This window comes from Ambystoma mexicanum, chromosome 1q (genome assembly GCF_040938575.1).
Source record: "Ambystoma mexicanum isolate Mex_15411 chromosome 1q, UKY_AmexF1_1, whole genome shotgun sequence".
In the NCBI taxonomy this organism is placed as follows: Eukaryota; Metazoa; Chordata; class Amphibia; order Caudata; family Ambystomatidae; genus Ambystoma; species Ambystoma mexicanum.
This window is the reverse complement of record NC_090922.1, coordinates 1,202,562,902-1,202,851,259: the sequence shown is the minus strand read 5'-3', so window position 1 is coordinate 1,202,851,259 and position 288,358 is coordinate 1,202,562,902. Positions and strand designations below refer to the sequence as shown.

General features: G+C 47.8%; 1 protein-coding gene across 1 annotated transcript; it reads left to right on the top strand.

The window, feature by feature from the left end:
* The first annotated feature begins 101,711 nt into the window (after positions 1-101,711).
* On the top strand, positions 101,712-179,796 carry GADD45A (growth arrest and DNA damage inducible alpha). The gene is made up of 4 exons (XM_069641938.1): positions 101,712-101,928; positions 103,780-103,881; positions 133,324-133,537; positions 179,092-179,796. Exons 1-4 carry the CDS (start codon positions 101,879-101,881, stop codon positions 179,203-179,205), a joined length of 480 nt encoding a protein of 159 aa, XP_069498039.1. The 5' UTR covers positions 101,712-101,878; the 3' UTR covers positions 179,206-179,796.
* The last annotated feature ends 108,562 nt before the right edge of the window (positions 179,797-288,358 follow it).

Genomic DNA, 288,358 nt, shown 5'->3' with positions numbered 1-288,358 from the left:
TAACACAGCATTATATAGTGCTACAGAATGATCCAACTATGAGTCGACCAGGGTAAATTCGACGTCTGACAGAATTGGCATATATGGAAGGTATTATCAATTCTAATGAATTGACGTTCCTCAATTCAGGTGCATAATGCACTACTGAATCCACTGGGTAGGCTGAATGTTTCAGCATGTGGGTCGATATTTGAGCCAGTGACCAAGTTTGTAGACTCCTTTATCAAACCCTTGTCCACTCAAGGTCGATCGTATGTTCAGGATTCACGTGACATTATCAATCTTGTATAAGATCTCATTTTTGACAGCAGACTTTAATGGTTTGTGACACTGGATATTGTGTCGTTGTACAAAAATATTCCTCAAGAAGAGGCTTTGAAGGTTGTCAATTTACCTTTAAATACACGTCCTATCCCTCAGAGGATTCCAACATCTTTTCTTGTCCAGTTGTCTGCTCTGACACTGAAAGAAAACAACTTCTTATTTAAAGGACAATTTTTCAAGCAAATCAAAGGTACCTCTATGGGGATGCTTTCGCCCCTAGTTTAGCCAGTTTTTTCTTCGATGACTTTGAGAATACATTTATTTGGGCAGATACAAATTTATTTTTAACCAAATATAGTTGTTTTTCAGAGATACATAGACAATATCCTCATTGTGTGGAAGGGTGATTTAGTCTCTCTCAAGGCATTTTTGACCTGGATTAACACCTTAAAAGTGAGCATTTGAAATTCACGGAGACTTACAACCAAAAATAAATATCGTTCTTAGACCTACTACTGAGAGCCAAAGAAGGACATATTGATGTTACATTATTTAGAAAATCCACATATCGGAATAATATTTTGCATGGCACTAGTCAGCATCATATGAGTCTATGCAAAAATATCCCCATTAATCAGTTTTTGAGGGCTCGACGCAATTGTACCTCTCTTAATGAATTTTATAAACAGGCATCCATTATGACTGAGAGACTGTCTAAAAGGGGTTACTCTAAAATACTCCTTAAACGTTCAATGAAAAGGGCTCGATTTACGATCGTGAGCATCTATTGGTCCATACACCTAGACTGGAGGTAGATAGTATGGTATATGTCACTACATTTTGCCCATTGAGCAACAAAATCCAACAGTTAATGAGGACAAATTGGCATATTCTACAAAGTATTGAGTCAGATTTGGCAAGACCTATATTTGCCTTCAAGAGAGGGAGCAATTTCCGCCAATCCCTGGTGAATGTGTTATGTAAAGACAACAGCATGCATGTCAATATGTAAAAATACTTGGGGCTACCACCATTGTTATGTCATCACCCGTGTGGGAGTTGTACGGTTTGCAACCTTAGCGAAAATATGGTTGAATTTGTACATAATTAATAAACCTGGAAATTGAGTAAACATACCAATTGTAAAACGTGTAATGTTATTTACATTACTACATGTCCTTGCTCAAAACATTATGTAGGTAAGACCCAAAGACCAGTACACCCAAATTACAGAACATTGGTCACAGATACATACAGGGAACAGTGCGGCCCCATTAGTTCATCACTTTATAGAGGCTGGCCACAGTGAAAACGACTTTAAGTTGTTTGTTAATGTTAAAGGTATTTATACCATGCACCGTCACCACTGGAAATGGTCCCCAGGTGCTCTGCGCTATCTGAAAGGGGAGGGGGACTGGTAGGGTGTAGTGGGAAGAGGATAGTGAGAGTAGTGATGCTCTTTTGGCTGCTTTGGTTCGGTTTGCACTGTTCGCCGAGCGTAAGTGCTTTTTCTGGCTGGTGCAAATTCCCATGTGCTGTTGTGCTGGGTTATGCGTTGTTCGCCTGTTGTTGCAATGTGGTGAAGTATGTGTGAGTTTCATTGTGTGGAGTGTATGCGGACAGTTGAGGTTTTAGAGTTTTTGCTTATCAGGCATTTCTTACCGTTTTCTTTGCATTTCTGCGCTCAGCATGTATGGTTATCCTGTATGTCTGGCATTTGTAAATTGTTCATCTAGTTAGCAGGCATGTTGCAGAGTGCCAGTTTCCTTTGTATTATTCTATTGGGATGTGTGCATGGCTGGTGCTGATGAGTTCCCTCGTTCAGGATAGCAAGATTTAACTTGGGTTATTCTGGTCTTTTCCTGCCCATCCAGTGGGGTATCTTTACTTATCTAAGTTCCTCTGTGAGATAGCCGCATTGAGGACAAGGGTTGACAGGGCGCCCTCCCCCGAACCTCCAATTAGGGAGGATTAAGTGGATGCTATGGGTTCCTTTGTATTACTCAAGTGAAATGTGTGTATGGCTAGTGCACCCGTGTTCCCGTTCAGGTTTTGTATGGTTTAGGTCAGAGGATTTTGGTCCTTCCCTGTCCATCAGAGTGGGGGTTCTTACCTATCTGGGTTTCCTCTAAGTGTTAGCGGTATGTGGACATGGGTTGAAAGGGTGTCCTCCTCGCGTCCTCTGGATCGGGAGGATTAAGTGAAGTGGTGGGTTCCTCATTGGGAGTCTAGTTTCTCAATGTGTTTGTGGTTCCTAGTCGTTTCCTTCTGGTTCTGGAGCAAATATCCATGTTTTGAGTAATTTCCGGAATTCCAGATGATCCCTTGTGTTGGGTATGTTTTTTGGTAGGTTATTCCAGGTTATTGCTGCCTGGTGAGAGAAAGATGATCCTCTGAATGTTCTTTTGTTGTATGGTTTTGGTTCCAGTTGAATGTTGTTGCTTGGTCTGAGTGGTCTTGTCGGGCGGGCGATGGTTATTTTCTTATTTAGGAACTCTGCTCCTTGGTTGTGGATTGCTCTGTGCATTATGCACAATATTTTGAACTTTATTCCCTGTTTTATTGGTAGCCAATGTAGCATTTTCAGCGCTGGGGTAATGTGTTCTCTTCGTGGTGGTTTGAGCAGAAGTCTCGCCATGCATTTTGGATGCGCTGAAGTTTCGTAAGTAACCGCTCTGGCATTCCGAGGTATAGGCTGTTAGCATAGTCTACTCTGGACATGATGAGAGCGATGATGGAGATTATTTTATGGGTGAAAGAAAGGAAAGGTAGGATCCTTTTTACTGCATCTAGGAGAAAGAAGCATTTCTCTAGCATTTAGATGTGGCTCCAGTGTTAGTTTATTGTCCATCAGGACTCCCAGGTTCTTCACTATCGTTGATGGAGACAGTGCTGTTCCTAGCTCCGTCAGCCATGGGATGTAGTGGTTGATTTCTCCGCTTGTGGATATGATCATTATTTCTGCTTTTCCCGGGTTGAGTTTGAGACTGTTGGAGTTCATACAGCTATAAAGGTATTGTAGACAGCTTTCCAGCATTGTGCTTCCTTCCTGGGTATCTTGTATCTTGTAGAACATCTGAGTGTTGTCAGCGTAGTTGTAGCATGTGAGGCCATGTATTTTAATGAGGCTGATTAGTGGAGTCAGGTATACGTTGAAGACCAATGGGGATAGGTGGATTTCCTTGGAGTGGATTTGAAAGGTTTGATCCATATGGTTTCTGTTCTGTTTGTTAGGAAAGATGTATTCCATAGTAAGGCTTGGTTGATGATTCCAATTTCTTCCAATCACCCAATGAGTATGTTGTGGTGGATTGTGTTGAATGCTGCAGAGAGATCCAGAGGTATTAGTGCTGTGTTTTGTCTGAGTCTGCGTTAGCTTTTAGGTCGTCCCAGATTGAGAGCCGTGATGTTTGCGTTCCTCTCATCGGTCTGAAGCCTACTTGTGCCTACTTGTGCCTGTTCCAGCAGTAGATGTTCTTCTAAGAATCATGTGTTATTCTATAGACGTATGTTTCGAGTAATTTTGCAGGGTATGGGATGTTGTAAATGGGTCTGTTGTTTGAGAGGCCCTCCACATTGCTTGTTGTGTCCTTGAGGAGTGGCTTGAGGTATGTCGATTTGAATAGTTGATGTACTTTCACTGCTGAGAGCGATTGATTGAAGAGGTTTCTGTAGTATTCCATAGGTGTTCCTTGTGAGAGGATTTATTTCTGTATGTCTGGGGGGGCAGGAATCCATGGGGATCCTGCTTTGTTGCTATTGCTTACTAGCTTGACGAATGTCTCTGCTGAAATTTCGGGGAAACTTTCTTGCGATCCTCGCTTGGCTGGATAGGTTGCGTGTTATGGTTGCTTGGTCTACTTAGTATGATCTTTTTGATAGTGCTGATTATGTTTTTGAAATAGTTTGCGAAGGTCGTTGAGTGGTTTTAGTGAGGGTATTGGTGTGTTGCTGCAGCCCGAGAGGGTTTCTCATTTTGTGTATGATTTTAAACAGTTCTTTTTGAGTGTTGGTGGCTTTGGTAATTGTGTTGTCATAGTATTTCTTTTTGGCCTTTTGGATTTCCTTTTTGTTTGAGCGGATTTGTCATTGGAACTGTAGTTTCTTCACCTGGTAATTCCTAATCCTCCATTCTATTTAAAGGTTCCTGTTTTTTCTTTTCATGCCTGAGTATCGAGCTAAACCATTTTGCTGTCACTCTTTTGGGCAGTGGGATGAATGGTTTTTCCATGGAGATTTTGTCTATTGTTCTGGTGATCCATTTGCAAAGTAGTTCTGCTTTAATGTCAAGGTCAGCTTCCTCCATTGTTGTTGCTGGTGGTTTGTTCTACTAAGTTGCTGTTTTTGATTGTCCTCCAGTTTATTTTCATGATTTTCATGATTGTTGGCAGGTTGTTGAGATAGCTAGCTTGATTACGAAGGGGATGATGAGGTGGTCGCTCCAGATGATCTGTATTGGTGGCGCAGCGGTGCTGAGGTCTTTTGTTGGCGCAGATCACGTCTAGTGTATGTCCCGCCTCGTGAGTTGCTCCTTTGACTAGTTGATGTAGATTCATTGTCTTCAGTTGTTTGGCTAGTGATATTTGTGTGCTACCGGTTTCTTCATCAAACCTGATGTTGACGTCTGCAAGGATTATCAGGTGCTCCTTTTCGATGGCTAGGTTGGTGATGGCTTCATTGAAGGCATGCATGAAGGTTGCATCGTATGTCGGTGGTCTGTATACCAGAATTAATTTGTCATTTGTTTTTGGGTTTGTAGATAGGGGAAGGATTAGGGATTCACAGTTTTTGATGCTTAGTGGTTCTTCCCTTTTAATTTCCATGTATTGCTTGTATGCTATTGCTAGTTTCCATCCTCTTTTGTTTTTCCTGTTTGCTTGTGAGCACTTGAAATCATCAGGGAGACATTTATGGAGTGTCATTTTGTAGTTGTCGTCTAGCCATGTTTCGGTTATGAATAAGATGTTGATACCTCCGTCACACAGGAGGTCTTAAATCTCTGTGCCATGTTTGGACATTGATCTAACGTTGATTAGGTTACAGTGGATCTTTTTGAGGTGGTTAGGTTTTTTTTATCCTTGTTTTGTCTTGTGGTTGTTCGGTTGGACTGCTTCTGTGTTGTCGCATATTGGTAGGTGATCCGTGGTGTCTGCTTCATTGTTGAGGCACTCTATTAATGGTTGGGTTAATGAGTTTCTCTACTTCATCATCTTCTATGTTTTGATGTGGTTGCTGGTAGTGCCCATGAGTTCTTGTGATATATGGGGTGAGGGTGTTGGTTTTGTACCTTTCTCTTTCGGGGTCCCTTCTTTTTTTTGCGGGGTTACAGTAGGATCTCAGTGTGTTTGGAGATGTCAGTGGCGTTGAAGTGTTGAGGTGCTGTGGTAGTTGTCATGTACGGTGTGACATACAGAATTTTTTCTTTTCTTTTCTCACATCGTTTGTTCTGCTAGTTGTGGTGTGTGGGTGCGTTCTGTGTTTCTGATTATTTCTATTAGAGGAGGGTGAGGGTGTTCATCCATTCTGTTAGTTCCTTATTCCGATTCTCTTTGGTGGCGTCCTGCTCTGTGTCGTGGCATTTGTGGTCCTTGGTAGTTTGATGGTTTGGGTATTGAGGTTATCAGGAGTTAGGCCGCTTGTGGGTTCTTGTGTGGTTTGGGTAATGTCCAGTCTTACCCACGTGTGCTTTGATAGCTGGCTGTCATCTATGGGTGTCTGTCAGATTAGTGAGGATTGCATAGGATCTGCCTTACCGTAAACTGTTATGCTGGAAATTCGTACCCAAATGAGTCTCTCTGCACAGGATAGTCTGTATATCCCACTGGACAAAACACATCCCCCTTTCTTTTGCACATACAAATACCCCTCTCCAGCAGGCAGGACAAAAAAGCCTCTCCATGAGAAAACAAATAAAACTATCCGCAATAACTAAAAGTCGTCCTTTGCTCACTAGGACACTAGCAAACTCTAGCAATGTAACGGTCCAAAGCATTGTACATGTCTTATGCTTTGCACACATGGTGCCTATTCTGACAGCTGAAAGTAGCACCATACCAAGTGTGCGTTGCATGCTCTGAAGGAATGCACATTTGAATTTCCATTACAGACATCTTTGATAAATTGGTGGCCATTGTTATGTTCTCAAAATCAATTTTATTTTAATGCAAAGCGGCCAACATCCTATATTCAGGGCACCCACATATTTCAACAAACAGCTACATCCTTCAGCCCCACCCACACCTGTGACAATGCCACCCCCACCTCCCGTGCTAGCGCAGAGTTGGGGACTTGGGAGTGAGTTCCCCAGTTTTGTCTATTTCCAGCTACGGATGTTAATCATCTCTCGGCCAAGAAGATACTGGGCCTCATTACACGGTAGGCGGTAAGGGATTATCGGCACCGGTAAGAGCACCGGTGCCGGTAATCTCTTACCACCCTACTACAAGGTCCCTTAGCGGGTCCCTTCCCTAACGTCAGGTTTTACCAGGCGTTAAGGAAGGGACCAGTTGAGGGACTTCAGAGCTAATAACGGGCCAGCTAATAGCGGGCCTGTTATTAGCTCCATTCCCATTGAGCCCTATGGGGGCTCAAATGGGAATGGGGAATGGTTCCCGGAATGGGGACTTACCGGGTCCTCCAAGGTCGGAATGACCCGGTAAGTCCCTATTCCGGGAACACGGACCCGGAATGCGGTAAGGGGGTAGCCATGGCGCTAATAGCGCCATGGCTACCGCCTACCGTGTAATGAGGCCCACTGTCTTAAGCGCCGACCTTCGCCACTTGTATCGGCCACACAGCATTCTCCCTTGTTCCCTTACCTGCCTACATTTGTAAAGCAGAAACCCAGGGAATGATGTCACCAACACCCCGCACCCTTTCTGGCAAAAAGACAAAAAGACGTATATCATGTTGAAATGAGCCTTCAACACATTTTCGGTCGGGCCTGGAAGCAAGAGTTCTTCTGCTAACACAATAGAAAAAGATAAAATGGGCCAGTGACTTGCAGAACTCCATGAGATGGCATGTTCAAGTAAGGACTGCCACTGTCAGGAAAATGACTGCATGGAATAGACAGTGGGACAATGGAGCCGGCACACACACCGCAGGCAGCAGTGTCAACACCGTGCTTCCCAGAAACATCACACCCAAATGTGTGTACGCATGCAGTGTCCCTGAGCAAGCTCAGGATAGAAACATCTTGCCTGCAGATGGCAGAAATCCCGGAGGCTCCACTCTCTTCCCCGGAGACCCGGAGAAGAGCGTAAAAACCCTGAGTCTCTGGGATAAACCCGGAGACTAGGCAGGTATGCTTGTGCCACACATTGCAAAGACGAGACCATGAATTGATAAAGTGGAAAAGGTGACTAGTAATGGGTGAGGGGGATCGCTTGCAGATGTGTTGGTGAGTCATGAAGCCTTTTGGATCTACAATTTGCGGACGAATTTGGTTGGTCTTAACGAGTGGAACAGTATTTTAAGACACTGATAGGACCCGAGGAACTAGGTATACTACACTGTGTCAGAATTGCTATGGAATGAAAGAGTTAATACTGTTAGAAGGCCCTATTAGGGGTCTCTTTGGAATGTGTGAGAAACCTAAAAGGGTATTCTCCCATGTAGACCCCAGGAATCCTCTATTCAGGTGGCCGGGGCAGAGCCGTCGCTTTCGAATCCCAACCTTGGGGGTGGACGAGCGAGGGAGGATCACATGGGCAGGGGAGTCCGGAGTTGCACTCAGGAGAGTACTCTAGGTGAGACGCTGAATCCCAGAAGCCTTTAGGGGTCATGCTGTTCCCAATGTCCCAAACCCAAGAGAGGGACAAAAATGTCATTCCAGAACCCTGGAAAAGGAGAAAGTAAAATAAGACAATGACATGACCTCAATCCCAACACTTCTTTGTCTTCCCCTAGTTCTGATAATGGAAAGTGTTATACAGACCAGTGGTCTCATGTCCGGGTGTTTAAAATAGGGAGCAATCTGACACCAAGAAAATCACTTTTGGGATACAAAACCAGGACCAGGGGATTTCCCTCTCCCCATTGCCAACCGCCTTGTAAGAATATAACCTGTAAATATCATCAGGTTATATATCAGTAAATATATATATATATATATATACATATATATATATATATATATATATCAGTAAATATCAGTAGAGGACTACTACTACCAACTAACAGTGAATTGTCCCATTAATAGAGTCAGGCTGAGTCAGGCACTTTACACTAATCATTCACACCTGACTGCACTTAGAACTATAAAAGATGGGAGAGCAGCAGTTGAGAGAGCAGAAGGGAGGCTGTGTGGCTGAGTCCAGCAGCGGATCCCTTCTCAGTCGCAGATCAATTCCAGCCAAGAATTTTGAGCGAGCTGGAGATGCTGGTTGGAAAGTGGAAGCTCCAGCACAGGATGCCTAGAAGGACCGGAGGAGAGCGAGACGCCAAGATGCTGACACAGTGTGGCTGGAGGGTTGAACCGTGTCTCTATGGAGCCAGAGTAAAGCGAGCTTCTCATTGTTGGCCGTGTCTAGGCCAGTGCGTGTTCCTCTGGGACGTTTGCCGGTCCCAGAGGCGACTGAGAGGCAGGTGGTGAGACCCTGACCTCAGCCCACAGATCCCGAGGAGCTGCCCGCCAGGGTCACGCTACCTGGGTGAGTTAGAGAGAGAAACCCAGTGGCATGCATGTGGCTGAAGCGAGGCAGAGATCTGAAAGTAAAAAGTGAGCAAAAATGACATTCAGTATAACTCTGTAAGCAGAAGAAATGGTGAAAAGCAACTGAGGTTAATTTCGAAGTTGAAAGGCAAAGGAAGAAAGGCATTTGGGGATTTGTAGTGAATTGAACTGTGAAATCTCATTGTCAAAAGAAGAATGGCATTTTGGGATTCGTAGTGAAAAAACCTAACATATGCAAAACTAAGGAGATTGGGATTATCAAAGATCAATTCACTACAAATCACCGAATTTAGACGAGTCAATAACTGGTTTTCTACTCAGGAGACAATCCAACTAAAAGTTGCCTCATTGGCCTACAAATGGCTTAACAATGCCGCACCACGTTACCTCTCTGCGAGATTCACGAGAATGAAACCTACAAGACTCACCAGATCCACTAACTCCAACAACATATCTATATCTAGAGTTAAATTGACCAGAGTCGGTGGCTGCAGTTTTCAGGTGAAAGCAGCTCAACTCTGGAACTCCCTACCATCCACCCTGAAGACTGATCAATTCTACCTCACTTTCCGACATAACCTCATAATGTGGATCAAAAACGCAGACAAACAATAGATCACCCACTGCCTGGACCTACTTAATCCCTAGTAGTTTCTGATTAGGAATGTAAATACGTGCATCCTCTTTCGCCTGTTGTATATTTTTGTATATTTCTGTTGTATATTTTTGTATATTGCTTGTTTCTCTATTTGCCATGTGCTTTTGTAACTAAGCTTTAAGTTGTCTTATAAAATGCGCCCGGTTACCCCTGGGTCTGGTGCGCAATATAAGTAATAAAAACAAACAAACAAACAAACAAACAAACAAACAAAAACAAACAAAAGACTGAAAGTCAAGTATATAGCAAGAAGGGAAGTTTTATGAACCAGAACGTGTGCAGGAAAGGAATATATGAAAGTGGTGCATGAAGCACTTGAAGATAAAAAGTACAAAGGAAAGCAAGAGAAAGAAATAAAGAGAGGGGCAAAGGATCAGAGGGGTCACGCTTAGGAAAAGCAAAGAGCCTGGCGTTTTTGAAAGCCTCTGTTTCTATCGCATGTGAGGATTGTATGTAAGAAAACTGTATATAAGGAAAAGGCACATCCTGACCAGCTGAACTTGTGTTTGGAACTAGAGGGGCCTACGCTTGGGAAGGGCACCCTGAGAAACCTAAAAGGAACTGTGATATATTTTGTTTTGTGTTGAAAGCTGGGAGAGGCCTGAGCTTGGGGAAGGGAACCCCGAGAGGCCTACCTAAGAAATCAAAGTGCATCCTGATAAAACTGAATTTGTGTTGGAAAGCTAGAAGGGGCCTGAGCTTGGGGAAGGGAGAGAGGCACAGTAAAGTGGATGCTATGAGTGTGCACAATGGAAAAGTAAGAAGTGAAAGAGGCACAAGGTGTAGAGAATAAGGAGAGGGGATAGAAGTCAGAGTGGTCACACCTGGGAGGAGCAAAGAACCCGGCGTTCTCGAAAGTCTCTGACAGTACACCCATTAAAGACATTTCCTGACAAAGTAAAATATGTTTTGAAATACCTGAGAGGCTTGAGACTTGGGGAAGGGTACCCCGAGAAGTCTACCAAAGAGGAACTTTGGGCAGAACCAATTGAGAGCACAAAACATGGGGAAGGGAACCATGAGTGATAAAGAGAACTGTGGTAAATTGCTTTATGTTACATTTGAAGAATTGAAGCTTGGGGGGGACCCCCCCAAACCAGTGAGACTGAGATACTGCTTAGAGGACCCTGTGGCGAAGGTCCTACAAGCACCCCTGTTATCTGAACTCCTTTTGGGAGCCTGAAATCATGCTACGCCGGAAGGCCACCGAAAACCAACCCTTGTTTTCCTATTTTTAGTCGAACCACACCTTTTTGGATTTTGACCAAAGACAGACACCCTTACACATGTTCGCATGGATAATGCGGACATAGTCTCAGGAGGATAGCTCAGGGACAACACGCTTGCCTTGGAAGCAGGACTACGCTGAGCAACACAGGTTCTATCCCCAGGTCCGCGCTTAGAAACCTCTGGGTATTAAGTGCATTAAAAAGAAAGGTTTTGAAATCTTACCTTCTGAGACTGTGTCTCTCTTGTCACCATGCCTGTCTCACAAAGGGTACATTAATCCCTATGAGAAATGCATTTGGGGAATATGACATAGTATGCCTGTGGAATCAACAAAATAGATTGCGAGTGGATTGCATGCAGGTCTATTAAGCTCTGTGCTTTTTGTTCAGGTAAACTTCATTTGTCTTTCTTAGGCTGCTTTGCTTCTATACATCTTTAATTTGGTTATGGACTACTGTGTTCCCCTTGAAGTGGCAGTGGTGAAGTCGCAGGTGTAAAACATTTTGGAGATTTCATGGTAATAGTTATATAATATATTAGCTCCTTGGTTTGGATAATGCGGACATACATTCATTGTATTTTGCTTTACTTTGAGCTTACGGTTGAATGTATTATAAATCACTATTTACCAACGAGAACCCAGTGCCATAGAGTCTGTTGGGAAGGCCTCTCTCAACATTTCCACCAGCAGTACAGTCCGTAGTGATTGAATGAGGGTAGTCCATTTTCTATTGTGGATTCCGCTTTGTAAGCTCAGCAGCTATAAACGCATCAGTAAAGTGAGTTGTGCACTGGAACTGTAGAATAGCTTATGCGACTCAGTGTGATTTTTGCTGCAAAATGTACTTTGGGTAAGTACGCTAGGTATCTAAATGTAGCAGAAGTTACGGGGCCATGTTATTTCATAAGTTGGCACATTACCTTTTAACTTTGTGTGGTAGTGCTGCCAGGCTTACCTGTATGCATTTATTTTCTATTTTTCCAGTTGGTAACAAATGGAAGGGGCTATATATTTGAGTGCATGTGAGTAACGTTGTGCTTTTTTACAATGTATTAGACTGGAGTCTATTTGTGATTCAGAACTTTTATATAGTTTTTACATAAGTTGGTTTATGTATGGATGGTTCTCTGCTGTGTTTGGGGTAACTTCATATAAGATTGGTTTATTTCATCTCCGTAGGTTACTCCTGCTGTTTTTAAGGTTGTTTCTAATGCTGTATATGCTTAATTCTCCAACTTTTAGACAAGGAAGCAAGGTCCGAGTGGATTTACTTGTGTATACAGGTAGCCATTGAGTGGCAGGGACTGGTGACGGTTCACATGATTTAGTGATTAAGTGTGACTTTAAGAAATGATTACTATAGCTTGTGCTGGTGGCAGCTGCACATACTAGGGGCTGCACAGTCTAGTGACTGGTTCACTTTGGTGTGGTGATGGTCACTAGCCTTGTAGAGGAGGTCCCAAGCACGATTCGCACTCCTACCGCCCATTTTGAAGTAACAGGAACATTCACGCCGAAATATGTGACGTATGATGAACAAATAAACCAGCAGAGAGCCGCAGTGGGGCTCTGTCCAGTACCTATCAGACTGACAGCACCTATTGAAGTACTAACACCTAAGAAAACCTGGACAGTGAGGTACCCATTGAGAAAGCCATATTGACAAATGAGACAGAATGACAATTGTAAAAATCCAATACCTGAAGAAACCAAGAAGATACTAAAAGAAGACAAATGATGACGTCATAAGAACCTGTACTGACTCACATATAGAAGAGATGACGACCTGTGAATGATGAAAAGAGACGAAACACCATGGATAAGGGACATCCTGAGTTTAAGGTGAAACAATTGATGTCAAATGTAAGAAACTTATGCCATGAGCATGATGAAGATATTCAGCCAGTTTACACATGTACATATGCAAGGAACCGCAAGAAGCTAAGAAAATCGTGAGGCCTGCTAAGCTTAGTAGTAAGATAGATTGCGGCAAACGCCACTTATACACATATCTACCTCAAAAGGAGCACTTTATATAAGTATACTTCCACTATGCACAAGAGCAGAACCGACCAAATGTTACTTAAGGTCTCAAAAGGAGAGCTTTGCAGCAAACAAATCGAGAATTAAAGACAGAGAGAAACTCAGACGAAGGCAAGTCATGCCAAGAAGTCAAGGTCGTACCAGCTGAAATAGCCCAACTGTGGATACAGTTAATGAAGAGAAGAACAGAGTATCCTATTCTGAAAGGTCAAGATAAGCCACAGAAGGCAGATGGCTGACAAAATTAAATCAAATACACGAATTACATGGAGAATAAGACGATTTCACAGTGTCGGAATCACGTGACCGAGCAAGCAGAAGGGATAAAACTTTCACACCTACGCATGGATTTGTGCCATGCCCAGACGCCTTAACTTTTCCAGACCAAGAAGCAGTCTCGAGGCCAAAATACAAAGAAATAATTGAAACATAACCACTGAAGAGATGATTGGTTGTTGCAATAATTGGAAGGTGGCTGGGGGAGCAGATGAATTCCCTGCACCTGGCCGGCTATTCTGCATGCTGCTACGGTAGTGGAAAAGTATGAATGGGGTTGTTGCCAACCCAATCATAGTGGACCAATTAATCTAGGGTTCTATAGTTAGTAGAACCAATGAGATGCCATACTTTTAGTGACGTCTACAGTAGCCATTTTGAAGGAAGGGCTTAGATGCCCCACCTGACACTGTTTATCCAATCCCCTCACTTCGTTACCATATACAGATATAGCACCTATATTAAAGTTACCTTCCTAGAAATAGAATTGCATGCAACTTTTTAAGCGTTACACGTCAGCAATGACAAGTTTTTAGTATAAATGATGTGTTTCTTATGAAATTAATTGGAGTTGAAGTGAGAAGGAAGATCGAGCGATTGCTAATATCCATTAACTCCCCGTTTTTTTAACTTGTCATCAAACGGACTCCCTTTGTCAAACCATTGCGTTGTCATTATTGATTTGATGCGAGAGTACTAATCTGCATCCCCATCCATCTCACGGGTGCTGCTGCCTCATCTTAAAGTGCTATTGGGTAATCCCCAGCTCTATGGGCCGGTTGGGGTCCTAGTACACACTTGGTAGCAGAGATAGGATGGTTTATCGACTATCGATTAGATAAAACACCCCTTGACCGTCAACATAAAGTAACTCTAGGTCCTCATATCATGAGTCCTTTGCCATCTGGCTAAGTAGACCGAGAGGCTCCCCGTAGATAGTGGCTAAACTAAAGTGTAAAACCTGCAGGTTGGGGTCTGAAGGAACCTATGTTTTCTCCCACGAACCCCTTCCCACTTCTACGAGCAGCTGACTGGAGCGAAAAACAGGAGAGGCGGTAATGTAGGCGGTGAGCTCGAGTATCCAGAGAGGAAAAAAAATGCGAACGGTGAGTGAAAAAGACTGAATATTTTGGCAAACAGTTGCATGCCTCAGAACAAGTAAGGGAGGGTAACGGAGGGAGGTGGGACAAAAATAACATTAGTGTAAGGCTAGAATGTGTATATATAGGGAAAGAAATATTGACTCAAGGGTGACCGAGCAATATATAAAGGAGAATACCCGAGCATAGAAGAGGATACCAGGAGTATACCTGAGCAGAGAGAGGATACACCCAAATACCTACGCTTTAATATAGTGTTTAGAAGAAGCCTGCATTCAAAATCCTGAAAAGATAGGGCACAGTAGAAAACCAGAATCGATGAAAGAGGCAATCTGAAAGGGATGGGCTTAAATTCCATGTTGGGATAATATTAGGGGCATGAGATCTGTGTAGCTGGCCGGAGTCTGTTGTAACGCTTACCTCAGAAACTCTGCGGGAGCACTTCTCTGGAATTCTGTTTGGGCGCTATTCTCAGGGTGCGTAGTTAATCTATGCAGTGTGGTGATCTACAAACAAGAACATTCAATAATCCTTAGTCTACTAGTCTAATGCACCCGTTCAGGAATTATCTCTCATACCCATCGGGAGGCGTTACCTGTAGTTTGTTTTTGGGGAGCTCTCCATCCTTCTTCTGCGCAGGGGTGCTAGTTCTGAAGAAGGGAAAATGAAATGCGATTTTCTGAGGGAAGGAAGGATGGCGGGAGTGCGTGACTAGTAAATAATGGGGATGCTAGGAATTGAAAAGGAATTGGATACTATTGATAAGCTGTTCCTCTATATTGACGTGAATGAACACCTAGTCACATCTAATCCAACTATGATAAGCAACTCAATCTGCGTGTGAACAATTGGACAGAAAAAAGGTTAACTGCAGAGATAAGTAATATTTCTTAGTCACATTTAACGTGTGGTGTATGCTAGCTTGTGAAGAAGACCTTCCACAACCAACGACATGGCTCTAGTAATTTAGCTGACTGGAAGCAACTGTAACTTTTCCCCAGAATTGACAACTAATAACCTTGTCACCAAATCGTAGCCCTATCTAGCATGTGTGGAAGGGCGGACTGACAGGAGAACAGCTTATTACTGTAGTTACAAAACATGAAAACTCCGCTGACTGAAAAGGCATGCTAAAAACAAGGGCGCAACAACATAACAGCCAATACTTGCGGTAACTGTCGCTTGACGAAAACAACACAGCTTCGAACTGCTGAAGGAGATTTGCGAATGTTCCGCTGACAGGAATGAGCGCGGTAATTGTATGAGGTAACTGTGAAGGCAACTTACTAGAATGTAGCCTAAAATCTAACGTCAGGGAAATACTGTGGAAGTGACAGAAAATGTGCTCTAACTACAGAGGGAAAACTATGGAACTATGACAGGAGATGATATGAATGGGCTGAGGTAAACTGTGACGAGAACGGAGCCGCAGTAAGCGTACACTGCGAAGCAGACGACGCGAAGCGCGGAGAAGGTGAGAGAAGGGACTTATATATGCAGTGAGTGTGAAGCACTAGACCGTGACGGTTACTTTCCATAGAACCCCTTAAGCCGCCATCTTAGGTGATGAGGAAGTGTCTTTCCCCCATAGCCCAAACATGGTTCTTTCCGTGTTACGGACCAAGCATGATAAGCCATGGTCCACGAATTCTTAGAGGCTAATCTAGGGGCATGACCCAAGCTCATGACAGTATTCCCCCCCAAAACCCCTCCTAAATCGGCATTCCCCTTGGTGGGCTTGCACGGGTTATTTCTATGAAAGGCTCTCAACAATCTAGGCGCATGTATATTCTCTTGAGGTTCCCATGTTCTATCCTGAGGACCATACCCCTTCCAGTCCACCAAATAGAACAACTTCTTGCGCACCACCTTGGAATCCAGAATAGCCTTGACTTCATACTCTGGCTGATCAGTCTCAACTTCCACTGGGGGTGGAACTTCAGGAATTCTGGTATTCGGGCTGACTGGCTTCAACAGGGAAACATGAAACACTGGATGGATTTTCAAATTTTTTGGAAGAGTCAACTTCAAGGCCACAGGATTAATCACTTTTTCGATTGGAAATGGTCCCAGAAATCTTGGAAGGAATTTTCGTGACCCCTTCAATGTTAAGTTTTTGGTAGACAGCCACACTAAATCTCCAACCTTGTAATCGGGAGGGTTTTTTCTTTTGAGATCAGCAAATTTCTTCTGGGCCTCTTTGGCAGCTAACAAATGCTCCCGTGCCTCGACCAATGCGGTGGCAATTTTTTCATGCAGGGTTTTTACAGCTGGCATTTCTAAGGATTCAGGAGGATCATAGGCAGATGTCCGAGGGTGCCGGCCATATAAGGTAAAAAATGGACTTAAACCTGTAGAGGCGTGCACAGAGTTGTTGTAAGCGTATTCAGCTACCCACAAGATATTATACCAGGTGTCTTCAGACTGATGCAACATACATCGGAGGTATTGTTCCAAGGTTTGATTAGTTCTCTCGGTTTGACTGTCCGTTTGGGGATGATGACTGGTGGACAAGCGAATCTCCACCTTGGCCAGTTCGCAGCATTTTTTCCAGAATTTAGAAACAAACTGGCTTCCTCGATCAGACACTATTATTGATGGAAAACCATGGAGTTTTACTACATTCTCCAAGAAGGTTTTAGCCAGAGCCGATGCTGTAGGTAACCCTTTCAAGGCTACAAAATGCGCCATTTTTGAAAAAAGGTCTACCACCACTAAAATGGTATCAAATCCCTCGCACATGGGTAGATCTGTGATAAAGTCCATAGAGAGAGTATGCCAGGGAGCAGGTGGCATACTCAGCGGTTGAAGAAGACCAGCAGGTTTACTCTTTTGATTCTTGTTTTGAGCACAATTTCCGCAAGTGTTCAAGAATTGAACTACATCTTTTCGCCATGTGGGCCACCAATAAGATCTTTTCACTTTCTCCAGGGTTTTGGCAATTCCAGGATGACCTTCCAGCAAGGCTCCATGATAGTTGGAAATTACTTGAACTTGCAGCCTGTGCGTGGGCAAATACAGGCGATTCCGATAGAATGGCAAACCATCCAGAACACTAAAATGTTCACCCTTTGCCTCCCATTTCTGCAGTTCGTCAGTGTTCATGCTGATTTTGATTTCCTCTCTCAGTTTCTCCCAAGACGAATCTGTAGTACCCACAACTCCAAGCACCTTTTCCCCAAGAATAATTTCCACAGGAGTGGGAGGCACATAAGCTTCTTCACCTTTTCCAATACGAGATAGGGCATCCGCCTTTCCATTTCGTACCCCTGGCCTAAATGTGATGACGAAGTCGTATTCGGCAAAGAAGAGGGCCCAACGTAGTTGACGGGAGGATTGTGCCTTAGCCGAACGGAGGTACTGCAGGTTGCGGTGGTCCGTAAAAATGGTAACGGTGTGTCTTGCCCCAAGGAGGTGATGTCTCCATTCCTTAAGGGCACACTTGATGGCCAACAATTCCTTATCCGTAATTGTATAGTTGAGCTCTGTAGAGGAGAATTTTTTAGACCAAAAGGCCACAGGATGCAATTCGTGGGAGTCCGGATTTCGCTGTGATAACACTGCTCCCATGGCCACATTTGAAGCGTCTGTTTCCACCACAAACGGAAGGTCCGGCCGTGGATGCTGGAGGACAGGGGCTGCGGTAAATCTTTCTTTTAATTTTTTAAAAGCCTCATCTGCCTCTGTAGTCCAATTAAATTTTGTGTTCTTCTTGAGTAAAGATGTGATGGGATGAACCAATTGTGAGAAATCGGACACAAACCGTCGATAAAAATTTGCAAACCCTAGAAAACTTTGAATTCCCTTAACTGACGTGGGTGCAGGCCAGGTGAGAATTGCATCAACCTTTCGGTTGTCCATCTTGACTCCTAGCGCCGACAATATGAACCCCAAGAACTCAACTTCTGGAACATGGAAGTGACATTTTTCCAGTTTAACATATAGAGAGTTTTCCTTGAGTCGTTGGAGAACAGCAGTCACATGCTTGACATGTTCAAGAGGTTCATCAGAAAAAATTAGAATGTCGTCCACATAAACCACCACAAATATATCCAACATATCTCTGAAAATGTCATTCATAAAGGATTGAAAAGCTGCTGGAGCGTTGCACAGCCCAAAAGGCATCACCATGTATTCAAAAAGCCCGTATCTGGTTCGAAATGCAGTTTTCCACTCATCTCCTTCCTTTATGCGAATTAGATGATATCCCCCTCGGAGGTCTAGCTTAGTGAAGATCTGCGCCTGTTTTACTTGGTCCAACAATGTAGAAATGAGTGGAAGAGGGTAGCGATTCTTTACAGTGATTTGATTTAGAGCTCGGTAGTCTATACACGTTCTCAATTCTCCTTCTTTTTTGGGGACAAAAAATAGGGGCGATGCTGCCGGAGACTTAGATGGTCTGATAAATCCATTAGCCAGATATTGATCCAAATAGGTTTTTAAATGGACATTTTCCTTTTCTGTCAAAGCATAAATTCGACTGCACGGAAGCTGAGATCCTGGAATTAAATCAATTTGACAGTCGTAAGGTCTGTGAGGGGGCAATACTTCGGCTTGTTTTTCTTCTTGGAATACATCTTGAAATTTCCGGTATTCATGGGGCAAGGAGCCTATAAGACCTAAGGTAACTTATGTGGATCCCTCCTGTGGCATCATCTTCACTGAACCTTCCATGGAATGGCAAGAGTTTTGGCAGTCAAGAGCAAAGGTCAAGGTTCGTGTTCGCCAATTGATCAATGGGTTATGCTTTTCTAACCACGGCATTCCCAAGATAATTTGGAACTGGGGAGCTCGAATCAGGTCAAAAGAGATCCTCTCTCTGTGTTCCTCCTGGCAGAGCATAAATAGATTGTTAATGCATTGTGTAACCGGCCCTGACACTAAGGGAGTGCCGTCGACCCCGGATACATTTTCTGCCTTTAACTTATCCGTTAAGGGAAATCCCAATTTGCTAGCCAGGTGAAGATCCATATAATTGCCCACAGCTCCACAGTCAATATATGCAGTCAACTCATGTCTGATTGTGGGAAACTAAGGACTGAATAGGATGATTGGAAACACAAAGTGGGAGGTCATTGCAACCTTATTCACGCTCGACAAGCTGACCTCTAAACTTGCCGGGCACTGGAGTTTTCCGAATTCTGGTCCTTCTGATCTTCCCCCACCCCTCCCAAAGGTTTTCGTGCCGGTTTTACTGGGCAGTCCTTTAAAAAGTGACCCGCCTTACCACAATATAGACATAGCTTCTGTTGACGTCTTCTCTCTCTCTCCGTCTGGGAAATTGGGCCTCGAATTCCCCCCAACTGCATGGGTTCGGAGTGAGTTTCTGGGCCAGATCTTGCAATTGATTCTCTATGGCGAACCACATACGCTCGACTGTCTAGGCGAGCGCGATCAGTTCTACGATCTTGTAGCCTGTGGTCTAACTGAATAGTCAGATCAATGAAGTCATTGACATCCTCCGGAGGGTTCACCACTTGTGCCAAAATGTCCTTTAATTCACTGCGCAGACCTCGATAAAATAAAGTCGTTCTTTTTTCCGTAGGCCAATTGGTTTCTGCCACTAACCTATTAAATGTGGCCACATAGGCCAGCAATTCTTGATTGCCTTGCTTCAATGACAACAACTCACCATCCAATGCATGCCCTTGAGTGTGTCGAGCAAAAAGTCTTTCCAATTCTTTCTGAAAATCCTGGAAGTTTTGCAACACCGGATCATCCCTATTCACCAGGGGTATAGACCAGTCGGCCGCATAGCCGCCCAAATAAGATAAAACGAAGGCCACCTTTGATTGGTCTGTGGGGAACACAGCCGGTCTGCACAAAAAATGTAGTCTGCATTGATTTAAGAACACAGCAAATTTCTTTGGATCTCCGGTGAAGCGCTCAGGAGGAGCTAACGGAACATTTCCAGGAATGACCACTTGGACTGGAGCCTGGGGCACCGTAGATGCAGAAGCCTGGGAATTATTTAATGGTAGCGGTACCTGACCTGCTTGAGTCTGTAATAGCTGACGAGCCAATTCTTCTGTTCGATCCTTATTCACCACCAGCTCTCTTCTCAGGGCATTGGTTTCTGACCGAGCTGCGTGGACTTCAGCTCGTAATTCCCCCAGAAGTTGAGTTAACTGATCCATTTCTGTATTTTCCATGAATGCTCAGGCAGAGTATAATTTCAGCACGGCTTCGCGTTCTGTAACGCTTACCTCAGAAACTCTGCGGGAGCACTTCTCTGGAATTCTGTTTGGGCGCTATTCTCAGGGTGCGTAGTTAATCTATGCAGTCTGGTGATCTACAAACAAGAACATTCAATAATCCTTAGTCTACTAGTCTAATGCACCCGTTCAGGAATTATCTCTCATACCCATCGGGAGGCGTTACCTGTAGTTTGTTTTTGGGGAGCTCTCTATCCTGCTTCTGCGCAGGGGCGCTAGTTCTGAAGAAGGGAAAATGAAATGCGATTTTCTGAGGAAAGGAAGGATGGCGGGAGTGCGTGACTAGTAAATAATGGGGATGCTAGGAATTGAAAAGGAATTGGATACTATTGATAAGCTGTTCCTCTATATTGACGTGAATGAACACCTAGTCACATCTAATCCAACTATGAGAAGCAACTCAATCTGCGTGTGAACAATTGGACAGAAAAAAGGTTAACTGCAGAGATAAGTAATATTTCTTAGTCACATTTAACGTGTGGTGTATGCTAGCTTGTGAAGAAGATCTTCCACAACCAACGACATGGCTCTAGTAATTTAGCTGACTGGAAGCAACTGTAACTTTTCCCCAGAATTGACAACTAATAACCTTGTCACCAAATCGTAGCCCTATCTAGCATGTGTGGAAGGGCGGACTGACAGGAGAACAGCTTATTACTGTAGTTACAAAACATGAAAACTCCGCTGACTGAAAAGGCATGCTAAAAACAAGGGCGCAACAACATAACAGCCAATACTTGCGGTAACTGTCGCTTGACGAAAACAACACAGCTTCGAACTGCTGAAGGAGATTTGCGAATGTTCCGCTGACAGGAATGAGCGCGGTAATTGTATGAGGTAACTGTGAAGGCAACTTACTAGAATGTAGCCTAAAATCTAACGTCAGGGAAATACTGTGGAAGTGACAGAAAATGTGCTCTAACTACAGAGGGAAAACTATGGAACTATGACAGGAGATGATATGAATGGGCTGAGGTAAACTGTGACGAGAACGGAGCCGCGGTAAGCGTACACTGCGAAGCAGACGACGCGAAGCGCGGAGCAGGTGAGAGAAGGGACTTATATATGCAGTGAGTGTGAAGCACTAGACCGTGACGGTTACTTTCCATAGAACCCCTTAAGCCGCCATCTTAGGTGATGAGGAAGTGTCTTTCCCCCATAGCCCAAACATGGTTCTTTCCGTGTTACGGACCAAGCATGATAAGCCATGGTCCACGAATTCTTAGAGGCTAATCTAGGGGCATGACCCAAGCTCATGACATCTGTCTAGTATATTACGTCTCTCGTATGTTTTTTTTCTTTCCTCTGACGTCATAAAGTAAGAAATTCTTAGGGGGGAAAACATCATGAAAATTAGGCGATTGTATAGCTAGGATGTTGTATGACATGAATTGATGGTTGTTAAAAGAAGTTTTTATGAAAAAATGGGACTGGAGCTTGCGACGATTGGTACTCGCTGATATTGTTGATGTTTAAGAAACATAAAACATAAAGTGTTGTATGAGGAGAAGATAAATAAAGTTAAGCATGGAAGACATTGCACTGTTAGTACATTTGTGCAAACAGTTGCCAAAACATGCACTTAAGCTGAAAAAGTACAGTGCAGAATGGGTTAAAGGAACCGCCCAAAAATGTTTATGCCATTGCCCCGGGGCGGATCACTATCTAAACGGTCCTGCAACACATGACGACATATTTGCACGCCACATATACTGGCAAAAAGTTAGACAAACGCCTAGCTAGTTTAGAACTTTGGAAGATGTACCAAGAGGATAAGGAGGAGGAGCCGCCGGTGGATTGGATACCTAACAGGCACAGAGGGGGGGTAAAATGCCTTCTACGCCACCCGCCCTGTCTGAAACAAAAATGGAAGCCAGTAAAGATGAAGGATTATACCCATTGAGGGAACTTAAAGCAACCACGGGATATAGCAAACTGGCATACGAGTCACCTATGCAAAATAGTGATGAAAACCCAGAAGAAGAAAGAGAATGAGATATACCTCCAATGTCCCGAGGGAAAGGAGAGATGCCAGAAAGAAAGAGGAGACCAGGCACAAGTAAGTACATCTCTAGACACTAATAGAGAGGGCAAAAGATGGAAGGGAAATTTGGTTAGAACTGATGAGATAGCATCCACACAAAACAAATGGATGGGAGGTCAGATTCTATTGAAACTCGATGGTAAAGGCATTGAGGACGTGAGACCTCAATGCCTTTGATGATTCAAAGTGAAAAGAGAAGGTAAAGGAAAAAGGAGTGAGAGACGAAAGAATCAGGAAACAAGATAGACGGAGACGAGAACAGGTGTATCACAAAGAGCAAGAAAGGATTTATATCACAAAGAGCAAGAAAGCATTTATTGGGCGTAAATCTTGAATTAGTCTCCAAGACCCTCCCTTAGATTTTTTGATAGGGTAAACCGCGGTGTTGCATGACGACTCTGATGTCACTTTGAACAGATTAGCTTGCTGCTTGGTATAAAGCACAAGTTCTCGTCAGCGTATCATCCGCAAGGTAATGAAATATGTGAGAAGCTCAATGGCTTGCTAAAGGAAAGGATAGCTAAATTGAAGCTTTCTCTAAAGAAGGGATGGCTACACTGCCTTCCACTGGCACTGCATGCACTCAGAAACCAGCCTGGTTCTGACCATCATCTTACGCCGCACGAAATAGCAACAGGCAGAAGAATGCGCATGCCACTGACACCCCGAGATAGAGCTAGATGTGATGCTCAGCCAACAGGAGAAGTTTTAGGTTCTGAAATGCAAAATTACTTGAATTGCAGAACATCTTGTCTTATTGTAATTTCAGGACAGCTGCAGCGACGACAAAAAGGGTGCAGGGCACCACAGAAGGAGATACTACAACAGACCCGATTTAAAGTGTACGTCTACCACCAATTTTCCCTGGGGACATGGTCCTGGTGAGAACCCACACGAGAAAAAAGTGGGACGAGCCAAGGTTCAATGGTCCATTCAAAGTGGAAGACGGCACTCCCTCTGCAGTCAAACTACAAGGAAGAAGAGCTTGGCTATTCCTGGGTGATATCAAGCCATACAACAGAGAAGGCCCCCTGCCCGCACTCTAACAAGAGACACTACAGACAATGGGGAAGAACCACAGCACATGCAGACGAGATCCATGACGAGGAAGAAGGACGCATGACCAGCAAAGCAAAGACCAAGAACTTTTGTGTAAGTTGTGAATTAAAATGTGGACATTTCCTCTGAGCAAAAAAGGGGAAAGGGATATAAAACACAGACACTCTGTGCATCGTAGTTGCAGGGTGAAGATGAAAAATTGCACATATAAGCCACAACATATTCTATTGAATTTGAACTTTTGGACTGAGGCATTCTGAAGCCTTGATAAGAAAAGGATATGCCAAATTTTGATCGAGGACACACAAACTGGAACAAAATACAGTATCCAGACTCATTCCAGACAAGAGCATTATTTGGACTCACTTATGGTGTCCCACAGCAGCGACATCATTAAAGACATTCTAATTTACTTTGAACTAGTATTGAGATTGTATCGTGGTTAGTGGGAAGGCTCACTAACATCACTGAATTTCTTCAAGACCCTGAAAACGAAAAGACAATAATGAGGCTGCTCATTGTAATTGCTGAGCAGTTCCTCCTGCTTCTGGAATATGGGGAGGACAAGACAAATGTCCCAAGCAGAAGAAGCAGCGAATAGGCTTGTCAGCGTGCTATTCTTTCGCTTAATTGAAGAATGTCCAGCTCTTGTTGGGAGACACACTGACGTCTTGACATTTCTTCGAGAACCAGCAAACACAGAATGTTTGAGTATAATCCTGAATGGAATTATAATCCAGGTTGCTCTTCACGCTCATCGAGATCACAGAAGCTGCTCACAGTAAGTACCAAGCAGTTTCAGAATTCAGCAAGGACTAGACAAATGTCCCTGTCACCAGAAGATAGCACATTGGCAAGTAATGTCTTCTTTCGCATAATTGAGCACTTTCCAGAACATGTGGGGAGGCCTGCCAGTGTTGACGTTGTCACTTTCATCAGAGACCCAGCAAACTCTACACAGATGGGCATGCTCGTGCATGGTATTGTGATGCAAGTTGAACTTTTTAATCATCATCAGAATTTCCGGAGAAGACTGTAATGTTTCCGCCGAGGGACAGATCGAGAAAGTGTTGACAAAGAATACACTTTTACTGACAGAGAAGCAACTTGTCTTCTGGAGTGAAACAGATAAGGGACATTGATTGGGAGCTTGTTTATTTTGAACACACACACTAAAGAGACTTGCTGAACTTATTACCTTATTTTGACATTCTCGTGGACAGACAAACAGAACTGTTTCCAGAAACAAGAGACAATCTAGTCGTCAGGCAAAGAAGGACAATCTTTCCAGTACCTGCAACCTACGAGCAGAAACAGCAGAATCCAGAGATAATATTGCCTGGATTGTATTAAACTGTTCGTTTTTTCCTTAAATGATAGAGATGGGAAACCTAAACAGTAACGTCATCCCTCAAGAGGAGAGGCGCTCATACTGTCCCAGAACTAAATGCCGTCGATTGACCTACAGAGGTATAATGTACCAATGCATTGTATTCATTATTGTTTTACTGTCAGTGACGAATCGAACTGCATTTTTTTTGGTGCACAAAGTGTTCTGATTCCAGTGCACCCACCCAATGATATACGCATGACACCCACAAAGGCAGCCAGATCTTTTATAGTCATTCCAGTCCCTAGACAGTCTGACAAAGGAGTGAGTGAACTTGAAATGGATGTGATTGGCAATGATACACGCACCCATTTGGTAACAAGCAAATTGAAAGGCCGGATACAGGGTTGGCAGAGCAAGCATGAGAAAAGGTTAATGAAAAATACGTACGCACAAACGATGAGTGCACATACACCATCTAGTGTCAATAACTGCAGAACCATTAGGCCAAAGAAGGGGGGAAAATTGGACTGCCTACTATGAGAAGTTATACTACAAGTGAAGTGAAAAGACAAATGGAGAAAGCTGAACTTTTAAAGAGACAAAAGGAGTTGGAGAATAAACCAACAGAGACAGCATTGATAAGCACACCTGATCCAATGAAAGGGACAAGTACAAGTTCTACAATACAGCCATATACTGGACCAATGGCAGAGTGGATATGGACCTTTATAACCAAAAGAAAAAAGATGCAAGAGGACAAGGAAAGGATTGCTAGACTTTCGCTTACTCAAATGGTACAGATGAAGAGGCCTTCACCATGGATTGAGATACCTGAGAATCCTCCAGTGAGAAGAACCTATGCGGATGCTATTAAGGATGTGATGATATCGAACTATATGAAAACCTTGGGGATAAAGAGAAGCATACAAGAAGATGACAACAAACTAAATGACTACCTGGACAGCACAGCACACTTGGGAAATAACATATGGTACCAACACATGAAAGAAGTTGGACGACGAAATTCGGAGGGGGAATGCTTTGTTTGTGCACTGCTACCTTACAGCATGGGGAAGTCAAAGATCTTCGTAGCTGTGAAAATAGATGTCCAGACAGCGCACTGTCTAACACACGTAGCAATGTGCATAACCAGAGGCCAGTTCATGGGAAGTGATGCTTCACTCAAATGGGCAACTGAAGCAATGGATCCAGACGATTATGTCCAGGACATAAAGAGAAGAAACAATGGTAAAACAAAAAACATATTATGATCAGATACGAGAAGTCTGGAGTTAAAGGAGCGGAGATCAGAAGCGAGGCAAATCAAAAACTGAACGTTCAAGGAAAAACTCCAGAAGAAGCTTGAAAGTGGAAGAACAGAGGTCAAATGCAAATTTGGGGAGCAGTGCTTTCACCAGACGGATGGGAAAAAGGAGTAGTGATCTGCAGAGCATGGATGGTCTTCGGTCACTACAAGCCCACCATCAACATAGTGCGAAATTGATGCAAGCCATTATGGCCAAAATGTGCTAAAATGTTGACTGGGTCGAAGACAGCGGTCCTCCGCTGTCTTCAGAATGTCAGAAATTCACTTCTGGTAAAAGAAGATCCCTCGAGATACAACGGGGGACAAACAATGGCACACATGTGACAATACAATTGTCAAATATCAATCACCAACTTTTTTCACAAGTGCTTTGTCCCAATGGAGACCCAATAAACTCACAACAGTAGCACGTTAATGCAGTGTCCCTTTTACCTACAGTATGGGCACCTGAATTTGACTGAAAAAACTTGATCAGTCTACATACTCAGCTCTCAACTAATCCTAAGGTTAGTGTCCTTGAGCTTTGTAACTGATCAGTTTACTACTGAAATTAAATGTGATAACCTTATTGAACATCCTAGTAACCATTACTAAATAGAACCTTTTGTTTACTTCCAGAAACAAGTATAAAATCCTGATATCTTAACCTGAAGAAGGGCACACAAGGCGCAAAACGCGTAGCTAAAGGATAGGCAATGGGCCTCATTACGACCCTGGCGCTAAGGGGTTAACGGCGCCGTAAAAGGCTGCGGCGCCGTTAACCCCTTAGCGCCTAATTACGAGGTCCCTTTGCGGCTCCCGACCTTAGCGGCTGGGGACCAGCGGTTAAAGTAGGGACCCGCAAAGGGACCTTGAAGGTAATTACGGTACCACAATTTGCAGTACCGTAATTACCGCCTTCCCCATTCCCATTGAGCCCTATGGGGCAAAAATGGGAATGGGGAAGGGCCAATGGTGCATGGGGAATTACCGCCCCGCCAACCTTGGAATGGGGTGGTAATTCCCCATTGCACCATGGCGAACTCGTTACAATACCGGCAGCTAACATGGTGCTAATAGCGCCATTGGTTACCGCCGGTGTTGTAATGAGGGCCAATGTGTTGCTGAGTAAATTACAGCACTACCTAAGCATCAACAATCTACTCCTATCAAGATGTCCGGATAGACCACACATACACATTTTTTGAAATGTGGCACATGAAAATTTAAATGTTGATTGGATTGTTTTGATATTATGTATATCCTGTGGAATTTTGTATCAATTGAATGTTATGAGTTAAGCAAATCATGCATGAATATTTTACTCTAATGACTTCAAACACACTTAATGTAGAAATGTACATAAAAATATTATTTTGTTGTGAAAAACCATACTGTTGTTTTCACTAGTAATTGATATTTGACAATTGTACTGTCACAAGTGTGCCCTTGTTTGTCCCCCATTGTATCTTGAGGGATCGTCTTTTCCTTACTAATTTTGGGTCTGGTAGCACAGACCCAGCAAGGAGCACCTAAAAGTGGTTGAAATTATTTATTGAATTACGCTCAATTGTAGACATTTTAAGGGAATTGAGTGCACCTCTACAACCTGACCCCTCCAAAAATGCACTGCTGGCCATACTTTGAAAATGGTGAGAGGAGCAATACCCCGCCGTACTGGGCCATTTCAGCATTTGCATAACGACTATGTGGGTATGTTCCAAATCTGTAATGGCTACAATCATACATGATAGTAGTCAAATACCCTCGAACAGGAGGTATTTCCAAGGTGGGGAGTGTGCGAAGGGCTACATTCTGACAACGGATCACACTTTGTAAATTAAGTGTTTGAGCACATCACTATCCTCTTGGGGATAAAGAACACATTCTCATTGGCCTATTATCCACCAGCAAACCGCATTTATGAGTGCCTAAAATGCCTCTTAAAAGACGAAATTGGCCAACTAAAGGGCATATACAAAATATTGACTGTTAGATCGAGGATGGCAAGAGACTAGTCAATAAATATTTTCACCAAAAAATATATTTATTCCAAGTTCTAACAATCATTTAGTGGTACTAGACCAACATAGGTTTACAGCAATCATGCATCAGTCACATAATAGATTAAAACTCCATTCAATTCCCTCCATTGTGCACAGGCACTCAATCATTCATACACTATTCCTATTTCGCCACATTAGCAATTGGTTTCATAATATATATATAACCATATGACAAATTATTTGCAGCATATTTTTACACCCCTTTCTTTTACAGATGTGTCTATCTGTTTAACAACAGATGATACTCGTCGACACGCGTTTCAGTTGGTTTCTCTGGGCTTTAATGTATAGGCCTCTATTCTCCAACCTTCTTCAGGATGGAAGTTGAGCACAAATTATACCTCGCTTTGTGGTACATGGAATGGGAGACATTATCTCCAACTTGTATTTTGGAGGTAGTCCAAAACTGTGGGCCAAATACTAAATACTCAGGCTATTTGATTACTTCTAGGCCGAGCTGCTATGCAGAGTGCTGGCAGTCTGTGCCACTTTACATTCTTAATGGAAGTGCTGTGGTTGTAGTGCTTGTAAGGGCCACGGCAAAATCACCAGGGCAAACCTCTGGCCGGAAAAGCAATCGTATTGATACAAGTCGCCCAGTGTGTGAATGAATGCAGAGTGGTGAGATGCGAACTGGATCACGTATGTGAGAAAGTTGCCACTACCTCGTGTGCTGATCGCTTTTCTGGCCACAGTTACATAACGTTTGAAATGTTCGGGAGGGATGGCATTTGCAGGCGTAAGGTTTGGTACGGCTAAAATAGAACACAATACAGTTACATCACATTTGCCATTATTGAGAGAGCTCACAATCAAAAGAGTAGAGACCAGCCAAGGAAGCACCAGGGATGGGCTAGGTACACATTGTGCAGAATTTTGAATCGGCCAGGCAGTTTCAACGAAACCAGTGCTCAAACTGTTAGTGCATGAGGCAGGATGGGCTGGGCTGGATGCAAATGCAGAGCTGTAAGCCTTGACAAGTGATTTAGCCGGAGGGCTGGCATTTACACAGTCCATGGCGGTATATGAGGCAGCAGGGTGGGGAGTACGTACAATGTCTGCAGTATTGCTTTTCGAAATAGAAGTGTTTGTCAGGCTAGCCATCGAAGAGTCAGTGTCAAAGGCGTTCTAGGCAGCGCTGAGCGCAGGTGGAGGCGAAGGTACATTCTGGAGTATTTAATTGTGCCCAGATACGAGGCGGGTCTCTATAGATGAAGCGATATTCAGTAGAGCTCCTTGAGATGCGAGGTAAGGAGGATCCAGCATAATTGAAGGCACTGTGGGTGCAGCACTGCCATTAGGCATCGAGTGCAATCAGCAATGTCTGCATGTGTGACAGACTTGGGGCAACAATGACTGCCAGGTGCACTCTCAGGTGGTGATTCCTGATGTTAAGAGCACACAGGCGAGTGGGCCACTGTGTTGCATGTGTGTGGAGCCTCAGATAGCTATTGCGGATGACACAGGGTGGGGGGATGCAGGTGGGCCATGCAGTATGCTCGGTAGAGGCCACATCAGTACAGTCTGCAAGGTTTGAGGGGACCAAAGAGTGGCCATTTAGGGCTCAGGGACCTCAGTGGCACCATAGATGCTTTTACATGGCACGGGCACTGAGGTGTCAGGCTCGGCTGAGCATGGAAGGTCGTAGGTGTGGGTCTGTGTTTCAGAAAGGGCTCTGGTTGTCGTACCAGACATGATTTCATATGATATGATATGATATGATATGGCATTTATAATGCGCCTATACAGAAGTGTTTCAAGGCGTGACGCGGCAAGGGAGGGGGAAACAGCGGGAAGACAGAGACAGCGATCTTACTAGGCCAGGTGAACAAGAGATTGCGCAAGTGCAGGGGAGGAGGAAGAGGGAAAGTGCGGGGGAAAGGGGAAGGGGCAGAGCAGTGCATAGGATATATATGTGCGGCATACCTGTAGGGGGAGAGGCCAGCATTTGGAGAGGCGGCAGCAAGCGACATCGGGGCATATTGATAGCGAGCCAGCAGCATTAGGATTCCACGAGGATTACCAGCAGTGCAGGTTTAAGAAAATGGGTAGCGGGCAGGGTGGGAATGGTGGATGCACAGGTGAGCCTGGTGATCTATACTGACGAGCGTGGTTCGATAATGCCATGTGCATAGAGAAGCCGGGGGTCAGCGACAATGGGTTTACCTACTAGATGTCACAAAGCCCCTGCAGCGGACTTGGACCCAGGTGTGGTGGGGTCAGGAGACACGCCAACGCTGCATCGCCGGCTGAGACCGGCAGAGACAGGATCTACAGATTGCCTTGTCTATGTGTCTTGCCGGAGTGCCAGCTGTGCCCCCCAGCTGGAGGAGACAGGCACCATTGAACAGGCAATCACAAGTGTGTGAATACAAGAAGCACTGGAAGGAGAGTATAGCAGGCAATCACGAGTGTGTGAATACAGAAAGTCCTGGCAGGAGAGTATACTAGGCAACCATAGCTGTGTATAATAAAGAGGGCCTAAGAAGAAACATCAGGACTGAGAAAAGAACTGTGTTGGTTAAAAAGGAGGACTGTGTTGATTGAAACAAGGAAAACCTGAGAGGAAACATCAGGACTAGAAAAGGCTTTATCTGAACTGAGATGAGAGAAGCAAAACTCTGGCCGAAAAGCACAGCAGACGTTCAGAAAAGAGACATAATTGCAAAGTCAGATAAATTTGCATTTCAATATTGTTGTGGGCCAAGAAAGGCTCAAGGAACTGTTGTATGTGAAACTTCAGAGAACAAAGAGCAATCCAGAGGAAGGGAACCAATCTCAGGAGCAAGGACCTAAATCTTTGAACCTCCCAAGGTTACAGACATTTCCCGTTTCACCTTACAACAGAAGCCTTCAATATATGCCCGATGCAACAACAAAAGAAATATTAACTTAGCATGTGTGATCGAGAGCCACTGCCCCGCTGCCATATTGCACATGCTCAATGCGACGTGATGGGGGTGTGGCCAAGAAGAAGGAAATAAACACAGCCTGGATGAACACTTTCTTGAATTTCGATCACGCGTACAGGCTGTGTTGTTGCTTCCTGCTTTGAAGACCTCTGATCTACTACGACTTCTACCCGGTAAGTGACTCCACCTGCGCTTCTTGGCTCACTGCCCAGACCAACGGTGGAGGGGGTACTCAGAAGCAAGCGGGTCAGACCTTTCCAGGTCCCTCTGCTCCCCTCTCCCGTGTCCCCACAGAGGCCGCATGGGGAGAGGACGTGAGCAGAGGCCAGATCGCTGCAATGTTGGTAGCGCTGCGCGCCTCTCCCTCTGCGCCCACACCTTGGGGCCCATGGGGGAGAGGAGGAGCGAGGATCGAATCATGCATTGCCGTTGTTGTATGATATCTGGCTCAAGCAATCTGCCTTGGTGGAGCCGGCTATCATACAACACCAGTCCTCTTGCATTGGCTGCCCCCTGCCTCTTCGCCCATCTTCCCTGCCCCCGACAGATCCACCTTGAAGGCCCTGGGCAGCAAAGTTGTTCCCCCTTACCCCCAAACAACTACTGGTTCAACGGAATATGTTTCCAGCATCTAGGATTGCTAAGTAACAAAAGTATTCATCCGTGTGGGCTGCACAGATATTTTGACATATGAGAATACTCAACAATCCGTGTGCTAAAAAAATTACGAACATTCATGTACTATGCAAGCATACCTGTTTACTAGTTACGATGCCAATCAGATTTCATTTGATGGTTAGCAAATGCCAGGGAAAGAAACTGGCGTACCAGTGGTCTCAGGGATCGTTTACGTAAAGGAAAACATCTGAAATCTGTTTTTTTTTAACTAGGTTGTTTGTATTCTTTTTTCTTTATGGTTTTTTCTTTATGGGAAAATAAAGACCTGAAAGGAAGACAATCCATTTTGCAGGAAATCTGGAGAAAATAGGTTTGATGTTCTCCTAGGTGAGGAGACAGGCCATGAAACAGTATTGCAAATGCTGGCTGTTCTGGAATCCAGAAAGAAGAAGCGAGAAACTGAAAGAGTAAACAAAAAGCAGACGACATTGCAGATGATAAACTGCTGTTTGTCAAAGAGCTGGTTGTAGTGACAGCAAATTCCCATGTTTGACCTAGCGGTAAGGACATTATATGCATTTACATTATACATATGCTGTTTAATGCGTCTGTGGCTGGTCTTGGCTCTTGCTCATCTAATCTTCATTTTGAAATCTCAGGTAGACCCATCTGTCCTTGATTAACTTTTAATTTTCATTGCAGCAGCATCACTCCAAGCATCAGTGTATCAACCTAACCACCTGTGTCCCAGCAAGAAAGATCCAGTGAAGCACATGACCCAGTCACGCAGGTAAGGATTTATTTTCCCTGGTGTGCAGTTATAATGTCGACTGCAAAAAGTCGAAAACAAAAATGTCGAAAAAAAAAGAAATTCGAAAAAAAATAAAATGTGTTTTTTTTATTTGTATGTTTTTTGGGGTTTAGCTATAAAAAATAAACGGTCGATTTTTTTGTTTTCGACATTTTCACTATAAACCATTTTCCCTATGTACCAATTGTTGAGTAGAAGTGCTGAAGGTTTATATCAGCAATGTGCATCCAGGTATGGTTTTCGCCGCCATTCTGTGACCTAGCCCGGGACCACACTTCAAAAAGAAATTCAAGCTAGGACTTCACTATCTGTACAGGGATTCCTCTGTGACATGTATGAATGTGGTGTTTTTGTGTTTTATCCAACCAGTATTTCTGACCCATTTTTGCATTGGGAGTTTTTTCCCCCCAAGCTTTTCACATGGTTCCTTTTGAATCTTTGATTGTTGTGTTTGCCATTTTAAATCTTTTGGAGGCATTATCAATTTTTAAAAACTTGAAATGGTTTTTTAAAACTAACGTGACATACACGCAAGTGGGGGTTTTCAATGTTTTCACAGATTCAGGCTCCTTTTTTACTTTAATCGTTTTCTAGTGCCCAAAGATGGTAGGAATTCCAAACGGAAAAGCAGAAGGAGAGGTGGAAACAGACAAATGAAATGCAAAAACACAGAAATATGATGACTCTTATTTGGAATTTGGGTTCACATGGATCGCAGTTGCTGGAGAAGTTAGTCAGCAGTGTGTGATTTGTGGCGCTACATTAGCAAATGACAGCCTGAAGCCATCAAAATGAAGGCAGCATTTGGAAACAATACATGCCGATTTAGCAAAAAAAGACCAGGGATTTCTTTGTAAGGCCCAAGGCATAAAAGGGCAAAAAGTCACTGTTAGAAATGTGGCCTCAAAACCCGTAAATGCTTTGAAAGCTTCTTACCACATTGCATACTATCTGGGTAAAAACAAAAAGCCTTTGACACATGCTGAGAAAGTGATTATTCCAACAATTCTGGCTGTCAACTGGGTAATGCTTGGTGACGGTGCAGCAGAGAAATGCAAAACTATCCCTATGTCAGACACCACAATTTGGCGCTGCATTGCTGACCTGTCCTCTCATATCAGTACAGAATTGATATTCTGTTTGAAACAGTCAGTTTGCCCAACAGTTGAATGCGGTCACTGACATTTTAAAAGAAGCTCATTTGATTGCTTTTGTGAGGTATTGCCATGGAAAAGGAATTTGGAGGATTTCTTATTTTGTAAACCAATTCAGGGCAGAGCAACTGCATCTGAACTCTTTGAAATTGTTAACTTCCTGCGTTTCCACTGCCTAAAGTGGGATACCTGTGTTGGTATTTGCACGGATGGTGCTCCTTCAATGTGCACTGCTGGTGCTGGGTTAAAAGCAAATGTGTTGGCAGTAGCTCCACATATTGTGTGAACACACTGCATGATACACCGCTAAGCTTTGGCTGTGCGCAATATGGGACGTGAACTTACAGAGCTGCTGATTTCTGTTGTAAAGATTGTACATTTTATTAAGATGCAACCCACAAGAGCCCGTCTGTTTGCCACATTATGTGTAGAAATGGGAGCTGAACATGATGATTTGTTGTTTCACACAGAGATCAGGTGGCTATTCAGGGGGAAGGTTTTAAATCGCATGTATGAACTGAGGAACGAAGTAAGACACATTCTCCTGGGTTTAGACCACACAAAAGCAGAGCCTATGTGTGATTCACACTGGCTTGTACCATTAGCTTACCTTGGTTCCATCTTTGGAAAGCTACATTTCTAAACATCACCCTGCAAGGCACAGAAACCACATCATTTGCTATGACTGCAAAAATATCAGAATTCAAGAAGAGGCTTGAGCTTTGGAGGAGGAGGGTTGATGTCAACATTACTGATGCGTTTCCATTATTATCAGATGCTATTGAGGAAACAAAGTATGATCATTCATGTGTTGCTGAACTAATAGGAAACCATTTAAATGCTCTCAGAACCAGTGTCGAAAAAGTACTTTCCAGAGTACAATTGTAAACCTCAATGACTGGTTGGTTAAGACTCTCCTAGCAGACGTAGGGGCCCATCTCCCAATACACCTCCACTGGGAACTAATGGAGCTTAAAAGTGACTGCATACTGGAAAGCCAATTCAGGAAATTGCCTTTGGGTGGATTTTGTCAAAATGTGTCTGCAGAGTTTCCAACTTATCAAATTTTGCAGTCAATGTCATGTTGGATTATCAGCACTTGTCGCCCTAAAGACTAACAGGGTAATTCATAGAATTTCGCAGAAAAGTGTCGCAAGCGGCTGGCGCAGAGTGTCCGCGTGCGATTGACTGCGCCAGGCACGTGCGCTAAAACCGATTTCCGCGCACAGCGTATTCATGGATTTCAGGCTCCCAAACCAGCCGTGGTGCAGAGTATCGCAGCGACCCTGCAGCAGCGCCAGTAACGCCCCCAAGAACGCCCTCGCGCAAGGAAAAGCCATCAAAATCGCTAAATCATCGCAAAGGGCAGCGCTAACCCTGGACCAGTCCACAGGGCTGCCAAACAAGGAACGCAAAGCGGGTAACGTGCATATCAGGGGTACGCGTGAAGTTTTACACGCGATTAGCCAGGGCACGTGTATCACAGGGGTACGCATGAATTATCACACGCGATTTGGCTGGGTACGTATATTACAGGGGTGCGCGGGAATTATCACACGCGATTTGGCTGGGTACGTGTATTCCAGGGGTGCGTGGGAATTATCACACGCGATTTGGCTGGGTACGTGTATTCCAGGGGTGCGCGGGAATTATCACACGCGATTTGGCTGGGTAGGTGTATTACAAGGGTACACGGGAAGTTCTACACGCGATTCGGCTGGGTACGTGTATTACAGGGGTGCGCGGGAATTCTCACATGCGATTTGGCCAGGTACGTGTATTACAGGGGTGCGTGGGAATTATCACACGCGATTTGGCTTGGTACGTGTATTACAGGGGTGCGTGGGAAGTTGTACACGCGATTGGCCAGGGTACGTGTATTACAGGGGTATGTGGGAATTATCACACGCGATTTGGCTGGGTACGTGTATTACAGGGGTACACGGGAAGTTCTACACGCGATTCGGCTGGGTACGTGTATTACAGGGGTGCGCGGGAATTCTCACATGCGATTTGGCCAGGTACGTGTATTACAGGGGTGCGTGGGAATTATCACACGCGATTTGGCTTGGTACGTGTATTACAGGGGTGCGTGGGAAGTTCTACACGCGATTGGCCAGGGTACGTGTATTACAGGGGTATGTGGGAATGATCACACGCGATTTGGCTGGGTACGTGTATTACAGGGGTACACGGGAAGTTCTACACGCGATTCGGCTGGGTACGTGTATTACAGGGGTGCGCGGGAATTCTCACATGCGATTTGGCCAGGTACGTGTATTACAGGGGTGTGCGGGAATTATCACACGCAATTAGGCTGGGTGGGTCCTCACAGGTGTTCCCTGTACACCCTCCACAGCCCCTGCAGGCAGCCCACAAAACAGGGGACTACCCTGCACACCTGCTCATGTCCCCCTGCACCCCCACCCCCCAGCAGTGCAGGGGCAGCCTCCACCAGGCCCCCACTCATGTCAACCACCACCCCCACCCCCCAGCCACCAGGGACACCCTCCACCAGGCCCCCACTCATGTCTCCCACCACCCCCACCCCCCAGCAGTGCAGGGGCAGCCTCCACCAGGCCCCCACTCATGTCACCCACCACCCCCACCCCCCAGCCACCAGGGTCACCCTCCACCAGGCCCCCACTCATGTCACCCACCACCCCCACCCCCCAGCCACCAGGGTCAACCTCCACCAGGCCCCCACTCATGTCTCCCACCACCCCCACCCCCCAGCAGTGCAGGGGCAGCCTCCACCAGGCCCCCACTCATGTCCCCTATCACCCCCACCCCCCCGCCACCAGGGGCACCCTCCACCAGGCCCCCACTCATGTCTCCCACCACCCCCACCCCCCAGCCACCAGGGTCACCCTCCACCAGGCCCCCACACATGTCTCCCACCACCCCCACCCCCCAGCAGTGCAGGGGCAGCCTCCACCAGGCCCCCACTCAAGTCACCCACCACCCCCACCCCCCAGCCACCAGGGTCACCCTCCACCAGGCCCCCACTCATGTCTCCCACCACCCCCACCCCCCAGCAGTGCAGGGGCAGCCTCCACCAGGCCCCCACTCATGTCCCCTATCACCCCCACCCCCCCGCCACCAGGGGCACCCTCCACCAGGCCCCCACTCATGTCTCCCACCACCCCCACCCCCCAGCAGTGCAGGGGCAGCCTCCACCAGGCCCCCACTCATGTCACCCACCACCCCCACCCCCCAGCCACCAGGGTCACCCTCCACCAGGCCCCCACTCATGTCACCCACCACCCCCACCCCCCAGCCACCAGGGTCACCCTCCACCAGGCCCCCACTCATGTCCCCTATCACCCCCACCCCCCCGCCACCAGGGGCACCCTCCACCAGGCCCCCACTCATGTCTCCCACCACCCCCACCCCCCAGCAGTGCAGGGTCACCCTCCACCAGGCCCCCACTCATGTCACCCACCACCCCCACCCCCCAGCAGTGCAGGGGCAGCCTCCACCAGGCCCCCACTCATGTCACCCACCACCCCCACCCCCCAGCCACCAGGGACACCCTCCACCAGGCCCCCACTCATGTCTCCCACCACCCCCACCCCCCAGCAGTGCAGGGGCAGCCTCCACCAGGCCCCCACTCATGTCACCCACCACCCCCACCCCCCAGCCACCAGGGTCACCCTCCACCAGGCCCCCACTCATGTCACCCACCACCCCCACCCCCCAGCAGTGCAGGGTCACCCTCCACCAGGCCCCCACTCATGTCCCCCTGCACCCCCACCCCCCAGCAGTGCAGGGGCAGCCTCCACCAGGCCCCCACTCATGTCACCCACCACCCCCACCCCCCAGCCACCAGGGACACCCTCCACCAGGCCCCCACTCATGTCACCCACCACCCCCACCCCCCAGCAGTGCAGGGGCAGCCTCCACCAGGCCCCCACTCATGTCAACCACCACCCCCACCCCCCAGCCACCAGGGTCACCCTCCACCAGGCCCCCACTCATGTCTCCCACCACCCCCACCCCCCAGCCACCAGGGTCACCCTCCACCAGGCCCCCACTCATGTCACCCACCACCCCCACCCCCCAGCCACCAGGGTCACCCTCCACCAGGCCCCCACTCATGTCTCCCACCACCCCCACCCCCCAGCAGTGCAGGGGCAGCCTCCACCAGGCCCCCACTCATGTCACCCACCACCCCCACCCCCCAGCCACCAGGGTCACCCTCCACCAGGCCCCCACTCATGTCACCCACCACCCCCACCCCCCAGGGTCACCCTCCACCAGGCCCCCACTCATGTCTCCCACCACCCCCACCCCCCAGCAGTGCAGGGGCAGCCTCCACCAGGCCCCCACTCATGTCACCCACCACCCCCACCCCCCAGCCACCAGGGTCACCCTCCACCAGGCCCCCACTCATGTCACCCACCACCCCACCCCCCAGCCACCAGGGTCACCCTCCACCAGGCCCCCACTCATGTCTCCCACCACCCCCACCCCCCAGCCACCAGGGTCACCCTCCACCAGGCCCCCACTCATGTCTCCCACCACCCCCACCCCCCAGGCAGTGCAGGGGCAGCCTCCACCAGGCCCCCACTCATGTCCCCTATCACCCCCACCCCCCGCCACCAGGGGCACCCTCCACCAGGCCCCCACTCATGTCTCCCACCACCCCCACCCCCCAGCCACCAGGGTCACCCTCCACCAGGCCCCCACTCATGTCACCCACCACCCCCACCCCCCAGCCACCAGGGTCACCCTCCACCAGGCCCCCACTCATGTCTCCCACCACCCCCACCCCCCAGCAGTGCAGGGGCAGCCTCCACCAGGCCCCCACTCATGTCCCCTATCACCCCCACCCCCCCGCCACCAGGGGCACCCTCCACCAGGCCCCCACTCATGTCTCCCACCACCCCCACCCCCCAGCAGTGCAGGGGCAGCCTCCACCAGGCCCCCACTCATGTCCCCTATCACCCCCACCCCCCCGCCACCAGGGTCACCCTCCACCAGGCCCCCACTCATGTCTCCCACCACCCCCACCCCCCAGCAGTGCAGGGGCAGCCTCCACCAGGCCCCCACTCATGTCACCCACCACCCCCACCCCCCAGCCACCAGGGTCACCCTCCACCAGGCCCCCACTCATGTCACCCACCACCCCCACCCCCCAGGGTCACCCTCCACCAGGCCCCCACTCATGTCTCCCACCACCCCCACCCCCCAGCAGTGCAGGGGCAGCCTCCACCAGGCCCCCACTCATGTCACCCACCACCCCCACCCCCCAGCCACCAGGGTCACCCTCCACCAGGCCCCCACTCATGTCACCCACCACCCCCACCCCCCAGCCACCAGGGTCACCCTCCACCAGGCCCCCACTCATGTCTCTCACCACCCCCACCCCCCAGCAGTGCAGGGGCAGCCTCCACCAGGCCCCCACTCATGTCCCCTATCACCCCCAACCCCCCGCCACCAGGGGCACCCTCCACCAGGCCCCCACTCATGTCTCCCACCACCCCCACCCCCCAGCCACCAGGGTCACCCTCCACCAGGCCCCCACTCATGTCACCCACCACCCCCACCCCCCAGCCACCAGGGTCACCCTCCACCAGGCCCCCACTCATGTCTCCCACCACCCCCACCCCCAGCAGTGCAGGGGCAGCCTCCACCAGGCCCCCACTCATGTCACCCACCACCCCCACCCCCCAGCCACCAGGGTCACCCTCCACCAGGCCCCCACTCATGTCTCCCACCACCCCCACCCCCCAGCAGTGCAGGGGCAGCCTCCACCAGGCCCCCACTCATGTCACCCACCCCCCAGCCACCAGGGTCACCCTCAACCAGGCCCCCACTCATGTCCCCCACCACCCCCACCCCCCAGCCACCAGGGTCACCCTCCACCAGGCCCCCACTCATGTCTCCCACCACCCCCACCCCCCAGCCACCAGGGTCACCCTCCACCAGGCCCCCACTCATGTCTCCCACCACCCCCACCCCCCAGCAGTGCAGGGGCAGCCTCCACCAGGCCCCCACTCATGTCACCCACCACCCCCACCCCCCAGCCACCAGGGTCACCCTCCACCAGGCCCCCACTCATGTCACCCACCACCCCCACCCCCAGCCACCAGGGTCACCCTCCACCAGGCCCCCACTCATGTCTCCCACCACCCCCACCCCCCTGCCACCATGTGCAGCCCCCACCAGGTCCTCACAATGTGCGTAATGGTCAGCCTCCACAGCCAAAAAGCCCTACCAAGTAACCCATTCACCCACATGGAAATGGAAATCACATGTTACACCCCCAATGTTCATGAAGCAAATGAACCCATGTCCGTCACACACATATTTTCCAATTGAATGGGAAAACACACAACATGACATGCATGAAACCAATGAGATGAAACCACACAGTGAACAATGTAAAAAAAAATGTATTAGAAAAAAATACGAATGCTAAAGAAAGAAAACTAACTACAATGTAAATGTGAAAAAAGAAGCTGCATGTCCGCATAAAAACACAAAACTAGAAAATCTAATCCAAAAATTTTTGTCCAAAGTGAAATGTCAAAACTCTCCGTGCAACAAAGAACTATGTACAAAAATAACAAGGGTCCATCATCACAACAGAACTAAGGAAACCTCCTAAAAAACCTACCTAAATATCAACTATATACAAAAAGTGGAGCAGTGTCCGTCGACTCCAAATCATAAGAAAAAACAAAGGAAACCTAAAACTAAAGAACTATATACAAAGGCGGCGGGCAAGTCCAGCGGCTCACTCTGTGGTGTTCCGGGCCAGGGCATCATCGAACTCCTGTTCGATGTCCCGGAGGCGGTCCAGTTCCATGGCCCCGAGGGTCCGCAGGGACGACGCCGTGTCCTCCTCCAACCCCCTGCGGATTGCCTCGAGGCACTCGGCCCGCCTCAGAGCCCTCCGCATGGAGTTCTCCGCCCTGACCATTGTGAGCCGCGCCTCTTCCGCCCGCCGCCGCTCCGCACCTATGGCGTGGCCCAACCGCTGCCACACGGAAGACACTCTCTGTCCTGGGTCCTCCTGCCCTCCGGCCGATGCCTGCCCCTCCGATGTCGAAGGCCCCGAGCCTTCATGGCTCCCACCATCTTGCTGCTGCTGCTGCTCTGCCTCTGCCCGTGCACTGCCTCCTGCTGCCTGCACATCCTCCGCCGGCTGGGGTGCACCTGTTGATGTGGCCACCCCTGCTGGACGTCCGACTCTCGACTGTGGCAGGGATGCCTCCTCCACCAGCCTGGCCGCACTGTCAGAGGCAGCTCCACAGGGCACCCAGGTGACTGATGGGTGGGAAGATGGCACAGAGGACGACTGGCGCGTAGGGGGTCCAGTTGAGGAGGGGGTCGGAACAAGCCCCATCAGACGGAGGAATCCGGTCTGGGTGACCTGTCCCAGCAGGCTGACGTGGTCAACGAGCCATTCGAGATGACGTGCAGTCTCTCCATGAAAAGACTGCAGGTCACCTCGCATGGCCCGTTGACGCACGGAGTGAATTGGCACGTGAAAATCCTGCACGTCAGCGTGAAAACCGAGGAAAGGCCCTTAGCGCGTAAGCGCGTCAGCACGCATACGCGATTCCATTGGACCAAAGGCCCTCAGCGCGTAAGCGCGTCTGTGACGTGACCCGCGCGGGTGTTTCCCACACAGCACGTGATGACAGAGCACACGTGGAAAGACTGCACGTCAGAGTCTCATCGCGTGTAATTGGACAAAAGTGCGTGTACACGCGATTGGCCTATGTACGTGTATATGAGGTGTGCGCGGACACTTACATACGCAAGTACGTCAGCGCACCTGTATCCCGGTGTACGGCCATTTCCACCAATCACACGCAATGAGACTCTGACGTGCAGTCTTTCCACGTGTGCTCTGTCATCACGTGCTGTGTGGGAAACACCCGTGCGGGTCACGTCACAGACGCGCCTACGCGCTGAGGGCCTTTGGTCCAATGGAATCGCGTATGCGTGCTGACGCGCTTACGCGCTAAGGGCCTTTCCTCGGTTTTCACGCTGACGTGCAGGATTTTCACGTGCCAATTCACTCCGTACCAAGCTGGCCACGCGTGAGCACACGGGAGACCACGCTCCTGCCCAGAAGGCCGAATTACTGCCCCCCAGAGCCCCGAGCACGCTCCCACCTGCTATCTGCTGCTGCCTGACTGCCTGCTGCCCACGTGCACTGCCATTTGCTGCCTGCACATCAGCCAGGGGTGCTGTTGCTGTGACCACCCCTGCTGGAACAGAAGACTCCCGACTGGAATTCCATCGCTCCACAGCCCAGCCCCAGGACCCAGTTGCCCACCCACTCCTGCCTCTGGGGTTGTCATGTCGGGGCTAACACCATCTGTGACCACTGACAACCCCCGGCCAGAGAGGCAGAGGGGCACCAGCTTCAGTGCCACCGAAGTTGGTGTCCTGGTGGAGCAAGTCCTGGGGCAGTATGATGCCCTCTTTGGAAGTTCCCGCGCCGACAAGGAAGGACGGACTCGGATCTGGACTGACATCGTGACTGCCATCAACGCGGAGGGGGTGGCAGTCCGGGACTTACAACATGTCAGGAAGCGCTGGGAGGACTTCAGGTCCAGGACCCTGAACAAGGCCCGGCGCCTCTTGAAGGCAGCGGATGCCAAGGGGCGCCGGGGCCACTTGTCGGAAGAACAGATGGGGGTCCTGGAACGCATATCCCCAGCGCTCCACGTCCAGGTCCTAGAGAAGCAGAGCCGTCTGGAGTCGAGCGGTGAGTGTACATGCATCCTGGTTGTGAGCAGGGCGTGTGGTGATCATTCCCCATTGTGCCGGTTGCACATCTGTTTGTATGGGGTGGAGTATGGGTGGGGGTGTACAGGGCCGTGGGGCTGACACATGCGAGGGCTGTAATGTGTGAGACATGGATGGTGCTTGTGTGTGTGGGCTTGCATGGCAAATGCAGTTGTGCGTGCACACATGTTTGGATGAATGTGTATGTAAGTAGACATGTCCGTGATGTCAGGCATGTATGTTGTTTTCGGCTGCATGTATGAGCACTGTGTACATGTGCATGTGTGTGTATTTGTCAAAGGTGCAACAGTGATGCTACATGGATGCATGTAACAGCGGTATGTGGAAGCCTGATTGGCAGATGTGACATGGATGCCCGTCTGAACAGTGCGACACTTGGCAGAGGTGTAGACATGCATGCAAGTGTGGTGGTGTGTGTACATGTGTGGTGCACTTCCTGTGTTGCATGTGATGTATGGCTCCCCTTTGGCTGCTGATGCTGTTGTATGTGTAGGGATGGTGGTGGCAGTTGCGATATGGCTGTGGTATGGCTCATGTGTGCCAGTTGCAATGACATGTGTGTTGGGGATTGTGATGACATGTCTGAGGTTTGCCAATGCCACTCATGTGCAACTGTCATGCGTGTATGTGTCCATTGTACAGTGCCCTGATGCCTGTGTTTTGTTTCTCCCTGTCTGCAGCGTCAACTGATGAAGAGGGCGGAGAAGGTGCTGTGGAGCACAGCGGCGGGGATCCGACCGCCAGCTGGAGACGCAAGGCCCGGCTCCCCTCCCGTGTTGTCATCTCGTCGGGGAGTGAGGAGTCCGGTGCCGCGTCCCAGGCCGCAGCTGCTGGGGGGAGGTCCAAGAGGCGGAGGTTGCAGTTGGACTCCTCGGCAGCAGAAGGGGCAGCTGGGACCCCACAGGGCCCAACAGGGGAAGATGGCACGGAGTCATCCAGGTTGGTGGGGGGTTTGGTGGAGGAGGGGGCCGCGCAAGCACCAGAGACAGGGTCTGGAGGTGGGGATCCCACTGGTGCTAGTGGTGCAGTGCAGGACCAGGGACAGGAGGCAGCACAGGCGGCCGCGGAGGTGCCTGTGTGCAATCCTGTCCCCGATCCTGTCCCTGCATCATCTTGCACCAGCAGGGATGCCTACGTCCAGACCCGTTTTCAGGCAGGGGATGAGCTGACGTCAACTGGCCTTCCTCTGCCTGCGGACGTGGCCATCCAGGTCCGGGTTGAGCCTGTCCTGGCTGGTGTGGCGTTGCGTCAACTGCCATGCGAGGTGACCTGCAGTCTTTTCATGGAGAGACTGCACGTCATCTCGAATGGCTCGTTGACCACGTCAGCCTGCTGGGACAGGTCACCCAGGCCGGATTCCGCTGTCTGATGGGGCTTGCTCCGACCCCCTCCTCAACTGGACCCCCTACGCGCCAGTCGTCCTCTGTGCCATCTTCCCACCCATCAGTCACCTGGGTGCCCTGTGGAGCTGCCTCTGACAGTGCGGCCAGGCTGGTGGAGGAGGCATCCCTGCCACAGTCGGGAGTCGGACGTCCAGCAGGGGTGGCCACATCAACAGGTGCACCCCAGCCGGCGGAGGATGTGCAGGCAGCAGGAGGCAGTGCACGGGCAGAGGCAGAGCAGCAGCAGCAGCAAGATGGTGGGAGCCATGAAGGCTCGGGGCCTTCGACATCGGAGGGGCAGGCATCGGCCGGAGGGCAGGAGGACCCAGGACAGAGAGTGTCTTCCGTGTGGCAGCGGTTGGGCCACGCCATAGGTGCGGAGCGGCGGCGGGCGGAAGAGGCGCGGCTCACAATGGTCAGGGCGGAGAACTCCATGCGGAGGGCCTTGAGGCGGGCCGAGTGCCTCGAGGCAATCCGCAGGGGGTTGGAGGAGGACACGGCGTCGTCCCTGCGGACCCTCGGGGCCATGGAACTGGACCGCCTCCGGGACATCGAACAGGAGTTCGATGATGCCCTGGCCCGGAACACCACAGAGTGAGCCGCTGGACTTGCCCGCCGCCTTTGTATATAGTTCTTTAGTTTTAGGTTTCCTTTCGTTCTTATTATTATTTGGAGTCGACGGACACTGCTCCACTTTTTGTATATAGTTGATATTTAGGTAGGTTTTTTAGGAGGTTTCCTTAGTTCAGTTGTGATGATGGACCCTTGTTATTTTTGTACATAGTTCTTTGTTGCATGGAGAGTTTTTACATTTCACTTTGGACATAATTTTTTGGATTTGATTTTCTAGTTTTGTGTTTTTATGCGGACATGCAGCTTATTTTTTCACATTTACATTGTAGTTTGTTTTCTTTCTTTGGCATTTGTATTTTTTTCAATACATTTTTTTTTCCATTGTTCACTGTGTGGTTTCATCTCATTGGTTTCATGCATGTCATGTTGTGTGTTTTCCCATTCAATTTGAAAATATGTGTGTGACGGACATGGGTTCATTCGCTTCATGTACATTGGGGGTGTAACATGTGATTTCCATTTCCATGTGGGTGAATGGGTTACTTGGTAGGGCTTTTTGGCTGTGGAGGCTGACCATTACGCACATGATTGGGGATTGTGAGGACCTGGTGGGGGCTGCACATGGTGGCAGGGGGGTGGGGGTGCAGGGGGACATGAGTGGGGGCCTGGTGGAGGTTGAGCCTGCACTGCTGGGGGGTGGGGGTGGTGGGAGACATGAGTGGGGGCCTGGTGGAGGCTGCCCCTGGTGGCTGGGGGGTGGGGGTGGTGGGTGACATGAGTGGGGGCCTGGTGGAGGGTGCCCCTGGTGGCTGGGGGGTGGGGGTGGTGGGAGACATGAGTGGGGGCCTGGTGGAGGGTGACCCTGCACTGCTGGGGTGTGGGGGTGATGGGAGACATGAGTGGGGGCCTGGTGGAGGGTGACCCTGGTGGCTGGGGAGTGGGGTGGTGGGAGACATGAGTTGGACATGGGTGGGGGCCTGCTGGCAGGTGCCCCACAGTGCTGGGGGGTGGGGGTGGTGGGGGACATGAGTTGGACATGGGTGGGGGCCTGCTGGCAGGTGCCCCACAGTGCTGGGGGGTGGGGGTGCAAGGGGACATGAGTTGGACATGGGTGGGGGCCTGCTGGCAGGTGCCCCACAGTGCTGGGGGGTGGGGGTGCAAGGGGACATGAGTTGGTGTTCATTAGTTCAAGGAGACATGTGCCTTTGCTGGGGGGCATGCCCATGGTGGGTGGGCTGTCTGCGGGACATGACCAGGGATGCATGGTAGTCCCCTGTGGTGTGGGCTGCCTGCAGGGGCGGTGGAGGGTGTACAGGGTACACCTGGGAGGACCCACACTGTCAAATCACATGTGGAACTTCCCGCGCACCCCTGAAATACACGCGCCCCCAGGCTATTCGCGTGTGGAACTTCCCGCGCACCCCTGATATACACGCGCCCAGGCTATTCGCGTGTGGAACTTCCCGCGCACCCCTGAAATACACGCGCCCAGGCTATTCGCGTGTGGAACTTCCCGCGCACCCCTGGAATACACGCGCCCCCAGGCTATTCGCGTGTGGAACTTCCCGCGCACCCCTGAAATACACGCGCCCAGGCTATTCGCGTGTGGAACTTCACGCGCACCCCTGAAATACACGTGCCCCCAGGCTATTCGCGTGTGGAACTTCCCGCGCACCCCTGATATACACGCGCCCAGGCTATTCGCGTGTGGAACTTCCCGCGCACCCCTGGAATACACGCGCCCCCAGGCTATTCGCGTGTGGAACTTCCCGCGCACCCCTGAAATACACGCGCCCAGGCTATTCGCGTGTGGAACTTCCCGCGCACCCCTGGAATACACGCGCCCCCAGGCTATTCGCGTGTGGAACTTCCCGCGCACCCCTGAAATACACGCGCCCAGGCTATTCGCGTGTGGAACTTCCCGCGCACCCCTGAGATACACGCGCCCAGGCTATTCGCGTGTGGAACTTCCCGCGCACCCCTGAAATACACGCGCCCAGGCTATTCGCGTGTGGAACTTCCCGCGCACCCCTGAAATACACGCGCCCAGGCTATTCGCGTGTGGAACTTCACGCGCACCCCTGAAATACACGTGCCCCCAGGCTATTCGCGTGTGGAACTTCCCGCGCACCCCTGATATACACGCGCCCAGGCTATTCGCGTGTGGAACTTCCCGCGCACCCCTGAAATACACGCGCCCAGGCTATTCGCGTGTGGAACTTCCCGCGCACCCCTGGAATACACGCGCCCCCAGGCTATTCGCGTGTGGAACTTCCCGCGCACCCCTGAAATACACGCGCCCAGGCTATTCGCGTGTGGAACTTCACGCGCACCCCTGGAATACACGTAGCCCGCTCCCCCAGGCCCGATCGCGTGAGGAACTTCACGCGAACCCCTGTAATACACGTAGCCCGCTACCCCAGGCCCGATCGCGTGAGGAACTTCACGCGAACCCCTGTAATACACGTAGCCCGCTCCCCCAGGCCCGATCGCGTGTGAAACTTCACGCGAACCCCTGAAATACACGTAGCACGCTCCCCCAGGCCCGATCGCGTGAGGAACTTCACGCGAACCCCTGTAATACACGTAGCCCGCTCCCCCAGACCCGATCGCGTGTGAAACTTCACGCGAACCCCTGAAATACACATAGCCCGCTCCCCCAGGCCCGATCGCGTGAATAACTTCACGCGAACCCCTGTGATGCACGTACCCTGCTGAAATCGCGTGTTAGACTTCCCGCGCACCCCGGTATACACGCACACATATTTTTTGTCAGCGGGTGTCCGTGTTTGTGGGTATCCCTTTGCACGTCATTTTTCCTGGAGGGCCACAGTATGGGACATTCATCATGGCAGTATATAGGTGCTATTTGTTGGCGCACCTTTTGGCGCACATTTCTTACAGCCGCAGAGACGCTACCGCCTGCTTTCTTGTGGCGGTCGTGTTTGTGCCTGTGCGCTGGTTTGAGCGTGCGCTTTTTTGCCCTATTCTATTCCATGAATACGTGTTGTAGGCGAGCGTGTGGGCGTTCCGCGCACTTGTGCCCTGTACTTCCCCCGTGACGCCCACGTTTTGACAAGTTGTTCCCCATTCCGAGTGTTACGCCCGTGTTCCGCCTACTTTTGTTGCGTGCGCCGCGCTATGTGCGAATTTCGCTGTGCCCTGTGCGATTTTCGCTGTGACCTGGCGCACGCTGTTAGATGGCCTGTGCGCCAACGTGCGCCGCGCACTTTTTTATCGCACATCCGCTGGTTTTCTCGCGCACGGCCTTCCATGAATCGACGTGCGCTGCTTTTCGTGCGATTTTCGCAATTGCACTGCGATTTTCGCTATTCCACTGCGATTCGCACGTTTTTGCCCACTTGCGCCGCGCTAATTATTCCATGAATCGGCCTCTAAGTGCCTCATGACACGGATGGCGGTGGACCAAGGTGCTGTTAGCACCTTGGTCCATGCCGGTAAAATACCGGCACCGCCTTGGTGGAAAGGGGAATTACCGCCCTATTCCAAGGTGGGTGGGGCGGTAATTCCCCCTTCCCCCATTGCCCTTCCCCATTCCCATTTTTGCCCCAGAGGGCATAATGGGAATGGGGAAGGTGCTAATTACGGCACCGCAAATTGCGGTACCGTAATTAGCTCCCTGGTCCCGTTGCGGGTTGGTTTTTAACGCCTGCAAAAAGCAGGCGTTAAATTCCCCAACCCGCAAAGGGACCTCGTAGTAAGGCGGTAAGGTTTTACCGGTACCGGTAAAATACCAGTACCGGTAAACCCTTACCGCCGTCCGTGTAATGAGGCCCTAAATATCGGTCAAAGCTGGTGGTGGAAGGTGGAAGAAAACTTGCGGGTGTCTGTCACCGGAATTGAACCCAATATTGACAGGCCATTTGCTGAAAGACAGGCCCACCCTTCACACTAGTTCTCCAATATGCTACTGTCCAAATTGCAAGGTACATTGACTTCAAAGTTGTTGTACTTTAGAAAATAATTGTTACATCACTTACATATCAAACGTTACTGTCGGACACAATTGTGGTTTTCTTTTGTGGAAAATAAATATCAACACCATCTTTAGTCAGGTCCTCTGTATTCTAAATTAATTTGTAATACTGTGTTCACAAATATTTGTCCTCTAATATAATTTGAGTTATTGCAAGCATTATGATTTTGAAAGACATAACTATTTGGCACCCACACCTCCATTAGGGGCACCATTCTACGCCAGAGCGCGATAACCGTTGGCAACCGATTAAAAATGTTGGAGTCCATGTGTATAAGGGGGCCCCAAACCTGGTACATTTATCATAGGGGGGCTTGGGTCAACATTTTTGAAGACCACTGCCTTATTGTTTACTTTTGGTGTGAGGATCAGAATAGAACTTTGGACAGGGGGCAGTTTTGTTTTGGACTTTCTGACACAGACAGATACTAGGTTTTGGTGTAGGTAGAGAAATTCCCCTTTGAGAAGGGTCAGAGAGGCTTTTTCCCAACCCCCTTCTATTTTCAATAAAAGTGTTTAACTAAAATCATGGCTAACTTGTATCCGAGTTTCATTCCTGACTCCTCACATGACATTCGTTGAATCTTGTCTTCGTGTCCCTGAGGTGTCTCGTGGCCACTGTCCCACAGAAGTCTTAACCTGTCTTTGTTTGGATTTTCAACTGGAAGCTGTCTGGAACCGAATCCTAAGTACCACGACTGATCCAAACTAAATACCACGAAACAAAGTACCTCTTCTGTCTAGACGACCGTTACTAATGGAATAAAGATAGAAGAACACGCCTGCAAGGAAGTCTGGAATCTCCACAAGTGGTATTCAGGGAATTCTGACCCTGGGGTAAGTCTACATTCCTTTTGCTTCCTCCCCATCTCCCACAGGATAACCAAGGTGTAAAGTCCTGACCTTAACTCACTCTTACCTGACCTGCGGTGGTGAAACCTGGGTTAAGGATCCACCCGTAGCCCATCCTAGTGTGTTGAGATTGAGTCCAGTCCAAAAACTGAACTTTATCTAACTTATCATGACTCATTAGTAATCATAACAACTGGCACTACAAATCTCTATATAAACCTACCTTCAGAGTGAACACTTTGGAACTGGTGATGTTTAGGCACAAGGCCACAGACTTTATAAGAGTTAGGGGAGCTGTTCTGTAATTATTCTGAAGAGTGATGTCTACTTCTATGCATCTGAATACTTGCCTATGTTTCACTGGCTATTCTATCTCTTCTAAGGGTGAATGTTTGCATCTGTTTAATAAGGGATTTTTTGACAATATTTACCTAGAATTGTTATCTTGTTATCGTGTAACTAAAGGCCTAATAAATAATTGTATTTTTAACTGAAAATACTAGTGTTCTTCTCTGAAGACTGTGATGAATCTGGTCAATTTGTCCCTTCTCACAAAGGCGAGCCATCCCCTGTGTAGCTAGGGAGGTGAGTCTGCTCAGCAAGTCCCTCCCTAGGGGCCTAGGCAAGTGGGACTTCAGTAGGAGTGACTCTTCTAATGGGACAAGGATTCCCAGACTGATAAGGACTTCCCAGTCCGGAATACATTGTCTACCTACATGGGACTTGGAAAAACTATTTTTGCTCCTGTTTTGAATCCACCAACTAGTGACATTCCTTCCACCTCTTCGGCTTCAGGTAATGCTAGATTTTGTCTAAGCGTCTTAGTCCAAGAAGAAGGATACACCCTTTTTGTTTGTGATGATGTACATAAACCCAGCAGGAACTGTGTATGGGAGAGAAACTCCTACGCAAGAAGGAGAGTGATTCCTGCACAGAGGCAAACCTCTGTAGAGGAAACGTCCTGGAGAGCCAAACGCTAGCTGCACGGTGGGAGGTCGGCAGAAAAGGTGGAAATTGAGTAGCACCCGTTCCCTCTGGTGGCACGAACACAAGGAAGCCGTGGTGGGCTGGGGGCACGTTAATCGATGCCGAGACCAGATCACTGGGGAAAGCCCAGAGATCTACACCAGAAGGACATTAGCTGCAGAGACTAGCTCCCACAGAGTGACTACCGCTGAGAGGTATGAACACTTTGAATCAAGGCTGGCAAAGCCAACAAGGTTACAGGAACCTGAGAAACCCGAGCAGGTAAACACCCAATGTGAATTAGGACGAGAGACGTACAAACACTTTGAATCAAGGCTGGGAAGGCTGACTGGGTTATGGGAACCTGGGAAACCTGCGCAGGCAAGTGCCCCATGTGAATCAGGTCGAGAGTAGTACGAACACTTCGAATCAAGGCTGGGAAGCCGACGAGGTTACGGGAACCTGAGAAATTTGAGCGGGAAAGCACCCTCTGTGAATCAGATTGTAATAGCTACAAACTCTTTGCATCAAGGCTCAGAAAGACGACAAGGTTATGGGACCTGGGAAACATGAAAGAGTAAGCGCACTATGTGAGTCAGAATGAACACTTTGCATTAAGGTTGGGAAATCCAATGAGGTTCCAGGAGCCTGAGAAACCCCAGTAGGCAAGCACCCTATGTGAATTATGCTGATTGAGAGACAGCAAGTCTGCCAGAAGGCTGTAGGACCTCTGGGAGTCCAAAAGCCACAACAGTGTTATAAAGAGAGGGAAACATACAGAGGATATTTCCTTTTGACGAGCTAAGTCTGCAAGAAAGTTGTGAACTGTCTTATTATAGTGACATACTTGAATCTAATGACAAGCCATCCAAGTGATTGGACCAGGCAGAAGGTTAAAATAGAGACCATTGCTTTGGCCTCTCTTTTTAGTTAAGTTTTCCAACGTGGAGGGGCCAAATTAGTAGGATAGGATTTTGAATTAAGGACTGTTTTCTTTTCACGAGCACCATTAGTTTTAGTTTCTAGGTAGGGAACTTCCCTCATAGAGATAGGGCAAGCTAGCCGTTTTCTTTTACTTTTAATAAACACCCTTGAAACATGTCAATTGTTGGTCCAAGTTCTTCTTCAGTCAGAAGTGGGATGTTGGCCAGCTGAGACAAGCTGGGGACCTCTATTCTTCACAAACGTTCACCAGAAGGCCAAAGCCCCTACTCTAACAACTCCCCAATCCGTTGGGTTCGATGTGTATAGTGTAGAAACTATTTCCATCCCGCCCCAGGAAAAACGATTGATACCAACAGGCCTCAGTCTTCCTGCTCCACCAGGAACCTACATCAGACTAGCAACCAAGTCTGGACTCGGCTGGCAAGATGCATTAGAAGTTTCAGTGGGTGTGGTAGATCCTAACTATAGAGGAGAGGTAAAGGCGATCCTCCATAATCATGAGATTACCACCTATCTAGTTAAGGAAGGGGAGGCTATAGGGCAAGGGACTCTTGAAAAAGCCCTCAACCTAGCACCTCAAGCAGTAAACACACTGGTAGAAATTTAGAGAGGCTCAATGGGGTTTGGAGAATCTGACCTTGTGAGTGAGGAGGCGGCTGTAAGGGAAACTAGGGACATTGCTCAGCTACCAGTCCTTGCCTTTGCCCAAAGGAATGAATCAGCCCTAACGGATGCCTTTGGGAGGGTGACATCAGAAGAGGCAGGATGTAGCCAAGCTGTTCCTTTCTTTTTCCTAAAGAAAGGATTACTATTTCGAGGGGACGTGGGGGACAGATGGCCTTCATCGAACCCAAATGGTGATTCCACATAGCTGAATAGTATTAGAGCTGGCCCATTCCCATTTAACGACCGCCCATCAGGAGAGAGGGAATAACTGGAGCCAGGTGTGACGAATCAAGGGATTCAGTCACTTCCCGCAAGAAGGTAGTTCCTTCCTGTGAGGCTATGTAGGTGAGGCCGCTATACAACAATCCTCCTAGGGGTGGCAGTAAGAGGGACTTCACAGGGAAATACTCCCCTCTTGTGGAAAAGGACCCCCTTTCCCATAAGGAACTCCCTTTATATTATCCCCCACAGTCCAACACTGCACTACTAAAAAATATTCAGACTCTTCTTACATATACTACTGTAATGTTATACCAGAAGAAAAACCTGGTACAGTGACGAGCAAAAACATAGGAGGGAATTCTAGAACTATCAGCTCCAGAGATGGTAGCGTGAAAGCTGTGCTCCTGTGCCCTAGACTGACTCCCTCCTCTTCCTAATTAAACATGTCTGTACCTGACACACCTGTGGTGACCCAACCAGCTAAATGACAAAAGGATAATTATGAAAACAGAGAAGACAGGTTGTTAGTGCTGCTGACTAAGGTAACTCTGGATATTGCGGAAATAAAAACTAAACTTTTTAAATCAGAAGACATTTTTTGGGAAGTAGCCAAGAGGGTTGATTCAGCAGAAACACATCTAAATTCAGTGGATGAGAAGACTCAGAAGCTAGCTGATCAAGTAAGAGATCTGAAGATACTAAATGAGAAGCTCACTTTAAAGATGTCAGAACAGGAAACATTTTCACGATGAAACAACCCACCGGATAGCTGGATTCCCTGAAAATGTTGAGAGAGGTAATGCAATTGATTTCTTATAAAAGATTTTACCTAAGGTACTGAATTTAGACCCTGAGATATCTTTGGAAATCGAAAGGGCTCATCGGTTTCTGGGGCCTAAGCCACCCATGGGGGAGAGACCAAGACATTTTATTGTTAAATTCTTAAGATTCCCAGTCAAGGAACTCATACTAAAAAGCGCTTGATAATTGAGAGATCTAGCATGGGGTGGTAACAAAATGTTATTTGTTGATCCAAGTAAAGATATCCTGGAAAAAGGACAAGCTTTTGATAAAGCTAAAATGAAGGCTCGTGACAAAAGTATGAAATACTACATGATATACCCTGCTATATTTAGAATAGTGCTGGATGGTCAACTGCACTCCTTTACCGACCGTAAATCTGCTGAGGCCTTCCTGACAGATTTCGATTCAGACCCCATTGAGGGCCCATCGTCAGAACAAGATTTTACTACAAAAATACAGAAAACAAAAATAAATGGTTGAGCAATCTCAACGCTAAATAATGATGAGGTGTATCTTTTTTCAACTTCATTTAAAACATGTTTGTTTGTAATATATATTATTTTTATTTTATTAACAATCCTTTCTTTAAATTAGCATAAGGAAACGATGGCCGCCATGAAATTGACGTTAATTTAACTTAATTGGAATCCTGCGTGAGACTTGTGTTGATATTCAAGAATATTACATGTGTGGCGTAGAGGAAAGAACCTGCTGACGTGACTGGGAAGTTGATTTATACAGAATACATTCAGGAAGCTCGGAAGGACTTACCGGATACCGTGAGAATGGTGGCGAGTTGTCCATGACATTGAAGGGAACAACGTGGTATGATTACTCAGATTGGAAGTGTAGGATGGCTAGTGGCGGTGTAAAGAAACAATGGGTTATAAACATAGCCTCAAGTGAGTAGCATACTGATGTGTTAACTTCTACGATGCACAGAAACAAGTAAACGCGAAGGGTTTATGTGACCGGACCACGTATAACCGTAGCGTGGGGGAGATATAAAAGTAACTGCGTAGGTTTAATTTGTCATGCTGCAAGGAACACACTGTAACCAGAGACTCAGTGTTATATCATATGACTGTGTCCTATGCAAAGGCTGATTTGACAGCCTCCATAAACGTCAGATGAATAGCTCTCATCACCCCCGTAGCTTTAATAAAACGGAAATAAATGAGAAAAGTAAGCGCATATATACAACATTGTCATGAACCATGGACATAGCCCCTTCTGGTCTTCCTGGTCCAGGTCCAGAAAGAGAGTGTGCTCCTTGATACTTCCAACATGGCCGTGCCCAGTGCCGTGTTCCGTACTAGCCTGTACATCGGACACGGCACGTTCTATAAATGGGCCACGCCCCCGCGCCTCCGCACGTCTCAACGCTATCTCTAGGTAGTGTCTCGACGTGTGTGTGCTGCTCGGCGTTACCCTTCCAAGTTCCTGGCCAACTCCCTTATTCTTTCTTCCCTTTTCCCCTGTTTCCAGTATCTCTTACCTTTCTTCGATCCTCTTCCTGGACGTCCTGGAACACGCGACTTCCTGGAACTTTGAACACTCGCGCTGGAGTCAGACTCGACTCGCGCGCACTTATACAAGTCCCGGTCCGGCCGGGAGAAGGAGTCCTCCGCGGAACGCCACAAGAAGAGAACTCAGGTGAGCCGGGGGGAAACCTTCGACAAACATGGAAATAAAGTATACAAAAGCAACACTCATATTCTATTAATAAAGATGAGGCTATGAGTATGTCGAGGGGACACAATAGAATAAATTCTGCATTCAAAGCTGGCAGATAGAACTTCCTGAAATGAAGCTACTGGGTAATGAAAAGAAGCATAGTTCTGCAACACTGGCAGAGGGCTCTCAACAGTGTTTTTGTAAGCTTGATCTTTCATATGTCATCTGAGAAAATGTGGGCTAATTGAAGCATCCTGCACAAAGGTGTAAAATGACATTAAAACACACTAGGTTGCATGGGAGCTGGCTAAAGAAAACAAAACACATGGTCAGGTGATGAAATAGTGGCTACAAAGTAGTTTACTGAACATGCTTAATAGACAGGATTACCTCTTGATGTCAATAAAATAGTTCTGATTTAGGTATTCTGCAGTATGCCTCTGTGTCTTTACTATCTAAAAACCAGATGCTATATTATAGAATACAAAACAAGGGTGGGGGGTCTTGGAATCTCTCTACCAGCACGAACACAGCCCATTGACTTGTTCTTGGGTGGATGGCCCCTGGGAGAGTCTCAACCAAGTCTTTAGCTCACTGTTCTTTTCACAGAGAAGAAATGTCCCCGAATATCAGTCTTTGTCCTGCCCAGGGGCAGTCCAGCACCGAAATGCTAGGCAATTCTCCTCTGAACAAGAGTACCACAGCAACCCCATACACATGTTTCAGATTTGTTGGGCATCATCAGTGAGGTGAAGCTGTGCCTCTCTAAGAACAGTGAGCAAGGGTCCACGTCTGGATCGCCCTGGTAACTTAGGGTTAGAACCAAAGTTAATTTATGCTAAAGAATAGATGAGCCGTGGTGGATGTGCTTGAGAAGGCAGGACTTGTATAAAGTGCCTGCATAAGCATGAAAGGGGGAAAACAGTGGACACATTTAACATGTACTGCAGCCACGCTGGACAAGGCATCCTGGCAAATACGAAATAAGAACAAAGGGCAGATATGGGTTGGAAATGAAGTTAAAATCATACATCTGCCCTCTTGAAGCTGCCTAAATTGGAAATCGACTGTGGTTTTTGCCATTTTTCCAAGCATTATGCATGTGTTTTTTGCTGTATCATCCCATTTCTTTCCCTCTGTTTTTGACACATGATTTGGTCTTGGAGTATGGTGATTTAAATAGGAAATAATTGATTGTAATATATTTACAAAAACATATTTACATATAGACAAGAGGGGATTATGATTGATGGAGGAAGTGGGATGAGCTCAGTGGTAGATACTTGCATAGTGGGCTAGTTTATGCTTACATTTTAAGTAATAAGGTCAGATGGAATAGATCTACATTACATTTTGTCATGGTGTTTGGGATGTTAAATAAATATGGGGTCTTCAGGTGGGGAAATAGTACATCATACAAGTAATAAAAAGGAAGCCATTATTATATGTAAAGATTGAACAGGGATTACTAAATCATGCAGTGTCCCAACTGGGAATAGCCTGATGACAAATTGAATAGTACTATTTATATATTTCCATTTATTAAGATATAACTGATATAATATTCACTGGTTAGATGGTTAGACTTAGTTTAAATGTCTTATTCCTATTCTCTGAGGTGTTTCTCATGCATCTAGAGAAGAAAAGTTAAGATAGTAAGGAATGACTTCAATTTCATATGTTATCCTATTAGAGATACTTCTGCAAGATGACAATACGTGTAAGGTATTATAGTTGTAGAACATAATATAAAGGAGAGGGGAAGACTGGTAATGGACAATTTCTTAAAACTGGCCATATGTCTACTGGTAAGTATAGTACGAGACAATGTAGATCCTGTACATAAAATTGCTTATAAAGTGTCTGATGAACATCAGATACTACAATGTGGAATGTACTTATTTGCTTTGTTAATTGTTAGTTTGTCTATTTGTGTTGACTTGTTTTGTTTGTTGTTTTATTCTGTTCGTGATTTATTTGTATTTCACTGGGTGAGCTATTTGTTTATTAGATTTGAAAATAAGCACACTCAACTCTTAGTTTGCAGGCAGAAAGGTACAGAACATTAGGACATGAAGCAATTGAGTTTTGTCTCGTGGAATGTGAAAGGTATCAACTGTGCATTTAAGCCAAGAAAAGTTATGGTGAGGATTTGGAGAAGTAAGGGGATATAGTGTGAGCAGACTGAGAGCTTTCTAAACAGTTGTAGCTATACACAAGTGGTATCCAATTGTTATGATTCAAAATCGAGGGGAGTTGGTATGCTATTTAAAAGGGGATTATCTGTAAAAATTAAAAAGATAGTGAAAGATGATGAAGGTTGCATATTACTGGTAGATATGGTATATGATGGGGAAAAAGTGATACCACATGCTCACCAACTGTACAATTTCTTGATGGATTGAGTAAATTGCTAGATGAAATGCATGGACAAAATATAATCTTAGGAGGAGACTTTAACAATGTGTGTAATAGCAAGCTAGATAGGAAATCGCAATGCAGGTATAGTGGCGAAGGAATACGTGGAGAATTTTGTAGTTTTACCCAAAAATACAATCTTGTAGATATATGTTATGTTATGTTATTTTGCATTTATATAGCGCCTTATATACCATTGGTATGGTCTGAAGGCGCTGGTAGGTTGACGCCCTTGGGAACCGAAGTTCAGATCAGTAGAGAGAGTAGAGGGTGTCAAAAGGTGCATGTGAGCACCGGGTATGTGTGCAGCTCATGTGATATTCGTGTAATAGCTGCTTCTTAGCTGTAGGTGCGGTGGTTGAGAGATCAGGAGTGTGTGTTTGATCCGGCAGGGTTTATCCAGCCCGGATGTGGCTGCGTTAGGCCTGTGGAGAAACGCCTGGCTGGGGGTGTCCAGCCAGCAGTGTTTACTTAGAGTGATGTGGAGTGAGCGGCGGATGTAGGTATGAAAACAGTTATACCGAATGGTGTCATAGTATCTCTGTGTTCTAGTTGAGTGGTGATGTAAAGGAGAGAGTAAGCATGGTGGTGAGATATGATGGGTTATATGCTCTTTGGAACGTTCTTTGCATTCTAGACCATAGTATATACATCTATATACGCAATGCTACTCTACGTACACACCCCCTCTACGCACTCCCCCTCTACGTACTCAGCCCCACTATGCACTCACCCTGTCTACGAATTCACCCCCTCTACGCACTCACTCCCTCTACACACTCACCTCATCTACGCACTCACCCCCTCTACGCACTCACCCCCTCTATGCATTCACTCCCTCTACACAATCACCCCCTCTACACACTCATTGCTTTTACGTACTCACCCCCTCTACGCACTCACCCCTTCTACGCACACACCCCTTCTATGCACACACTCCCTCTACGCACACACCCCCTCTACGCACTCACCCCCTCTACGCACTCACCCCCACTTAGCACTCACCCCCACTTAGCACTCACTCCCACTACACACTCACCCCCTCTACGCACTCACCCCCTCTATGCACTCACCCCCTCTACGCACTCACCTCCTCTACGCACTCACCTCCTCTACGCACACACACCCTCTACGCACTCACCCCCTCTACACACTCATCTTTTTTACACATTCGCCCCCTCTACACACTCATCCCCTCTATGCACTCACCCCCTCTACGCACTCACCCCCTCTACGCACTCACCCCTTCTACGCACTCACCCCCTCTACACACTCATCACTTTTACGCACTCACCCCCTCTACACACTCACCCCCTCTACACACTCATCACTTTTACGCACTCACCCCCTCTACGCACTCACCCCCTCTACGCACTCACCCCCAATACGCACTCATTCCCACTACGCACTCACCCCCACTTAGCACTCCCCCCCACTACGCACTCACCCCCTCTACGCACTCACCCCCTCTATGCACTCACCCCCTCTATACACTCACCTCCTCTACGCACATACCCCTTCTATGCACATACTCCCTCTACACACTCACCCCCTCTACGCACTCACCCCCTCTACGCACTCACCCCCTCTACACACTCAACCCCTCTACACACTCATCACTTTTACGCACTCACCCCCTCTACGCACTCACCTCCTCTACGCACTCACCCCCAATACGCACTCATTCCCACTACGCACTCACCCCCACTTAGCACTCCCCCCCACTACGCACTCACCCCCTCTATGCACTCACCCCCTCTATGCACTCACCCCCTCTATGCACTCACCCCCTCTATGCACTCACCTCCTCTACGCACTCACCTCCTCTACGCACTCACCTCCTCTACGCACACACACCCCTCTACGCACTCACCCCCTCTACACACTCATCACTTTTATGCACTCACCCCCTCTACGCACTAACCCCCTCTATGCACTCACCCCCTCTATGCACTCACCCCCTCTACACACTCACCCCCTCTACGCACTCACCCCTTCTACGCACATACCCCTTCTACGCACATACCCCCTCTACGCACATACCCCCTCTACGCATTCACCCCCTCTACACACTCATCACTTTTACGCACTCCCCCCCTCTACGCACTCACCCCCTCTACGCACTCACCCCCTCTACGCATTCACCCCCTCTATGAACTCATCTCATCTACGCACTCATCCCTTCTGCACACTCACCCCTTCTACGCACTCACCACCTTTACGCACTCACCCCCTCTATGCACTCACTCCCTCTACGCTCTCACCCCCTTTATGCTCTCGCCCCCTTTACGCTCTCGCCCCCTCTACGCACTCACCCCCTCTATGCACTCTCCCCTCTACGCACTCGCCCCCTCTACGCACTCAACCCCTCTACGCACTTGCCCCCTCTACGCACTCGCCCCATCTACGCACTCGTCCCCTCTACGCACCTGTCCCCCCTACGCAAACGCCCCATCAACACACTCGCCCCCTCTACGCACTCGCCCCCTCTACGCACTCGCCCCCTCTACACACTCATCCGCTCTTTACACTCGCCCGCTCTATACACTCATCCGCTCTTTATTTGCTTCTCCTGCGGATACCTGCAGATACAACCTGGATCAGTCACGTGCTCTACATACTCGTCCGCTCCAGATACTCATCTGTACTAGACCCTCATTCGGATTACACTCCTCCGTTCTGCACATTCGTCTGTTTTACGCACTCTCGAGTTCTATACGTTTCACTGTATTTACGCACTCATCCGCACTACACGTTCGTCCGCTCAACACACCCATCCGCTCTACACACTCATCCGTTCGAGATGTTCATCCATTCTATATACTCATCCAGTTTACTTATTCATTCGATTTCCACACTCATTTGAACTATGTAGTTATCTATTCTTCCATTCGTGCATTCTTACACTCAGCGCATTCATGTGTTCCATCTGCTTGATTGATTCTAACTATCTCATCCATGCCATTCATTTAGTTTATTCCTCATGCATTCCGTCCATTTCAGCAGTTTAACTCTCTTTACTGTTTCTGTATGGTTTATTCTTGTTGACCCTTTTACTGCTTTGATCTACTTTATGCGTTTAATTCTGTTTGTCCTTCTAGTTTATATTAGGGGTTATTAGCTGTCGATTTCTCGCATCAGGTAGTTTGTTGGATTGGTGTCATTGAGTTGCTGTTAGACTTTTTGGGTTAGTATGGTACAGGTTGGTTTTATGGGAAGAGCCAGGTTTTCAGCAGTTTGCGGAAAGACGTTAAGTCCTCAGTTAGGCGGATGTGAGGTGGGAGTGAATTCATAGTGTGGGGGCCAAGGCTGAGAATGATGATCCGCCTAATCTGACTGAGTTTGTCTTCGGTATAACTCGGAGGCCAGCTGAGCTCGATCTTAGGGTGCATGGGGGGTGACAGGGTTTTAGTTTGTCTTGAAGATATTGAGGTCTGGTTTTATGCAGTGCTTGATGGGAGATGCATAAGGTTTTGAAGGTCACCCTTCGGGCTACTCGAAGCCAGTGCAGCGTCGTAAGAGCTGGGGAGACGTGGTCTCTTGGGCCAAGTGCAAGTAGCAATTTGGCTGCCGCATTTTGTGCCCTTTGGAGTTTGTTCAGTTGGTACGAATGGACTCCGAGGTATAGAGGGTTTGCGTAGTCCATTCTTGATAAAACGATTGATTGGACCGCGGAGAGTCTGTTGGGAAAGGAGGGATACGGAAAGATGCGCCTAAGGGTTTTAAGGTGGTAGTGGCAGGACTTTGAGACGTTGTTGACTTGGCGAGAGAGTGTTAAGTCAGAGTCCAGGGTGCATCCAATATTTTTCACTGATTTGGAGGCGGTCGGAGAGTTGCCCATGGCGGATGGCCATGGAAGTGGGTGCGGAAGAAGTTCTGAGTTGCCACATACCATGATTTCTGTTTTAGAGGGGTTTAACAGGAGGTGGCTTTGGGTCATCCAGAGTTCTATGTCAAGGCATGAGGCCAGGTCAGGTTGGGAGTTGGGTTTTGAGTCCATGAGTTTTAGAATTAGTTGAGTGTCGTCGGCGTAGTTGTAGCACAGGATGTTGTGTGAACGAATTATTGGTGGGAGGGTGATCAGGTAAAGATTGAACAGGAGGGCAGATAGGCATGCTCCTTGTGGGAGTCCTGTGTCGACTGGTCGGGCTTGGGAGGTATAGCTGGAGAGTATCGTTATTTGGTACTATCTTTGAGGAATGAAGCTATCCATTTAAGAGCGGTTCCACGAATTCCTAGGGAGTGGAGGCGGTCTAGGAGGATTGAATGATTGATCGTTTCAAAGGCGGCGGATAGGTCGAGAAGGATTAGTACGGCGCATCCCGCAGAGTCAGCCGTCATTTTAAGGTCGTCCCAGATTGAGGTTAGGGTGGTTTCAGTTCCGTAACGGGCTCTGAAACCTGATTGGGCGAGGTCTAGGAGATTGTTGGCTTCGACAAAGGTATTTAGTTGGGAGTAGGCGGTTCGGTCAATGAGTTTGGCAAGGAACCTGGTGTTTGAGATGGGGCGGTAGTTTTTGGGCTTGAGAGGGTCGAGCAAATGTTTTTTAACTAGAGGTTTGACGTGAACCGTTTTGAATGCTTCGGGAAAGATACCAGAGGAAAGGGAGGCCTTTATGATAGATCTTGCATGTTCTCCTGCACAGGTGGAAGCGAAAATTACTTTGAGGGTTGTCGCTGGGCAAGGGTCCAGCGGCGATCCAGATGGTTTGCGGGCGGATAGAAGTTTTAGAAATTGCTCTGGTGATATTGGACTAAAGGATTCGAATGTTGGTTGTGTAGGGGTTCCAGCTGGTGGGCTGGCGGGTACGGGCAGAGAATTGCCTGGTGGATTTAAGAGCGCTAGTTTGGTGGTTAGAGTTTTTGTCCTTTCGATAGCCATGGTGTAAAAGTGGAGGGAGAGTGAGTCGCACAGTGATTGTGATGGGGTCGGGACAGTCGTGGTGCAATCCGGAATGGTGAATTCGGAGATGATTTTGTGGAGTTCTTTGCTTGGATTTTTGCAGTTTAGGATTCGGGTGTTGTAGTGGGCTTTTTTTGCTTTGCGGATTTCGGCCTTGTATTGGTACAGGTGTCGGGCCAAGGAGGCCCTGCTCTCCTGGGTTTTGTCTTTCTGCCATTTGCGTTCTAGATATTTGTATAGTTGTTTAGTGGTCTTCAATTCTGGAGTACACCATCTGGGGAAAAGGCCACGGCGGGTTGATGGTTTGCAAGGGGGTGTGAGCTGCATCAGAGATGCGTTGAGCCATGAGTCAAAGGCCTCGGTGTTAGTTGTTTGTTGAGATGGCAGGTAGGAGGTGGAGATTGGAGGAGTGCCTCGGCTAAGTCCGGGGCGTTAATTAATTTTTTCCAGCATTTGCGTAGATTCGGAGGTTCAGATTCCAGTACGGGAAGGGGGTCGGGTGAGCGAATGGTGAACGAGAGAATGAAATGATCCGACCAGATGATAGGGGTGGGGGGCTTTAAATGAATCAGGATGTTGGAGCTAAAGATGGCATCAAGAGTGTGTCCTTTATAGTGAGTCGGCCCATTTATGTGGGGTTGGCGTTTAATTGCGTCTAAACTGTCAACCAGGGAGAGTGTCATAGGGTTGGTGGGGATGTCGAGCCATATGTTGAAGTCTCCAAAAGGGTGAGATTGGGATGGGTTCGTTGAAGGGTGGCAATAGAGTCGCAGAAGTTGTTTGAGAGGGATAATTTAGCGAGGAGAGATTCGCAGGAGGGAATGGAGGGTTGGTTGTCGATGATTGAGGCGCGGAAGAGAGATTTGAAGACGAATGCTACTCCCCCTCCTCTGGAGGGACGGTTCAGTGGGATGAGGGAGTAGTCAGGGGGAAAGGCCTCATTAGCGATTGGGGAGAAGTCGTCAGAGAACCAGGTTTCAGTGAGGAAAACTAGGTCTGGTTTGACAGAGGTGAGGAGGTCAAAGATGCAGTGTCTGTTTTTTGCTACGGAGCGGGCGCTAAATAGGATGTAGTTCACATCGGCAGGCGAAGTTGGTCTCGGTGCTGGAGCGGGAGTGGGAGGTGGCGGAGAGAGTGGAGGGAGAGGGGTAGGGTGGGTGATGCTAGACGGGAATAGTGGGCGTGCTGAAAATTTAGCAGGCTTCGGGCGGGGTTGGGTGGCTGCGTGTGATAGGATGATCGGGTTTGGTTCAGGGGTTTGAAGGTGGGGTGTGGGCGGTTGGGAGTTTCAGTTGTAGTTGATAAGAAATCGAGGGAGAGGGGTTTCAGGAAGGGTGAAGCCACAGGGGAAGGAGGTGATTGGGGGAATGAGGAGGTGGGTCGAGACAGGGGAGGCAAAGAGTGCTGAGAGATTGAGGGGGAACAGGTACGTTTCCTCTTTAGTTTCTTTGTTGCGATTGGTGTGTGAGAGATGGTAGGGGGGTCAGAGGGGGAGAGGGAAGCCGCTTCGGTTCTTGCTAGGGCTAGCCGTGCAGTTTTTAGGGAGGGGAAAGGGTGCGGTCGGGGGGGGGAAGGTGGCCGGGGTTTGAGGGCAGGGGGGAGGTGGGTGATTGCAGGGCGAGGTGTGCCAGGTATGATAGTGAGGGAAGCGGGCGTGGTTAACGTTGGCTGGTCGGTGGTGGGGTTCAGGGGAGGGGTGGTCTTAGGGTGATTGGCTCGCCATCTTGCCCCTCTGGATTGGTGTTTGGAGAGGGGAATGGCAGGGAGTGGGTAGGAGGGTGGGTTGGTTTGGGAATGGGGGGTCAGGGGGAAAGGCAGATCGGAGAGTGGGGGCGGTCCACGGGGGTCGTTTCCGACAGACTCTGGTGGAGTCGGTGCACTCATGATTGGTACGAGCTTCTAGGTGGATTTAGGAGGGCTTTCTGGTCGTAGTTCGAAGTTCAGAGGTGGCCTGCTGTTAGGCACACTTCCAAGATCAAATTGCACAGAGACGATACTAGACTGTTTGGTGCTTTCTAGATTCAATTGTAGACGGAGATGATATTAGTCTATTAGGTACTATTAGGCACAGTTCTAGGTTCACTTGATATTCGGTCTACCTCCCGATTCAATTTGAATAGAGGGGGCATTAGATTATTAGGCACCGTTTTAGATTCTACATTACTCAGCTATACTGTTGGTTATACTAGTAAGATTAATTAGGGCACGTTAGTAGGTGCACTTCTTTCAATTCAGCTTTATACAGGGAGGGTATTAGGCATGAATCTGAATCAACTTTGTACAGAGAGTTTTTAGGGGGGTTAGTTGGTGCGGCCTGGCATGATATTATACTATTAGGGTTTTGGGCACACTTCTAAATGCAATTTTTACAGAGGCTATTGTGCACACTTCAAAATGCGATTCACCACAGAGGGGCTATTGGGAGAACTTCTAAATTCATAAACCAGCTAATGGGCACACTTCTAATGCAACTTTCCAGAGTGTCTATTGGGAGCAGTTCTAAATTCACAGAGAGGCTATTGGGCACACTTCTAAATGCAATTCTCAAAGAGAGGCTATTGGTCACACTTCTAAATGCAACTTTCCACAGACAGGCTATTGGGCACACTTCTAAATGCAACTTTCAAAAAGAGGCTATTGGGCACACTTCTAAATGCGACTTTCCACAGACAGGCTATTGGGCACACTTCTAAATTCAACTATCAAGAGAGGTTGTTGGGCGCACTTCTAAATTCACAGAGAGGCTATTGGGGACATTTCTAAATGCAACTTTCACAGAGAGGCTATTGGGCACACTTCTAATTCAACTATCAGAGAGGTTGTTGGTGTACTTCTAAATTCACAGAGAGGCTTTCACAGAGAGGCCATTGGGCACACTTCTAATTCAACTATCATAGAGGTTGTTGGTGTACTTCTAAATTCACAGAGAGGCTGTTGGGCACACTTCTAAATGCAACTTTCACAGAGAGGCTATTGGGCACACTTCTAATTCAAGTATCACAGAGAGGCTGTTGGGCACACTTTTAAATTCATAGAGAGGCTACTGGGCACACTTCTAAATGCAACTTTCACAGAGAGGCTACTGGGCACACTTCAAAATGTACCTTTCAAAGAGAGGCTATTGGGCACACTTCTAAATGCAATTTTCAGGCAGAGGCTATTGGCCACACTTCTAAAATGCAGCTTTCAGAGAGAGGCTATTGGGAACATTTTTAATTCACAGTGAGGCTATTGGGCACACTTCAAAATGCAGCTTTCAAAGAGAGGCTATTGGGCACACTTCGAAATGCAACTTTCACAGTGAGGCTGTTGGGCACACTTCTAAATGCAACTTTCAAAGGGAGGCTATTGAGAACATGTCTAAATTCACAGAGAAGCTATTGGGCACACTTCTAAATGCGACATTCCACAGGTTATTGGGCACACTTCTAAATGTAATTCTCAAAGAGAGGCTATTGGTCACACTTCTAAATGCAACTTTTCCACAGACAGACTATTGGGCATACTTCTAAGTGCAACTTTCACAGTGAGGCTATTGGGCACATTTCTAAATGCAACTTTCACAGTGAGGCTATTGGGCACACTTCTAAATGTGGCTTTCCACAGACAGGCTATTGGGCACACTCCTAAATACGACTTTGAAAGAGAGGCTATTGGGCACACTTCTAAATGCGACTTTCCACAGACAGGCTATTGGGCACACTTCTAAATGCAACTTTCAAAGGGAGGCTATTGGGCACACTTCTTAAATGCAACTTTCAAAGAGGCTATTGGGCACACTTCTAAGTGCGACTTTCAAAGAGAGGCTATTGGGCACATTTCTAAATGCAACTTTCACAGTGAGGCTATTTGGCACACTTCTAAATGCAACTATCAAAGAGAGGTTATTGGGTGCACTTCTACATACAACTTTCACAGTGAGGCTATTGGGCGCACTTCTAAATGCAACTTTCACAGTGAGGCTATTGGGCACACTTCTAAATGCAACTTTCACAGTGAGGCTATTGGGCACACTTCTTAATGCAGCTTTCATGGAGGCTATTGGGCAAACTTCTAGATGCAGCTTTGAAAGAGAGGCTATTGGGCGCACTTCTAAATGCAACTTTCAAAGAGAGGCTATTGGGCGCACTTCTAAATGCAACTTTCACAGTGAGGCTATTGGGCACACTTCTAAATGCAACTTTCACAGTGAGGCTATTGGGCACACTTCTAAATACAGCTTTCAGGGAGGCTATTGGGCACACTTCTAGATGCAGCTTTCAAAGAGAGGCTATTGGGAACAATTCTAAATGCAACTTTCACAGCGAGGCTATTGGGCACACTTCTAAATGCAACTTTCAAAGGGAGGCTATTGGGCACACTTCTAAATGCAACTTTCACAGTGAGGCTATTGGGCACACTTCTAAATGCGGCTTTCAGGGAGGCTATTGGACACACTTCTAGATGCAGCTTTCAAAGAGGGTCTATTGGGAACAATTTTAAATGCAACTTTCACAGCGAGGCTATTGGGTACACTTCTAAATGCAGCTTTCAGGGAGGCTATTGGGCACACTTCTAGATGCAGCATTCAAGGAGAGGCTCTTGGGAACAATTCTAAATGCAACTTTCACAGCGGGGCTATTGGGCACACTTCTAAATGCAACTTTCAAAGAGAGGTTATTGGGCGCACTTCTAAATGTAACTTTCAAAGGGAGGCTATTGGGAACAATTCTAAATGCAACTTTCACAGCGAGGCTATTGGGCACACTTCTAAAAGCAACTTTCAAAGAGAGGCTATTGGGAACAATTCTAAATGCAACTTTCACAGCGAGGCTATTGGGCACACTTCTAAATGCAACTTTCAAAGAGAGGCTATTGGGAACATTTCTAAATGCAACTTTCAAAGGGAGGCTATTGGGAACAATTCTAAATGCAACTTTCCACAGACAGGCTATTGGGCACACAATTAAAATCGGCTCTTACATGTATATACCAGAGTTTCCAAATGCAAATATGCTACAGCTATGACGAGTTTACAGTGGTGATGCTTTGTTAGATGCGTGGTTGGGTAGTATGGCGTGAAGTGATTGCCTCAGGCCCTGCCCTTCCCACACTTACTTATTGTTGGCTTCTTGCTTCTCCTGCGGATACTTGCAGATACGGTCAGGAGCTGTCTCTGTATGAGCTATCCTTTGTCTCAGGGTCCTTAGTCGCAGGGGGCTGCCGGGCAGAGGGCTGCCCTGGGAAGGTCTGTAATGGCTGGTGACTCGGGACTGCTAGCCAATCAGGGCACGGAGGGTGTCGGTGGGTGGGTGACTGGAGGAGGGGAGATCAGGATGCGGAGATTCAACGAGGGCTGCGGGAGGCCAGACACGGGCTGGGAGATTGGGTTTTGGTGGGATTAGGGATGCAAAATTATGGGCAATGGACTGCCAAATGGTCAGGGGAGGGAGTCAGAGAAACCAGTAGGCCGCAAGGGAATTACGGGTGCGCAAGGGGAAATCAGGGGCTTGCACTCACATGGGCAGGAGTTTTAGGCCTTAGAGAGTGGAGTTAAGCACAAATCACCAGCACAAAGGAGGATCACTCACCAGAGGAGTCACATGGGCGCCTCAGCAGTGAAATGGGTCAGTAGGCCCAACACGCACGGAGCGGCAGCCAATCAGGGCACTATGGGCGGGTCGGGGGAGGGAGTCAGAAAAACCAGGAAGCGGCAAGGGAATTACCGGTGTGCGAGGGGAAATCAGGGGCTTGCACTCACATGGGCAGGAGTTTTAGACCTTAGAGAGTGGAGTTAAGCACAAATCACCAGCACAAAGGAGGATCACTCACCAGAGGAGTCACGGCACAAATGGGTGCCTCAGCAGTGAAACGGGTCAGTAGGCCCAACACACACGGAGCGGCAGCCAATCAGGGCACTATGGGCGGGTCGGGGGAGGGAGTCAGAGAAACCAAGAAGCGACAGGGAATTACAGGTGCGCGAGGGGAAATCAGGGGCTTGCACTCACATGGGCAGGAGTATGGCGGGAGATGCACCAAATGGGAAAAGAATATACCTTTTACTCGCCAGTACATAACTCACATTCAAGAATAGATTATATACTCATAAGTGATAGGCTGGTTAGTCAGGTGATGTGCTCAGAGATTAAGGAAAGAGCGATCTCAGACCATGCACTAATTGAAATGCAAATGACAATTACGAGCTTAAGGGCCAAGACAACAAGGTGGAGATTGCAAGCAGGAATGTTTAAAGACTCAACAGTTACTATAGGATTAGAAACCTTAATAGTAATTATTTTAATGAAAACAAAGAAATGGCTGATATAAAGATAGTGTGGGATTGTTTAAAGCAGTAATGAGAGGAGAATTAATAAGCAGATGTGCTCATGCTAGGAGGAAGAACTTGGAGAATATAAGAAAAATCAAAGACGAGGTTACTGAATTGCAGAAAATGTATGCAAATTCTGATACAGAAATATACAGACATAAGCTGAGAAGGTTTGAAGGAGAAATGATGAGTCAGATAGACACAATGGCAGAAAATTGGATTTTTTATACCAAAAGATATTCCGGGAATTTGGGATAAGAATGGAAGGATATTGACTAATAAATTAAAGGGGATTACATATGAAACATGTATTACATCCATAGTAACGGAAGACGGTAAAACATTGCTTAAAAACACAGAGATGTGTGACTACTTTAGGGAGTTTTATTCAGGATTGTACAAGGAGGATATTTTTCCAAACAATGAGGATCTGAGTGATTTCTTTTGTAAAGTTAAACTCCCAACTTTATCATCAGAAAGGAACATCAAGATAGAGGCAGATATTGAGGTTAGTGAGATACTTGAAGCAATAAAACAACTTAATGGTGGGAAATTACCTGGGGCGGGTGGGTTAATTCCAGAATTTTACAATCTTTTCGCAGCCCAATTTTCACCAATACTATGCAAGGTGTTTAATAATGTTTTACTGTCAGGGATATCATGTGAGTCAATGAAGGAAGTCTTAATAATTGTAATTCCAAAATTAGATAAAGATCCTTTCCATTATCAAAAGTCACTAAGCAAGGTTGCCCATTATAACCTTTTCTATTTAATCTAGCGCTGGAACCATTGGCAGCATATATAAGATAATGCAATGAAATAAAGGGGATTCAAATAGGAAGTACTATATTGAAGATATTAGCTTATGGGGATGATATGACAATACTTCTTTCAAATCCTTCAATGTGTGGCCCAGTTCTGAAAGCAATGTTCAAAGAAGTAGGGAAATTGACAGGGTATAAAATTGATTGGGATAAGACAGAAATATTCACCCTTTCCACTGTATGCAATAAAAGTGTGTTGGAATCCTGGGACTGTAAATGGTCTCCAAATAGAGTGAAATATCTAGGGATACATATTATTAGAAATGTAAAAAAGATTGTTCAATTAAATGTTGATACAATAATAGGGAAACTTTTAATCAATATAAAGAAATGGGAAAGGCTTACTTTGAATTTGTGGGCTAAAATAAATGCAATTAAAAACGTATTATTACCAAAAATATTGTATATTATACAATCATTTCCTCTATTCATTTAAAGGGAAAACTTTGCAGAAAATTGAAAACATTTTCAAAATTTCTTATGGGGAATTGGCAAATGACCACGTATTCCAAAATATATTTTATTACGTGAAGTACAAGAAGGGGGGTTTGGATATCCAGATCTTTTCAAATATTATAGAGGATTCCTTATAAAGAAAGGTTCACATTATTTCAGTAATGAGAATGAAAAAAGTATGATTTGGTTGAAGATAGAAAGAAATATTTGTAAACCTTACGCTCTCATACTCTTTTTATAAGATGGAAAAGGTGTCAGAGAAAAAACATGAGATTACAGCCAATAATGGTAACTAGGAATGCTCTGGTAACATGGTTTAAGGAAAATGGACAACATTTTGGGATCAGTTATGATGCATCTGTCTGGCATAATCAAACACTGCAATTGCAAACAGCTGCGAATGTGATTTTACTACTGCATAGCAGAAGATTCTTAATTGCAAAGGTATATGATGCATGGATTGACAAGGCCTTGGTGGTTGCTGTTAAGTTAATTCTTAAGAGTCTGGAATATCAGGAAAAAACTTGTTATAATTTGATTATTCATTTATAACGCACTTAATGCCCAAAGGTTTCTAAGCACAGACCTGGGGTTCGAACCTACGTTGCTCCACATCGTACTGCATCCAAGGGGAGTGTGTTGCCCCTGAGTTATCCCGGCCAAGACTGGTTGGTAGAAATGCAAATGTTATCAAAATATGAGAAAGTGTCATTAGTAAATAAGGGTCATGAAGATATATATCTTTCATTATGGAGTCCTTTCAATAGTCTATATGAGTGAATAATGTTTTGGGTGAGGTTGTTTTATTTTTTTATTTTTTTGTGTTGTGTTCTGTTGTGTTGTTTGTATGTGTCTATCTATTATATTCATTTTTACATTGGATTTAATATGAAACTATTGCTGTGGGGTTATTAGTTCATTGCATAAGATTACAAGATGATTCCAGAGGGTATGCTGTTATTATAGCACTATGGAATATTAATATGTTTATAATTGTATATTTAAGGAATGTTACTGAAATCCATATGTATTGGAAATGTATATTTGTTGTTAAAACCTAATAAATATATTTTTTTTAAACGTTGGAGGAATAAAGAATGCTTGTCTACTAAACACTGAGACAAAGAAGCTACTAAGAGGTATGATGAATATGTCACTAACACAAAAAGCCCAAGAAGTGCGTCATAAAAATAGGTGGACTCAGAGAACCAGGGAGTGAAGCCCGGGTGCTTTTGAAAGCAGTGACGGAGAAGAAGTGACATTGCTGCGCTCTCCGACCAGCCGAGAGGACTGAATTGATAACAGTCCCTGGAGGGACATCCAAGTGGGATCAAAGGAGGGCACTCCCGTCGGCATGCCAGAGAAGCTGCATGCCAGGAACAGACCCCATTTGATCTGCACATGAAAGAGGACTGCAAACAGAGAACCGAAGGAAGAAGGTGGTGCCGGAGAAGAGAAACCCGGGAAATACGTGTCAGAAACAGCGAAAAAGAGAAATCAGAGATCCATTGACTGATCATGCAAAAGAAGAAAGGAACGCTGATCCGGGGATGCAGACTCCTGACACTACAGGTAAAGGGCAGAGCAGGAGACCCATGGCCCAAGGCGCAGAGAAACACTTGGCTACCCTGCATATTCATCCCATTGAGGGGCAAAGATATAGAGCGAGTGCAGACCACTCAGGGACCCTGCATACTTGTCCCAGTGAGTGGCAGAGATATCAGAAGAGTAAAAATCACTCTGAAATCCTGCTTCCTCGTCCCAGTGAGGGGCAAAGCTATACGAAAAGTTGTGACCACTCAGGGGCCCTGCATACTCATCCTAGTAGTTGGCTAGAGTACCAAAGGTGCGGGAGTCATACCGAGGCTCATTATATTTATCCTAGTGAAGTCCAAGAGTACAGAATAAGCAAGAGTCAAACGGAGTAATTGTCTACATTTCTCATTGTGAAGAGAAGGTTTCTGAAGAGTGAAAAGAATACGTCTACAAGGGACTGGGGAGAGCTATTAAGAAGAATAGCCAGAGACTATTTGAAGATCCCTTGTTAGAGGGAATCGTGCTGAAAAGCATCCCAGGAGAAGGTAGTAATTCGGCCTCACTATGTGTTTGCCGGTATCCCTACAGTAGGACTGCATGGGGAATTGCTGGCATTACCAGCAGCAGTAATACCGGTAGTGAAATATAGGAACTTTTTGGTGTTGGGGTACTGGAATTACTGGCAGCTCAGAGCTACAGGTAAATCCAGCCCACCCACCACCATCTCAGTTTATGCCGGTCTGGAAACATGCTGCTAAACAGAATTACCGCCACACTAATTCCATACTCATAATGAGGCCCATTTTCCTTGGATGGAGGACAGACTATTCACTTTGGACTTTACAACTTATGTGTTACTTATGTATGGATCCACAGATAGACCGTTTAGCCAGGTATTTCAGAGTTATACAGCATGCAACAAACCTGATCAGGTGCAGAACGGTGAGTAGTAAAGGATCCCCTAAAACCCTTGCACTCCCCATTCTCTGTATAAGAATGAAGTAGGAGATACAGCTGCAGGGCTTCAGAATTGTATCAGCCTCTTATGGAGCCGCAGAGTGTAGACTACAAGGGGGAAGGCTGTAGCAACGTCTTTCTGCCTGAGTGTCCAATTCTTCACGCATCGCTCGGGTTCCGGGGCAAAAGCCTCACTGTGTCGCACTAGGAAGAAGAAACAGCATTAAAGTGAGGGACAGAGGACGTGGGGTGAAGAGTTACTGTCAGCTTTCTGCAGACAGAAGCATACCAAATGGTTTGTCGGTTCAGCGTCATGCGTGATAAGGAAGGCAGTCTCTAAGACTCTGATTGCGTTTTGGAACTAAGGAAAACAAGAGAGCAGTAGATGTAAGGATCAGCAGAGAACAGAAAAGTATAGAGTCAAGGATACAAGAAGGACAAACTTATTGAGCGCCCAGAGAAAAGAGAAGCGATGCGCTGGGTAGCTGGAGAAGGCTGCATATGACTTGTTCTGACACTGGAACCATGAGAAACCAGGATGTCTGCTGCAGAGGAATCTAGACCTGCACACGGCACAGCAGGCCATCTTGGAAGAAGGCAGGCAAACGGCCCGGATTCCTCTCCACCTGTGCCAAACAGAATATCACTGTACCCGGGATGTTACAGTATGCCCCTGTCCACGAGGAGACATACCCAGCTTACCGGGATGGAGCCTGTGAAACAAACTAACCAGTCTAGGAGCATGAACCGGAGAAGCCGGTTCCCAGCTCCGGTCAGGAGAGGACTACCCCTTCCAGTCCACTATGGACTAGAGGCGACAACAATGGTAGCGGGAGTCGCTAATACCAGACACTTTGAATTCCAGACCCAAGACAGTGTCCACAGGAGGAGGGCGATGGACCACTGGGCGGTGAAAACAGTCTGGTACTGCTGGCTTCAACTGCTCTCAGTCTCTACTGTCTCAACTGTTTCTATGTGAAACACTGGGTCAATCCTGGACCAAGAAGGAGGAAGCTGGAGCAGAAATGCAGTTACACCCAGGCAGGCCAGCACCTTAAAAGGACCAAAGTATCTGGGCGACAGCTTGGAAGGAACCAGGGCAGAAAACGTGATGCAACCCAAACCATATCACCCGGCAAGACGACAGGAGCCAGTGTGCAATGCCAATAGGCGGACCACTTGGCCCGGTCCTTAGCCTCCTGCAAGGCAATGCCACCGAACGAATGGCCCCGTTGCATATCCGAAACCAGAGCATCCACATCCGGAAACCTGGTAGAGGACGGAGTAGCAGTCAGAAAGCAGGAAGGGTGAAACCCATATGTGCACAGGAAGGGACTGGAATTCAATGCAGCATGCTTAGCGTTATTATAAGCAAACTCAGCCAGGGGCAACAGCTCCACCCAGACATTCTGGGTGGTGGAAATTAAACACCGTAAATAGCCCTCAAGAGTTTAATTCAAGCGCTCAGTCTGGCCGTTGGTCTGAGGGTGGAATCATAAACTCAAACCTCTCTTGATGTTCAAAATAGAGCAGATTTGCTGCCAATAACAGGAAGCATACTGAGGACCACAGTCAGAAACTATTGTGTCTGGGAAGCTGTGTGCGAAGAAATTGTGTCAATGAAAATCCTGGCCATGCTGGCGGCAGATGGAACCTTGGGCAATGCATGGATGTGAATTTTTGTGAAGTAATCAATGGTTACCATGATGGCAGTGGAACACTTGGAAGGGGGTAGGTCCACTACAAAATCTGTAGAAATGATCTGCCAGGGTTTGGTGCGAATCGGCAGCCTAATCAAGTGACCTACACGAGATTTATTGGGGGACCTTAGTTTGCAAACAGGTGGTACATGCAGAGATGTAGTCTCAGATGTCCGGAATCATGGTAGGCATGCAGAAATGCAGACAAATATGATCCAGGGTGTTAACAAAACCCTAATGACCTACTGCCACTGAGTCATGACACATGAAAGGAGCTTCTTGTTGCAAGGCAGCAGTAGAAAGAAAACCCTCCCCTTCATGAAAAAAGCATCCACCCTCATACAACAGGTTGTAGCTGATGGCAGCATCTTGACAAGAGGTAATATTAGCAGATGTTTCTCGAAGTACTGTAAGAAGGAAATCAGAGACCGCATGGCTAAAGACTTCTTTGGGAAAAAGACTCTACGGTTGGAAATGGGGAGTGAAACGCATGTCCTTCTTCGATAGGGCATCAGCCCGGAGGTTGATCTTGCCTGGAATGTACGTGAATGTCACGTTGTAAGGGGAAAAGAAGTGGGCCTGCCTGGCTTGCCGGCTGTTCCGGGTTTTCGGCATATTGAAGGCTTTTCAGATTCTGGTCGTCTGTCCTGACCACTACACTACTACTGCTTGGCACCCAACAGCACGTTAACAGCCAACAGTTCCTTTTCAAGAACAGAATAGTTCAGTTCTGAAGGAGACAGGGTCTTGGAGAGGTATGCCACTGGGCATTCTTGTCCCTGATCCAAGACTTGCAGCAGCACGTCTAAGGCATAATGAGAAGTGTCTATCTCCAAGATGAAAACCCTGTTCTGATCAGGAGTCTTCAAGATGGGAGCCAACGAGAATAGGGATTTCAGTGTCATGAAGGCGACCTGAGCTGCATCTGTCAAAAAAAATGAAACTCCTGTCTTTAACAGAGCCGTAAGAGGGCGAGTCGTAGGAGAATAGTGAGAAATACATTTCCTATAGAAATTTTAAAAAAGCCCAAATACCGTTGTAATTCCTGCACAGTAGATGGTGGAGGCCAATCTAGTACTGCGGCCACCTTCATTGGATCCATAGAGGTACACTTAGCAGATAGAACTTATCCAATATAGGTGACTTCAGGTTGATGAAATTCGCATTTCTCCAATTTCTAAAACAGATGTTGCTCTTGCAATCTGGACAGCACCGTACGGACATGAAACATATGATCTGCCGTGGTACGTGAAAAAACGAGAATGTCGTCTAGATAGACTATGACGGAATGTAATAGCAAGTCGGCAAAGAGGAGGTCCATAAACCGTTGAAAGACGACAGGAGCGTTGGATAAACCAAAGGGTACCCTATATTCAAAATGCCCAAAGGTGGTATGGAATGCCGTTTTCCATTTGTCTCTGTTCTTGGCTCGAATAAGATGATAAGCCCCCCTAAGATCTACTTTTGTGTAAATAGAAGCACCCTTAACAGCTTCTACATATCGGGTATTAATGGCATGGGATACTGGTCTGGCAGAGATATTTGATGAAGTCCACGGTGGTCAATGCATGGGCGCAGTTCATCCGTGTCTTTCTTGCAGACAAAAAATAACAAGGCTCCTGCTAGTGACGTTGATTCGGTAATCAACCCGTCTGGAGGTTGTTCTGCAAATACTCCTTCAATACAGACCTTTCTTTTTCAGAAAGGATGTACATTCTTCCAAAGGGTATTGGATGTTCCGGAAGGAGTTGTATAGCACAATCGTCTATGCGATGTAGAGGCAATTCAGAGTACTTTGGTGCAGTGAAAATATCCTGGAATTCTTTGTATGTTCCGGTAGGACAAGGAAGCTACCAATCTGTGTTTGCCATAGGAACAGTCGCAGTGATCAAGGCGGAATGAAAGCCTACAGAACCGTCAGAGAGACAGTACCTAATACAGTGTTCGGAACCCAAGAACAAGGTACCAGCTGTCCAATTGATATAAGAGTTATGTAACCTCAGACAGGGTAATCCTAGAATGACCGGATAGTGAGCGGCCTTAATTGTATCAAAGGTTAACTGTTCCTTGTAAGAGGCTATAAAGCGGGAACAGTCTGTTCAATTATGGGACCTGAAACTAAAGGGCTGCCATCAACCCCTTTTACAGGGATAGTAACTTCTTTGGGAGTACGTAAAGTACAATTTTTAATGACCTATTGGTCATCGATAAAGTTACTTGCCGCCCCGCACTCAATAAGGCAGGAATGTTCTGTATATCAGAATCGGGGAGAACGAACTTCACATTCAGTAGGACCATAGAGGAATCTATATGATAGGGTCCTTGTCGTGAGGATTGCACTGCGTTTTGTATTGGGGAACCAATCTCCTTTTCCCTTATCATGATTCCCCCTACGATTGGGAATAAGCGTTTCCCTATCGCCAAGGAGGAGCTATCAGACAGTTCCGGGTCAAATGGTCCTTTGACCCACAATACATACACAGGCCAGTGGGTCTCCTACCAATTCGTTCTTCTGGTGATAAGGGACCACAGGTAACCCCCAACTGCATAGGTTCATCGGGTTCACTTGCTTTAGTGGTTACACGAGGTGGCTCAATAGAGGGTTTCATTGACCTAACCCTCCTCTTCCCTGCGGGTCATTCCTGCAGACGATAATCGAGCTGCATGGTAAGCGTAATCATTTCTGCTAAATTAACAGAATGACGGATACGTGAAATCTCGTCTTTTAAATCGGCAGATAATCCCCCATGAAACAATGTGATTAATGCTTTGTCCGGCCATGCTGTATCAGCAGCCATCTGTTTAAATCTGTTAATGTATGTCAATATATCTTGGGACCCTTGCTTGAAGTCAAGGAGGCAGCCTTAAAGGAGAATTGCACTGTACAGGCATCCAAAAACTCCTTTAATGCATGTGGATTCCTATCATATTTACCCCCAGGTGGTGGGCCTGGAGGTTATTTCAGTGATAGGGGAGGGGTGGACTAATTGCTGACAAAGCATGACATTCTCTTGTTTCTGAGTCTGTACCTCTACAGTCAAGGATTGCACTACAGCCACCAGCTGCTGCATCTGATCCATAGTTGCAGATGGTATATGTGTCTATTTTCTTTTCTGGCGTCGCTAACTTATGCTCACTGTGTATGGATCCACAGATAGACCCTTTAGCCAGGTATGTCAGAGTTATACAGCATGCAACTAACCTGATCAGGTGCAGAACAGTGAGTATTAAAGGATCCCCTAAAACCTGTGCACCCCCCTTCTCTGTATAAGTACAGTAGGAAATACAGTGGCCTCCTGGTATCAGGAAATGCAGGGCATCAGAATTGGATCAGCTTCTTGTGGAGCCACAGAGTGTAGACTTCAAGCGGGGAGGTTGTAGGAACGTCTTTCTGCCTGAGTGTCCTATTCTTCATGCAGCACTCGCGTTCCGGGAAAAAAGCCTAGTTGTGTCGCTCTAGTAGGAAGAAACAACATTAAAGTGAGGGACAGAGGACGCGGGGTGAAGAGCTACGGTTGGCTTCCTGCAGACAGAAGCGTACTGAATGGTTTGTCAGTTCAGGGTCATGCGCGATAAGGAAGACGGTCTCTAAGACTCTGATCGCATTCTGGAACAAAGGAAAAGAAGAGAGCAGTAGATGTAAGGATCAACAGAGAAAAGAGAAGCATAGAGTCAAGGATACAAGAAGGAAGAACTTACGGATTGTCCAGAGAAGAGTAGCAACACGACCAGGTAGCTGGAGAAGGCTGCATATGACTGGGTCTGATGCTGGAATGAGGAGAAACCAGGAAGTCAGCTGCAGAGGAAACTAGACCTGCACACGGCACAGCAGGTGCCATTTCTGAAGAAGGCAGGCAAACGGCCCGGATTCCTCTCCACAGGTGGCAAACAGTATATTGCTGTACCCGGGATGTCACATTATGACTAGCACCCTAGTTGAGTTACGTTAGTTAGGAAAACCCTTAGCATAAAGAAAGTTAGGCATTTTCTTTATTATTTAAATATATTCTTTGTGAAAATGGCACACAATTGTCTGTCTACTCCGTCTGACCTACCAAATATGGTGGCAGGAGTGGGATGCAATACAACTGATAAAGGTTGAGGGACACCAAAGTACACCAAGCTAACACTAAAAGCTTCCCCCACCCACAGTAGCTACAGCTGATTCCATTGGATCCGAATTACACAGTAGCGCTATTACAATAGAAGTAGGTGAAAGACATCTAATTCCTACAGGGTTGTTCCTATTACCACCACCCGGAACCCACATCAGCCTAGCCTCCAAGTCAGGGCTTTCATGGAGATATGGCTTTGATATTATGGTCGGAGTTATCGACCCTAACTATAGGGGTGATGTAAAGATCCTGATACATAATCAGTGAAGACAAGCGCATAAGATCATAGAAGGAAACAAAATAGCCCAGGGGATGTTCGAGATGGCCATATTCCATGTTACCCAGGAGGTCCTTGAACAAGAAACAACCAAAAAGATCCCCAAAGCTTTGGCAAGGCTGACAAAACCCCAAAATAGAAACTGATTCCCCAGGGAGAAGAAGCTGAGCTCATTGCAGGATTTCGCTCAATATAATGATCCTATTCTAGTGGAGGCTTTCGCTAAGGCAATACTGGAAGCCAAAGGTCAGGCTCAGGCTGCACCCTTCTTTTTTTTAAAGGGCCTGTTTTATAGAGGAGATATAACACCACAGGGTACTTCAAGAAACTCAGTGGTTTCAAGAAGTCACTGGAGGGTAGTCCTTGAGTTTGCCCATTCCCATTTAACAGCTGGACATCAGGGAGTGACTAAGACACAGGGACAAGTTATCCCAAGGTTTTATTGGCCGGGAATTCAGGCTGACATTAAGAATGTTGTAGTCACCTGTGATATTTGTCAAAAGACTACCAGTCAGCCAGTCCCTCTAGCACCCCCACAACCCGTCCCCATTATAGAAGTCCCATTCTCACATATCAGGATGGACATTGTGGGGCCACTAGAACCGCCTCGACTAGGAAACAAATTCATACTGGTCATAATGAATTACGCCACTCTGTACCCCAAAGCTTTTGCCTACCGAAATAATACAAGTCAGCAGATATTAAAGCATCTTGTGCCATTTTTATCTGTAGTGGGCTTCCCTAGGGAAATTCAAACTGATCAGGGACCCACTTTCATGTCCAAGATCATGTCTGAGGTAAAAGAGATTTTACAAATAAAAACATTACAAACTTCTGTTTACCACCCCCAGACAGATGGACTGGTCTCACGATTCAACCAGAGATTGAAAGAAATATTTTTTAAACTGGTTGAAACGGATTGGAAAACTTGGGACACGATGATCCCTTAGCCCCTGTTTGCATTATGAAAATCACCTCATTCCACTGTAGTAGTTTCTCCTTTTGAGCTCCTTTATGTGAGGGAACATAAGGATGTACTCAATATGCTGTGAGAGACTTGGGAAGAATGGGGAAAGGCAGTGGTACCGTCTGCCTGAAACCGCACAAGATCTGAGAGAACATAGGTCTCTGGTAAGAGAAATTGTGAATAAACAACTAACCCAAGCTCAAGATTCCGAAAATACCAGATATGATAAGAAAAAGCTGTCGCTCAATCCTTTTCGGTAGGCCAGAAGGTACTACTCTTATTACCCACCTCGGAACAGAAAATGCTGTCCAAATGGTATGGCCTATACAAAATAGTTCAAAAGAAAGACCCCTGTTGGTGGGTCTTTCTTTTATTTAGTGAAACAATCCCACTAGGGGTGGCAGTAGGCTGGACCTCACAGGGTGAGACTCCCCTCTTGTGAATAAAGACTTCCTTTCCCATAAGGAACTCCCTTTATAGTATCCCCCACAGTCCAACACTGCACTACTAACAAGTATCCAGAATCCTCTTACATATACTTCTGTAATGTTATACCAGAAGAACTTGGTACTGTGACGAGCAAAAACATAGGAGGAATAAAGAGTGATTGTCTATTAAACCCTGAGAAAAGATATGTCACAAACACAAAGGAAGCACTTTCCTGAGAAACCCCAGAAGTGCTTCATAAAAAGAGGTTGACTCAGAGAATCAGGGAGTGAAGCCCGGGAGTTTTGGACTGGCCTGATCGTGAAGGCTGGAATACCAAGGGAGACACTGCCTCATGCTTTTGAAAGCAGTGACGGAGAAGAGGTGACAGCGGTGCACTGCCCGACCAACCGAGATGACCAAATTGATAAAAGTCTCTAGAGGGACGTCCAAGTGGGATCAAAGGAGGGCCCTCCCGTCGGCATTCCAGAGAAGCCGCATGCCAAGAGCAAACCCGAGGTGATCTGCACATGAAATAAAACTGCAATCAGAGAACCAAAGGAAGGAGGTGGTGCCGGAGAAGGGAAACCCAGACAATACATGTCAGAAATGGCGAGAAAGAGAAATCAGAGAACCATCCTGACCAAATATGGAAAGGAAGAAAGGAACACTGATCCGGGGACGCAGACCCCTGACACTACAGGTAAAGGGGAGAGCGGTAGAGCCATGGACCAATGTGTACAGAAACACTTGGCTACACTGCATATTCATCCCATTGAGGGGCAAAGATATAAAGTGAGTGAAGACCACTCAGGTACTGGGCATACTTGTCCCAGTGAGTGGAAAAATATCAGAAGAGTAAAAATCACTCCGTAATCCTGCATCCTCATCCCAGTGATAAGAAGAATTATGATCACTCAGTGACCCTGCATCCTCGTCCTAGTGAGTGGCAAAGATATGACTGAAGATCACTCCGAAACCCTACATACTCGTCCCAGTGTAGTGCAAGACATAGGAATAGTGAAGATCACTCAGGGTCCCTGCATACTCATGCTAGTAGTTGGCAAGAGTGCCAATTGTGCAGAGCCATACAGAAGCTCATTATATGTATCCTAGTCAAGTCCAAGAGTACAGAATAAGCAACAGTCAAACAGAGACATCGTCTACATTTCTCAGTGAGAAGAGAAAGTGTCTAAAGAGTGCAAAGAATAAGTCTACAAGGGACTGGTGAGATCCCTTGAAGGAACTGAAAGAGCTATTAAGAGGAATAGCCAGAGACTATTTGAAGATACCTTATTAGAAGGAACTTTGCTGAAAAGCATCCCAGGAGAAGGGAGTCATTCTCCTGGTCTTTTGTTATGTTTGTCTTAGTGGTAGGGCTAGAGTAGCTTAGCTTTTTGGACAGAGGACAGACTATTTACTTTGGACTTTATGACTTATGACTAGCACCCTAGTTTAGTTACATTATGTAATGAAACCCTTAGCAATTTGAGAACATGGCACACAATTGTCTGTCTCCTCCTTCTGACTGATCACATAGGTCATATCCAGGTTTTACTGGCCAGGAGTATTTGTAGATGTAAAACGTGCGCCTCTACCTGTGAGATTTGCCAAAAGACCACAACCACTCCAGTTCCCCTTTCCCCACTACAACCCCTTGCCATCGTCAAAAATCCCTAGTTTCACATATAGCGATGGGTATAGTGGGCCTGCTAGAAACATCAAAACTAAGGAATACATTCATACTCGTGATTGTGGATTATGCTTCTCGGTACCCCGGAGCATTTTCCCCCAGGAACACCACGAGTCAGCAGATACATAAACATCTACTTCCCTTCTTGTTACAAGTCAGGTTCCCGAAGGAAATCCTTACCGACCAAGGCACAACTGTAATGTCAAAAATCATGCAAAATGTTAAAGAGGTGTTACATATCAAGACCCTACATACTTCTGTGTACCACCCCCGAACAGATGACTTTGTGGAAAGGTTTAACCAAACCTTAAAAAGAATTCTCCAAAAATGAATAGATGTTGATGGTAGGAATTGGGATGTTTTGATCCTCTGGGCTCTCTTTGTGGTAAGAAAAACACCTCAGGCATCTCTACAGTATTCTCCTTTTGAATTGTTATTTGGGCGAGAACCTCGAGACGTGCTGGATATGTTAAAGGAGACCTGGGAAGAGAGAGAAAAGGCCATCCTACCCATTTCTCAAACAGCTCAGAAGTGAAAGTCTCATATGACTGCTGTTAGGGAAATCGTAAAACAACAGTTATGTAGGGCCCAACAACATTAAAAAACCCTACATGAAAGACAAGTATAAGCCCAAGCTTTCTCCATTGGGAGAATCTGTCTGGTTTTCCTTCCCACATCTGAGAACAAAATGATCTCGAAATGGTAGTGTCCCTATAAAATTCTTGAGAAAAAGGGTCTCTTGAATTATGTACTGGCACAAATCCGACAGATGCCAGAAAATACAAATGTATCATGTCAACTTGTTGAAATAATGGAAGGTTGACCCAGTAGAGGAAACTACTGTCACAATGGCTACCCTCCTCACAAAGACCTAAAACAGCAGTTGGTCCATCGACATTTGCTACCCTCTGTGAGGGGTCAAAAATGAGAGGCAGACACAAAGTTGTATTTTCATTATCAGACATCTTTATTAAAATAAAAGGGTTGGATAAAGGCCTCTCTGTCCCTATCCTAAAGAGAGTTTCCCTACCTATGAAACTAAAACTGAAGATCAGGCTGTGTCTCGTCGTCAAAACATATAAACTGTCCTTGTGTCCAAAACATACTAACCTGGTCCTCACACTAGAAATGAACAACTAATGGTGCAAGGAAATGTCTCTGACATATGTTTCACAAAAAAGTGTTTACAATTAAAGCAAGTAACTAAATCTAATAGAAACATGCTTTTCCAAGTAGAACCCCTTGGATCCAGAGGGTGGTTCCCTTCCCCTGTTTATTTGGGTAGGATGGCAAAAGTGTCTCTTTCAAAAAACAGTTTCTTAAGGATGGCAAACATGTCTTTTTCAAACTTTTTTTGAGGATGGCAAAAGTCTCTCTTTCAAACAACAGTTTCTTTAGTAGACATCCTGGCATACTCACCTGCCAGCAACCATTTAATAGGTTCTTCAGATCCCCTGGTATACTCTCCTGCAAGGTATCTTCCCACAATATCTTATACTTCCATATCCTTTGAGTGGATTGCCTGGTATACTCCTCTGCCAGGAGTCCCTCTCTTGGATCCTATACATCCCCTGGTATGCTTCTCCGCCAGGTATCTTCCCCCAAATGTTCACTGCCTGATGGGCTCCTTTCACCAGGACTTTTTCTCGGTTTCACTGTCCTTTAGTATAGCACAATTGTATTACTTCACTGTGTTCCTACTTCATTGGCTTGAGGTACACTTGTTCCAACTTTCCCCACATTGACATCACATACATGGGTACTTGTTCAGGTTATGTCTTTGTACTTTACTTGGTCTGTACTTAAATATTTGTTTTTGCTCACATGCCTGTTGGCACGCCCCGGGGTCCCCAATGGCTCTGGGCAGACTCACCAGTGTCTTGCAGCGTTCCAGACCCGTAGCATGTTATTGCGATGAGGCTTCCTCTCTGGGACGGCATGCCTCGTACTGCAGCCCTTCCTCCAGCACTCCCGGCAGTTCTGCGCTCATCCGCTGGCAAGACTGCTGCTTCCCGGCACGACCATGTCTCCAGTAGCTCTGCTGCATCTGCATCTTTAAATGTCCCGCGCACTCGTACTTTACCAAACAACTAGCCTACATGTTCACCTTTGTGTTTCTTTCAATCAGCATTAATTCGTTCATGCTCTTCCTCATCTCAGTACTTGAGGTTTTATGGGTGTTGGAGTCCATAAAATGTCTAGGATTTCTAGAGTGATATTGTTTAGGACTTTTATTTAGAAATACAGTAGAGATAGGCGACGTTAGGTTTGTGTTATATGTGTGTGAGGTATGAATGGTATTTTGCCTAGAGTGATTTGCAGGAAGGGGTTTTGGGGTTTTACAACGAGAGGGATTTGTATAATGACAACAAGCCATCAAGAATTTAGGAATTATGAGGTCCTCCTCTCTAGAAGGTGAAAAATACTGCATCTCTCCTGATGGGGTCACCACTTTCCCCCAACAGCCATCTCCTACCATGTGATCCTCCCCCATAGTACCACCCTCAGAGTCAGGATCAGGTACCGGCGGCCGTACCCTGGCCACATGGGATGAGATCCCCCCTTCCCTCCTTTCCCTACCTATTGTCAATGCCGTGCACCATCAGAAATGTCGCCAGGCCTAGTATGACAGTCATTGTATGTTCCTCTCCTTGCTCCCCCCCGTCCCTCCTTCCCTCAATCATTGCCAATGCTCTTGCACTATCAGAAATGTCATCAGGCCTAGTACGACAGTATATTACCCATTCTTAATGTCTCAAGGCTATTAAGAAAGTTATTGTATTTTCCATTGCTCACTCCCCTGCCTTGAAGCACTTTGAAACACATGTTTATAGGCGCTATACAAATAAACTATCATATCATATCCATGCCGGGGAATCAGTGATGACTCCACAGGATTCATCACACCTCCCAACAAGAAGATCTGCATATCTCCTAGACCCATTCCCACAGGTCTTCTCGTAAACAACCCAGGAGAGTAGAAATTGTTTTCATTATATCAGGACCCCGGCGGTGCAAACAGTAAATCTAAAACCATAACGGATCCCGAAGGCAGAAACATCATTTAGACGGAGCTCCATGAAATGTTCATGGCTAGCAATATTGAGCCTTCTGAGAGCACATGGTCGTTCCCCATTGTTTTAGTGACAAAACAGACCAAAGGTTGGGGGTTCTACATTGATTGCAGAAAGCTGAACTCCATTTCTTCATTCAATAACTACCCATTGACGAAATCATTGAGAAGTTAGAGTCGCCCAAATACATTTCCACCTTAGACTTAACCAATGATACTGGCAGGTACCCCGAAACCCCCCTCCCGAACAGTGAAAAAAATGCTTTTCCCACCATGCAGCACATTTTTCAGTTCATGATCCTCCCCTTTGGTTTACACAGGGCTCCTGTCACCTTCCAGAGGTTAATGAACAAGATTCTATGACCCTAGGCTAGCTTCTCTGGAGCATACTTCAACGATAACATAATTCACAGTGAGACCTGGTCCGAACACATGCACCATCCCTATGTGATCACAAGAGCTTTCAGGAGAGCTGGTTTAACAGCTAACCCGAAGAAGTGTCACCTGGCCCAGGGGGCACTCAAGTACCTGGGATAGTTTGTGGGAAACGGAATACTTAAACCTCCGGTGCAGAAAGTAAACGTGGTACAAGAAACACCTGTTCCAAAAACCAAAAGAGACCTACCTTTTCTCGGATTGGCCGGCTCCTACAGATGATTTATACCAAACTATTCCACCTTAGCTGCCAAACTAACCCATAAGCTGAAGAATTCCTGTCTCCAAAAGTTTGTCTCTGGAAATGAGGACCAACAAACCTTCAAAGCATCTGAAACAAAGCTTGTGTCAGGAGCCGATATTAAAAGGCCCGATTTCAATTGTGAATTCCTCCTACAGACCGATGCCTCCAAGGTCGGATTGCGAACCGTGAGCTCAAAAGACCATGATGGCCTGGAACACCAAATATTGTACACAAGTCAGAAGCTATTTCATAGAGAAAAGTCTTATGCCACCGTTGAAATTGAAGCCCTGGCCATCAAGTGGGCAATCATAAATCTACGATTTTATTTAATGAAAGATCTGACTTGTGACAGATCACTCCTCGCTGACCTCGATGAGTCTGAGAAAAGATTCCAATGCCCGAGACATGAGATGATTTTTAGATCTCCAACACTTTTGTTTCTCTGTGGAACATTGAAAAGGAGACGAGCAAGGTAACCTGTACTTTCTGAGTCACTTCCCGATTCCCAATCAAGGGTGAGTCTCTCGTTTAACAGGAGGGGTATTGTTACGCTCACCTGGCTCCCACAGGGGCATCGACCGGATCCGGGCAGCCGCGGTCTCCTCCAACGTGACGTGAAGTGCAGAGATGACAGACTGAACTGGCCCGCCTAATCTCGTCTGCTTGACCCGTAGAAGTATTCTCCTGCAAGTGGAGAAAGGGATTTAGCCACCCGTGGATTCTAGTGATGGCACCCCACTGTTCTCCCCACTAATCACCTCCGATATTCCCTTTCAGTAATCTCACCTTATGTTTTTGAATGATGAGCTCTCCTTCCTGTGTGGAATGCAGGGGTGCGTAGATACCAGTTACTTCACTGGATGAATATTTACTCTGAGGTTCCGGGCGAGGACCCGTAAGTATAAAGTTCAAATAGTTCAATATGTCCGATGTTCACTCTTGTTCCATTCCGTTCTTGTGTTGCAGCTGGGTCCAAGAGAAGATTGTCTTGTGGCAGCTGATGGCGTTTAGGTAAGAGTCTGTATTACCCAACACTGTCCGGTAAAAGATGCATGTATTTAACTTGTTGTTTTCGCTCTCCTTACAGGTGCAGCGTAAGAAGATGTGGCGTGTTAAAGAATACTGCATCCAGTGGTAAATCGGGTAAGTCTATGGTGGTAAAAAGAGAGTGTATTTGTTGGCTCTCTCAGCTCACCTTGTTATTTCTTTTGTCCCCTAGATGCTGGAGTTCGGCGAAGAAAATGATGGAGGCAGTGCCGAATCGAAAATGCTGTGAGGACTGGTGAGTATAGCGCAGCGCTGCAGCTGGCGATGCGACGCGTACAGAAATAATGTCCTTTCCAAGTTCGAAGACGTGATGGATCCGGAATCAGGTGAGGAATTAAATAATGTTCGTGTTCTAACCTTTCCTTCTTCTTTCCTCTTTTTCTAGGAGCTCTGGATTCGAGGCGGGCGTGGCAGAAGACTGGATGCTGACTGCAGGCACGGTGAGCGTTACGCTGCTGATGCAGAATAACGCGAAGCGTGAGCTGCTGTTCTGGTGTGGTTTAAATAGCCTTCAAAGTAGTCCCAAGTAAGAAGTTCCCCCAGAACCACGCCCGGGTAAAAAATAGTCTCTGAAGTAATGTAGTTCCATTCAGGCCTCACATTGGCTTGGATTCATTGCATCATGGTCTGCCACTAGCCAGGCTGATGCAATGATGCAATGAATGCCCCTAGCCGGGGCTGCTGGGCTTTCAATAAGCACCTGGATGCCTGCTCCCGGGGTTGATGGGCTTGGTCCGGATGCCCGGGGGTAGGCATCATGACAGGTATGTGATGAATCTGATCATTTTTTCCTTGCTCCGCATATGGGAGCCACCCTTTCTGAGGCTAGCGAGGTGAACCCACTACGCAAGAACCTCCCGTAGGGGTCTGAGCAAGTGGGACCTCACTAGAAGCGACTCCACTCTCTGGGCCAAGGACTCTCAGTCCGATAAGGACCTCTCAGTCCAGAATACATAGTCTGCCTACATTGGACTTGGAAATACTATTTTTACGCCTGTTTTGACTCCATCAACCAGTGACATTGCTTTCACCTCCTTGGCTTCAGGTAATGCTGGATTTCATCTAAGTGCCATAGTCAAAGAAGAATGGCACACCGCTTTTGTTCGTGATGACGTACATAAACCCAGGTGGAACTGCGAAAGGGAGAGAAACACCTACGCAAGGAGAGTGATTCCTGCGGAGAGGCGAGCCACTGTAGAGGAGATGCCCTGGAGGGGCGGATCCACCCTCAACCATCGAGCCTGCAGGAGCAAGAAGAGACAAACACTAGCCGTATGGTGGGAGGCTGGTGTCCTGTCCGTTTGAGAACTCGGGGTCAGCAGAAGAGGCAGAAACGGAGAAGCACCCATTTTCTCTGATAGCGCAATCCTGGTAAACAACACCAAAACCAGATCGCCAGGGAAAGCCCTGACCTCCAAGCTCAATGCCAGAAGGACATTAGCTGCAGAGACAAGCAGCAACAGAGAAACGAACGCTGCCATAAAGAGACTACTGCTGAGAGGTAAGAACACTTTGTATCAAGGCTAGGAAAGCCAACGGGGTACAGAACCCAGAGCGGGCAAGCATCCCATGGGAATCAAAATATGGCATTTATAACACGCCTGTACGCAAGTGTTTCTAGGCGTGACAAGACAATAAGGGTGAAACAGAGGGAGGACAAAACAAGATCTTACTAGGCCATGTTGTCATGAGCACTACTCCCGAGGAGCCAGGACTGGCCCAGCGCCCCCGGAAGCAGACCCCTACAGGGGCCCTTTGGACCGTGTCCTGGCGCCTTTAGCGCCAGGCTCATAAAGGACTTCGGTCCCGGCACCATGGGCGCCGGGCTCATATTGATAAACTGTGTAATAATGCTTGGGTGGACTTACCTGAGGCAGACCATGCTGCATACTTACCCAGAACAATCCAGTCTGGCTGAAGTCCCCAGCCATCAGGGCTGGGAGGAACTATTTCCTCTATTCAGGAACTCTTTTCTTACCTGGGTGGGGCCGGTGGAAGAACACACACCTGAAGCGCTTCTCTGCTATTTAAACCACGCCCGATGGAATACACGTGCTTCGCGTTATTCTGCATCAGCAGCAGGACGCTCACCGAGTCGGCTCCTGCATCCTGGCTCCTGACACGCCCGCCAGCACCCGGAACACCTGCAAACAGACAAGAAAAGAGAAGGCGAGCATTAGAAATTATACTTACCGGAATCCGGCCTCTGCAATCCTACCTCCGACGATCCTGCAAAGGAAAGGTACAAGATTAGCAGCGCTCTCAAACGCTCGCAGCCGCGCCGCCTTGCCTTACCCATCCGTGGCCTCGCCCAACTCCACCGCGGCCACGACGCCGGCAGCATCTCGGCACCTGAAAGACAGAAAAACACAGTCATTAGAGGTGCCCGCTCTAAAGCGGCCACATTTCTTCCACTTACTTACGTGCTTCATCACGCGCGACAGCGGCTGTGTCGCCGGCAGCATCTCGGCACCTGTAAGCAGAAAAAGACAATCATTAGAAGTAAGCAGTCGCTTTTCTTTCACTTACCTTCCTCCACCGCGGCCACGACGCCAGCTACATCCCAGCACCTGCATAAGAGGAATACATGGTGAGCACTAACTAAGCACGGAAAGGACAGTGTCCGCAACTATTTCCTATCCAGTGACGTAACTGGATCCTACGCACCCCTGCACCTGAAGCAGGATGGAGAGCTCATCTTTACAATACCTAAGGTGAGAGCTTGCAGAAACCAAGTTGGGGGTCAAGAAGAGTGAGAAACGGGAGATTGGTGGGAACACATATCCACCGCAGCTGGTAATCAATCCCTTTTCTTCCACCTGCAGAAAACTTACTCTACAAGTCAGGCAATCCAAATTCGGAGGCCCGTCCAGAGCATCTTCCGGGCCATGCGCCTCACGATAGAAGAAATGGTAGCAGTCCAGTTCGGGTCAGCGTCTCTGTGGGAATCAGGTGAGCGTTACACATGTGTCATTCAGATCGCGCATGCGCAGGGAAGAGAAGTGCAAAAGGGGTGGGGGCGCAGGTAATCATTAGTGCAGTCAGCAGTGGCTCAGTGCAGGTAATCAGAAAGTGCAGCCAAGGGGTGGCTCATAAGTGCAGAGAGAGGGGACTGTAGGGTTACAGATACAGACCACAAGTACTGGGAAGCCAAGAGGCAGTGCAAGGTGCAACTTGACGTTCAGGGATCTGGGCCCAAATTCAGAGGGTGGCCAGGTGACCAGTGCGTGGAACAGACGGGTCATCAGCAAGGGAGAGGAAGAGAGAAAGCAGAAGCGAAGAGGAAGGTCTTGAGTTGCTTCCGGAACAGAAGATGGTTCTGCTCAAGTTTGAAAGAGGCAGGGAGGCTGTTCCAGAGAGGGGCCCCAGCTGAAGAAAGAGATCTTCCCCAACTCTCTGCTTGGAAAAGCGGCTGACCCTCAAGAGAGTTGGAGGTGGATGAGCAGAGAGCTTGAGAAAGGAGATACTTAGGAAGAGAGAGTTGGGGGTAGTGCTGTCCCAGGCCCCAGAAAGCATTGTGGACAATGCAGCGGGTCTTAAACTTGATCCTTGCCGCTACTGGGAGCCAATGAAGAGATCTCAGAGCTGGAGAGATATGATCCCTGGCCTTGAGGCCAAGGACAAGTCTTGGAGTCCTGTTCTGGATAAGGTGTAGAAGACGGAGAGTAGAGGCAGGACGATTTAGAAAGAGGCTGTTGCAGTCCTCCAGCCTTGAGAGGACCAGAGCTCTGGAGACAGTGAGCTTCTGTGGGAAAGTGAGGAAATGAAGAATGCCTCCGAGGAGCTGCAGCTGATAGTTTGACTTCTTAGAGAGGGTGGAGTCGAAGATGACCCCCATGTTCTTAGCCTCACAGGTAGGAGCAGGAAGAGGACCCAGAGTAGGCGGCCAGAGAGAGAGGAAAGGAGGGAGCTGGTGTTCGGATGAGGAGGATATCCGTCTTACTGGCATTGAGGCAGAGATCATTAGCGGCACACCACTACTGAATTGCAGACAGACAGTCAGGAATGAAAAGAGTAGAGGCAACCGAGGAGAGCCTGAAAGAGAGCTGGGTGTCATCAGCATAACACTGAAAGTTGGAGCAGAAAGCAGCGATGCGGTGGGCGAGAGGTGCCAGGTATTGGTTGAACAGCCAGGGAGAGAGGTTAGACCTCTGGGGAACACCACAAGTAGAGAAAGAGATAGAAGAGAGGAATGACCCCAGTTTGACCTGAGAGTGTCAGTCAGTGAGAAATGAGGTGTGCCAGGCCAGGGCCTGATCAATGATACCCAGGTTATCATGGAGGCGCTTGAGCAGGATGGCATGGTTGACCGTATCAAAAGCAGAAGAAAGATCGAGGAGAATGAGGACAGAAGGAAGGTTAGAGTCAAGGCTGGAGAGCTGTTCTTCACAGATGTTCAGGAGAGCAGAGTCTGTGCTTCTGGCCGCTCTTAACACGATCTGATTGTCATGGAGACAAACAACAGATTCAGTATGAAGGTTAAACTGAGAGATGCCAGCATTTCCAAGAGTTGTCCAGGAAAGGAGTGAGAGATTGGGCAATAGTTAGCTAGAGAGGAGGGATCGGGAGAGGGCTTCTAAGTGAGGGGGGGCACAAGGGAGTGCTTCGGGGAGAGAGGGCAAAGTTCCAGTGGCAAAAGAGTGATTGCAGAAATAGTCCGGGGCTGGAGAAAGGGTGTCGATGTGGTCCTTGATGGGAAGAACCTGTTTTGATGAGACTTTCATAGAACGGATTTGTCTAGTAACATCGTCTTGGGCGAACAAAGAAAAGGAAGAGAAGGGAGGAGGAGAGGAGCCCACAGCAGGTCTGGAGTGGAGGAGGAGGTGGAAGAGAGGGTGCACAGAATGTCCTGAGTTTTACTGATGAAATAAGAGACCAAGGTTGTGAAGAGGGCCTGGGGGGGAACAGGAGAGGTAGAGTCCAGGTGTGGCCAGCTCCTTGTAGATTTTGAAGAGTTTGGCTGAGTTGTTATATGCCAAAGAGACGCAGGCTTTGGTGTGTGCACTCTTCTTGGCAGGGAAAGCCAGTACTGCCTTTGGAGCAGGCAGCAGGCCAGTTTGTCAGAGGGTGCACCTGTATCCCTCCACTTCCTCTTAGCCACACTGCACTTGCATTTGAGGGTGACAAGGTCAGAGTCGTACCAAGACTTGCATTTGGATTGGGGCTTCAAGTGGACCCACATGACAGGGCCAAGTACATCAAGTGTCAGAGATATAAAGTTGGAGGTTAGAAAGGGCTGTGTCAGGATGTGAGTCAGCCAAATGTGCAGAAGGAGGAGAGAAAATAGCAGCAAAAGCCTCCACTGACACACGCTTCATGGTTCGGATGACCGAGAAGGTAGGTGGCAGTGCTGGAGTCAGCTTGGCCTCGAGATGGGAGGAAAGGAGGAAGTGGTCACTCCAGGAGAGGGGAGTGGTGAGAGGGTTGGAGAGGGGGAGGTCTGAGGAGATCAGAACATCCAGGATGTGCCCTGCAGAGTGAGTCGTGCCAGTTTTGACCAGCAGAGTCTGCAAGAAAGTTGTGTACCATCTTATTATATTTTCACATTTGGATCCAACGACAAGTCGTCCAAGTGATGTGGCCAGGCATACGCCTAAAATAGAGGTCATTGCTCTGGCCTCTCTTTTTAGTTAAGTTTTCCAAAGTGGTAGGGCCAGATGAGTTGGATAGGATTTTGGACTATGGACAGTTTTCTTTTGACAAGTACCATTCGTTTTAGTTTCTAGGTAGGGAAATTTCCTCATAGAGATAGGGCAAGTTAGGAGTTTTCTTTTACTTTTAATAAACACCAGTGAAACAAGTCAGTCGTTGATCCAAGTCCGTTTTCTGAGTCACCACAGGACTCATTGTAGCCAGGGACCACTTTCACACCATTCCTGAGATTTTGCCATGCCTCTCAGATACCATACATTGATTGGGTTTGGCTAACCTCTTAGTGTCTTCCCTGTTCATCATAACAGGGTGGTTGCCAAAAGTCCTCCGACCAGGATTGATTTTGAAAATCCATTTTAACAGTTTGAAATGGCTGTTATAGATATAATCTTCAGAACTGGTCCGGACAGGTCATCAAAGCCCTTTGTGTGTGCTCTTCATGTGCATTCCTGGTCGGGGTCAGGACTTTTGTGTTAAGCCTGAGAAGTGAACCGTGCAAGGTTTCATTTCCTAATTTTGACCTTTTCTAACTCCCCTTTCAACATGCATGGCAAAGCAGAAATGAAACTTTAAATGAGGTTTTAGTTCTACCCTACCTTTCAGATACTTTTGGTTAAAATAGAATCGATGCAAGTCTTTCCACTGGAATTGTACATACAGTGATGTTTAACATATTGCTAAAGTAGACCTTATATTTTATTACATCCTTTTGTAATCGAAAATACATAATAAAGACAGTCTTTAAATACAAATCACATTTAAACTGTAGGTGCATTCCTTGTACACATGATATCTATATCATAAAGACTAGTGAAGAAATGCAGTCCTTTTCGAACTGCAGAGTTGCTAGAATTAGTGTTCTGGAGAGTCAGGCTGGTCTCTTATTGTAATGACTTATTCTGCTTGTGCTGGTATATAACATTCAGATATTTACAATATACATTCTGTGGCCAGCTATATTCCTAGAGAATTAAATGCATTCCTTATGCATGTGCACAGTTCTTGTTCAGCTCTTGGCCTTATCTTGTTATTTTTACATAAAGAACCTTTTTTCGAAATACACTCCAATCCAATCCCGAAAAGTCATCTGTATTAATAAGGGAATAATATAATACATGTTGTAGTACCGTGATGTACTGAATTCCAAATAAATAACAGTTCTCCTCATTTTCTTCAGCTCTGCCAAGCAGGTCTTTATTGTGGAAAAATTCACAACAAATGACATATTAGGGACTGGTGACTCTCGTTCTTTCAGGAAGGCCTTATCAATTCACTTTGTTTTATTCAATGATTTTGCTCCAAAGTCTTCCACACCCCTTAATCGTTTCCAACTCAGTCTCTCCTCAAACATAGTGCCCAGATATTTGTTTTCAAATACCTTTTCTGTTGGAGCTTTGTACAAATTATTTTAGATGTTTTAGTAAGGACGTCTAAAAACATTGGCTCCAATATAATAAGTCTACCGCTGGCCTCTTCGTGGAAGCGGTCTCCACAGCAGCGCTTCTTCATCTCCGCGCTCCTGCAAGATGCTGCAGCCTTTGTGATCGCTCGGAGGATTCTATATTCCGCCCAGCAAGCACCCAGGGCTTGCAACGAGACTGATGCAGACACAATGGTGCCATCAGCTATCCACCTATCACGCGGCTTACTTTAATTAGCTCTGCATTTACTGCACTGCCATGATCAACACGCTGAAGTTTTCGTTTGGATCATGTTCACGGCTGCCTTAATTTAGATGTCCACTGTGATTTCTACCCACCGGCAACTTGGGCCTTGGGTCCACCCTCTACAGTTTTGCCTGTGGCTTGATTGCCATCCCCACAGCACTTCCTGAACATCCTGACTGCATAGTCCTCCTCTGTCCTGACAAAGGCCCTAGGAAGAAATCGGCTCATTCCGCCCCAGTATAGGGCCGAAACACCGGGTGCAGATGCACTTTCCCTTCAAACAGTGTCACCAATTTTTACTGTATTACCAAGATATGTATTATATACTTGATGTTCACCTGTCTACTGAATTTTGACCACTGTCGCCCCCCATGGACAAGCGACAGTAGTAACTGTATTATGTTGCCTGTATAGAATCATGTGCAAGAATACCAACTTGCTTTTGTTTTGTCTTCTGACTGTGCAAACTGTGGTTGCTTTGTTTTGTTGTAATGATTGATGTTCAGAAATATATCTTAAACTGTAAAAAAGTAGATACCGAAAACTATATAAAACCAAGTTTCTGTTAGTTTTGGTGCGATTCTTGACACATCATTGTGCTTCAAATTGAATGAGAAATAAGGGAGGGGGCTCTCACTTTGTGCTTTTTCCCGACCTTTTCACTTGTGTTCTAGTAATCCAATATAATAAGACAATTTGTGCGCCTCGAGTCCACGCAAATGGCAGCAGAACACACTAAAAATACTAATAACATAACACGTGGAAGCCCCTGTAGTCCCATTTGTGTTGTGTTCGATAGAACTAAATCATTTGCACATGCCAGACATGATTGCAGGCATTCCCCTACCAATTTGAATGGGGAAGCTTCTAGGTAACTGCCAAATACAAAACGTAAGCATCGTCGTTTTCCAAACCTTACAGAGTTAACGCAAATACTGTATTAATAACTATGCCAAATACAAAAGGTAAAAGGGTAGTCGTTTTCCAAAACGTACGGAGCTAACACAAACCGAGGATTAATAACTGTAAAGTTAGCATCATTTCACCTTCATCTTTAGTCGAAAATAACTGAGTGATTGCGAATATCACCCTAGAATATCCACCTAAACTAAAGCATTTCAATCAGAATTTCAAAATGCACCGGCTTCGCCATTGTTGTAGATCCTTCTCACACCTTTAAAAGGTTTCGAGCGACGAAGCTTATAGGAACAAAATCTGCACGACTGCAACAATGTAGATTACCCCTGCTATCTGCGCAGGGAGTATTAATTCTATTAAAGACTAGGAGGCGAGCATTATGCTTCATCTTCTTTTATTACTACTCCTCAGCAGTTCAACAACATATATATAAAACCATGGAAAATACCCAACAAACTTTTCCATTTTTTTTTTTTTTTTTTTAACTACAACCCCCATGAGTCTCTGTAGTCCGTGCTCATTCCACCAGTCCTGATCTCCTTCCTGTACTTAGGCTCCTCCTCTGCTTTTACTCGCTCTGATATTCACTCCTGTCCATTAACTGATCCTCGTCAACGGTGCGAAGAATCTTCAGAACTCTAACTCAACTGCCGGTGCGCTCCCGGCCTCCTGATGGTCTTCTCTTCTTCAGTTATTCTTCTGCTCTTCCCCTATGAAGACACAATCATAAATCTTAGGGTGGTGCGCATGTACTGTACTCTCACATATAAATTTCTCAACATTTTATACAGTACATCCAATCGGGCGGGAATTTAATGCTCGCCTCCTAGTCTTTAATAGAATTAATACTCCCTGCGCAGATAGCAGGGGTAATCTACATTCTATGACAAGACAGGAGGCGAGCATTATGCTTGTTTAAAGCTTCCCCAAGACTGTACTAGCCAAACCCTCTGCTGGCTTAAAGTAAAATTCCTTAAATGTACGATCGCTCGCCCAATCTGCTGCTCTCATTATTTCACTCAAAGGCACTCCTGCTCTCGCGGCTGATGAAGCCATCGCCCCTCTTACTGAATGAGCTCCATATGTGTCCACATTCACTCCTGCTGCGCACATAATCTCTTTGACCCATCTGGCTATGGTGGCGGATGCCACAGCGTGATAAGGCTTCCTACGCGCTATTAACAACTGAGTAGTGCTAGCTGCTCTGTTCTCTGCTGTCCTGCTCTCGTATTCTTTAATGCATCGAGCTACGCACCATTTCGAGTTGTCCGGAAAATAAGGGTAATGGACTGCGAAGGTGCCTGTCTTAGTCCTCCTCACTATGGAGAACGTAACCCCCTCCGGTCCGAAGATTCGTCTATTAATCTCTAGCGCCTTGACGTCTGACACTCGTTTACATGAGATCAGACACAATAGCATAGCTAATTTACCCGATAGTTGTTTGAGAGAAAGGTATCTATCTGCTGGCCAGTCTGATAGTAATCGTAGCACTGTCGCCACGTCCCATGTAGTACTATACTTAGGCCCTGGAGGCGCTCTAAATCTCGCTCCTCTGATGAGTCTCACTACCGCTGGATGTTCCCCTGCCGGTACTCCCTCAATTGACATATGTCCCGCTGATATAGCCGACCTGTACACTCCTATCGTACGGAAAGCTTTCCCATTCTGCAATAGATGCGCTAGGAAATTTAGGATCTCCACTACAGGTGCTGAAACGGGATGAACACTTCTGTTCTTGCACCAACTCGTCCATTTTGCCCAAGCTGCGTCGTAGCTCCTCCTAGTGGAAGGAGCCCAGGATTCAGCGATAAGCTGCGCAGCCTGCTCCGAAATTCCTGGCAGAGCCCAGCGTCTCCTGATATCCTGCACGCGACTAATGGGAGTGTCCCTCTCACTCTCAGAGGATGACACGACCCAGCTGGGTCCGTGAGCAGTCGCTCTCCTTCGGGAAGGACTCTGGGAACGTCTGCTGCTAGCTCCATTAACGTTGGGAACCACACTTGAGACTTCCACAAGGGTGCTACTAATACTAGTTCTGCCTTCTCCCTCCGACACTTCGCTAGAACTCTGCTCAGCATCGCGAAGGGGGGAAAAGCGTAATGCGGACCTCCTGTCCACTCTTGCAGAAACGCATCCGTCCCTAGAGCTCCCGGATCCAGCCTCCAGCTGTAATATAAGCTCGTCTGAGCGTTGAGCCGGGAGGCGAAAAGGTCCGTATGCAATGGACCCCACTTCCTGTCTAGTCTCTGAAACACTACTGGATCCAGTCTCCAATCGCTGGAATCTGTCAGGTAACGGGAGTTCCAATCCGCTACTACATTCAGTGAACTCGGCAGGTACTCTGCAGTCACTGACGTTTCTGACTGAAGGCAAAAGTGCCATAAGTCCTTCGCTAACTCCGCCAGCATCTTGGACCTCGTGCCACCTAAGTGGTTTATGTACCTCACTGCCGAGATGTTGTCCATCTTCAGCAGCACACAAGACTTCACTCTCTCTCTCGTGAAGGCCTTGATCGCGAACGATCCCGCTAGGAGTTCCAGACAGTTTATGTGAAGCAGGAGCTCCTCTTCGCTCCACTTGCCTCCGGTCTGTAAACTCCCGCATCTGGCTCCCCAGCCCTGCCGGCTGGCGTCTGACTCTATGATCAGATCTGGCTTGTCTCCGAATATGGCACGTCCATTCCAGGCGTCCATATTCTTTAACCACCACTCCAGCTCTGTAATGGAGTCTTGATCTAGAGGTACTTGTTGGTGATATTTCAGACCCTGTTGAAGATGTTTTATCTTCAGCCTCTGCAGTGCTCGGTAGTGTAGAGGCCCAGGGAATATGGCCTGAATGGATGCTGCTAATAGTCCGACTATCCTCGCCAATGTCCTGAGGGATATAAGCCTTCTCTCTAGGCATACTCTGATCTCTCTCTTTATATCTCTCATCTTCCGCGCTGGTAGTTCCAGGGTCGCTTTCTTTGTGTCTAGCACAAACCCTAGGAAGTCTAATCTCTGTTCTGGAATGATATCCGATTTCTCTATGTTCACTAGGAACCCTAGCGATATCAGAAGGTCTTGTACCCATCTCGTTTGGTATAGCAGCACCTCTCGATTTTCCGCTAGCAGCAAAAGGTCGTCTAGATAGATGATCAACCTGACGCCTTTCTCTCTGATTGCTGCTGCTACGGGTTTCATTAGCTTTGTAAATGCCCAAGGAGCCGACGCCAACCCGAACGGCATCGTCTTGAATTGCCAGAACTGTCTGTGCCAGCGGAAAGCTAGGTAAGGTCTGTACTCCTCGAGTACCGGAACCGTGAGATAGGCATCCTTCAGATCTAAACGCGTCAGCCAGTCTCCTTCCCTTAGGGAGTCTCTGAGCTGATGTATGCCCTCCATCTTGAAGTGGCGGTATACGATCCATCCGTTCAGCTCCTTGAGATTTATAACTGGACGCACCTTCTCTTTCCTGTGCACTAGGAACATATTGCTTACGAATTTGGGCTCCCTCGCGCATCTCTCTATCGCCTGTTTGTGCTCTAGCTGCGCGATCTCGCTGTCTAGCCATGCTTGCTCCGCTTGCGCTAGTCTCTGGCCCCGTGGCCTGTGCTGCTGAATTGGGGTTTCTATAAAATCTAGCTGCAGTCCTCTGACGGTCTGCAATATCCAGGAATCGCTTGAAATCATGCGCCAATTTTCTAAAAACATGCGCGTCCTCCCACCAACTGGAGGATACTGAATCGCTCTCACCTGGCGTAAATCCTTGGCCTCGGCCTGATCCCCTGGATCTGCGACCTCTCGGGAATCTTCCTCTGGACGGGAAGAATGTATCCTGGCCCTTGTTCTCCCAGTATTGTGCTCTGGGATTATGGGGTCTTCTTCCTCCGTGACTGCGACCGGCTGCGCGACCCCGACCGCGGCCGGTCCCTCCAAAAACTCTACTCGGAAAGATTTTGCGGATCGATGCTTGGGCTTTCTCCAGGGATGCGTATGTTCCGACGAATCGGCCCATCTCCTTCCCAAAAGTCTCTCCGAATAGAAGGCCTTGCGCCCCTTCTCCCGCTTCATACGATGATAGATCGCTGAGCTTCGAATCAATCTTGAGTAGAAGCCCCTTTCTCCTCTCTGAGGCTATGGCGCAATTCGCATTCCCGAGCAGACAGACCGCTCTCTGCGCCCATCCGGCGAGAGCCTCCGGGTCCACTGCTTCACCAGTGTCCTTGGACCTCTCTGCGAGGTCCATTATCTTTGCCAGTGGTCCTGACAGGTCTAGGATCTTCTCCTGACAACTTTTCCAGGACCTATCGATACCTTTGCGGGGGTCCTTATTTGTCTTTGACACGAAGGTCAGCATTTTCGGGTCGAGCTCGGGGGCCTCTGCTACTTTGCCCGGGAGATCCGGTCGCGGACACTCTGCGCGCAGCCGTTGTCTCACTTCCTTGTCTAATGGCTTGCGCAGCCTAGCCGCCATGTACTGAGCTACTCGGGGGGATGGCTGCCACTCGGTGGACCTTGGATTCCTGATGCTGTCCGGGTCGAACATATCATCTTGGCCCCCAGTCAAGTGTTTCTCTTTCCGAGCTCTCTTGCCCCCACTGGGCTGGACCCAGTCTACCTCGCTCTCCTCGTCTCCTTGTGAGGTCTGATCCTCCCCTTGCTCCTCCTCCGAGCCTGGGTCATCTCCAGTATTGTCCTCCCCTGGAGAGGGGGTCATGAGGTCTGGCACTGCCTGTCGTCGTAGATAAGCTTCCTTCAGCTTTGCGAACGCATCAGGCACCTCTGGGGCCTCATCTTCTGCCCCGTCCCAAGAGCCCCGGGGGTCGACAGAGGCTTTCCTCTTAAGGGCTAACTTACTCCCCTTGTGTCCCTGTATCACGGGATCTGTGGGCGTGCGCTTGCGGTCTGTGGTGCTGTCCTCAGGCTGCGAAAGCATAGCTTCCAGCGTCTCTAGCCTTTCTTGAAGGGGCCTAACGCCCTCCGCCACTGCATCAATGAGGGAGCTCCCTAGCACTTTCTTGAAGCTGGCAGCGAGGTCATGTGATTGTTCCTCCTCGCTCCACTCAAATTCTGACATTTTTTTTTTTTTTTTTTTTATTTTTTAAACAGTGCTGTGTGCCAAATTACCTGGATCAGGTGTCTTAGCACGCCCACTGCTCCCTCCTGATGGTCTAGAGATAGTAGGGTCCCCTACTTGTATTCTCTTATGTTTTTATTCTATTTTATTCCAGTGGCTGCACCTTGCTTGTCCACAGCTCAGTGGCTCTTGAGAGGTATTCTCTCTCCTCAGTAGCGCCGGTTATCTGCTAGGAGCAGTAGCGTTATTTTTTTTTTTTTTTTTTTTTATACCCGTAAGCTGCCGTGTGATGTCTTTCTTAGGCACGGAGCTCCCGAGCGATCCGATCGCTACGGCCTGGCGCTTCCCTTGTATCAGGGGAAACTTGTCCGAACTAGCGGCGTTTAAAACTGAGCCGCAGTTCGAAGCCGACGCAGAATGTACTGCGCGGCACGTCTTTGATAGGCTCCTCCCACCCGCGGGTGGGGGCTGCTCTGAGAGCGTCGCTCTTCGCGCTCCTCACGCGGTAGCTCCGCCCACCCGCGGGTGGGGCTACCTCTGTGAGAGCCGTCTGGCGGCTTCGTATGATTCGCGAGCGCCGGCTTCCCCTACCCGAGGGCGGGGGCCGGCTCGCGAGTGTCCCGCGGCCTCAGCCGCGTAGTTCGCGAGGCCTGACTGAGCCCCTGCGGTGCCGGGTATGCGACACGGGACCGTCCGCCTCGCGAACCGGCTTGTCTAAGGTGAATCCCTGAATCGGCTGCCCGCGTACGCGAGCTCCCTTCGAAGCAAACTCGCCTAAGCGTGCTATCAACAAACTACTATTTTATACCAAAACATTTTTTTTTTTTTTTTTTTCATAAACTACTATCTCCTACACACTGTCTCAACTTATTTGTATAATCACCCACTCTCACACAGACATTTTACCCCAGTCGTACAGAGAGTGGAGAAAAGGTACTTATCTGCTTGAAGAGCAGTAAAAGAAGAGGAGGAGCCTAAGTACAGGAAGGAGATCAGGACTGGTGGAATGAGCACGGACTACAGAGACTCATGGGGGTTGTAGTTAAAAAAAAAAAAAAAAAAATGGAAAAGTTTGTTGGGTATTTTCCATGGTTTTATATATATGTTGTTGAACTGCTGAGGAGTAGTAATAAAAGAAGATGAAGCATAATGCTCGCCTCCTGTCTTGTCATAGAATTTCTGTGTAGATGAAAGTGCTTCGCCTGTGATGTTGCCCCATGTTGTGTGCGTTCTGCAAAACATAGGCCTGCCATCAGCGTCTTGCACTAACAGTAGAGATGCCGCGAGATCGTGTCAGTAAATGGCAATAGAAGCCTCCTCAACCGGGGCTGTCATAAATCAAACTGGGATCCTGATTCCCCTGAGGAATTTAAGGAAATAAGCATCAGAGGTTCGTGTAAATCACACGCTATTGGGGGCAGGGAGGATGTCACACCCGTTCAGATGGTAGGCGCCTAATTTCCATAGATGAGCCGCTTGAGCTCTTTGTGTGACGTCACGGCACCGGCCCCCCCCCCCGGATTCCTCATGCGTCACAGAGCTCCACGTCCGCAATAATCGCAACGGTTCGATTCAAAAAGGAATGTCTCCGAAGCTACAGTTGAAAGCTGTTTTTTTTTTTAACGGGCTACACTTCTCTTCACGCGCGCAGCGTACTTCTAGTTGCGTATTGCAACAGCTGGAACCTCCTCACCCCACTACAAATATTCGTGCTTAAAAGCTTAAAGAAATATGTCAACGTTCTCATGCCACCCTAACCGTATCATTTCTACCGGCACCCTGGCACTTGCCTGCCCAGCTAAACGGGAAGGGGTGGAAAGTGACCTACTTTCTATCCCTTCACTGCACGGCAGTAGAAAGAGAAAAGAGATCTGGAGTTAAAACCCGTGCCTACAAGTTACAACTAAACAACCGCAATGCATGTTTGTCGGCCAGGGTTCATAGTGAGTTGTGTGACGAGGCAACGCTCAAGTCTACCACAAATGCAGTTTACAAAAAAAATAAAAAATCTGCTCTATTTTACTTTAATCACTTATATGTTTTAGAAATATCCAATATTAGTTTGTACTTAAATGCTATAATGATTTACGGCATTTAGTGTTGTTGCTAAAATTGGAAATGCCTGATTTGTTAATGATATGTTCTGTTTTTGTTTAATTATATGAATTTGTTAGGCTTGGTTAGATGGTGTTTCCCTGAAGAGCAGGTGCAGCATTCCGTAGTAGACACCTAAATTAACCATAAACGTCAGCAACCAAGTGGGTGCTGCTGGTAGCCGCTGCGCTTGTCCGTCTTTTATGGCCATGCGTCACACGGCTGAACTTTCATCCACGAGTTGAGGCGAAGAGGTGAAATGGAAATCTAGATTTGCATGAGCCAATGGAATGTGGGTATGCAAATAAGGCAGGCGGCGGTTGGCTGTGTTGTGGTCATGGGCACACACTGTGCTGCGAGGTGGGCAGTGCTGAGTGGGGTGGCGCTGACTCTCGGGCACTGGACTGCTTTCCTGTCGCCCAGCCCGGGTTCAGTCAGCCGCCCACCCATTGCACCTGAAGCGGATTCGGTGCGTGCAGTGCCCCGATGCGGAGTATGACTCTAGAGGAGCTGACAGGGGGGCAGAACATGGGAAGGTGAGTCCAGATGAGTGCGTGTAACTGTGAGAAACCTGATCCCGGCTCGGACTGTGGACTGTGCACCCCTGGTGCTGCAGCGAGAATGTGGTGGCACCGTGTGACACAGTGTGTGTGTGTGCATGCGGCTGCCTGCGCCCATGGCGGCGATCCAGAGCTGTGAGGAGATGTGCACCCAACGGCTGTGAAGCTAGGCTGTGTGCTGTGAAGATTCGCTGTGCACTCTTGACTGCGCAGAGTCAGCTGTGCATCCTACTCTGAGAGGAGACACCGACGGTGATGAGCCCATCATGCGCCCGGGACGTACTCGGCGGCTCTGGCTCTGAGGAGACCCTACATTCCGGGGTGTGAGGAAACTGTGCACCCAGGGGTGGTGGGGTCCTTGGTCAGGACAGTAAGGAGTGCCGGCGGGCGACCAGTGTTAATTCCTGGATTCCAGGTGGCTGTGTGTCCACATCTGAGACGATGCATTGTGCAAATTGTGCACCGGGGGTTTTGTGAAAACTCTGTGACCGGAGCTGTGTTGAGGCGACTGCACCCGCCTCTGTCAGAGGAGACCACTTCGTGCACCCAGCGCATGTACTGCGCGGAGGCACTTCTAGTGCACACCTCGCTTCACGCGCACTTGATCCACATTCCTTGCAGTTGCACCCAGGGTTTCGAGGAGACCCGTTTAGGGGTATTGTGAGACTGCGTGTTTAGTGCCCAGGTGGGCATGCAGGGCTCCGAGGAGACACCGATGCTGCAGGACTAGCTTCAGGGTTTGCACCCAGGAGATCAGTGAGCCAGTGTGCACGGTGCGAGTACTGCACACAAGTCGTCACCGAGGTCACACTGCATCCCAGATCTCGAGTTGCGTTATCGCATGGATCCAATTATCAATTAAGGCTGTGAGCAACGCGAGGGGATGTTTTATATAGCATAGCCTTATGTGTGCACGATATTGTGCACGCCCCCACTCGGTAGGAAATTAGGGCTCCCTCTAATTTAGGGTAATGCGGGTTCCCGCAACTGTAAGAGTGAAAATGCTTAGAGCGGTGAATGGATCCGTTCGGTGCATGTTACGACCAAGAGGCCCCTTCTGCCTCATTGCATAGTTCCAAAGTGGCAAAGGGTTGCTTCCAATCAGAGCCTGGTCTCGTTGTCGCCCCCATGCGCCTCAGGGTTATCACTGAGAGGACAAAGCAGGCATCGGATTAGTGGCCACTTGGGGGAGGGGTTTATAGAACTGTGCTAGTGCCTGCTGGGGCCGCCGCAAGGGCAGGATTGGTCTTTAGTTGCGGGGCCACCCATAGACCCATCGGGCAGCCCTGGCAAGAGTCCTGACTCTGCGTGCCAGTGCCAATTCAATACCTGACTGGATTGAGGGGAAAGCCCGTGAAATTACCATGGGAGCGCACCCCGCCTAGCAGCAGAGGTCACGCCCGGGGCATGCTCAGCCCTCGTGAGCTACCTGCAGCCACCGCATTCCAGGAACACAACATTACCCTTTAGTCCTGATTCCAAACATGGGAAGTTTAAACACGTTTAAATCAATAGTGGGCGAGTGTGTGCTCTGGTATCAGCATCGAGGCATTTTAGTTAGTCTTAAATTATCAGTACAGAGTGGTCCCTGGTATTGACAATGGTTAGGTTTGCCGAGTTTTTAGCAGTTGCCAGTTTTTTGTCCAGGTTGCGAATACTATTTCAGTATTCGTCTAGTGCTGATCTTTTAGTCCCACTATCTGAGCCGGTTGCTGATATTTAAGCATTTTTACCATAATTGTCATATGTTGAGCAACATTCCTTGTGTGTGTGTGGGGGGGGGTGTTCAAATCTGAACTCTGCTTAACAGTCTTTATCCTCTCCCAGGATGGAGGTGGTGGGAAATGCCCTGGAAGAAGTTCTTAGCAAAGCAGTAGTGCAGAGGACCATCACTGTCGGGGTTCTGGAAGCTGCCAAACTGCTCAATGTGTAAGTATTGGAACCGGTTTGACTGCTTGTGTGACGCATTTCGATCTCCGGCTCGTCCTGCTTTTGTGTGACTTTAGGATTAAAGCGGGTCTCGCACAAGGATGCCCTGGGGTAAAGCGTGGGCACAGTGCTTCTTTCGTTTGCCTAGTGCATGTTTTTTTCTTTGATAGAACCGTTTATGTTTGCTCGTCAGATACATGTTTTAGTCCATTCTTGCGAATGCCTGCCGCATTAGGCTGTTATTCCACAGCGTCCAGAACTGTTGCTACTAACAAATATGTTCCATGTGTGTTGCGTTGTAAGTGATATGAACCTTTTACGGTTGTGTGCACAAGGAAGAATTGATTTTTGAAAATGGAAAAAAGTAGGGCAGTGCTGTCGAATACTTTATACATTCCACAGATGGGACTATCCCTCTTGTTGAAGCAGACTTAGCCTGGTGCATAGTGTGGCAACTCCTTCATGTGACGCATACGCTTTCCAACACCTGAGAACGTCAATCAGGTAGGTGGGACGGGGCAATCGGAAATATTATAAAACCTTCCACTGGAATGCCTCGGGAGTGGCACCTTTGTCACAAGGTTAAAACATATATATTTAATTTTAATAACACAAACATAGAGGGCTTCTAAGTAATCTCCTTTTTTTTCCTTCTTGGAACCGTTCCCTTTTCACATATAGGATGGTGACCATAGAGCTCCCTGTATTGGCACATGTCTTTCCAAAATAATAATTTTTTCCAATCTTGCACGCCTTCTCTTTCGAACTTCTGTAGCTACCCAGGCCAGGGAATGCAGACTCAGAGTTGACCACCACATATCCAGGATGGGGGGGGAGGGGCGTAAGGAATTGAAAGGGGAAGGCAAGTGCTTCAAGTAGTGATGATTACCACTTGTCATCTGGGCATTATGCCGGCACACCTCTTCGTTTGATCACCTCCCTTGAAAAGGAATATCAAAGCTTTTACTAAAAATCATGTGCAGTATGTTACGTTATGGAGCATTTGTGCAGTGCTTTATGTACCATTGGTATGATCTCAAAGCGCTGTGGGTTGAAGTCCCTGGGGACCGTAGTTTTGGTCAGTGGAGAGAGTAAATGGTGCTTGGGTGCACTTGGTATGTGTGCAGCCAGAGGTTGGCTGCGTTCTAATGCTAGGTGCAGTGCAGTGGTTGTGAGAGGTCAGTGTGATGTGTTGAGCAAGGTGGGTGGTTTTCTAGTCTGCCTTATGGCGGCCGTAGGGCCAGTGTAATAGATTATGGGTCTGATCACAAAACATTTTCCTATGGGATTGCGCCATTATAAAATGCTTCTGTGAATCGGGCCTTATGTGTGCAAATAGACTGTATTTATTTTGTTGGATATAGCTGCGTTCTCGCAGACAGTTGAGGTGTTTTAAGGAGTAGTGTATGTATGTGTGCAGCTAGGCCAAAATTGATCGAGGGGTATAGCTGCGTTCTATTGTTTGTTGGTGTAAAGTGCAGAGTGAGCATAGTGGTAGGAATGAGTTTCAGTGGATACCTGTAAGAGACCCCCGTCCCTGGTTATTTCTGAGCTTGATGGCAGGCCTTGTCTGTTCTGGTGGTTCGTGGCAGTTGATTTCTGAGAGGGATGCTCTGATTGTTGCAGAGTATGTTATGCTTAGCCCGGTCTGATGGTCCATTTTCCAGGGACTCTGTTGTAGGAGTCGTCAGGCCGTTTTCTGGGTCCTTGGTCATAGTTTGTCAGGGGGGCTGGGTAGTTCCTGACATGATTGTCGTTATTGCATGGATCTCAGGAGATGCAAGCAGGCACATCACAGAACCGGAGTTCAGGCTTTGTTCCCCGATAGGCCGGTGTTTCTCCATTTGATCACATACCATTTTGAGTGCTCGATAGGTGGCATGATATGATCCAACCGTAAGTTTTAAATCATAGGTGCTCTGGGGTCTAAATTGCTGACCATCTGATTTGAAGGCCCGAAGGGTATGGCTTGATACAGATCCCAAATGGGTCGGGTTGGCCAGGAGCGGGTACATTCGCATTGTCTGCCCGAGTGGTTATTGCGTTCTGGCAATGCAGTGACGCCCCCGGTCTGCGGCTAGAGTCCTATGATAGTGGTTGAGACGGGTATCTCTAGTTCTAAGAGCGTGGGCATTTCTGGCCGGCTGGCAGTGGGCCATGTCTGGTCATGGCATACGAAATAAGGAGAGGTTGTGCCTCGGGTTTGGCCTTGTGTGCAGCAGCATTTGGAGTGCAGGGCGGGCATGATCACTAGATGGCACATAGGGCCGTTAGGCCCTTGTTGACCGAGTCAGTGTTCATGCAGCCTGCAGCTGCCTGGAGTTACTAGATGGCATATAGCTGGTTGCTAGGTCTCTGTTGGTTGAGCCAGGGTGCATACTGCCTAATGGGGAATTAGTGGCCGTAGGTGGTCCCTTCCATGGAGAAGGGAAAATCCACGTTTTTAGTGCTTTACGGAAAGGCCATGTAGTCCTGGTTGTGTCGAATGTGGGGAGGCAGTGAGTTCCACAGTGTTGGTGCCTAAGTAGAATAGGCTGACTCTCCAAATCTGGCTGAATTGGAGAATGGAATCGCTAGGAGGGTCGAACTAGACCTTTTAGGTGTATGATGGGTGGTATGGGATGATATTTTCTTGAAGGTCTATCAGGTTGGTCTTGTGCACTGATCGGTGGGTGATGCATAGGACTTTGTACGTGGCTCTTTCGGCCAATAGGGAGCCAGTGAAGGGGCGGAGAGCAGGCAAGATGTGGTCCATTCGTCCCAGTGCAAGAAGGAGTCTGGCAGCTGCGTTTTGGTCTCTTTGGAGTTTGTTGAGTTGGTTGGCCGGTGCACCCAAGTACATGGAGTTCGCATAATGCAGTCTGGACATGACAATGGAAATAATAGATGTCAATCTGTTTGGGTAGGTGATGTAAGGGAAGATGCGTCTAAGAAGACTCAGGTGGTAGTGACAGGATTTGGATATATTGATATGGTAGGATGGGGTTAGGCCTGAGTCCATTGTGCAGCCAAGGTTTTTGACTGTGTTGGAGGTAGGTGGAGGAGTGCTGAGGGATGGGGGGGCCACTGGGAGTGGTTGAGGGAGTAAAGCTGTATTGCCACAGACCATGGTCTCTATTTTCCCTGGGTTAAGAAGAGGTGGTTTCTTGTCATCCACGGTCTATCCGAGGCAGGCCGCTAGGTCGGGTTGTGGATCGATGCTTGTTATGGGGATTTTTAGTATGATTTGGGTGTCATCCACGTAAGTATAGCAGGTGAGGTTGTGCGAGCGGACGATCGCTGGCAGCGGTGCATGTAGAGGTTGGAGAGGAGAAGTGAGAGGTAGGCGCTTTGGGGTACTTTGGTGTTCCCGGGGCAAGGGGAGGAGGTGAAAGGGGGCAGGAAAGTGTTTTTCTGTTTTTAAGGAATGAGGAGGATTGAGTGGTTAATGGTGTCAAAAGCTGCAGAGAGATCGAGGAGAAACAGTGCGGCGCATCCTTCAGAGTCTGCAGAGACTTTGAGGTCGTCCCAGATCAAGATCAGACTGGTTTCAGTTCCGTGGCGTGGTCGCAAGCCTGACTGAGCGGGGTCTAGTAGGATTTTGGATTCAGTGAAAAGGTTGTGCTGAGTGTAGGCAGCACGGTCAATGAGTTTCGCCAGAAAACTGGTGTTGGAGATTGGCCTGTAATTGATTGGCGGAAGCTGGTCGAGGCCTACTTTTTTCAAAAGGGGTTTGACATGCGCTACTTTGAAAGGTTCTCGGAAGACGTCAGAGGTGAAGTAGTTATTGAGGATGGACCTAGCCTGTTCACCTGCACAGTTGGAGGTGAACATTTGTTTGAGGTGAGCGGCGGGACAGGGGTTAAGGTGGGACCCGGAGGGTCTGCTGCTGGATAGTAATTTGAGGAATTCCTCGCCCAAGATAGGGTTGAAAGATGACACTACAATGGCGGGCGAGATGCAGTCATGGGGAGTGGTTGATGAGTGGGGGGTGAGGTTGGAAAGTTTGGCATTAATTGTGGCCGTCATTTTCAGTGCTGTACTGTGGAAGTGTTGAGAGATGGTGTTGCAAAGCTTTTGTGCAGATGTGGTTGTGGCACTGGTGCAGGAAGGTTTCACGAATACGGAGATGATGCTGTGGAGTTCTTTGCTACTGCTCTAGCAGTTTGTTTCTTTTATTGTAGTATTTTTTTTTTTTTTTAATTTATTTATTTTTGCCTTTTGAATCTTAGATTTGTACTTATGTTGATGTGGGCAAACGTGGATTTGGTAAGAGTGGTTTTGGATGTTTGCCATTTGCACTCGAGGTAGCGATTATGGGTTTTGAACGTCTTCAGCTGGGGCGTGAACCATTTGCGGGTAGGTCCATTAAGGATGAGAGTGGGGTAGTAGGGGGTGAGAGGAAGGAGTGAGTTGTTAAGCCAAGAGTGAAAGGATTCGATGGAGGGAGGTGTTTTGAGGTCAGGCCTGTGCGTAGTAGGACTACATCCAGGTCAGCCTTGACCTTGTTCCAGCATTTGTAGTCATGTGAGGGGACAGGGCGGACCTTTGGTGGAGGGGCTGGGGTACAGACAGAGAAAGGTAGGGCTGAGTGGTCTGTCCAGGTTTCGGGCTGGACAGAGAGACAAGATTGGAGGAGCTGAAAATTGCATCAAGGATATGGCCTCGCGTGTGGGTGGGGCCAGTGGTGTGCCGGGATAGGTTACGGCCCTCTAGGCTTTCAACCAGGGGTTTGTTCATGAGGTTATGGGCACATCGAACCAGATATTAAAGTTCCCCAGTAGATTGAGTGCTGGGTGGTTGACCAGAGTGGCAGCTAGTGAGTTACAGAGGATGTTGGCGAAATGTCTGTTGTATCCCAGTGGCCTATAGATGAGTAGGAAACTTTGTGAGATAGTGGATAACGGTGAGAGTCTAACGAGAAGGGATTCACCGTTAGCTGTGCATGGCTTTGTTTTGGTGAGTGAGATGGAGATGTGAGGTTTGTGGAGGATGGCTACTCCGCCGGCTCTGGAGAGTCTGTTGTGGGGGATGAGCGCGTAGTCAGGAGGTAAGGTGTTGTGCGCGACTGGTTGGATAACGTCTGTGAACCATGTTTCAGTGATGAAGATGAGATCGAGATTGTCAGTGGATAGAGGTAAAAAATGCTATATTTGTTTTTGGCCACGAGCGGACATTGAATAGGAGGCAGGTGACTTGATGGGAGTTGGCTAGCAGGGAGGTTCTGAAAGATGGGCTGAGGGCAGAAAGGGGCATAGGATTTTGATGTAGGCGAGGTGAGGCAAGAAGAGTCGAGGGTGAGGGCTGGTCTTTTTTCCTGAGTTTTGTGCGTTTGGGTGCAATGGGTGTGTGAGCAAGGGTAGAGGTGTCTGAGGGGCTAAGGGACGAGGCGATGGCTCTGGAAAGAGAAGGGGGTACCATGCTGAGAGGCAAAAACGGTGGAAGGGGGTGGTCTGGAGATGGGGGGGCGAGGGGATGCTGAGGAGGGGCGTGTGTGGGGGGCTGACATAGATGGAGCGGAAGGGGGGTATGATTGAGCAGAATTTTCTGCTGCTGTTGGTTTGGGTGGGTAGGCCCCGCATAGGGGATGTTGTGTTTTCTTGGGAGGGGAAGAAGGCAGCTCGGAGGTCGAAGGGAGGGAGGGTATGCATATCGTTGGAATGGCAGAGTTACGGGAGTGACACGGAGCTCCCCACGTGTTTTTAGGTGTGGTGTGAAGTGAGGGGGTCCAAGGTGTTCTGGCTAAGGTAGGGATGGATGAGGGGGGGGAGGTTGGTCTGGGAGGCGAATATCTGCAGAGTGGTGCAGATTTTGCAGTGGTGACTGGGAGGATGTGTATGGAGCGCCAGAGTGCTCCTCTGGCTTGGGAGTTGGATGTGGCGGCACAGTGTGGAGTTCTGGCTGGGCTGGATGGGGGCGGTGGAACTGATCTGGGAGGGTAATTTCTCCGGGGAAGGGGGTGTATAGGATTAGTGGCTGGAAGGTTGTGTTTGGAGCGCCAGAGTGCTACTCTGGCTTGGGAGTTGGATGTAGTGCAGTGTGTGGAAAAAGGGGGACTAGGGTCATTTTGGGGAGGTGATTTAGGGGGGAGGCAGAAGGTATACGTGGGGGAGGATGAGTGGGAAAGGCGGGTTATTCCTTGTGTGCCAGATTGCTCCTCTGGACTCAAGAGTTGGAGGTGGTGTGTTGAGAGGAGCAGGGTTGTAGGAGGTTAGAGTGTAAGAAGGTTCTGGTGCTGGGGACGGGGATAGAGAGGTGTTGTGGCATGTATCTGGGGTTTGAGAATGAAGGTGCTGGATTGTCGGCAGAGGACCGATCGTGGTGCTTGTTGGCTTGCGGCCGTGTGCCTGTCGGAATGGGATTGCCAGTCATGGTTGAGTGAGGGAGAACTGCAGGGGGTGGGGTTGTGCAAGTCTGGGTGAGTGGATCCAGGTAGGGAGCGCTTAGGTCAGAGGGGTCGAATTCAGTAACACGTGGATTTGAGACACCTAGGTAGAGGGGACGGTGTCTGAGGCGGTACAGTAGAAACTGCAAAAACCCTTATATTTAGGACCGTAGTAAATGCAATAGAACCTAGATGTCGGGCACCTGGATACAGGGAAAAGGGAGAAAGTGCCTAAAATAAAAAAGCGGTACAGTAGAAAATGCTAAACACTTAGATTTGGGACAGTAGAAAGTGCAAAACACCTAGATTTGAGACACCTGAATAGAGGGAGAAAGTGCCTAAACATGGGGGTACTGTAGAAAATGCAAAACACTTAGATGTAGGACAATAGTAAATGCAATAGCACCTAGATTTGAGACACCTGGATAGGGGGAGAGAGCGCCTAAACAAGGGGGCATACTCGAAACGCTGAACACTCAGATTTGGGGCAGTAGTAAATGCAATAACACTTAGATTTGAGAACAAGCGGGTGAACTATTGAATGGATTTTGTGAAATGTAACTGATTGGCACAATTCGTCTGAATGTGAGACTGGGGTCATTTTAAGAGTTCTAGAACGTATACATTGGACACAGTGCTGTTAGATGATTGATAAGGTAGGATTGGGGTGGTCAGTGTTGGGTTGAGCAGTAATGGCTGCGCCTCCAGCCCGTAACAGCACTTACTCTGTCAGTGGCTGCTGGTTGACAGCACCACAGGATAACACGGGCCAACACAGACAGGAACGGCTTCTTCTGGTGCTGCCCTTTCCCTCAGGTGCCCTTCGCCGCAGGGGGCTGCCCTGGGATGGAGACTTACGTGGGCACCAGGGACCAGTCACGGGTCGGGGTGGGCGGCACGAGGGAAATATCTCAGGAAATGGGGCCGGGCTGGGGATGGGGCAGTAACAACCCACACAATAGCGCTAAGTGAAGGGGGGGGAGAAAAAGCAAACCGCTGTGAAATGCGGGAGCTGTGACACTCACCTACAAGAGGAGGCTGCAGGATGGAAATATAGACAAAAATGACGAGGAAAGAAGAAGCCTGAAAGTGCAACAGCAAGCTTCAAATCACTTAAATGTTATGTTATGTTGCTTGGCATTTATATATCGCTCTATATATCATTGGTATGATCTCAAAGTGCTGGTAGGTTGAACGCCCTTGGGAACCGTAGTTCTGGTCATTAGAGAGTGATAGTGTCGTAGGGTGAGTGGGTGCACCAGATATGTGTGCAGCTGATTTAATTGCTGGATGGTAGCTGCATCCTACTGTTAGGTGTGGTGCTGAAGATATCAGTTGGATGTGTTCAGTCTGGTGGGTAGACATCCAGACTGGGTTCTGGCTGCGTTAGGCCTGAAGGACGCATTATGTGAGAAACTAATCCGGAATGTCATCGGCTAGGTGCGTTTTATTAGGGTGATGAGGTGTTCATGGGGTAGTATTCGTATGTGAACAGCTACGCCGAATTTGTCAGGTGTATAGCTGTGTTCTAGTTGTGTGATGGTGTATAGTAGAGAGTAAGCGTAGTGATGTGATCTGATGGTTGTCATTAAAGCACCCGAGACCAGGCACGTGAACAGGATGGCAGGGAACACAGCGACACACAAAATACAGTGACAGGGGGTTGGGATTACAGCGACAGGAGGGGGTATACTGATATATCTCAACAGCATGGGGAACAGGAAAGCAGGGTACACAGTGACACATGTGTGGGGCATGCTAACATTTACATTCACATTTCTATCTAGATGCGATTCAGGCTAACGTTCACAACTCCACCCAAGCATGGGACACGCTAATATTTGCATTTCCATCCAGATGCGACTCAGGCTAATGTTCGCGACTTCATCTAAGTGAAGAACATGCTTCCATCCAAGTGTGGGACATGCTAACACTTGCCTTTCTATCTAGATGCGACTCATGCCAATGTTCACGATTTCAACCAGGTGAGGCACGTGTTGTCATTCACAATTCCATCCAAGTGTGGGAGATGTCGACATTCACAATTCCGTTCAGGTTTGGGACATGCTGGGGCATGCTAACATTTAGATTTACATCCAGATGCGACTCAGGCCAATGCTCACGATTTTATCTAAGTTTGGCACATGCTACCATTCACAATTCTATCTAGGTGTGGGACATGCTAACATTCGTATTTCTATCTAGATGCGACTCAGGCTAATGCTCAAGATTTCATGTACGTGTGGCATATACTAACATTTACAATTCCATCTAAGTGCTCTACTCCCCACCCATGCCACACTTACTTGGGTGGTTGATGCTGGTTGACTGCTGGTCCCTGGCTTACACCTGCAGACACAGTATAGAGCCACCTCTGTTGGAGCCGCCCTTTGCCTTGGGCCCTTAGCCTGTGAAAACAGTAAAGATAAAACATTTGGGGGAGGACTGAACTCAGTTCCTTCCTCCTTTCGATTAAAATTAATCACATCCCAATTCCCCAATATCAATTTATAAATCCGAAGGGATGGCAAAACCAATGGAAGCTACCAAGGTGAGAAAATTGATTTACTCGAAGACTAATCAATTTAAAGTTATGAAGTAGCCAAGATGCATGTGTCTCAGTTTGAAACATGTCTTCTGTCCCCCTCCGTCTGGCTCACCGAAGGTGCAAATCTCTGGCCAATGGGCTCGTAAAGATGAGATAGCAAAGCTCTAAAAAATAAATGAAGTGCCCTACATGAAAGAATGTCATGCTGATCATAAACAAATGTGAGCTAGATTTCTTACTGCACCACGTCTAAAAAATAAGATAGTACCTGACATAGGACTGTAAGGTCCAGAGCCATGGAGATTATGTGACTTGAATAGCCAGCTCGTTATGCTAGTGTACTCCGCACCACTGCCATTTTCATGGTCTCCAGGTGCTCTGGTGGATATGAAAAAGGAGGACTGGGAGGACTCAGTGGGATTGAGAGGGAAAAGCGCAAGAGAGCTTTAATGTGCTGTTGGTAGCTTCAGTTTGGAAAAATCGGCCACTGGGTGCTGGTTTGTTTTTAGTTGGTAGGCGTTATGGGGTGTTTTGTGTATGGGGGGATTAGTGTGCAATTGGTTTGGTTTCTTGTTGGGTATTGCAGAAGGTGTACAGTTTGTGGCGGTTTTAGGGTTTTGCTGCAGTATGGGTGTATTTTGTTCAGTGTTTGTGGGTGAATGCAGGATTTTGGAGACTTTTTAGTAGGGTTAGTGGACAGTTGCATAAAAATTCAGCCAACTTCAATTCAGTGGCTATACTAAAAAATGCAGCTACATTCAATACACTGGCTCTACTCATATATGCACCTAATTCGAATACAGTGGCTGTACTCAGAATTTTAGTCAAACTATGCCTCTACAGTCCCCTCATCAGAGTTTAATGCTGAAAGGCATATGCGATTACACATCGCCTCTAGTGGAGAAGGTAACTTCAGTGGACGGTATGACAATTTAATGGGTCAATACAACCCGTCTAACCAACTTAACCCGGACCCTTTGCTAGCCTATCCACATCTGTAGAGAAAGCAAAGACCGACTTTGAACCTTGTAGTTTTGTAAAACCCATCACAGTCGGAATCAATAGGGAAAACTAACGCACATTTCTCACCAGGTATGTGAATTAATGTAATTCCTCCAGGTTTTCATGGATGGAAGAAGCCACCACGAAAGGGTGAGGAAAGGATAGCTCGGGGACAACGCGTTTGTCTGGGAAGCAAGACAATGCAGCACAACACAGATTTGAATCCCACCTGTCGGTATTAAGCCGGTTATAAGTGAACAATTATAAATTATAAGGCAACAAGCTGACTGGAGGCAATAACGCGGCTGTGTGGAGAGGAGGCAATATCATAGGCTCGGGAAACTTGGATTAACAGTATTCAGCAGACCGAGCTGTAACTGAGGGATGTTTTAGGAAGAAAATCAGAGACACTGTAGGGTGAAGCAACCAGTGGGACAAGGTCGGCGAGGACAAAGAAGCAGATATCCAAAAGAGCTCTTGATGACGTATCCAAAGGTTTAGTGAGACATTTCTAGTAATGGGAATCACATTCTGGGAATCAGTCTGCTACCTCATGAGTTCACACTTGAAGTGAATCATGGGAACTGTAGTTTGCTACCTGATAAGCATACAATAGGTTTGAAGTCTGGAGAAGCAAAGTGGGAACTATATACCACATGTAGGAGACTGGCTGAGACCCATGGTTCCTTGGCTACACTATTGAAAAAAAGCTTTGTAAATAAGAGTGTGAAATATGGGCAAGTACAGGGAGTCCAGCTGGGACTTGTCAGCCTGTTGGAATCCCTAAAAATCATGCCCCCCTCTTAATTGACAATTCAAGTATAAAGCAAATATTTTGTTATCTGACTACATCATATTGTACCATTCCATCACAATATGGAGGACTGGGAATCGCCCATCCAAGATTCATTGCCTTCAGCTTCACTTGTTGGGACCACAGTATTCCTGTCCAAGGTGGTAAAACCATTATTGTAAATACTACCTCCCCCTTGATTTTCATAGGAACTGGTGGAATTGGTGAGGACGTAAAGGGGCCATGCAAACATGGTCTCCTTTGGCCATGGAAATGACAGTGTGTCCTCTGTCTTCCAGGAGGCAAAGCGTTTGAACATTGACATGCCAGACAGTCCGCAAGTCTGTTAAAAACGAAGTGGGAGATATTGAGCATGGGGGCAAAATATGCTTTGACGAATCTGCCTCGATATTCTCCTTCCCTTCATCGTGTACTGATACTGAATACCACCAATTCGATTTTGTTTCTGCTCAGGAATTAGGCTGATTACAAATGCATTGCCCGACCGCACAGTGTGTTCTTACAACATAGATGGTGGGGAGGTTGAAGGAGATAATTGAAAGCCTTTTTAAGCCAATCATTCTCCCACCACTGTTGGTCTCATATCCCTTGAAATACTGGCATCCTTACATTTATTGGTTGTAGGGACGGTACCAATAATACCTCATGATATGCATCATTGAGTGGCATAGATGCAGACTAGCCAATGATAATGCAACTAGGCAGTCAGTCTTGTGTCTTTATGCTGAGCCTCAATTTCACCAGTACATGATTACCCTGTAGTAGTGCATAACAATGTGACTTGGTACATCCCTTCTGGAAGGGACATCAATCCCAGATCCATCCTGAAGCAAGCTTCAATGATCTGCATCTCCTGAGATGGTGAGAGGGAAGACACCCCTTAACACCAACTCCGAAGCAGACCAAACCCCTGAAGCATGTGAACCACCATCTATCATTTTCTGGTTTTGCGTACCCTTGATGGTGAACGCATCAAGCGTTCACACCATCTAGAACCTTTTGTGAAGTCCCTTGGTGTAATTTCGGTGGAATTTCAGAAGCATAGTGTTTCAGCAAGAGTGGGATGTGTAGATCTGCAGCATACATGTCGAAATCATACAGAAAATATTTCCTGCTGATAAACTGAATTGGGTATTTTAGCAACTCCGTTTTGAACTTGATGGTCTGAACAAAACTGGTAAGTCTCTTCTGGTTCAACCCCAGGAGCTCCTGCTGAAGCCTTTTCACCAGACAAGGAATCAAATAGCCTATCCCTGCCCACCCATCATTCTTTTACTGGTACCTGGTGACAATTCCCTTCTGTAACAAGCCTTGGAGCAGATCCTGTGTTTCGAATGGATTGTGTCCTCCCACGCATTCCTCATTTTATGATAATCGTATCCTGCCAGCTTCGCTGCTGGCAGGATACGATTATCATAAGATGAGGAATACGTGGGAGGAACATCCAGTCTAAAGAACGTTACAGTTGGTAAATAGCTTGTTCATTGATGTGATTGCGTGCCAGAGGACTGTTTAATGACCCACCGTCCCTTCCAAATCCTTTGAAATGTCAGTAAAAGCCAGTCGGTAATTTCATAAGATCAGCACACTTCCAATCTTTGATCCATAGATTACATCTGCCAAAGACAGCTGCCTTCCAGGATATTATCGAAGAACAAATCTGACATCTGGTTAAACACTTCAGGATTATTTCAATCAGCAATAAGCATTCCCGCCCATTCAGGGCTAAGTATAGGGACTATATTTCCAGCACTAAATTCTTGGGCAATCTCTTTATCAACGTTCCTAGCGCTTCATTTGGCGCATATCTCTCCCTCCCACTTCTGTAGATTCTTACTGCTTATTTTGAGGGGGTTGGGAGTTCCCCTTTAGAATATAGTATATTCTCCTAGTCTCCTTACCCTGGGACTGGTAGACTCCCTACTTAGCCCCACAAAATCTGTGGTAACCATGAGCACTTTGAAACACTTACCTGTGTATCGGCGCTATATAAACAATACCATACCATGCTACTGTGCCCAGCTGAGGTTTCCGACTACAAATGCTTCCTCCTAGCTAACCTTTCCCACCCTTTTTGCCTGCAGCAAAAAAAAGGTGCAACACATGAACCAAGCTTCTTTAAATACTCACTGCTCCTATATGCCACTTCTTGTCATCTTAACAGTTCATCAGATTTTCTGGCGCTCAAGGACGGCCTTTCCAAATGATCATAATGACCAGAGGACAGAGTTCTCTAAACGTTCCTCTTCATCATTGATCATCATCAGGAAAGCAAGGCATAAATTAATTTTCAAAAATTGATTAGCATAGTTTGCTAATTAAAATGTTCTTGATTAGCAAACAAACACATTTGATTAGCAATGGTATACTAATATTTTTAATGTCACCCGAAGGTGTTTGCACCCATGGCATAAAACGAGCAACAATACAGCATTTTTGTGAACTGCTGAAGTAAGACATTAGTGAAATAGTCAGGCCTTGCAAATTCTTTAAAATTCTGCTAGACTGCAGGTCTAGGAATTTGTTTGCCTACTCAAACTAAGAGAAATGCACTCGACCCTTGCCAACAGATGACAAAAAAAGTACATACACTTTTTGTAAAATGGTGCAAGTCACCAAAAACCACCCAGGGGTTAGCCATGCTGCAAACAAAAGTAAATTTGAAATAAAACTCTCAAACGTCCCCTGTAAATTGTAACTCGCCCTTCATAAAATCTACTCGACTATACGAGTGGGCGAGTAGACTTTTTGTTGCCTAAATGAGCATCTACAAAAGGTTAGCTCCATGAATGGACACAAATAGATGCAATAAAAAAGGCTCTGAAAACAGTTTGACCACCTCTCATGTTTGCTATTATACAAGGCAATCCTAATCATAGAGCAAAGTGAGCTCTGGAGGCTTAATACCGTGGATGGTATTGAGCAGATCTGTAGATGTACAGACTTGATGGAACTATTGATCACTACTTTGGTACATATCTAGTTAGTTTTGTGTAATCATTATGTAAGAGCAGGGAAAGTAAGAGACTAAGCAGAGTGGATGGCGTAGCAGGCAGAGAACTGGGCAAAGTAGGTGGACAATTGTGGCCATCTCACTTTCAGGGTAGTGTTATAAAGCAACAGGGTGATAAGGGACTGTACAGGAGTATGGGTTCCGCTAATGGGTTGAGCACCAGTTGCAGATGCATGCAACTAGTAGGTCACAGAACTAGGTTTACCATCAAAAGTATTTGGCGGTGTAATCATGTACATTTTCAAAAGTGTTCACTTGTCTAAATAATACATCTTCCCCAATAATATGAAATCTAGTTGACCCTGAGATCTAGATATACTAACCTAAATTTGACTGTAAAGCATAGAGACACTGCACTGTCTTACTGCAATTATGCATTATGTAAGGAATCGAATTGCATGACTGTCTTTTAAAAAATATAAAGTTAAAACATATTGGTCTTTTGCAGACCGGATATAGTTGGCCTAATGAAGTGTCATCAGGATTACTTCTGGCTTGCAATTATTTGAACAAAAAAAATGCTTGACTAGCACTCCCACACAGGACTTTGGCACTTATGAGTGGAAGAGATGATTACTGCAGTGAACAGAGGAAAAAACAGGGGGAGAGGGGACAGAGGCTTGAGGGCAAGAGAGGAATGCAGGGCGAGCTGTGCTTTCATTGAACAGGGTAACTTAAATAGCTATTTTTGCTACACAAGTGTCAATTTAATTAGTAAACCTATAGAATTGCATAGCAAATTGCTGTAGGACACTGCTTATTTTATGTCCTAGGAAAGCCCTTCCAGTGGTCGGGCCATGCACATGAGCTTGCTGAACATTTACCATCTGCACAATTTTACGCAGATAATAAATGCACAGAACACTAATTTGCCTCAAGATGCAAGAAAGCTACAGCAAGAGTGATTCAAACAATTGAAGTCCTAAAGATACGTTTTTAAGTATACTTTTTGCAATAAAGACAAATGGGTGAGGAGAGGCAGTTTCAGAAGGAGTGCATTCAAGGGCTGCGAGTCCTGCACTGAGAAATTCCTGACACTTCCAGCTTTACATTTAGAGTGTCGGGGAGGTCAACCAGGAGGTGCAGGTCTGCACTACATAAGTTCCTTCCTGGCACGTAAGGTCCCAATATGTATGATGGGCAGGATCTAACCCATAAAGGCATTTAAATGCCATGCCACAGACCGGTGTGCAGTTAAAATGTCGAATGAATAATTTTGAATGCATTAATTTCGAAAAAAATCATGTAAAAAAAAGTCGAATATTTATTTTTTTATTTTGTTTTTTTTTGGGTTTGGCTAGTAAAAAAAGGGGGTTGGGGGAAACGCCCCCATTAAATAAATAAATTAATTCGACATTTCTTTTCGACATCATTGATTCGGAATTATTGAATTTGAAAATATCACTATAAACCCCACAGACCTTTAAGATTGTAAGACTATCAACAGGTAGCCAATAAAGAGTACAGCAAGACAAGCAAATGGAATTCTATTTTGATAGCCTAATAATGAGTCGGATCACTGCATTCTGAAACGTTTTACATGAGGGAAGACTGACATAGATCTGTTTGGCATAGTCCAATATTGAGTTAGAGTGCCATCTACCACCAAATGTAATTCTTGTGTGATAAATGGGAGTGCCTGCTTTAGTTTGTGTACAATAGAGTGAAGAAAGCTGACACAGCTCTGATTTGTGTGTTCAAACTGAGGGTAGCCGCTCAAACTACCCTAACATATCTAATTCTTCGATTAATGAACTTGATGACCCAAAAAGGTGGGGTGGTGGGGAAGGGAGTACATTCAACTTGAGATCAGTTTCTCATCCATGGTAGCCATCTTGCACTTACATCTATCCACCAATTCTCTTCTAGCAGAGAGAGTAGAAGAATCATCCAGGGGCTCACTGAAAAACATACACATCTTTGTTTCATGAGCATACAGATGAAATCACAACCCCCAAGAGTCTAGGAGCATGAAGAGCAGGATCATATAGATATTAAACAAATTGTGGAAATGGCGACTCCTGGGTAACTCTGCTATTGACTTTAAGTAGGAGCAATGCGCTAATTGGACCCTCTGTTCACTTTATTTTAAAAAGAAAGTGCCTTGTATGCTGAGAAATGGTGTAACCTTTATAATAATAATGCATATTCAGCCACGAATAGAGTAAAACAAATAATGCAAAGAATATTCTCCCACACAGCGAAAGGGGCAGAATAAACCCAAATTGAAGTGGAGGTATGGTCCATATTACATTGAAGTTGTGTGATCACAATCTTCTCCAGAATTTCAAAAACCAAAGTCTATAATGTTTGAATACTGTGGACTCAAAACTGGATTTCTCGAAGGATAGTTGTGGTGGACCTTTTTATTCAATAGAGCGTAAATCAGGTAAGCTTGGAAACCATGGTTTATTCTAAGTTCTCCAAGAGATATTCTAGGTCAAATTCCCTGGGTGTTGTGGTGCAGAACCTTGGTTCGGATTAAAAAGCCTGAGTGAGCAATGAAAACAACTCACTGGGAGGATCTTTAAATGAAGGACCAGGTTATGAAATAAGGCGGACTGAGCACTTGTGCTGTTGTAACTGGCTAAAAGGTCAAGAAAATAAAGATTTTCCATAATAACTTACTAGAAAGTCTTGATTCTATTAAAGACACGGAGGCGAGCATTACGCTTCTCTTTCTTTTATTAAACAATAAAGAAAAGGCTCAGCAGCAAGATATTTGTGCACCCAAATGTGCCATGAGTAATGTGCAAAAAACAGGTGCACTAAATATATAATAAGCATAGTAATATAACAGTAACATCATAACATAAAACGAAGTCTCTGAAGGAACTGCATTTCCCAGGGAGCTTTGCTCCAGTTCATTTAGAGGCCACCAACATGTGACTTAGTCCACCAATAGTAGTTCAGATCCCCTCTATAAACAGTCCTAAACATGATGTCACGTCTTCTTTCGAGGCAGCAAACTTGGCTGTCCATGGTAAAAGATGACTGTAGCCAACTTGTAGAAGAACCTGTGTCGGGGCGTGATCAAGCGGGCTTGTCTGTAGGAGCTGTCAAAGAAAAAAGGAAAATTAGTTTCCTGTATATAACAGCCCTAAATCTCTTATCAGAGTGGGAGAGAAATTCATGGAGTTATTCTGATAGAATACATATAAATTCCAAACATTCATATTTACATTAAGACTTTAATTAACATCAAGTAACATGCTGTTGTTTTCTCGCCGGGTGGGATAATGCTCGCCTAGGTGTCTTTAGTAGAATCAAGACTTTCTAGTAAGTTATTATGGAAAATCTTTATTCTATGTCAAGACCGGAGGCTCCCATTATGCTTGTTTAAAGCTTACTTACCACGATGGATGCCAGCTGATCTACCGGTTTCAGGTAGAATTGTTTGAATACTGATTCGCTTGCCCAGTCTGCCATCCTCATGATGTCTTCTAGGCAAACTCCTGCCTGAAAGGCTTTGGAGGCCATGGCTTCTCTAACGGAGTGGGCTCTGAAGTGCTGGGTGTCGATCCCTGCTTGAGCTAAAGTCCAGCGCACCCAGCGTGCTAAGGTCAGCGCTGATACCGCTTTGTGCGGTTTACGCAGCGCTATCAGTAGCTGCCCGTTAGGGGAGGTTCTGAGTGAAGCTGTCTTTTCTTCGTAGACTTTCAAGCATTTAACCAAGCAAAGTTTATGTTGGTCTCTGAAGGCGGGATAAGAAATCACCCTGGAATTGCACTTTGTTCTTCTATGAATATGGAATACAATGCCATCCGGAGAAAAGGCCCTGTCTGCTAAATCTAGAGCTGACGTCAGAGACTCTCCTGCAGATACCAAGCAGAGTAGAGTAGTGAGTTTGCCAGATAGGGCTGTACGTGATAGTTCTTCGTTACGAGGCCATAACAAAAATGGTTCAGTACTGTATTAACGTCCCACAGCTTGTCATAGCGAGCTGGAGGTGGGACGGTAAGCCTCACACCGTTGAGCAACCTGCAGACGAGGTGGTGTTTTCCTGCTGGTACTCCTTATATAAGGTCATGACCTGCGGAAATTGCTGAACGGTAGGCATTCACAGTCCTGTAGGCAAGCCCTCTTTCCGCTAGGAATGCTAGAAAATTCAAAATCACTTCTACAGGTGCTGAAATTGGATGTAATCCTTTCTCTCAGCACCAGGAGCTCCAGATGCTCCAAGAGTTGGAATATCTCTTAAGGGTAATGGGAGCCCAGCTCTCTTCGATGAGATTGACATGCCTGGGACTCTCCATCTTGACCTGAAATCCTCCAGGCCGCTAGGGTCAGAGATCCGCTAAGGAGGAGAGGATGACGCTGACCTGATGGATCCAGTAGGAGATCCGGAAACTGGGGTAGTAGGATTGGAGAATCCGAAGAAAGTTCCAGAAGAACTGGATACCAGGTCTGAGATGTCCAAACCGGCGCTATAAGGATCAGATCTGCATGCTCCTGATGGGCCTTCGCCAGGGTCCTCGCTATCATAGTGAAAGGAGGGAAAGCATACAGTATTCCCTGGGACCATGACTGCAGGAATGCGTATGTCGCGGCTGCTGCCGGGTCTGGCCTCCAGCTGTAGAACGTTGGTAATTGGGAGTTGAGTCTGGAGGCGAAAAGGTCTATGGACATTGGACCCCAGATCTCCTGGAGGCGGAGGAAAACCTCTCTGTTGATCCTCCAGTCGCTGTAATGTGTCGAGTGAGGGGAGTACCAGTCCGCTACTACATTTGAGAGACCGGGAAGGTATTCCGCTGTAACTGAAATTCGATGATCCAGACAGAAATGCCAGAAATCCTTGGCTAATTCTGCTAAGGGTCTCGACTGGGTGCCGCCCAGATGGTTGATGTATCTTACCGCTGAGATGTTGTCCACCTTTAGTAAGATACAGCAACTCGCTCTGTCTCTGGCAAAAGAGCGCACTGCAAAGGAACCTGCAAGAAGCTCTAGACAGTTGATATGCAGATCCAGTTCCTGAGGGGACCAAGTCCCTCCCGTGGCTACGGAACCGCATCTCGCTCCCCAACCGGAGCGACTGGCATCCGACTCGATGATAATATCTGGAGCGGAGCGGAAGATGGCTCTGCCGTTCCAGGCTCCCATGTGAGTGAGCCACCAGTTGAGCTCTGTCCTCGCTTGAGGAGACAGTGTCGGGAGTTCAGAGTAAGAAAGGCTTCGCCTTAAATGTTGGCCCTTTTAGTCTTTGCAGTTCTCGATAGTGAAGAGGGCCGGGAAATATTGCTTGAATGGAAAATGAAAGTAGCCCTAACACTCTTGCTAGTTCTCGAAGAGAGAACATGTCCTTTGCGTATATCTCTTTTGGTAGAGTGAATCTTGGCTGATGGGAGTCGAAATTGAGAATTCTGTGTGTCCACTATGAATCCCAGAAATTCCATATTTTTGGATGGAAGTCGAACTGACTTTTCCCAGTTTATGAGAAAATCGAGGCTGTGTATTAAGTTTATTGCCAGTTTGGTTTGTTTCTGAACTAACTCTTGCGAGTGGGCCATGAAAATACTGTCGTCTAGGTAAATTATGAGACAGACCCCTTGTTCTCTTAATTGAGCTACTACAGGTGTTAAGAGTTTGGTGAAAACCCAAGGCACCAAACAGAGTCCGAAGGGTAGACTTGTGAACTCCCAATCCCGATTTCTCCAAGAAAATCTGAGGTAATTTATGCGTGCTTGATGAATCGGCACTGCGAGGTAAGCGTCTTTTAAGTCTAGGCGCATAAGCCAGTCGTCCGGTCTCAGAAGATCTGAGCATGTGTATACCTTCCATTTGGAAATGGCGGTAAATGATGAATTCGTTGAGCGCTCTGAGGTTTATGACTGGGCGTACCTTTTGCTTCCTGAGTACCAGAAATATGGGACTGAAGAAGCCTCCCTGACTTGAGCAGGGGCGAATCGCCTGCTTCTGATGAAGACTGAGTATTTCGCTGTCTAAGGCGGTTTGATCTGACTGAGACATTACTATGGGAGTGGGGCGACGTGGTTGAATGGGCTGTGTGAAAAACTCTAGGCGCAGACCCCGATCTGTGTCCCTTACCCAGGCGTCTCCCGATAAGGTATCCCAAGCATTTGCAAACATCATTAACCTCCCTCCTATAGGTGTCAGGGGCGTTGGCGCTGCTATTAGTACACTGACCTGTAGATTGTTATTGGGATGGGTATCTAGCCGCTCTCCTCCAGGGACGCCCTCTTCCACGACCTCTCGTAGGGAAGAATGTGTCGGAGCGTTCTTGCCAGGAATTATGCTGGCCTCTGGATTGTTGAGGTCTCTTGTCGAAGAAGTAGCGGCCGGAAGGGCGACCTCATCCTCGTCCGGCCCTGGAGAAAACCTTGGTTGCAAATACTTTTTATTGAAGCCTGTGATTTGTCCAATGCTGTGAATGTCCTGACGAATTTTGTCATCTCCTTCATAATAGGATCTCCGAAAAGCAGACCTTGCGCAGTTGGGCCAGATTCTGTGTCCGCCAGTTCGGTTAATTTGGCGTCTATTTTGTATAGGATGCTTTTCCGTCGCTCTGTTGAAATAGCGTAACTGGTGTTTCCCAAGAGGCAAATAGCCCTCTGGACCCAACCAGACAGTATTACTGGGTCGATGGGGTCTGAGGAGCTGATGGCTGCATTCGCAAGATCGGAGATTTTTGCTAGTGGACCTCCTACGTCCAGCACTTTGTCCTGGCAGGACTTCCAGGCGCAATCAACACCCTTCCTAGGGTCTTTGATGTTTTTACCTAGAAAGGTAATCATTTGAGAATCAAGCTCTGGAGTCAGAGCTACTTTTCTTTTATTCGTATTTATATAGCGCACAACAGCCCGAGGATATCGTGGCACTTGTTACAGTACAAAGCTTAGTTACATGGTCATTAGCAATATATATACAGGTTGCAATATAGTTATATTACATTTGTGTTATATTACAATATACATGGCAGAAGTGGAGGAGTCAGTCCTCCACTTGCTAGTTGAGGAGAGTGGCCTTGAGGTTGTTGCGGAAGACAGAGATGGAAGTTTCAGCTCTAAGGGTGGCAGGGAGTGAGTTCCAGAGTTTCGGTGCAATATAGGAGAAGCCTAGACCTCCCGCTGTGGCTCTCTTTATGCGTGGTATGTGTAGCTGGTTGGTGTACTGAGCTCTGGTGGGGCGAGTGGATGTGGTCCTTGATATTGCTTCAGATAGGTATTCTGGAGCGGTTTGTTGATGCACCTGTGAGTGATGGTGAGGATTACTGTGAGTAATACGGTCTTTGACCTGGAGCCACTGTGCTTCACGTCTGGCGTGGGATATATGGTCTCTTCTAGGGATGCTCATGGCAGCTCCGAGGGCATTGTTTTGTGTGGTTTGCAGTCTGTGAATGTTTTTGGCAGAGGTGTCAGCTAGAAGGGCGTTGGGATAATCGAGTTTGGCTCACATAGTTGCTCTAGCTATGGCCAAGCGGTTGGGGGTGGATAAGTAGGGTTTAATGGCATTGATGCGTTTGGTGCTGAACGCTGATGCAGAGGCTATGGCGCTGGCCTGTTTGTTCATCGATAGATCTGCATCAATGTGAACACCTAGAGTCTTGACAGAGGATGATACAGAGATGGTTGAGTTGTCTATGTTGAAGTTGTTGTATTGGGGGCTTAGTTTCGATAATGTGTTTGTCTGGCCCAGGATGAGAATTTCAGTCTTCTCCCCGTTAAGACAGAGGCCATTGATTGCCATCCAAGCTTGGATAGTGGAATAGATGTTGTGAAGGGCCGTGGCATCTTGGTGATAGAGTCCAGATAGGGGTAAAAGTACTTGAGTGTCGTCTGCATAGTTTGTATATGCAACACCCATGGAGTCAAGTAGGTCGAAGGGGGTTTTGTGAAGAGGTTATAGAGGGTGGGGGCTGTACAAGATCCTTGGGGGACACCGCAGTTTATAGTGGTAGGATCTGCGTTAGCTCTGTCGGAGTAGACCTTCATGGCTCTTCCTTCAAGGAAGGAAGTGATCAAGGATGCTGCTTGATTAGAGAAATGGGCTGCATGGCTGAGGTGGTTGGTGAGTGTTTGGTGATCTACCAGGTCAAAAGCAGCTGATAGATCGAGGAGGATGAGCAAGGCAGGTTTGCCTTTGTCCATGATCTGTGAGATTTGATTTTTTAGGTCTAATAAAGCGGATTCTGTTCCATGCCTGACACGGAAGCCAGATTGTCTTTTGCCTAGTATGGCGTAAGCTTCTATGTATGATTGGATCTGGATGTGAGCTGCTTTGTCCAGGATTTTTAGGAGGAACGGGACTGTCATTATCGGTCTGTAGTTGTTGGGTTGTGCTGGGTCAAGTGTGGCCTTTTTTAGAAGTGGCCGCACCCAGGCTTCCTTGAGATTGTTTGGGACAATTCCTATTTGGAAAGTTGCGTTAATGAAGGCAGTAATCAGGGGTCATTCACGCATTCCTTGATGATTTTGGGAGGGCAAACGTCTGCTTTGCAGAGGGATGGTTTGAGGTTTTTGATGAGATTAAGGACCTCAGGTTCAGTGACGTTTCTGAAGGAGAATTGAGCGTGATTGAGATTACTACGCTTGTCTTGTGTAGGGCAGTTGGTTTTTTGGTTTGGGAGGGCTTTGCAGTGGTTTTGGATTTTGTTCTGGAGGAGTTTTATTTTGTTGAGCATGGCAGACTGAATGCTGGCACACCAGGCTTTGTCTTTAGTTATCTCGTCAGCGGTAGCCAGAGGAGTGACTAATTCATTAAAGATTGCGGATAGTTCTTTAGCTTGGGAGTTGGCCTTTGAGATCCTATCATTGAAGGAGTTGGATGTTGCTGCTAAGATTGGCTTTTTTATATTGGAGGGCTATTTGTTTGAAGAGGCTCTTATTTAGATCACTCAGATGTAACGCTCACCTGATTCCCGTAGAGGCGCCGGTCTTGACTGGGCGTATACCGTATCTTCAAAGGTGATGTGTAACACACGGCTGGCTCTTTGGGCTGGACCTCTGTGCACTGTATGTCTGACTTGAAGGTTAAGATGTCTGCAGATAGAAAATATGGGATTAAGGAACTGGGTTATTGAATGTCTCTCTCTTCTTCCCTTTCTCTTCTCCTGTAGAACCCCAAAGGTTAACGCTCTCACCTTAGGTAAGTGAACGCCGTGCTCTCCATCTGCCTCGGGGCAGGGTGCTGTAACCAGTTTCTTCACTGGATAAGGGGAGCAGGCCTCTTGACTTCAGAGGACTGCTGTCCGTCGTTTACTGCACGAACGGTAAGTTTCGAGTAATTCTAATGTCTTTAAAGTCTTTAGTAATGATGTTTCTTGTTTTGCAGGGTTCCGGCGATGGCGGATGACGGGCTGAAGTGAGTTGAAGATGGAGCCTGTGTGATGAATAGAAGCGCCTGGAAGCACGTAAGTAAGCGCTTGTTGCCTGCTTCACGATGCGCTCTGTCTTTTTATTTTGCAGGTACAAGTTCGGAGCGGCTGCAGGGTGCCGGAATACCCACTGGGTTAGATGTGGAAAGGAGTAATGGCACGTGAGTATTAAAGTTCCCCAATGTCTTTAAACGCACCTTGTTTTGTCTTTCAGATGCGGGATGCAGCGCCGAAGGCCTCCGCAGCGTGCGAAGAGTTGGTAAGCTTTTGTCTTTCAGATGCCGGAATGCAGTGTGAAGACCTCCGGAGCGCACGAAGAGTAGGTAAGCCTTTGTCTTTCAGATGCCGGAATGCAGCGCGAGGCGTTGGTGACAGCCGATGGACCAGGTAAGTGAAGAGCTGTCACTGAAGACCGTAATGCTAACCTGTTCTTTCTTGTCTTTATAGGTGTTGCTGAAGACTGGATTCAGGATGGTAAGCCTTTTTCCTTAGGCCCAGGATCAGATGCAGAAGACACGATGAGCGTTCTGCTGCAGAGGATGCAGAATAACGCAAAGCAAGATTCATCCATCGGGTGTGGTTTAAATAGCCTCCTGTAGTGCTTAGGTGTCTCCTTCCACAGCCACGCCTAGGTAAGAAAAGAGTTCCTGCTTTCCAGAAGAGTTCCAGTGTGGCACCTGCCCCACCCAACAGGAAAAGTAGTTCCAAACAGAAGAGGATCAGAGGCTCAACTGGCAGGCAAGTAAGCAGCATGGTTTGCTGCAGGTAAGTCCACCCAAGCATTATGAGCCCGGCGCTTCCAGCGCTGGGACTGGGCATATTTATGAGCCTGGTGCCACTGGCGCCAGGACTGGGTCCAAAAGGTCCCAATTGGGACTGGTTGGCACTCGGAACCTGGGTTATGGATCTGCTTCCAAGGGAGTTGGGAAAACCCTGACCTTTTGGAAGCAGAGATCATGACATCAGATCTGTTTGCCAGTTTTTAAGCGACTGGCTCTTTTGAGCTCGGAGGGTTTGGAGTTCTTCCGAGAACCAAGAATTGCAGTGAAATTATTTTTTTTCCTTCTTGCTTTCAAGTGGGGCTATAGAGTTTATGGCATTGGTGAGAGTATCATTGAAGATAGCTGATAGTATATTTGGGTCCTGAGAGAAAGGTGGTGCTAGGCAGGGGCTTTTAAGGTGGGAACGCAAGTTGTCTGCGTTGAGTTTTTTTAGAACTTCTTATTGTGGCAGGTGGTGCGTGGGTGAGAGTCTTAGGTTTAGGGTTGGTGGGGGATGAGGAATTTGATGCATGTGTGGTCCGTCCAAGGAAGGGCGGTGTTTGAGGTAATGTTGGATGCACAGTTGTGATCCATGACCCAGTCAAGGGTGCGGCCTTTGGAGTGAGTAGGGGTGAGGACTCTTTGGGAGAAACCTAAGTCTGCCAAGTTTTTTTAGCTAGGGTTGCGGCGGATTTATCCTCAGGATCATTGTATCCTAAATTTAAGTCTCCTAATAGAAGGATTTTGGAGGACTTTTTAATGTTGTTGATGAGTCGATGGGAGAGGTGCTCTTGGAAGTCAGCTGGGAGTACGGGAGATCTGTATAGGATGTGGATGTTGATTAGATTATTGGGGGAGAGCGTAAGCTTGGCTGATAGCATATCAGCATTACCACCCCATGTACTATGGTCTGCTAATCTGATGGATAGTGAGTCTTTGTGGATAAGGGCGACTCCCCCTCCAATCTTATCCCATCTATCTTGCCTAAGGATGGTGTAGCCTGTGGGTAGGGCTAGTGCGATGGCTGGGCAGAAGGCATCATTGAGCCAGGATTCGGTGATGCAAAGTAAATCCAGATTAAGTGTGGATAGTAGATTATTTATACCGAGGGCATGTGCAGGTAGGGAGCATGCGCTCAGTAGTGCACATTTAAGAGGTGGGTGTTGTGTGCCTTTTGATGTTTTTGTTTGTACTAGTATGGGGTGAAGTGTGCTTGTTGTGGTGTGTGGTAGTGAGGAGCCTAGTGTGAAGTAGTGTAGAGGCATGTTGGGGTGGTGGGGGAGAGGGGCAGTGCCTATGCCCATCTTAGTATGGGGTAGTGGTGCAGTGCGGGTGCCTAATCTGGTGTTTCTTGTCGTGATGGGTGTGGGTGAGCAGTGCAAATACCTAGGAAGTGATTGATTTCTGAGATTGCGGATTCTGGTGGCTATGCTAGGTGGCCGAGACTGTGTGATGTTGTAGTCTGGTGCTGCGGCATGTGAATTTAGTGCTGGGAATATGTGGGGAGGTGTAGAGACCATTATAGTGAGGGCTATAAGGGGGGAGGGATGGAGGGATGGAGGGAGGGAGGGAGGGAGGGAGAGAGGGAGAGAGGGAGAGAGGGACTCTCTAAGGGGCAAATTCTATTTTCTAAGTGGGGCAGGCAGAGGCTAAATGGTGGCAGGGCATAATAGGTAGCAGTTGGTTGTACAAGCGGATAAGCAATACTGGTCAATACGCTAAATCGTATAGTGAGATATTATATATCAACAATATACCAGGTGATGGCAAGCAATTGTCCAAAGTCAGTAAAAAGCAGAGGTACCCGTGAGGTGTACTGCATGAAGGGATTAGGCGGAAAGGTTAGGTTCTGGGGAGGTGTGGGCAAGCTGCAGGGTCAGGGCAGGCTTACCAGAAAATGGGCAGAATCCTTAGCCCAGGCCTCAGGTGTCCCCGGACAGGCTCCAGACAGGGAAAGTTCCTTGTGATGAGGATCCTTTGGATGAGGGGGCCGGCGTTTGCCTGCCGGCGCCTGATTGGCCTTCTGTAGTTGCAGCTGGCCAATGGGGGCTCTCCTGGATGTCATGTGGTCGCCTTCTTGGCAAGGAGGAGGTTGGCGGCCATGTTGAAGCAGGAACACCTCACGTGTTCCAATGGAAGCACAGAAAAAACGCTCGAAATGCGCTTTTTAGGTCGCTTTTTTCAATAAAAATATAATTTACACTGCTCATGTGTAATTATGGGGCTAGGAGGAGCACTTTTCAGTGGGTGGGATAAACATAGGCTGGGAGCCTAGCTGGGGGTGGATGCACTCTGATGGAGGGCTAGGGCTAGGAGGAGCACTTTTCAGTGGGTGGGATAAACATAGGCTGGGAGCCTAGCTGGGGGTGGATGCACTCTGATGGAGGGCTAGCCCACTGCTCCTGCAGTGTTGAGGGCTCCTGCACCTAGGTGGGCCTCTGAAATTATGCTTTGTCCGCAATGTCTGGTTGTGGACATTCAGCACGAAGTCTGGCCCTGACTTCCTTGTCAAGTGGCTTGCGCAGCCTAAGGTGGATGTAATTTGATGTCTTGGAAGATGGTACCCAGTCGGTAGACCTGGGGTGTATTAAGTCTTCCGGGGTAAACATCCCTTCTGCAGGAGGCTTGTTCCCGGTTATGTCTTTAGGGATGGGGTCTGTCACAATCCCTGACCCTGAGGGTTTTGAATCCTCTAGATGAAATTCCTCTTCTGAAGAAGAGTGGGAAAGATCAGCGCCGTAGACGCTCCTATTATGATCTTCTTCCGTGCCCTGTCCATATCCTTCTGGGCTTGAGGGTCTATCTCCCCTGATTTCTTCCTCGGGCTAAGAGGGTTTGTGGGAAGGGGTTACCTTCCTGTTCATAAAGGCTTGTTTCAGCCTGGAGAAGGCGTCCGTTACGGCAACTGTGGCATTAGTTGGCTTGTTTGGGATGGGGGGGGTCGTAGAGCTCTTGACCCTCTTAAATGCTCCTCCATAGTGTCTAGGCGATTTTTGTATGGGAATGAGCATATCCGTTACAGCTTTCTTAATACTGGTCTCCACTGAGGATCCCAGAATCTTCTGTAAACTATTAGCCATTGTCACTTCATCTATATAGCAGTGATCTCCCTCAGTCTCAGACCAAGCCTGATCTGATTGAGGTGAGTACTGCGCTGCCATGAAAAATAAATAAATGCACCTTACTCACTTTTTTTTTTTTTTTTTTCTGGGCTTCTGAACGCCTTCTCTCACTGCCCAGTAATCTTATGTACAGTTCAGCTTGTTAATGTTCTTAGAATGCTTAACAGGAGATTTCTTTCTCCTCCTTATGCAAATTTGGAGTTTAAATATATATATCTTCACTCGCGTGGGTTTACTTGTTAATCCGCAATGAAAATCGCAATGAAAAATAAATTGTTACTGCCTGAAGAGAGGGAGAGATATTCCGGCGCTCGAGCTCTCAAGAACCGTTATACTATTAACGGTCATGCACACTCGAGCGCCGGAATGTTGAGGAAAGGACCAGGGAGAGCTGGAGCTCCCCTGGTGGTCTGCAGGCGGCGCAGCTTGTTCCAGCTAGGCCACGCCGGCTCCCCAGTGCTCAAGGAGAGCAACAAGATACGGGAAGCGAGGGATCCGCTCGACGAGCGGATGTAAAAGCAGCTGATCAGCTGTGACCGCGCGAAGCGGAGTTTCGCATTATGCAGCGTCCGAGGCCAGTAGAAGGCAACTGGCGTCGGAGCGCACGACAATAAATAACAATACAAAATCAATAGATATTGAAGGTAAATTCGTATAAGCAGAGCGCGCTCTTAATAACAATGAAATAAATATAAAAAGTTATAAAGTTGTAAAGTTATTTTTAAAATTATGAAATCCTGTCATAAACAGTGCTAAACATGAAGTACTTATCTCTTGCTGTGAGCAGCAGCAAAGAAAGAGGAAGTGACATGTTTAGGACTGTTTATGGAGGGGATCTGGACTACTATTGGTGGACTAAGTCACATGTTGGCCTCTAAATGAACTGGAGCAAAGCTACCTGGGAAATGCAGTTCCTTCAGAGACTCCTAGTTTTATGTTATGATGTTACTGTTATATTACTATATTTATTATATATTTAGTGCACCTGTTTTTTGCACATTACTCATGGCACATTTGGGTGCACAAATATCTTGCTGCTGAGCCTTTTCTTTATTGTTAAATAAAAGAAAGAGAAGCGTAATGGGAGCCTCCGGTCTTGACATAGAATTGGCACTTTCTGCTAGAGGAAACAGCCACCCAAAAAAATCAATTCCTCCAAGATCAGCAGTTTGGGAACCCCATTCCCTAAAATGAAAGCAATTGGTAGACGAGTTTACCAACGCTTAGCCACAGAGAATCTACTGCACACACAGATAGGACACAGTCCCTGTCAGACAACAGGAAAACATTAGCAGAGTAAACCGAGATCGGGGCCTAGCCTGGCATGTAGACCATCTGTCACAACGTCGACTGACGAGAAAAAGGGAAAGTATGGGGCAGGCCCATTTGAGGTAACTGGAAAAATGGGGAGCTGGAGATTGAGACGCGTTTAAATGGGGAGCTGGAGATTGAGACGCGTTTGCATATGCAGACATATACTTCATCGACTGAAAGAGAGGGACATGGATGACCGACTGGCGTTCCTATAAAGCAAGCTCACATCTCTATTTCTCAAATTGTGTTGCCTTTGGTGCTGACCTATTTTTCCACCTGGTATTTTTGTGTGGGGTCTTTTGCATTTGAGCTGTGATGAGTGAAGAACAAGTAGTGTGATTTTTATTTTGTTATATATTTAAAGCTCTGTTACATTCCAGGTGTTGTGGACGTGGCTAGATTTGCAGATGGATCCATGCCACTGAAAGGACAGTAGAACTCGGGCAGTCAGATAGGGCTGGTGGAAATTCTGCATGCCCGGCTACAGGCATAAGAGGTTTTGAGTATGTACTGGAGAAAATTCCAGCTAATTCAACTTGCATCAAAGCAGGGGTTTTGTTATTGGTGTCTAAAGTTGTCTGTTTTCAGATTCTATTTAACTTTTTCTCCATTACAGGTGTATAGCCCAATGTCCAAATACCCCTCCATATGTTTGGATCTGATGGAACACGTTTGTAATTGGTGAACTATTATTTCTGCTCAATGTATAGTGACTTCAGCTAGGCAGTGCCCCCAAAAGTCTGATGTCCGTTTTTAATATGAATGGGCATTTGGGATATTAATCTAAGCCCTGTTGCGGTCTACGAAAGGCTGGTAATGCAAGGGGCAAGCAACAACTACTTTACTGTCAGTTCAAAGAGTATTAACTGACTGTTCTCCGGCTCTACCCGCTTTTCAGAGACCCCAATACCTCCGATGGCTTTGTTTCCGTAGTCCCATCTCAGCTAGCAGCGGAACGCACCCCTGGATCCGTGAGGTGCCAGCTCTGAAACAGTTACCATAGTTTCCCGCACACTTTGTGATTGAGGGCGCGGCACAGTAGGGTAGGGTAGGGTACACTCACTCAAGCGACGTTTTCATTTTTACTTTAAGTACTTTTGTTGTGGTTAGTTGAGGGGCCTTGAGATGTGCGTCAGCGGTTCTAAAAATAATCTCCCCCCACCTACTTCCCAGGGATCCAGATAACGTGGTGCTTTGTTTACTGGCTGCGGACGAGGAGGATGACCAGGACGTGGCTCTGCAAATACACTTCACCCTAATCCAGGCTTTCTGCTGCGAGAATGACATCAACATCCTGCGAGTTGGCAACGTGGGTCGGCTGGAGGCCATCCTGGGCGGGTCATGCACGGAGGGGCAAGGAGCGGATCTGCACTGCGTTCTGGTTAACGTAAGTCTCACACCCCGGCATTGTTTAAAGGGGCAAACGCGGGGAGTTCTGAAGCAAACTGGGGGGTTTATGTGCCATGGGTTGTAGACAGCAAGCACCTCATGTTTGCAGCGTGTCTGGGATGCCTTTAACCGTGTTCTATTCGATTAGCCATCCAGTGAGAACCTGGAAGTTTAAGGGGACGCAAGTTCACGTTAACAAAAATGTTATTCAGTAATGGTTTAGTATCCTACTTTGTGGTTTCATAAGTGTTTTTAGAGATGTACAGATTCCTGAGTATTATACCAATTATCATGAGTTTTCAAGTCTTTGGTGGCATAAAGTGATCTACTGCGTTGTTGCCACTGAAGTACTATAGGAGAATTTTGAAATGTTTTTTTAAACTTTCAGCTTTGTAAAGTCGCTGGTACTGCACACCTGCTACTTTACAGTTGAAAGCCCGGTATTTTGCGGCCCACTAAATGGGCCGTTTTCAGCTCTCTGTTGAAATTAATGTATGGGCACACCAAGTCCAAAGGGAAACCCGTGCCACAAAAGACGGATTCTAACTGTCAAAATCATTTTTGCAACCACAATTTGTCAGTGTTTTATGTTGTGTATTGTGTGCCAAGATGGGACTCGATTAATCGTACTTGGCTTCATTCATGAACATTCAAGATATTTTGCAACAGACTGACAGATTTTGTTTTTTAACTGATCAGAATTTGACGAGTAGTTTTGGGGAAAGTATGAAGTTAGAGCTATAGCACTTTTTTATGGTGTCGCCTTCCCAAATATAGAGAGTAGCAATAGCACAAGGGGCATTTGCTCGCAGGGGACTTGTGCACATTGTCTAATGTGCATAGGCGACATGGTGCTTCCCTTTTTTTTTCTTCTGCAAGAGTCTAGACGCTGTCCAGAGAGGGCTACTGTAGTTTCACTTCCCTACCTTCCACTGCTTTTTGGCCGCTGACACACCTTGCACATTCCTAGCCAGCAGCATGGTTTCGATGATGCAAGCTCAGCAGTTTTTGCTCTCGCTGCCCTTTGTCCTTTATTGGGGTGTGTTACCTGCGTGGTTTGTTCCCGGACTTGTTGGACTTTTGCTGAGTTCATGAATACGTATTAGCGTTACCAACCTTCCTTAGCACGTCGCATCAAAAAGATGGCTGGTGTTAATCAACAGACGTTGCTTCTTCAATTGGTGTACTGATTTTAACTGACTGTGAGACCTATTGAGATTGTTTCCAAGTGCAAAAATTAGTGGAACTGTGCATGGGTCTTGGCCTTTGCAAAACCGCTGCTGACCGTGGTGTACAACTGGGAGATCTGAGGTCCGCATCGGCTTTGTGTCAGATGGGTGTTGAAAATTGCGGCCCCCATAGGGCAAAAGTTTCTTCACTCTAAGTGACTGATGTTGAGGGTGCCGTCGATATACTGAACTCCCACCTCCAGTCTGCTTTGGAAGCAGAGTGTGTGAGGGCTGAAGAGTGGCCCTTGGCCTCCAGGGCGCTGCTACTAAAAAAACGACCGGTGTGTGTGTGTGTGTGTGTGTGTGTGTGTGTGTGTGTGTGTGTGTGTGTGTGTGTGTGTGTGTGTGTGTGTGTGTGTGTGTGTGTGTGTGTGTGTGTGTGTGTGTGTGTGTGTGTGTGTGTGTGTGTGTGTGTGTGTGTGTGTGTGTGTGTGTGTGTGTGTGTGTGTGTGTGTGTGTGTGTGTGTGTGTGTGTGTGTGTGTGTGTGTGTGTGTGTGTGTGTGTGTGTCTTTACATCGGGCAAGATCACAGGGACTGACGATTAGTGAGAGCACTGGGAATTGGACAATTGTTCTAGTTTGTAGTACTGGTATATATTGCAGTGTTTTTATTTCTCTTTTTTTGGCTGCCAGCATGAAAATATGTGCCAAACATTTCTACCCATTATTTAAAGATTTGTCAGGGAGTTTGGTCTATAAATTACTGTGTTTAAACTCTTTGTGAGGAATTGCCATCTGGCAAAAGCATAAAAGCCGTGGCTTTTTCACTTTTTTTATTATTAAAATGTTCCAGGATTCCAGCTGCCAACCTGACCCCACAGCCCTTGCATAAAGCTCCATGCCAAAAGCAGAATGACGCTTGTGCCCTGTTGCACTAGTCTCCACATCTGCAATACCTGCTGTTCAGTAGTACAGAGCAGGTTCAGGGGTCACAGGTGCCCTTTTGACAGCTGCTGTGACAACCATGACACTGCTGTGCAGAGGCTCCATTTAAATCTACACATCTGTCCGAAAACCACATATTTAGGAGAGTTACTAACCTGGTGGCAGTTGTAAACTTAAAAATATGTAATTTCTGAGTTTAGGGTGTGGTGGTTAGTATTTTTCATAATTATTGAAGCCAACATATGATTTGGTATTCTACATGCGTCAACACTGTGAGCCCAGACCAGCCGTGGACAGGTTGTTTGTTTCCTCCGCCGCAGACAGGATGTCTCTTCTGCACCCAGCAGGACTATAGCCCTGGGTGCTGCCTCTCTTTGATCCTTTGTGAGGTCAAGTAACTCCTCTTTCCACCAAGACAGACCTACAGCAGGAGATGCCCTTGGAAGCAGTAATCAAATGACACACCCTACACAAAAGGACTAGCCTCATGCTAGGCTGTTGCATACCAAAGGGCGTTCGATGCTGTGGCCAAGGAAAGAAAGCAGGGTTAGTGTAGATCAGTGGTATATCAAGTTATCTTTGCATATGGTGTGTTTAGTTAACGTATATGTATTTCTGCAGAACCTTGATTAGACTTTTTTTTTGGGACTGTTGTACTTTGCTGTTTGGGTTATTACTGTTTCACATTCACAGCTCCCTTGAGAGTACAGCCTTCCTTTGTCTCACGTTACTACAAAAGGTGAAGGAGGTATAACTCATAACTGTGCTTGTTTCACCTTTATGATTGGGATCACTCTTCTTTTGTAGACGTGAGTGCTGAGTAAGCGTTTTCACCACCACTCCTCCTTGTACTACTTGTACTCTTGTGGGCAGTAATTTCTTCACATTCTTAATTCTTTTTTCAAGTTCCCACTAGTGCTCAGTTTCTTATGGAATTGCTCATGTGAAGGTTCTTAGCTGGCTAACTGGTACCAAAAGAAAAGGTCCTTCTTGATCTGCGAGAATACTGGCGCTGCTTATTTCCCCTGAAAATCGGAGCGAGCCGAGATTTCTGCCAGTAACCAATCCATGCTCTCTTGTGGAGTCTAGGTGATGTTGTCCCCTTCCGGGTAGTATGCTCACAGGATGTGTGTTATCGTAATAACTGGGTGGAGACTGTGATCTCTTCAGACATGAGCTTGAGTTCTTGCGTGCGCATGCACACAACCTTCCACTGCCCCCTGGGGTGTTACATGACGGAAACCAGCTTGAAAAACCTATGCCAATCCTACATACGCACGTAAATTCTGGGCTCTCTTATCTCAGTCTGTGACATGGGTTAAATGGTCCCTGTTGCTTTAAGCGGGATCCTGAGAGGTTATCTTGCTAGCGCTGAGCTCACCCAACATTTGAACACTGTAGCGATTTATACATAGCTGGCTCTACCGTTCTAATGAAGATTACTCAAGAATGATAAGATTCAAAATATAAATAATCCCACTGGTAAAAAATAGGGATACGGTCTCTCGAAAGATTCCAGTCTCTGCTTGGCCTGAGATCCAGTTTTCAGGCCTGTAGTAGGAGCTGTGGTCTGCCCCAATACACCGTCTGCAGCTAAACCAAGGAGGCAGTTATAGTACCACTCTTTGAAAGGCGATGGAATCGATCCTGCATCTTACTGCACAATCTCCCTAATTTGACACCTCAACAAAGTGGTTTTGTCGGGTGTTATATGGAAAGATCATGGATTGGGTAATGGAAAATCAAATCCTTTCAGTGTACTAGTAAGGCTTTCGGGGGTCGGGGCGGCATAGGCACAGCAGACTAAATATTGAATTTGAGCCTAGTCCTAGATAAATATGTACGTGGCTACAAAAGCACGATATATCGGGGGTTCAATGATCCCTCAACCTCATTTCACCGTATCAATCACAGAAAGCTTTGGGATATCCTGCATGCATTAGGTGTTCCAGGGGAGATTCTAAAAGTTTGAGTTGAAAGGCACACAAATCTAATGGCAAGAGTGAGGATGGGAAACTAAGGCCAAACACCAGCTTTTTGTATTCTCCAAGGAGTAAGGGAGGGGTGCGTTCTAGCACCACTGGTTTTTAATCGCTACGTAAACTCTCTACCAAATGCATTAACTGAGAGAGTAGGAAAGGGAAAAGACACAGGCTTCCCGAGTGCCTGGACACAGAACGAGACTTGAAATGAAATTCCGTGTGGAGTTCCTAGCGCCCAGGAGTTATCGTGTATGAACTGTGAGCAAAAAGTCTTCACTGGGAAGGAACAGGAGTGGGGCCAGAAGCCAGCCCCAAGCACGTCCTATTATTTTTTAATTTTTCTGTTTTCTTTGAGGAATGGGGACGATGATAGGTTAGATTAGAATTATGGATGGAGCACTGTTCTTAGTTTTCAGACATTCTGAAGAGCACATTTTCTCTATCTTTCTTTTTAGAATAAGCAAAGCTAACCGGGAAGAATATTTGAAGCTGATAAAAATAAGAGAATATTGAGTCATGTCTCGTTGTCTGATACCTGTTTCTGACATAGGCTCATACTGAGCCCACAAAGACACCTATGGGTTTAGTTTTAACCAGTGTAGACTGGTTTTATGTTCACTAGACTTCCCAGTCTATATTCATTGTGGCTGGGCCTTTTTTTGTTTGGCAGTTTTTATGGCCAGTCTTATTTGTTGGCTGTCCAAACCTTTGTGTGCTGCCCTGTGTTGTGATTGCAGGGTAGACACTGCCGCAGAGTGAAAAATATTAGGGGGAAACTGTGCATTCCTCAGATCTGTTCTGGATCACTAGTAATCAGTTTTTTCAATTGTTACAATTGTTTCCTGCAGTGTTTTGAGTGTCCTACAACCTGTATTGACAGAACACTGCGTAGTAGAGTGCGTAGTCCATATTTACTCACCCTTTTTAAATTTACTGGTATGGTCTGCACATGTGTTTTCACCCTTTTCCAACATTCATCTATTACTATGTGCTTAGTATTCCTGTGCTACACATTTCTGGTGATAGTAGCGAGGGAGCTCAGTTCAACCCATTTTGTGGCATTTTGATTCTATGGCTAAATGTGTAACTTGCCCTTCAAGCCTCCACACCGGGTCCCATTCCAGTTAATCTCATGAAAAACTGCTTTCCTGGTGGCCATCACCTCTGCCAGGAGGGTAGGTGAGATCTAGGTCCTATCCTGCAAACAACCATACCTGACTTTCCACAAATTGAAGGTGGTGATGCGTATGCACCCCTCCTTCATGTCGAAGGCTCCATCGGAATTCCACCTCAGCGAGCCTTTGGTGTTACCTCTTTTGTTCCCGAAACGTCACTGGGGGGAAAAGGCCTTGCATTCACTGGACGTTGCTCATGCCCTGAAGTTCTACATACACGTACAAAGAGTTTTCAGAAGAACACCTCACAGCTGTTCGGGGTACTTTGGTCCTGTGAACCATGGGAAGGTCTTATCCAAGACTTCCATTTCAAGTGGCTCTCTGGGTGCATCACGCACTGTCATTGGTTGGCTAACCAACTGCAGCCCGGCTGTCCCGAGAGCCCACTTCACCAGAGGGATCGCTGCGACAACGGCATTCCTGTCTGGTGTGCCCCTGCTCAACATCTGCAGGGTTGCTACGTGGAAGTCCACTCACACCTTCACAAAATTCTGCTGCATCGGCCGGGATTTCAAGGAGGAGTCCAGAGTTGGCAAAGCAGTACTACGCAAACAAATTTCTTGAGGTGGGTCGGTTCCAGGGGTAAGTGTAATTGCTTCTGTTGAGCCTTGCCACCTCCCGTGGTTGTGTAATGTTGCACTGCTATGTATTCGTTATTCATGAACATGTGAATCCATGCCAGACCCCATGCTGGAGAAGGTTTAAGTATTTTACCTGTAACTATTGTTCTCCAGCATGGGTCCAGCATAAATGCACATGCGAACCCTCCCTCTGACTCCCCTGCGGTTCTTCTTGGTCATACTGCCACTTTGCATGCTTACCAATCTGAAGATGGATGCCAGAGGAGGGGCTTAGGGAGAGGACTGTCATTGGATGGCGGCAGTATGACCCAGAGGACAGTGATTGGTTTAAAGGAGAAATACAGTGTGAAAGTGAAAGTTTTTTCTTTTACCGCGGATTCCTAGCCTGATGACGGGGGAATATTCATGAGCATGTGAAACCATGCCAGACCCATGCTGGAGAACAATAGTTACAGGTAAGTAACTAAAACCATATCAAGGTTGATTGCTCTGCCAAGTTACCTTTTGAGAGTTCTCTCACGCTTTCCCCCTTATTATAGATTTCTTCACATCCTCGCCAGAGGTCACTGAAACACGTACTGTGAACAGGGCTCCAGATAACATTTTGAAGTGGGTGTATTTTGATCCCTATTTTTTGAAGTTGGGAGTAAAATGAGTATGTTTTTGTTGTTGTACCTTTTTTTGGGTAAAAGTAATTTTTTTTAAACATTTTACATCTATTAATTAATGAAATTATAATATTATATCTTTAAAGTTCCACTACAGATCAGGCTGTAATAATAACATTATTTGTAGAGCTCCTTCATGTGGCAATGCTATGCTGGTACCTCTAATCCAAACCCATCTGTGGAACAGTGTGTGTGCAAATAAGGCACAGCTTCCTATGCGCCCTATGGTTCCAAGTTTTGTGGTTCATTTTTACTCGCCATTTATTTTTTTTTAAGAACTATTTGCCATGTTTAAGGTGTGAAAAGTTTTTTTTTTATGGCTGGCTGACCAAGAATTCATTACTGTATGGGAGATTTATCTCGAGGCCGCATGGTTTAATTCCTAGCTATATCGTCTGGACTGAGTTAATACTAGTGGCTCTGTCAAGTTCATATGGTGATGCAGAAACTTAGGGCGATGAGGCCTTTCATCTGGCACCGTGATCCAGTTTTCCCCACCTCGTCTGTGGCATAATGGTTTTAACCCTGGTTCCACACACTCTGCTTTTCCCCGGTAGTGGACTATATCAAACTAAAGACCGCCAAGTAATAATACAGCACTACACCTGCTGAAAGGCTTTGCACGTTGCATCACTTGATATTCATGTAAGCCAAACTTGGTTTGAAGGGGAGTCATTCTCATATAGCCAGAATGTACATGTCAGGATTAGGGGTGGGTGAAATTGTAAAATTCAGTTCCGCCCACCGCAAAATCTGTCAGATTTAATTCTGCTTTGCCACGTCCCCATATACAACTGACATTTCGTGCTAGACTTCAAAATGTGAAGTTTTCCTATCACGTAACAGCCTCTCTTTCCCTTACAGAGAACCCGATGAAGCGAAGCACAAGTTTTGCTTGGCTGTTTCAGCCACACGCGCAACGTCATTCTCCCTTTTTTTTTTTTTCTTTTTTTTTGTTATTTTTTTTCTTCTAGAAAGCAATGTTCTTCAAACATGTTTGTCCTGTATTTCGCACATAACGGACAATTTGCTTTCACGCCTCCAATTCGGGTTCAGTTTCGGGCCACGCAGGGCATCCATTTGTGATCCCATGCAGGCACTTTGCATCATGTTTCAGACGTGTTGTTTTCTGAACAATTTTTTTTAATTAATTTCCAACATGTGCGCAATACAGTGTAGCCACCAATATACATGTCCATTCTCACGTACAGTTCCATGTTGTATTTTCTTCCACCCCCCTTCCAGCCTACAAAGCATATCAATCTTCCTCATTCAATTTCTGTGGGCGCTCCCCCCAACCTCTCCCCCCCGCCCCGCCCGCCCCCCCCCCCGCCTAGAGGGTCACCTTCCTCCTGGCTTGCTCCGTCAGATCCAGACAGTGTCGCTACTATTTGTTTCCAGGTAATCAACGTGTCTGCTTCCTCCTTCCCACCTCTATTTGCTGCCTCATCCCACACCATGGTTTCGGCATTCGCCCATTTCTGAAGATCGTCATTTCTGAAGCCTATGCTCTCGGTCTCCTACTTCCTTTCCAATTCATTGCTATTCTGCGTTTAGCCAGTATATATGTCAAGTCTTTAAGTTTTCTCGCATGCTTATGTTTACTCGGCCTGGGGAAATCCCCCCGTCCCCCAACATGAATGCTCACAGGGAGTTCACATCTAAATTGATCTCCTTTCTTGCCATAAAGCGGGCCACCTCCTCCCAGAATTTCCTTATTTTGTGGAATGCCCAGAACATATGTACCATTCCTGCGTTTACCTCCCCACATTTCGGACATGTCTGTGTACCAGCATTTTTGAACATGGCTATCTTCTTGGGGGTCATGTATGCCCCATGGGTAGCGTATAGGTGCACCTGCTGCAACCTCACGGCTTGTTTTCTGAACAAGTTAGTCCCAAATTTTGTGCAGGGTGTACGATTCCATTTTGCGCATCTCTGTCCATTTAGGGTTCGGGCCAATGATTCGCGCTCCAAATAGGTTTTGTGCGCCATGAGGGACAGGACCTGTTCCGGCAAGCGATTTCCACTACGTTTGAGAATGCAAAACATATGTTTTGCGCTTTGCATTTTGCGCTTGAAATTGTGTCCCTTGACAGGCTACCATGTTTGTGGCCCTGCCTATATAAATTCAGCATTGCCTCCAAGTCTCCACCACGTCTTGTGTTTGGGAGAGGAGTACTAGCAGCTGCACCACCTTCTTGCAGCATCAGGACCACCGCCAGCAGCAAGCAGGAGGAGCAGCATCAGCAGGCAGCAGCTCATGATGGTGACAGGCGGCGATTCCCCTTTGTATGTAGGCAGCAGCACACCACCACAGGAGGAAAAGCACCAGTTTCCTGAAAGCAGAGCAACATCGTTAGATGACAGCCATGGTCACCTATGTTCTATGTAGTATGTTTTTCAGCACTGCCATGGGATCAGAATCTGAAGAGGCCACTGTCATCGAACCGCAAGATGAAACCACGGATGAGGCGGCATACCAAGGGGCCACTCTTTCAACCTCCTATCTCACTTTGCTCGCACTTCTGTCGCCAGTCAAGTGGGTTTAGGACTCTCAGCAGCCACCACACCACTAGTACAGAAACAGAAGAGGGAAGCCACTGTTACTCCCGTCACCATCTCCACTGTGCCAGTAGAAAACAATACCACCACCACTGGACCAGTAGTCGTCACAACCGCACCAGCAGATGACACCACCAACGAATATGACTCTGAGGAAGTCCCCATCATCGTCTTGTAGGATGATGATGAGCAGGAGGACACATCTGTCACAAGGCTTGACCTTCCTTAGCCAGTTAAGGGACCTGTAAGCAGTGCCTGCTTCATCGACAGCAGGCAGGAGGAGTAATAAAAGCTCCCAATTTCACCACCAGCACAGAAGCCAGAGAGGGGCAGCAACCACCACCACCACTATTCCAGACAATGCTACTAGCACCAATATTTGCCAAACCAGCAGCCACCCCGGCACCACAGGACCTCCACTGCCAGACTATCGGCTCCCAATACTGGACCATCGGCTCCCACCACTGCCTGACCATCAGTTCCCAGTCGCACTGCTGCCGGACCTCAGCACCCACCACCAGTGCTAGACCATCAGACCCTGGTACCGCTGCTGGAGGCAAGTCATAGATCTGGAACCACTTCACCCTTCCACCTGGAGTCGGCATGATCGAGACTGCTGCAACTGTCTTCTGCCTCCACTGCAGCAAAGAAGTTCGAAGGGGAGTCGTTTCCAGGAAATCTTCACCTGGCACATCATCCATGTTTCTACACCTTCAAAGATGTCACAAGATCTCCAGAGGTTCCGAGAGCCCAGCAGCACCACCCGGGATGACTACCTCAGGCAGCGCATCCACCACAACTACAAGAACACCAAATGTGTTGACTATTGCCCGTGAACAAATAAAGAAACACCACCCTGAAGAGTACCGGACTAGGAGGAATGAGGACCAACTCATCATGCAGACCATTGGCCTACCTCTGGCCGACACTCTACAGAAAAGAGGACGACGACAGCACCTGTCAAAGCCAGATGATGCCTGGGCATATATTTATGGCTTGTAGACCTGCTTAGAATCCCATGCTGTGTACAGGCCAACATCTGGTGGTAGTCAGAGTATTGCATGACTTGTTTTCGAAAAGGGATGTTGACTGGGCTTGTTTGTAATACTATGCCTTGAGTGACGTGTACTGTACCCATGGTCCTTCATGCGTCGAGGTCCCTCAGATTGTTTTTCATTTTCCACCATTGTAGTCGGTCGCTATTGTGGAGTTTCCTGGCTAGCGCAATTTATTATAAAAAGTTATATAATTATAATAGCCATTCAGCTCTTCGTTCGCCCATCGTTTCTATTAGCTCCAACCTTTGATGGGAGATCTCGACTCTCAACTGTTGGCTTCTGTTAGGACTGATTTTCTATACTCTGACCTGGTGGGCAGATGTATAGAAGGCCAACCTATATTGTGACAGTGACCTCTCTGGAAGCTGTAGCCAAACCAGTTCAAGGTACCAAAGCGAGTGGTCTAGGCTAAGCCTCAAGAGATGGTGAGCTTGCAAAGGGTCCACAATGAGCACACAGAGTGAAGCAGTCAAGGAACACACTTGGACATACAGATATAAAAATACTTCTTTACTTATGGCCAAAATAACACAGTGAAAAATAACTACTAACCGGTAATATTATCACGCAATATTAAAAATGAGATGCATGTATACAATACTGGTGTAGGCAAAATGCATATCAAACCCCTGAAAAGAAAGGTACAGATTAGTATTTGCACTACAAGTCCACAGAGAATCAATCCTAACTTCAGAAATCCATACCTAAGATGTATGGGGGCCTTCTGCGCAAAGGATATACGTGATGTTTTAAAAAAATATTGTACGTAATGGAGAAGTGACCAAATTTATTTAACCTAAAAACAAAAATAACTTTTTACTTTTCCAACTTTTGTTTTATATATAATGCGGGAGGAGAACCCCTGCAGGCACCTCTTACCCCTCCCAACCATTACCCCACACCCCACCTATTATGCATTATACATATACCACATTACCTACCATTTTTGGTCAAATAAATTAGGTCACTTCTCCTTGGGTAACATTGTATTCGGTCATTTCTACCAATACCCAGGGACGTCATTTCAACAAAATACCAGGGTTAGCGGAAGTGACATCACACGACCCGCTCCCTCCCGTACACCCAACCCTCCTCCCCAGAGTGACATCACTGGGAGTAATGTCGTTTGAACCCACCCCTGAGTGGCATCACAGGACGTGGCATAAAGCATTATCATGCACTAAGAGAAAAATGGTTACGATATCACTGTAATTTGACATACATTTCATACAAGAATGGATCATCATATGTAGCAGTGTGTCAAGACCCATATTACCACGGGAAGTGTATGAACCCAAATCCCGTCTTTATGTGGATCCACCCTGTTATTTCAACATGACTACAGAGCGAAATTACATTCTGGGGGGACAGGGGCGGGTATTGGGATAGGGGAAAGCCAGGATCGAAGGGGAAACGGAGAATATTTTACCAGAGAGCATGTGTTCTTATAGTCCATGGCATCCACAGTTTTTAATGATTTTGGCACTTATCCCATTTTCTTCTAATTCGACAAGTTACCTTCAGTGTTACCTCTCAGTAGGATGCGTTGTGTTGTACTGTTTGCAGTTGTTTCATGGACTTCATTATTCCTGCACAAAACGGCCAGACTTCTCTGATATTAATCTTCTTCAGAACCTACAGGTAAGTTTTTAAAGTGGGTTTCATTAGTGCATTGGCAAATACTGCTACCTGATCAACTTCCTGTATCTCTTCGAAGGGCTTGCATAACTCAAGAGGAACAAAACATTTCACGTTATTTCTATACATTACTGTCATCCCGCTCTCGCACTTTCAAACAAGTATAATATTTTTGTTTCATGTAAACATCCTTCCGTACAAGGTCTGTAGAAGTTTAGCATGTTGCAAAACCTGATTGCCAAACGTTTGATTATTAGTAGGCAGGGGGCAGGAAATAGCTACTTGGCATCAGTTGCTTTGGCGCCCTCATTTCTAGATCCCAGTGAAATCTTCAGGCTATCAAATACATCGCACTGTATGCTGAGACCCACTGATCCAGAAGAGTGAGCCACAGGCAAGTTTTCAGAGTCTTTGTAGGGGGTGGCGCAGTACTCTGGACGGCCCAAGCAACTTGATCGGCTGGGAGCAACAGGGGAGAAAATGTAATGTTGCTTCTACCACAGTTAGTTTCTATACTAGAAACTCTCGTGCACTCATTGACTGGTGAGACTATGTCTGCCCATCAAATCAAGTGATCCGAGACTGGGGGAGGGCCAGTGCAGCAATAATGCAATTCTATGTGACAGTTTTGGAGCCACTAGCAGAAGAGCACCAGGGTACACCAATGTGTCCCTCTACTTATTAAAGCTGTCCTATTGTAAGGGTGTAAACATAATCCCTTATAAGGACTCCCATTTTTGCAGGTGAAGTCAGGGTGAGATTACATTATTTGCCTGGGATACACACTTCACTCTAAACAGCCAAGAAGGGATTTTAACCCACTCTGCAATTTTGCACGGCCACCTTCTTCCACGCTTTGCTTGGAAAAAATATTTAAGTTTTGTGTGTCAAGACCTACAATAACACTGTCCTATAGAGATTACTTAAAATACACAAATTGCATAGTAAAGGATCATGACAACATGTAAATCCTTATTGCAGCAGGTTGGGCCAAAATAATATCTGTGTACTTTTTCTTTTTTTTTCCACCACATCCTGAATGGAAAACTATAAGCTGCAAAAGGTTTTATTTTCAGCGCTTTAAGACACACAATAAAATAAGTTGTGTCATAAACTCATTTAGGTTTGGAGATTCGTCAAAAACCTCCAGCGTGTTATGTATTGTTTTAAGAACATTCAACAAGGGACATCAAAGCAAACTTTACTTTTTTGCATATGAAGCTATTAGACGTTATGGTGGGTATGAACACATTTTCAAATCATGCTTTATTGTGTTGCTCGTTTTAACTGTCACAGATTTACAAGATGACTGGTGGTCTTTCAGTTGGAAATTCACCATCATGCATAAGAAAGGCTATGCTTCTGATGACAAAAGAAATGTTTTGCCGAGTTCATTTCTACACCGGCTGCAGAGCCAGGGACGCAGCCTGTGTGTCTCAGGGGGGCTGTGGCTCTGGGAAACAAGCAGTGCTTGATCATCCAACCCAAGCAGATAGCAGATTTGCCTCGGAAGAAACAAAATGCGCCCAGCATGTCCCTGATCCTTTGAACTGTTAAAGGGCACAGAAGCCCCACTCCTCAGCTAACATTTCTGGGGGTGGGGGCGGCAGCTCCATGAAGTTGCGCCCCTGACTGTAGTGGTACTGGCGGCGTACAGGATGCAGAATGGACCCAAAAGCCAAGGGGACAGCTTGACACCCAACAAAGCATGCACAATCAATAAGAGGGTTTTCGCGGACTCATATCCATTGGCTTTTTGTTTTAAAAAGCTAAGGAAAGTGGATGAAAGCAGGACCCTGCCAGCAGCAACTCAGTGAAATGGCTTAAGCCCCTATGCAAGTGATGGTGAATGAAACATGCGCTGCTTGTAAGCGGTACACGCCAAAACCTGATCAGGCGCCAGAGAGAAGAAAGTGATGCAGGAAAAGGGTAAGGGTGCAACATTCCTAGAGTGTCCAACTTCCAGATCTACAGGAACGGATGAGACCGGCGAGCTGTTAGAGTTCCGAATATGAAGACTGCAGAAGTTCGGCCAAAGTGACGAAAGAAACATTTTTTAAGATCTAGTTTACCGTGTCAAAGCGGAAGAAGGGACAGATGCAAATATAATGAGGGTGCGGGTGTGGTGGAGGGCAATAACAAGGGGGTTAAGCGATCAGTCCACCAATCTGCACCAAGGGAGAATCCCAGAAAGGGGAGATCCGGTGGGGTGCTCAGTTGGCATTTGAACATGCCAGTGCTGGGGGCCGTCAGTGAGGTCCACGATGGGCATGTATGCATCCATGAGGTGTGACCGTGCCAATGTCCTGGCAGTGGGGCACCAGTGGCAGGCATGAATATAGCACCAAAAAAGGCAAGAGAAAGGGGCACTGAGTCAAAAATTGGCCAGCTAAAGTAAAGGGATCAGACGTGCATTTGATAGTGATTTGTAGTAACAATGGAATCAAATGCCCTCATTCCGTTATCACATGGCACGAAGTTTCAACCAGAGAAACATTATCACTGCCCATGTGTCTGACCGCAACCGGGGGTTCGTCGACTCTGCACCCTTTCTTGCAAAGTGCAGGACTGGGACTCTGGCACCTACCCAATAACCTGGATCACACAGGACACTGACCCAATTCATCTTCCAGGCGTCAGCGCAGTGCACCGCTTTTATTAGTTTCTAGCAGTGCCTGGCACTCCAGTGTCAGTGAAGCATTGGTTAGTGACTTAACAATTTTGCACACAAGGGCAATGAAGATCCATAAGGCAAGGAGAAAAGGCACATGTACGGGCAACCACTTGAACAGACTATTTGAAATGCCACCTGGTTACTGTTACTGGTGCTGTTGCCGCCTGGGTATCGACAGCGCTTATTCCCCCGGGAGTCCGCATCAGACACGGCAGGAGACTGAGGAAACAAAAATGCAGTACTTCAGTGGGACCCATGCTGTGAAGTGCAACAAGTCCTCCTTCCCCGAGATGATCCGCCGGCCAAAGTGCATCTAAGATGCAAAGTGCATCTGTTTACTCTGCTGTAACGCTCGCTGACAGGGACGTGCCTTGTGAGTGTTGGCAGAGGAGGAGACGTGTTGCTGAGGTCTTCTCTTTCGCTTGTATTCATTAATATTTTGTCCCCGCTTAATTGCCCAATCTCGTGGTACAATATGTGTAGAAATGCAGTCTGTACTTGTGTCCCTCGCTGGCCCCTTGTCTCTCTTTTTTTCGCCTCGCCTGCCCTCAGAGCAGCCTGTTGATGGGGCAATGGGGACATGGACTGGACCAGAAGGATCCCCTCCCTGAGGCTCTGCTGAAAGGATCCCCTCCCGGGGGAGGAGGGAGGAACAAAAGGTGGCACGTCACGTGTGAGAATCCCCACCGTCTTCCTCACCTTAACTGTTGGGCCCGGGCCCTGGCCTGGCCCAGCCCTGTCAGCCCCCTTTTGTCCCCAGGAACTCGGCAGCTCGTGGCGCTGGGTTAACAGGTGCACACACACTGTAAAACACACAGAATAGAGTGCTTGTTGCAGTTAAATAAAGCAGCAGAGGGCATTGACGGAGGCACTCAAGCTGCTGTGCTGCTCCTTCCAGGCCTCGGCTCTGAACCCCTCTCGACTCGAGGCTCTGTTGAAAGGATCCCCTCCTGGGGGGAACAAAAGGCCGGTGGCACGTCACGTGTGAGAATCCCCATCTCCCCACCATCCTCCTCACCTTAACTAAGAGTCACTGAGTCTGAAGGACATCCATGTTGGGGCGGGGGGACGGCTGGCCCGGCAAAGTTGTGTGGGATCAGGGCTAGATGTGACACTAGCACGCGCTGGCTGAAACAAAATGGAGCCCAGCAACTTGCGTGCCTCCGGCGCGCATTTAAATTAGACACGCCCCCGGCCCATTTGCTAGCTTCTGATTGGTGGATTGCCTGGGGTCGCAGGGATTGGTCAGAGGTCACAAACCAGCAAACAGATGTCGCTCTTGCGACCTCTGGCCACCCTTAAATGGCGTCCCTGCCAATACCATGCCCAAAGGTTCAGCAAAGTTCCACACAGTTTATGAAGCTGGAAAAAAAAGAAGATTGAACTGTTCACTGGACCCCCAGAGACCCCAAGTGTCAAGGGACAAGTTAATCTAACTAATAATCCCAATTTCTGGATTGCTTGTGCGAACAAGCAATGACAAAGCCAAAGTCTTAAAGTTTTATTACAGTTTTCAAACTATTAGGCGTGCAGGTTAGTATCGCTATAACTCACCCCGTACTCCGATTCTTCATGAGTCTAGGCAGGTCGTTTTGAAGAAAGTCCAAAGTTGATGTTTTCCCGCCGTCAGCCTCAGCCCCTGATCGCCGCGGGTTGCAGTTTTGAGCAGTTCTTCCTTATGTATCTAATGCTAGTGCAAGGTCTCCCAGTTGAAAAATGCAGCTGAACCCAATGCAGTGTCCCACTCAGGACAGGAATGGACGCAGGTAAGAAGTTTCAGATGACTGGCACCGATGCACGATGACGCAAAGGGATTCGCTTGACACAGTCAGACCTTCCTTCTCATCTTGGGTCCCCTTGATGCTAGGACCACAAAATCTTGCAGAGGGAAGTCTTGTTGCACACGCCGAGGATCCCCCAAATTCCAGGCCTCAACTCGGAACGACGATGTCTGCAGCACAGTAGCCAAAACTCAGACCTGGTCAGCTACAAGACGGTTCTGGGGCACTTCCGAAGGATGTTTTTCATAGGACTCTGAGCTGATGTTGAGAATGGATGTTCCCTCCACTCCAAGGGTCGCATTTCCTTAGCAGGACTGCTGGAGATCTTCCACAAGACAGGCCTCTACGAGGGCAGCAGAACAAGTTGGTCGCCAAGCCTTCTTCTGACGGGTCCACGGTCTCCTCGCAAGTATTCTAGCTGGACAGGAGTCTTGGCTTGGCTTCTCAGTTTCTTCCAGGATCTCTACAAAGTAGGTGCAGGGGTCCTCTTCTCATCCTAAAAGCCAGGTAAGAGCAGCGGCTCCCACTAGCTAATGACAGATCTGCCCCACCCACACACCCCAGCTGTGGTCCATTCAGGACCACTGGCGACAAAACTCATGCGCACACTGGCACCAGTTTGTGGATTGGGACCAGACAGTCCCAGCCCACTTCCTGGTAGCAAACGCACATGGCCCTCTAGTAGCCCTCCAAAAGCCTCTGCTTTCCCGGGAACTGGAAGTATATATAATGACTTTCCTGGGCTTGCAGGACAGGAAGAAGGCAAAAAGACAAGATGGCCATAGGTCAAGCGAAAAACCTTGTGGCATGGCCATGTTTGACCACTAGCCACAGTTGGTAGCCAAACGCGGTAAGCCTAAAACTGCATTGTAAATTGCATTGTACAATGAAAAAAAGTTACCACAAGTGATAACAAGTTACTAAAAGTAGTAACAAAGTAACAAGACTAAGGCAAACAATGTTTCCCAGTACTGACGGCCTGAAGGACATTTCAGTTTCCTCATAACAGATGAGCAAAAGCCAGTATAGTGAAGCTGCACTGTGAAAAGAACAGGTCAGATACAAAAATAAAAGCTAAAGGTTTGGGGTTCCATAGACATGGAAAGATAGTTGCAGTAAAGAGGAATCTTTCCTAAAAGACCTACACCAGGCCCAGGCCTGTTACAGTAGGGAAAGTGGGGGGTGGTCATTTACCCATGCACTTAGAGAGCATATTTTACTTGTTCTCCATTTTCCATTCTTCGTTGGGTTGCCTTTTACATTGAAAATGGAAAACACACCTTTTAAAGCAATGACATTCCAGTCCAGGTTCCCTCCCATGCCACTCCAGTTGGAGGGTGCATTTAGCAATTCACCCACACGTGGGAGGGGAGCACAGCCGCTCAATGGGTGTTATCCGGGAGGGGTGGGGGTATTCAAATCTGTTTATTTTTAATCTCAAACATTCTCCACAACATCAGAAGATACTATAAGTAGAAATCAAGTCTCTTCTTCAGAAAGGCACAATAGAGCTAGTTCCAGCTGAACAGGTAAACCAGTGTATTTGTTCAGTTCCTAGTGCCAAAGAAGAATTTAACTATGCACCCTGCGTTGGACCTATGTCTAGCCAACACGTATGTGTGTGAAACCACGAAAGTTTCGCATTACAACACTACAAAAAGTGATTCCACTCTTAAATCCATGGGATTACATGGCATCATTGGACATGAAGGATGTATACGTTCATATTTCAACACTGCCAGCGCACCAAAAATACCTGCGCTTCCAGCTAGGGAATACACACTAATAGTTCAAGGTTCTCCCCTTTGGTATTTTATCAACACCATGGGTGTTAACCAAAGTACTAGCCTGCAAAGGCAATCAATCCCAGTGTACCCTTATGTGGACTGGCTCATAACAGGAGAAGAGCCACAAATGTGTCAAAAGAACACTCGAGCAACAATCAATTTATTGTTCCAATTGGGGTGCTCAATCAATTCTAAAATATCAAGTGTCGTCCCCAGTCAAGTAAAGCACTTCCTGGGAGCAATCGTAAAGAAATGGGAAGAGTTGGTATGTCCCTCAAACAAGGGAGTCCAAAACATGCTATTCCAGATACCTCATTATGTGGCTGGTTGTCAGATAACCATGCACAATGGAATGCGCCAGCTCGGGATGATGGCTTGTTGCATTCATCTAGTCCTTCGTGCGGCTGCGCATGCACCCAGTGCAAGAGTGGCTAACAAAACAATGGTCTTAGGCAATCGGTCAGTGTGATGATCTAGTGGTTGTTAGTACATGCTCTATGCTGGTGGACCAAAGAAAATGTTAAAAGGGAAACCCTTTTGCAACCCACCAGTGCAGGCTACTGTCACAACAGACGCCTCACTCTCAGGCTGGGTAGCACATTACCTTCATTACACTGCGAACAGCGCGTGGACATAGTCAACAGCAATAAATCACATCAACCTACTAGAATTGCTAGATGCCCACCATGTCCTACAAGCTTTTCAGCAACACTTAGCAAGACCAGCAGTTTTAGACCTCACATATAGTACCATTGCCATGTTCTATTTCAACAAACGGGGTCGGACACACTCTCTAAATCTGTCCAGGTTATCCCAAAAGATTTGGAAATGGTCTCTAAAACGCAACATTTTCTTATTCTCACAACACGTTCCAGAGAACAGAATTGACTAGAAGACACGTTAAGCAGAAATCTACAGCTTCCTGCAGAACATGTGTCAAATTCACGCAGATATTTTACACAATATCTTCAACCAATTGGGGCATCTACAGCTAGACCTGACTGCAACAAAGAAAAACTCATAATGCCCAGACTTCACATCCAGGTTTCCCCAACCAGGGTCCAAGTGTATGCCCTGTTCAGGGAAATTTGCTTATGCTTTTCCACCAACGCCACACCTAAACAAGATGGCGCACAAGATGCCTCTAATCCTAGTAACTGTGGGCTCGACAACCATGGTTTCCACACCTACTCAAACTAACCATGTGCAAACCAATCAAACTGCCGTGCCCATAAAACGTGCTGTCCCAGCACAAGGCAAGTGCAAGAGTAAGACGGTTTGAAGGAAAATTAATTTCCTGCTGAAGGAAATGAGCTTGGCTGTGGAAGAAGCCAATGCGTTGATGTGGCAGGCCATATTACGTTCAGCGTTAAGATGAACACCAAGTGTTTATACGTACTTGGATACCTGAATGGTGGAGCCATCAATGATGAAAGAGGAGCAGGAGGGATTCGGGGAGCTTAGTCGATGAGAGGACCCCACAGTGAGAAGCTCTGTTTTTTTCATCATTGATGCAGAGGTTGTGGTAGGCCATCCAGTTCTGAATGACACTGTATGTTGGATGATAGTTAAAACGTCCTGGGCATAATTCCTTGATATGGGCAGAAGAACTTGCGTGTCGTCTGCAAGGTTTATGTAAGGAATACCCAAAGCATCCAGGAGATCGAAGTGGTTTGGTGTAGGTGTTTTACAGGGCAGGGGAAGGAGCCCTGAGGGACACTGCATGGAACGGGTTTGGGGTCAGCAGTGACGTCACCAATGAAGACCCTGGAAGTACGCTCACTCAAGAATGATTTAACCCAGTGTGTTGCCTGGTGAGAGAAGTGGAAATTTGTCAGGAAGTGTTGGCAGAGGACATCATGGTCAACAAGGTCTAACACTGCTGAGAGATGTAAGAGGAGTAGGATGGTCAAGTTGCCTGAGTCTCGGATGCAATCAAGCCTAATTTTAAGGTCCAAGGGGGCTTTTTCAGTGCTATGTTTGGGTCTGAATCTTGACTGTCTTGAGCCTAGAAGCTGGTAGTGTTCATGGTGGATTGTCATGATCTCTGCTTCCAAAAGATCAGGACTTGCCCGACTCCCTTGGAAGCAGACCCATAACCCCGGTTCCGAGTGCCAGCCAGTCCCAATTGGGACCTTTTGGACCCTGTCCTGGCGCCAGTGGCACCAGGCTCATAAAGATGCCCAGTCCCAGCGCTGGAAGCGCCGGGCTCATAATGCTTGGGTGGACTTAAATGCAGCAGACCATGCTGCTTACTTACCTGCCAGTTGAACCCCTGATCCTCTTCTGTTTGGGACTACTTTTCCTGTTGGGTGGGGCAGGAGCCACTCCCTAGGTTCAGAACACTGGAACTCTTCTGGAAAGCAGGAACTCTTTTCTTACCTAGGCGTGGTTGTGGAAGGAGACACCTAAGCACTACAGGAGGCTATTTAAACCACACCCGATGGATGAATCTTGCTTTGCGTTATTCTGCATTCTCTGCAGCAGAACGCTCATCGTGTCTTCTGCTTCTGATCCTGGGCCTAAGGGAACAAAGGCTTACCATCCTGGAATCCAGTCTTCAGCAGCACCTGTAAACACAAAGAAAGAACAGGTTAGCACTACGGTCTTCAGTGGCAGCGCATCTCTTACCTGGTCCATCGGCTGTCACCAACGCCTCGCGCTGCATTCCGGCATCTGAAAGACAAAGGCTTACCTACTCTTCGCATGCTCCGGAGGTCTTCGCACTGCATTCCGGCATCTGAAAGACAAAAGCTTACCAGCTCTTCGCACGCTCCGGAGGCCTTCGGCGCTGCATCCCGCATCTGAAAGACAAAAGAAGGTGCGTTTAAAGACATTGGGCAACTTTATTACTCACGTGCCATTACTCCTTCCCACGCCGAATCCAGTGGGTATTCCAGCACCCTTCAGCTTCTCTAAAGCTCCGAACTTGTACCTGCAAGATAAAAGGGACAGTTAGTGCGCATCGTGAAGCAGGCTACAAGCGCTTACTTACGTGCTTCCAGGCGCTTCTATTCCTCACGCGGGTTCGATCCTCAACTCTCATCAGCCCGCCATCCGCCATCGCTGGAACCCTGCAAAACAAGAGATATCATTACAAAAGACTTTTAAGACATTTGAAGTGCCCAGAACTTACCGTTCGTGCAGTTAACGACGGACAGCAGTCCTCTGAGGTCAAGAGGCCTCCACCCTTATCCAGTGAAGAAACTGGCTACGGCACCCTGCCCCGAGGCAGATGGAGAGCTCGGCGTTCACTTACCTAAGCTGAGGGCGTTAACCTTTGGGGTTCTACAGGAGAAGAGAAAGGGAAGAGGAGAGAGGCACCCAATAACCCCAGTTCATTAATCCCATATTTTCTATCTGCAGACATCTTACTCTTCGAGTCAGACATACAGTGCACAGAGGTCCAGCCCAAAGAGCCAACCGTGTGTTAAATATCACCTTTGAAGATACGGCATTCACCCAGTCAAGACCGGCGCCTCTGCGGGAATCAGGTGAGCGTTACAGAACGCAAAGCCTACCGCAAAACTCCCACCCAGGCGCTATGGAAACCTCGGATACCGACCAGCTAGCCCAGTTACTTGGGGAACTAAGAGCAGAAGTGCATGCAGCCCGTCAGGAAACGAATGCTCTAAGAAGGGAACTGATTATTTCCAAGGAGCGAACAGACAATATCGCTAGACAATTGCTACAGTCACAAGCCGGACAAACTCCGTTACCCGCATCAGGGGCAAATCTTCCTTCAACATCCTCTACGAACCCAGTGCAGATCAACCTACCTGGGAATGTACCTCTGGCTCCGCCCGAACGATTTTCTGGTGACCCAAAGAGGTTTGCAGTATTTATTAATCAGTGCCGGTTGCACTTCTTATGCCGGCCAGCAGCCTTTCCAACTGATCAAGCTAAGGTAGCTTTTGTGCTTTCGTACCTTAGTGGCAATGCGGCAGACTGGTCGATCCCTCTAGTTAATCAAGATGATCCGGTTCTCCATGATTTTCAAGCTTTTCAGCTCAGTATGGAAAAACTGTTTGCAAGACATTCACAGGGGCAGGCCTTGGACAATGAGCTCCTTTCATTGCGACAGGGTAATCAAGACCTTTTGGCTTATATTGCGTCTTTCAACAGACTGATAGTGGAAACTCGATGGCCTGAGGACAAAAGGATTACGCTGTTTTATAGAGGTCTACGTGGAGAGCTCAAAGATGTGTTAGCCCAAGTAGTGAATCCCCCGCAAGACTGTTCGGACTATATTGACTTAGTCGTTCAAATTGACCACAGACTGCAGAACAGGAAGGCCGATCGTTCCAAGTTTGATGCTCGAGTATTTTCCAAACCACCAACTCCTACCAAAGGAGTAGACTCCGGGGAACCCATGCAAATAGGGGGCCTGAAAGGACCACTAACACAAAAGGAGCGGGAAAGGAGAAAACAGCTGCAATTATGCCTCTATTGCGGAAACTCGGGGCACTTTCTTTGAGACTGTCTGGTGAAACCAGCCAAGAAGGCAGTAGGAGCTGCAGTTACCAGGGTCACAAACTCTGAGCAGGGAAACGACCTCGCCCGACAAGAATAGAGGTCCTCTTGCCGAGCGTTAAAACCAGTTCCGTGACCTCGCATTTCGTGATACCTATGGTCCTCATTAGCCCTGAACATCCGGATCGATTACATGCGATTGAAGCTTACGTCGACAGCGGTGCCATCGGCAATTATGTGGATCATGAAATGGTTTTGAGGATGAATCTGACTCTTTGTCCAAAGGCTGTAAAGGATGTCATTACTACGGTGGATGGTACGGAGATAGCCTCCAGACCAGTAACGCATACCACCCAAGAAGTGACGCTAGTAAGTCAAGATGGACACCATGAGAAGATCGTGTTCGATGTGATCAAGGCCCCTCAGTTCCAGATTATTCTAGGAATTCCTTGGTTTGAGAAGCACAATCCTCAGATCGATTGGCGAGCAAGAACGGTTCAGTTTCCAGAATGTGTCTCTACTTGTCACCCTCGACCTGGTGTTGCACTGGCAGCAATTTCCTCGGAGGCTCCCCAGTTACCTCCTGAATACCTAGAATTCCAAGATGTTTTCCGGAAGGATCAGGCTAACTCTCTACCTCCTCATAGGTCTTATGACTGCCAGATAGACCTGATACCTGGATCTACTCCTCCTTGTAGTAGAATTTATGCCCTCACCGAGCCTGAGAATCTTCACCTCCGACAATACCTGGATCAATACCTAGCGAATGGGTTTATTCGTCCTTCCAAGTCCCCTGCTTCCTCAGCTTTGTTCTTCGTTCCAAAAAAAGAAGGGGACCTTAGAACTTGTATAGATTATCGCGCCCTGAACCAGATCACCGTTAAGAATAGATATCCGTTACCTTTGATCCCTGAACTCCTGGACCAAGTCAGAAAAGCATGCATATATACAAAGCTGGATCTTAGAGGAGCCTACCACTTGGTACGAGTAAAAGAGGGCGATGAATGGAAGACGGCCTTCCGCACCAAGTATGGGCTATTTGAATATCAGGTCATGCCCTTCGGACTTTGCAATGCCCCGGCCGCCTTTCAATATTTTATGAACGATGTCCTCAGAGAGCTCATAGATGTGTGTGTTGTTGTTTACATTGACAACATCCTCGTTTATTCTTCATCGGAAACTGAACATCGGAAACACGTGAAAATGGTCCTCGAGAGATTGCGTCAACACAAACTTTTCGCTAAGTTGGAAAAATGTGTTTTCAACGTGACTGAAGTTGAATTCTTGGGATTCATATTATCGCCTGGCGGAGTGCGTATGGATTCAAAGAAGGTCGATGCAATTCTCAAATGGCCATCGCCATCCTCCGTAAAAGGTGTTCAAAGCACGTTAGGCTTCGCTAACTTTTACCGCAGGTTTATCCCCGAATTCTCTCGAATAGTCCAGCCTATCACCGCCTTGTTAAAGAAAAACAAACGTTTTGAATGGTCTACCGAGGCGGAACAAGCTTTCCAGAATTTGAAGACTAGATTTATCTCTGCACCGATCTTAAAACATCCTCGCCCAGAACTCCCCTACATCGTTGAAACTGATGCTTCGAGCCTTGCCATGGGGGCAGTTCTATCACAAAAGGACCCAGTAACCAATCAGTTGCATCCCGTGGCATTTTGGTCCCGCAAATTCTCGCCTCCTGAAATCAATTACACTATTACTGATAAGGAACTTCTAGCTATCAAGTCCGCCTTTAAGGCTTGGCGGCATTATCTTCTGGGGGCCCGACACACCGTTACTGTGATTACAGATCACCGAAACCTGCAATATTTTAAAACCGCAAAAGCTCAATCCTCTAGGCAACTCCGTTGGGCACTATTCTTTGCCGAGTTTGACTTCATAATTACCTATCGACCTGGTACAAAAAACGGTAAAGCTGATGCCCTTTCTCGGATGGGAGTGGAAGAACATTTGATCAATCCTAAACTTGTACCTATCATTCCCGAACAAAGAATTCTAGGTGTAATCGCCACACAATCCATAGAGGAAGTTAAGGATAAAGCCAGGCTACTGGTAACTCCAGCAGACATACAGAATTGGCGTCTGCAGGGAAAGGACTTTACGGTGAAGGACAACCTATTATATTTCCAAGAACGGTTATACCTGCCCAGCACAGATTTACAGAAAAGGGTAATCTCTTGTTATCACCATTCTTTAATGGAAGGACATCCCGGTATGACCAAGACCTCGGAAAAGATCAAGCGCTACCCCTGGTGGCCGTCTTGGAAAAAAGATATCAGAGACTTTATAATGTCCTGTGGAGTATGCGCCCAAAACAAGAGTCAAAAGGAAAAACCAGCCGGCCTCTTACGCCCTATTGACATCCCGCCTCGCCCTTGGCATACGCTTTCTATGGACTTCATCACCGATCTACCTCCATGCTCCGGATACAATACGATCCTAGTAACCGTGGACCTATTCTCCAAGATGGCGCATTTCATTCCACTCAAAGGCTTACCAACAGCAGCAACTCTGGCCCGAGAATTTCTCGAAAACATCATCCGACTGCACGGTTTTCCTTCAGTTCTAATTTCGGATCGAGGTAGTCAATTTATTTCTCATTTTTGGCGAAGTTGCTGTCGGTCGGCTCAAATTGATGTGAGACTTTCGACCAGCCACCACCCACAAACCGACGGACAAACCGAGAGGACCAATCAAACTCTGGAACAGTATTTGCGCTGCATGCTACAACAAACTGAAAAAATATCCTTTGGATAGCCGAATATGCCTACAATAACTCTGTCCACTCGGGAACTGGGAAGACCCCGTTTTTTCTTTTATACGGTAGTCACCCTCGAACCTCGGAGTTGGATCCACTCCAAGATCTTGGAACACCAGCAGTAGACCACCTGCATTCTACAATCACCCAAGCCTTTAAGGAAGCCGTTTCTCACCTTCAAAGGGCTAAAGAACAATACAAGAAAGGAGCAGACCAACATCGGAAGGAAAACCCCCAATATCAAGTAGGAGATCAAGTCTGGTTATCCACCAAATATCTACCTCTAAAAGGACCACGCACATTCAACCCAAGATACCTTGGTCCCTATTCCATCACTACCATAGTAAATCCAGTAGCGGTCAAGTTGGACTTGCCCCCTCACATGAAGATACATCCGGTCTTCCACGTCTCTCTATCAAAACCCGTGCAACCTCAAACCCGACTAACTACATCTCCAAAACCTATTCTAGTTGATGGAGAACTCGAGTTTGAAGTCAAAAGCATCCTGGATTCCAAGATCTCCAAATCTAAACTATTTTACCTGATTGACTGGAAAGGCTACGGTCCCCAAGAAAGATCCTGGGAACCTGCAGAATATGTCCACGCGCCTCGTCTAATCAAAAGATTTCATCGAACATTTCCTAACAAGCCAAAACCCCGGAGAAGCCCGGTTTGGGAGGGGCCTTGAGGGGGGGGTGCTGTCATGATATCTGCTTCCAAAAGATCAGGACTTGCCCGACTCCCTTGGAAGCAGACCCATAACCCCGGTTCCGTGTGCCAGCCAGTCCCAATTGGGACCTTTTGGACCGTGTCCTGGCGCCAGTGGCACCAGGCTCATAAAGATGCCCAGTCCCAGCGCTGGAAGCGCCGGGCTCATAATTCTTGGGTGGACTTACCTGCAGCAGACCATGCTGCTTACTTACCTGCCAGTTGAACCCCTGATCCTCTTCTGTTTGGGACTACTTTTCCTGTTGGGTGGGGCAGGAGCCACTCCCTAGGTTCAGAACACTGGAACTCTTCTGGAAAGCAGGAACTCTTTTCTTACCTAGGCGTGGCTGTGGAAGGAGACACCTAAGCACTACAGGAGGCTATTTAAACCACACCCGATGGATGAATCTTGCTTTGCGTTATTCTGCATTCTCTGCAGCAGAACGCTCATCGTGTCTTCTGCTTCTGATCCTGGGCCTAAGGGAACAAAGGCTTACCATCCTGGAATCCAGTCTTCAGCAGCACCTGTAAAGACAAAGAAAGAACAGGTTAGCACTACGGTCTTCAGTGGCAGCGCATCTCTTACCTGGTCCATCGGCTGTCACCAACGCCTCGCACTGCATTCCGGCATCTGAAAGACAAAGGCTTACCTACTCTTCGCATGCTCCGGAGGTCTTCGCACTGCATTCCGGCATCTGAAAGACAAAAGCTTACCAGCTCTTCGCACGCTCCGGAGGCCTTCGGCGCTGCATCCCGCATCTGAAAGACAAAAGAAGGTGCGTTTAAAGACATTGGGCAACTTTATTACTCACGTGCCATTACTCCTTCCCACGCCGAATCCAGTGGGTATTCCAGCACCCTTCAGCTTCTCTAAAGCTCCGAACTTGTACCTGCAAGATAAAAGGGACAGTTAGTGCGCATCGTGAAGCAGGCTACAAGCGCTTACTTACGTGCTTCCAGGCGCTTCTATTCCTCACGCAGGTTCGATCCTCAACTCTCATCAGCCCGCCATCCGCCATCGCCGGAACCCTGCAAAACAAGAGATATCATTACAAAAGACTTTTAAGACATTTGAAGTGCCCAGAACTTACCGTTCGTGCAGTTAACGACGGACAGCAGTCCTCTGAGGTCAAGAGGCCTGCACCATTATCCAGTGAAGAAACTGGTTACGGCACCCTGCCCCGAGGCAGATGGAGAGCTCGGCGTTCACTTACCTAAGGTGAGGGCGTTAACCTTTGGGGTTCTACAGGAGAAGAGAAAGGGAAGAGGAGAGAGGCACCCAATAACCCCAGTTCATTAATCCCATATTTTCTATCTGCAGACATCTTACTCTTCGAGTCAGACATACAGTGCACAGAGGTCCAGCCCAAAGAGCCAACCGTGTGTTACACATCACCTTTGAAGATACGGCATTCACCCAGTCAAGACCGGCGCCTCTGCGGGAATCAGGTGAGCGTTACAGGATTTGGATCTGTGAGTAGACAACCTGGTCAATGATTTTGAGGAGGAAAGGTACAGTGGTGATGGGTCGATATTAGTGGAGAGGGTGGGATCACGGCAGTTTATTTTTTAATGAGGGGTGAGACCCATCCTGTTTTGAGGCAGCTTCTATAAGAAGGGGAATTGAATTCAAGCACTCTCAGTCCAAGATCCCTTCATTATCATTCACAAAGACAAGGTGGTTCTTGGAACCCATCCTCGCTTTTCACCTAAATTAATTTCTAATTTCCATGTTGACCAATCTATTGAACAGATTTTTTCAGCATCCTACTAATTCAGCAGAAAAAAGTCTCCATACTCTAGATGTAAGGAGAGCAGTCATGTACTAACTAAACCAAAACTAAAACACTACGGAAAACAGATCAACTCTTTGTTTCCATAGAAACTGGTAGAGAAGGAGATTATGGGCCTCATTACGGGTCGGGCGGTCCGGAAATAACAGTGGCGGTAAAGCCACCGCCACTGTTAATTCCGGACCGCCCGATCTCGAGTCCTGCATTCGGGAGGTGGCGTTCCTGCCAGGTCTGACCTGGCGGCTTTAACGCCGCCTGCCTGCAGGCGGACGTGGAAACACAAGCACCATCACGAGATGGTGCCGGTGTTTCCACTTCCCCATTCCCATGGGACTCAATGGGAATGGGGATTTACCGATTTCCGCCTCCGGAATTCCCGGGACACCGGGGTAGTAATGCCCCGGTAATTCCGGGAATCACGGAGGCGGAATGGTAAGACGAGTCCGGCGGTAACCGAGCTGGAAAAACCGGCAGGTTACCACTGGACTCGTAATGAGGCCCCATGTCTCTAAAACCGCTTTCTCAAAATGGATAGTGAAATGCATCCAACTTTGCTTCACACTATCAAAAAGATAAAAAGATCCTTACCTTTCACACCGAGAGCCCACTCGACTCGAGGCACAGAGGCTGCTCTAGCCTTCATTGCAAATGTTTCTTTTAGATGCAATTTGTGAATCTGCTACTTGGAGTTCTATTCACACTTTTACACAGCATTACTGCTTAGACACACACTCTAAAGCAGATTCACAAGTGGTCCAAGCGGTATTAAAACATCTATTTGCTGCTGTACCCTCACATAACCCAACTGCTTCTCCAGGTGCTACTCGCTAATCTAAGTATTGCATGTGTTTCTAAGCATATTCACAAGCCTCATAAGCATACATTAATAACCATAATCATATTTCTGATGCTTTTATCTGCTTAGATTCACATGCGCCCACTCTTCCACCCCTCCTGGAGTTGAAGGTGCATATATGTTTTTTTTTCACCTTTATCTTTCCACTTTATATTTCTGTATTCACACCAACACTGTCGGAAACAAAACAATCTGAGGGACTTCGACACGTGAATGACCATGGGTACAGTACATGTCACACAAGGGATGGTATTACAAACGCACCCAGTCGGCATCCCTTGTCGAATTTTGAAAAAAACGTCCTGCAATACTCGTTGATGACCACTAGATGCCACATTGGCAGGTCAAGGGTCTGTGCCAGAAGACAAGGAAGCTGGCAGACCAGCACTCCAGGTGTCAGAAAAAAACACAGTTTCTTGTGCTGTTGTGCAAAACCGACACAGGTCGGTTACCTGCACAACGCTTCTCTTTTTGCTACATGAAACCACGCCTGGTTTTCGTAAACGCACTACGAAACCAAAACCGGTTGATTGTTTCATTGTGTGCACAACGTGGCAGGTCATGAAACGTACCAGGGAGGGCAGTGGCTGCTTTGTTTGGATAAAATCGATCATTGGTTCACAAAGCTCAGCGAGGAACCGCAACAAAAATATTTTGCTTGTTCCATGAAATTTCAGTGGTGGAGGAACCGGCATGCTAATTTTGCGGTATGGGCGGAAGCAGATTCCATTGCCAATTTCAGACTTTTCATTGCGCGGACAGAATTATTGCAGTATGCCCAAATGGTCCCTCACAATGTTCCACCAGACCTTGAATGCTGTATGTGCCGGGTCTTGTGGAACTCTAAGTGGAAAGGAAATGGTAGGGGGAGTTATGGGGCCAGAGGCGTGGTACCGGAAAGGACAAGGGGAAGCAATATTGTATAGGTGGAGAAATGTGGGTAAAAGTAGTTGGAGACCAAATCTGGCCTCTAGTTTTCATATTGAGTTATTCGCTTGATCATATTATTCATGTGAACAAGACCATAAATTACCATTCAGTCACAAAAATGCACTTCCTTGTGTGCATGTTATTTTGTAATACTCATTCACTCATGCGCGCTTTGATTATTCAGCATACATATTCACTCATGCATTGCTAACTTAATTGTATTTATTTTTTATTAACCAATTCAGTTTTTACCCGATCTACTAGATACAAACGAAATTCCATAATGGTCCTTGCAATTGTGTTTTTAAGGGTTAGTACATATAGATGGTTATTGGTTGCCTGTTCTTTATATCCTCGCAAGCACCCCCATTGTCTGCTCTGCTACCCTTCGATCCTTGTTTTCGACGAGGCTAAAAACAACGCTGCACCTACATCACTCTGGATATTACATCCACTAAGGCAATTATATTTTTTTAAAAAAATATGAAGCCCATTCTATGACTACCTGACTTGGGTTACTTAGCTCGGATTCAGTGGAGGGTATAATGCTCTATAGAATTCTGTAAAAATATCAACTATGTCGCTGTCCTAGTTGGAACGTCTGGTCACTGCTGTGCACATTGGCTGTCTTGGCTTTCTTTCTTTTCTGATACCTCAGAGTAGGGATTCCAGCATTAGGACCCTCTGCCTCCCACCATTTAAAGAGGTTTTGTATCCTGTCATCCTGTGATGAAATCTTTTGGGATCTCTCTTTAGTCCTTGATGCCTGAAGTGAATCGCCCTTTGAACCTTTATGGAGGTTTACCGAAGATTCCTTGCACTGGAAACCTGCTTTTAGTAGCCATAACACTGGCTAGGAGAGCTGGGATTCGGGTTTGCTCAGCGCCTTACTCCCATTTCTCAGCCGAGGGAGCAATTCTCAGACTCTCTTCCTCCATCACTAAAGGGTCCTCCTGATTTCACTGGCAGCAAGTGCGCATTTTACCTACATCCCCTCTTAAATGTTTCAAGGGTTCCCTGAGTATACTTGGCCTGTACAGCCCCTTTTGGGAAATCCAATTCCTTTATTTGTCCTTTCTCTCCTACCTACAATCCAAACCGGTCTTATCTACTCCCCGTAGGTAGGTTTGAAAGGCAATCCGACTTGCTTATGAGCAGCATCAGACTTCTCCCACTTCTTGATCAATGGTGGCTTCTTGGGCTGAGGCACAAGTGGTCTCAGTTCAAGAAATGGGTAGGCCAGCTTCATGGGTCTCCCATTCTACTTTTTTTTTGTTTTTTTATAAATTCTAACCTCGTACTGGGGTGAATACCAGTGTTATTGTCATGGTGTGATTTCAGATTTAATTGCAGCAATGTTCATGGTGAAGTTCTTACTTGCCTCGGTCTGTTGCTTTCTATATCCTCCTACGTACTACTGGTAATCTTTATTACTCGGAGTCCAACTCTTCTTCATTTTACTACTTCCCGTGCCCCTTCCTGTTGACTTTTCGGACAAGGTTTTCTGTCCAGTAGGTCTTCACCAGGCCTTGCAAATTCTTAAAACATTTCACTAGAACTGCAGGACGAGTTCCTAGGTTTACATACTCGACCTAAGAGAAATTCACTTGCCGCATGGTAACCGGTGACAAAATACTTGCCTGTACTTTCTATAAAATGATACATTTCATCATAAGCATACTTCATATTGGGTGCAATGATACCCACCAAATGTCAGCCAGTGAATTTGAATTGCTGTTTACTGCAAACAAAGCTTATTTGCAGTAAATGGCAAAGAAAAGTTTCAAACTTGCCCATGCATGCAAATGGTACTCTCTTTTCAGAAAATCTTTTTGTCAATACTAGTGGGCATGCAAATTTTGTTTTTTATTTTTTTAGTTGGTTGTTCATGGAGGAGAGTGGGCATTCTAGGACATCTCACATAATTGTGATGCTTGGAAAGCCACTACCCTGTATCTCTCTGCCCCTCAAAAAAGCTTGTATATGCTGCCTGCCTTCATACTGTGATGAAGAAAAGATCGACTCAAGAATAATAACTGCTAAGTAATTTTGGCATTCCTTTACCTTGGATCCATTCTTTATTCACTTTTTAGTCCTTTTCTCAGTAATGTTTCCTATGTTCTTATTTGATCCCGCTATTAGCCACACACTTTCATCTTCTTGATTTTATTACTGTTTTTGGTCTACACACTCGTAATAAGATCAGCTTCTGTTATTCTATCTCCCCACATGAGGAGGCTGTTCCTGCAACAGAAACCTGACCAGCACCCACCCTTTGTCAGAAAAGTGGGCTGATCAGGATCTGCTTGAAAGTCTTCACATGAAAGTGAAACATTTGACCGTTTTATAGAAGCTTGTAGGGACAAGGGGGATTTGGTGTGGACAAGCGGCCCCCCCTCCTAATTATTATTGTAATTTTTATTCTCCAGCACGGGGTCTTGCATGGATTCACATGCTCATGAATATTCCCCGTCGTCAGGCTGGGAATCCTCGGTAAAGAAAAATCAGTATCAGTTTCGTTTCTGATCTGTCTTTCGTAGTAGTAACCAATCACTGATCTCTGCGTCATACTGACCACAGCCAATGACTGCCATCTCCCTAAGCCCCACCCCTGGCAGCCATCTTCAGATTTTTACCGCACGTTCAAGTGTTGGGAGTCCTCATGTTTAGCTCTCGAGCTTTTGCCGCGTGTTTCGCGCTTTTTCAGGTGAATTTTCACTTTTTTCGGTTAATCGAGCCTCAAGCTCCACCGTTTCTACTTCCGTTAACGGGTACCCGTTGCAGGATTTTCATACGCCCCTCAAGGGTGAAGATTTAGTCGAATCAACCTCTTGGAGGATTCCAGAAGATTTGCGGCCTACTTCGAGATGGCCCAGGACGCGAGTTCGTCACCCGGACCCAAGCTGTTTCGCAGCTGCCCTGGATGCGGGCTGCAGAATGTGTTTAAGGAGGACGAACATTCGCAATGCCTCTACTGTCTTCATGGGGACAAGACTCATGTAGAGAAGGACTGCCAGTTCTGCAAGAACTTGTCGGAGCGGACCATGAGGGACCATCGATCCCGTCTCGCCAGCTGGTTGGAGAAGAGCTCAACGGGTGAGAAGAAGAAAGGGTCCGAGCGGGCTTCTAAGTCCTGTGCGGGCGCCCCGGCGACGGGGGCCCAACACCAGGCCAAGCGCCGCGAGCCCGCTGGCACCGGGAGCGCCGAAAGGTCGGGCTCTTCGGTCGCCAGGCAGGGCGCACCTTCCCCGTCACTGACAACCACGAGCCAGCACTCCGGTTTGGGGAAGAGGAAGTCCGAGACCCCGGGTAAGCTTCGGGAGAAGCCCCGTCCGATCTCGGGAGAGGGGGAGCGAGGCGTCGCCCCTCCCCCTAAGGAGAAGGCCCAGGACGCATCTAAGGTGGTGAAGGCCCCTACCCAGCAGGCAAAGGCCTCTATCGAGGCGATAGCGGCGACTCTGGCCAAGCCGGCAGAGACCCCGCCAGCGGAGACTGCCTCCGGGACTAGAGTTTCCCTGCCGCCAAGAAGGGAATCCTCCTATCCTCCTTTCAGCCCATGGTCATGGCCCCCGTGATGGAAAAAGGGGGGGAAGGCACGGTAGCCTCCTCGAGCTCGGAGTCAGCCTCGGAGGGGGAACTGACCGAGGTCGTGAGGAATCTCGAAGTCCAATTCGAGAAGGTTCGATCCCGCAAGGAAGATCCTCGGGAGATAACCGAGGAAGACGACGATGGCGAGGAAGAGCAGCCTTCCCTTCCGGCGCAGCCGGAACCTAGACCTCAGGATATCTCGGCGGCCATTTTGTTTGCGATCCAGTCCTTCTGCTCTGAGATAAGGACGAGATTACCACAGCCCAGGCCGGAGGACCCGCAACCTGGCCCTTCGGGAAGTCCTCAGAACAAACGACAGAGGACCCAACCCTCTCCTCCACTCGCCCACGTAAGGCCTGCAGTTCCCTCCTCATCCTCCCACGAGTCGGGAGATGATGGTGCGGTGGGCTCGACGACGGGATCTGAGGGCCTCTCCGCCCGACGAGATTGGCTCATTCCACGCCATGATCGCCAGGGCGTCCGAATTGTTCCAGCTCTGCCCGGAGGAGCAGAAAAAGGGAGGTTTCCTCTATCAGCGCCGGGAGGCCAAGAGGAAGACTGTCATCGCGGTGCCGCTAATCGATGACATCTGGGAGGAGGGCCTGTCGGTACTCAAGAACCCCTCCACGGCACCAGCCAAACGGGACCGGTACGAGAAGAAGTACCGGGTCCCCGAGACCGCTCCCCTGTGCCTCAGGGCCCAGCCAATGGCAGACTCGGTCGTCTCGGCGGCGGCGAAGAAGAAAGCGGTGGGGTCAGGAGCCTGGCGAGGGAAAGAAGTTGGACGCCATGGGGCGACGGGTCATTTTGTCGGCGGCAACGACGATCAAAGCGGCCAACGTCCTGGCGATCGTGGCCCGTTACGACAGGGAGCTCTGGTTTAAGCTGGCCCCCATGTTGGACGTCCTACCGGAAGACAAGAGGTCCGAGGCCCTGGAAATACTTCAAGAAGGCGAGGTGGCGTCGGACCACGCCATAACGGTGGCAACCGATATTGCCGATACCGGGTTCGATACCGGGTTCCGCCAGCTGGGCAACGGAGTTTGCCTACGATGACGGGGTTGGCTCCGGGCGACCGACTTCCGTCAGGACGTCCAGACCAGGGTGTTGGACATGCCGTTCGACGGCAGCAACTTGTTCGGGAAGGCGGTGGACGAATCCCTCCAAGCCATAAAGACGGACACGGAGAGGGGCCGCGCCCTAGGAGCCCTTCAGCAACGACGGCCCTTTCGGAGCTCCGGAGGTAGACAGGGGGCCTCCAAGGGATCCAGCGGTGGCTCGTCGTCCTACCGCCAGGCGGCACGCTCCTCGTCTCAGGAGGCCTACAGGGGTCGCGGCAAGCAGGGAGTGCCTTGCCGTCGTCGGCAAGGTGGCCAGGGCGGCAAGGCTACCACCTCCAAGCAGGACTGAACCGGCCGTGGCCTTGGGCCCCCACCGAAGCACCCTGGTGGGAGGCCGGCTGACGAAGTTCGTCGGCGTGTGGAAGTCCATCTCCACCAACCGTTGGGTGCTGGATACCCTGGCAAGAGGACACTCTATCGAATTCCTGAAGAAGTGCCCTCACGTTCCACCTGTGGCCAGGAAGGAAAATCACGTCCCGCAACTGCTGTTGGAAGTACGAGCGATGCTCAGGAAAGCGCCATCGAGCTCGTCCCGAAGAGGCTCCGGGGTGTACTCAAGGTACTTCCTCATCAGGAAGAAGACGGGCGGCTGGCGCCCCATCCTGGACCTTCGTCGTTTGAACAAATACATCAGGTCACAAAAGTTCAGGATGGTCACCCTCCAGCACGTGCTAGGACAGCTGGAGGAAGGCGACTTTCTATCGTCGCTGGACATGGAGGATGCATACTTCTACGTTCCCATCCTCAGAAGTCACCGAAAGTTCCTCAGGTTCGTCGTCCAGGGACGCCACTACCAATTCAGAGCACTGCCGTTCGGATTGAAGTCGGCCCCCAGGGTCTTTACCAAGTGCCTAGCACCTGTGGCGGAGCGGCTGCGCCTGCAGGGGATTCATGTCTACCCCTACCTGGACGACTGGCTCATCCGCTCAAGGACGAGGGAACTTGGCGTCGAACACACTGCGAGGGCCGTCCAGCTACTCACAGACCTGGGATTCGCCATAAATTACCCAAAGTCCCACCTGGTGCCGTCGCAGGTGGCCCTGTTTCTGGGAGCGAAGCTCGATACAGTGAGGCGCCTGGCGGCACCGTCGGAAGAACGGACGAAGACCATTCTGGGCAAAGTGCAGCGCCTGCTAGCCACGGACGTGGCCAGGGTGAGGTCCATCAAGTCCCTCCTGGGGATGATGTCCTCTTGCATCTACCTGGTGCGCCTCTGCAGACTACGGATGCGCCCTCTTCAAGAATTTCTCGACGCCCGTTGGATGCAGACGACGGGCACCTTCGAAGACAGGGTCCCCCTCAACGAGGTGTTCCGGCGGGCGATTCAGTGGTGGGGCGTTCGAGCGCACCTCACAGCGGGCAAGGACTTTCAGACGCCGGCGTACCAGGAGACGGTGACGACAGACGCTTCCCTGGAAGGTTGGGGCGCCCACACCGGAGATCTCCATGCAAGAGGCCACTGGCTCCCGGAGGAGAAGCTCCTGCACATCAACATCCTGGAACTCCGAGTCGTGTTCTGGGCTCTCAAATCGTTCCTCCCGTCGCTCAAGGGCAAGGTGGTGCGGATCTTCACGGACAACACCACGACAATGTTTTACATACGGAAGCAGGGAGGCACCAGATCCCCAGCCCTATCCAAGGAGGCACAGGATCTGTGGCACTGGGCGGTCGCCCAGGGAATGTTCCTGGTTCCCTTCCACCTGGCAGGAGAAAGAAACACCATCGCCGACTCGCTCAGCAGGGAGCTGCGCGCGTGTCAGGAGTGGGAGCTGCGCCAGGATCAGGTGGATCAACTCTTCCGACGATGGGGCAAACCCCAAATCGACCTGTTCGCAACAGCGACGAACTCGAAGTGCCAGAGGTTCGCCAGCAGGTTTCCCCAGCCGAGAAGCATGGGCGATGCGTTCTCGTTCCCCTGGGACGGCCTATACGTGTATGCGTTCCCGCCGTTGCTGCTTCGACTCATCAACCAGCTCAAGAGGTCCCGGTGCAGGATGATCCTCGTCGCACCGGCGTGGCCGAGGCAGATCTGGTTCCCGGACCTTCTGGACTTGTCAACGTCCCCATCCATCAAGCTGTCGGCGGACGCGGATCTTCTCTCCAGAGAAGGAGGCGCCATCTTCCACCACGACCCGGCGTCGCTGAACCTGCAGTCTTGGCTCCTTCAGCGCTAGAGTTTGGAGGGTACGATATACCGGCCGACTGCAGAGAGGTTCTTGCAAAGGCCAGGGCGTCCTCGACTCTCAAATGCTACGGTCACAAGTGGAAGAGGTTCTCTATCTGGTGCCGAGCACAGAAGATCAACCCCCTACGGATTACGGCCCCTCAAGTGCTGCCGTACCTGCTATCGCTGGCAAAGGCTGGGCTAGCCCATGCCTCCATTAAGATTCATCTGGCGGCGATCTCCAGATATACCAGAACGACAGGACGGACTTCCCTGTGGTCCCATCGACTGGTAAAAGAGTTTATGAAAGGACTGTTCCGGTCGTTCTTGCCGGTGGAGACCCCGGCCCCGGCGTGGGAACTAAACGTGGTGCTGACCAGGCTCATGGGGCCCCCATTCGAGCTGATGCACTCCGCACCGATGAAGTTTGTGTCGTGGAAGACTGCATTCCTGGTGGCCATTACCTCCGCACGACGAGTGGGAGAGATCCAGGCCCTATCCTGCAAAGCACTGTACTTGACTTTCCATGCCTCGAGGGTGGTGCTTAGGACGCACCCCTCCTTTATGCCCAAGGTGCCGTCGGACTTCCATCTTAACGAGCCCCTGGTGTTACCTGTTTTCTTCCCGTCTCTTTCGTCGCCGGCCGAGAGGACTTTGCACTCGCTGGATGTGGCTAGAGCGCTGAAGTTCTACGTGGACCGCACAAAGAGTTTTTGGAGGACATCACAGCTGTTTGTGAACTTTGGACCTGTGAATCAAGGGAAGGCTCTCGAAGTCTTCTATTTCCAGATGGCTCTCCGGCTGCATTTTGCACTGCCACCGGTTGGCTAACCGACCGCTACCAGGCCGTCCGAGAGCCCATTCGACCAGAGTGATCGCTGCTACTACGGCGTTCCTATCTGGTGTGCACCTGCTGGACATCTGCAGGGCTGCTACGTGGAGGTCGACGCACACCTTCACGAGATTCTACTGCGTCGATCGGGATTCCAGGGAGGAGTCCAGGGTCGGCCAAGCAGTGCTGCGCAAACTGTTCGCTTAAGGTGAGCCTGGTGAGGAGGTAAGAGATGCTTAATGTTGAGCCTTTTGCCACCTCCCGTGGTTGTGCATGTGTGTACTGCTATGTATTCTTATATTCATGAGCATGTGAATCCATGCCAGACCCCATGCTGGAGAAGGAACAAGTTACTTACCTTTAACTGTTGTTCTCCAGCATGGGTCTGGCATGGATTCACATGCGAACCCTCCCGCCTACCCCTCTGCGGCTCTTCACTTGGTCATACTGCCACTTCACGTGCTACCAAATCTGAAGATGGCTGCCAGAGGCGGGGCTTAGGGAGATGGCAGTCATTGGCTGTGGTCAGTATGACGCAGAGATCAGGGATTGTTTACTACTACGAAAGACAGATCAGAAACGAAACTGATACTGATTTTTCTTTACCGAGGATTCCCAGCCTGACGACTGGGAATATTCATGAGCATGTGAATCCATGCCAGACCCATGCTGGAGAACAACAGTTACAGGTAAGTAACTTGTTCCTAACGTACTTCACAACCTTGAGCCTCAGAGTAACGGAGACAACATTCAATAGTGGTTCAGACAGTTCTTGGTGGGTGTAACAGTGGAATCAGGTAGGGAAGGGGAAATGGGAGTTAGTCTGCTAAGTTAAAAAGAGTTTTGATAGCTTTCTCAAAAACTGCCAAAGAGGAAAGAGATCTTGTGGCTGAAGGGAGGACATGCCATTCTTGTGGGGCATGGATTTCAAAGCTTGTGCCTCTGAATTATTTTTTCAACCGGTAGCATGGCTGATGCAATATGTGTCAAAAAAGGTAGCGGACGCATGCTTTTTGCTCACTGGCAGGACAAAGGCTGATATGCAAATGGATATTTCCCATCTGTGAAAGGTACAGTGAGCAAAATGCAGATGGCTGCGAACTCTCAAAGTGGTTAAAAGCCACTGAACAGGTTATCATGCCGTGTTATTTCGAGAGAGGGGCACCTTTTTGCATTGATGCAATATGTGGTTGTCATTAGAATGCAACAGAGCCTTGTAATCCGGTACTGAGGGGGCACAAGATTCTGGTATTTGTGAGTGAGAGACAAGATTTGGTAGTTTTTGGTAATGGTTGGGTCTAGTCTAGTGTGCTTTTTTTTTTTAGTAGGGGAGTTACCCAGTTGTCCTTTGGTGAGGCGGGGACCATGCCATCCCTGAAGGACATGTTGATCATCCTGGTATTTAGAAAGACAGATCTGTGCAGTCTTTCTAAATCAGAACTGTCACGCCCCTGCTGCACATGAGTGCGTGCAGAGGCTGACAGGCGGACCGAGATGGGCAGGGGAAGACGAGTTACAGGTACATGTGTGTGTATGAAAGGGGACAGTGTTTGTGGTGGTGGGGAGGGGGCTGGGCAGAAGGAGTGTTTCTTAGTGTTTTCGTTTGTAAGGGGCTACTGGGGAAAAGGTGTGTGTGTGTGTGTGTGAGTATGAGGCGGGTTTGGGGAGAGGTTGATTGGGGTGGGGGTCAGGGTGAAACCCCCAATTTCAAAGGGAGGCGGGAGAGGTATTCAAGTGTTTTGAATAATAAAGCTTTTTTGGTGCAGTCTTTAGTATTTGAGATAAAGAAATAGTACCGATGATCCAGGGGGTGAAGACGTCCAACGAGTCTTTAAGGCTATTGGTGTGGCATGAAGTCCCCTAGACGTGAGGTGGATTTGAGGTTTGTGATGTCATGAACTTCTAGTTAGTACAGTCCCGAAATTCAAATTTTGTGGTAGGAGGGAGATTGTTCCCTTTCATAGCGATGTTATGCCTAATCTGATGTCTCAGTTACTACGAGCATGTTTGCTATATGCATGGAGATGTGGTCAGCGACCTCGATCCCATGTTGGCATAGTGATCAGGTGTTTAGCAGAGAGATGGAAAAAGAATTGCTGGGAGGGGGTTCCTCAGTCATTTCCAGTGTCTGAATGGAGGTCAGGGAGTTTTGCCTGAGTAACGAGAGGGTCATTTTGGGTGTTTTGTGCCGGGGAGAGAAGTGTTAGCAATGTGCTCACTAAGCGGAGATAATGACTGCGTCTCGTCCTTCTCTTTGGTGTGAACCAAGGCTTCAGGAAACTGGTCTCTCTCCAAAGGAATGGAGTCAGCAAACATTAAAGATTTATTAAAGCTGGAGTCCAGGTTAATGTCTGTAGTGTTATTAGAGACAGGAAGGGGATCACCAGCTACGTTGTAATTTTCATTAACAGGGTGGAGTCCCAGTGCTTGTTATTTTGCTAGGATTGCAGCCTGTTAGACTTGATAGCAGGTTCGCACACGGGAGGAAATGCTGTGCATAGACACTTGTATAGAGCCACGGGTGACACTAATAGATTGGTGGGTTGTTTCCTTGTGTGAAGTAGGGAAGTAAAGGGCACGTTCCTTTGATGGAGAAAGCTCCTAGGAGGCCTTCCCCAAAACTTGCACTAACTGGCCTGTCAAATGTACTGGCACTTGAGCACCGCAGAGTTGTTTTCAGGTCCGGCTAAGACTGGGTAATGCAGTTCATGCTGAACTGCATAGGCAGTTAAGGCTGCTTTTACGAGCGTATTCGCTCGATCACAGAGTGCGGGAGGGACGCAGAAGTGTACAGTGCCACAAGATGATTAAGGAGAAACCTAAAACTGTGGTGTCTGATAATCCTATCCAGCACTCGGATATACAATGGGAGGGTACTTAGTGGTGCTTTCAGCCCGAACCACCTACTACCTTCAGGGAGTGTCCTTTGTATGTAGGGAGATTTGTGTGCACTCGCTGCTGGTTGCGGGATCTCATTAGCAGTTTGCTCATCGCACACTACAGTGTTATTGAGTAGGCTCCATAGTTTCCAGAAGTCTTCCTTTAACAGTTGAGAAAATTGCTATTGATTGCAGTTGTTTTGTTTGTTTTTTGTTGTTGTGGCTTCAGCAATGATGCCCAACTTCCCATGTGCTGTAGTTGATGCATTGTATCGAGAGTCTGGAAAAAAGCCATCTGAAATTCTCTCCTGACCTATTTGAGGTAGTCTGTAGAACAGGAAATGATTGTATAAAGGGTCTGAAGCTGGGAGCCACACTGTGCTTTCGTCCTTATTTATTTAGTTGGCACATTGTGGCGTTGTCTTACAGAAGTGGCATGTGGGGATCAGGGGAAGGGTTTATTTTGTTTGCAATATTACTTTAACATATTCCTCCTGCTTCAAAGTGAGTAGGGACAGGATTATATTTTAGATCACGTTAAAAACGAAACCTGTCTGCTTCTGGCTATCCCTGTGAACGAACCGCACATAGTGCTACTAAAAACTAGTGTGAAATATGTATGCCTCAGAGATGTCTATAAAATACCATCGCTCAACCCGTTCAGCGGTTCTATGTGAAAATGTCCCCAGGAAAATGTAGTCAATTGAAAATGTAGTGAGCAAAACGCAGTTTAAAAAAAATGTAGCCATTCATTACAAGTAATGCATGCTTGCCAGTAGTAAGGGCGCAAAAAAGCTATTTTTAAATACACAAAAGTACAAGGCTGTAACCCTAAACATGTGCCAAAGCTCGAACAAAACGTCTACAATCATCCTAACTCCTTCCTAAACCTTCCCCTTAACTCTAATTGCAACGCTTATCCTACCCTGAACTCTCACAGAACACTAACCCTTCAGCGTGCTAATGCATTTTATTTGCATATTACTGAATGCAAAATAAATAGAAAATGAATAGTGAACCTATCTCCAACCCCATCACCAGCTCACCACAAATTACATAGCCGTTGCCCTAACCCAAACCTTTACTGTAATACTAACCTGACCCTAAGTGCAACACTTGCCCTAATGCTTACTTCACCCTAAACACTGGGGTTATCCTAACCGCTAACCTACGCCAACATCACCAGCTCTTTCCAACATCACTTTCCCTTTCTTTAACACTTACTCAAACCAATGCCATAACACTTAGCCTGACACTTAATCTCCCCTAACCTCTACTCTAACCCTAACCCCTATCCTTGCCATAACTCCTAGCCGAACCCTAAATCAGGCAATCGTGAGTCCACTAAATACTCCTTAACCCTATCAATGACCCTAGCAGCACTACATTTTTGCTACTTTTCAGCTGCATCTTTGACAACATTTGCTTGCCAGCGCTTTCACTGCAGGCGCCTTTTCAGCACAACCTTTTCACAGACTACATTTTTGTTAGCTACATTGTTATTGGACACCTGTTCAGCGTGCTTTGACATCACTACAGCTCCATTCTTTGCTCCTCAAACAAGAAATGATTGAAGGTGCACCAAGAAAAAAATATGCACAAAAGACTAATGGGGAAACTACAAGACCATAGATCATCTGAATAAGATCACATATCGCACCCACTTTATGATCTTCCGGGTATCTGGTCTTGCCATTGAAAGGGTTTCCATCGAAAATTTTGCATCGAATGCTATTTTTTTTGCATCGGATAGATATATGTTATGTTATGTTATGTTACTTGGCATTTATATAGCGCCTTATGTACCATTGGTATGATCTCAAAGCGCTGGTAGGTTGAAAGCCCTCAGGAACCGTAGTTCAGGTCGAGAGAGAGAGAGAGAGAAAAAAAGAGGAAAAAAAACATATATGTGTGTAGCTGGTGTGGGAGTTGCATGATAGCTGCTGCTTAGCAGTAGGTGTGGTGGTGGTGTGGTCAGTTGTATGTGTTCATTCTGGAGGGTGGACACCCAGACTGATTTCTGGATGTGTTAGGCCTGAGGAGACACTTAAGCTCGCGGTTTGTGCTCAGCTAGCTGTGTTTAATTAGAATGATGGGGAGTATGTGGCAGGTGTTAGTATGAGAACAGCTATACCGAATGTGTCATAGTATCGCTGTGTTTTAGTTGAGTAGTGGTGTATAGGAGAGAGTAAGCGTGGTAGTGCGATATGGTGGTTATCAGTAAAACGCTTGAGATTGAGCACTCCATCTGTACTATCTATTCTATCCGTTTTATTTACTCTGTCCGTTCATTCGACTTCGTCTGTTCATCCATTTCGTCTGTTACATCCATTTAATATACTAGTCTTTATATCCATTCCATCCACTCGACCCTTCATCCACATGATCTACTCGATCCATTCTGTATACCCATTTCATCCTTCCCATCCGTTTAATGTGTTCAATCCATCCTATTCATTCGATCCGCCCGTGTGTTCCGCCCACTCTATCTGTTCCATCCACTCCGTCTGTTCCATCCACTCCGTCTGTTCCATCCACTCCGTCTGTTCCATCCACTCCGTCTGTTCCATCCGCTCCATCTGTTCCGTCTGCTCTGTTTGTTCCGTCTGCTCTGTTTGTTCCGTCTGCTCTGTTTGTTCCGTCTGCTCTATCCGTTCCGTCTGCTCCACCTGTTTCATCCGCTCCACCTGTCCATCCATTCCATCTGTTTCATCAGCTCCATCTGTTCCGTCTACTGTATCCCTTTCATTCACTGCATCCGTTCCATCCACTCAATTTGCTCCCTTTAATCCATCTTTTTCATCTTTTCCAATCGTTAAGTCTACTCATCCTTTCCATCAGTTCAATCTGCTCGTTCATCTCATCCGTTCAATCTACTCATCTGTTCCATCCCTACCATCTACTCCGTCTGATCCTTCCGTTTCATCCACTCCATCCGTTTCATCCACTCCATCCGTTCATCCACTCCACCCGTTCCATCCACTCTACGTGTTTCATTCATTCCATCCGTTCTATCCACTTCATCCTTTTCTTCCTTTCCCATCTGCTCCATCTGTTCCAACTTCCATTTGTTCCATCTATACCATCCGTTCCATTCATTCAAACCAGTATGTCTATTCGGTTCCATCTGTTAAGTCTGCTGGATGGGTTAAAGGCTTATTTGTCGTTGGGGTGGGTTTTAAGGGTAACAAACAGGAGGTTAGGGGGGCCCCACAAAATTCAAAAAAATGCATTTGATGCAAAAATAATTTGATGCACAATATTCGTTGGAAAGGGTTTTGGTAGAAACCCTTTCGATGGAAAGACCATAAACCTATCTTCTGCTGTGCCCAGATGTAGAACAAGAAGTCAGCTGCCAGGTGCTGCCTGACATTTTGATTCTCCCCTTTGGAAAAATGGTGTCTGGGGGACTGGGGGCGGGGGGGAATTATAATGGTTTATTTTCTTTCTGCTTGATGCTGAAGAATTAATGTACTATAGGTATACACAAATCGGGGACGCTAATCTTCTGCCGCTACTCAGACCATGAGGAATATGAGCATGTTCTGTGGCACTGGTTCACCTAAAGCAAATAACAGATATTTCGGTTGCAAGGGTACTTGTACTTGACATTACGTCTGCCCTAACAATCAGAGCAATGCAAATGGGTAGACCAATGCTTCAAAATATTTATTGTGTGGCTAAAGGTTATACCGAATGATGCTGCTATGATTTTCTAAGAAGTCTGTTAAGTTTGTGTATTGTATTTGTTCTGTTTTTATGCACTATCATGGTATTTTCTACTGAAATAAAGTAAATGATGATGGAAAAGCGTGACTGCTCTGAAATCCTGAAAAAATATTACCCAACTTTACTACAGGCTCTCTTCTTGATATGATGTGGCATTTTATAACGCGCCTGTACACAAGTGTTTCTAGGTGCGACAAGACAAGAAGGGGGAAACAAAGGGAGGACAAAATAATGATCTTACTAGGCCTTGTGTGATTCAGATCGCGCAAGTGCGGGGAAGAGGGAAGGGGAGAAGTGCCAGGGGGGAGGAGAAGGGGGAAGTGTAGTTACCTAACAAGTGCAGCTAGTGGGTGGCTCATAAGTGCAGAGAGAAGAGACCCCAGGGTTGCAGATACAGATCCTTAAGTGCCGGGGAGCCTGGAGGTAGTGCAAGGGCAACTGGACATGCAGGAGCCTGGGCCCGAGTTCAGAGGGGGTGAACAGGGTACAGGGTGATCAGGTGACCAGTGCAGTGCAGGGGAGAGGAAGAGAGAAAGCGGAAGCTCTTGAGTTGCTTCTGGAACCAGAGGTGGTTCTGCTCAAGTTTCAAACAGGCAGGGGGGCTGTTCCAGAGGGAGGCCCCAGCTGATGAGATAGATCGGCCCCCATCTCTCTACTTGGAGAAGCGACTGACCCTCAGTTGGAGGTGGATGAGCGGAGAGCTTGAGAAGGAAGATGTTTTTGAGCGACAGTTGGATGTAGAGCGGTCCCAGACCCCAGAAAGCCTTGTGGACGAAGCAGAGGGTCTTGAAGTTGATCCTTGCAGCCACAGGGAGCCAGTGAATAGATTTCAGAGCTGGAGAGATACGATCCCTGGGCTTGAGGCCAAGGAAAGGACAATTCTCGCAAAGATCGTAAAGGTCGAAGAGTAGAGGCAGGAAGATTTAGAAAGAGTTCACATGTGCAGCCCTGAGATCGAAAATCTCCCTGTCATGCATGAGTAGCTAACACATTCTTGATGTAAATATTTTTCTTTAATTGCTTTCTGGGATTTTTAGTCCCTCAATATACGGAAAACTAGGACTATTAAAAACTGAACTAGATGAGCTTCTCAGTGATGAACGTCGTCCACTTAAGATGTTTTGGTGTTGCTGCTCAGGCGCTGGACTGTATAATTTTACCTTGCTGATAAATTCAGCCCTTTAAGGTTTCCCAGTTCTGTAAGCGAGAAAGCCACCAAGTTTACTTATTGTTACTGGAAATCTGGGATTTGTAGTCCAAAATGCAAAATAGAAAAGACGAAACTAAAAGTTACAGAATTCCAAGAGAGCAAAAGGGACTGATTGGGTATCTTTCATCTATGGAACTTGGAAATTCTAGAGCTCCGTTAACATGTGAAAGGTTGCGCAGTTAACAATCTGAAACACAGTGAAGAAAGGGAAGGATGGCGTTTCTGGTGTGTAGATTAAGGACGGCAACGCATTGTCCTCTTGCTTGCTATATTACGATCTTTATTTCCAGGGGGTTGATTTGAAAGCAAGGGTAAAATGGAGAGGTGCGGGGGCCGGGGGGGGAGGGGTCGCATTTGAAGCTAGGGAATAACGTGAACAGTTGACACTTGATTTCCTAGTCCTGTATCCTTTTGTTTAAATAATGCATGAATTCCCGCTGTGTTCACAACCCTTAACTGTGCATATTTGTTTGCAGAATCCGCATGCGTCCCAGTGGAAAGATCCAGCTCTAAACCAGGTGATTTGCTTCTGTCAAGAAAGCCGCTACTTGGATCAGTGGGTGCCAGTGATAAATCTCCCTGATCGATGATGGAAACTAGATGGAAAAAAAGCCCAATACAATTGCACTGAAGTGCTCTCATACTTTTGTTGCTGCTCAAAAAGGAACTGCCCGCACCTAGGCAGCAACTGCAAAAAAGCGGACGTTAAGTGGACAGATTGAGGCTGAACAATAAGTTGTGTGGGGAATTAAGCTAGATGACGCACCAGATGGTGTGTGGTTGCGCTGACGGCTGAGGTCAGGAGATGGCTGTGTTCTAACAGCTCCGTTATTAGCCAACTAAAGTTCAGGAAAAAAGCTTGAGCTGGCTGTTCTTTCCATTCAAGTCATTCAACAAACAAAATGCCCGTTCAACCCAGTACTATAGCCAAGTTTTTGTTGACATTTTTGAATACCAGAAAAACAAAAGTAAAGAAGAAAAAATGCACACTTTAAATGGAAAAACGAATGCAATGAGATGTTGATTGAGGTTCTAAGTTATTATAAATTAACTGAAAGTTATTTATGTTTTGAAATCCTTAAACTCTTGTAATGAAATTACTTTTTCAGGAGAAAATAGATGTATCTGCACTTTTGATGCAAACATTTAAATTGTTTCATTAAAATAAAATGTAAAAAATATCGACGTTGTCATATTTATCTTTTTATTTTTTACTTTGCTGTTAAAATGTAAACTGCTGTCTATATAGTACCAATGTTACTAGATCCTGTTTTTTGTGTGTTTTTATTTCAGGTTAAAACAACAATATATTGACAGAAAAGGCGTAATTAATGCAGTGAGTAGTGTTGCACACATTTTGTGGGCCTACTAGTGGAGTTTCTCCTGTCCCATTTGGCAATACTGTGAAACCCCCTCCCCTCCAACTGTGTGGTAGGGGAGGGGGGCATAATCGAGGCATAATAAATGTTGTCCCCTTAGGATTAAGGGCACATACTACATTTAAAAATTGATAGTGGCCTCACATTGGATGTGTATTGTAGTAGGGTCAGGATCTCGTCTCTTTTTATATGGAGGTTTGCAGCTACATCCCTGTTAGGCAGAAACCTGTGCAGTTCCCTCTGAGACCACTGCAAAAGATTTAAGGCCACTCTTGTTTGGCAGTAAACCCACTTGGTAGCAGTCTGTACCACACAGATTCACTTGGTAGCTGTGGCTGAGCAGTCAAACTTCCCTCAAGAAGAGTTAGGCAGTATACAGAGTATTCACAATAGGTCAAGAGAACACACCAGAACAAGTAAACTCTGACCAGGGCTTGGTGTAAGAGATATAATTATTTATTTAAAAACCACATCTCGAAAAACACACAGGCACCAATAGTAAGCAGTTCAAAAACACGGTCACTAAAAGATATACACTCCCTTAAAAGAATATTAGACACGTTTTAAGTAAAGCCCCAATTATTTTCAGACAGTGGTGAGCGCTTAACGTAGATGGCACTCTAATAGTTTGTTTTTAAAAGGGAGAGAAAAGCAGAGAACAAGTTGAAACAGATCCCAACACTTTTACAAGAACATAACAAGAGAGGAAGGCAAAGTAAAACCGTGAGGTTAGAGTTCAATAGGCCGGATCCACTTTCAGGGGATCAAACGAAATGTGTCCAAGGTCACACGGTTGCAGCGCACAAAAGTCTTGTAATGGCTCAAAAAGGAGTTGGACCAAAGAAAGGGACCAGTTAGAGGGTCAAGGCGGCCAGCCCAGTCCAGAAGGTTAAGGAGTTATTACCTTGTAGCAATCTTTAGAAAGGGAGGCCTGGAGGACACAGTACCTTAAAGTGGTGAGAACACTCCAGCGGGGGCAGTTGTTTCCTGGCAGCGGATGCAAGTCGGTGCTTCGTCCGGGGGAAGAGAGGATCTCGTCGGGGAGGAAGACAGGAGTAGAAACCAGACGCAGAGGAGCGGTCCGTTGATTCGTGGTTCAGTGCTGAGTGGCTATCTGGCCGCCGGGGTGCTTGGCACGGGCAGTTCGACCACAAACCGGTCTGGGGTGCGAAGAAGGAAGATAAAACTGGTTGTGCCCACCAGTCAGGGGAAGAAGCCTCTCCAGCCGGGAGATCTTCTGTGTCGTCGGGAAGTGGTGAGTCGGTTCCGCAGGGCTCCACCGGTGGTGTCGTCGTCGTAGGTCGGCTCAGCTTCTCCCTTGTCGGATTCTCAGGTCCTGTGGCGACTTCTGAAGTTCCAGTCCCCAAAGCCCTGCTTTTATGCAGCATACCCCCATTCACTCAGCCTAGCTGTCAATCAAACATGCTAAGTGGTGAGCCGGCCGGCTCACCACTTGGGCCAATCACACAAGAGTGCAACTTGAGTTACCATTTTAGAATCGAGTCCTGGCAAAAAATACCAACCGGCGAATTAATATTAATTAAATAAACCAGCTGTATGTTCAAGGCTATGAGAATTAAATAATTGAAGTTGGTAGCCTCGAACAATGGGAAAATCCCATAGGGAAATATTTGCGGTCGAATATAAAAAGTAGTTTTCACTGTCACCAGCCAAAACTCGATCAGGGGGGACGGAGACGTGCCCCCTCGACTAACAGACCCTGGGGCAATCGAATTGCCCCAACCAGTACGTCCACAATATGATGGTTTGTACTGGTTTCTGTTAATAATTTGGGACTAGTAAAGCCTATGGTGACTTTACATGCCATGGGAGACAGTAGTCAGTCCCAGGGTATGGAGTCTATGGTGGGGTGTCACTATGACACCTCTTTGTCACTGCACGGAGGGTGCTGTGTAACACACATAGTAAAACACATGAGACCCTGTGGAGTAAAGGACCCCATAGCTCATAAAACACATTAACAGTCAAAGGAACACCATAAACATGTCCAAGAGTGGGAGAAAAAGAGTCTCACTCTTGGCAGGAGGAAAAAAACAAACTCCAGAAATCCAGCAAAGCTGCTGGGGGACTCGCTAGGTTAGGAAATTCAGCCTAAAGAGAGAATTCTTCATAACAATCCCTGATGGCTCTCTGAACATGTAAATCTCTTTCAAAGGTGGACCATTTAATCCGATCCCTCATCCAGTCCTTAAGGGCTGTTGCAGTAGCGCTCGTCCATTGTGTTACAATCTTGCGCTTTAACAAAATAAATCCCAGTGCTATACATTTCCTTCAAACTTTCCTGTCCTCCTTTTTATGGATTTTGCCCAGTAGAAATACAATTAGATTAACTGTTAACACCCATTTTGTAATTTCCGTAAGTTGCCTAGCCATTAGCTGCCACAGGGGATCAAATCAACGGGCATTTCCGGATCATATGTAAGAAATTGGCTGATTACGCCTTGGATCTAGCAGGGCTTTCCGGTGTAAATCTATGTATACGCTCAGGTGTTAAATATACTCTGTGCATGTATTTGTATTTAATTTGTTTTAAACTGCTATTCGCAGAGAGCTTTCTGACATGCTGTAAGATCTCTTTCCACATTGCGTCATCTATATTGTTACTCAGATCCACTTCCTAACTTTCCTAGTTCCCGCGTACTGATCTGCTATAAGTGCGGTTTGTAGGTTTGACACCCATTTCCTTCCATCTTCGAATAGCTTTATCGCCGTAGCTATCTCATGCTCGGTGGTATTTTGTATTTTGTGGGAAGTCTGGCCACAGTCTAAGGATAACCACCATTGTTCCGGCATATGTAAGAAATTGGGTATTTGGTATTTTTATTTGTTTATTTTTACATTTGTAAAGCACACAAAGCCCAGGCGCTATGACATTACCAGTCACTTGAGAAATAGTACAGGTATAGGGCCTCATTCCGAGTTTCGTGGCAGCCATGGCGCTATTAGCGCCATGGCTGCCTCCAAACACGGGTCCGGTCTGGCTGAATGGGGACTTACTGGGACATTCCAACCTGTGCGGACCCGGTAAGTCCCCATTCAACCAACCATTCCCATTTGAGCCCCCATAGGGCTCAATGGGAATGGGGAAGGCGCTAATTACGGGCCCGCAAATAGCGGGCCCGTTATTAGCGCCCTGGACCCTTAGCGGGATCCGCAAAGGACGTGTGGTCAGACCAAACGTCCTTTGCAGGTCCTGCTAAGGGAACTCAGAATTGGGTGGTAAGGGTTTATCGGCACCGGGTTCCTTACCGGTGACCGTTAACCCTTACCGCCCAACTCGGAATGAGGCCCATAGTGTTGAGAATGAACTCCCAGGTAGGTTTGAGAGCTACTAGGAGTCAGCGAACCAAGAACTCATGGAAGGCTTAACTCCTTCCCATCCCAAAAGGAACGCAGGCCCAGATACACAGCAAGTTCAAATTGCGGTTTATTACAGCCAAAACCAACAGGGATCAGTACAAGGACAGAAGAAATCGGAGGACATCTCGGTGAGATCTGGCTCGCAGGCCAGTTTTGATGGACTCTTGCGTCACAAAAACATCACAACCTGAGCCCTTCTCCAAAAAACCCATCACTCTTCGGGATTGGGTGTTAAGTGGTAGTCCACAAATAGTGGACCCTAAACCTGTTGTTTACTGGCTCTTACATGTCAGATGTCAGGCCTGGCCCATCCCAATATTGCTGTTACTAAACAATGTTTCAGTGTGACGGTCCGATCATTGGTTCTTGCCCGTTGCTACCCACCACAAGGGTCCTGAGTTGTGATTGGCTAGAGCTGACCTCCCCAGGCCTGGGATCCAAAATGATTGTCAGCTCGAGGTGTATCTTTTCGCAGTAATAAGAACAACTATGTGTCTGCATTGTAACATGTGTGCACCACCAAACTCTATGCGAGTGCCCGTTCACATCATGCAAATATTGTCTCTTACTGTAACAACTTTGTTGCAAGCTTCTGTCTGGAGGCGTGAGGCTGTTCCTTGTTCCCAGTGCTGGTTTCGATTAATCATTCGCGCTGCTGAGTCACGTGTTCAGAGACCGTGTTTTGGGCTTCTGGAGCTCTGCATTACACCGATTTATGTGGATTTATTTGTCTTTATTGCAGCAGGTGTTACTGCTATTCAGGGAATGGAATGTCACTCGTATCTTGGTGGCCTTGGCAGCTGGCCGTGTCCCATATGGTTGCTCTTCTGTTCAGTCTGAGCTCCGCTCTTACAGAGACGGTTGTGGCCTATTGTAATTTTCCTAAGCCATAGCATGGCTTCTACATGTCCGTGTTTTCCTATAGTTCTCCTTATGTTAGTAACACACTGGTCCTGTCAGGTCCGATAGGTGCTCCTGCAGTTTCATAGGTTATTTGCATGTAAGCGTCTGCAAGCTTGCTCAGGATCTCTTTCTTCTTGTGGTTTCTGATTTGTTGCCGTTAAGCTAATGATAACATAATAAAAGCAAAGGCAGATGTATCTGCCCTCTATCTTATAGAACTGTTCTGCATATGTTATTCATGTATTTGGGTGTGCGGTTTGTGTGCGGATGGCATGTGTGCTGCATGTCCAACGCTGCTATGTCATGGTGTCTATAACAACGTCCTGCATGGCTTCTTGGCGCTTTAGTCGAGGCTTTCAATTGTGGTCTCCTTAGTTGCATCCTGAGGCTCCTCATCCACCCTGGGTAGTGTATGGTTGGCTGAGTGGGTACCTCTTGGCATACATATGTATCATAGGGGCACTGGGAATTAGTCTAAACTGGTATGGGCGATCATGGTATCTTCGGTTCTTCTTCCAACTCGTGTGTCTTATCTTATGGGAGGGGGAGCAGGGTTAGCATTCGACCACCCCTTTTCAGCCTCCCCCCCCACCCCTCCCACCGGTCGACTTGTCACCCACATCTCAATGTCCAATTCTTTTCTCTGGACCGCCATATTTTTGTTATTCCTCAGAGGTGTCCATAATAGTTTGTATGGTCATCGAAAGACCAGTATATGTAACAGCATACTTCTTCAGGGTTGCACCAGACCCACTTCCCTTCATACCCCTTAGAATCACAGGGATTGTCCAGATTTATTGTTTTTTCTGGAAATGGGTCACACTGTGTGATTCTCTCCCTTAGACCGTCTCTCTTTCTCACAATGTCATCTTTTCTTTCCGCTGTGTTCAAATCCATCAGGATCTGCATCCCAATTGCCTCTTTTGTTGTTTTCCTACACCTTCCAATGCATATCTGGATCCCACATACTGATGATGCTACCAGTACGAGTGCTCCAGGTATCACCTTCAGTCCATCAGACAGCCAAGATGGCATCCATGACCATAGATATGCCAACCAGCTCTTGTCCTTTCTTGTCCCACGTGCTTCATCTTCCATCTTCGCATGCATCTGTGCTAGTTGTGCAACTGTTATCTACATTTTTAGCTGGTGTAAATGTGCAACATGAACGCCCTTTCTTTGCGCAAACGCCTCCTTCCATCGCCATGAGGAGATCCAGGATGTATCTATTCTGGAGAGCCACCAAACTGATTGCTCTGAGCTCTTCTTTTATGGTGTTGAACCCATTCACTGTCAAATTGTCACATCAGCTCCCAACGAGTTATCCGTACCATTTGGCATTCTTGTATGTCTGCATTCCTGGTATCGGTAATGCAAAGAACATATGAGTTGTGCTAAACAGTCTGTGTTCTGCCGGTACTTCGTCCAATGCTTCTTCTGACTTGTCTGATAAATAATTCTCCCCCCCTATTTACTCTGGTTAGCCCTTTTTGCTTCTCTCTCTGCTCAATCTTGGCAGGCAGTGCTGCCTCCAGGGACCTCTTCCTTCGTCTGCTGTTGTCCATGTTGGGGAACTCCTCGAGCTTCACGTTCCGCCTTGGCACCACCAATGATGTTGATGTGTACCAGGGAGCATACCCCGAGCCCCACTCGGGTTGCAGCTTCTCATATGCTGTTGATCCACATGCCCAGTAGGGATCCATCAGTACTGCTGTTCCTGCTCTCATTGCTTCAATATTCTCAATCATCTTGCATCCCGTCTTTTCGCCCACTTCCACACCACCATTGTTCTGGTAGCACAGGGGTGGTGTCTTCAGGGGAATTATTGGTATCGATCCAGCTTAATTTTCCACCCACGTCAGCAAATCTGCACTTGTATTCCATTCCTTTTAGGCATTTGTCATTTTCTTCCTGCACCTTGTTCACTGCTGACTTCACTAGGGTCAGTGCTCTGCTTCCTACTACTCCATCTTCCCATCCATCGTTAGTGTATACTCATCAATAGATCAATATCTGTGGTCTTTCCCAGCATCCAGGCTCTCCTCCTATCTGCTTTTACTCTTGTCCAAGGGCATGGTAACTACTTCAGTGTGATACTCTTTGTCTTTCCCTTCTCAGGTCGGTTAGTGATGTACTGTAATCCTTCATGCAGCTGCCAATAATTGTTCATCATGTTGAATGTCTTTATGTAATTATCTTCGTAGGGAAAAGTTCCTTTGGATATCCATCTCAATGTTGTTGTCTTTACATGGAATCTTCCTCTCATTTGGACCATTGCGAGGTACATCAGGCACTGTGCTCTTGCTGTGGGTATTTCAGTTGCAATGAATGTACGAGAATCACTCATGGCGTATCGGATTAAGGAGCAGACATAACCGCTCTCCCTGGTGGTTTTCCTACCAACTTAGGACATGTGTTTATACCACATGTTTTGTGACTCGTGCAGTGTCTGCGAGATGCATATCAACTCCCTTCATGTATGTGTCAACACTACTCTTACCTCTCCTTACCTTATCAGCTGTGGCTTCTCTCCACCTGACATGGTAGTGCCTCCTGCCTGGTTTGGGATAATATTAGTGGTGGATACAGCAGTAGCACTCATAGCAGTATATAGGAACCAGAATACAATCCCCAACCCTCCAGTAGGGATCAATAAGCACACCATGGTTAGAACAGTTTTTATTGTATCGGACATGACCACTTATGCTGCTTGATCCATGCAGCTGATGAGATGATAAAGTTGCCCGCCTGAAAATCGCAAAGAAAGGTGTTATTTTGTTAGTACTTGTCAGTACCCTCAAGCCCCGCAGACTAGGTAGTCGCTAATGGCGAAAGCAAAGACCTCCTCCCAGACCTTTCTTACTGAGGGATCTCTTAGTGTGGGCAGAACAGGGTAAGCACTTTGTTCAAGTTGTGGGTAGGCTTGGGCCAGATATTCTATGAATACAAGGGAGCGCACTTCAACAGATCGGGCTCTGAACCGTCTGGGTCTCCTTATATAGTGTACAAATTGGTTAGAGGATGCTTCAGGGTGATCATTGGGAGGTAAAGGCAGGATAATTCACAATACAATTCTAACAACATTTGCATCAACCTGCATGTGCAGAAGAAAAGAGAAACAAACAGACAATGGTTCAGCTGTCAATGTGCACAAGTATTCCAGTTGCTACTTCAGCTGTTTGGGCGCTTCGGATTTGGTGAGATGCGTACGTACTTGTAGTTCATCAAGATCCTCAACGTTGAACCTGTCGATTACTGTTGCTCTGTTGCCAGGAGAGGCCACCACTTTGTAGGGCTTGATGTCTTGGAGATGATTCCACACGGTTTTCCCCTCGAGTCTTACTGCCCTGTTAGTTACAGCCTCAACAACACGAAGTCCCGTGAACCTAGGCACATTCCAGCAGCTAATGAAGTTCTTTAGGAGAATTAGGTCTCCCACTTGCACTGAATGTTTGTTTCCAGTACTTTGTTTTGTGTCATCAGAGTCTGGATATCTGTTGTCTTCAGGCCTTCCCTGGGTCCTCTGTATCTGGCGAGCAATAAAAGAAGCCCAAGAAACCAAGGAATTTATCTATTCAAACATTTCTTGCCCTAACACATCTTCTTTGTTCTCACAATCCTTCAATGCCCTAGTGGGAGGAGCCAGGGGAAGATGCATGCGCCATCCTGTCACCACCTCGTGGGGTGTATAATGGTGGTCGGACCCTGTCATGTTGCGCAATTTAAAAAGTGCCAAAGGCAAACCGTGAAGGCAGTTTTTCTTGGTGCTCTGCTGAATTTTGTCAATGCACTCCTTCCGGAGCCCATTGAGGTGTTCAGACACACCCTATTTGCTTGCGGGTGGTATGCACAGGCAAATTTGTGTTTGATTCCTAACAGGGTTGTGATGTGCTGAAATAGTTCATTGGCAAAGTGACGGCCATTGTGTGACCACAGGACCTCACACACACTGCATCTTGGGAAAACTTCCTGGACCAGAAATGTTGCTGCCCTGAGGACGTCAACATGTGAACAGGGTCCAGCCTCTATCCACCTTGAGAATGGGCATACAACCACAATCCTGTAGCGGTACCCTTGACAGACTTGGATCATGTCCACGTAATCTATGTGGACATGCAGGAATGGTCCCTCAGGTCTTGGTATGCTCCTCTCACAACTTTCAGAGTATGTCTTGCTGTGAACTGCTGACAAGTCAAGCAGTTACTGATGAATGTGGCTGCATGTTCATTCAAATTTGGGCAACACCATGTTTCTCCAATGCATGTAGCAATGACCTCCTTCCCTGTTTGTGCTGGATAATGCAATTGTGCCAATGCTGTTTTCAGTAATCCAAAGGGCATAACCACGTTTCCTATGTTGTTCTGTCACCATAGGGCATCTGTTGGGACATGGAACAGCCTCATTTCACCCATAATTCCTTCTCCTCCTGTGGTGCAGCCCCCTGCAATTCCATAATCTGTGTTTCTGGTATGTTGCAACCCTCCCTCATCACCATGTTACTCACTACTCCCGGGGCCTGTGGTCTCTTTTAGTTCCTATAGTTCCCCAAAGTATGCTGCGCACTTTGCCTCATAATATACCGCCTTGTTTCCTCTTGAGATAGCATCTTCCCCTTTTGTGTGGGCCTGGCACTTCACCAGTGCCAGCTCCTTTTGGTATGCAATCACTTCAATCAGTTTGCCTACCAAGAGTGTATTGTGTACTGGGGTCCAATCTGCTCTTCTATACCCCCTCTTTAGCCATTGCGCCAATCCTGAATGTACTGTTGATGTGACATAAGCGCTGTCAGAATAAATTGTCACACATTTGTCCACACTGTGTTCTTGTGCTAATATAAGAGCCACTAGTTCTGCCTGTGCTGAATAATGGGATGGTAATCGTGCACTCACAACTACCTCACTTGTCCAGACTTCTTTCTGTCTCACTACAGCAGTTTCAGTCCTTCTGATTTCATCAGTTTGATCAATAGTTGATGAACCGTCAATGTACAGCACATCTCCCCCCGCAAGTGCATCTTCCTCTACCTTGTGTGTCTCACTGAACAGCTCTATGTTCTTTGTGCAGTCATGAGCAGTCACTTGGCTTGAGAACGTTTGCCAAAAATAGTGCTGGATTAACTGACCTGCAACTCACTATCCTCAGCCCCACATTTGATAGTAAGACCTTGTACCCTGATGCTCTCTCTGTAGTCGGTGTGCTCTTTGATTTATGCAGTATCGCAAACAGGGCGTGCTCCACCTAAAGAGTGGTAATGCACCCCATTGTCACTGCAGATGATTTTTCCACTGCGAAGTCTGTGGCAGCCAATGATTGTTTGCACGGATAATGTCCTCTCATTACTGGATCAAATGTGCTCTGTGGTAAGCAATTAGCTTATAGCCTATGCTTGTTTTCTGAGTCAGTACTGCTTTCATTGCCACACCGTCCGTGTGCGAGAACAGGAAGAATTCTTTTTTGTAGTCAAGGGTTCCTAATAATGTTGCTGTGCATATTGCTGGTTTCAATTCCTCAAAAGCCTCAGTCACCTCTGTTGTCCATGCCAGTGTCTTTGCTCCTTTCTGGGCTTCTTTTAATGCAGTCCACAGTGGCCTGGTGTATGTGCTGTAGTCAAAGACCCATGCCCTGCGGCAATTGCACAACCCCACAAACTGTTGCATTTCCCTCACTGTTTTGGGCTGTGGCGTTTTACGTACTGTCTCTGCTCGCTTTGGGGCAATGTGCCTGCCATCCTTAGATATCATCTGTCCAATGTAAAACTCCTCGTTCTGACAGTACGGTAGTTTGGCCTTGTCTACCTTGTACCCCTTATCGGCTAACACTGTCAGCATGTGCACTGAGTCCATTCTGCAGTTGTCTTCTGTCTAACGGCAAATCAGAATGTTGTCAACATACTGTAGAACTGTGATTTCTGTCTCTATTTTGCCCAGATCCATCTGGATCACTTTGTTAAAGATAGATGGTGACTCGCAGTATCCTTGTGGCAAACGAGTGTGTTTCCATTTCTGGTTTCGGTACATAAAGCTGGTTAGGTGTTGTGAGTCTGGGTGTAGTGGCACTGAACACGTTCTTGAGTTCAATTACTATGAAGCCGTTGGCTTCCGCTGGAATGCCACACAGAATTGTTGCTGTGTTTGCTGCCACTGGATACTCTGTTTTTGCAATGTGGTTAAGAGGTCTTAAATCCTGAATGAAATGCCATGACCCCTCTCCCCCATTGGCCTTGTGCACAGGGTACACTGCTTTGTTGCATGGAGATTCTGATGGTACCAGAATGCCTCTCTCAATTAGGGCATTGATTGTCTCATAAATGCCCTCATCTGCTTCCTAGGTCAGGGGATACTGCTTTACTCTCCGTAAAATTGCTCCTGGCTTCAATTTGATCTTTACTCCCCCCATGCTCTTTATGCACCCCAAGTCATAAGGAATTGTGGTCCATAAGCTGTCTGGGACCTTGGCCATGTCCTCCTCCCAGAATGGGAGAGGGTCCTCCATCGCCATTCTCTGTGGCACCTCACTGTAATGAATCTGTAACCAGAATGTTACACTCATTTCAAACATCATCTCCGCTTCCAATCTTTCCTCTCAAAATAGTTCCTCATCTTTCACTGCTGTTAGCCTGCACCCTCCTGCAACTGTAATTATTGCTCTCCACACCCTCCCAGTGTCATCTGTTGCATGCACTGCAATCCAATCCTCTCTTGCCAACACTGCCTCAATCTCTATGGACACTATCGTTCCCTCTGGCTCATCCAATGGTGTCTCTGGCCTGAACAGGTACTCCCTTGGTACTCGCCAAACCTTCCCTGTGATGCCTGGCATCCATGCAATGGCAATGTCTGACCCATATTTAAAGATCTTGGGGTCCACTGCCCCCCCTCTGAACTGTGCGCCCACAATAGGCCTGTACAATCGGCCTCAGATTCATCATGTGTATGCCTGGTGTAGAGCACAGTATGCCCTTGTCTGTGAATGAAATTGTCATGTTTAGCCTGTTCATGTCACGTCCCAATATGTTTAGCGGAGTCTGTCGAGAGTAAAGTAAAGGTAGTGATAAGTTGTGATCTCCTATGGATAGTGAGATGTTATCAGTAAAAGGAATCACTTTCTGAGCCCCAGAGAATCCTTGACTGTTCATGGCATCGCCTGACAATGCAAATGTTCCTTCCCGGATGCATGACCTAGTCGCCCCAGTGTCAACAAGAAATGAAAACGTTTTGTTACCTATCGCCACCCCTATCCGAGGTTCCTCCGCAGGATTGGGTGTGAACAACAGGTTGAGACACATCAAGTTCATCTTTGGGCTGTCCTACTGAGGATACATTGATAGTCCATTCCCTGTAAAGGGGTTGTACCCCACATTGGCGCCCGCCCAGTCACCTGACTGGTACTGTCGCCACTGTATCCATGGGTTCTGCTGTGCCATCGTCTTGTATTTGTGCTAGCGGTTGCGTGTGTCCCATTATTCTGTGTTGCTTGCAAATACTGTGGTAGGAGTGATGCCTATGTCTGTATCGGTGATGCTGCCTGTGTCTGTTCTTGTGGCATCTGCTGATACGTGCCTTGTATCTGCCCTTGTTTCTGTTATCTGATCAGCATGCTCTTGAAATGTGTCCTAGTTGCTCGCAGGTCAAGCAAAGTGATGGTTCCCTCCCCTGTCCTTGGAAACCTCCTGAAAAATCATCTGCGTTCTGTGGCATCAGTTGCCCATATCCCCGAAACACCCTCTGATTGTGAGAACCCTGTGACCTGAAGCCACGCACCCGTTAGAACTCTCCCTTACCTGGGAACCCTTGCTATCGGCAGCCCTGGCCCATGTACCCTCCAATGGGCAGTCCGTATTGTTGAGGTGGTTGATACTGCGGCTGAGGTGCGGGTGCCTGTGGGGTGGGGCAGGGTGTGACCGCCCCTTCCATTGCATATTTTGATAGCTTCTTTTGCACTAGCTTGTTTGTTTATTTTATTTATAGAGCGCACTACACCCTAAGGTATCAAGGCGCATTACTGGTAGCTTATTTGGTTACAGTTACATACATGAATATGTAGCAGACAGTGCAGCCATACAATAACATATTCAGAAGAAAGGGAACAGTTACAGTCTGGAGTCAAGGCAATTATAGTAGAACATTCTACAGAATGGATAGTAAGTACATTACAAAGACATGTCAAAGGAATGGCAGCAATCTAGTATAAGATGCAAAAAGGTTTATATGTCGTTGATAACTAGCTTGGCCTCATCTGCTTTTCTTTCCTCTGCCTTTTGTTTAACTTTCTCCTGCAACAATTTGAAATGGTGTACTATTGTGAGCTGGATTTCTGGCCATCCCTTTGCTTCCATCCCCACCAATTTTTTCAAGCTATTTTGTACTTGTTCTGGCAGGCCCTGTTCTAAAATGTGATAGAATATAGCTATAGTTTTGTCCCAAGGCTGGGGGGAGGGGGTGCGGCATGGCTAGCAGCCATGTGAGGCAGACATGCTCACTGGTAGCTCCTGCAGATCTGGACATTGGGAAGCATCCAAAGAGGACTTATACTGCTGAAATACACTTTAATTGCAGAGAAATAGCAGTCGGAAAATCAAAGAGACTGGATGGCACGAAGTGGCGAGTTAAAAGACTCTTGTGCAGTGAGCATTGCCAGGTTGGAAGGGAGCCGCGAAGGATGGTGGAAAATGGCGGCAGAGAACAAAGGAGACTATGAAAAAACTTGAGCTGCTTGGTCCATGGAGGTGGAGAGTGGAGCTGCCCAGTTGCGAAGGAGCACTCCGGACATGTACACCACACTGAACATTTAATCAATGTGGGAGTCAGAGAGGAGCATCCAGAGTGATGTTGCAGAAGGCACTCGGACGACAAGAAGAGGCTGTAAGCGGGAAAGACGGGGCTGCTGAGACATGGCAGGCGAACCACGAGAGATTACGAAGTGTTGCTGCGGGTGATGAGGTGGAGATGGAGAGATGCTGTGGCAGGGATCCTTAAACGCCCAGAAGCAATCTGAGAGCAGCTGGACGGCGGACCAACACTGGCAAGGCAAGCCATGTGCTGAAGCAGTACAGGGAAGGCAGCGCAATTAGGAGAGGAACCCCTGGAGGACACCAGCTGATCTACAGTGTGCAGCGGACGGGAAGCATGACGAGATGGAGTCGGGGTTGGCCCAGAGTTCAAATCATAATACACAGACTGTTAGGAAGAGGGCTCCCCCATGCCACCTGCAGTACTGCGGGTCGTTGCAAAGAAGTTGACGTGTGGGCAGCGCGCCTGAGGGGCCAGTACCGTCCGAAGCATCATGTACCTGCCTCCCTGAGCGAAATTGAGCTGAGGCACCGGGCAGAGGGTGCCAACCAGAAATCTAAGGCCTCTGCCACTGACACTATATAAACAGAGCACAGCTAGTGGCCAATAGACCATGGGGCACAGAGGAAGGTCGCGGCAGGTAGCCTGCAGACCATACCCAGTGTGCTGGCAAGACACTATACCTGGCAAGGTGGGCCCTCAGAGACCCCAAAGAACAGGATAACAGGGTGTAAGCGGTGGGCAAAGGCCCGCGAGCTACAGCTGGAGTCACAAGCCAACACGCAGGGTTAGCGCCGAAAACAAGCGGCGTGGACACAAGGCTGCATAAAGTAGGCCTATGCAAGACAGTATAGCCAAGCAGTGGCAACATAACTAAGATCCTAGCAAATCAAAGCTGCTATATATCAGAAGAGACGAGAACGAGCCTTACAAGACCTGCCCGGAGGGAGAACACAGGAGCCATTGCACCCATGACTGGCACCGCAATAGGGCATTGATTATGAATCAAGGTACTGTGGTTGAGTGAAAGGAACATTACGGCCAGTCAAGGGGAGCAGGCAAAATGACGCAGACCACTGAGGCCCGCCATAAAACAACTCAACTACCCTGGTGCACCGGGACAGGGAGCCCAACCTTGGCGAGAAGGCAAGCAGCAGGTATATTTTGCGGGGTGCACCAACAAACTTACAGAGAGACAAAGGCAGCAACACGTACTCACATGGGGCCTCCAACAGAACCCGCTCCTCCTCCTCGAAGCAAGCAAGGATAGGGGACACCACAGGATCTGCGGAACAAGAGTGTTAAGACCAAACATAAGCAAACCACACTGGAAACCTTCGCGAAAGGCCAACATAACCATCAAGAGAAGACAGGGAGAATACAGATAAGGAACAAGCATCAGCACCAGAATATATGGCGGAAACAGGGCAGCAGCAGATCCTAGAGGCCATTGCGGCACTCCGAAGGCTATAGGCCAAAATCGACACAGTGGCTATCGATGTGGCACTATTGCGGCAAGTTGTCCGAGCTATAGCTGAACGCACTAGGAAACTGGAGGAGCAGGTCAAAGAGAATATAGAAGTAAGGGTTCAAATAACGAAAGAGATCGACATCCTCCAGCAGAAAGTGAAATTACTTGAGGACAGGGCTGAGGAAGCGGAAGGTCGTGCACGCAGAAACAATATCAGGATCGTGGGGCTGCCTGTGGTAGCGGAAGGATCCAACCCCACCATGTACATTGAAAATATATTGATCCAAGAAATAGGGGCGGAAGAACTCACGCAGGGGTTTACGATAGAAAGAGCACATCGTTCCCTCCTTAGAAAACCACCGCCAGGTGCCCCGTCGGGGCCGGTGATAGTCAAGGTGCTAAACTATAAAGACCGAGAAAAGATCCTGGCCTTCTCAAGGTCAGGGGGGACGTTGCAGAGGGCAGCAGCAAAGATTTCAGTGTCTCCTGACAACACCTTTCAGGTACAGAAGAGAAGGGCCAAGTATATCACGGCCAAGGCCAAGGTTAGGAAAGCGGGCCTTAAGTATGTGTTGCTCTATCCCGCAAAGCTAAAAGTGATATACAATGGCAAAGTTCTTTTTTTTGAGGAGCCGACTGAGACACAGGAGTGGATGGATGGTGCCCAAATACTGGACATGCCGGATCAGAGCCAACGTACCTAGGTGGGAGGAGGAGAGCCCCACACAATCCGCCATAATAGAACTAATAACGTAGGAAAGATGTGTAGATCTGGGTATAAACATGTTTGATCTACATAATAATTGGAATTTATGAGTACTATGGGAGCGATAGGATACGTTAAGAAGATAACAGGTGCAACACAGTGGGCGCAGAAACCCGGTAGAAGAAACGCAGAGAGCAGACCCACTACCCCCCACCACGAGTGGTAGTAGTTTCAGGGCCAAAGCACAGGAGCCTGGTCTAGGGGCTAGGCTGAATGGAGTGGAAACAGGGAAGTCCCAGCATGCTATGCATAGCAAGACAAGTTGAGTTTGTTCGGTTTTCGAATGGGGTTGGGGGGGATTTTAATGGGGAGCCTGACATACTGACATACCTGGTTAAAAGCTTCATCGAACTTCTGCTGTGGCGGGCAGTAGGCTGGTGGCCTCATTGATGGCCTGGACTTAAGATCGCAATGGCTGACAAGGTCAAGATCATGACATGGAATGTCCGGGGGCTTAATAATTGCGTGAAACGTAGAAGAGTCTGCATGTATATCAAGAGGAACAAGGTTACATTTGTTACAGGAAACTCACTTAGACGCACAAAAGCAGGGACATCTGGTGAGTGCGTGGAGAGGGGTGATGGTGGGCTCCACTTATTTGACATACGCATGAGGGGTCCTCATACCTCATATGGGTGGACCCAGCTATCCCACTCAGTGTTGACCATGAAGACAGATAATGAGGGCAGGATGGCGATGTTACACAGTATATTGGAAAACCGTGAGATATGTATTGTGAACACATATGCCCCCAATCATGACGCCACACTATTTTTTAAATCATTGTATGTGAGATTGGGACCCTACAGGAGTGGGACTCTGATTTGGGGGGGAGAGGATTTCAACTGTACATTAGACCCAACCGTGGATAGATTTGACGAGAAGCACAAACACCATCTCCTCCAGCCAAGGTGCTAAACTCGCTACTGAAACATTTTCAGTTACGAGACCTATGGAGGGTACAACACAGGGGAGGCAGGGAATACTCTCATTACTCTGCCCCGCATAAGGTATACACAAGAATAGATTATGTGTTCGCTGGTGAGGAACACAAAGTTGAATTCTCGGAGACAGAATATCTAGTCAGGGTCCTGTCAGACCACTCCCCACTGGTAGTGAGATGGCGGGTGTCTGCCTCAAGACCACCCATACTTACATGGAAGCTGAGAAGTGAAGCACTACTAGACAGAGCATTTTCCGAGCACATCCATAAGAGGACAATCAAATACATTGCAGTAAATTAAGGAAGTGTACAGAAGGTGAGCACTGTATGGGAGGCATACTAGGTGGTTCTTAGAGGGGAAATGATAGCGGAATCGGGGGGCGTATAAAACATTATTGTTAATGAACTGCAGAACATGGAAGAGAGGCTGAAGGTTATAGAGGGGGAGGCGAAGGTGCATAAAGAACATGTTATGGAAGTAATAGATCTGAAACAGGCTTGTCTAAAGCAATGGGATAGATTGGGCAAGTTCAATCATGCGACATACCTGTAAAGGAGCCATGCTCAGGGTGATAAACCAGGAAGAATGTTAGCTTGGTTGTGTAAGCGAGATAACACCAGATCCCCATATGTTCCATCCAGAACAGGGAAAGAGAAGCGATAAATACACAGTCCGGGATCAACACGGTTTTCACAGATTATTATAAAGCACTCTATGCAACTTCTTAGTAGGTGAGGAAAGACCTGCAGCGCGTACTTGACCTAATTACCCTACCCAGATTACATGCACTTCAGGCAGAGTCCCTAGAGTCCCCCATAACTCCAGAGGAGGTTGTAGCCACCATTAGAACACTGCCTAAGGGCAAGGCCCCAGGCACAGATGGACTCCCCAGTGAAATTTACAAGGCCTATGGTGATACGCTGGCGCCGCTGATGGCTAAGGTGTGCACCGAAGCATATGCCGATCAAATACTCCCCGACAGCTTGAGAGAGGCCCTGATAGTACCATCATTAAAACAGGATAAAATTAGCACGGACTGCAGATCCTATAGACCACCGTCGCTGTTGAACCAAGACAGCAAGATACTTTCCACGATCTTGGCAAATAGGCTTCGCAGGGTGATAAATGTGCTGATCCACCCAGACCAGACGTGGACCCCTTGCTCACTATTCTTAGAAAGGCACAGCTCCACCCTACTGATGAGGTCCAACCAGACCGAAACACGTGTCTGAGGTTGCTGTTGGTACTCTTGTTCAGAGGAGAATTGCCTAATACCGGCATCGTCATCCGTTCAGTTGCATTCCGACCCCCAAAAACGGAATGAACAGCATCCTAAATAGGCGTGTACACGCGCCCCTCCATTGAGTAAATACCGGCATGCCGGTATAAGGGGGGAATCACAACCTACGCATACATGGAAATACCGGCTGCACGATGCCGGCCACACAGGCATCTCAGACCACCCGCAAACAGTAATCAGGATACAAGGCAGCTGCCACAGGAGCACAGAATCAGTCAATGTAGGCTGAGCCAGTATAAACTGAGCACACCTACACACAACAACCCTTCCCACACCAAAATATACCAAATATCAGTTGCAACCATGGCACTGTTGGACATGCCTATACTGCTCCAACAACAGCAACTACAGCAACAACTGACACAGCAGCAACAATAGGCAGCACAGAGGAGATGCAGGAGGAGAAGGAGGGTGAGACAAGGCCAGCAATTACCACCAACGCAGACACCAGTGCCTTGTAGGCAGCCACCAATCCCTCGCACCAGACCCAGCCCATCCAACCAAACCCCTGGCACATCCACACCCTATACCGGTTGGACTGTGACACCATCACCACCATAGTGTACATGATACATTTTCATCCACGTATAAATACGCACTGCCATCCCCCCCACCACCAAGGGTGCTGTCTGTGCTACACTACCTGTCTGCAGGCACCTACGGGCCAGCTGCATGGCAGTTCACAACCACCATCTACACGTATGCTGAACCAAGTGCACGATGCCCTCATGAAGCACACAGGCAGCCATGAATCCCCATCACGGACTGGCCAGGATATACCCAAAACCAAAGTATGCTTCCATGCACTGCCATGCATGCCCAAATTTGTAGGTGCCATCGACTGCACCCATGTAGAATAGTAATATTCCCATAACATAGAGGCTGTGTCCCGCAATCGCAAGCAATACCACTCCCTCAATGTGCAAATGGCATGTGACTCAAGCAAGATCATCACCCATTGCTGCCCCCGAATCCCTGGATCCACAGATGATGCCATGGTACTGCGCAAGTCAACCTGGCAGTGCCTAGCAGCTTGCTGAGTCGAACCACAAGGCCATGGCCATGCTGTGGGGTACTGATGTGTGCGGATGCAGTAGGGGGGTTGGCCCACTGCACCAGGGTGGGAAAGGTGTGTGTGCGAAAGCACACCAGTGCGCCAATAGCCACTGACTTGGGAATGCATGCAGAGGCAAACACTCCTCACCTGAACCAGCCGAACGGAACAGGACACATCACTGTGCCACACATCCCAAATGATGCATACGGATGAAAATATGTAAGAGGCACAACCAGGGCAGCATGGTGCAGGCAAGCAATGCATGACTGAATGGGATGGCAGCTACGGCAATGCGGCTAGTCTGACCATGCATAGCAAACAATATCCCTCATGAATCTCCAGACTACACATTGTCGCAATACCGCAGCACATGACCCTCAGCATGCAGGAATAGACCCTGTATCTTCCATTCAATCCCATCCAGTGTACCACATCCCATTACAGTATACATTGCATCTAGGTGACCATTTCCTACACGTACTGGGACATGTGCATGCCCACATCAAGTAGCTGCTGACATGACTGTGCTCCCTGAAGGTGGTAGTTCTGAGCAACACATACCGATTCGTCTCCACCTGCAGGTGATGGAGGACATCCCTTGAGGCCTTGGATACTTACCCCTTTGCGTAACCCGCAGAACTGCCATGAAGAGGAGTACAGTTGTGTGCACTCGTACCCGCGTAGACATTGAGCCGGCCTTTGGCCTGCTGAAGGTGCGTTGCCGCAGCATAACCAGGCCTGGTGGGGCACTCCCATGTAGGCCGGAGAAGGTGGCACAGATCACCATGGCCTGTGTCATGCTGCACAACATGTGCGTCTGAAGGAATGTAACACTGCCACTCACATTCACAGGCATGGCCTGGGTGTGGATGAAGGGGATGGAGACAGAGGTGAAGGAGTCCCCCTGCCAGTACGTGCTTCACGGGATAGACATGCTGTACGCCAATGCAAAATATACACAATCCATAGAAACGCATGGACGATGTGAGTAATGTGTCTACAACACACTGAATCAGGACATGCACACCTTGATGTTCCCAATTGGCCCACTGTACACCAAATAAAATGAATGCACATGTCTGAAAAGAATGAAGTCCAAACAATGATATGCTTGCACACTACGGTGTAGTTCAATCAAACGTGATGTGGCGGACATAATATCCTCAAAACACCCCTGTGAACTCCCTCTCCCACCCCACAAACCCTCAAAACACCCCTGTGAACTCCCTCTCCCACCCCACAGATGCAAGGTGTCCCCATATGTGCAACAAACAGTGCTCCCTTCCCCAATGTGGTTCTCCACAATGTCATTGTCCGTGCATTCACTTCTTTGGAAGTTTTGGTTCGGGGGGTGCCATGGCCGACCGTCGTGCGCTCCTCCTCATCAGACGCACTGGACTGGATTGCGACGAGGTGGTAGGGGTAGTTGTTGCGGAGGTATCTATTGTCAATCCACTGTCTGTGGCAAGGTGTGGCCGCTGCATCTGAGCGTTACCTGCAAGGAGGGTCTCTGTCAGTGACCCCATGCACTCCCTGAAGGCACGCGTATGTGCCTCCACTGCAGCAGTATTGGCTGCAATAGCCGTTACAATGGCACTCATGGCCTCTTTCCCTGCTTCTACCTGGTGGTGCATGATTTGGAGCATGGACTCCTGCCGGGCCTCTACCCTTGTCAGGCGGGACTCCAACGAGGTGTCATCCACAGGTGTGCTGGTTGCTGGCCGGGTGGAGGAATGCAGAGTGGTGGCTTGCAGAGTGATGGCTGGCAGGGTGGTGGCTGGCAGGGTGGTGGCTGGCAGGGTGGAGGAAGGCAGAGTGGTGGCTTGCCGAGTGGTGGCTGGCAAGGTGGTGGCTGGCAAGGTGGTGGCTGGCAGGGTGGTGGAAGGCGCCTGCGCGGAGCCCTCATCCAGGGCACTGTCCTCAAACAGCGCATAGTCTGATTCCCCGAGGTCGGAGTCATGTAGACAGGGATCATTGAGGCACTCAGACTCTGCAAGAGGTTGGGGGCTGGCAATGTGACTTGTGGTGGGTGTGCGAGACATCAAATCTGCATCATCTTCCACCTCTGTGGACACAACGTCCCTGGTGGCTGGCAGCACGGCTTCCACTGTTGTGGTTCTCTGTTGTTGTACAGTGGGTGCAGGTGCCCCCTGCAGGGTTGGTGCCTTGCGTGGCACACTGGCTTTGGCAGATGTCATTTCCTTGGCCTCGTGGGTTGCCGTGGCTCTGGTCCCCTTGCGTGCACTGGACATGCTTGCACCCCTGTCCAGTGGTCCACCTTCATCATCGGTGCCTGGGGGATAGAAGAGATGCAGGTCTTCAGTGATGTTGTCAAATGGCAGCTATGATGAATTGCGGTGGGATATGTTCATGCATTCAGCCATCATTTCATTTCTGGGTTGTTGCTTTAGGTGTACTGAGGGGGTATGTGGGGAATCAATGCATGGCTGGTGGGGGAGCATTAGTTTGGTCTTTGTGTGGTGGGTGCATGGGCATGGTTGGGTCATGTGGCACCTCTGTTGGGATTGGGGTCGTCACTCAGCGTCCATGTGGTGCAGGGAGTGACAATGATTATTCTATGGATATGTTGATGCATCACCTTGCCCACTCTAACTTCCCCATCCGTCGGGCCACATCATGTGTCGTAATACGTGGTTGTGATGGTACACTCACCTTCCTCTGTGGTGATTGCTGCGCCGGCCTCCTGATCTCCGATCCCCTCAATGGATTCAGGGTCGATGAAACCACTTGCCGTCTCCTCCCATGGCATCAATTTGACTGGGGAGTGTGGGCCACCGCCTGTCGCCATTGCGGCATTCCGGTTCTCCGACAGGATCCTGCGGACACGGAGGCGGAGGTCTTCCCAGCGCTTCCGGCAGTCACGCACTCTCCTTGGGGCGCTCCCCACTGCTGACACCCTCTGAGCGACCTGAAGCCAGACCTCTTTTTTGCGGGTTTGGGCCGCCTGCTTTAGGTCTGTGCTGCGGATTATGTCAGCATGCTCTTCCAGGGTGTTGGCGAGCATGGTGAGCTCAGCATCCGAGAAACGCTGCTTCCTCTTCCTCTGGGTGGATTTACTGCTGGCCTTGGACATGATGATGCTATTCTGACACACAACGACATGGGAGGAGTGGTGGTTGTGGAGGATTGCAATGGATTGTGTTTTTAAAGATGGCCTCCGGCCCATTTCCCGTTCCTGCGCGATGACGTAATTTCCGGGTCCGGTTTTGCGAACACGGTGATTCCATGCCAGAGTTACCGTGCCGGTTTTTAGTGGTTCATTGAAGGCGGATACGGAGTGGACGCAAGCCACAATGCCGGTATAGAGGGGTTGGTGGGCTGTTACCTGGATGGCGGTTTTTCCACTACCGGCATGGGGGGACGCACGTGCTCGCGCACTCATGATCGGCCGCTGTTAGCGGGTTCTTGAGTGCATGGACACGCACTTCCCGCCATGCCGGTAATTGAGCCGGATTATCCGGGCAACTCGTAATGAGGCCCTGTGCCCTAAGTGCAAACCTAAGGGTGACGTCACCACACTATCATTGCAATATCGGAAATAGAATATCGTGCACACTACAAATGACACGTTACTCCCAACTCCACACAAAATCCCACAGCTGTCTTCCCGCTCTCCAGAGCAGAGTATACCAATATTCTCTTGTGATCGAACTGCACCCGTTGCGTCTAACTGCCTAACGTGTGAAACACCTCTCTGCAGGAGACTTAACCAGCCAATTCACTTTCCACAGTCTAGGATAGCTCCAGCTAGCACTCACGGGAATACTGTCATCTATGACCCGAGCCAAAACGCCCAACCCACAGGAATACTTTATTCATAAACTATCGACATCTGAGTCCTCTTAGACTGAATATGACTGAAACATAGACAAGGGTACCTCTCGTCCGCTCCAGTCCCTGCTAAAATACTAGACAATACTCTGACAATACACAATAACAATACACAATACTTCCCAGTACTCAACACCCTCCCTCACGCCAACAATTGCTGTCGGTCTGGATCAATACTTACGTTCAGTGCTGTACTGTCGCTGCTCGTCTTCCAGCTCCCCCGGCAAGCTGCTCGCCTCCCCGTTCTTGTCTGCCTGGACACCTGCCGATTCCGGGCGGGATGATTTCCAAATGCCTCCCGAGGCCTTTAAACAGGTACACTTTTCCCGTTCTTCTCGAAATGCACGCAAGGGTCCCACAGCCTCTCGGGTTCAGCAGTGAAGGGGTCGGCTTGGTGCCAGGCTGGCGTGGGCAGACATCCTCTGCTTACCAACTTGTTGAGAATGAACTACCAGGTAGGTTTGAAGGCTACTAGGAGTCTGCGAACCTATAACTCGTGGAAGGCTCAACTCCTTCCCTTCCCAAAAGGAACGTATGCCCAGACAGCAAGTTCAAACTGCGGTTTATTACAGCCACAACCAACAGGGAACAGTACAAGGACAGAAGAAATCTGTGGATATCTCAGTGGATGGACTCTTGGGTCACGAAAACGTCACAACCTGGGCCCTTCTCCAGAAAACCTATCACCCTTCAGGATTGGGTGTTGATCGGTAGTCCACCTATAGTGTACCCTAAACGTGTTATTTTACTGGCACTCCCATGTCAGATGTCAGTCCTGGCACATCCCAATTGCTGTTCATAAACAATGTTTCAGTGTGAGGGTCCGATTATTGGTTGTTGCCCGTTGCTACCCACCCCTAGGGTCCTGAATTATGATTAGCTAGATCTGACCTCCCCAGACCTGGGATCCGAACCAATTCTCAGCTCGAGGTGTACTACTTCTAGGTAATAAGAACAACTATGTGTCTGCATTGTAACATGTGTGCACCACCAAAGTCTATGCAAGTGCACGTTCACATCATGCAAATCGTGTATCTTGCTGTAATGACTTTGTTGCAAGCTTCTGTCTGGAAGCGTGAGATCATTCCCCTTTCCCAGTGCCGGTTTCGATTCATCATTCACGCTGGCGAGTCTTGTGTTCAGAGACCATGTTTTGGGCTTCTGGAGCTCTGAATTATGCTGATTTATGTGGATTTATTCGTCTTTATTGCAGCTGGTGTTACTGCCATTCACAGAATGGAATGTCACTCGTATCTTGGTGGCCTTGGCAGCTGGCCGTGTCCCACATGGTTGCTCTTCTGTTCAGTCTGAGCTCAGATCTTACAGAGACAGTTGTGGCTTACTGTAATTTTCCTAAGCCATAGCATGCCTTCTACATGTCAGTGTTATCCTATAGTTCTCCATGTAACACACTGGTCCTGTCAGGTCCGATAGGTGCTCCTGCAGTTTCATAGGTTATTAGCATGTAAGCGTCTGCAAGCTTGCTCAGGATCTCTTGCTTCTTGTGGTTTCTGCTTTGTTGCAGTTAAGCTAATGATAACATCATTAAAGCAAAGGCAGATGTATCTGCCCTCTGTTTTATAGAACTATTCCATATAAGTTCTTCATGTATTCGAGTGTAGAGTTTTTGTGCGGATGGCATGTGTGCTTCATGTCTAAAGCTGCTATGTCATGGTGTCTCTAACAATGTCATGCATAACTTCTTGGCTCTTTAGTCGAGGCTGTCAATTGCGGTCTCCTAAGTTGCATCCTGAGGCCCCTCATCCACCCTGGGTAGTGTTTGCACTGCACCTGGGCTGTATGGTTGGCTGAGTGGGTACCTCTTGACATACTTGTGTATGATAGGGGCACTGGGAATTGGTCCGAAGTGGTATGGGCGATCATGGTATCTTCGGTTCTTCTTCCAACTCGTGTGTCTTATGGGAGGGTGAGCAGGGTTAGCATTCGACCACCCCTCTTCAGCGCCCCCCACCCTGGTCGACTTGTCGACCACATCTGGTAATGTCCAATTTTTTTCTCTGGACCACCATATCTTTGTTATTCCACAGAGGTGTCCATAATAGTTTGTGTGGTCATCGAAAGACCAGTACATGTAACAGCATACTCCTTCAGGGTTGCACCAGACCCACTTCCCTTCATACCCCCTAGGATCGCAGGGATTGTCCAGCTTTATTGTTCCTGCCGGAAATAGGTCGCTCTGTGTGATTCTCTCCCTTAGTCTGTCTCTGTCTCACAATGTCATCTTTTCTTTCCCCTATGTTCACATCCATCAGGATCTGCATCGCAATTGCCTCGTCTTTTGTTTTTCTACACCTTCCAATGCATATCTTGGTCCCACATACTAATGATGCTACCAGTATGAGTGTTCAAGGTATCACCTTCAGTCCATCAGACAGCCAAGGCGGCATTCATGACCATAGATATGCCAACCAGCTCTTGTCCTTTCCTGTCCCATGTGCTTCATCCTCCATCTTGACATGCATCTGTGCTAGTTGTGCAATTGCATCTAAGAGAGTTCCGTTATCTTCATTGTTAGCTGGTGTAAATGTGCAACATGAACTCCCTATCTATTCTGGAGCACCACCAACCTGATTGCTCTGAGCTCTTCTTTTATGGTGTTAAACCCATTCACTGTCGAATTGATTGTCACCATCAGCTCCCAACAAGTGATCCGTAACCATTTGGCATTCGTGTATGTCTGTATTCCTGGTATTGGTGATGCAAAGAACATATGTGTTCTGCTAAACAGTCTGTGGTCTTCCAGTACTTTGTCCAATGCTTCTTCTGATGTGTCTGATAAATAATCCCCCCTCTCTTTACTCTGGTTAGCCCTTTTTTGCTTCTCTGTCTTCTCAATCTGGGCAGGCATTGCTGCCTCCAGGGACCTCTTCCGTTGTCTGCTGTTGTCCATGTTGGGGACCTCCTCGAGCTTCACGTCCCTCCGTTGGCACCACCAATGAAGGCATGTTAATGTGTACCGGGGAGCATATGCCGCCCCCACTCCGGTTGCAGCTTCTCATATGCTTTTGATCCGCAGTCATCCATCAGTACTGCTGTTCCTGCTCTCATTGCTTCAATATTCTCAATCATCTTGCATCCCGTCTTTTCCCCCACTTCCACACCACCATTGTTCTGGTAGCACAGGGGTGGTGTCTTCAGGGGAATTATTGGTATCGATCCAGCTTAATTTTCCACCCACGTCAGCAAATCTGCACTTGTATTCCATTCCTTTTAGGCATTTGTCATTTTCTTCCTGCACCTTGTTCACTGCTGACTTCACTAGAGTCAGTGCTCTGCTTCCTACTACTCCATCTTCCCATCCATCGTTAGTGTATACTCGTCTATAGATCAATATCTGTGGTCTTTCCCAGCATCCAGGCTCTCCTCCTATCTGATTTTACTCTTGTCCAAGGGCATGGTAACTACTTCAGTGTGATGCTCTTTGTCTCTCCATTCTCAGGTCCGTTAGTGATGTACTGTAACCCTTCATGCAGCTGCCAATAATTGTTCATCATGTTGAATGTCTTTATGTAATTATCTTCGTAAGGAAAAGTTCCTTTGGATATCCATCTCAATGTTGTTGTCTTAACATGGAATCTTCCACTCGTTTGGACCATTGCGAGGTACATCAGGCACTGTGCTCTTGCTGTGGGTATTTCATTTGCAATGAATGTACGAGAATCACTCATGGCGTATCGGATTAAGGAGCAGACATAACAGCTCTCCCTGGTGGCTTTCCTACCAACTTAGGACATGTATTTATACCACATGTTTTGTGACTCGTGCAGTGTCTGTGAGATACATATCAACTCCCTTCATGTATGTGTCAACACTGCTCTTACCTCTCCTTACCTTATCAGCTGTGGCTTCTCTTCCACCTGACATGGTAGTGCCTCCTGCCTGGTTTGGGATAATATTAGTGGTGGATACAGCAGTAGCACTCATAGCAGTATAGAGGAACCAGAATACAATCCCCAACCCTCCAGTAGGGATCAATAAGCACACCATGGTTAGAACTGTTTTTATTGTATCGGACATGACCACTTATGCTGCTTGATCCGTACAGCTGATGAGATGATAAAGTTGCCCGCCTGAAAATCTCAAAGAAAGGTGTTATTTTGTTAGTACTTGTCAATACTCTCAAGCCTTGCAGACTAGGTAGTTGCTAATGGCGAAAGCAAAGACCTCCTCCCAGTCCTTTCTTACTGAGGGATCTCTTAGTGTGGGCAGAACAGGGTAAGCACTTTGTTCAAGTTATGGGTAGGCTTGGGCCAGATATTCTATGAATACAAGGAAGCGCACTTCAAGGGATCGGGCTCTGAACCGTCTGGGTCTCCTTATATAGTGTGCAAATTGGTTGGAGAATGCTTCAGGGTGATCATTGGGAGGTAACGGCAGGATAATTCCCAATACAATTCTAACAACATTTGCATCAACCTGCATGTGCAGAAGAAAAGAGAAACAAACAGACAATGGTTCATCTGTCAATGTGCACAAGTATTCCAGTTGCTACTTCAGCTGTTTGGGCGCTTCGGACCATTGGATGGCCAGGCTCCCCTAATTTGGTGAGATGCGTACGTACTTGTAGTTCATCAAGATCCTCAACATTGAACCTGTCGATTACTGTTGCTCTGTTGCCAGGAGAGGCCACCTCTTTGTAGGGCTTGATGTCTTGGAGATGATTCCACACGGTTTTCCCCTCGAGTCTTACTGCCCTGTCAGTTGCAGCCTCAACAACACGAGGTCCCGTGAACCTAGGCACATTCCAGCAGCTAATGAAGTTCTTTAGGAGAATTAGGTCTCCCACTTGCACTGAATGTTTGTTTCCAGTACTTTGTTTTGTGTCATCAGAGTCTGGATATCTGTTGTCTTCAGGCCTTCCCTGGGTCCTCTGTATCTGGCGAGCGATAAAAGAAGCCCAAGAAACCAAGGAATTTATCTATTCAAACATTTCTTGCCCTAACACATCTTCTTTGTTCTCACAATCCTTCAATGCCCTAGTGGGAGGAGCCAGGGGAAGATGCATGCGCCATCCTGTCACCACCTCGTGGGGTGTTTAATGGTGGTCGGACCCTGTCATGTTACGCAATTTAAAAAGTGCCAAAGGCAAACCGTGAAGGCAGTTTTTCTTGGTGCTCTGCTGAATTTTGTCAATGCACTCCTTCTGGAGCCCATTGAGGTGTTCAGACACACCCTATTTGCTTGCGGGTGGTATGCACAGGCAAATTTGTGTTTGATTCCTAACAGGGTTGTGATGTGCTGAAATAGTTCATTGGCAAAGTGAGGCCCATTGTATGACCGCAGGACCTCACACACAACGCATCCTGGGAAAACTTCCCGGACCAGAAATGTTGCTGCCCTGAGGGCGTCACCATGTGAAAAGGGTCCAGCCTCTATCCACCTTGAGAATGGGCAGACAACCACAATCCTGTAGCAGTACCCTTGACGGACTTGGAGCATGTCCACGTAATCTATGTGGACATGCAGGAATGGTCCTTCAGGTATTGGTATGCTCCTCTCACAACTTTCAGAGTATGTCTTGCTGTGAACTGCTGACAAGTCAAGCAGTTACTGATGAATTTGGCTGCATGTGCTCCTCTCACAACTTTCAGAGTATGTCTTGCTGTGAACTGCTGACAAGTCAAGCAGTTACTGATGAATTTGGCTGCATGTTCATTCAAATTTGGGCAACACCATGTTTCTCCAATGCATGTAGCAATGACCTCCTTCCATGTGTGTGCTGGATAATGCAATTGTGCCAATGCTGTTTTCAGTAATCCAAAGGGCATAACCATGTTTCCTATGTTGTTCTGTCACCATAGGGCATCTGTTGGGACATGGAACAGCCTCTTTTCACCCATAATTCCTTCTCCTCCTGTGGTGAAGCCCCCTGCAATTCCATAATCTGTGTTTCTGGTATGTTGCAACCCTCCCTCATCACCATGTTCCTCACTACTCCCGGGGCTTGTGGTCTCTTTTAGTTCCTATAGTTCCCCAAAGTATCCTGTGCACTTTGCCTCATAATATACCGCCTCATTTCCTCTTGAGATAGCGTCTTCCCCTTTTGTGTGGGCCTGGCACTTCACCAGTGCCAGCTCCTTTTGGTATGCAATCACTTCAATTAGTTTGCCTACCAAGAGTGTATTGTGTACTGGGGTCCAATCTGCTCTTCTATACCCCCTCTTTAGCCATTGCGCCAATCCTGAATGTACTGTTGATGTGACATAAGCGCTGTCAGAATAAATCGTCACACATTTGTCCACACTGTGTTCTTGTGCTAATATAAGAGCCACTAGTTGTTCTGCCTGTGCTGAATAATGGGATGGTAATCGTGCACTCACAACTACCTCACTTGTCCAGACTTCTTTCAGTCTCACTACAGCAGTTTCAGTCCTTCTGATTTCATCAGTTTGATCAATAGTTGATGAACCGTCAATGTACAGCACATCTCCCCCCTCAAGTGCATCTTCCTCTACCTTGTGTGTCTCACTGAACAGCTCTATGTTCTTTGTGCAGTCATGAGCAGTCACCTGGCTTGAGAACGTCTGCCAAAAATAGTGCTGGATTAACTGTCCTGCAACTCACTATCCTCAGCCCCACATTTGATAGTAAGATCTCGTACCCTGATGCTCTCTCTGTAGACGGTGTGCTTTTGACTTATGCAGTATCGCAAACAGGGCGTGCTCCACCTAAAGAGTGGCAATGCACCCCATTGTCACTGCAGATGATTTTTCCACTGCGAAGTCTGTGGCAGCCAATGATTGTTTGCACGGATGTTTGCACGGATAATGTCCTCTCATCACTTGATCCAAATGTGCTCTGTGGTAAGCAATTAGCTTATAGCCTATGCTTGTTTTCTGAGTCAGTACTGCTTTCATTACCACACCGTCTGAACAGGAAGAATTCTTTTTTGTAGTCAAGGGTTCCTAATAATGTTGCTGTGCATATTGCTGGTTTCAATTCCTCAAAAGCCTCAGTCACCTCTGTTGTCCATGCCAGTGTCTTTGCTCCTTTCTGGGCTTCTTTTAATGCAGTCAACAGTGGCCTGGTGTATGTGCTGTAGTCAAAGACCCATGCCCTGCAGCAATTGCACAACCCCACAAACTGTTGCATTTCCCAAACTGTTTTGGGCTGGGGCGTTTTACGTATTGTCTCTGCTCGCTTTGGGACAATGTGCTTGCAATCCTTAGATATCATCTGTCCAATGTAAAACTCCTCGTTCTGACAGTACGGTAGTTTGGCCTTGTCTACCTTGTACCCCTTATCAGCTAACACTGTCAGCATGTGCACTGAGTCCCTTCTGCATTCGTCTTCTGTCTCACGGCAAATCAGAATGTTGTCAACATACTGTACAACTGTGCTTTCTGTCTCTATTGTGCCCAGATCCATCTGGATCACTCTGTTAAAGATAGATGGTGACTCGCAGTATCCTTGTGGCAAACAAGTGTGTTTCCATTTCTGGTTTCGGTACATAAAGCTGGTTAGGTGTTGTGAGTCTGGGTGTAGTGGTACTGAACACGTTCTTGAGTTCAATCACTATGAAGCCGTTGGCTTCTGCTGGAATGCCACACAGAATTGTTGCTGTGTTTGCTGCCACTGGATACTCTGTTTTTGCAATGTGGTTAAGAGGTCTTAAATCCTGAATGAAACGCCATGACTCCCCCCCCCATTGGCCTTGCGCACAGGGTACACTGGTTTGTTGCATGGAGATTCTGAGGGTACCAGAATGTCTCTCTCAATTAGGGCATTGATTGTCTCATAAATGCCCTCATCTGCTTCCTGGGTCAGGGGATACTGCTTTACTCTCCGTAGAATTGCTCCTGGCTTCAATTTGATCTTTACTCCCCCCATGCTCTTTATGCACCCCAAGTCATAAGGAATTGTGGTCCATAAGCTGTCCGGGACCTTGGCCATGTCCTCCTCCCAGAATGAGAGAGGGTCCTCCGTCGCCATTCTCTGTGGGACCTCACTGTAATTAATCTGTAACCAGAATGTTAAACTCATTTCAAACATCATCTCCACTTCCAGTCTTTCCTCTCAAAAGAGTTCCTCATCTGTCACTGCTGTTAGCCTGCACCCTCCTGCAATTGTAATTATTGCTCTCCACGCCCTCCCAGTGTCATCTGTTGCATGCACTGCAATCCAATCCTCTCTTGCCAACACTGCCTCAATCTCTATGGACACTATCGTTCCCTCTGGGTCATCCAATGGTGTCTCTGGCCTGAACAATTACTCGCTTGGTACTTGCCAAACCTTCCCTGTGATGCCTGGCATCCATGCAATGGCAATGTCTGACCCATATTTAAACATCTTGGGGTCCACTGCTCCCCCTCTGTACAATCGGCCTCACATTCATCATGTGTATGCCTGGTGTAGAGCACAGTATGCCCTTGTCTGTGAATGAAATTGTCATGTTTAGCCTGCTCATGTCACGTCCCAATATGTTTACCGGAGTCTGTCGTGAGTAAAGTAAAGGTAGTGATAAGTTGTGATCTCCTATGGATAGTGAGTGAACCACTTTCTGAGCCCTAGAGAATCCTTGACTGTTCATGGCATCGCCTGACAACGCAAATGTTCCTTCCCGGATGCATGACCTAGTTGCCCCAGTGTCAACAAGAAATGAAAACGTTTTGTCACCTATCGCCACCCCTATCCGAGGTTCCTCCGCAGGATTGGGTGTGAACAACAGGTTGAGACACATCAAGTTCTTCTTTGGGCTGTCCTACTGAGGATACATTGATAGTCCATTCCCTGTAAAGGGGCTGTTCCCCACCATGGTGATCCCGCCAAGTCACCTGACTGGTACTGTCGCCACTGTATCCATGGGTTCTGCTGTGCCATCATCTTGTATTTGTGCTAGCTGTTGCGTGTGTCCCATTATTCTGTGTTGCTTGCAAATACTGTGGTAGGGGTGATGCCTATGTCTGTATCGTTGATGGTGCCTGTGTCTGTTCTTGTGGCATCTGCTGATACGTGTCTTGTATCTGCCCTTGTTGCTGTTATCTGATCAGCATGCTCTAGAAATGTGTCCTAGTTGCGCGCAGGTCCAGCAAAGTGGTGGTTCCCTCCCCTGTCCTTGGAAACCTCCTGAAAAATCACCTGCATTCTGTGGCATCAGTTGCTCATATCCCTAAAACACCCTCTGATTGTGAGAACCCTGTGACCTGAAGCCACGCACCCGTTAGAACTCTCCCTTACCTCGGAACCCTTGCTGTGGGCCGCCCCGGCCCATGTACCCTCCCATGGGCAGTCCGTATTGTTGAGGTGGTTGATACTGTGGCTGAGGTGCGGGTGCCTGTGGGGTGGGGCAGGGTGTGACCGCCCCTTCCATTGCATACTTTGATAGCTTCTTTTGCACTAGCTTGTTTGTTTATTTTATTTATAGAGCGCACTACACCCTAAGGTATCAAGGTGCATTACAGGTAGCTTATTTGGTTACAGTTACATACATGAATATGTAGCAGACAGTGCAGCCATACAATAACATATTCAGAAGAAAGGGAACAGTTACAGTCTGGCGTCAAGGCAATTATAGTAGAACATTCTACAGAATGGATAGTAAGTACATTACAAAGACATGTCAAAGGAATGGTAGCAATCTAGTATAAGATGCAAAAAGGTTTATATGTCGTTGATAACTAGCTTGGCCTCATCTGCTTTTCTTTCCTCTGCCTTTTGTTTAACTTTCTCCTGCAACAATTTGCAATGGTGTACTATTGTCAGCTGGATTTCTGGCCATCCCTTTGCTTCCATCCGCACCAATTTTTTCAAGCTATTTTGTACTTGTTCTGGCAGGCCCTGTTCTAAAATGTGATAGAATATAGCTATAGTTTTGTCCCAAGGCTGGGGGGAGGGTGGTGCGGCGTGGCTAGCAGCCATGTGAGGCAGACATGCTCACTGGTAGCTCCTGCAGATCCGGACATTGGGAAGCATCCGAAGAGGACTTATACTGCTGAAATACACTTTAATTGCAGAGAAATAGCAGTCGGAAAATCAAAGAGACTGGATGGCACGAAGTGGTGAGTTAAAAGACTCTTGTGCAGTGAGCATTGCCAGGTCAACAAAGGAGACTATGAAATAATTGAGCTGCTTGGTCCAGGGAGGTGGGGAGTGGAGCTGCCCAGTTGCGAAGGAGCACTCCGGACATGTACACCACACTGAACATTTAATCAATGTGGGAGTCAGAGAGGAGCATCCAGAGTGATGTTGCAGAAGGCACTCGGACGACAAGAAGAGGCGAAGAGGCTGTAAGCGGGAAAGACGGGGCTGCTGGGACATGGCAGGCGAACCACGAGAGATTACGAAGTGTTGCTGCGGGCGATGAGGTGGAGATGGAGAGATGCTGTGGCATGGATCCTTAAATGCCCAGAAGCCGTCTGAGAGCAGGTGGACGGCGGACCAACACTGGCAAGGCAAGCAATGTGCTGAAGCAGTACAGGGAAGGCAGCGCAACTAGGAGAGGAACCCATGGAGGACACCAGCTGATCTACAGTGCGCAGAGGACGGGAAGCATGACAAGATGGAGTCGGGGGTGGCCCAAAATTCAAATCATATGACACAGACTGTTAGGAAGAGGGCTCCCCCACGCCACCTGCAGTACTGCGGGCCGTTGCCAAGAAGTTGAGGTGTTGGCAGCGCGCCTGAGAAGCCAGTACCGTCCGAAGCAGCATGTACCTGCCTCCCCGAGCGAAATGGAGCTGAGGTGGGCAATGGCCCGCAAGCTAAGGCTGGAGTCACAAGCCAACGCGCAGTGTTAGCACCGAAAACAAGCGACGTGGACACAAGGCTGCATAAAGTAGGCCTATGCAAGACAGTATAGCCAAGCAGTGGCAACATAACTAAGATCCTAGCAAATCAAAGCTGCTATATATCAGAAGAGACAAGAACGAGCCTTACAAGACCTGCCCGGAGGGAGAACACAGGAGCCATCGCACCCATGACTGGCACCGCAACAGGGCATTGATCATGAATCAAGGTACTGTGGTTGAGTGAAAGGAACATTACAGCCAGTCAAGGGGAGCAGGCAAAATGGCGCAGACCACTGAGGCCAGCCATAAAACAACTCATCTACCCTGGTGCACCGGGACAGGGAGCCCAACCTTGGTGAGAAGGCAAGCAGCAGGTATATTTTGTGGGGTGCACCAACAAACTTACAGAGAGACAAAGGCAGCAACACGTACTCACATGGGGCCTCCAACAGAACCCGCTCCTCCTCCTCGAAGCAAGCAAGGACAGGGGACACCACAGGATCTGCGGAACACGATGACGACCAAGAGTGTTAAGACCAAACATAAGCAAACCACACTGGAAACCTTTGTGAAAGGCCAACATAACCATCAAGAGAAGACAGGGAGAATACAGATAAGGAACAAGCATCACCACCCGAATATATGGCGGAAACAGGGCAGCAGCAGATCCTAGAGGCCATTGCGGCACTCCAAACGCTATAGGCCAAAATCGACACAGTGGCTATCGATGTGGCACTATTGCGGCAAGATGTCCGAGCTATAGTTGAACGCACTAAGAAACTGGAGGAGCAGGTCAAAGAGAATATAGTAGTAAGGGTTCAAACAACGAAAGAGATCGACATCCTCCAGCAGAAAGTGAAATTACCTGAGGACAGGGCTGAGGAAGCGGAAGGTCGTGCACGCAGAAACAATATCAGGATCGAGGGGCTGCCTGAGGGAGCGGAAGGATCCAACCCCACCATGTACATTGAAAATATATTGATCCAAGAAATAGGGGCGGAAGAACTCACGCAGGGGTTTACGATAGAAAGAGCACATCGTTCCCTCCTTAGAAAACCACCGCCAGGTGCCCCGCCGGGGCCAGTGATAGTCAAGGTGCTAAACTATAAAGACCGAGAAAAGATCCTGGCCTTCTCAAGGTCAGGGGGCATGTTGTAGAGGGCATCAGCAAAGATTTCCACGTATCCTGGCTACACCTTTCAGGTACAGAAGAGAAGGACCCAGTATATCACGGCCAAGGCCAGGCTTAGGAAAGCGGGCCTTAAGTATATGTTGCTCTATCCCGCAAAGCTAAACGTGACATACAATGGCAAAGTTCTTTTATTTGAGAAGCCGACTGAGGCTCAGGAGTGGATGGATGGTGCCCAAATACTGGACATGCTGGATCAGAGCCAACGTACGTAGGTGGGAGGAGGAGAGCCCTGCACAATCCGCCATAATAGAACTAATAACGTAGGAAAGATGTGTAGATCTGGGTATAAACATGTTTGATCTACATAATAATTGGAATTTATGAGTACTATGGGAGCGATAGGATACGTTAAGAAGATAACAGGAGCAACACAGTGGGCGCAGAAACCCGGTAGAAGGAACGCAGAGAGCAGACCCACTACCCCCCCACCACGAGTGGTAGTAGTTTCAGGGCCACAGCACAGGAGCCTGGTCTAGGGGCTAGGCTGAATGGAGTGGAAACAGGGAAGTCCCAACATGCTATGCATAGCAAGACAAGTTGAGTTTGTTCGGTTTCGAATGGGGTTGGGGGGATGGAAATGGGGAGCCTGACATACTGACATACCTGGTTAAAAGCTTCATCGAACTTCTGCTGTGGCGGGCAGTAGGCTGGTGGCCTCATTGATGGCCTGGACTTAAGATCGCAATGGCTGACAAGGTCAAGATCATGACATGGAATGTCCGGGGGCCTAATAATTATGTGAAACGTAGAAGAGTGTGCATGTATATCAAGAGGAACAAGGTAGGGATACATTTGTTACAGGAAACTCACTTAGACGCACAAAAGCAGGGAAGCCTGGTGAGTGCGTGGGGAGGGGTGATGGTGGGCTCCACTTATTCGACATATTCAAGAGGGGTCCTCATATGGGTGGACCCAGCTATCCCACTCAGTGTTGACCATGAAGACAGATAATGAGGGCAGGATGGCGATGTTACACAGTATATTGGAAAACCGTGAGATATGTATTGTGAACACATATGCCCCCAATCATGGCGCCACACTATTTTTTAAATCATTGTATGTGAGATTGGGACCCTACAGGAGTGGGACTCTGATTTGGGGGGGGGGGTAGGATTTCAACTGTACATTAGACCCAACCGTGGATAGATTTGACGAGAAGCACAAACAGCGTCTCCTCCAGCCAAGGTGCTAAACCCGCTACTGAAACATTTTCAGTTACAAGACCTATGGAGGGTACAACACAGGAGAGGCAGGGAATACTCTCATTACTCTGCCCCGCATAAGGTATACACAAGAATAGATTATGTGTTCGCTGGTGAGGAACACAAAGTTGAATTCTCGGAGACAGAATATCTAGCCAGGGTCCTGTCAGACCACTCCCCACTGGTAGTGAGATGGCGGGTGTCTGCCTCAAGACCACCCATACTTACATGGAAGCTGAGAAGTGAAGCACTACTAGACAGAGCATTTTCCGAGCACATCCATAAGAGGACAATCAAATACATTGCAGTAAATTAAGGACATGTACAGAAGGTGGGCACTGTATGGGAGGTGTACTAGGTGGTTATTAGAGGGGAAATGATAGCGGAATCGGGGGGCGTACAAAACATTATTGTTAATGAACTGCAGAACATGGAAGAGAGGCTGAAGGTTTTAGAGGGGGAGGCGAAGGTGCATAAAGAGCATGTTATGGAAGTAATAGATCTGAAACAGGCTTGTCTAAAGCAATGGGATAGATTGGGAAAGTTAAATCATGCGACATACCTGTAAGGGATCCATGCTCAGGGTGATAAACCAGGAAGAATGTTAGCTTGGTTGTGCAAGCGCGATAACACCAGAACCCCATATGTTCCATCCAGAACAGGGAAAGAGAAGCGATAGATACACAGTCCGGGATCAACACGGTTTTCACAGATTATTATAAAGCACTCTATGCAACTTCTTAGTAGGTGAGGAAAGACCTGCAGCGCGTACTTCACCTAATTACCCTACCCAGATTACATGCACTTCAGGCAGAGTCCCTAGTGGCCCCCATAACTCCAGAGGAGGTTGGAGCCACCATTAGAACACTGCCTAAGGGCAAGGCCCCAGGCACAGATGGACTCCCCAGTGAAATTTACAAGGCCTATGGAGATACGCTGGCGCCGCTGATGGCTAAGGTGTGCACCGAAGCATATGCCGATCAAATACTCCCCGACAGCTTGAGAGAGGCCCTGATAGTACCATCATTAAAACAGGATAAAATTAGCACGGACTGCAGATCCTATAGACCACCGTCGCTGTTGAACCAAGACAGCAAGATACTTTCCACGATCTTGGCAAATAGGCTTCGCAGGGTGATAAATGTGCTGATCCACCCAGACCAGACGTGGACCCCTTGCTCACTATTCTTAGAAAGGCACAGCTCCACCCTACTGATGAGGTCCAACCATACCGAAACACGTGTCTGGGGCTGCTGTTGGTACTCTTGTTCAGAGGAGAATTGCCTAGCATTTCGGTGCTGGACTGCCCCTGGGCAGGATAACGACTGATATGTTTGGGATATTTTTCTTCTGTGAAAGATAGTGAGCTAAAGAATCTGGTTAAGGCTCCCGCAACCAGGACTAGTGTCTGCCAAAGAGACTAGCAGGACCACCCTTGTTTTTTGCAGATACGGGTATAGAGACAGGAGGGGTGAAGCATGTAGTGTCCATGTATGTGGATGACATGTTGCTGTATCTGAGCAATTCAGAAGTAAACCTGCCATATATTCTTGAGACGTTGGATAAATCTAGTACACTGACGGGAATCAAAATAAATAAAAGTCGTGCTTATTCCCGCTGGCTACGATGGCAGATGTGGGGGAGGGGGAATTGCCAATCCTCCCTCTGCCGTGGAGAAGGAACTCCTTTAGATACTTGGGAATCAACATTTATCGAGACCCTACATAGGCACACAAATTCAATGCAGTAAGGGCTAAAAATGGGCTACTGAAATCTGAAGTTCTGGAGTAAGCTACCCCTGTCTGTGATGGGCAGAACAGCACTACTAAAAATGGTGGTGCTGCAGAAACATGTGCATTGCTTCTGGAATGTCCCGAATAACATTTTAAGGCAGTTTTTCAGAGACTTGGAAAAGATATGCAGGGGGTTCCAGTGGCCGAAGGGGAAGAACAGGGGGGCCCTGAGCACAGTGCAAAGACCGTATGAACAGGGAGGGATAAAAATACCAAAATTTGAGCTGTACTCATGGTGCAATAGATGGCAGATGATCCCCTTACAGAAACGGCGCTGTTGCAGCTGGCTATCAAAGGTAGATACATAAGAGACTTACTTTGGATTCCCCCTGGGGTACAATTTGATTATCCTTATCTGATAAAACTAGGCATCCGAATTTGGAAAAGGGCTTGCGGAATCATGGGACTGGTGGATCCCATCTCACCGCAGACACCGAGAGAGGCAATTCTGAAGGGTAGACTGGGAAGCAGGGGGATGATGGGAACAAGATGGGAGGAGTGTGGAATAGCTACAGTGGGGGACCTGCGGAACGAAAAGGGGCTGATGACGTTTGAGAAGTTGCAGGAAACCACGGGTATACACAGGCCAGTTTCTGCAGCATAGCACGGTGATGAAGGTACTACGGGATAGATGGCCGAATAGCAATGATGAGACCATAGAGTGCGAAGACATTGAGACACTGCTAGCGGTGGCAGAGGGCAGACACGCCGTCTCTAGGATCTATGAAGTACTGATGGACCGGAATTTGAGAAAGGAATTGAAGTGCAGAGAGAGATGGGAAACTGAATTGGGGAAGATGCTTGAGGATAAAGGATGGAAGGAGGTGAGGTTGTACCACAAAAAGGTCTCTATGAACGCCAGACTGCAACTAATACAATTATATATCCCACAAAGAGCATACCTTACGCCTGCCACTATCGCAATTTTAAGGGGGCGAAGAGACAAGAATGCCCTAGATGCAAGATGGTAAACGTTGGATTGGTACACATGTTTTGGGGATGCTCGACAGTGCAGGGGTTTTGAAAAGAGGTGGCATACAAAGCACACCAGGGTGACGTAGAACTGGATAGCTTGCATGGTAGGCAGGTACAAGAGAAAAGTAAAAGACAAACCACAAAATAAAATTAAAGATTTGATGTAAATACTAGCTAAACGTAGTATAGCTATGAAGTGGAAAGATCCTAAAGAGCTGGTTCCAACTGGTTGGTGGAGGGATTTGGGAAAATGGGTCACCGCAGAAACTGGAGCATGGTAAAGGGCACTGAGTGAGCAAAAAGCCGAGCTGGGAATGGACATTCAACAATGTACAGCTTTGACTGTAACTCTGTTTACATGCCACACAGGCCGCACAAGGTGAAATAGATGCATATTGATTAAGAATGTATATCATGACATGTTATGGGCAGTCTGGGTTTGGGGGGATGTGGTAGAGTTAGTAAAGTTCGAAAACAGATATGAAGCAAATATGATGTATAACATACAGTGTTTTGTTATTGTTTGCTGTGGTTATAAAAATGCAATAAAAAATAGTTTTGTCCCAAGGATCTCGAGTTATAAGGCGCCAAAGCTCTTGAATCTCCTGAATGTATTGAACAGGGTCTTCATCCTCACGCATTTTGTGTGACATAATCGCCCCGATGTCTGACGTGTCTGGGTATTGTGTTCGTAGTGCTTGCCAAACTGCTGCTCTGCAATTTGCAAATGGCGACCCATCATGGTCCGTATTCTGTATCGTCACCCCTGGGAACCCTGCCCTCTTCCATATGTCATCAGCCGCGTCACCCAGTATCGAAACCAATAACCCCTTTATGACACCCACTGCCAGCCTGTGACCCGCAGTCAGTTCCTCCATCTCATAATCCATTTCCCAGCCCCCGCACTTAAAGATGCTAACCTGCATTTGACATTTTCCTTGTCAGTTTGTTTCCAGGGCACATACTAAGGCCCCGTCCCTCTCTAGTAGTGGCATCTGTGAATATGCTGCCCTCTTTTCCGGGGTCCTTCGGTACTGTCTAATTTGTATTGGCCCTCTCTCGTCCTCAATGTCTGTACATATGTCTACTGGTTCTAGGTTAGGTACTTGTTTGCTTTTGCCATAAGCCCTCGACAATCATCCACTTGAACATGCTATCACTGTTTCTTCCCTCTCTAAGTCTGTTGACATATGTGTTGTGTGTGGTGCACCTGTCGTTTCTTGCTGCGCTCGCTCTTCTGCATCGGCCCCTTATTCTTCCTGTCCAGGGCACCTGCACTCCCATGATACCCACTGATCTATCCCCGTGGATGGTGACCTGCTTCGATTCCCCCTTCTCGTCTCCACTGTGTTTGTGGTCATTGTCAGAGCCTGTGTCCATGTTGCTACAGAATCCATCAGAAAAGGTTAATCTCCTTGACGTCGATTCTGCTTTAGGTTTTATGCTGAGGTCAATGTCTACTAGATTATATCTGCTTCCTCCTGCCCAAGAACCTAGGCCTAATCCGCTGCCTCCTGCCGTTCTCCCACCTTGTGAATTTGTGCTATCTGGTTCTACTCGCCTTTCCCCTCACATTTATTGCTTTCCCAGTCCATTGCTACTTGTCTCTTTACCGTACTTATTGCTTGCTCATCTACCTCCTTACGTGCTCGTTCCCTCGCCAGTCTATCCAATTGAAACTTTCTCTCTCCCCTCTCTGACTAACTTGCGTTATTCTAGCTCTGCTATCTCCCTCCACCCTCTGCCTTCTCCATCTCTCTTTTTTCTTGCTCATCTCCCTTTCCAGTCGCTTCCTCTCCTTCAGAACCCTTTCTATTCTTTCTTCGTGCTTCCTCTCCGACTGCTCCTTTTCCTCTTCTCTTCTTCACTCTCGATCTTCCTGCTCTAGTTTCTCCTCTCTTCTTCTCTCTGTCCTCCCGTTGTAACCTTACCTACCTCTCTTTCTCGCTTCTCTCTTCCTTCTCCATTATGTCTGCCCAATCAGGTATATCGGAAACCTTTTCCAGGCTCTCAGTCATCTTAGTTGCTTCCTCTGACTTCCCTGTGAGTTTCAAAAATATCTGTGCCGCAACCATTTGCCTGTGCTTATGCCCTCAAACTCTTCCTTTGCGCCCTGTAGCCCCTCCTTGCTTGCTCCTACACCGCTAGCTGGTTGTCCTGCATCTTTTGGCTTGTCATCTTTATTGTATGGTGGTGGCTTATATGTTGGATTTGAATATCCCTCTGCTGCTCTCAGCTCCCTAATTGGGTACATCCCTTGTTAATCGTCTGTGTTATCAGATACCATGCTCAGAGGTGCAGGGGGAGGGAGAGGTGCATAGGGATGATTCCCTTCCTCCTTCACCTCATGCTGGTTCAGCATCCACTGATGCCTCACAGCTTCCCCCTCTTCCTCCTGAAACATGCGCCACAACTCAAATACAGCCATGCCTTTGGTCAATTTCTTCCCCGTGTAAGTGCCCTGTATGTGTGTCAATAGCGGTAGCCACGGTTTTGTTAATTTACCTTCTGTATTTTTAGACCATTCTATGCTATACTTGCATATATGTTCTTTGAAAGGCGGAAGTGTCTTACACAAATGCTGAAGGGGAGTGATCCCCCCTTCTGTTCCCTTGATACATAATAACTTTTTTTACATGATCTCAAGTCGAGGCTTTCGATAATCTGCTGTTCAGGAATTAAGTGTCAGAATACAATGATAATACGTTCCAATTTCTACAAGCCTCTTTCGGCCCTGCACCTTACCAGGTGTGCTCCGCGCACCGCCCCTCCTTCACAATCATTGTCTTCTTCGCCACACCACCACAATCCTGCGCATGCGCCTTCCGCACACCACCACTGGTTCACCTTGTCTGCCAATCCCAACTTCTCAACACTAGCTCCTCACCGTCAAAAATCTGTGTCCTAAGTGCAAACCTAAGGGTGACGTCACCACACTATCAATGCAATATCGGGAAATAGAATATTGTGCACACTACAAATGACACGTTACTCCCAACTCCACACAAAACCCCACAGCTGTCTTCCCGCTCTCCAGAGCGGAGTATACCAATATTCTCTTGTGCTCGAACTGCACCCGTTGCGTCTAACTACCTAACGTGTGAAACGCCTCTCTGCAGGAGACTTAACCAGTCAATTCAATTTCCACAGTCTAGGATAGCTCCAGCTAGCACTCATGGGAATACTGTCATCTATGACCCGAGCCAAAACGCCCAACCCACAGGAATACTTTATTCATAAACTATCGACATCTGAGTCCTCTTAGACTAATATGACTGAAACATAGACAAGGGTACCTCTACGTCCGCTCCAGTCCCGGCTAAAATACTAGAGAATACTCTGACAATACACAATAACAATACACAATACTTCCCAGTACTCAACACCCTCCCTCACGCCAACAATTGCTGTCGGTCTGGATCAATACTTACGTTCAGTGCTGTACTGTCGCTGCTCGTCTTCCAGCTCCCCCGGCAAGCTGCTCGCCTCCCCGTTCTTGTCTGCCTGGACACCTGCCGATTCCGGGCGGGATGATTTCCAAATTCCTCCCCAGGCCTTTAAACAGGTACACTTTTCCCATTCTTCTCGAAATGCACGCAAGGGTCGCACAGCCTCTCGGGTTCAGCAGTGAAGGGGTCGGCTTGGTGCCAGGCTGGCGTAGGCAGACATCCTCTGCTTACCAACTTGTTGAGAATGAACTACCAGGTAGGTTTGAGGGCTACTAGGAGTCTGCGAACCTAGAACTCATGGAAGGCTCAACTCCTTCCCCTCCGAAAAGGAACGTATGCCCAGACAGCAAGTTCAAACTGCGGTTTATTACAGCCACAACCAACAGGGAACAGTACAAGGACAGAAGAAATCTGTGGACATCTCAGTGAGCTCTGACTTGCAGTCCAGTTTTGATGGACTCTTTGGTCACGAAAACGTCACAACCTGGGCCCTTCTCCAGAAAACCTATCACCCTTCAGGATTGGGTGTTGATTGGTAGTCCACCTATAGTGTACCCTAAACGTGTTATTTTACTGGCACTCCCATGTCAGATGTCAGTCCTGGCACATCCCAATTGCTGTTCATAAACAATGTTTCAGTGTGAGGGTCCTTTTATTGATTGTTGCCCGTTGCTACCCATCCCTAGGGTCCTGAATTGTGATTAGCTAGAGCTGACCTCCCCAGTCCTGGGATCCGAACCAATTCTCAGCTCGAGGTGTACTACTTCTAGGTAATAAGAACAACTATGTGTCTGGATTGTAACATGTGTGCACCACCAAAGTCTATCATCATGCAAATCGTGTATCTTGCTGTAACGACTTTGTTGCAAGCTTCTGTCTGGAAGCGTGAGATCATGCCGATTTATGCAGATTCATTCGTCTTTATTGCAGCTGGTGTTACTGCCGTTCACAGAATGGAATGTCACTCGTATCTTGGTGGCCTTGGCAGCTGGTCGTGTCCCACATGGTTGCTCTTCTGTTCAGTCTGAGCTCAGATCTTACAGAGACAGTTGTGGCTTACTGTAATTTTCCTAAGCCATAGCATGCCTTCTACATGTCAGTGTTATCCTATAGTTCTCCATGTAACACACTGGTCCTGTCAGGCTCGATAGGTGCCCCTGCAGTTTCATAGGTTATTAGCATGTAAGCGTCTGCAAGCTTGCTCAGGATCTATTGCTTCTTGTGGTTTCTGCTTTGTTGCAGTTAAGCTAATGATAACATAATTAAAGCAAAGGCAGATGTATCTGCCCTCTGTCTTGTAGAACTATTCCACATAAGTTCTTCATGTTTTCCAGTGTGCAGTTTTTGTGCGGATGGCATGTGTGCTTCATGTCTAAAGCTGCTATGTCATGGTGTCTCTAACGACGTCATGCATGGCTTCTTGGCTCTTTAGTCGAGGCTGTCAATTGCGGTCTCCTAAATTGCATCCTGAGGCCCCTCATCCACCCTGGATAGTGTTTGCACTGCTCCTGGGCTGTATGGTTGGCTGAGTGGGTACCTCTTGACATACTTGTGTATCAAAGGGGCACTGGGAATTGGTCCAAAGTGGTATGGGCGATCATGGTATCTTCGGTTCTTCTTCCAACTCATGTGACTAATGGGAGGGTGAGCAGGGTTAGCATTCGACCACCCCTCTTCAGCGCCCCCCACCCCGGTCGACTTGTCGACCACATCTCGAAATGTCCAATTCTTTTCTCTGGACCACCATATCTTTGTTATTCCTCAGAGGTGTCCATAATAGTTTGTGTGGTCATCGAAAGACCAGTACATGTAACAGCATACTCCTTCAGGGTTGCACCAGACCCACTTTCCTTCATACCCCCTAGGATCACAGGGATTGTCCAGCTTTATTGTTCCTGCCGGAAATAGGTCGCTCTGTGTTGTTCTCTCCCTTAGTCTGTCTCTCAGTCTCACAATGTCATCTTTTCTTCCCCCTATGTTCACATCCATCAGGATCTGCATCCCAATTGCCTCTTCTGTTGTTTTCCTACACCTTCAATGCATATCTTGATCCCACATACTTATGATGCTACCAGTATGAGTGTTCAAGGTATCACCTTCAGTCCATCAGACAGCCAAGGCGGCATCCATGACCGTATGCCAACAAGCTCTTGTCCTTTCCTGTCCCATGTGCTTCATCTTCCATCTTCACATGCATCTGTGCTAGTTGTGCAATTGCATCTAAGTTGGTTGGTGTAAATGTGCAACATGAACTCCCTATCTTTGCCCAAACTCCTCCTTCCATCGCTGTGTGGAGATCGAGGACGTATCTATTCTGGAGCGCCACCAACCTCATTGCTCTGAGCTCTTCTTTTATGGTGTTGAACACATTCACTGTCGAATTGATTGTCACCATCAGCTCCCAACAAGTGATCCGTAACCATTTGGCATTCGTGTATGTCTGTATTCCTGGTATCAGTGATGCAAAGAACATATGTGTTCTGCTAAACAGTCTGTGGTCTTCCAGTACTTCGTCCAATGCTTCTTCTGATGTGTCTGATAAATAACCCCCCCCCCCTCTTTACTCTGGTTAGCCCTTTTTGCTTCTCTGTCTGCTCAATCTGGGCAGGCAGTGCTGCCTCCAGGGACTTCTTTCGTTATCTGCTGTTGTCCATGTTGGGGACCTCCTCGAGCTTCACGTCCTGCCGTTGGCACCACCAATGAAGGCATGTTAATGTGTACCGGGAGCATACCCCGCCCCCACTCGGGTTGCAGCTTCTCATATGCCTTTGATCCGCAGTGATCCATCAGAACTGCTGTTCCTGCTCTCATTGCTTCAATATTCTCAATTGTCTTGCATCCCTTGTTTTCCCCCACTTCCACACCACCGTTGTTCTGGTAGCACAGGGCTGGTGTCTTCAGGGGAATTATTGGCATCGGTCCTACTTCATTCTCCACCCACGTCACCACATCTGCACTTGTATTCCATTCCTTTAGGCATTTGTCATTTCCTTCCTGCACCTTGTTCACTGCTGACTTCACTGGGGTCAGTGCTTTGCTTCCTACCACTCCATCTTCCCATCCATCGTTAGTGTATATTAGTCCATAGATCAATATCTGTGGTCTTTCCCAGCATCCAGGCTCTCCCCCTTTCTCATTTACTCTTGTCCTAGGGCATGTAAACTACTTCAGTGTGATACTCTTTGTCTCTCCCTTCTCAGGTCCATCAGTGATGTACTGTAATCCTTCATGCAGCTGCCAATAATTGTTCATCATGTCTAATGTCTTTATGTAATTATCTTTGTAGGGAAAAGTCCCTTTGGACATCATCTCAATGTTGCTGTCTTTACATGGAATCTTCCTCTCGTTTGGACCATAGCGAGGTGTTAGGCAGAATCATATGCAGTACCCTTTAGGAACAGCACACACAATTAAGACTACACTTGTAAGTACAAATTCACATTTGGTACAAGCCCGTACTACACAGTAAAGTGGTAGCGATGGCTGAGCAGCCAGACTAATCTCAAGAGTAAAGTGAGCAGTATCAGAAGTTACACAAAGGACAGCAATTACTATGGTTCAAACAAACACTGATTCAAGATTTCTGAGTGAAAGAATATACATTTATTTACACCATCAGTTTATAAAACAGTTCACTAATATAAAGCAGCAGAAAATCACAATCTTAATACACTACACCACACCCAATCAATTTTAATCAAAATTAAGTGTGAGCAAAATGGCACTCCAGCAATTTAAAAAAGGGAGGGAAAGAGCAAGGTTATAAAAAATCAACAACACCAACAAGTGATAGGTAGGGCAATCTAGAAAAGGCTAGGATTCAAGTCAATAGGCCTGGGCCAATGTTAATGGTTCAGAGTCTTTGCAGAGGATCACACAGTTCAGAGTAGTTTGCGGTTAAGTCTTTGCCAAGAGTTCAAAATGTAGTTGGTCCGAGGAAAAGTTATTCAACAGAGTAGAGAAGGACAAGCCTTCGGAGAGGTGAAAGATTTGAAACACTTTCACTGCGGTCGGACAGAAGGAATGACCGGATTTGAACAGTACCTTAGATGAAGAAGAATGCTGTAGCTGAGGCGGTTGTTCCTGGCAGTTCCTGCAAGCTCACAGTTCCTGTAGCGACTGTCCGACTGACAAGAAGGAGGTAGACTGGAGGGTCCTGCCCTGCCCAGGGAAGAATCCAGCAGCAGAGCAAAGCTTCGAATAAAAGGTGCGCTCCTTAAAAGCACAAATGGACTCTCTGTCACTGGCTATCCGGTTTCCTGTAGCAAAGCAAATTCGACCAGGCTGAAGAGGAACTCCAGGTACTTTGTGAACTGGTTGGTCCCACCAGGCTCAAGGGGAGAAGACTCCTTGCAGATCTTCACTGTCGTCAGACTTTCAGCCGATTTGGACCTGCAACAGGGCTTCACCGGGATGTCGAGTAGTTGCAGCAGTTGTCTTCCTTCAGCTCCTCGTTGGTTCTCTCGTTCCAGTGGTGACTCTGCCTTCCAAGTCCCAGAGACCTGCTTTTAAGCAGTTTTCCCCCATTCACACAGCCTGGCAGTCAAACACACAGCAGGGTGGCTGTCCTATCAGGACAGCCACCTAGCCAATCAAACTAGAGTGTGACTTGTGTCTCCAAGGAGACCCTGTGCAGTGGGCCTCGAACCCCTCCCTCACATCCTGTCCACCCAGACACTCAGGCGCCTAAGGAGGGCTTCTGTACAGAAGCCCGCGAAAGGACGGCGAACAAAGGAACCAAACCTGGTTTGGCGAGCAGAGTAAAACACAAGAAAGACCTTTACAAAAAGAAATGGTGACTAAACCCAACCGGAACCAAATAAAATGAAAATGGGTCCAGCGGATTAAAATTCGAGGCTACCACCATAGCCTCTAACAGTACTGAGGCTGTTTTCATAGCTCACGGTAAAATAAAAATGGTAGATACCACTGACACCAGCCAAATCTTAGAGAAAGGGGAACGAAATAATGTTCCATGAGAAACAGACAAAAAGGGATAACTATTAACCCTTCCAGTACTCTATGGAAGATAGTTTGTACTGGGTCTGTAAATTTAAAAAGACTAGTAAAAGTCAATGGCAACTTTACATGTTCTGGGAGACAGTAGTCAGTCCCAGAAAATTGAGTTTAATGTGGGAAGTCTAAAAGACAACCCTGTGTCACTGCACTAAAGGTGCTGTGTGACACACAGTAAAAAGTTGATGCCTATGGAGTAGGTGAGACTCCATAGTCCATGAGCACAAAATGTACAACACATAGCCTTTTTTCCCACTCTTACATGTGTTTTTGGGTCACTCTTACCAGGTGAAAAGTTTAAATCCTAGAAATCCAGCAAAGCTGCTGAGGGACTCAGTAGGTAAGAGAAATTAGCCATTCTGGAGAATTCTCCCGAACACGAGGTACATCAGGCACTGTGCTCTTGCTGTGGGTATTTCAGTTGCAATGAATGTACGAGAAGCACTCATGACATATGGGATTACGGAGCAGACATAACAGCTCTCCCTGGTGGTTTTCCTACCAACTTAGGACATGTGTTTATACCACATGTTGTTTGTGACTCGTGCAGTGTCTGTGAGATACATATCAACTCCCTTCATGTATATGTTAACACTGCTCTTACCTCTCCTTACCTTATCAGCAGTGACATTTCTTCCGCCTGACATGGCAGTTCCTCCTGCCTGGTTTGGGATAATGATAGTGGTGGATACAGCAGTAGCACACATAGCAGTATAGAGGAACCAGAATACAATCCCCAACTCTCCAGTAGGGATCAATAAGCACACCATGGTTAGAACTGTTTTTATTGTATCGGACATGACCACTTATGCTGCTTGATCTATGCAGCTGATGAGATGATAAAGTTGCCCGCCTGAAAATCGCAAAGAAATTTGTTATGTTGTTAGTACTTGGCACTACCCTCAAGCTCCGCGTACTAGGTAGTTGCTAATGGCGAAAGCAAATACCTCCTCCCAGACCTTTCTTACTGAGGGATCTCTTAGTGAGGGCAGAACAGGTTAAGCACTTTGTTCAAGTTGTGGGTAGGCTTGGGCCAGATATTCTATGAATACAAGGAAGCGCACTTCAGGGGATCGGGCTCTGAACCGTCTGGGTCTCCTTATATAGTGTACTAATTGGTTGGAGAATGCTTCAGGGTGATCAGTGGGAGGTAACAGCAGGATAATTACCTATACAATTCTAACAACATTCGCATCAACCTGCATGTGCAGAAGAAAAGAGAAACAAACAGACAATGGTTCAGCTGTCAATGTGCACAAGCATTCCAGTTGCTACTTCAGCTGCTTGGGAGCGTCGGACCATAGGATGGCCAGGTCTCCCTAATTCGGTGAGATCCGCACGTACTTGTAGTTCATCAAGATCCTCAACGTTAGACCTGTCGATTACTGTTGCTCTGTTGCCAGGAGATGCCACCTCTTTGTAGGGCTTGATGTCTTGGAGATGATTCCACACGGTTTTCCCCTCGAGTCTTACTGCCCTGTCAGTTACAGCCTCAACAACACGAGGTCCCATGAACCTAGGCGCATTCCAGCACCTAATAAAGTTCTTTAGGAGAATTAGGTCTCCCACTTGGACTGAATGTTTGTTTCCAGTACTTTGTTCTGTGTCATCAGAGTCTGGCTGTTTGTTGCCTCCAGGCCTTCCCTGGGTCCTCTGCATCTGGCGAGAGATAAAGGAAGCCCTAGAAACCAAGGAATTTATCTATTCAAACATTTCTTACCCTAACAAATCTTCATTATTCTCACAATTCTTCAATGTCCGTTTGGGAGGAGCCAGGGGAAGATGCATGCGCCGTCCTGTCACCACCTCGTGGGGTGTTAAATGGTGGCCGGACCCTGTCATGTTGCGCAATTCAAAGACTGCCAAAAACAAACAGTGGAGCCAGTTGTTCTTGGTGCTCTGCTGAGTTTTGTCATTGCACTCCGTCCGGAGCCCAGTGTGGCCTTCACACACCCCATTTGCTTGCGGGTGGTACGCACAGGTGAATTTGTGTTTGATTCCTAAGAGGGTTGTGATGTGCTGAAATAGTTGATTGGCGAAGTGAGGGCCATTGTCAGACCGCAAGACCTCACACATGCCCCATCTTGGGAAAACTTCCCTGACCAGAAATGTTGCTGAGCTGAGGGCGTCAGCATGTGAACAGGGTCCAGCCTCTATCCACCTTGAGAATGGGCAGACAACCACAATCATGTAGCGGTACCCTTGACAGACTTGGATCATGTCCACGTAATCTATGTGGAGATACAGGAATAGTCCTTCAGGTCTTGGTATGCTCCTCTCACAACTCTCAGCGTATGTCTTACTGTGAACTGCTGACAAGTCAAGCAGTTACTGATGAAGTTGGCTGCATGTTCATTCAAATTTGGGCAACACCATGTTTCTCCAATGCATGTAGCAATGATCTCCTTCCCTGTGTGTGCTGGATAATGAAATTGTGCCAATGCTGTTTTCAGTAATGCTAAGGGCATAACCACTTTTCCTGTGTTGTTCTGTCGCCATAGGGCATCTGTTGGGGATATGGAGCATCCTCTTTTCACCCATAATTCCTTCTCCTCCTGTGGTGCAGCCCCCTGCAATTCCATAATCTGTGTTTCTGGTATGTTGTAACCCCCCCTCAGCACCATGTTCCTCACTACTCCCGGGGCCTGTGGTCTCTCTTTTAGTTCCTATAGGTCCCCTGCACACTTTGCCTCGTATAATGCCACCTTGTTTCCTCTTGAGATAGCGTCATCCCCTTTTGTGTGGACCTGGCACTTCACCAGCGCCAGCTCCATTTGGTATGCAATCAATTCAATCAGTTTGCCTAACAAGAGTGTATTGTGTACTGGGGTCCAATCTGCTCTTCTATACCCCCTCCTTAGCCATCGCGCCAATCCTGAATGTACTGTTGATGTGACATAAGCACTGTCAGATTGAATTGTCACACATTTGTCCACACTGTGTTCTTGTACTAATATAAGAGCCACTAGTTGTTCTGCCTGTGCTGAATAATGGGATGGTAATCGTGCACTCACAACTACCTCACTTGTCCAGTCTTCCTTCAGTCTCACTAAAGCAGTCTCAGTCCTTCTGATTCTGACAGTTTGATCAATAGTTGATGAACCGTCAATGTACAGCACATCTCCCCCCTCAAGTGCACCTTCCTCTACCTTGTGTGTCTCACGGAACAGCTCTATCTTCTTTGTGCAGTCATGAGCATAGTCACCTGGCTTGAGAATGTTCTGCCAAAAATAGTGCTGGATTAGCTGCCCTGCATCTCACTATCCTCAGTCCCACATTTGATAGTATGACCTCGTACCCTAATGCTCTCTCTGTAGTCGTGTGCTCTTTGACGTATGCAGTATCGCAAACAGGGCGTGCTCCACCTAAAGAGTGGTAATGCACCGCATTGTCACTGCAGGTGATTTTTCCACTGCGAAGTCTGCTGTTTGCACAGATAATGTCCTCTCATCACTGGATCCAAATGTGCCCTGTAGTAAGCAATTGGCTTATAGCCCATGCTTGTTTTCTGAGTCAGTACTGCTTTCATTACCACACCGTCCGCGTGCGAGAACAGAAAGAATAATTTTTTGTAATCTTGGGTTCCTAATAATGTTGCTGTGCATATTGCTTGTTTCAATTCCTGAAAAGCCTCAGTCATCTCTGTTGCCCATGCCAGTGTCTTTGCTCATTTCTGGGCTTCTTTTAATGCAGTCAACAGTGGCCTGGCGTATGTCCTGAAGTTAAAGACCCATGCCCTGCTGCAATTGCACAACCACAAGAACTGTTGCATTTCCCTCACTGTTTTGGGCTGGGGTGAGTTACGTATTGTCTCTGCTCTCTTTGGGGCAATGTGCTTGCCATCCTTAGATATCATCTGTCCAATGTAAAGCTCATTCTGACAGTACTGTAGTTTGACCCTGTCTACCTTGTAACCCTTATCAGCTAACACTGTCTGGATGTGCACCGAGTCCCTTCTGCATTCGTCTTCTGTCTCACTGCAAATCAGAATGTCGTCAACATACTGTAAAACTGTGCTTTCTGTCTCTATTTTGCCCAGATCCACCTGGATCACTCTGTTAAACATAGATGGTGGCTCGCAGTACCCTTGTGGCAAACAAGTGTGTTTCCACTTCTGGTTTTGGTACATAAAGCAGGTTAGGTCTTGTGAGTCTAGGTGCATTGGCACTGAACGTGTTCTTGAGTTCAATCACTGTGAAGCCGTTGGCTTCAGCTGGAATGCTACACAGAATTGTTGCTGGGTTTGCTGCCATTGGATACTCCGCTTCTACAATGTGGTTAAGAGGTCTTAAATCCTGAATCAAACGCCATGACCCCCCCATTGGGTTTGCACACAGGGTACATTGCTGTGTTGCATGGAGATTCTGATGGTACCAGAATATCTCTCTCAATGAGGGCGTTGATTATCGCATAAATACCTTCATCTGCTTTCTTGGTCAGGGGATACTGCTTTACTCTAGGTAAAATTGCATATCATAAGTACTTGTGGTCCAAAAGCTGTCTGGGACCTTAGCCATGTCCTCCTCCCAGAACGAGGGCGCCACCTCCATCGCCATTCTCTGTGGCACCTCCCTGTAATGAATCTGTAACCAGAATGTTACACTCATTTCAAACATCATCCAATCCTCTCTTACCAACACTGCTTCAATCTCTATGGACACTTTTGTTCCCTCTGGCTCATCCAATGGCGTCTCTGGCTTGAACAGGTACTCGTTTGGTTCTCGCCACACCTTCCCTGCGATGCCTGGCATCCATGCAATGGTAATGTCTGACCCATATTGAAACATCTTGGGGTCCACTGGCACCCCCCGCCCGTACTGTGCGCCCACAATAGGCCTGTACAAACTGCCTCACATTATTCATGCGTATGCCTGGTGTAGAGCAAGGAAAGCCCTTGTCTGTGAATGAAATTGTCATGTTTAGCCTGCTCATGATGTCACGTCCCAATATGTTTACCGGTGTCTATCGAGAGTAAAGTAAAGGTAGTGATAAGTTGTCATCTCCTATGGATAGTGAGATGTTATCAGTAAAAGGAACCATTTCTTGAGCCCCAGAGAATCCTTGACTGTTCATGGCATCGCCTGACAACACAAATGTTCCTTCCTGGATGCATGACCTAGTCGCCCCAGTACCAACAGGAAAGGAAAAAGTTTTGTCACCCATCGCCACCCCTATGCAAGGTTCCTCTACAGGATTGGGTGTGAACAACAGGTTGGGACACATCAAGTTCTTCTGTGGGCTGTCCTATTGGGGATACATTGATAGTCCATTCCCTGTAAAGAGGTTGTTCCCCACCATGGTGATCCCTCCCAGTCGCCTGACTGGTACTGTCGCCAATGTGTCCATGGATTCTGCTGTGCCATTGTCTTTTATTTGTGCTAGCTGTTTCGTGTTTCCCCTGATCTGTGTTGCTTGCAAATACTGTCGTAGGGGTGCTGCCATTTGTGATGCCTGTGTCTGTATCAGTGCTGGTGCCTGTGTCTGTGCTTGTGGTATCTGCTGATACGTGCCTTGCATCTGCCCTTGTTGCTGTTAGCCCTGAACATAATCTTCTTGTCCCCCTTGGTAATTCTGTGGCCCCTTATCGCCCCAATTCTGTTGTGCCCCTCTGATCGGCATGCTCTTGAAATGTGTCATAGCTGCTCGCAGGTCCAGCACAGTGGTGGTTTCCTCCCCTGTCCTTGGAAATGGCCTGAAAAACCCCCTGCGTTCTGTGGCATATTTTGCCCATATCCCTGAAAAACCCTTTGATTGTGAGGCGCCTGTGGCCTGAAGCCACGCCCCCGTTGGAACCCTACCCTACTTCGGAACCCTTGCTTTGGGCCGCCCCGGCCCATGTACCCTACCATGGGCGGTCCATATTCTTGAGGTGCTTGATACTGCGGCTGAGGTGCTGGTGCCTGTGGGGTGGCGCTGGGTGTATGACTTCAGGGTTATGAGTGAATCTGAGGTCTGTGCTCTCCTTAATTCCATCAAAGCCTCTAACTGTAAAGGGGATGACTGTCCAGCTCAGGTCATCAAAGACTACGCTTCTTCCCTCACCCCATTCATCACCGCTTTTATCAACTCCTCCTTCCAGACAGGCCGTGTCCATACGACACTCAAAGAAGCCTGGGTCTGCCCACTCTTGAATAAACCGTCCCTCGACCCACTTGTCCCTGGGAACTACAGGCCTATTACCACTGTGCCGTTCCTTCTAAAAATTCTGGACAAAGCAGCCTATCTGCAAGTCCAAGAATTCATCGAGAACAACCACCTCCCTGGTCTGTGACAATCCGGATTCCGACCTAGACATGGCACGGAAACTGCCTTGCTCGATTTAAAAAATCAAATGGACGATCTCGGAGACGTCGGCATACCCGCGCTCATTCTCTTATTGAACCTATCTGTTGCTTTCGATCTGGTGGATCATCAGACCTTATGTCACTACCTCTCCACCACAGCCAACTTCTCTCAGAGCGCCTGTACCTGGATAACCTCCTTTCTAAAGGACAGAGTCATGAAGGTTTTCTCTGAATCTTCCTGTTCCAACCCGAGTCTCATCAAATGCGGGGTCCCGCAGGGCTTGTGCATTGCCCCCACACTCTACAACCTTTTCACAAGGCCACTATTAAAAATTCTGCTCTCTGGGCATTTCATACACCAACTATGTGGATGATACCCAGGTGTTGATCCCCCTCTCAGGTGACTACCAGACCGACCTTGACACCCTCAATGCCATCTACTCTACAATCCAATCCTGGATGGCAGAGAACTGGCTTTGTCTCAATAGTGAGAAGACAGAACTTCTATTAATCGGATCCTCAGGTACTCTGGGGAAAAATGGGCAAGCAATACTCTTCCTTTACTGTCGACAACATCCCTATTGCGGTCTTCAAAGTCATCAAGACTTTGGGTGTGTACATCAAACCTGACCTAACCATGAATAGGGAGGTCAATGCTGTCGCCTCTGCATCAGCGTACCACTCCAAACTTCTTAATGCAGCCAGACCATTCCTCTCCCAAGAGAACTGCCTCACTATTGCTAGGGCGATTATTGGCTCCAGGATTGACTACTGCAATGTGCTCTTTGTAGGGACCTCTCGCAAAAACCTGGCCAAACTCCAACTAGCTCAAAACAACACCCTGAGAGCCACTATGGGCATCTCTAGACATGACCACATCTCGGAAATCAGGAGGAAGGTTCATTGGCTCCCCGTCAAGGAAAGGATTGTGTTCCAATCACTGGCCTTGACGCACAAATGCCTTCACGGGCTGGCACCACCCTACCTAGCCCACAGAATTATCCCCCACACCACTTCCAGACCATCAAGTACGGCCTACTCCAACAGAATAACAGCACCCATCACACACAAAGGTCGTGCGGGTGGCTCAGGCTTCCATAACATGCTGCCACCTACTGGAACGCTCTCCCACTAGAACTTTGTCAGATTGACTCTCACAGAGCCTTCAGGAAAGCTATCAAGACTAGGCTTTCTATGACAGGTCTTCCTGGTACAGCCATAGCGGCTGCACACAGTGTATGCTTCCTTGTAATTTTTAATGTAACTGATCACTATGTAATCGATCACTTTGCACTAAGTACTTTTGTGAGACCGCATTCTTGTAACCCTAAATCATACCTTCATCCATGTCCTTCATAGCGCCTCGATGCCCGAGGGCTGTAGTGTGCTTTATAAATATAAAAAATGAATAAAAATAAAGTATGACCGCCCCTTCCATTGCATACTTTGATAGCTTCTTCTGCACTAGCTTGTTTGTTTGTTTATTTTATTTATAGAGAGTACTACACCCTAAGGTATCAAGGCGGATTACATTAGGCTTATTTGGTTACAGTTATTTACATGAATACCTAGCAGATAGTGCAGCCATACAATAACATATTCAGAAGAAAGGGAACAGTTACAGTCCGGAGTGAAGGCAATTATAGTACAAAATTCTCCAGAATGGATAGTAAGTACATTACAAAGACATGTCAAAGGAATGGCAACAATCTAGTATAAGATGCAAAAAGGTTTATATATCATTCAAACTAGGTTGGCCTCATCTTCTTTTCTTTCCTCTGCCTTTTGTTTAACTTTCTCCTGGCACAATCTGCAATGGTCTACTATTGTGAGCTGGATTTCTGGCCATCCCTTTGCTTCCATCCCCACCAATTTTTTCAAGTTCTTTTGTACTTGTTCTGGCTGGCCCTGTACTAAAATGTGATAGAAAATAGCTATAGTTTTGTCCCAAGGTTGGGGTGGGGGGGTGTGGCTAGCAGCCATGTGAAGCATACGTGCTCACTGGCAGCTCCTGCAGATCCGGCCATTGGGAAGCATCCGAAGAGTACTTATACTGCTGAAACACACTTTAAATGCAGATAAATAGCAGTCGGAAACATCAAAGAGACTGGATGGCACGAAGCAGCGATTTAAAAGACTCTGTGCAGTGAGCATTGCCGCATTGGAAGGGAGCTGCGAAGGAAGGTGGAAAATGGCGGCAGAGAACAAAGGAGACTATGAAAGGACTTGAGCTGCTTGGTCCACGGAGGTGGGGAGTGGAGCTGCCCAGCTGCGAAGAAGCACTCCAGACGTATACGCCACACTGAACATTTAAGAAATGTGGGAGTCAGAGACGAGCATCCAGAGTGATGTTGCAGAAGGCACTCGGATGACAAGAAGAGGCTGTAAGCAGGAAAGACGAGGCAGCTGGGACATGGCAGACGAGCCGCGAGAGAATTCGAGGTGTTGCTGCGGAGATGGAGAGATGCTGTGGCAGGGATCCTTAAACGCCCAGAAGCCGTCCGAGAGCAGCTGCACGGCGGACCAACACTGGCGAGGCAAGCAATGTTCTGAAGCAATACAGCAAAGGCAGAGCAACAGGGAGAGGAACCCATGGAGGACGCCAGCTGAGCTTCAGCACGAGGCGGATCGGAAGCACGACAAGGAGGAGTCGGGGGTGGCACAGAGTTCAAATCATACGTCACAGCATGTTAGAAAGAGGGCTACCCCTCACCGCCTGTACTCCAGGCCATTGCAAAGAACCTGACGCATGTGCAGTGCGCCTGAGAGGCCAGTACTGTCTGAAGCAGCATGTACCTGACTCCCTGAGCGAAACAGAGCAGAGGCACCGGGCAGAGGGTGCCGACCAGAAATCTAAGGCCTCAGCCACTGACACTATATAAAAAGAGCAGAGCTAGCGGCCAATAGACCGTGGGGCACAGAAGAAGGTTACAGCAGTTAGCCTGCAGACCATACGCAGTGTGCTGGCAAGACACTATGCCCCAGGAAGATGAGCCCTCAGAGACCCTGAGGAACAGGATAACAGGTGTAAGCGGTGGGCAAAGACCCACGAGCTACAGCTGGAGTCACAAGCCAACGCGCAGTGTTAGCACAGAGAACAAGCAACATGGACACAAGGCTGCATAAAGTAGGCCTATGCATGACAGTATAGCCAAGCAGTGGCAACATAACAATGATCCTAGCAAATCAAAGCTGCTATATATCACAAGAGACGACAATGAGCTTTACAAGACCTGCCAGGGGGGAGAAAACAGGAGCCATCGCACCCATAACTGGCACCACGACAGGGCATTGATTATGAAACAAGGTACTGTGGTTGAGTGAAAGGAACATTACGGCCAGTCAAGGAGAGCAGGCAAAACGGCGCAGACCACTGAGGCCAGCCATAAAACAACTCACATACCCTGGTGCACTGGGACAGGGAGGACAACCTTGGCGAGAAGGCGAGCAGCAGGTATATTTTGCAGGGTGCACCGACAAATTTACAGAGAGGCAAAGGCAGCAACACGCACTACACATGGGGCCTCCAACAAAAAGTGGTCCTCCTCCTCGAAGCAAGCAAGGACAGGGGATACCACAGGATCTGCAGAACACGATGATGACCAAGAGTGGTAAGACCAAACATAAGCAAACCACACTGGAAACCTTTGCGAAAGGCCAAAACAACCGTCAAGGAGAAGACAGGGAGAATACAGATAAGGAACAAGCATTGCCACCAGAAAATATGGCGGAAACAGGGCAGCAGCAGATCCCAAAGGCCATTGCGGCAGTCCAAACAACGTTAGAGGCCAAGATCGACACATTGGCTATCGATGTGGCACTATTGCGGCAAGATGTCCAAGCTATAGCTGAACGCACCAGGAAACTGGAGGAGCAGGTAAAAGAGAATATAGAAGTTAGGGTGCAAACGACGAAAGAGATCGACATCCTCCAGCAGAAAGTGAAATTACTTGAAGACAGAGCTGAGGAAGTGGAAGGTCGCGCACGCACAAACAATATCAGGATCGTGGGGCTGCCTGAGGGAGCGGAAGGGTCCGACCCCACGATGTACATTGAAAATATATTGGTCCAAGAAATAGGGGTGGAAGAACTCACGCAGGGGTTTACGATAGAAAGAGCACATCGTTCCCTCCATTAGAAAACCACCGCCAGGTGCCCCGCCGAGGCCGGTGATAGCCAAGGTGCTAAACTATAAAGACTGAGAAAAGATCCTGGCCTTCTCAAGGAAGGGGAGAAGAGGTGCAGAGGGATGATTCTCTTCCTCCTTCACCTCGTACTGGTTCAGTATCCACTGATGCTTCGCTGCTTCCCCCTCTTCCTCCTGAAACATGCCCCACAACTCAAATATAGCCATGCCTTTGGTCAATTTCTTCCCCTTGTATGTGCCCTGTATGTGTGTCAATAGCGGTGGCCATACTTTTGTATATTTACCTTCTGTATTTTTAGACCATTTTATGCTATACTTGCATATTCGTTCTTTGTAAGGCGGAAGTGTCTTTCACAAATGCTGAAAGGGAATGATCTCCCCACTGTTCCCTTGATACATGATAATACCTTTTTTACCTGACCTTAAGTCGAGGCTTTCGATAATCTGAATTAAGGGTCACAATACAATGATAATACGTTCCAATTTCTATGAGCCTCTTTCGACTCTGCACCTTACCAGGCGTGCTCCACGCACTACCCCTCCTTCACAATGACTGCCTTCTTCGGCACACCACCACAATCCTGCATATGCGCCTTCCGCACACCACCACTGGTTCACCTTGGCTGCCAATCCCAAGTTCTCAACACTAGCTCCTCACTGTCAAAACTCGGTGTCCTAAGTGCAAACCTAAAGGTGACGTCACCACACTATCAATGAAATACTGCGAAATTGAATATCGTGCACACCACAAATGACACGTTACTCCCAGCTCCACACAAAACCCTGCAGCTGTCTTCCCGCTCTCCAGAGCAGAGTATACCAATATTCTCTTGTGATCGAACTGTACCCCTTGCGTCTAACTGCCTAACGTGTGGAACGCCTCTCTCCAGGAGACTTAACCAGCCAATTTACTTTCTGAAATCTAGCATAGCTGCAGCTAGCACTCACTGGAATACTGTCATCTATGACCCGAGCCAAAACACCCAACCCACAGGAATGCTTTATTCATAAACTATCGTCATCTGAGTCCTCTAAGACTGAATATGACCGAAACATAGACAAGGGTACCTGTACCTCTGCTCCAGTCCCTACTAAAATACTAGACAATACTCTGACAATACACAATAACAATACACAGTACTTCCCAGTACTCAACACCCTCCCTCACGCCCACAATTGCTGTCGGTCTGGATCAATACTTACGTTCCGTGCTGTACTGGCGCTGCTCGTCTCCCAGCTCCCTGGCAAGGTGCTTGCCTCGCCGTCCTGGTCTGCCTGGACACTCACCGATTCCGGGCGGGATGATTTCCAGACGGCTCCTGAGGCCTTTAAACAGTTACGCATTTCCCGTTCTTCTCGAAATGCACGCAAGGGTCCCACAGCCTCTCGGATTCAGCAGTGAAGGGGTCGGCTTGGTTCCAGGCTGGCGCAGGCAGACATCCTCTGCTTACCAACTTGTTGAGAATGACCTCCCAGGTACATTTGAGGGCTACTAGGAGTCTGCGAACCCAGAACTCATGGAAGGCTCAACTCCTTCCCTTCCAAAAAGGAACGCATGCCCAGACAGCAAGTTCAAACTGCATTTTATTACAGCCAAAACCAACAGGGAACAGTACAAGGACAGAAGAAATCTGTGGACATCTCAGTGAGCTCTGGCTCACAGGCCAGTTTTGATGGACTCTTGCGTCACAAAAATGTCACAACCCGGGCCCTTCTCCAGAAAACCTTCAGGATTGGGTGTTGATTGGTAGTCCACCTGTAGTGTACCCTAAATGTGTTAATTTACTGGCTCTCCCATGTCAGATGTCAGTCCTGGCACATCCCGATTGCTGTTAATAAACAATGTTTCAGTGTGAGGGTCCGATCATTGGTTGTTACCCGTTGCTACCCACCCCTAGGGGCCTGATTTGTGATTGGCTAGAGCGATCTCCCCAGGCCTGGGATTCGAACCAATTCTCAGCTCGAGGTGTACTTCTTCAAGGTAATAAGAACAACTATGTGTCTGCACGGGGGCGTGGCTTGGCGGCCATGCGAGAGTGAGCAGACTCCGAGGAGCTCCCACCAGATCCGACCAGAGATCCTGAGAAAGGCGTATTTCAGTAAATAAAAAGACAACAAACGCGAGGAAAAGGCGTCGGAAGATCCAAGGCACACACGGGAGAAGACCCGAGGAAAAACGGAGACCAGAAGGGTGAGAACGAGAAGAGAGAGAAGCGCGCGGCACCACCAACAAAATGGCGGACGCGCAGCGTTGAAAAGAGAACCTCGTCCCGAAGCACGAAGAGGGCCGAAGAGCAAGAGCAGAACCGGACGAGACAACTGATCGAAGTCCAGCGCAGGCAAGACCGAAACACCACCGGAGTGGCAGAAACCCGAGACGCCGACTGCAGGGATTGCCGCGTAATACCGACCCGGAGAAGGTGAAGACGGCACGGCTCGAGAACGGGGAGAGGCCCGCGGACCGGAGCTGGAGAACAGCTTTTCCCAGCCGAAGCGGAGACGAGCAGCAGCGGCAGCGGCAGCAGGATCCCGGCGGTACTACGAAGAACCTGAGCGGAGAAGAAGCGAAGGCGAGGCGAGGGGCGACCCACAGATCGAACCCCAGAAGAGCGAAGGTGAGAGATAACGGCGGAGAGTCAACAGGGCGACGTGGGACCCCGAGAGACGAGGTGGTGAAGACCGGGAATCGACCCGAAGACCGGACCGAGAGAGCCCCCCCTTGATGCAGAAGCGGCGGAGGCCCAGCTGAACAATCGGAGAATCGGAAAGCGAGGCAGAACGGATGGAAAGCGGCCCACAGACCGAACCGAGGCAGATTCCCTCGCGTTGAAACGGAGGTGAGCGACAGCGACAGCGGGACAGCGGAGCAACGAGGGAACCCACAACGGCCAGACCATAGAAGAACTTCCCCCGACCGACGCGTAAGAGAGCAGCAACGACAGATTGGAGTGCCGAAGAGGAGCCCTTACCTGCCAGTCCGGAGCGGAACCGAGGGGGACAGCAGATCAACGCCCGGCATAAGCAGGATCGAGGCGTCACCCGACCGACAGCGAGAGGAGGCACTGACGGCAGCAACGGGAGGGAAAGCCCGAGACAGCACCACGGAAACGGCGCGACATCGAACGAGGAAGGGGGAAGGCGTCGAGACCTACGGTCAGGAAGCAGCCCACAGATCGGACCGAAGAAGAGCCCTTCCCTGTCGCAGAGGTGACTAGCTGATCCTGAGAGGAGAGGCAGCGAAGAGACACAGGAACCAGGCCCAGGGAACAAGAAACATACCGCAGAGCGGGTCAGGGAAGCCGAGACCCAACTCTAAATACCCAAAGAGAGGGGGAAGAGAACACCGGAAAGAGACACGGCAAACGGACAGAAGGGGTAAAGTCACAGGGAGATATCGCTTAATAACAAGGTAACACACACAGGAAGAGCAGAAACGAGTGGGGGAACTGAAAAGGGACCCACTGCAGCGCAAACGGAGCCAAACTGAACAGGACCCAACTACAGGCCAAGAGCAGTGGGCATTAACATGCCAGACAAGCCTAAAAGCGGCAGAGGGAAACAAACAGTCATGGAGACATACACCCGGAAGAACGACGGCCAGCAGCCGGGGGCTGAGGAGAAAGACATGCCGGAGTCATATGCCACGCAAGGAGAGATCAGGCAAGTGGAAAGCAGTATACTGGAAGCCATAGGGGCGTTAAAGACGTCGATAGAAGGAAAGCTAGATGCAGTGATGGTAGATGTGGGACTTCTTAGACAAGACACGAGAAATCTGGCGGAAAGGATGACAACAGTAGAACAACAAGCACAGAGTAACTCAGTGGAAGTGTCCGCCTCGCGAACACAAATGTCGGAAGCACTGGAAAGAATTAATATACTAGAACGCAGAGTGGAAGACGCAGAAGGCAGGGCCCGACGCAACAACGTACGAATAGTGGGGCTGCCAGAGGGAGAGGAAGGAAGGGACCCCACGGACTACATAGAGAACCTCCTGATCCAAGAAGTAGGGGCAGGGACCCTGTCCCAGGGCTTCGTAGTAGAAAGGGCACACCGAGCGCTGACTAGAAGACCGCGCCCAGGAGCACCACCAAGACCAATGATAGCAAAAATTATGAACTTTAAAGATAGGGAGAAAATCCTGACTTTCTCGAGAGAAGGAGGGAACATCACAAGGAACGGGGCCAGGATAACAATATATCCAGACTATACGGTACTGGTGCAAAAGCAGAGGGCCCAGTTCTGGCAGACTAAAGAGCGCCTCCGGGCGGCAGGGGTGAAATTCATGCTGCTGTATCCAGCCAAACTAAAAATACTGCATGACGGGAAAACACAGATCTTCGAGACAGCGACCGATGCCCAGGAGTGGATGGATCAGTGTGGGATTCCACAGCCGGCAGAGAGGAACGAGCGAAACAGAAACCACCCCCAGCAAAACAGAGATTAGAATCGAGCACAACAAACATACCTAACGCTACGGGAGCAAGAACGAGACGGTAGAGATGCCCTACCGGGAAGTTATGAAAAAAGCAACCGACAGCCACCAAGTTGAAAAGCCCATAGCAAAGAGACTCACAACGGGAGCACGAGACTTGGAGAAGGGGAACCGCCAAGACCCACAGAGAGGCCCCAGCAGAAACAATGTTCATAGTGTCAGTTTCAAGACACTACGCCGCGACAGGCAAGGCCGAGGAGGAGAAAACGGCACCTGGAAAGCGACGGAGCCCGAGCAGAGGAGAGGAGGCTGGGCGTTTGTTGACGTTATTTAGGTTAACAGTTATAACAGTTGGGAAGTTAAGGCAAAGCCCACAAAGAGAGGAGGAGAGCAGAACAAGAAATAATAGTTGTCACACACAAAGAATCAGCAAGGAAAACAAATTCAGGGGACAGTACCCGCAAACAAAAAGATGGCGGGAGGCACGAGACAAAAAACTCAACTGCCAGAAGAAGGGACACAGATCCCCGGCAGGAACGCACCGTGAGAATGAGACACCGAGCGAGCCCATGGGAAAGAGCAGGCCGCAGGCGCCAGTCCCCACAAAGACCAAGATGTCTTAAGAATTGTCACGTGGAATGTCAGGGGGATGAACGCATACGTCAAGAGGCTAAGGATCTTTACCTGGCTAAACAAAACAAGGACTCACATTGCACTGCTGCAGGAGACGCACCTGACGGCGGAAAAACAGGCCAAAATAAAGAAAAAATGGGGAGGCCAGATGTATAGTGCAACGTATTCCAACTATGCCAGAGGAGTCATAACCTGGGTCGCCCCGGGCGTCCCATTCCAGCTCATCAACCAAGAGAAAGACACAGAAGGGAGAATCCTGGTAGTCCATGGGATGCTAGAAAACCGGGAGATATGCCTCGTAAATACCTATGCCCCTAATCACGACGCTACAGCCTTCTTCAGAACGCTCCCGCCCCGGCTGGCCCCGTACAGGAATGCAACGATGATTTGGGCAGGTGACCATAATTGCACACTGGATCCCCGGCTGGACAGGTCGGACGATAAGTACAAGAGAGCGGCACCGCCAGCGAGAGCACTACAACAGATACTAGACCAGCTCGGACTCGAGGACGTCTGGAGGAAGGTACATGGGGAAGAGAGGGGATACACACATTACAGTGCCCCACATAGAACATTCACACGGATTGACTACCTGTTCACGGGCAGGGAGACACTGGGAGAATTCACTGAGGCATACATACACGCGCGAACCCTATCTGACCACGCCCCCCAGACGATCACATGGGCGCACACACACAGGAGAGCCCCAATACCAACATGGAGATTGAGGGCAGAGGCTTTACTGGACACGGGCTTCCAGGAACACATCCAAAGCGTGATAGAAGACTATTTTGAACATAATGAGGGTAGTGTGGAGAGCACAGGAACGGTATGGGAAGCCTTCAAAGTGGTAGTCAGAGGAGAGGCGATGGGGAAAATGGGAGGTCTCCGACGAGAAACCCTAGCACAACTAGATGAGATAGAAAGGAAAATTGAGAAAGCGGAGAGACAAGCGGGGGAAAAGGGGGCGGAACAAGAGAACCTCACCACCCTGCGACAACAGTGCGTGGAGACCTGGGAAAGATTGGGACGCCTAGACTACGGGAAATATATACAAAAACTACATGCTGAGGGGGATAAGCCTAGCAGACTCCTAGCCTGGCTAACTAAGCAGGAGACTAAGCGGGAGCCAATTAACGAAATTCAGAACAAGGAAGGAGAGGTGATAAGGTCCCAAGAGGGAATAAACGAGGTGTTCTCGCAGTTCTACGAGGACTTATACTCCAGGGTCCAGGAGGCAGAGGAGGGGGACCTGAGGGAAGCCCTCGCGGAAATCAAACTCCCACAATTGACGGAGGAGCAGGCCCAAACATTAGATGCCCCTCTCACTGTGGAGGAACTAACGGAGGTTATCGCCCAGCTCCCGACAGGGAAATCTCCGGGGCCAGATGGGCTCCCGGGGGAATTTTACAAACAATACAAAAATGATATAGCCCCAAGACTACTAGAAACATTAGAAGAAGCATACGAGATGGGAAGACTCCCGAGCAGCATGTCAGAATCCATAATAGTCCCGATCCTTAAACCGGGCAAGCCCCCCCTCGAATGCGGTTCCTACAGACCGATTTCCCTAATAAACCAGGACTCCAAGATCCTGACGGCGGCACTAGCCAACCGCCTGAAAAGAGTGCTACCCACCCTGATCCACACGGACCAGACAGGGTACGTGCCAGAAAGAAACACGTCCTGGAACCTGCGTAGACTCCATTACGTTATAGAAAAGACAAACCAAGAAGGTGGGGAGTGTGCTGTAGCTTCACTGGATGCAATTAAAGCATTCGATTCGGTGGGATGGGACTGGCTCCTGGGGACGCTCACCCACTATGGGATTGGCCAAGGGTTTACAAGATGGATAGAACTACTTTACAGAGACCCGAGAGCGAGAGTCAAGACGGGTAGACAAATCTCTAGAGAATGGAGCATAGAGCGAGGCACAAAGCAGGGATGCCCCCTGTCCCCAATGTTATATATCCTAGCTCTGGAGCCATTCGCAGTATTCCTAAGAACGGATTATAAAGACACAGGCATAGAGATAGACGGGGAAACACACCAGATATCCATATACGCAGACGACATACTCCTTTACATACAGAACCCACGCACCCACCTGCAGGACCTGCTGGAGGCGCTGCGCGCATTCGGGAGGTTATCTGGAATAGTGGTCAACAGGGAAAAATCAGTGCTGTTTCCCCTGGCAGACCTACGCGCAGTGCCGACAGATCAATTACCACCTCTGGGCATCACGTGGGCCCCGAACACCTTCAAATACCTGGGAGTGGAGATCTATCATGACACCATGGAAACACACGCAGGTAACACACAAAAAGCTTTAGACAAAATTGAAAAGGCTATGAAATTCTGGCAGACGCTGCCGTTAGGCATGATAGGCCGGGCGGCACTACTAAAAATGACAGTCCTACCCCGACTCCTATATTACTTCACGAACATCCCATACAACATACCAAAGCCCTTTTTCAAGCGCCTACACACCATAGCGAGAACCTTCCTATGGGGAGGGGGACGGAACAGGGTGGCACTAAGCACACTACAAAGAAGCTATGAGTGGGGGGGCATCAAACTCCCAGATTTCGAGTATTACTATTTGGCAGCACAACTCCAATTTGTGGTGCGATGGCTGGGCGAAGAGACCTCAATAGACGCAATAATTATGGGGCCAGCACTCCGGAAGTATCACCTGAGAGAGCTATTATGGGTCAACGCCGCCCAAGCCAAAGAACTGCCCAAAATAGCCCAACTAGGCCGAATACTATGGAAAAGAGCCTGGAAGACACAGGGCATACGAGACCCCTGCTCAAGACACATCCCACTGGCGGGGCTGGTGGACACCCGAGTGGCCAGCCTGACCACGTACAGGGCACAATGGGAAGACAAAGGCGTGGCCCAAATTGGGGACCTGTGGCGTGACGGACAGTGGGTGGACTTCCAGACCCTGATGGATGAACAAGATGTACACAGGGGCCAATTCATCCTACACAATAGCCTAGTCCAGACAATAAAAAAGAGGTGGAGCGCTATGCCAGAACCCGAGGACACCGAAGGAGAATTAGAGGCATGGTACGATATATCCGAAGGAGGTCACACGGTGTCCAGACTCTACGAGCAAATACTGGGACACACCAACAAAAAGACACTAACAGCACGGATGAGATGGGAAGAGGAACTGCAACAACCCTTCGAAGACGAGGAATGGAACAAAGTCCTCATGTACACAAAAAAGGTGTCCAGAAACGCCAGGTTCAGACAACTGCAGATATACATAGTACATAGAGCATATCTAACCCCCAAGAGAATGTCAAAGATAGGAGAAGGACAATCCCGGAGCTGTCCGCGGTGCGGAGACGAACAGGCCGACATGGTGCACATGTTCTGGTCGTGCCCGCAAATAGCAGACTTCTGGAACACGGTGAGAGAAAAAGCGTGGACAGCAGACATACAGATGCCAGCAAGAACGCCAGCAGCATACCTATTGGGCCTGTTCCCAAGAGGGCACCGGCAGATGACGCATGTGGCAAAAATGAAAGATTTAATGACGATACTAGCGAAACGCCGCATAGCGATGGCATGGAACAAGAGAGAAGGCCCTTCGAAGGAAGGATGGTGGGCCGACCTACAAAAATGGGCAATAGCGGAGACGGCAGTCTGGGCGAGAGCTACACAAAAGGGAGAGAGCAACAGCGGAGCCAGATTACAAGCATGGAACTCCCTGGTGCAAGACCTGCTTGGCAGTGGAGGCGATGACGATACGACTGACAGTAGCGATCCAGGGGACACAGAAAACGACGAAATTGAACCGCCCACGTCGGGAGGCACTACATAACTCACAATGGAGAGAACTAAGGGGAAGGAAAAGAAGAGGTTGTGACCTGTGCGGACTCTGAACAGTGCAACTCCAACTGGGAAAGACCAGCAAACACACGCAAAGACAAGGCCAAGGGAAATTTCCGAGGAAAGGAGTAAGGCCACTGGGAGACTGGCCCCTCAGCCACGAACTTGACAACGACCGGCGCCGGCCCCGAGGCGGCAAAGGACCAAGAACATAATGCGGCTGCCTTTAGGGAGAGGGAGGGGGGAGGGAGGGGTGAAAGACAATGGGAGAGGGACTTTCGTTTCTGTTTTTTGTTTGTTCTCTCCCATCCCTTTTATGTTGTAAAACCAATAAAAAGAAGTTAAAAAAAAAAAAAGACTATGTGTCTGCATTGCGGAAACGTAAGCTGCAATCGCATAAGAAATTCTGTAGCGGGGAAGGCAGGGAGGGAGCGATTTGGAATACTTCGTCGGACCCTCCCATCAAAAGAACATTACCAGGTAAGAAGGTAACTTGTTCTTCGAGGGGATTGGGTCCTACGACGTATTCCATATCTATGACAGACTCCCAAAGCAGTACCAATGCAAGGAGGTGGGAAACAAATTTAGAAACAGAAATTTAGAATGCCCAATCAAATTGCGGAGTAAAGGACCGCCTTGCCAAAGGCCAGATCCTGCCCCCGGATGGAATCGAGGGAGTAGTGACGTACAAAATTATGTACCGAAGCCCAGGTGGCTGCATCACAGATGTTACGAATAGGAACACCCCTCTGTAGGGCAGTAGAGGCAGCCATACCCCTGGTAGAATGGGCCCGTAAGCTGACTGGTGGGACCTTACCCGCTAAGCGGTAACACTCAGAGATAGCCAAAATAATCCAGCAAGACAAAGTCTGTTTCATCACAGCTTGTCCCAAACGCTTTCCAGCGTAACCAATGAAGAGTTGATCGTCCACTCTGACCCGGGACATGCGTGAAATATAAATGCTTAACGCTCTCCTAGGATCAAGCCTATGGAGCCTCTCCTCTTCCGTACCAGGATGTGGAGGAGGATAAAATGCCGGAAGAACAACCTTCTGGCCTAAATTAAATTCCGATACCACCTTCGGAAGAAAGGAAGGACGAACTCAAAGGACAACCCTGCCCTTATGAAACACAGTGAAGGGTGGCTTAACTAAAAGTGCCTGTAACTCACTCACTCTGCGAGCGGAAGTGACCGCAACCAAAAATACAGTTTTAAGAGTTAACAGTCTCAAAGGGCATGAATGCAAAGGCTCAAACGGAGCACCCATCAGAAACTTGAGAACAAGGTTCAAATCCCAACCGGGCACCTGGAAATGTGACGGAGGGAACACATTAGTGAGCCCTTTCAGAAACTGAGAAATTAAAGGAATTTTAAAATAGGAACACTCTTCAGACGAGTGCTTAAATATGGACAGCGCCGCCAGGTAAAATTTAATGGTACCCACTTGAAGGCCCCTGTGGGCCAAAGAAAGCAAAAAAGACAGAACCATGGGAATGTCACATGCAAAAGGATCCACATTCTTAACCCTGCACCAGTCGCAGAACTTACGCCAACGGCAACGGTACAGGGACTTTGTTGCGTGCTTTGTGGCCGAGAGCAACACCTCCATCACGTGTTCAGGGAGGTCCCAATCCTTATACCTCAACCTTTCAGAAACCAAGAGTGAAGTTTGAGGGATCTGACCTCTGGATGGAGAACCTGACCCCCCTCCCGTGAGAGCAGATCGTCTCGGTAGGGAAGACGACGTAGAGGACAGATGGACAAGTCGACAAGGTCCGGGTACCACGTCCTCCGGGCCCACACCAGACCAATGAGGATCATCCGGGAACCAAACCTCGTAACCTCCGCAGTACTTGCGGGATGACAGGGACTGGAGGAAATGCGTACAGCAGTGTGAATGACCACTCCAACCCGAACCCGTCTCCTAAGCCTTCTTTTGGAGGAAATTCCCGCGAGCAGAACCTCTCGCACTTCCGGTTGACACTGGAGGCGAAGAGATCCGCTTGAGGATCTCCAGGAGAATCTCCTGAGCCAACTCCCACTCGTGAGAGATCGCGCTCTGCCTGCTCAGAGCATCCGCCGTCTCGTTTTCGTCTCCGGCCAGATGAACTGCCGAGATTGAAACTTCCTGCTGGATCGCCCAGAACCAGAGCTGCATCGCCTCCCTGCACAGAGGAAGTGACCCTGCCCCCCCCTTTTTGTTGAGGTAGTGCATGGCCACCGTGTTGTCCGTCAGGATCAGGACATTCTTTCCTCGCACAGTCAGCAGAAAAGCCTTCAGGGCTAGCCTGACGGCCCTCAGGTCCAACAGACTGATATGGAGTCTGGACTCCGACGGAGACCAACGACTGCTGACTGTCAACTCGTTGGCATGAGCTCCCCATCCCGTGAGGGATGCGTCCGGCACGATCGTCACCTCCGGCAAGGGCAGCCAAAATGGAGCCCCCCTCATCAGATTGACTTCATCGGCCCACCACAGAAGGTCCTGGGTGAAGGAGGATGGCACCTGAGCAGGGTCCGACATCCTGCCGGAGGACCGAAACCACTGGAGCTTGAGTGCCCATTGCAAAGATCTCATCCACAACCTGGCCTCTGGCACCAGAAGAATGCAGGATGCCATGAGGCCGAGCAGTCTCAAGAACTCGAACGCTGGGAGACTCTGGGCAAGTAGAAACTTGTGCACCATCTGCTGAATGTGATGAGCCCTCACCTGGGGAGGAAAACACTGCCCCAGGGACGTGTCGAGCACTGCTCCGATGTACTGGAGCCTCTGAGTTGGTGTCAAATGGACTTCTTTAAGTTGAGGGAGAAGCCCAGTTTGTGGAGGGAGTGGCAGGTGACGGACAGATGATCCAGGACTTGCTTGGGAGAGCGCACCCTGATCAACCAATCGTCCAGGTAGGGGTAGACGTGAATCCCCCCTTTCCTGAGGGGTGCTGCCACCACTACCATGAGTTTGGTGAAAACCCTCGGGGCGGAGGTCAATCCGAACGGCAGGACCCGAAACTGAAAGGGCGAGTCGCCAACCGCGAACCTCAGGTACTTCTTGTGCTTTGGATGTATCGGCACATGAAAATAAGCGTCCTTGAGGTCGAGAGACACCAACCAGTCCTGAAGTTGAAGGGCCTGGAGGACTTGAGAGAGAGTAACCATCTTGAGCTTGTCCTTCCTGAGGAGTTTGTTCAAACCGCGCAAGTCCATGATGGGTCTCAATCCCCCATCTTTCTTGGAAATCAAAGAATAAGGGGAATACCATCCCTTGTTCCTCTCCACTACAAGCACCAGTTCTATGGCGCCTTTCTCCAGCAGGGATTGAATTTCCTGCGCAAGGAGCGGATCCGGACTCTTCAAAGAGAGATTCCCCGGTGGACTGTCTTGAGGCCTCTGCCGGAAAGGAAGACAGTAGCCGTGGGTTATGATCTCTAGAACCCACACATCTGAAGTAATGGCACGCCACTCTGCAAGATTCTGCGCCTACCTTCCCCCAACCGGCGAACCATGGGACATGGCCTCATGACTGAGCTGAAGCGGCTGCAGCGTTGCCTGAGGGCAAAGAGGCAACAGCCCGAGCGGCCTTGGCACCGCAAGTACCTTGTTTTCCACCTCTGGCACTCCTACGGTGGGCCCTTTGGCAGCTCCTCTCGCTTTACCAAAGGATGAGTAATAACGAAAGGAACCTCCCCTCCATTGCTGTCCCCTAGGACGAAAAGGCAGAGGTTGTCAAACTGCAGCACCCAACGACTTTGCTGCAGCTTTTGAGGTCTGCAACCTCTCAAGGCTCTCGTCAGCCTTGCTGCCAAAAAGATGTTCCCCGTCAAAGGGCATGTTGAGGAGCCGGGCCTGCACATCAGGAGCAAACCCCGACTTCCGCTACCACGCAAACCTGCGTATCACGGTGCTCGCTGCCATGGACCGGCTGACGCAATCTGCCATGTCCAAACCCGACTGAACGGCCTCACACATGGCATCCTTGCCAAGGAAACCATCCCGTTCATCCCCTTCGGGAATATGTTCAGCCGCTAAGGAAACACAGTTCCACAGAGTGTGCGTGAAACGTGCCAAGGCACATACAGAGTTGGCCGCCTGAAGCGCCATACCCCCTGAAGAAAACACTTTCTTCGCCCAGCCGTCAAAACGCTTGTCGTCCCTATCAGGAGGGATGGTAGGATACGACGCCTGCTTTGCCGGGGCCGTAGCCGCCTGCACCACCAAACTCTCCGGAGTGGGGTGCTTGGACAAGTAGCAGGGGTTGCTACTGGCTGGGCGATATTTTCACGGCAAAGACTTGCCCCCTGCCGGGAGACTCCCCGGAGCAGTCCAAGCTGTCGTCACCCTCCTCTGTAGAGCCATATGAAACGGCAGTACCAGGTCAGTTGGTGGACCAAGGTCGAGGATATCCGTAAGGTCATCCTGAAGAAACTCCCCTGGGGGAGCAGACCATCCCAAGTACTCGGTGACCCTAGACATAAGGCGCCAGTACGAGGAGTCGGCATGAGTGCCAGGCTCAGGCCTACAAAACTCCACCTCCGGAGAGGTGTGCAGCCCACTAGCATCAAGCAGGGACTGCCTCAAGTCCTCAAATTGGCTATGGCCCGAGAGAATCTTGTCAGGCACCGTATTAGGAACCATGCCATCATCAGAGCCTTCATCCACCTCTGAAATAAACTCAAGATGGTGGTAAGAAGGCATAGAATGTGAACCAAAGCCATGCTTGACCTTGGTCAGAGCCTTTCTAGGGGGTTCCACCAAGCCTTGGGGTACCCCCATAGACACAGCCTTGAAAGGCGTCGAGGGCGTCGAGTGAATCGGCTTCGACGCCGAACGCGGCGCCGACAGCATCGATGGCGTCGACACAGGCCTCAAGGCTGGAGCTCCGAGCGTGTCCTTCGACAGCCTTGGCGCCGACGACTTCTTAGGAGCCAGGGCCTCGAAAGAGTCTGTCGAAGACCTCGGCGCCACCGGCGTTGATGTCTTCCTCGAAGACATTACAAGTTTGCACGGTCTTGAGCGCGTCGAGGACCGGGACCTGGACCGGGCATGACGAGAACGATTCCCCTTGTCCGAGCGGGACCTCTCCCGTGAATCGTGCCGACCACCCGAGCCCGAAGGCGTGCGAGCGGTGTCTCTCGACCGATCACGACCGACCTCACTCGGAGGCACGGACAGACCGGTTGTCATGACCACTGCTTCCAAAGAGTCAGGACCTACCCAACATCCTTGGAAGCAGGCTCATAACATATACTATCGGCACCAGCAAGTCCCAATAGGGACCTTTTGGACCTTGTCCTGGCACCGGTGGTGCCAGGCTCATAGCATGGACCCGTCCCGGCACAGGAAGCGCCGGGCTCATAACAAGTGTGAAAGTGCTTGGGTGGACCTACCTGCAGCAGACCATGCTGCTTACTTACCAGCAAGATGATGTTTCACTCTCTTCTGGCAGGGACTACTTTTCCTTCTGGGTGGGGCAGGCACCACTCCCTGGATCATTGATGCTGGACCCCTTCTGGAAGCAGGAACTCTTTTGCCTGGGCGAGGCTGTGGAAGAAGACACCTAAGCACTCCTATGGACTATTTAAACCACACCCGATTGGTGCAAAGTGCATCGCGTTATTCTGCATCTGCAGCAGGACGCTCACCGTGTCAGCTCCAGCGAATCTTCAGTTCCGGATCCTGTGAATACGAAAATTACCTGCTGGGAACCAATCTTCAGTCTTCAGCAGCTCCTGCAAAACAAAAGGCACAGGTTAGGCAAAGGCAAAGTTAGCGGTTCAACTTACCCGATCCATCGGCAGCATTCAAGGCGTTTTTTCTGCATTTCTCGTCCGGCATCGGGCCTGCAAAGACAAAGAACATTGGTTAGTAACGCTTAGTTACAAAACTGCTTACCTGTGTTACGCTCGCTCCAACTCTGCTCGCGCTGCATTCCGGCACCTGTAAAGACAAAAGAGACATTAAGGTGCATTCTACAGCCCTAGAGCAGCCTTTCTACTTTCCTTCGTATTCACCATCTTCTTGTTACGCTCTCTGCCACGAACCTGGGGGAGCATCTTCTTCGGCACCGACAGCATCTGAAAGGGAAAAGACATAGACATTAAGGAGATAAGACATTTGAAGAGAGCAATCTAAAGGGAACTTTAATACTTACAAGTCACGCTCGTGCAGCACACGGCGGCATCGCTCTCAACTTACCCTCTGCAATCAAGAGGCTGAACTCATATCCAGTGAAGTAACTGGACCCAGCGCCCCTGCACAAGACGCAGGATGGAGAGCCCAGCATTCACCTATTTAAGGTGAGCACAACAATCGACTAAGTACCACGGGGAGAGAGGGAGAGAGGGGCTTGGAACTTCTCCCCCTTCCAGCCAATAATACCTTGATTTTCCACTTGCAGACACCTCACCCTTCAGGTCAAACTTTCGGTGAGAAAGGGGCCAAATCCGGGAGCCAAACGAATCCTACGCCTAACGTTGAAGACGGTTTCACCGTCCAGTCAAGACCCGCGCCTCCGAGGGAACCAGGTGAGCGTTACAGAACGCGAAGCCTTACCACATATTTCCCGCCCAGGCGCAATGGAAACTTCAGACACAGACCAATTGGCCCAGTTGCTCGGGGAGTTGAGAGCAGAAGTACACGCAGCGCGCCAGGAAACAAATGCCCTAAGGAGGGAGTTAGTGGTTTCTAAGGAACGAACAGACGATTTGGCTAGACAATTGTTGCAAGCCCAAGCGGGACAAACTCCTCTGCCTACCCCTGGGGGGAGCCATGCTCCAACGACTTCCTCTAATCCGGTGCAAATTAATCTACCAGGAAATGTACCTTTGGCCCCGCCCGAACGCTTTTCAGGTGATCCGAAAAGATATGCTGTGTTCATCAATCAGTGTCGTTTGCACTTTTTGTGTAGACCTGCCGCTTTTCCAACGGACCAGGCTAAGGTGGCCTTCGTGCTCTCATATCTTAGTGGCAGTGCCGCAGATTGGTCTATTCCTTTAGTGACTCAGGATAACCCTATTCTTTATAATTTCCAGGACTTCCAAGCTAGTATGGAAAGATTGTTTGCAAGACATTCTCAGGGACAGGCCCTGGACAATGAACTTCTTTCACTACGACAGGGCAATCAAGATCTTCTGGCCTACATTGCATCATTTAACAGACTAGTGGTTGAAACCGGATGGCCTGAGGATAAGAGGATCACCCTTTTCTACAGAGGCCTGCGTGGAGAACTTAAAGACGTTCTGGCTCAGGTGGTGAATCCTCCACAAGACTGTTCCGAATACATCGATCTGGTGGTTCAATTGGATCATAGAATACAAAATCGAAAAGCCGATCGTTCCAGAATTGAGACTCGAACATTTTCAAGACCACAGAGTTCCGCTAAAGGAAATGATACCGTGGAACCCATGCAGATTGGGGTTGTGAAAGGACCTCTAACCCAAAAGGAAAGGGAAAGGAGAAGACAACTGCAATTGTGCCTCTATTGCGGAAACTCAGGGCACTTCCTTCAAGATTGCCCAGTGAAACCAAGGAAGAAGACAGTAGGAGCTTCCGATAAAGGTGCCAAAGGTTCAGAGTCGGAAAACGACCTCGCCCGACAAGTGTAGAGGTCCGCTTGCCGAGCGTTAAAACCAGTTCTTTGACCTCGCATTTCATCATGCCCATGGTCCTCGTGAGTCCAGAACAACCCAATCGTATGCATGCCATTAAAGCATACATTGATAGTGGCGCAATCTGCAATTACGTGGACTGTGAATTGGCCGCCAGGATGAATCTATCTCTTTGTCCTAAGACGGTGAAAGACGTCATCACCACCGTGGATGGTACGGAAATAGCTTCCGGACCAGTAACTCACACCACCATGGAAGTGACGTTGGTAAGCCAAGATGGACATCAAGAGAAGATCGTGTTTGATGTGATCAAGGCTCCGCAGTTTCAAGTTATCCTGGGAATCCCTTGGTTGGAGAAACACAATCCCCAAATCAATTGGCGAGCAAAGACAATCCAGTTTCCAGAATGCGCTCCTACCTGTTATCCTCAGCCTCCCACTAAGCTAGTAGCAACTACTTCTGAGAGTCCTCACCTGCCTCCTGAATACCGGGAATTTCAAGATGTCTTTCGGAAAGATCAAGCTAATTCGCTGCCTCCTCACAGATCATACGACTGCCAGATAGACTCGGTTCCGGGATCCACTCCTCCGTGCAGTCGAATTTATGCCCTCACAGAACCTGAAAATCTTCACCTGAGGCAGTATTTGGACCAGTACCTGGCTAATGGATTTATCCGTCCTTCGAAGTCCCCAGCCTCTTCAGCTTTGTTCTTCATTCCAAAAAAAGAAGGGGACCTAAGAACATGTATAGATTACCGTGCCCTGAACCAGATTACGATTAAGAACAGATATCCGTTACCATTGATCCCTGAACTCCGTTACCATTGATCCCTGAACTTCTTGACCAAGTTAAAAGTGCCTGTATCTACACAAAGCTGGACCTCAGAGGAGCTTACCATTTAGTACGAATAAAAGAGGGCGACGAATGGAAGACGGCCTTTCGTACTAAATATGGACTGTTCGAGTATCAAGTAATGCCCTTTGGCTTATGCAACGCACCGGCTGCTTTTCAGTATTTTATGAATGACGTCCTCAGAGAGCTCATTGACTTATGTGTAGTTGTCTATATTGATGACATTCTGGTCTACATGTCCTCTGAGGCGGATCATCGAAAACACGTCACAGCAGTACTGGAGAGGCTCCGAAAACACCGACTTTTTGCAAAGCTGGAGAAATGCGTTTTTCATGTCACTGAGGTCGAATTTTTGGGATTTATTTTGTCACCTAATGGAGTCCACATGGACTCAAGAAAAGTGGACGCTATCATTAAGTGGCCCTCACCAACGTCTGTGAAAGGAGTTCAAAGCATGTTGGGCTTCGCCAACTTTTATCGTAGATTTATTCCTGATTTTTCTCGAGTAGTCCAACCCATTACAGCCCTTCTCAGAGAGAATAAACGTTTCGAGTGGTCTACGGAGGCTGAACAAGCTTTTCAGGAACTAAAAACAAAATTCACCTCGGCTCCAGTTTTAAAACACCCTCGCCCGGAACTTCCCTATATCGTGGAGACTGATGCTTCCAGTCTCGCAATGGGAGCAGTGCTTTCGCAAAGAGACCCAGAAACAAACCAGTTACACCCAGTGGCATTTTGGTCCCGCAAATTTTCGGCTCCCGAAATCAACTATACCATTACAGATAAGGAACTTTTGGCTATTAAGTCTGCCTTTAAAGCCTGGCGGCATTATCTCCTGGGAGCCCGACACACAGTCACCGTCATCACAGATCATCGTAATTTACAGTACCTTAAATCAGCCAAAGCTCAATCCTCTAGAAACTTCGCTGGGCATTATTTTTTGCCGAATTCGACTTTGTGATAACTTACCGACCAGGCAACAAGAATGGTAAAGCAGATGCTCTCTCCCGAATTGGAGTAGATGAACTCACGACCAATCCTGAACCTGTACCCATAATTCCGGAACAGAGAATCCTGGGTTTGATAAATGCACAATCCATTGAAGACATTGAAGCTAAAGTTAAAGAACTTCTGACTCCAGCAGAAGTGCAAGACTGGCAACTCAAGGGAAAAGATTTCACAATGGATAAGAACTTACTATACTTTCGAGGAAGATTATATCTACCATGTACCGATTTACAAAGACAGGTGATCGCTTGTTACCATGACTCCTTAATGGAAGGACATCCCGGCATTGCCAAAACGTCGGAAAAGATAAAAAGACATTTCTGGTGGCCGTCTTGGAGAAAGGACATTAAGGATTTCATAAATTCCTGTGGTATGTGCGCTCAAAGCAAAAGCCAGAAGGAGAAGCCAGCAGGCCTCTTACATCCAATAGACATTCCTCCACACCCGTGGCATACTCTCTCCATGGACTTCATCACGGATTTACCACCATGCTCCGGATTTAATACAATCTTAGTGATTGTGGACCTATTCTCGAAGATGGCTCATTTTATCCCATTGAAAGGGTTACCTACAGCTTCAATTCTGGCCCGAGAGTTCCTCGAAAACATCGTTCAGTTGCACGGCTTTCCTTCAGTTTTAATCTCAGATAGAGGAAGTCAATTTATTTCCCACTTCTGGCGGAGTTGTTGTCGCCTAGCCCAAATTGACGTAAGGCTTTCAACCAGCCATCATCCCCAGACCGACGGGCAGACCGAGAGGACCAACCAAACCCTGGAACAGTATCTGCGCTGCATGTTACAACAGTCGGAGGGCACTTGGAAAGACATTCTCTGGATTGCGGAGTACGCTTATAATAATTCAGTCCATGCCGGAACCGGAAAAACTCCTTTTTTTCTTTTATATGGACTCCACCCTCGCACCTCAAATCTTGATCCACCTCAGACTCTTGGGACACCCGCTGTAGATCATCTGCATTCTACAATCACTCAAGCCTTTAAAGAGGCCACGTCTCACCTTAAGCGGGCCAAGGAACAATACAAGAAGTGTGCGGACATACATCGAAAGGAAGCTCCTCAATATCTTGTGGGAGATCAAGTCTGGCTTTCCACCAAACATTTACCTCTAAAAGGATCGCGAACTTTCAATCCACGATACCTGGGACCTTACCCAATCACTGCCATAATTAATCCAGTGGCAGTTAAATTGGGCCTACCTGCCCATATGAAAATACATCCAGTTTTCCACGTTTCTCTACTGAAACCCATGCAACCTGGAACCCGTTTGACGAAATCTCCAGACCCTATTCTTGTGGACGGAGAACTGGAATTCGAAATACAAGACATCTTAGACTCCAAGATTTCCAAATCAAAATTATACTATCTGATTGACTGGAAAGGTTATGGCCCCCAGGAACGATCTTGGGAACCGTCGGAACATGTTCATGCACCCCGTCTGGTTAAGAAGTTTCATCGAACTTTTCCTGATAAACCGAAACCCCCGGAGAAGACGAATTTGGTAGGGGCCTTGAGGGGGGGGGGGGGTGCTGTCATGACCACTGCTTCCAAAGAGTCAGGACCTACCCAACATCCTTGGAAGCAGGCTCATAACATATACTATCGGCACCAGCAAGTCCCAATAGAGACCTTTTGGACCTTGTCCTGGCACCGGTGGTGCCAGGCTCATAGCATGGACCCGTCCCGGCACAGGAAGCGCCGGGCTCATAACAAGTGTGAAAGTGCTTGGCTGGACCTACCTGCAGCAGATCATGCTGCTTACTTACCAGCAAGATGATGTTTCACTCTCTTCTGGCAGGGACTACTTTTCCTTCTGGGTGGGGCAGGCACCACTCCCTGGATCATTGATGCTGGACCCCTTCTGGAAGCAGGAACTCTTTTGCCTGGGCGAGGCTGTGGAAGAAGACACCTAAGCACTCCTATGGACTATTTAAACCACACCCGATTGGTGCAACGTGCTTCGCGTTATTCTGCATCTGCAGCAGGACGCTCACCGTGTCAGCTCCAGCAAATCTTCAGTTCCGGATTCTGTGAATACGAAAATTACCTGCTGGGAACCAATCTTCAGTCTTTAGCAGCTCCTGCAAAACAAAAGGCACAGGTTAGGCAAAGGCAAAGTTAGCGGTTCAACTTACCCGATCCATCGGCAGCATTCAAGGCGTTTTTTCTGCATTTCTCGTCCGGCATCGGGCCTGCAAAGACAAAGAACATTGGTTAGTAACGCTTAGTTACAAAACTGCTTACCTGTGTTACGCTCGCTCCAACTCTGCTCGCGCTGCATTCCGGCACCTGTAAAGACAAAAGAGACATTAAGGTGCATTCTACAGCCCTAGAGCAGCCTTTCTACTTACGTGCCTTCGTATTCACCATCTTCTTGTTACGCTCTCTGCCACGAACCTGGGGGAGCATCTTCTTTGGCACAGCATCTGAAAGGGAAAAGACATAGACATTAAGGAGATAAGACATTTGAAGAGAGCAATCTAAAGGGAACTTTAATACTTACAAGTCACGCTCGTGCAGCACACGGCGGCATCGCTCTCAACTTACCCTCTGCAATCAAGAGGCTGAACTCATATCCAGTGAAGTAACTGGACCCAGCGCCCCTGCAGGATGGAGAGCCCAGCATTCACCTATTTAAGGTGAGCACAACAATCGACCAAGTACCACGGGGAGAGAGGGAGAGAGGGGCTTGGAACTTCTCCCCCTTCCAGCCACTAATACCTTGATTTTCCACTTGCAGACACCTCACCCTTCAGGTCAAACTTTCGGTGAGAAAGGGGCCAAATCCGGGAGCCAAACGAATCCTACGCCTAACGTTGAAGACGGTTTCACCGCCCAGTCAAGACCCGCCCCTCCGAGGGAACCAGGTGAGCGTTACACCGGTGCCCTGCAGTTCGAGAATCGCTAACATTTTCTTCCCGAAGGAAGCCCATTCCTCTGGCGTCGCCAGCTTGGTAGGGTAAGCGACCCGCCGACGGGCGGAGTCCTCGGAAGAGGACGGGGAAGGCGACCGATGACGGCGCTTCTGGGAGTGCCTCGAAGAGACAGAGGAGTGGCGGGACCGACTCCGGGACCGAGACCCACTGGACTTCCGACGACGACGCAGAGAGTCACCTCTCGAATCGTCCGTCGAAAGCCCTGCAGACCTCGCCTTCCGTGGCGTAGACACCTTACCTACCGATAACTTCTTTGTGCGCTCCCGCAAGGCTTTAGACGTGAGCGACTGGCAGTCGACACAGTCATCCGTGTCATGGGCCTCCCCGAGGCACCAGAGGCAGGCGTTGTGCGAGTCCATAACCGACATCTTGGACCCACAGTCCCTGCACTTCTTAAAGCCCGGACGCGGTGTGGAAGACGAGGTAGACATCTTCATGAAGAAAGACTTCACAAAACGAAACAGGTTCGAAGAACCGAGAAAGAACTACAAAGAGTCGAGGCACGCCGAGATCTCCGAAGCGAACACGTTCGCGGAAAAAACTGAACTGAGGCTACGGACGTCGTGCGTCCTACTTATAACATCCAGTGACGTCGGCCGTCGGAGGTGGTCGTCGAGGGCGGCTTATCGACGTCATCAACGCAGGACGTAGACGCCGAAAGATTTTCCGAAGCAGCACAGCTGTGGTGATTACTGTCATAGATATGGAATACGTCGGAGGACCCAATCCCCTCGAAATACAAATATGAGTGCATGTAATGAGTTTGAAGCTTTTCTTCAGAAGTTTGATCTTATTGATATATGGAGGGAGATGCATCCGGCAGTAAGAGAATATACTTTTTTTCTCCAGTTCATGACTCATACTCCAGATTAGATTATGGATTGATCACTAAAGCACTAATAGATGGAACCCTTGATGTGAATATTAGGGAACGGGAGAGTTCGGATCATGCACTGGTTGATTTTCACTTGATAACAGACAAATAGGTACCATCTTTTCAAAGGTGGTGTTTGAAGACAGGGATTTTGGAGGAAGAAGACGTGGTTGAAGGATCTGCAGAGCAATAAATAGTGTGGGACAGCTTTAAGGCCACGATTAGGGAAGAATTGATTAATAGAACCCCGCGTCTCAGAAAGAAATGTTTGCGTGAGCTGAAAATGTTGGAAGCCAACCCCGTCACGTCTGCAGCAAAAATATGTACAGGCCATGATTACGCTTATCCACAAGGAAGGGAGAGACAATAACAAATGTGGAAATTACAGACCGATATCCTTATTGAATGTGGATGTAAAAATGTTTGCAAAAATAATGGCAAATAGGTTGGATAGCTGTATCGGGAAAATAATCCATGAGTCACAGTTTGGATTTATGAAAAATAGATTTGGGTATGATAACATCAGAACGCTTGTTGACATTATAAGTCTTCATCAAAATACATCTTTAAACACAGTTTTAGTTTTTTTGGAAGCTGAGAAAGCGTTTGATAGAGTAAACTGGGCCTTTTTAAGATTATGGGGATGGTTCAGTGTCTGTGGAGAGCAGCAAAGGCATGTATTGGGGTAAATAATGAGTTGTCTGATGCTTTTAATCTAACCAGGGGAACAAGACAGGGTTGTCCTCTAGCACCATTCCTATTTAACATTGCATTGGAACCATTCATAACATTAATACACAGAGAGCAGAGAATAAGGGGCTTGATGTTTGGGCATAAGGAAATTAATGTGCTCTCTTATACTGATGACATGGCGGTGATTCTCTCAAATTCGCAGGATGGTAGTGTTGGATTTAAGGAAACTTTTGAGAAAGTGGGTGAATTATCAGGTTATAAGGTTAATTGGGATAAGACGGAGGTGTTTCCACTTTCCTTATCTTGTAGGAGAGGGGATTTTTCTGATTGGAACTATGAATGGTCTGAGGCACATATAAGGTATTTAGGGATCTATCTAACTAAGGATCTAAGGAAGATGGTGGGATTTAATATGGCAAAATTTGTGGAAAATTAGAAAGCAGCAACAACTGGAATTGGGAATTTGGGCAAAGGTTAATACAATTAAAATGTTCCTTTTACCAAAGGTTCTATATATATTGCAATCAATACCCCTAAGCTTCTCAAAGAAGAAGATTAAGGAAATAGACAACATCTTCCAAACTTTCCTCTGCGTCAAAATGAAAACTCCAAAGATTCCGAGATTTATTTTGTTGCGTGGTACTAAAGAGGGTGGTTTTGGATATCCGGATTTGGAGAACTATTATAGAGGTTTTATACTAAAAAAGGCAGCCCTTTCTGTGTCACCAGAAGTAGAGTGTGAACCGGCTTGGTTGACGGTAGAGAGGGATAGGCTTTCTCAATTCCAATTAGATAATATTTTTTCAATGGAAAAACTACCAAAGGGTGCTAATAAACAGCCATACATTGCAGTGACTAAAGAAATGATGAAATGGTGGTTAATTAACTTTAATGGAAATGTATATCTGAACTATAAGGTGTCTATTTGGCAGAATCGTGGTCTACAGATCGCGAACGAGACTTTGAGTTGGAGAAGTTGGATTTCGAAAGCGATTTTAAAGATAGGGGATATAATGCGTGATGGGCAAATGTTGTCATTCTAAGAACTACAAGGGAATTTTCAAATGGAAATTAGGGAAAGGAACAGGTTTAGGGAAATGGAGTCTCTCAGAGATTAAATATATTGTCTATGCCACTAGAGAAGGAGCCAGCAGGTTATTCTATCGTCCACACATCGCCACACCATCTTCTCGGGAGGATAGCTCAGCGGCAACATGCTCGCCTTGGAAGCAAGACGACAAAGAGCCACACAGGTTCGATCCCAGAGTCTGCGCTTAGAAACATCTGGGTATTAAGCGCGCTATAAATAACCTATCGTATCATATCATATGGTTTTCACATTTCTGAACCTCATGCCAATGAGCAGTTTTGCTGTCGATTCATGGAAGAAATTAGTGGGAAAATGGGAAGGAGAATGGCAGTGTACAATTACCGAAGGGGAGTGGAGATGTATGTGGCAGGTGGGTTATAAGAGTAAGTTAGATCTTAAGTTAAGGCTTATACATCAGAAAATGTTAGGATGGCTGTATTGCACCCAAATATTCGGTGTACCCGTGGTGAGAAGTAGCAGACTCGGGCACAAAATAAACTGATACAAAGAAAGTAGTACTGCTACTGAAAAAGGTTAATCTTGATTATTTGTCATTGAATAAAGCGTGACCAATTTGTAATATCAATGTACCTTAGCTGATTTTACTAATAGAATATATCTTGGAAAGATTAACCCAAAGAAAATGTCCAGAAGGAAAACCCACATACAAACGAGGGGCTGTGAAAATAAACGACTTGTATTGAAAACGCACACTTACAAATATGTACAAAACATTTTTTCATTGATTACAAAGACAAATCATACTGTTTTCGAAAAAAACAATAATACAACTTAAACATAGTGTTGTAGAGAGAAATTCTAAAATTGAACATACAACAAGAAAAAAGCAATCAAGTTTTTAGAATGTGCAAGTAATATAGCACATATCTATGTTAATCAACAATTTGTATTCTTTAGGAATATTTGTGTGGAAAAGAATTCCTGGGTCGTTGCAGTAATCTTAGAACTGTCTAATTGGGTGGGTTCTACCTGATTCCCAATGTTTGGTTGTCTGTTCTGGTAAGTTCTATTGGGACAAGGTGATCCCAACTAGTTATATGCCAACGTTGCAGGGGGTATATTGGTGGGGGTTCCACATCAAAGTGTAACAATCAACATGCAGTATTGTCTCACTGAACCACGATAAGTTGGTTCATAAGTCCCCCTTGCTTAAAAAATGACGTGGTTGGCTACTGTGCCAAGGTTTATATGTTGTCATCGTCAAGTACTCCCAATCAGTGTTAACTGTCGTATCAAGAATGGCTCTAGGAGACTCTCCCGTGTCATTAGAAAAACATCCTCCGTCCGTGTTCCCGCCTGTATTGGACACCTGAATGTAGGTGCAAATTGGGGTTGTTGGATGGTGAAATATGTTGGGGATGTGGAAAGGAAAAGGGAACGCTTGTTCATATGTTGTGGTATTGCTCCCGAACGCAGAGGTTTTGGTGTGAGGTGTTGGATAGATTGAAAGTGATCTTATCAATTAGGTTTCCAAGAATGCCATTGCAGGTGTTGTTATCGAATAATGGGCAATGTAAAACTGTTCGGTTGTTTGGGAATTGGATTGACAAAGTACTTGTGATAGCGGTAAAGCAGATTTTGAAGCTGTGGAAAACGAGGAAAAAGCTGAGAGTTCGATAAATGATGCATTGGTACTGTCTAACTTTGAGCGAGTCATGTTTCAGAGGCAGAATTATTTGGCCATTTGGGCGCCCTTTAATGACTTGTATGGTTGTTGAGTGTTAGTTTGAGTAGTCATGTTTCAGAGGGAGAATTATTTGGCCATTTGGGCGCCCTTTAATGACTTGTATGGTTGTTGAGTGTTAGTTTGAGTATTGTTACTTTCAAGCAAATCTGGAAATGGCGAGATATGGTAATACAGTCTTGTTTTAAAAAATAAAAAAAAACATTTTTTTAATTTTTGCGTCTACATGTTTGTTCTGTGTTCTTGTCCAATGTATATGTAGACCTTATTGTTGTATTAATATTACTTAGGGGGGAAGAGTATTGCCTTGCTGCGACAGTGGAAAAAAGGAAAACAAGCCTATAGCTGAGCTAGCAGGCTAACAGCTTGTTGGTTGCTAATGTAAAGATGTAATGTTATATTTTTCTAAGTATTCATTGTTGTATTCTTCCATACTTTTGTTTGAAAACAATAAAATAAAGTTGATTTGGAGGATGCGCTGTTGCGCTTGTAGGAAATGGCAGCCTGAGTGCCGAGCTCTGGACGGGGACAATCCTTTTTGTAAAAATTACCAGCTCTAGGCAGCAAATCCTTTCCGCCCTGCTCCCTCCTGTGTGCGAACCCATGCGGCTCAGTCCTGCCAACTTATGGGACCCAGTATCCTGTAGCAACAGAGTCGCGGCCACGAGAAGAACCAGCATGGGATGCACCTGCCTATCCCCGTGTGGCGGGTCCAGTGAGCGCGGCTTCCCCAACTACTGTGTGCCGCGGCGCCATGGGCCGCAGGGGGGAGGGGTGTTCTGCCCCGATCGCATGCCTGGAGGCCGTTTTACGGCCGTGGACACCCCGGAGGCAGCCGCACAGGGCTGCCTTAAGTGCCTGGATTGCAGCGGTGGGGAGCGGGCGGATTACAGCCAGGCCCCCACCTGTTTCAAACTGCATACTATCACCCGCGGATGTCCCGTCGGGCGAACACGGCGGGGGGCTAGTGGCCCGCTGGATCACTGCTGCCCGGCTGTGGGGGCCCTGCCGGTGCACTGGTCTCCTGGCCCCCGCTGCCCCCTGCCTGCGGCTGTGCCCCCCCAGGCCGAAGACACGGTAGGAGCCCGGAGGGGGGTTGGGGCGGGGGCAGATTCACCCACTTATTGTGACTGCTCCTCCATCTACTGCCTGGGGGCCCCGTTGATCCCCCCTCATGACCTGTTGTGGAGTGGGCAAGCGCAGGCAACACGAACACTTAAAGAGACCAAGGACACTAGCTACCCCACGGCATCTGCCAGGAGCAACTCCTGCGGTGCTCTATTTAACCCTGTCACTGCAGCTGGGTGACACTGCTGCTCCTGATCTTCACTAACACCAGTGGCTGGCTGCCCTGTATGAAGGAACTTAAATCTACCACCGTGTACTACGTACTCTTGCCCTGACACTTGGCGGTGGGCGGCCATGGGTTGCGTCCCCACCTGGCGGCACTGCCCCTGCACTGGCCCCAAGACCCGTCCTGCATGTGTTGGCCCCCTGGAGGCACTGCTGTTGTCAGTTGGAGTTGAAGTGGTGCTCCTGCTGGGTGGTCCCCCGCCATCACCGCTGCGGGTGCGGGTTGGCGGGGGCCCGGAAGGCTGGCTGCTGGAGTGTACCCATTGCCTAGTGGGGCGTGGGCACAGCTCCTGCTGGGACACATCCATCAGGCTGAAATAGTACCAAAGCCATAACTCTTCTGGGAGATTCCGGTGCGGGGCTGTAGGAGTTCCGGGCACCTCACTTTTGATACCCTGCTGTGCGTCCCGCTGCAACAGGACTCCGACACCCCCCGCCACCTACGCTTAACCATATTTCCGGACACTCTAAAACGCAGGCTTGGCCAGCGGATGAAGCACCGGAGGTTGCACCCACCACATCGGCCCCACTGGCCTCCGATGACTCGCAGAATATGCTAGAGTATATTCGGGAGGGGGTCACCACCTGCACACCAAACCCGATGACATGAACGGCACCATCTCATCCATAAAAGCCCTCATCGAGAAGACCGATGGCCGGGTGGCCGAGATTGAAACTAGGGTGGGTGCTGCTGAGGACGATCTTGGCTCCCTGCGGGCTGCGGTCTCCTCGCTCTCCAACCGAGTCCTTCCAGTAGAAAAAAGAATGATGATCTCGAATCTCGTTCAAGACGTAATAACCTACGCATAGTCTGAGTGCCCAAAGACATCATCAAGGAGCCCATGGAAGACTACGTGGAGCGCATACTCCTGACCCTTCTGGAGGCGCCGAAACTCTCCCTACAATTCACAGTGCCTAACTGTGAAGCCCAGACCTGGCGCCCCGCCACGTCCCATTATAGCCAGAATCTTAAACTTCCGGGATCGTGATGCCCTCCTAAGGGAAGCTAGAGTCAAAGGGGAACTGCTTCTCGGGGCGGCAAGGATCCATCTTTACCCGGATTTCTCTGTGGCGGTGCAACAGGAGCGCAAAACCTTTTTGGCAGTCAAAAAGAGACTCAGAGACCTGGGAGTTAAATACTCCATGCTGTTCCCTGCCAAGTTGAGAATCGAACACTCTAATCAGACATTCTTCTTTACGATCCCTGAGGAAGCCTCAAAATTCATTGATGAACATTTCCCTGGTTGATTTTCCCCCTCTTGCCATAGCATTGTTCTTTGCTCTGTGTCCCACCAATTAACCTTTCACCTAGAGGTGGGCCCCATGGGGCCATACACATAGGTTGCTGTTACGTTACACATGAATATATTAGTTGTTGGACTGGTTTTTTCAATTGGTCTATTGAACCCCGACTCATATGTCCCTTACTAGTCACACTGGTTTACTCTGTCTAGAACTGCTAATATCCTTATACACCCCCCTGTCCGGAGCATTACCGCCAAGCCAGCTATCAGGCCCACAGGCATTGATGCCGTCGATTTGGTTTTTATCATGGTTGTATTGGGTTATCATTCCTCTGTTTGGGGGAGTGATGTGGGTGGGGGCAGGGGTGGCTGGGAGTTATGTTAAAAAAGGCTTGACAACCGCAAGAGATGCCACACATATTGCAATATCAGGCTAGAACCATGCTGAGGCGGTGAGGTATCCGCCTTTGTGGGGTCTTTGTTGGCCGTCACTCCGCCATGAAACAGAGTTTAATCAATATCTCCACACAAATGGCGGATAATGACCTAACGTTCATGAGCTGGAACGTACAGAGTCTGGGCAACCATAAAAAGATGCGGTAGATCCAACTTCATGCTGAACGGCGTGGCGTTAAAATCCTATGTCTACAGGAGACCCACGCCCGTTCTGAACAATGTGAGAAATTTGCTAAACAGTGGGGGCCACAGAGGTACTACACCAATTATTCCACCCAGGGGGGTACTGACTCTGATACACAGAAGCCTTAAATTCATGTTTAGTCACTCATGTGTAGACCCGCAGGGGAGATATGTACTGACCCTAGGCATCCTGAAAAATAAAGAGGTGGCCATATTAAACGTCTACGGTCCAAACATTGATGATCCTGACTTTTACTTGCACCTGGCCTCTCTGTTGGAGAGTTTCCCCCCTGGTTCCGATCCTTTGGGGGTGGGTGATTTCAATACTATTCTAGACATCAACCTTGACAGATCAGGCTCCAGACCCCGCCAGCTCTCCAGGGCAGCCTACTCTATCCTGACTTAGCTTCCACGATTTTCAGTGGTGGACGCATGGCGACTCATGTACCCTGACTCGCGAACATATTCCTACTACTCCTCAGTACATGATTTGCATTCTAGGATTGACAGGTGGCTCATATCTGACATACTGATTAGGTATTTATCCCACCTGTCGATTCTCCCCAGAACTCTCTCCGACCACTCGTCAGTGGTCATCTCCCTGAACTGGGGTCAGAACCATGACAGCCCTAAACATTGGAAAATGAGACCCCATTCCCTACTTGATCCGGTCTTTAGCTCTGAACGCAAATCCTCCATTGAGGAATTCTTTGAGTTTAATGCTAATACTCCGTCACCTGACAATCCATCCTCTGGGAATCCTTTAAAGCGTACATCAGGGGTATTGCCATCTCCAAAGGAAGTGGTATTCTGAAAGGGATCTGCTCGGATATCATGAGAAGCGAGTCAACCCTTGCCACCCTCGAGGCCCAATATGCTCTGGATCACTCTCCTGAGACCCTAGCGCAGCTGGGATCAGAGCTGGACGCGTTTGTGATCTGGCCGAACAGGAGGCTAAATTCTTAGACAGCCCCCATCTGGTTAGGAAATATGATGAGGGAGAATGACCAGGCCGAATGTTAGCCAGGCTACTATGCCGTGAATTCGGCAACCCCAACATACCGGCGATAGAGAGACCCGATGGAACACTAGCTACATCACTACAAGACATCAACTGGGAATTCCTAACATTCTATAGTTCCCTATACTCTAAAGCTGATAGTGGCCAGATTTCTGAGATTGACTCCTACCTGGACGGCCTCCCTCTCTCTGTCCTCTCCACTGACACCAGCATCTCCCTCAAGAAGCCGTTCACTCCCGAAGAAGTTTCAGAGGCCATTGAGTCACTAGCATCAGGCAAAGCCCCTGGTCCGGATGGCCTCCCCATCGAACTCTATAAACAATTTAAATCCCTTCTGATTCCACATATAATGGCTCTATGGGAAGAGGCATGCGAAAAGGGCATACTCCATCCCTCCCTCTGGGAGGCAATGATAACGGTCCTGCTAAAACCTGGCAAACCCCCCACCCAGTGCGGCTCGTATCGTCCCTTTCACTAATTAACTGTGATGTCAAAATCTACGCCAAATTATTAGCCATACGACTTGCCTCATTTATGCCTCACATCATTCATTCGGACCAAGCAGGATTTTTCCCAGGCTGTTCCACCTCCCTGAACCTGAGACGCTTATTTAACGTGATCAGCAGAATAGACCCAGGCAGTAGCGGCCACCTTAGATATGCAGAAAGCATTTGACTCAGTATCATGGGAATACCTATGGCGTGTCCTGGAGAAATGCAAATTTGGTCCCAACTTCCGATCCTGGGTTAAGCTGCTCTATACTAGCCCATCAGCGAAAGTGCGCACAGAGTACTGGTGCTCTCCCTCCTTCCAGATAGCCAGGGGAACGCGACAGGGCTGTCCCTTCTCCCCGGTCATATTCGCTATAGCTATGGAACCCTTTGCCGACATGATGCGTCAATCGCATGCTCATAGAGGCATCCGAACTGGAGGTCACTCCTGCATTGTCTCCCTATATGCTGACGATGCCCAGCTTTACATCCGTTCCCCAGACACAAACCTGGCCCCAATTCTGGAAGATGTGGTCCGGTTTGGACACATATCCGGACTGAAGGTGAATTGCTCTAGATCGGTAGTGTTTCCTCTCACGGACAGCACGCCACCCCCTTCTGACCTAATGGGGTTCACGTGGTCCAAGTCCAGGTTCACTTACCTTGGGGTGGTGGTTTCCCGGTCCCCTGAAATGCTGCGTGAGGATAATTATCTTAATTACCTTACAAACCTGGCCACTAAAACTGCAAGCTGGACTAGACTCCCGATCTCCTTGGCAGGCCGAATAGGAATACTTAAAATAGTTGTGCTGCCCCAACTCCTCTATCGATTCACTAATCTTCCCCTATGGCTGGGTGACGATTTCCTCCGGACACTACGCCTTACTACTAACAACTTTTTGTGGCAATCCGATGCAGTCCAACTTAAACTAACAACACTGACCACCCCTATGGAGTACGGTGGATTCAGTGCCCCAGATTTCCCCAGGTACTGGATGGTAGCACAATCCCAATTTGTGTCCCACTGGTTCAACACCACGGACCGTCCTCCTCATGTTCGGTTGGAGAAACTGACAGTCAGTGATCGGAATATTTGTTCTCTTATTGTCAAGCCCGCCCCGGCCGACCCTGGCCCGATCCGGTCACTAATACATCCCTAGACCTGTCAAAAATTTTGAGACTATTGAGCACACCTTACCCCTTCCACGGGGATCTCCCGCTTTGGAACTTCCTCCCGGATGTCCCGCGCGTCCCACAATCCATCGTTTCCCGTTGGGCCGACGCAGGCTTCGTGGCACTCCGAGATGTTTATGTGCAGAGCAACTTCCTTGAATGGTCAGATCTCCCATTCGCTCTTAGGAGGAGACCATCAGCATGGCTGCAGTACTCCTCTCTCTGGAAGAATCTCAAAACTAACTATCCCAGCTTCCCCTCAATACCACTTGATGAATCGTTAATTGCAGAGCTGTGCTCCTTCGACTCCTCGAGGGGGAAAGTGTCTAGGCTTTACTCCCAACTACAGGCCAGAGCTGCACCCTCCTTCACTGCGCTGAGACACAGGTGGGAGGAGGATCTTGGGGTGAAGATAACTGATGAGAGCTAGTCCCGTATGTGTGCACGTACCCACAATGTATCCTTTAATTCTCGTTTTAAATTAATACAATTCAAGGTGTTGCATAGATAGCATCACACCACGAGCAGACTCCATCATATGTTCAGCGAACTTTCTTCCAGCTGCCCCAGATGTGGTTCTGATCAGGCTACATATATTCATATAATTTGGTCTTGCCCGCGACTGTCACAATTTTGGTCAGAAATATGTTCCACATTGTCTACTATGCTGGACCACACTATAGACCCTTCTCCAGCACAATGCCTTTTTCAGGACTTTCCCCAAGCAGGGCGTGATTCGAGGAGACTGGCTGGCCTCTGTATGCTGTTAGCTGTACTCTGCATCGTGATGAACTGGCTCCGACCTAGAGCACCCTCATACACACAATGGCTCAGGGCAGTCACCTGGGCGTCGGATACCGAAGAGGCCTGGGGTATGCTGCAACATCCGCACTCGAGACCAAGAGATATCTGGCGGAGGTTTCGTAGCTATATGGCCACCATGAACTCAGACTCAGATGCTGTATCCTCTGTCCCCACTCTCCCCTCCCCGGTCACCACCCCGTGAGCAGTGATTTTTTACTCCTCCATATGTGTTTTCACCCGGACTCTGACGTAATGATTGGTATGAATAGCCCACTAAATTACCAGCATTTTATTCATTTTATAAGATTGTATCCTGCTGGCATGTTGTCTGCATCTGTGGTTGTTTTGTGCGTTGTCAAGTCAAATAAATAAAGGTTTTTTAAAAAAAAAAAGTTGATTTAACAGTATGTATATGTATCTGATAAGAATTGAATTGATATGGGTACGATCCTTGTTGAAATGCGCTTAAGCCTTTGCAAAATTAAACGGTGGCAAGCTGCGTACTACTAACCCAAAGACCACCCGAAAAGGCCTAAAATGCAGTGAAAAGTATGGTGTGGTTGGGTATGGAGTATCTGCGCTCTGCCTCGAAAGTCTAGTAATCAAGAAAGACTGTTGATTAATTGTTCAAGTAACATTAGGAAAAATTGGTGCTTTATTTGGTATCCCAATGAGGTGTTCAGCCGACATGTGTTTCGACCCTTGGGTCGTCCTCAAGTCTATATGTTCTCTGTACGCAATAAAGTTGACCCGGTCAATGTCAGTATGTTGTCTTGCAGCATGTATTACTTAGTATTTCCTTCTATTCAATGACGAATGTCTCAAACCGAGAAAATAATTAAATCCTAATCCTAATGGCTAATCCTAATGGCTGTACCCGGATGAATGAATAGTACGTGGACATAGAATTGTTCAGTAATTCCTTGCAACAGTCTGTAAGCAGCAGGTACAATACCTAGTGATCAGCAATTCCATGTTCAATAACCCTGAATAGAAGGAGATACAGTTTTTCCTAATGTATATGTATCTGTCCTCTATCTTATAGAACTGTTCTGCATGTGTTCTTCATGTATTCGGGTGTGTGGTTTGTGTCCCGATGTGCGGATGGTACGTGTGCTTCATGTCTAACGCTGCTATGTTGTAGTGTCTCTAACGACGTCATGCATGGCTTCTTGGCGCTTTAGTCTAGACGGTCAATTGCAGTCTCCTTAGTTGCATCCTGAAGCTCTTTGTCCACCCTGGGTAGTGTTTGCACTGCTCCTGGGCTGCACGGTTGCCTGAGTGGGTACCTCTCGACATACTTATCTATCATAGGGGGACTGGGAATCGGTCCGAACTGGTATGGGCGATCATGGTATCTTCTGTTCTTCTTCCGACTCATGTGTCTTATGGGAGGGGGAGCAGGGATAACATTCAACCACCCCTCTCCAATATTGAGCATACATTGTGATTGGATTGACATTTCATGCCGCAGCGATCGTCTGTTGAGGGTAGGTGAACAGCAATATTTTAAGAGCACTTCGAAATGTCCAGTCTGAGTGTTCTGCTCGCAGGGTGGGTTGGAGAAGGTTCCAGTACTTGGCTGAGATGGTAGAGAAACTAGAGCCACCAGCTTTGGCCCGTTTACATTTGGGCTGAGTGGCTCTGTGGGCATAGGCAGCCCTGGTGGGTTTGAAGGAGGATGCTTTGGTAAGGTTTTTGAGATAAGCAAGGGGGGCATCTTTGGACAAGCATTTGTGTGCGATAGAGAGGGTTTTGAAAATAATACATTCTCCAACAGGGAGCCAGTGTGCTTCTTTTCTTGCTTCAGTGATGTGTTCCATTTTGGGGATATTCAGTGCTGGTCTGAGTCCATTGTTTTGAATAACCTGCAATTTCTGAATATTATTGTGGAAAGAGCATTGCAGTAATCAAACCGAGATCCTACTATTCCTCCGGCTATGGAAAGGAAGCTGTCTGGGAACAAGAAGTGTCTGGATGCGTTGATTAGCTTGGTAGTGTAGGCCGAGGGTTTTCACAAATGGGGATATGGAGATCGGGATACTGTCAATGTTGAAGGTGGAATATTGGGGGTCAAGTCTCTTGATCACCCTGGGGGGCCCACAAGGATGATCTCAGTATTCTTGTTGTTCAGACATACACGGTGAGAGGCCATCCATGCCTGGATGGTTGAGTAAACAGGTTTATGGGAGACTGAGGGCCTCATTACGGCTTTGGCGGTAGCCATGCCGCTATTGGCGGCATGGCTGCCTCCAAAACCGGGTCCGGGTTCCCTGAATGGGGAATTACCTGGCCATTCCGAGTTAGGAGGGCCCGGTAATTCCTCCCTCAGGGAACCCGGGCCCAGACCTTCCCCATTCCCATTCGAGCCCCCATAGGGCTCAATGGGAATGGGTGCAGGGAGCTAATAACGGGCCGATTACGACCGGCCCGTTGTTAGCTCCCTGGTCCCCTCGCAGGATCCGGTAACGATGCCTGCTTTACCAGGCGTCCTTACCGGGCCCCGTGAGGGGACCTCGTAATCAGGCGGAATGGGAATAACAGGTCCGCATCCATTAGCGGACCCCGTTAACCCATTCCGCCTGACTCGTAATGAGGCCCTGAGTCTTTAAGGTAGTTGCCAGAGAGTGGGAGTATGATTTGCATGTCATCCGCATATTTTGTATATGATATGATATGATAGGTTATTTATAACGCACTTAATACCCAGAGGTTTCTAAGCGCGGACCCAGGGATCAAACCTGTGTTGCGCCGTGTCGTTTTGCTTTCAAGGCAAGCACGTTGCCGCTGAGGTATCCTCTTGAGACATACACTGAATCCAGAATGGCAAAAAGCGGATTCGTGAATATGTTATACAAAGAAGGCAATACACAGGATCCTTGGGGCACTCTGCAGGGGGTGGGTGCTGGATCGGCACTGGAGTTCTCAGAGAACACTCTAATATATCAGTCGTCTAGGAAGGAGGTTATACAGGCAGTGGCTTCGGGAGAGAAATTAGCTGAGGATGATAAGTGCTGACCTAGGATATCATGGCCCACTAGGTCGAATGCTGCTGATAGGTTGACAAGAAGCAGCAGGGCCAGATTTCCTACATCTCTGATTTCATCAATCTGGATCTTCAGGTCCAGGAGTGCAGACTCCATCCTGTGGCCTGGGGGAAAACCTGTGGGGATGTGGTGGTTGACAGTGCTGATGAGAGCTCAACCAGGGATGTCAATTTGGTGTCCGATTTGTTATGCAGGTTGTCAGATTTTGGTGAGCATTGCGTTTTGAATGCTCAAGCATGACGACTCATCTTTGATTATGGTGACTGGGAGGGTGGTGAAAGTTTCCAGTTCCCTGGCAATGTTTAAGATCTCACGTGTATTGGATTTCACCTTGTCGATGCGGTCATTATATGTGGCGGATTTAGCCGAGAGGATGTTTTTTTTTTAATGTTTAGATGCTTCAGTGAACAGTAGCTTCTTGGGTGTGCATGGTTCTTCTTTCCAGCTTGTTTCTGCTAGTTGTTTGTTGGAGTGAAGTGTTAGGAGTTCCGGGGTGAACCATGAGTTTCTGTGGGCAGTTGGTTTGAGTTTGCGAAGTTTCAGAAGGGCTATGGCGTCCATGGCGGTTGTTAGAGTTGAAGTATTCAGAGCGGCAAGAGTGTTAGGGTCTTTGGCAAAGGGAGGTGGGGGTAGTAGTGAGCTGATCACAGGAGCAAGATGTTCCTTGGTGTGGTTTTTGGAGCTACGGGCGAGAGTCGAGGGCAGAGGGACGGTGATGGGTGTTGTGTGTCTTAAGGAGGGAATGGAAAACTGCTTGTGGTCTGACCACAGGCATGGGCTACTGGGGTGGATAGAAACCTGACAGTTGAGGTCCTCAATCCACTTAAGGATGCAACCTTTTTTATGAGTGGGGTTGCTGATACGCTGGTGGAAGTGTGCAAAGTGAGTTACAGAGTGAGAAAGCTGATGAGTCTTCAAGGTCGTTGTAGCCCAAGTTGAAGTCTCCCAGGAGAATCGATTTGGAAGTGTGCTTAATGTAGGTTTCCAAGGTGTGGAGGAGATTCTCTTCAAAAGATAGGGCTGGACCTGGCGGGCAGTTGATGGCGTGAAGTACAATGGTGTTGGAGTGAGAGAGGGTCAGTTAAGCAGATAGGATGTCACAGTTGTCAGGAAGGGGGGAGTTATGTTGTCAAATGGATAGAGTGTCCTTAGCAAGAAGTGCAACACCACCTCCTCTGACATTCGGTATGTCCGCGCGTAGGAAGGTGTACCCATTGTACAGGGCAGGGCCAGATGCAGTTTTCTGAGGTAGCTAAGATGTCCAGGTTTAGGGTGGTGATGAGGGTGTTGATGTCCAGAGCATGAGAAGAGATAGATCTTCTATTGATAAGGGTGCATTTTAGTGTAGGGGAGGGCATGGGGCCAGACTGTTCACCAGGGAGGGTCATAGTGGGGCATCTCATCTCGGAGGAGAGTTTAGGCAGTTTCTAGTATCTGCGAGAGGTGGTCTGCTTCTTTCTTGGTTGCGGGAGGTAGCAGTCCTAACCCCCTAGACAGTAGTTTCTATTGGCAGTGGTTTGGGAGTAAGGTGTGCTGAGGGTTGGTATGGATAGGTACAGCCAGGATGTGGATCACTGCCGGGATGGGGGTTCTGGTGTGGCCTTGTGCTGCAGGAAATTCTAGGAGGAGCCAGGGTGGTCTTTTTGGTGGGAAGGTGGGGCGGTCGTCAAATAGTTGAGTGCTGGAGATGCTCCATTTTGGCCGAGAGGTGCCATGTCGTGGTTGCATTTTGGGATTGGTCCTGCGGGGTGGGGGTGTGATTAGTTGGTGCTGTGTGGAGTAATGAGGCTAGCAGGCAACAGTGTAGGGTTTCAGTTCTTTTTTGCATCCAACGAACTGACGAAGGAGCCAGGCGCTGGTAGGCAAGGTGTGAGGTGCGAGAGGGAGTGTGCAAGCTCGCTGTTACGCTCACCTTGTCTCTGCTGGGACGTCGGGTGCTGATGCGTGGAATGTCTGCTTCCCTGGTTAGAGGCGCTGCGTGTCTTTTGTTCCCTGGACTGGCCTTGGGTCAGCTCCTACGACATGGGAAAGGGTGGTGAGTGCCTGTGCCTGCCACCTGTGACCTCCACCCTGCTCCTTCCACACGTGTTCCCCACTCCGGGGCGCTTTCACCTTGTGTATTTGGTTGGTGGGCTCTCCTTCCTGCTTAGTCTCAGCAGGGGTGCAATGTCCTGTAGGGTGTTTACTTCACTGACCCTTGAAGTCGAGTGGCAACCCAATACTGCTGTGGTCGCAACTCGTGTTGCTTGTATTGCTCTGCTAGTTATTGTCTGTGCAATACGTTGTATTGTATGTTGTCCATGTCCAGTTATCTTTGTTGTCCTTTGCTGCATGTTGCAGTCCGTGATTGTTTCACTGTTGTGACCCGTGTCGCTGTTGTGGCACTAAGCCCTCCTTGGTGTGCGTTGGTTTGGTGCAACGCATCTGAGCGGCTGAGCCAGTGGGTCAGGGTGGCCTGCCTTGTGTCTAGGGGGTCAGCGTGAGCTCCGGTGTGGTTTGCGTGATCTAACCTGTTCTTTCTTTCTCTTTTACAGGTACTTGTGAGCCAGCGTGATGAATGAATCCGGTCGATGGAGACAGAAGCGGTGAGTAATGCACGGCGGTGACAGGGCGCGATGAATGAGCTCAGCGGTTAACCTTGTTTTCCTTCTCTTGCTCCTGCAGGTGCCAGCAACCGATGAAAGCTGGAGTCCTCGATGAAAGCTGGAGTCCTCAATGAACAATCGGGTCATTGCTGTAGGTGAGTATGCAAGGCCCGATGGTCTCCGGCTTTTCTTCTGCAGGTTTGTAGAAGATTGCTAGCAGGAGTTCCTCAGACAGCGCTACGCTGCTAACTGCTGAATAATGTGAACCATGCCTTAGGGCTTGGGTGGGGCTTATATAGCCAACCACGCCCTGACACTACCATTGTGCAATTAATTCCAGAAGCTCTCTGCCACACCAATGGTTGCAGACTAATGCACAAGCTAATCGCTTAGAGCCACGCCCTTAACTTCAATTAGCACACAAGTCAATCATTCTGTGTTTTCCTTGTGGTTAGCTCCATGAGCCTGGTGCCAGAGGCGCTAGGAATGGGTTCAGGTGGCCCTCCTTTGAGGCTTGATCCAGTCAGGGCCCTTAATGTGCCCCAATGTTCCCACTGCTGCTGGGCTGGGGCGATCTGGTCTGCTCACCGTGACACTTGGATATGTTTGAGTCGAAGCAGGCCTGTGCAGGGAGAGGACGTGGGAGGTGAAGTTCTGGAAATCTTGGTTGGCAGAAGTGCAGTTGAGGGTGATGCTGGCGGGTAGGTGTGAGGCCTGGTTTCAAAATATTGCCTTGTATGGGTAAGTGATTCCTGGGCTGCTTGGGCCGTGGCGTAGGTAGGTGGCTGCATGGTGGAGGGTTGTAGGGTGGTGCTTGTGGGAAGGAGATGTACAGTAACCATCTCACTGCCGGCGACAGAGGTAGGGCTTGGCAGTGGTTTGGAAGAGACAGGGTCTGCGGCGGGGGCTGGCTGAGTACAATGTAGATAAAATATGTGTGGCAGCTGGCAAAGGGGATGTTACATGCTGCTCGGGCTGCCGGGTGGGGTCAGGACCATGGCGACAGGCATGCAAGTCATCTGAAGAGGTGCCGATTTGCAGGGCACGTGTGAGGGTGACAAGATCAGCATTTGGGCCAACGTGTTCAGATGAGGATAGAGTGGGAGCGAGATGTTCTGCATGTGTTTATCAGTTAACAGGGAGGGAAAGCTGGCAGTAGGCTGTGTCAGTAGTGGTGAAGAGTGGGCCGGATGATAATACATTAACATCTGGGGCAGAGGCAAGGTGAAATCCCCCATAATGATGAGCAAGCAAACATGTGAGGCAAAGTGGGGAGTGGGTTAGGGCTGGTAAGTAGCATATATGCGGGCAGAAAGTAAGTGGGTGGAGGTAGGGTAATATGTGCAGAGCAGTACAGTCTAACAGAGACCGAGCATGAGGGCTTAGCGGGCATGCGAGGAGGCATCAGCATATGATCACGGAGTAAGGTCATGGTCCAGAAGGGCGTGGAGTAGGTGTCTCTGCGTCCTTCTGGTCCCAACAGGCAGGGTCCTTGCGTGAGTGCCGGCATCGCCTGCCGGCTAGTCCTGGTCCATGTTGTAGCAGGGGAAGGCATCTCATTGGTTGGAGCATCCATAGATGCTGCAGTCGAGGCTAGAGTGTCATCACAGAAATCCTGAAACTCTATTTTGCTTCCATCCTCATATAGGTCGCCTACCGTTTTGCACAACTTTTCACCCCATATTTTGTGGCACACTTAGTTTATTGAGCCCTTGAATATACAATTGCCCAATGAAGTTACCTCATTGGCAATTACATACCTATTCTTCTTACCCGGGTTTAGCCAGGACCAGATATCGAGTATAACTTGCACTGGCGCAGGCAGCATTTTAACTCCTTCGGAAATCCGCCATAGCAGGTTCAACACGTCTTGCTCACTTTTTATGGCTTCTATCATTCTGCTCTGAAAATGCAGTGCTCCTCTATCCCACCATGAAACCACATGTTGTAATTGTGCTGTGTAGTAATATACCTTGATGCCAGGAGCACTCTGCCCACCTTTTTCAATGGGCAGTTTAAGTGGGGACAGTACAATTTGCTGGCCTTTGCTGCCTTATGATTGAGTAGTATTTCATCTAAATTCTTGAAAAATGCAAGTGGTACAGCCACTGGCATTACTTGTAAGCAGTGCAACTGCCTTGGTAGGATAACCATCTTTCCAGAAGCTATTTTCCCCATAAGTGATAATAGTAGGTTTGCCCAAGTAGTCGCCAGATTCATTTAGTTACCATGTATTCCAGGTTCTCCCTGTGCACAGTGTCACAATCTGCATTAATCCATAGCCCTAGATAGTTTAACATCTTAATGGCATATTATCCCTCTGTAGCTCACTGGAGCCAGGTACAGTGTACAGTACTGACTTGGGCAAAATAATGCATAGGCCGCAGTCCTTACCGAAACGTTTGATCACCAATAGCGTAAGAGGCCTTGTGGTTTTCGGATCCCTTGTATAGGATGTCATCTGTCTATAGTGAAACCACATGTTGGGCTCCCACCACAGTTATGCTGTAGTCTGTAAATTTCATTCCAAGGCCGTTCACCAATGGCTATATAATACGGGCGAACAATAGTGGTGGCAAGGGATACCACTGTCTGGCATCTCTTCATAAACTAAAGGGCTCAGATGTGATGTAATTAGTTAGGACCCAAACTATAGGCGCGCTGTACAGAATCTATATCCATCTCCGCATCACTGGACCAAACCCATATTTGTGAAATGCTGCCTGCATTTTCCACCACTCAACAGAGTTAAACACTTTTTTTTTTGGCAGCCAGGGTTGCCTCTCACCCAGTCAAGCACCAGGAATAGTCTATGCATGCTATTCCTCCCAGGTATAAATCCTGCTTGGTCCTCAGCGACCAGGTAATGAGTCACCCTTGCAATTCTACTCACCAGAAATGTACAGACTATCTTCACATCTGTATTTATCAGAGAGAGGTCTATAAGAACTGCACTTCACTTCAGTCTTGCCCGGCTTCCATATCACAGTTATCATAGCTTAACTCAGCGAGGACAGCAGTCTACCCATCTCCAGAACCTCCATATACATATTGTACAGGTACAGGATTACAATCTTGCTGTATTTGCTATGAAATTCAGCAGGCAGGCCGTCTGGCCCCAGTACCCTACCAGTTGGGACATTTTAGACTGCCCATTGGATGTCCTGCATGGTTATAGGTTCCTCTAGAGCAGTGGTCTTCACACCTTTTTGGCCTGGCCCCCCCAGAACAAAATGTGGGCACGCCATGCCGCCCCCAAAATGCCAAATGGCCATTAAGTCCAAATGGCTATGAACTATCGCGCACAGTCACCAAACCAAGTATAGTCCCTGGGCTCCCCCACCTGCTCGCATCATAGTCTGTTTGCTCCCTCATCCCACTCCTAGCCCAGCCCCTGGGCTCGCACCCACCCTGCTCCCAGTACAGTCCCGGGACTCCCCACCCTGCTTCCAGCACAGTCCCAGGGCTCCCTCCGCCCTGCCCGCTCCTCCTACCCCACAGCCTGCATAGTCCTTGGGCTCCCGTTAGCCCACAACCTAATAAAGTCCCACCTGCTCCAAAAATAATCCCAGAGCCCCCCAATGCTCCAGAAGCGACCCCAGGGCTCCCCCACCCTTTCCACAAACATCTACAGGGTGCCCAACCTACACCAAAAACAACCCCACGGCCCACCTCCTTACCTCGTATAATCCCAGACCCATTTAGTTTCCTGCGACTGGATTCAAACGCCCTGGGTGTCTGTTTTCTGGGTCAGCCACTCCCACTGACCTCAAGCCTGGCCCACCACAACTGAGCATGTACGGCTGGGGCCATATTAGGATGCAATATGCGCAAACGTGCATGTCCCATCCCACGCCAGATTTTTCTTTCCTCCCTTTTTTTTGGTTCATTTCAGACTGGAGTACTGCACCTCCCGCCCCCTCGGGCATCAGGCCACAGTTTGAAGCCCTGTGCTCGAGAGTGAAGTAGTCGTATTGGGCCACCCTCTGTAAAGTGGTGCCTGTCAAAGAGTCAATGCTCCGCCTCACATCAGTTCGTCCTTCCCATGTACAAGCCTGTGTAATATTCCCTAAATGCATCGTTAATCAATTGCAGGTTAAATGTGACATTCCCCTACCCAGATGTTTCAATTTGGGTGATGGGTCTCCTGTCCCATGCCTTCAATGGCATTCAAGCTAGGGATTTACCCGCCTTGTCCCCAAACTCATGTTGGTACTTAGTGTATTCGTGATACTCAAATTTGCCTAGCCTGTCACGTGCTGTATTCAATTTCACCTGCCTCTGTGCGAGTTGTGCAGAGACTGTTGGGTCTTGTATGATGCAAGGTGTCTAAGGCTTGTATTTGCCTTTCCAGCGCTGCGATTTCCTTATTTAGCATGTCTTTCTCCCCAGCTTTTGGACATCAGGGACGCATGGATGGTGACGTTAAATACCTCCAAAAGTGTTCCGCTAAAAGTGACTGAGCCCCCATTTTCTTTCGATGAACTCCCTGATCTCCTCTCCTACCATGTTTTTATTCGCCACATTTTGCATGGTGGAGGGTTGCAGTCTCCAATTGGCTAGCGACATACCAGCTCAACCTAAATTTAACATCAGCCTCAGCAGGGAGTGGTCGGAAAAATACCTGTCCAGGAATCCACCTTATGCACATGAGCTATATTCCTAAATACCATATCAGTACATGAGAATGACTTGTGTATTTGTGACCATTATGAATATCCAGCTACGCCAGGGTGGTGGCCCCTCCATTCATCCAGGACCCCGTAGGCGCAGGAGCCCTCCCGCTGCAGGAGCAGTGGGTCAGCCTCTCTGCACTGCCCCCCAGGACCAAGGTAGGCTCTTTGCCTATTTAGCTTATTGAATCGGCATCCCGCGGATCGTCTTCCACGGCAACGAAATGTGCTGATTTACGATATACAAATCTTGTGCTGGCCAGAAATGCTATTCTGCCGCATTTCGGAGCATTTCAGCGCCTGCTAAGCCCCTCTTGGAGCCACCATCGGAACACACGAGGTGTTCCCTACCCAAGATGGCCGCCGGACCCAGCCCAACCTTCCTTCCTGCCACATGATTTGCCTGCATGTTCTGATTGGCTCTCATCTACCTTTAGTAGCCAACCAAACGCCGGCAGGCGAACACCGGCCCTCTCCCGAAGGATCCTCTCCATAAGGATCAACGCCTGTCCAGAGCCTGGTGACCACTTCATCCAGGATCCTGGAGGTGCAGGAGCCCTCCTGCTGCAGGAGCAGTGGGTCAGCCTCTCTGCACTGCCGCCCAGGACCAAGGTAGGCTCTTCGCCTATTTAGCTTATTGAATCGGCATCCCGTGGATCGTCTTCCACGGCAACGAAATGTGCTGATTTACAATATACAAATCTTGCGCTGGCCAGAAATGCTATTCTGCCGCATTTCGGAGCATTTCAGCGCCTGCTAAGCCCCTCTTGGAGCCACCATCGGAACACACGAGGTGTTCCCTACCCAAGATGGCCACCGGACCCAGCCCGACCTTCCTTCCTGCCACATGATTTGCCCGCATGTTCTGATTGGCTCTCACCTACCTCTTGTGGCCAACCAAACGCCGGCAGGCGAACGCCGGCCCTCTCCCGAAGGATCCTCTCCATAAGGATCAACGCCTGTCCAGAGCCTGGTGACCACTTCATCCAGGACCCCGGAGCCGCAGGAGCCAGGGGCCAGGAACTCTGCCCCTTCTGCTCCAGGTAAGCCGGTGCTGCCACAAGCATATCCCCATCTGCTGACCAGAACCGACTATTTCATATCGCATCTCTTTCGTTCCTGCCTAATTAACGCCACCATCCCGCACGGCTGTAGACACGTGTGCTGTCCATGCCCCTAACATGCCGTGCCACTCGGATACTTCGTATCTCACCACCTGAATCACCCTCGCTGGACGTCCTTGCCACTCACTCAGCCATAACTATAACTATTATGGACCACATGTTATATACCTACTGCTGCACGCTATGCATCTCTTATTTGCCCCTCTCCTTCAGGCTTATCATTACATCCCCCATGAGTTACCAGTATATTCTGTAATCCTGTCCAATGCCATTTCGAATCTAGATGCCTTGTATTGTGCCTAGTGAACTGTTTTGCACTACTGCTAGTTGCCTAATTTGCGCCACTTCAAACCTAGATGTCTTTATACTGTGCCTATTGACCGGATTTGCACTGCTGTTGGTTGCCTAATTATGCCATTTCGAATCTAGATTTCCCTGTACTGTGCATACGACCTGATTCGCACTGCTGTTGTTTGCCTAATTATGCCATTTCGAATCTAGATGTCCCTGCACTGTGCATATTGACCTGATTTGCACTGGTGTTAGTTGCCTAATTATGCCATTTCGAATCTAGATGTCCCTGTACTGTGCCTATTGACCTGACTTGCACTGCTGTTGGTTGCCTATTCGCGCCACCTTAACTCCCTATACCCTTTGTCTTGAGCCCATATAATTACATCCTCTGTCCCTTGAGAAATACAAGCTGCGACATGCAGCTAAGAACCTTTGCCAGCATCGACCTTAGTCTTTTTAGGACTATCTGCCTGCACTGCTGCCAGTTACTGTGCAAGCACCACTAAGACCTCCCATAACAGCCAACCCATTCTCCCTTCAACCATGCTCTACCATCCTGACCCTCCATCGAACCCCTACCTCAATGACCCAGCCCTTTGGCTCAAGCACTTTGCTACCAAACCTACTCCTAACATTCCATGTACTCTACAACAAAGGAATAGTAGACTTAGAACTAGACTGCCCAGAGCACCTTGTACTCTGCACAATCGCTCTGCCCTTCCACTGCCCAACTCAACCGCAACGCCTAGTCCTCCACTCTCCACCTCACCCATCTCAGCACTAAAGGGAGCCCTTATCAATGCAAGATCCCTCACGGCTCATGCCCTTGACATCGCAGACCTAATCACTGTCCAGAACCTTGACTTCCTAGCTATTACCGAAACCTGGTTACATGATGCCTCTGGCCCACTCCTCGCTCTCTACCTACCCAAGGGTTATACCATTATTGGAAACGACCGCCAATCCAACTTGTCGAAAGGAGGAGGAGTCGCTTTTATACATAGCGACAAAATCGTTATGAGAGCTGCTCCCCACACACAACTTAGTTCTGCAGAATCTCTTTCAGTGAAACTATCGCTCTCCCCTACCAACACAGCAACACTCCACCTTATATACAGACCGCCAGGCCCACTGGGCTCATTCATTGATGATGTTGCCTCCACCCTGTCGACTAACACTAAGCCCAACTCTCAGATACTGCTACTAGGCGACCTCAACCTAGGCCTCTCAGATCCCAAGGACCACATGGCCACTGAAGTAGACACCACCCTCTCCAACCTAGGCTTCCAGCAGCGCATTCGTGATCCTACACACATCAAAGGTAGAACGCTCGACTGGCTAGCCGACCTTAACTGTAACACCAATGTCATCTCTAACGATGCCTGCGCCTGGTCCGACCATCATGTTATTACCTTCCTCCTGCCAGCCGCCAACCCCCAGCCCACACCTACCATAGCCCCCACTATACCTACCAGAAATAAAAAAGATATCACCAGGGAGAAACTGCTTCCTCTTATCCTCCCTTGCTTGAACACTCTTGCATCACAGCACAAGGACAAGGACCCCACTGTCTTAGTAGACACTTTTAACAGCCTAGTGACCAATGCCATTGAGAGCATAGCTCCACTAAAGATCTGCAAAGCCAAACAACAGTCCCATCTGAACTCTTGGTTCACCCCGCAGCTCAACGCTCTGCGCAAAGAAAAGCGCAAGGCCGAAGCCCTCTGGAAAAGTCACCCCAGCGCAGCTAATAAAGCCTCCCTTCTGATCACCTCTCTTAATTATAAGGAGGCCATATTACAAGCCAAAAAGGAGACATACAATTCATGCATATCCCAGGCAGAATCGAACACTAGAGAATTATTTAAAATCCTCAAAGAGTTAGGATCTCCCTCACCTGCCCCGGACACGTGCACCAAGGACAGCACCCGGTGCAACAATATACAAAATGCCCTTCTTAACAAAATATCCACCTTGCAATCCAAAATCAACGCCAAACAAAATACCCTCCACACCCCTATATTTAGCAATACCAGGCCACCAAAAATAACTACCCCTGACTCCCCGGTGCTGTTCAGTTTCACACCGCTCACCGTTCTGGAGGTTGAAAAAATCATCTGTAACTTAAAACTTTCGAACTGTCCAGCCCCGATCATTAAGGATTCGGCTCATGACCTCGCTCCTTTTATCACCACTTTTATCAACGCCTCCTTTCAATCGGGAGTGGTCCCCAATAACCTGAAGGATGCTTGGGTTATCCCTCTCCTAAAAAAAAACACCTTAGACCCGGAGGTTCCAACCAATTACAGGCCCATCAAAACGGTCCCATTTCTGCTAAAAATCCTAGATAGAGCAGCTTATCTTCAGATACAGAACTATCTGGAATCAAACAACCTATTAGGCACAAGACAATCCGGCTTCAGACCTAAGCACGGTACGGAGACAGCCCTCCTAGATCTCAAAAACCAAATTGAGGATCTCAAAGACAAAGGTAAACTAGCCCTTTTACTACTATTAGACTTATCTGCTGCCTTTGATCTGGTTAATCACCAAATCCTCTGTCACCACCTGAAAACCGCAGCTCATTTCTCCGACATGGCCACAAACTGGATTCAATCCTTCCTGGATAACAGACAGATGAGGGTATTCTCGCCCACCTCCTCTGCTGACCCTGCACCAGTCCCTTGCAGAGTCCCCCAAGGATCGTGTGTATCCCCTACCCTCTATAATGTATTTACTAAACCTTTATTCGATGTGCTTGACTATATGGGTGTCACCTACACAAATTATGCTGATGACACCCAGATACTCATCCCCATCACAGGTGATTACACAGTAGATTCAAAAGCCTTAAATGACGTTTACCATGTCATTCAAACATGGATGGCCCAACATGAGCTCTGTCTCAATGATGACAAGACAGAGCTCCTCATCCTAGGTACTTAGCAAAGACTAAACAAGTTGAACCCTATGTTCAGTTCCTTTAACATCGATGGAAATCTAATAAAAGTCTCCAAAGATACCAAAACGCTTCGAATCTACCTCGATTCCACCCTCTCCCTTCACAGACAAACAAATGCAGTTGCGGCGGCCGCCGCCTATACCTGCAAGCTGATCACAGCATGTCGCCCTTTTCTTTCCACGCACAACTGTACTACCCTTGCTAGTACCCTGGTCATGTCCAAACTGGACTACTGCAATGCATTGTACCAGGGCACTAATCATGGTAACCTAGACAAGCTCCAGATCATACAAAATAACGCCATAAGGGCAGCCCTCAACATCCCCAGATCTGCACGCATTTCGGATACCAGGAAGAACCTTCATTGGCTGTCAGTCACCCAAAGGATCTCACTAAAATCGCTTGCCCTAACCTACAAATGCATGAATAACCTGGCCCCCATTTAACTCTCCTCACGATTCACGCTGTACACCCCAGTTCGCTCACTTAGATCTACCCTGAACCAGAGCCTACTGATACCTAGATACAAACTCCAAACAGCTGGTGGATCCAGCTTCCCAGTCCTGGCAGCCAAATTGTGGAACGCTGTCCCCTTGACTATCAGAAACCTCCCCTCCCTCAACCTATTCAAACATAGAGCCAAATGTTGGCTAGTCACTGCCAATGCCCAAGCTACACTCTGAAAACGTGATGCGATAACCTTTGTATGGATGTACTATTCGACAAACCATGTATCGTTGTACTTACCCATGCCTATTTCTATGCTATATTTATTGATTGATATATAATCACTGTATGCAACTTATGTAACCATTGCTTTCAAGATATGCGCCCGGTAGCCTCCGGGCCTGGTTTGCGCTATACAAATAAAATAAATACAAATACAAATACAAATTAATCTCTCAGTTGAAACTGTCGAGAGCCTGCATTAGTGACCTAGGTCCTAGTGCCAGGGACCGATTTTCTTCTCCTGGAGCTATTGAGCCTTGTGTTAAGTATACATCTGAAGTTGCCATCCTATATATTCCAGTTTCCCATCTGATTCAACAGTATCTAGGACATCATGTCGAAGAAACCAGGATCATATACATTGAGCGCATATGTGTTTAGTAAGAACGCCTTTGTGTCATTCAACAGATCTCCAACCCCAACATATCTGTCTGAGCCATCAGAAAATAGTTTTGTAGTTCAAATGTAACCATTGGCACCATCCAGATTACCACCCTTTTAGCTGCCAACGCAAAGGATGAGCAGTAAAGTTGACCTTGTATCTTATTAGGGAATTTAAAATTCCCAGTGTCCGTAAGGTACAGTTCTTGCAGCGTAGCAATCTCTATTCTGTGACGCCTCAGGTATGAGATGACCCTGTGTCTCCTTACAACATTGTTAATGCCCCTGGTGTTCCACGTCACCCATGTTGGACTCCTAAATCCAGCAGCCATCATCGCTTTGTTCCCCTTTGTATCATCACTTTGCCATTAGTTTGGGTTGTCACGTGTAAAACAAGCATGTGAATGAAATTGTCACCGAAACATAACATAAGAACATTTCCCTTAACTTCCCCTTTCCCACCTGTGCAGCAACAATAGGCCATCGTCCACGCCAAGAGGTGTGATCCAGGCCATTCCTGCTATAAACAGCAAACACCAACAAGTTGATGTGGATCCTACTAGACCAGCCATGCGCCCAAGTCTGGCGACAATCCAGATTGGTGGTCAGTCATTTTTTCGAAAAAATAATGTCGAAAAAAAAAAAGTCGAATTCCGTTTTTTAAATTATGTATTTATTTTGGGGTCCGGGAGGAAAATAAAATGGGTTAAACCACATATTTATTTTTAAAAAAAGGGGTGTTTGCGGGGGGACACCCCCATTTTGAATAAAAAACGTATAAAAAAAAAAATGTGACTTGTTTTCGACATTTTTTCGAAAAAATGACTTTCGACATTTTTGCATTCGAAAAAATGACTATAAACCATCCAGATGACCTCCCCTGGACCGACAGGAGGCCATGTGTGCAGCATACATCCGGGTTGATATTCCAGACACTGTATACACCCAAGTGCTCTGCCACTCTCTCCATCGTCAGCTATTAACTCCTTATGGCCATGCTGCAAATTCACGCTCGCTACTAGGCAGACACTCCCACATCAACAGATCCATTAAAACCATTCAGTTGTGTGCATGTCATTTACCAGGGGAGCATGCAAGTCGGTGACTCAACCAAAGGATTCAGTCTCAGCTGTGGGTCTAATGGTGCTTAGGTAGTGTCTCAATAAATCTTGCTGCCTCTTGCGGATCTGTGAAAAAATGCCTCTTGCTGTTTAAATCAGCTCTCTGGCATGCTTTAACCCTGGTAAATGACTGCCTATTCTCTTGTGTTGCAAAACTATAGTGGAGATATAGCAAAAGCCTTGCACCATTATATGTAATAATCTCCATGGTCTCTAGCTGCCGCTAGTATTTTCACTTTGCCTTGATATTTGGGGCATTTCATAATAATAGTTCTTGGCGGTGCCCCCAGTGTGGGACGCTGCGCTGGATTATGATGTTCCCTATCTATGCGTCTTATTCATGCAGCAATAAATGGGGCAAGAAGTCCTCAAGACATTTTTCAAGACTTCCCTTTTCCGTGCCCTCCGGCAAACCCAAAAGGCAAATATTGTTGTGGCACGAGTGATCATTTAGCTCAGTGAGCTTGTTCTGAAGCTCATCATTTTCATATTTCATGTCGGCAATGTCCTTCGTCACACTTGCAAGCAGCTCCTCCACCACCGAGACCCGCTGCTCTACTTCAGTCAGGCTCTCTCTCAAATTTTCCAAATCCTGCCGGATCAGTGCGACACTCTGTGATACCGTGCCAAATTGCCCTTGAGTATCTGTTGTTTGAGGTCAGTGTTTCACAGACAATCAGCATCGGTAACCCCTCCTTGTTTTGCATTAGCCCCACCAGCAGCGGACTCCATGCTTGAGTTCCATTGAGCTCGCCGCTGTGAAACTTCACTATATCGGGTAATTGTATGTCTTAGAGGCTGGTATCTTTCGTGGCATTTGGGAAAGGGTCACAGGCAGCCCAGCAGCCACAAGGCGCCACTGCTGTTACAAAAAGCAGGTAAGGCTGGTTCCGTTCAGATCCGCTGCATGCCGACTGCACCCACGTTGTCAGGACCCAGCTCAGGGCATCTACTAAAGGCAGTGGATTACACAATTCTCTGTGGGCTATACACTGCCCCAGTGGTTCTCAATCATTATGGAAGCATAGGTGATTCTTCAGAACCTTGTGCATGCTACTATCCGCTTCCGCCTCCTCACATGTGTACCTCTGGCAGATAAAAGAGGCGCTACCAGCGATCCTCCCTGTGCAGTGCAGATTTGTTTCCTGCACCCCGGTCGAGCAGTCAACCATCCCCAACTGTAGCCCTGCCTGTATCGATCCGCTCCTCTGTCTCGGGCCGTAGCATCTACTGGAGCTCCCCGGGGGGTACATTGTCCACACAGATCTCAGCGGCCCAGCCCAGCGCCACACCTAAGCAGAGGTTGCACAGCCGTCCTCCTTCCTTAAGCACAAATGTGCTCTGGGTACAAGCCTAGGTGATAGCGCCTGCATCAAGCCGCAAGTCCCTACAACCCCTGAGCCGGCAGCCACCAAGTCGGTAACCACCAAGATGGTGTGCTAACATATTCAGCAGAGCATCCACAAGTATTTATTCACTGTCAGTGCATTAACGCTGTAGATTGGGTGATTACACAGGATGATGTAGGATTTTTATTGGAGCAGAGGCAGCTCAGTGCTGCTACTCAGTCGCCACCTTGGCCATGTCCAGGATCTAGTTCTAAAGGGACTGGCTAAAAGGTTGATACACAAACCATTGGCCCCACATCCAGACTGGTTCTCCAACCACAGTATCAGTCCACACATAGAATATACACACACAAAGAAACATATTAAAGTCACATCTGCTAAACGGTCTAGTTTTCAGAAAATGCTCTGTGTCTTTCAACT

Excerpts from the sequence above, each read along its gene's own strand:
- GADD45A (XM_069641938.1), top strand. The coding sequence starts at position 101,879 with ATGCGGAGTATGACTCTAGAGGAGCTGACAGGGGGGCAGAACATGGGA. Across the intron at positions 101,929-103,779 it reads GGGGGGCAGAACATGGGAAG|GATGGAGGTGGTGGGAAATG; the intron begins GTGAGTCCAGAT and ends ATCCTCTCCCAG. Across the intron at positions 133,538-179,091 it reads TGCACTGCGTTCTGGTTAAC|AATCCGCATGCGTCCCAGTG; the intron begins GTAAGTCTCACA and ends ATTTGTTTGCAG.